The sequence below is a fragment of the Choloepus didactylus genome, chromosome 7, assembly GCF_015220235.1.
Source record: "Choloepus didactylus isolate mChoDid1 chromosome 7, mChoDid1.pri, whole genome shotgun sequence".
NCBI lineage: Eukaryota > Metazoa > Chordata > Mammalia > Pilosa > Megalonychidae > Choloepus > Choloepus didactylus.
This window is the reverse complement of record NC_051313.1, coordinates 60,010,840-60,299,197: the sequence shown is the minus strand read 5'-3', so window position 1 is coordinate 60,299,197 and position 288,358 is coordinate 60,010,840.

Genomic DNA, 288,358 nt, shown 5'->3' with positions numbered 1-288,358 from the left:
AAGGCTAGAAGTCTAAAATCCAGGCACCATCAAGGCCAAGCTTTCTGCCCAGAGCCTGTAGTTTTCTGGTGCTGGCTTGCTGCAATCATTGGGGTTCCTTGGCTTGCATCTCTGCCTCCCGACACATGGCAATCTCCCTCTCTTGGTGTCTGCTCTTTGATATTGCTGACTCCCAACCTCTGCTTCTTTGTATTGTTTCCAAATTTCCTCTCTTAATACAGCCTCCAGTCATACAAATTTAGGTTTGCCCTCATTCAGTTTGACTACACCTAAATAGGATCTGGAAGATCCTATTCACAAATGAGTTCACACTTTAAATGATAATACATCTTCAAAGCGTTCTATTTACAAATGACCTCACATCCACAGGAATGTGGATTAAGATTAAAGGCATGTCTTTGTTGGGGTGTATGATTCAAACTACCACACAATGCAATGATATTTTATACACATTTCAATAAAAATAATATAAAAGCTTAACAATATGAAGCCTTGCAGAGATGTGGATCCATGAGCAATCTTTCACAGCGGTATAAATTGTAACAAATCTGATGAAAACCAATTGACATCTTATGAAGTTCATATAGCCTGTTATTCAGCAATTCTAATCAAAGGAATATAACAGAGAGAAAGTCTTGCACATGAACAATAGAAACTATGTAAAAATATTCAGAGTAGCAAATACCCAGGAAAACTCAAATGTCCATGAATGATGTATGAAGGGACTCTGATATGACCTCACAATGAAACATTATACAGCAACCAAAATGTAACTACAGCAACAGATAAATATGGATACATTTTAGCAATATACCACCTGAAGCAAGTAAGTACAAGATTATGTAGAGCTTGATGCTGTTTATAATGTTAAAAAACTGAAATTATATATACACACGTACAAGTGTGTGTGTGTGTGTTTGTGTGGTGTGTGTTTGCCACAGGTGAGCAAAGTATGACCTATTTTTGTATGGAACTTGAACTAAACATGTTTTTTACACTCTTAAATGGTTTAAATATAAATTTCAGTGTTCATAGATATAGATTTATTGGAACACAGTTGAGCATATTAGTTTACATATTGTTTATGGTTGTTTCCAAGCTATGACAGCAGAGTTGAGTACTTGGGAAAGAAACCATACACTTAACAAAACTGTATCAGGCTTTTACAGAAAATGTTTGCCCACCTCTGATATACATGCAGACTACACATGCACAGACATACAGACATACATTTAAGCAAATATAATTTAAAATAACTAAACATACATTTGTGTATACTTTTACATGCACACACTTACATAATAAATGTATGCTTTTATAAACATATAGACATACAGTTTTATACATCTATAGATGTACATATATTTGTCATACCTGTAGATAAGGTAAAAATACATAGGCAGGAAAGCATGGAAAGTATAAACATAGGAATCAAGGAAGTAATGGTTTCAGATGAGGGGAGATGGATTGGGGAAGGACCAGATAGTTAGATGTAAAATGTTGTTAGTCTTCATTTTTCTGTTGGAGTGTGCTTATTAAATCTGGATAGATAGGTAGGTAGATATATACATATAGATTAATAGATAAATGAGATAAATAAAGAGGTTTGTGCATGGACAAAGATGAGAGTGTTTCCTGAAGGAAGGATTGTGATTAATCTAATTATACAATTAGACTCTCAATATCTTTCCCCACCTTATACAGTCAGAAAGGAAAAAGACCAAAGATTTTTCTCTTTGGAGAAATGGGATAAGAAGCAGTACCAGGAGTGGCTAACAGTAGGAGGGAGGAAACAAAATAAAGGAAATAGTCTGTTTTCTCCCCTCATGTAACAAACTTATGGCTCTCCAAACATTGAATAATTAATTCCTCTCTGGTAAAATTGACTATTGTTCCCACCATCACTACCACCACCACCACCAAAACCTGTGGATACTGGCACCCGGTTGGAAGGTGGTACATTAATTTTTATATCCTTGCATACCACATTATCACCAACTTAGTGGTTTAAAACAACACACATTTATTATCTCACAGTTTTGGTGGGTCATGAGTATGGCATGTTTTAGATGGATCCTCTGCTCAGGATCTCATAAGGCTGAAATCACGGTATCAACTGTGTCTTTCTCTGGAGGCCCAACCAAGGAAAGATCTGCTTCCAAGCTCCCTCAGGTTGTTGGCAGAATTCACTTTCTTGCAGCTGTAGAACTGAGGTTCATATTCTCTTGCTGGCATTTAGCTAGGGACTGCCCTCAGCTCCTAGAGGCTGCTCTCACATCCTTTCCATATGGACCCCTCCATTTCTGCAATGGATAATTTCCTTTGGGTCAAAACCCTCCCATGCTTCAAATCTTTCTGACTCCTTCTTCTGCTACTCGCTGGAGAAAACCCTAACTTTAAAAGGATCATGTGATTAAGTTATGTCCACCTAGATAAACTCCCTATATTAAGGTCTACCATATACTAACCTTAATTACAACCAAAAATTCTCTTTAGATGAGTAATGTAATATAATCACAGGAGTAATATCAGGAAATAGAGATCCTGGGGACTGTTTTCTAATCCTACCTACCACAGGAGGCATCCCACAACAAGGAGCAAGCTCTTTCTCTCCCTTATTGCTCCACTGAAATTGATTAGTGGACAAACCATCCCACTTACACAGCACTCCCAATGGGATTTTTAGTTCCTTAAGCAGTTAAGAATCACTGGAGATGTGAGGAAAGATTAAGATAATAATCAAAAAAAAAAAAAAAAAACATGAGTAAAACAACATATTTAGAATGTAGATTCAGCAAACTAAGAGTTGCTAAACAAGACAACAATAAATCTCATAAAAAGTAACAGATGATTAAACTATTTAAAGCAGGGAATACTACTGTCACACAGGGAAAGCTAAAGCTTCAAATAGAAAGTTAGGTTAACTTTAATTTAAACAAATGAAAACAAAAAAAATCTCTAAGAAAAATAACATACGCTTATTAAATATAACTTTATTTAGTAGGGAAATTTAATTTATTTAATCAAAATTTTCAGTAAGATACATAGAATAATATTTATTGACCTCTCCGAGCAGTCACAATCTTTACTTTGTGAATTCTAAAACTTTAAAAAATATTTTTATAATAATAGTTATTTTAGCTTTTATAAAATATTACACATGCATACATACAGACACAAATATCCACCTGCACACCCCCTTAACCACACATGTCTATTGAAACTCTAGGACAAAGAGCTGGCACTTGAAAAACTTAGGTTGAATGTCCAGTTGACAATCTGGAAATCTCATCAGATAATCTCGAAGAATGCTCTCCAAATAGTCAGATCTGCTTTCCTCTCTTGCCAAATTTTCTGGCACTTCTCATCTAACTCCAATAAAACTAAATCCTTTTTCCATTCATCTGGCTCAGTATTACCTCAAAACATTTTCTGTCCAGCTGCAAGAAACGTTGCCTTCTTTCTACTGCCAATTATTTCTTCAACCAATACATTTTCCTCCTTAGCCTCTTTACAATACTTTGCACGTATGCAATGCTTTCTTAAGTAGCCTATTAAAAGTTCTTCCAAATATACTACAGTATTAGTCTTCTTGATAATTCTATAATGATTACAGGTATAAACAGTCCCAAATTTGCCAATGTATAGATTCTCAAAAATTATTTTGATGTTTGATGTTAGTTGTTTGGAACCCAGTGGCAATATGTGGAGTTTGGACCACAGAGCAGTCTGAATATGCTGCTTTCATATAGTACTTAAGTATAGTTCTATATTAATGGCATTACAAGTGACATCCAGTATGTATCATGAGGTTTTTATTTCAGCAGGATGATGTATCAGAAAATCCATTTGGGGATTCTGAAAAAACTTTCCTGTCTACTGACTTCCTGGCAACAGAATTTAAGGATTCAGTATTTAATACTACCCAGATCTCCTTCTTAACCCCTGTAATGACTAAGAATCTGTGGAAGGACTGATCCAGCCATAATCTACAAGAGGTAGCTCCATTTGAGAAGGTACTGGCAGATAAGGGGAGTAGATGTGGAAGCCAAAGTGTAGCAGATTGAAGAAGCTATTGGACTGGGTTCCTACCATAAAATAGCAGTTCACCTCTATACTCTGGTTTCCCAGGGTTTGGCCTATATGAACCATTTTCATCACCAACTTGAAACTTTCCATCAAGGTTTTTTATTTCTTAGTATTTTTTGAACTGAAAAATAGTTTTGCAGTTTCTATCTTCCTGTTCCTTCCTGACAAAAGCACTGTGGAGGTAATCTAAGATCTTCTGATAAATATTTAATACTTTCAGAGGACAAAAACAAATTTCATGAAGGGAAATTTAATTGGTGATGATGGTGACTATGACATACACAAAAGAATAGAATAATAATAATCTGTATTTCAGAGAAATAAATCATCTAGTCTCTTTCGCACCTCACCACAGCAGAAGCACAGATTCTGAAAGTGGAGGAAAGCAGGAAATTAATATTTGTGTAATGAGGAAAAGATGGAGTCACTCATTAAAGGATGTAAGTTAAGATGACTTGGAAATAGCTAATGACTATACCTAAGGGGGTTGTGAAGAAAGAGGTTGAGAGAGAGATAAAGAGAAAGAGAAGAAAGGAAGAGATATTTTGTTCATGCAAATATAAAGTAAATGTGTTTGGAGAAAGTCTCAAGGAGGAAAGAAGGGATTGAGGGTGGATATTTAGGGGCATGAAAAATATTTAGTGAAGCACACAGTATATGAAAAAGGGGTAGCTGTCAAAGATGAAGCTCACAATTTCCTTGTTGATAATTTTCTGGGTTTTTTTTTTTTTCCCATTGTAACAGAAAATAGAATTTATGTTCTGCACATGGATTCCTCAGTAGATACAAATGAGGCATAATCAGCACATCTGGAAGGTTCTGGAGATATAATACATTGATTGATAAATAATGGATCACATTTTGGCTATTTGGATTACTTTGCAAGAGAAGTCAGTGTAAATAAATGATAAGAAAATTCTGCAATATTAAAGTATTAGATGAATAGAAGTTTCAATAATTGTTTTGACAGTGAAACTTGAGACTTTGCAATACTCAGGAAAACTGTGATTCTTGCAATGACTGATATGGATGTTCTGATGAATTAATTCAGCTGTGGGTATACAGCTAAATTCATATCAGGGGAAGAACAATGTAAACTCAAAATAAAAATGTTAACATATCTGTATTTTGTCAAGAACATGTTCATTTTGCAATATAGCTTAAACCTTTGTAAGTTTAATAACAGTACTGAAGTTAAACAATATGAAGCCGTTGTCTCCTATAAGGAATTTTAAAGCTTTTCAAGTGAGAAATCTTTGCATATGAACTTTTATAAATTGAAAATAATCACTAAATTAATATAAAAAGTAAACTATAAATAGATGCCACCATTCACTCTCCTTTTCTTAAAAATAATTCACTTAAAAAGGAGTAACGTGTCCATGTCTTGTTCAGTGTTTTGGAAAGTCATTTAGATAGCATTTCAATCTATGCATATAATATATACTATAAACTGATGATATGTTTCCTGTCACAGAATTGCCATGTGTTTGGTTTTATTGTGACGCAGGTCACTATCTGTATTTGAGCATTGAATTTCAATGCACATCTGCTACTCCATTTCAGTATCTTTAGATCATAGTGCTAAAGTGCTGGGAGCATAGAACATCTAAACATTATAAAAACAGAGAAGCAAAAGATGTGCGTGATGCTTCACACAATCCATTTACCTGCCAGTTCAATACTATATCTCACTATTTGTTTTTAATTAAAAATATGTAATATTTTGAGTTTTCAGTAGGGTAATGTTTTAGTTTGCTAATGCTGCTAGAATGCAAAACACCAGAAATGGTTTGGCTTTTATATAAGGGGGTTTAATTGGTTACAAGTTTGCAGTCTTAAGGCCATAAAGCTTCCATCAACAAAGGGTACCTTCACTGGAGAAAGGCCACTGGCATCTGGAAAACCTCTGTTAGCTGGGAAGGCCTGTAGCTGACATCTGCTTGCTCCTAGGTTGCATTTCCAAATGGCGTTCTCCAAAATGTCTGCATCAGCTTCCAACGGCCATCTTCAAAATGTCTGTCTCAGCTCCAGCTAGCTATGAGCTCCTTCTGTCTGAGCTTATATAGTGCTCCAATAAGCTAAACAATGCCCACACTGAATGGGTGGAGCCATGCCTCCATGGAAATTATCCAATCAGAGTTATCACCTACAGGTGGGTGGGTCACATCTCTGTCGATACTGAACCAATAGGTTCCAATCCAATCCACACTAATATGTTTGCCCGCACAAGAGTAAATTAAAGAATATGGCTTTTTCTGGGGGACATAAATATACAAACTGGCACAGATAGGTACTATTTTTTTTTTTTCTTCTGTGTGGTATATTATTACTCTCAACAAATCATTAAATAGTCACTCCTGAGTTCACAATACCTACCTGGAAAGAGTGAGATATACTCAACATTCTTTATTGTCTAGTGATCTTCAACATGCCAGAGAGCTTGTTCTTTACCCTACTTAAATCCCTATTCTTTACTAGCATAACATACAACCCAATTGAGCTAGACCTATATTATTGCTTTTATGTGAATTAACAGTTTCCCTTCACAATAATCTTGTAAGTTAAGTAATATGAGTCCAACATGACAGATGCAGAAACTGCAGCTCAGAGAAGCTGCACAATCCTCTTCGAACCGTTGCATGAACTGAGATTATCTGACTCAAGATCTCATATGATTTTCAAAATGCCACAGAGATTAATATGCTATTTTGATTTGAACGTGAAGCTGTGTTATTAACTTTATTTTGAGTTATTTCCAGAGTGGTTCATTCTTTGTTATTTTTCTGCCAAGAAGGAGTGAAAAATTTAAATGCTTTGAAAGAAGGAACTATCAGGACAGACAGTCTGAGGTTGTACCAATATTCTTCTCATGCAAAATCAAAACAGAATAGAGAAAACATACCATTATTGCTATTTTCTATTGATGTTCATATGATGCACAGATTTTATAAAAGGATCCTTATCTCTGACTGTACCAGGATTATAAAGTGTATATTTTATATAATTTAAGTGTGCCTTAATTAAATTATAGGTTGAATTTTAAACTAACATAATACTATTGGATGCATTTAGTCTCCTGCAAGGAATACCAAATGTGATTTCTAAATGGAGAGGTTTTATTTGGAATTCTCTGCATCTTCTATTTTCCCAATGTTAAATGAATCATTACATTTTCAACATTAATTATCTTTTCACCTAAATTGTGTCTTATTTGACTTGATCATTTAAACTGTAATGTGACTTTTTTATATTCATCTTGTCTTTATATAAATGAACTGCTATTCTCTAACTTGACTTTTGCTTAACATATGAAATCTGAATTTTATAAAGTAAAAAGAGGAAACTTCTCTTTTTTCCCATTCATTTACAAATGAGAGCAGTTCTCAGTAACTTAGCTGCTAGACCTTGGCATATTCCTTGGACTAGGCATTGGGTCACTCCCATTTTTCATCACTTGTCACACAATTAACTAAATCATTAAAATGGAACCAGTCCATTGTGACAAACTGAAATGACTAAAAGCCTGCCTAAGGCACCACACTGCAATGGCTGTTTAAGGAAAATTCCATCTCTTCTAAGTTTGTGATGGATAATGTGACAAAAATATTCTGATTAAATTCTAACTTTGGAATACTTAATAAATTAGCAATAGCATTAGAAGTGCCACTTACATTCACCTGTCAAGGTAGAGGAGGGCTGCACTGCTGATCTTTTTGCCCTCTTTGTCTGCCTTTTTGAGAGCTGCTTGCTGCTAAGGGGGGGTGGGTCATATCTTAGGAGATATGAAATGACAGCAAGTTAAAAGACAAGGTTCGCTTGTAATGCCTCTGTACTTATTCATTTTTTTTTCCTTTCAAACTGAGCACTTGAAGAACACAATGCTTTCCTTTGACAGATTGAAGCCTTGCATCTCCCTTCTTCATCATAATTTTCTATTCATTTTTTTAAATGCTGTACACTGAAAAATTATTTTAGGGTATTTTTAGGACATTTCTCAGGAAGTTGTTTCTCTGATTAAAACAAATGTATAGTGTAAATCAATATTTAAGATGCAATCGAGTAAAATTACAATCTCTATAAAGTTCATTGAATGAAAGGTTTTTAGGTTTCGTGTATTTTTCCCACTAGGGTTTTATGGGATAATTAAATATCAAGCAATGCATTTATACACTTTTACACAGATTAATTAATTAAATTTTTAAATCACAGTTACAATTAATTTTTAATGCAAGGTTATTCACATATTGCTGTTGATGTTGTGTTTGTGTTTATTGTAGTATATTGGAAAAACACACCAGGCTGGAAGATATCAAGGGTTTAATCCTGGATTTAACACTGAGTAGATGTGTGAACTTCCCAATGTTGCTTAACCTCTCTTGGTCTAAATTGTATCATCAATAAAATGCGGGAATGTTACGAAATGATCTTTATGATCCCTTCCAGCTTAACTGCTGTCAAAATATTGGCTAATCAAAATATTTGGGTTACTAGCATTAAGGACAATATTTAAATACATAATATATCTTTTTTTGTTATATGTTTACAATTTTGAAATTCGTATTATTTGCAAGCTTCTTAATGAAGTAACATGACTAGAAAAGTTTTCTGAATTGATATTAGGACAAGATTGTCAGGACCCTCAATGAGGGGGCAAATGGTTTGTTCATAATGGTGAAACTTTGTTTTAAAGTTAGGGGACATTTCACTGAAGCACTTCCTCTCTATTTGATGTAATGTTGTTCTATTATCATGAACCTTTGTCCTGAATAGGTGATTTCCCTACCCCTCTCAAAACTGATCTCAGATATTTTAATCTTGCCTAGACAATCTGTATTTATTCTTCAGCATGTCTAATATTGTCTTAGTAGCTAGACCCTTTTAGATTAGTTCCTGTTTTACCGCTTTAGTTTGCATTCTGGATTTCATCTTTTCCCTACCCCAGTACATCTTCCATATTTCTGACCATAATGATAACATGGCAAAGAATTACCTGATTTCAATGAATTCCTGTATGGTGGTTTGGCAGAAAGGAACTAAATTCTTACCTTGGATAATTTTACCTCTGGATACTACTACTACTATTAATAATAATAATAAAGATTATAGTAATGATAATAATAATAGCATTGGTCACAGGAAAAGTTCACAACAGGCTAAATGTAGCACATATTTTTTGATCCCACCAAACTACTTACTGTAACCAGGTGAGGACCTTTCCTTCAACCATCAGCAGGTAATGTGAGTGAGGCAAGCTTCTAAGAACACTATGTACCTACACTAAGTGATTAGGTTGCTAATAGGAGGCTCAGTTATGAAAAGGAGAGTATTGTGATATTACCCATTAATAACTACACAAATCATCAGAAGAAGGATGTTCTTATACTATGAAGTGTTTCCAGATCCTCTCCTTCTGGGGAATTTATGACTCCTATTGCATTGTCCATTCTATCACAGCACAGTTAACATCTTAGTTCCCTTATAATTTTTGTGCTTATGATTTTCTCTCTACAACAATATAAATATAAATTGGATTGTGTTCATCTTTGAATTTTAGTCCTAACACAGGGCTGGTCACACAATTACTACTATTAAGGTTGTTGAATGGATGGATTTATAATGTCATTGGACAGACAGTCAAAACACAATCGATGGGCAGATCCATGGACCCCCTAAAACCCATGCAGTATGTGTATCCACACTCATCTTATCCTACAGTCAGTTCAACCAGAGCTCTAAAAAACAGCCTCAAGCAATTGCATAAAATTATGTCAGGGAATTGATATAATTTATGTTGAGACATCAATCCACTAGCACAGTGCAACCTACAAAGTAGGGTACGTATTCAATAAATGTCAGTTGGGTTATATGTGTTAATGAGTGAATTTATAAACCATGCACACATGCAAAAAAACATACTAAGATAATTCCTTCCAACTGAAAGTTTTAAAAAAAAGATAAACAAATATAAAAAGAAGCAAAGGAAGAAAGAGGAGGGATAGAGTAAGGACAACAGAGAAAGAGACCATGGATGTTTAGTGTAGGCTTGGCAGTGTGCATTGAAACTATTGAAATAGAATTGTCTTAACTATTAGTTATATATATCCAAAACAGAATGCCAAATCATCAATAGCTTTTGAAATAAAAGATGTATATGGCAATAATACCTTATAGTAATAAAAAAAAGAAGGTGGATATCAGAGGATTCCTTGATTTCTGGCTTGATAAACTATATGGAAGGTGGCACGATTCATGTAAGTAGGGGCATGTGGATAAGGTCAGATTATGTGGAAAGATCATGAGATTGATTTTAGAAGTCTGAGGAGCCTTTGAGAAAAGTAAGTGGAAGGGTTAAATAGCCAATGGAGAGGTAGAGATCAGAGAATGTAGATTTGAGAATCTTTAGCAATTAGATGGCAACTAAAGTCATGTTAAAAAGGCTTTGATCTATTCATTTCACCGAATACACTTTTATTCTTATACAAGATAGTAAATTAATAAATATGACAGTTAAAAATTGTGAATAATTGAAATTTTATGGCTCTCCTTTTCCCTATACTTTCTACTTCCCATCATTTAAAGTGGTTACTTGATATTGTGTAAATAACTTCACCCCTTCATACACCCCCTGAAGAAAAATAGTTTCATTTTGTTTTTAAATGTTGAAATTCATTTCTTCTGTACTCATGAAATTGGTTTCTTATATAAATCTATGTTTTATGCACTTAGCGCAATCTATTGAGAGTAATTATGGCATCACAACCAAACTTTTCTTAAAAATGCCACATTTTAGTGATATTAATATTCTTTGCTCCTATACTGGTAATTCTATATGTAATAAAAAACTAAATTGGAGAAACAATTAGGTATCTGGAAAAATATTGTTTAACATATCAAAATAACATTCTTTTCAAATACCAAATTTCATGTTCAAAAATTGGATGGGAAAATAATACCTTTAAGTTTACCCTGAGCCTGGGCTTGTTCACTATGTTATACTCAGAGCTAGCCTTTCCACATGTGCTATATTTTGTCCTTATATTTACTCTCTGTTAAAGAGTCCCCTTGGAAAGATAATTCTTTTGATACAGAAAAACAACAAAAAGGATCAAAACGTTTTGGAAATAATTTCAAGAGTTTCTATTGTCTACCACCATCACTGAAAATAAACAATGTGATATTTCCTTCTCTGAGAAGATTACTTTCTGAAACTTCCCTTTTCAGACTTTCAGATTTGAAAAGTTTCTCAGACAAGTTGTTATGCATGAGAGCAAGACTAGCCACACTTCTCTTCAGAGAAACAATGAGTGGAGAAATATCTAGAAAATGTACTGAATTGTGCCAATATTTCACAATTTTCATGGCAAATTATCAGGGTGAGGTTTTTCTTCAATTCTCAAATCTCTCATGCTGTAACAGAATATAAGCTTATTTTCTTACAGAAGAAACCTTGTGAATTGTATCTCTTATGCACAATTCACTAAAGGTAGTCAAAATCAGTGAACAAAATTAGCTATTCCTATTTACTTTCAGTTTCTTTTTTTACTATATTTTTAGATGTCCGATGACTACATTTCTTTTCATTTTATCCAGCATTTAATTTTAATGATTTTTTTTTTATTTTTTGGTTCTCCTCCACAGGAGGTTGCTCTGAATTCTTTAGTCTTCCAATCTTGGAAATAGAAGTTTATAGTCTCTTTTTGGTCCTTGACATTCCTGGATATCCCTGCTTCAATGGATACTGTGGATTTGCTTCTGAAAACCATCTATTCATTTAGCTTCCATGGCAATATTCCCTCCAGGTTTTCTATATATGTCTATAATATTTTCCTCTTCTCTCTCTCTCTCCTCCCATTGGGAATATTAATACTCTCCCATCCACTTGCCCCTTAAAAGTTATTACTTTGGGTTCTTTCTTTGGCTTTCACCTTTGTTTCTATGTATTCCCTTTGGATGATCTCATCCACCGTAACAGTTTTAATAATCAACTGTGTAGCTGATTTTAAATATATCTTGAGCTTTGATCTTTCTGAACTTTAGATCACATGAGATATAGGATATCTCACATGCACCTTCACTACAACATGTATAAATCTGCTCTTCTGCCTGCATTCCTCTCTACCACCCACCTAGTACAAAGACAGAAATTTGGGGGTCATTCCATAGCCCTTCATCTCATACCCACAGCCAGCCATATAGCATGTTCTATCAACTTTACCATAAATGATTATAGCAGCCAAACTCCAATTAAATTTTTCCTTCCATAGTTTAAGACTTGGTCATTTCCACCCTCCTTAATTATTCCAGCAGTCTCTCATGGGCATCCTTGATGAAAGCAACCAGTTTCAATATCACAATATTCTATGAGGTACCATTTGCATCTATCAACCATGATAATTGTATCTCATCATTTAAATAATGATGAGGTAACAAAATAGTTTCTTTAATAAATCATTGCAAATAATTCAGACATTGTTTCCTTGGGTTATTGTATTTGAGAATGAGCATATTTTGTTTAAGAATCATGCTTAGTGTGTTGTTAAATGATTAAAGTTATAAAAGCTGGGAGGCTTCATTCTAGTGTAGAAAACACTATTTTTCTGGGTTCAAAATACTTCAGGTGTATTTTGTGTGACAGTTTGGCAAATAATAGAAAATCATCCCTTTCAGGAAACTTGCTTTGAAGTTTCAGTTTGGCTAAATATGCCTCCTCTATGTTGTCCACATACCATACTCTATCTCTATTTTAATGCTTAACATATAATCTAGAAATTTTCCATATTTTTATATATATTCCTTCCAATTATACTGTAAGAAATCTTTCCCATCTCCTTTTCCTCTCTAGTATATTGCCTTGTATTTATTAATCACTTAATAAATATTTTTGTGACTGACAAATTGGAATTAAATGTTTATTAATTAGAGTAACAAAAATATTTGTTAAAATTTCATTGGCTTAGTCTGTATGAATAGCTGCCATTATATGATGTGATGTGTGTGTGCCATGTGTGTGTTTGTGTGTGTGTGATGTACAGAACCACTATATTACATTTTTCTTACCAAAAAGGGAAAATACCATCATGTTAAGCCATGTTAGACCAAGGCTTAAGGCAAGAATTCTATTCTGTGTCTGGCACATATTTGTTTATATCACATAAGGGCATAGCACTAATATGTTTTGAGGTGATTATTGCTGTAGTAAAATATTAAAAAATATAATACAATGTGACATGAGAGAGTGAAAATCTAAATGAAAGCAGAGCACGCATATTGTTTTTACATTGTAACTGCCAGTCAAGCTAAAATTTTATGAAGAGCTGAGAAGCAATTTTCACTCATGTACATTATATCATGTAGGTCACATTCTTTTATGTAAATCTCTTTCACTTGGGTGTTTAAATTTCAATATAAACGTAGTTCTAAAAAGTATGGTTTTATTCCCTTCTCTTTTTAATTCACTCTGAGTTTTGGAGAACAAACATTTTATTGAGCATGATAGCTATAAGGGGCATTTCTTTGAATAACGTGTTAACATCTGTTTTGCATAAAGGTGGTATGGCAGGATCACTCTCCTTCCCCCACTGTACACACAGCCCCACAAGCAGGGAAGAGGGATCTGTGGGCTCAGAAGATGTGTGTTAATTCACAGATGAAATTTTAAAAGGAAGGTAAATGTTGTGGTTTCTCCCTTGGGAGAGCATAGACATCCATTAGATTTAAGAAGATTTTGTTTCTCATTTCCTAATTTACAAGTTCCAAATTTTCGCCTCCATTTTCCTGAAATATCTTCCAAGGCTCTAGGATATGACAATTTCTCTTTGTTAGTGAATTATAACTTTGGACATAGCCTTGTGTACAGCAGCATTTCTTCTCTTTATAGGAATGTGATCAATATCATTCCTAGACTCTGCTGGACACACCATTATCCACATCTCACCTGGGAAAGAAAATCAAAAAATCCCAATTACTACATATGGTTTGTCCATAATTGTTTCTAAAGTAGTAGATCATTATTACTTATTAATTAAACACCTGAAATTTCTGGTTATCTGTGAAAAGTTTTCTCATTTACTATGAGTGAGATTATATGAACTATTCCTTCAGCATATATCATTTCATTATTTAGAATTTAGTTAAGAGAAAAATGAATATAACATACTGCTAATTAAAATCTAGTTAATTAGTTTTGTAGTTCTGAAAATCCTTTTATCCCAAAATGTGCATTTTTAAAGATTCTGGCATTAAGGACTCAAGCAAGTGAAAAGAGTTTGTATTAATTGAATAAATGCACATTTAATAATTATATCAGTCATAGTCCTAGAAAGAAACAGAAATCTTAAAACAAGGTAATTGAAGAAAGTTTAATGAAGGGAACTATTTAGAAAGGTGAGGGCAGTGTAAAGGTATATCAGCAAAGGCTGCTGAAGCTTCCCAGTTCTAGCAACCTCATTTTACATTAAATCTTAACACTTAAAATCTTATCAAACATACGATTATAATTAAACTCCTAATATTCCCATTCCAAATTTGTTTCACTTTAGCTTTCTTCATCACAGATGAAGGCAATTTCTTACTTCAAGCTCCTTAAGCCAAAACTCACTGAATCATATTTGATTCCTTTCTTTTTGCCAAATTCTATATCTAATCAATCAAGAAATTTTATTGACTCTGCCCTCAAAAATATTTCTAGACTGAAAAAATTTTACCATTTCTACTGTTGCAACACTGGGGACCTGGCTGGAATTACTATAACGGCATCTTGGCTGGTCTCCCTAGTTCTTCCCTTACTCCCTAACAAATTATCTTCAACCATCACTGTAATCTGTGTGATCATGTCATTTCTCTATTCAAAATACTACAAGGGCTCACACTTCACTAAACGTGAGGCCGAAGTCCCCACAAGGCCCACATAAGCTTGCCCCATTCCTTCTTTGACCACATCTGCTTCTTCTCTCCCCTTTGTTCTTTTTCTTTTCTAGCTACATCTACCTCCTTGCTTTTTCTTGAGTAAACAAGACGTTGCCTTGTTTTAGGGATTTTAAACTACCATTGTCTTAGCCCAGAATATTCTCCCCTCTGAAATCTGCATGGCTAATCTGTTTTAAATCTTAGCTGAAATGGCATTTGAAGATGTCATTCTATTGTCTCTGACTTTTATTGGTTTGCTAAGAAATTTGGTAACCATCTGGTTGCTTTATTTTATAGGTAATCTATCTTTTCTTTGCCATTGCATTTACAATAGTCTCTTTGTTTTTAATGTTCTCCATTGTCATTACAGTATGTCTATGTATATTTAACCTGATTGGGACACAGTCATTCTGATTTTGAAGATTTATGCCCTTCATCAATTCTGGAACATAATTCTGTGAGAATTACTTCTTCCCTATTTTCCACTTGCTTCTTCTGGAGTCCAGATTAGAATTTTATTGGCACTTGTTATTCTATCCAGTATGTTTTGTATTCTGTCCATCATATATTCTTTTCTTTGATTTCCCTATGTTGCATTCTGGATAAGTTCTTTAAAGTGTGCTAAGTCTTTCTTCAGCTGTGTCTAATCTGCTATTTTATTTAGCCATTGAGTATTTAACTTCAAAGACTACATTTTAAAATATTAATAGATTCATTGCATTTGTTTGCTTGTTTGCTTGTTTGTTTTCAGAGCAGACTGTTAGTTCATCCTGTCTTGTTTTATACTTTCTTCTTCAAATCTCTATTAATCTGAAGTTCTATTATATTTCAATTATTGTTTTTACTGACTTGCTCAAGGTAAATTGTTTGCTCAAATATTTTCTAATTTTATAAACACAAACTTGAAAAAATATGCAAAAATAGCAATCCAAAGCTTATAAATAAATGCATTTGGTCACCAGACAAAAAAAATGTGGACCTTTTCCAAAGGGAAATCACAAAATTGCTATGTTTTACCAATAAAATCCTGAATGAGGCAGGTCTTTAGTTAGGAGTTCATCCTTGAACCAGCCCAAGAGAGATAAATTCCTTCTGCTGTGTGTGGGTTATTTATTTATTTTTTTTTTCCTACTCTAACATTTTCTAAAGGAGTAACCCTTAATTACTTTTAGCTTACCTGTGGAATTTACATCTAATTTACTCTTCCTGCCCCAATGCCTTAACTCTTTTGTCTGCCTGTGTGATAACAACTGCAGCCCCAGCTTACTGGCACCAATAATCCTTTCACTAATTCCTCCAGAGTTCTTTGTTTCTGGTCCCTGCGGATTTACTGAACATACTGGCAAGCTCAAATATACATTTTAAAAATATTTGTTCTATGTTCCAGCATTTCTAGGATATATGGTCTTCTGTATTAAAGTATTATAATGTGTTAGACACTCTATATTTCATGTTCTCTGAATACAAACATGAATGATAATTCATAGTTCAGTTTTCCTTCAAATATTTTATATGTTCTGTGCATTAGGGTTATTAGCTTTGCTCTATTATATTTAAATGGTATTTATTCAATGAAACTTGGTTTAAATATAGCAGACCACCTTATTTTCCTGTCCTTTATTGCTATGATAGTTGAGTTCAAATATATCTATCTCTGTTTCTTCTTCAATAAAATAGGTACAGATCTAGACTCTAATTTTATAGTTTGTTCTGTTTATATAAATGAATGTGTTTTAAAATATTATTTCAAAATATGGTATGTAAATGTACTATGTAAACAATTAAAACTTCTCATTGACTTTCTCATGTAAAAGTAGTTTTTCTATTTGCCTCCATGTCTGCAAGCAACATTGGTGCAAATTACAATTACTTCAAACTACACATAAAGAGATCCATGGTTTCTGCCCTGCATGTGATAGTATATTATGCCACAATGTCACTATTACATTTTTTAATACAATTATTTTATTAGAGGAGTTGTAGATTTATAGAATAACATCAAGTTTTAAACCAAACTGAAGGTTTACAAAAAGTGTTAGTAGCAAACTTTTATTCTTTGTGGCTCTGAGAAAGAGATCTATAGTAACACTTATGTAAGGCTTCTTGGCCTCCTGTAGAGTGCCACTTAAGGATATCACCTTTTGACCTTATCTGCAAATACTGGATCCCAACTAAGTATGGGACCAGATCTGATTGCGTTCTTGCTACAGAGTTTCTCAATGCCCTCTATATGGGAAGAAAATGTCTTACCATAGACTATCCAATACCTGTTCAAATTCTAGGCTTAGATAGGCTACTTCCAAATGTTATCAGCAAAAACAAACTACTAAACAACTTGACTGGTGTAAAAACAATATTGCCTTCCCACAGGACAATGTCCTTTAAATGACCCTCTTGTTACAGCATGTTCTTTGAATGGTTTTCCAGAGGATGTATCAGTACAACTGCAGACACTCGTCCCTAAGGGGCAGGAGTAAGAAGGGCAACCTCAGGCCCTGTGGGAAGTGGTTTCCTGAACAAAGCCAAAAGCCTGATTAAACACCCACCTGTGTCTTTAGATTATTGAGCATTTTGATCTAACCCTCTAAACGGACACTGTAACAGAGCCTTAGGTAATGCTATATAGCTGAGCATTGCCAAGGATTGTTGCAAGTGTGTTTATAAAAGGTGGCCACCAGCAGGTAAAATGTGGGCTGAATCAGGTAGCAGACAAGGCAAAGCTGAGCCAGAAACACAACCAATATTCATTCACAAACCAAGGCTATTCTTCTGTATAGGCATTGTGGACAAGACTCCTGTTTTCATGCTGATTTTCTCTGTTATCCCTTTCCATTCTAATGACAACAGTGTCAGCAGAAGCACCTTCCAACATAGGCACTTCTGTGTATCTTCCCTTTGCCTTGTTTTTGTAATCCTAAAAAGCTAACTGCTTCCCATTTCCTTCTCTCATTCCTTTCTCCTAAACACATACATACAAGGAGAAATGACTGGGTTTTAAAAAGGCTAATATTCCATAATAGAGTGTCAGTATTTTCTATAAAGCCTTTGCTCCCTTACTGGTTTATTCTTTATTTTTGTTCCATCTTGGTTTTGGTTTTCAGTTTTTTAGCATTTTATTTGGCATTTATGATAAGGATCCAAATGATCGGTAAAGTATTTCATATTTACAATGGACTAAAAGTCTCACCCATACATTTCAGCACATTAATATATTTGTGTATTGCTCTTATTGGTTCTTGTTGTATGATGAAATGAGCCACTACAGAATAGGAAAACAGTCCAGCTAAATCCAGAAAAGAGAGGAAATGATAACACATGCCTTAGTTCTGCCTTCCAAAAAAGATTATAAACTATGTCAGGGCAGAGATCATAATTCTTCTATATCTGCTCTACATACCAGCAGTAGTTATTTGTGCTGGTTATCTCTGCCTGCACACTCTCTGCCACCACACCACCCACTCCTCCTGCACTCCACTGAAAATTTATCTTTCACAAACACCACTTTTATCATTCACTTATCTGCTTTAAAACTTCCCATAGATCCTCTAAACCTACAGGATATAGCATAAACCTCAAAATCCAATTCACCATTTCAACCTGCTCCTACCTAAGCACCAACAGAATTGTGTGTGCATTTGGTGGTCTCTCAGATTGGAAGTGGGTGGAAGAGAGCAGGAGTTAGGGGTAGGATCAGTAAAGGGGCACTTGACTCAAAACTGCAGGGCAGCAGCTGTCTATCTTAGCCTGGCACGGTGTAGGAGTGGTGGCTGGGGTAGTAGCTGTGGCTGGTGTTTGTGCTTGTAGTAGAGGACAGTTCTGAGGCTGTGAATACTCTGAAGGTAGTTAGATTCAGTGCCCCAGAGACTGAAGTGGAATGTCATCTTAGTTTGTCTGAGCTGCTTTCATGACTACCACAAATCAGTTTGGCTGTAAACAACAGGAATTTATTGGTTCACAGTGTTGAGGCTAGAAGAAGTCCAAAATCATGGTATCAGTGAGGTGATGCTTTCTCTCCAGTCTGTAGTGTTCTGGTGCTGGCTGCTGGCAGTCCTTTGGGTATCTTGGTTTCTCTCTGCCTCCCTCTCTTTTCTGGCTTCTTTGTCATCTAGGTCCTCTTTATAAGGCCCAGGAATCCAGATTAAGAGCCAATCTCGGCCCGGCTTTGAGCGTTGCCGCAGAGTGGCAGGCTCAGGTCTGAGCCCGGAGGCAGTGGAGTCTCCAGCCTCTATCAGTCAGCAACTGGCAGGGCGCCCCCTGTGGCGACCCGTGGCTCCAGGCGCTGGACAGGCCGTGACACCGAGTCCATGATCACCACCGCGGCTTCGTCTGCCTTGGCCGTCAGGGCCTCCGGCCTGACCGCGGCCTCTGGGTTGTAGGAAGTCTTCTGCAAGGGACTGTCCCGTAGCCTGCTTGCCTTCTTCGTCTTCGACTTCTTCAGCTGTGCATGACCTTCCCATATTTGTGCATCGCGAGCTCCGTGATCCTCAACATCCGTTTGCAGGTACACTTTCAGAGCTCTGATTAAATTGCCGACAGGACGCAGGACCTACACGTAACCCGACAGCTAACTAGAGCCGCCAATGGAGGCCACGCAGTCTGGCGAGATTCCCCGGCGGCTGTGCTCTCCCAAATGTCTCAGATTGCTTGCAGAGACAAGAAAGGGGAGTTACTCAATTCGCGATTCGGGAAGCAGAGAATCTAAATTAAGACCCATGTAAATATTTAAGAAGACATTCAGCCATAAAATAGAAACAGGAGAAACTTAAGGATGTGACAAAGGGCATGGTGCATTCTTTAAAAAAAAGGGAGGCTGATAAACTTTTTAGAAAAAAAAAATTTATGTGTACAAGAAACTCATGGCCCAAACCACGAGGAAACCAGTACCCTTCAGGAATTTTGGATTGTTTTGTAAGCAATATAATGAATGAGGAAGAAAATGGAGAGATTAAAGATATGATGTGGTAGCATATATTTCTTCATCCCACAAGAATAAACATCAACAATCAAACTTCAGGTGAAAAAACAATTAAAACTGTATAGGAAAGGCATTCCACAAATACCAATCAAGGTAAAATACGGGATTTCTAACAATGGTGGGACTGTAAGAAAGTGTACTCTATTTCGTTGTCCCTATGAACAATGTTTCAAAGACAAGGACAGGACCTTGGAACCAGAGTGAGGGAGTGCAGGCAGAGCACAAAGCTTGGCTGTTCAATGAATCACATTTAAATAATCATAATAATGTAAATACTGTTTATGTTTTTCATCTTATAAGGAAATACTTAATTATGATTACAAAGTAGAATGCAAATATTACCAGCTTTGATAATGTAAATAATTAGAGTTGACAAGTGGAGATATTGAAGAGGATGGAGGAAAAGTAAATGGAATGATGATGGTGTCCTTATAAAGTGGGAAGTTAAGGGGTAGTGTGTGTTGTTGAAGGAAAAAATGACATGTTTTATTACTTAAAAGGTAACCACAAAGTCTAAGGTAGTATGTAACTATATTAAAGATGGGGGACAGTAGGGGAAAATAGCATGAAGTCAACAGGAAAATGCCTAAAGATGGAGAGTTCAGGTGGGATGTCTCAAAAAGAAAAATTGTGATGAGTACTTCATGCATTTGAATGTACAAATTAGAGTTTTTAGTTTTTCAAAGAGTTTGGAGGTGAATTAATTACGTGTAGATTTAAAACATGAAGAAAACAAAACTGTGGCAATTGTGAACAGTTTTAAATTTAAAAGTTGTTAATGAACTACATGCAGACCTCAACTGTGAAAAATACAAGTCATATGAAGTCGGTCATTATTTTGTAAACAATGAATACCGATTTAACAGGAAATGATATTATAACATTGGGGGAATAGGAGAGGGTGAGGTGTATATGTAATTGGGGAGAGTCAATCAAAATCTAATATAAAAAACTGCCCCAAAAAAGGAGTATAGACATGGTATTTAGAAAACTGGAGGTAACTGCAATAAGAAATAGCTTAGATAAACATGATTGTCTTTGGAGAAAGGAAATCAGAGGTAGGTAGAGAAAAAGCAGAGGAATGCTGTATATCACTACCAGTCTAATGGTATTATTTTATTTTTTTAAAATATTAATATGTATTTCTTTGAGTAAAGTTAATTTAAATAGATTTCTTTTTTTAAAATTCCCCAGATAATTAAAAGTATACACGACTGGTTAAGGTCCACCAGAGTAGAATGGGTTTGAATTTTTAAATCAGGAAGTCCTTTGTTAAAATACTAACTAGTTTTGTGGCCTTAGGCGAGTGTATTTAGCCACCTAAACTTTGGTTTCTTATACCGCTAAATGAGGGTAAAAATACCCATCTTGAAAGATCAGTCTGAGATTTATAAATGTCTTCCTTAGTGCTGGATATATACACAAAAAGAATTATATGTTGTAACAGAATATCACATTAAGATGTGAATAAAATTTAAACACACACACACACAAGATCCAACCTTGATCAGCTGGGCTACACCTTAACTAAAAGTAACATCTTCAAAAGGATCTAATTACTATGGGTTTACATACTCAAGAAGGAAGATGAAAATTAAGAACATGTTTTTTTTCCGGGCTTCATAGCTCAAATTACTGCAAATGCCAAAACAAGGAAGAAACAAAACAAAAAACAGTATTTGGACAAATCTATATCCTATTTTTAAAATTCAATATAGTCCTAATTATTGATTACTCTGTATTTATGAAATCCTACTGTATACCTTAAGTAAACATTTTTGCACCTGTGTTTCTCTGAACAATAACAGCAAAATAAGTGACTAAACAAATAAATAGTCTAGGAGCTTGGATGTTAGAGTTGAGTTACCCATTTTTTCGCTCAATTTTAAAATATGACTTGGATTTGAAAAAAAATAAACAAAATGATACCTTATAAAGAGCTGGATATTTAAAACCCCCCAAACAAAGGAATTACAGAAGTTATTTTATTTTAGTAGCTTAACTAAATGTATATGATTCCTTGAATTTTGAAACAATAGAACCAATATACAATAAATTAACCCAATGAATTTTAAATAAAATAAACATGAATTAAGTTGATAGTGGAAAGATACTAAATTATAAGGCAAGATACACAAATAACCTTTAAAGGCTAACTTAAAAAAAAAATATCTGGATAGAATCTAAAATTAAATGCCACATGTGGCTGTTAAAAAGAAACAGGCTTATTCTGATACAATTTGTTAACAAATGCACAAATCATATGCACCATTTGTATTATTGTGATTCCTAGTTTCAACTCTTTGGATTTTTTTGAATGTATTGTACTGGCATGCCTTTCATTCAGTTAATTGGGTCTCATCAACCCTGTCTCTGTTCTTTAATTGCCTATGCCTCCATGATTAGTTCTTCCTCTCTATTAGACTGTCATTCGAGAACCTAAGATCTGTGTATCATGAAGTGATGATAATAAAAAGACAGTTTCAAAATACAGTGGGATTCTACAGAAATTAAAATACTAAATTTAAGTCGCAATTTCTTCATTATCATGAGGAAGAATACTTTACAATAAATATTTTTGTATTTGGTGGTTTGTTCAATACGCACAAAAACAGACTACGTAAGGTATCTCCTCCTGAGTGTGTGATTAATGAATTATCCCCTTAACCCTTAATTGCCATATCAGGAATGGAAGTTGCTTGTGGAAGGTTAATAAAGGATCCTTGAATAACAGTTAGTATTGCTTTCCTAATATTTCGTGTGAGTAGGTTTTCAAACATGCATTTACTAGCCATGGAACACTGCAACATAGAACTAAGGAAAGAAGATATACACAGGAGGCACTTTTCTTATGTGGAATGCAATTGATTGTTTTTGTGTAGAACAACTTGATAATGTTTGAAGGTGTTTTTTTTTTTTTTTTTGTCCAACTAAGGAATCAGAACACTATTATGCAAAGGAATATATAATAAGCAAACAAGCAGGTTAATAATTATCTTCTCCATGTCTTCTCCATGTCTAGAAAAACCACAGTTCCCAATGACAAGAAGAGAAAATAATGAAAGATTGGACCAGGAGTACGAATACATAGGTTTCTGACCTTATTATCCATTAAGAACATCAAGCCTAGAATTTTCAATCCTGGAGTATCACTTAGAAGTCATGTGGTACAACTCTCATGCAGTATAGGAATTCTGTAAATTATCTCTGAAAGCGACCCTTTAGCTTGGCTCACATTTTGGAAACTTCCCACTTCACAAGGCAGCTAATTTTGCTTAGAAAGGTAAACTCTATTTTTTTTAACTTTCATTCATGGCACTTGCTTCAACTCCCTTTTTTGCATTTGATGACCTTTCTAATATTTACAATAGGTATCACACAGTAACTGATTTTCTTTTAAATGCTAAACACCAGTAATTTGGGGATCCATAGGTGGACTTTCTTATGGCTATTATTTTCTTCTTTTAATACTATATTTTAATTACTTTATAACTCACTAATTATAATTTCATTACTGTCTCAGTTGGCAGAACTTTTTAACATGAATTTCATTGAATCTAGATCTGCTATATTATTGTTCAAAAGGTCTACCAAGATTAAAATATTTGCTAAACAATGGCTACCCAAAATGTGTTAGCTCAGAGAGTGTGGCACTTAGAATGATACTACAATCCAAAATCTTTGATTTTCAAATTTGCACATCCAGAAACACAGTATTTTCAGCACCACAGAGTTGATTGGGTTCATATTATCAGCCACCAAAGATTGCTGTAACAGATAAATAAGAGCACCATCTCCCCCAGATTCAAACTTTCTCTTCTCTCAAAGTAGTGGATAAACACTATCAAGTTTTGTCTCTCTGAACAATATTAAAGATATGATTGCTATTTCTATACCTCATCTTTTATTTTACTTTAAATAAGTTATTTAAAGTAATGACTTATTTAAACATTTAAATAACTTATTTGGGAACATTTAAATTTTCATCATAATTTTGATTTTTGCTAGTCATATTCAGAGTTCTTGGAGTGATATATTCTTCCTTCTACTCTTTTCTCATATCTGTGCTAGTTATTTGTTTTAATTAAAAATCAGTATGTATTGATATTAATTTCCATCTTATTTCATCCCTGACTTCCTTATTGAGGCTTTTATCATCTATTATAACAGTTACTAGATTAGTATAATATTCAGAATTCACAAGTATATCCTCTAAATTCTAGGTCAGTGTGATACATGAATGACACTAGTTATGCTCCTTTTTTTTCCCACTATTTTATATTGTGTTCATTGGCCAACCACTTAATTTCTGAGGGCCTCAATTTTGAAATCTGTAAAACAGAGGTTTCTATTCAGGGAATATACTAATTTGAATGACTTTTAATAAGTTCCTACATGTTTCTTGGTTGAAAGATGGATTCTTAAGATCAGATATAATCTGTAAGGTTTAAAGAGGGGAGCAGACACCAGTGAAGGTGGCACTGCTGAAGTCAATCACTCATTGTACTACACTTTTCAATTTCCAAACTTAGATTGGCTCTATACGGGTGGAGGACATGTTATTGGTTACTCAGACACAGCAAAGAGTGTACGATGGAGGATAACTGGAACCATAATGTTATAGGTCCAGTTTTATCTACAGTTGAGAAAAGGTGAGGTCATCTGCTCTCCACTATGCATGGATGATTGATATGAACATGGAGTAGAACCAGAAAATGTTTCCTATTTGGATTCCCTCACCTTGAATGTTGGTCACCACATTCCATGGGCTGTCTCTTGGCAATCTATAGTGACTTAAAGCTTTTTCTGGGCAGATCGTACTCTCTATCTGCTGAGTATCATTTTGGGATTGAAGAAGCAGTGGTAGAAACCATAGCTGCAATGAAAGTGAAAAAATTGGTAAGTTATGAATTCTTCTTGGGGATGAGGTAGACTAGTTTTGTTAGTGGATATTGATATCACATAGAGACATTTTCAAATAGCAGGTTAATGTGTTCCGTGATTTCCCATCCATCTGTGGGTGAAGTTTATAACAAAGCATGGGAAAACTGGCAGAGATGTGCAAAAACACCAACCTATTCTACGAAACAAAAAGGAAACTGTGATGGAATATCAGATCATTTGAGAACTTGAGGTGGTAGAAGCGTTCAGTAACAAGGGTGGTTGTGTTGACAGAATGAACAGGGATTGGTAAGAGAGTTGGTACCAGTTTACTGTCCATGGCCATGTGAAGGAAATAGGTTGGAGATATAAATCTAAGTGATAAAATCTAGTACCTACAGATTTTGAGGAATGCAACATTCCTCAGACTACTGAAGTCATACTATGTTCAGGAAACCAAATTATGTCTTACTAAATGGTATCATATTTAATGCTGTATCAGCAAAGACCTCACCTATCTGTTCTATATTTTGAATAGGTGGCAGTAGCATCTAGGGCAATCTGTTGCATGGACAAAAGGCTGGTTGTAGAGCTTCTGATTTCAATAGTGGAATATTAATGAATTCTATGCCTATTAAGGGCTTCCCCTTTCAGAGATGGCCCTGTCCAATACTCATGCTAGATCATTTACCTCAGTTTTAGTGGTGGCTTGGATTGGAAAATTTCCTAAAGCTAAGCCATTCAGGTGGATGATTATATTACCAAGGATGATGTTAGTTGGGTGAAGGTAAATACTGCTATCTGGGTGCTAATATCATTAGTGATGAGCGAGAGATCTGGATGTTGGTAGATCACCACCATTCACAGAGAAAATAGGAAATAGTAATTGCATATGAAGAGGGAAAAGAGGTTAGATTATTATTTTTGATACTGTGGAAGAAAATTACTTTTGAAATATCTGATTTTCTCCTTTATGTTATTTTCCCTTTCCCCAATTCTAGCAGAGAGTCAATTCTGTATTCGTTTATCCATGGAAGAATGTGAAGGAAAAGAGAAGGATGTTTAGATGTTTGTCTGGCTTTGGTTTTCCACTTGTAATTGGGGGAGAAAAGTAATTGAAAGGGGGGAGTGTGTTTTAAGATTTGCTAGGGATGGAGGTAGAGATAAGAGGGACATCTAGGAGACATTGTGGTCAGTGGCCGTTATTTCAGTTGTCTCAAGCAATGTGGAAGTTGAAACATTATTTGCTGCTGCTCACTCTGTGCCCAGACCTGTATTGGCTACCCTTCCCATTGGTGTCTGATGAAATCTTCCCTTGTTCATGAGCCAGTAGGCCAATACACCCAACCAGCAGAAGTGAAGCTCATCTTTGTCTCTTCATTAAATTAAGGGGTTTCTTGCCCCAGTATAATTTATCCCTTATGAAATTTTTTCCACAATCTTACCATTATCCATAAGCCTCAAGAGGGGGGCTGTATCTCTAGTCACCTGGCAGGATTGTTTGGTGTAGAAGGTGGCAGAAACCAGCCTGTACTTGGACAATAGTTAAATACCACTCTACATTCTCTGTAGTTTGAATGAGCATACATGGCAATGCCATTTGTTGAAAAAGGAAGAAGAATAGATTGAGCAAATGATATTATTTATTTTGAGCACTGCATTTGATAGGTATTGAAACTGCCCAGTGGAGATGTTTAATAAGCATTGAATAAATGGACTGCAAACTTTGCAGTCTATGGTTTGGAGATATCTTTTGGGGGCCTAACAATCTCCAAGTTCTTTCTGGAGAAGTGCTTTGAGTATAATTACCCACCCAGAATATATACTGACTATAAAAAAGAGTCAAAGCTTTGGGACCACAGACATTAAAAATTAAGTAAAATTTCATAAGAAACACAAAAATGAGCCATTTAAAGAGGTATAAGGAAATAGTAATGTCATACAAAAGTGAAATGAGTCATAGTATCAAATACTAAGACAGTGGGAAGAAAGAAAGACCACTAAGTCAACCTTAAAACTTAGCATTAGTGACCTTAGTGAAAGTAGTTTCTCTGGAGCAATGTGGTATGGAAGTTTTGCTCTAAGCTGAGCAGTATGTAAGGGAGTGCAGATCATCATGTGTTAGGAAAAAAAAAAAAAGGAGAGACAGTTTTATAGTTAGTAAAGAGAGGTAGAAAGTCAAGGGATGGTTGTATTTTTATAATTACATTTCCAAGATGAGCTAGTCTTGGATGTGTTCATGTTGAGATCGAAGAGCCAGTAAGTGGGAGAGTTTAATAATACAGGTAAGAAAGGGCATGATTAATGATATGGACCATATTGCCTAAGCCAGGTCACCTTGCAAGATAAATTTAAGTGTGTAATCTGTGGACTTGAACTGAGCTTCTTTTTGTCTGCAAAGAAAAAGGGAGTGTACAGGGATGAATCTGTGGCTTCAGCATCTCTGGCAGGTGAACTAATCGACCGAGTGGCTTGTGCTTTTGAAGGTGTATTAACTCTTGAGACCACTAGAGTGTCACTGGTCCTACAGTGGACTATGTGGAACTATAGTCATTCCTAAATTGTTTATGTGCATCCTCAAATGCCAAGCCTCAGGAGAATCTTATTTACCTGTCAAGTTATGGACCATTATTCAATGATCCTTGAAAACAGAGCTGCAAATATCTCTGAAAATAGGCTTTGCAGTAATACTCCATTTTTAAATCATGCCCCCCAAAGACCTGAAGTGCAGGAATAGATGTGTGTTACCACAGATATCCTAAACTATTTTCTTCTTTATTGTGTCAGTTTATGGTTTCCCAAAATGTTATATTTTAAGTAAAAATATGATGCCCTATTTTCTTTGCTGCCAAGTCTGGACTACAATTTAGCCTGACAAATGGGCAAAGGTTTCCAAGCACCACATGGCTGGTATCTGTATATTGGAATATGATGAACCCATATTGTTTTTAAATCCATGGAGCTGTTAGTCAAAGGTGTCTCTGCGAATTTTGCAGTGAAAGCCTGGGAGTCGTAGGCAGTAATACTCAGATCATTTATGAACAAATGTGGGATAGCAGACTGCAAATTCTAGAGAAGGTATTAATGAATCATCCCCAGATGATCTACTGACGACCCATAGGACTGCAAAATGAATCATATGACCTATTTTTTTAATTAAAAAATGCATTTTAAATGAATTATTTATGAGCAAGTACAGCTGCAACCTTGATAATATTAAACTGTTCTGGGATGTTGAAAGGTATCTCATAGCAGTGACTATTCATAGTCAAACATGCAGAATGTATTAATGTAGTCAGTGAAAAATATGAAGTGGTCTCTGAAGAGTGGAGATAAATGAGCTCATCAATTCATATTGCCTTCTTGCCATAGCCAGACATCAAAGATTTGTGAAGAAATATTTTATTTTGGGGTTATTTTAGTCTTCAAATATCTATGATTCTGTCCTTCAAGTTTTATAATGTGACTATTTAACATGCTGCAGGTAATAAATGAGAGGAATACTGACTATGCATCATATTTTCCTTAGGTTTGGAATTAATGTACATGGGGCATTTTTAAAGATCATTTTGTCTGTCTCTCACATCAGATAAATTGAAAGTTGCTCGGATATTGGGAAAACAGAGAGGGTATTTTTCAAGTGCTGGCTAAAGAAACTACATGATTTTACAGACTTACATATTCATAATAAAGAACGATGTTTCAGTCAGGGACTCAGGCTACTTGATCTTTTGGGCAACTTTTCCATAGTTTACCAAAAAAATATTTTATTTTTAAAGGTAAAAGGTGAAGGTATTATGAAAACTTTGTCTAATTTCAAAAATATTTTGATCTAGGAGGATGTTATGTGTGTAGGAAAGTGATAAAGAAGATTTTAGAGTAGAGAAATAGAGAAAAGAAAAATGGAAGGAGTAGAGATAATTAGATAAATTAAAATCGGTGGAGCCCAAATTACATTTCTCATTTTCTCTTTCCTGTAAGAATTTAGAAATCTTGGGAACTAAATAAGAGCTAAACTAAAGCACAGTGTAGAATGCAGTGAGGAACACTTGATTAGAATCTGACTTCTAATATTAAAAAGTTGCAAGAATAATAGAAACTATTATACACTAATTGAATTAATTGAGTATATACTGTAAGCCAACACAGGGCAAGGTGCTTTGAATATAAGTTACCTCCATCATTCCTTATAATAAACATGCAGGGTAGGATGAGTATTCCATTTTATACATGAGTAAGTTGGTCTCTGAGAAGTTATGTAACAAAAACAAGGGTCTCCACTAGTGTTAAGAAACAGCTGAGCTGAGATGAAAAATAAGGTTTGTCTGTGTGATCCTGGACTCATCCCACTGCAATGCAATGCTTCTCTGTGATTTTGAAGAAAATATGTTATAAGGAAGAATTTGTATCCATGCTAGAGAACATATTTACACTAGAACAAATCCATCTTTTATCAAAATGGCATTTGTGTAAATGTTGTTGGAGGATGACAAGCATATATAGACATGATTCTCTGATGTTAAACTTATGGCCTAAAAATATAGTTTCCTACAGCTTTTTTTTCAATTTTTAATTTTCAAGTAATATCTAACACCTTTTCTAAAATCTTAATTTGAATAGGATGTGATCACATATGTTTGGTATGATAAAGATTTAAGAACATTTTTCTTTTAGGATCACCAATCATACAGTAAGATTTTTTAGATAATATATTTAGATTTGTGAAGCCTTTAAAATATATTATCTTTTAAAATTATACACATTAACTGGACCTTATTATTTTTAATTTGGGCTAAATTTTAATAGCTAGTGATTTTAGTTTGAAGTATATATTAATGCAATTTTTAATATAGAGAATTATTGAATTATCAGCAATTTATTACAGTTCAGCCATGTAATATTTCACATACTTTTTAGGTGTTTATAGGTAAACTCTATATTAATTATGAAAATAATGATGATAATTTTTAATTATAATAATTTGTTCAACAATTGACACCAAAATGCCACATATATGGAAACATTCAGATTTGACAAGATTGAGTGACAATTACTGGGTACCTTACATCATATAGCTCTAGTTACTTTAGTAAAACAATTAAAAAATTTGCATGCTTGAGGTTTTTGAAGTAGGAGTAGATAGTTGAAATAGCTGAATTATCTTGCCTATTTCTCTGTTTCTTCTTCCTTACTAGAAAAGACCAAGATTTAAAGAACTCTTCCAAAAGAAAATGAAAGTAACAAGACAATTCCCTCAGAAAAGTCTCTATTTATGATATGGTCAGGTATACTGATCTTTCAGTAAGATGAGCTGATTTTAATTTAACCTTTGGCAATAATTACATCTATGGAGAGAGGGGAAAAGAATGGATTTATGGCTAATGAACTATATGAATGTCACGGTAATTACTCTGGACACTCTTATCGGTTAATTACAATTGTTTTTCTTACCACGTTTTAAAATACTGTGTATATATAGGCTAATATACAATTGACATAGATTATTTTATTGTTTTTCATGTGTAAAACCCCATTCAAAATACAGGCATCTCTTAAAGGCTATGAAAAGTTAATAAATAACTATCATATGGTGCATTATGTCTGATTAAATGGAAGTGTGATATTAATGAAAGTCTCCCCAGGTTTTCTGTGATGCTGAACCCCCTTTAAACCTCTTACTCTATTCCACTCTGTTCCTTGAGTTCCTTTTGGGGGGGTCAAATAATTTATATTTTTATCTGTAATGGTAGATTAAAAAATGATCCAAATTTCTTTCTCTTTCTGTACACCTTGAAACTGGGTTGGCCATGTGATTTGATGTGGCCAATGGAACTTTAACAAATTGACCAGGGGTTCTCAGCTTCAACACTGTTGGCATTTTTGACCGGATAATTCTTTGTTAAAATGGGCTGTCCTATTCATTATGGGATACTTAACATCTTTGCCCTCTCTACCCACTAGATGCCAGTAGCAATCCTCTGATTGTGAGAATACAAAATGTCTCTCTAGACATTGCCAAAAATCCCCTGGAGGTAAAAATTTCCATTGGCTGGTAAAGTATTGACTTAGACTCATGAAAAGAGCTCACACATTGGGACTTGACTTCTCATGCTGTGCTGGAGTTCTGAGACTGCCATGCGAGTAAACCTGAACCCTTTGGATGATGAAAGACCACGTGGAGGAGAATCAAATACACTGGTAAAGAGCCCAAAAGCTTCCAGATGGGTGAGTGAGGCCATCCTATATTACCCAGCTGCCAGCAACCTGAGTATGTCCCAAAGAGATTAGTTAAACCAATCCAGACCACAATAATCACTCAGCTGATTATTCAAGAACCAAATAAAGTTGTTGTTTTAAGCCTCTGTCTTAGTTTCCTAGGATTGCTGTAACAAAGTACCATAAACTAGTTGTCCTAAGACACCAGAAATTTACCACTGTTCTGGAGAATAGACGTCTGAAATCCACGTGTCAGCAAGGCCATGCTCCCCAGATATCTGTAGGGGAGAATTTGTTCTTGCCACTTCCAACTTCTGTTGTTTGTTAGTAACATTTGGAATTCCTCTTCATGTAGCTGCAGCACTTCAATCTTTGACTCTATCTTCACATGGTTTTTTCACCTGCGGTCTGTCTCTTCTTTTCTTTTTATAAAGACACCAGTCATATTGGATTAGGGCCCACCTTAATTCAGTGTGAGTTCACCTTAACTTCAATACATCTGCAAAGACCCCACTTACAAATAAGGTCATATTCATAGCCTCTAAGTTTGGTGATGTTTTGTTATGCAGCAAAGCTAACTGATGATACTTCAGTAGTTATTATTATTTAGCCTTAAATGGTAACTAGTTTTCTTCTAATGGACACTACTTAATCATTCATTAGCATATAGTGATAGCCAGAATAGCATAGTGCTTAAGAATATGACAGCAAGAGCCAGACTTCCTGAGTTCAAATCCTGATTATAACACTTCTTATTTCTATAACCTGAAATATGTTACTTAAGTTCTCTGTATCTCAGTTTCCACATCTATAAAGTGATTCTAATATAAGTGTCTGGAATGTAATGTGTTTTGCTAAATTATTTTTGTCTACATTTTTTATGTTGGGAATTGCAACACTTTTTTACTTCTACCACTGATATATTAAGTTTAGAAGCTCAGATATAAGTTTATCTTCTTCTCTATGTACCACTGCTTTACAATGTCTTATTTTGAGAATTTATGTGGCTTTTTTACTTCGAACAGCATGTATTATTACAGTGCATATTTCTTTCATGAATGCAGGAATATTTATAAAGACCAAACTGTTAATAAGTAGAGTGTCTAGTTTAAATTTAATGAGAAAACTAGATGGGAGTGTGGTTTGGATCCTTATCTCTTCTCCATTCTAAACATCACTCCCATGGTGATATTATTTAATCCAGATGTCATTCTTTGTAGATTCTACCATCCTTGGACACTGAAGCTAATGTGATTCCTAAGGTGGGGAAATACAAAGATGCCTGTATGTAGATGCTAGGGGCTTGAGATCAGCTGAACCTTCCTGCTGGTTTTCATGTTCTCTCTTACCCTCATGATACTTGAGTCTGTCTTGGCATCTCCATTGGCCAATGCTAGGTACCTTTTATTTTTTATTTTTTGCTGTATGAAACATCTCATCTCGATTATTAACTTGTCTGGATCATTTCTTAGAACCTCCTAATAGACCTGTTTCCTAGACCTGTTTCCTACAAAGATATCCACTTGATGCCAAGCTCCTGATTTTCTTATCCCCACCACACCCCTCACTCCCCATTTCTTAAACTATCAATATCTCCTGATGCTCTGTTTACCTCCTAGAAGTTACCTCTGGGTCTCTGTCAGTCCTCTGGAACATTTTTCTGAAATTTCTCTTTTTACTGCTGCCAGAACTTTTCATCTCAGTCACATTCAGTTCTGTTCATTTCCACAAACACTGAAGCAATGTTATATTATTTCTAATGTCCACAGAAACCCTCTGTGCCAGTTTGGATGTATTGTGTCCCCCAAACGCCATTATCTTTGATGTAGTCTTGTGGGGCAGACATTTTGGTGCTGATGAGATTTGCTTGGAATGTGCCCCACCCAGCTGTGGGTGATGACTCTGATGAGATATTCCCATGGAGGCATGGCCCCACCCATTCAGGATGGGACTTGATCAGTGGAGCCATATAAATGAGCTGACTCAAAGAGAAGGAACTCAGTGCAGGTGTGAGTGACGTTTTGAAGAGGAGCAAGCTTGCTAGAGAGGAACATCCTGGGAGAAAGCCATTTTGAAACCAGAGCTTTGGAGCAGAAGCCAGCCACATGCCTTCCCAGCTAACAGAGGTTTTCCGGACGCCATTGGCCATCCTCCAGTGAAGGTACCCGATTACTGATGTGTTACTTGGACACTTTATGGCCTTAAGACTGTAACTGTGTAGCCAAATAAACCCCCTTTTTATAAAAGCCAATCCATCCCATATTAAAAAAAAAAAAATGGGTTGATAACAAAACCTCGAGGGCAATATACTGAGTGAAATAAGCCAGACACATAAGGACAGTTATTGCAGGGTCTCACTGATAGGAACTAATTATAATATGTAAACTCAGAGACATGAAATATAAGGTACCAAGATATAGGACGAGGCTTAAGAATGGGGAGCGTTTGCTTAGTATGAGCAGAATGTTCAACTAGGATGAACTTAAATGTTTGGAAATGAACAGGGGTGTTGGTAGCAAGAAGTGAGAATAACTAACAGTGCTGAATGGTGTGTGAATGAGGTGGAAAGGGGAAGCACAGAGTCATATATGTCACCAGAAGGAAAGTTGGAGGTCAAAAGATGGGAATGTATAGAACTGAATCCTATGGTGGGCAATGTCCATGATCAACTGTACAAATACTAGAAATCACTTCCATGAACCAGAACAAATGTATGACAATGCAATTAGAAGTTAATAATAGAGGGGAATATAGGGAAGAAATTTATACCTATTGCAAACTATATACTACAGTTAGTAGTATTTTAACATTTTTTCATAAACAGTAACAAATGTACTATACCAATACTACGAGTCAACAATTGAGGGGGGTTGGTTAGGGATAGGGGAGGATTAGACTTTCCTTTTCTTTTTTTTCTTTTTTCATCTTTCACTTTATTTCTTGTCTGGAGTAATGAAAAGTTTCTAAAAATTGAACAAAAATTAAGTGTGGTGATGGATGCACAGCTGTATGAGGGTACCCAGGGGCAAGTGATTGTACACTTTGGATCTTTGGATAATTGTATGGTATCTGAACAATCTCAATAAAAATGAAAAAAATAAAATAAAAGGCAATCCTTCTCTGGTGTTTTGCATTCTGCAGCATTAGCAAACTAGGACACCCTCCTTGGTAACTTTTCGAAATAAAAACAAATATCTGAGTGATTAGTTGTGGAAACTGAGGCAGTAAAATGTTAGGTAACTTCAAAAGTTATACAAATGTTACTATTGAACTAAGATTTAAATCCAGAAGGTGCTAGGGAATCTAAATCAACACTTCACTTACTCTGTTTCTCTTCAATCTTACTCACTATTATTCCGGTTTATCTGTCAACACAGCACTCATAATGACAGTTTGATCCAAGCTGAATAATCAGAATTTATTTTGTAATTATGTATATTATTTTGGTAGACAATGGCTTGCCACTAAAGGTTTTGGAGCAGAGAAATAATAGGATTATTTGTATTTAATATAAATAAAATATTATATTACAGGAAGATCAATTCAGTGTAGATTGAAGGCAGTGGGGGAGGCAGAAGGTAGCAGAATATTGTAATAATCCAGATCAGAGGTAAAAGGTTTGGACACATAGCAGTAAATTATTAGGGACTCAAAAGGAATGGAACAATTGAACTCTGATGTCCTTTGGCATGAGCGAGAAGATAATACATGATAAGGAATGCCAACAGTAATTACAGGTTTTCTCCAAATGCTTCCCCCCAAATTATTATTTTGTTGAAACCTATTACAATATTCTAAGTTCATTTTTTTTTAATATATAATATATGGACACATCCTTTCAAATTATTTTAGATCCTGGGAGCAAATCTTTGGTAAATGCATTAGGAGTTAAGAGAATTACTGAATAATTAAAGAATCCAGGTAAGCATTCATCTAGTTTTCTTGTGGCCTTGCAGAATACATGATCTGGTTATCTGATTAGTTGAGTACAAGACCCTGAGGTCACTGAATTATCACCCTGTATTATATATTCACTCTTCACATCTTTGCACAAGTGGTTCTTGCAATATGGAATGTCCTTGATCTCCTTTTATGATGGCAGACTTACTTATCCACAAGATCCAGCTCAAATGCCAGTTCATCTATGAAATCCTTTCTGACAGCCTGAACACAGGAAGTCCTTCCTAGATGGCTTCGTAGGATATACAACATTTGTTTATATTTCCATTATGGATTTGCTTGGTTATATTTTATTTGCTTATATGTTTTCCCATGAGATTCTGTAATCTTTGAGGACACAGAGAACATTTTAACCATCTTTATTTTTCTCTGTTATTGCTCATAAGCTTGGAGTCCCCAGATTCCATATTAGAGTAGGATGGAGAAGGAAAATGGAAGGGAGCATTAACATATTTGGACCTCCTGCATACTAGTTATTGTTATAGGTAAAAAACAGAAAATTTGTGGTCATGTGGGCTTTACTAATATTTTGTGTGGCAAAGACACATTTTGTATTTGAATATCTTTGTGTGCTACAGTTTCCATAAAGGCCCCTGTTTAGATTTACTAAGTTATGTGACCAACCTGGTTATGGTGGGCATCTGATTTAGTGAACTTTGCTTTACATTTATACAACTATGACAGTCCTGAGAAACTGATTTTTTTTTTTTACTTTTTTTTTTTATTGAGATGGTTCACATACCATACAATTATCCAAAGATCCAAAGTGTACAATCAGTTGCCCCCGGTACCATCACACAGCTGTGCATCCATCAGCACAATTAAATTTTTTTTCAATTTTTAGAACATTTTCATTACTCCAGAAAAGAAATAAAGACAAGAAAAGTAAACTCAAATCCTCCCATACCCCTAACTATCCCCCCTCCATTACTGACTCATAGTATTGCTGTAGTACATTTGTTATTGTTGATGAAAGAACGTTAAAATACTACTAACTGTAGTTTATAGGTTGCAGTAGGTATATTTTTTTCCCTATATGCCACTCTATTATTAACTTCTACTTGTAGTGTCATACATTTGTTCTGGTTCATGAAATAGATTTCTAATATTTGCACAGTTAATCATGGACATTGCCCACCACAAGGTTCACTGTTTTATACATTCCCATCTTTTAACCTCCAACTTTCCTTCTGGTGACATATGACTCTGAGCTTCCCCTTTCTACCACATTCACACACCATTCAGCACTGTTAGTTTTTCTCACAATGTGCTACCATCATATCTGTCCATTTCTAAGTATTTAAGTTCAACCTAGTTAAGCATTCTACTCATAGTAAGCAACCGCTCCCCATTCTTCAGCCTCGTTCTATATCCTGGTATATTGTGTGTCTATGAGTTCACATATTATAATTAGATCATACCAGTGAGACCATACAATATTTGTCCTTATGTGTCTGACTTATTTCACTCAATATAGTGCCCTCAAGATTTCTTCATCAACCCAATTTTTAAAACAGTTTTGTTCATACACCATACATTCCTTCCTAAGTAAACAATTGACAGTTCCCTGTATAGTCACGTATTTATGTATTCACCACCATCACCACTATCTATATAAGGACATCCATTTCTCCACAAAGCAGGAGGAAGAGTCAAAGAAGATAGAGAGATAAAAGAAAAAGAAAAAAGAAAGAGGAAAAAAAACCATAACAGCTGGGAAGCAATAAAAGGAAAGATAGCATTAAACTAAAGTAGAATAAAGAGTCAGACAACATTACCAATGCCAAGAGTCCCATATCCCTCCCTTATGTCTCCCTCTTATATGCACTTAGCTTTGGTATATTGCCTTTGTTACATTAAAGGAAGCATAACACAATGTTTCTGCTACTTATAGTCTCTAGTTTGCACTGATTGTATTTTTCTTCCAATACCTCCCTATTTTAAACACCTTGCAAGGTTGACATTCATTTGCTCTCCCTCATGAAAAAAACATATTTGTACATTTTATCACAATGGTTGAGCACACTAGGTTTCACTGAGTTATACAGTCCCAGTCGTTATCTTTCCTCTTTCCTTCTGGTGTCCCACATGCTCCTAACCTTCTTCTTTCAACCATACTCACAGTCATCTTTGTTCAGTGTACTTACATTGCAGTGCTGCCATCAACAAAGATTGTGTTCCTAACCTCTCACTCTGTCTTTTCCTGTCTGTAGTGCTCCCTTTAGAATTTCCTGTAGAGCAGGTATTTGGTTCACAAACTCTGTCATTGTTTGTCAGAGAATATTTTAAACTCTCCTTCATATTTGAGGGACAGTTTTGCTAGATATAGGATTCTTGGTTGGTGGTTTTTCTCTTTCAGTATCTGAAATATATCATACCACTTCCTTCTTGCTTCCATGGTTTCTGCTGAAAAATGTGCACACAGTCTTATCAAGCTTCCTTTGTATGTGATGGATGGCTTTTCTCTTGCTGCTTTCAGGATTCTCTCTTTGTCTTTGATGTTTGATAATCTGATTATTAAGTGTCTTGGCATAGGCCTATTCAGATCTATTTTGTTTGGAGTATGCTGCACTTCTTGGATGTGTAATTTTATTTCTTTCATAAGAGATCAGAAATTGTCATTGATTATTTCCTCTATTATTGCTTCTGCCCCTTTTTCCTTCTCCTTCTGGGGCACCCATGACACGTACATTCAAGCATTTCATGTTGTCATTCAATTCCTGGAGATGTTGTTCATATTTTTCCATTCTTTTCCCTAAACTTTTTGAATTGATCTAGCATTAGTTGTTTTAATTCCTGTATCTCAGTTGAAGTATAAGTTTATTCCTTTGACTGGGCCATACCTTCACTTTTCTTAGTGTAGGTTGTAGTTTTCTGTTGTCTATGCATCTGGTTTCCTTGGTTACCCTTTTTAGGTTTTCCCAGACCAGAACTGGCTCAGTTCCCAGAAGGAGAAAATATTCAGCACCAGATTTCCCTGAGGATGTGTCTTAGAAGATTGACACACCCTGTGAGGCCTGAATCCACTGTGCTTTTCCTAACCTACTCAGCAGGTGGTGCCTGTCAATCTGTCATTCACAACTGGTATAAGGAACTGTGGCCCCTTTAATTCTCAGGTTAAGTTGTTTCTGGTTTGATTATTTTCCCCCAGGCCCTGGGGTCTGGTTCTGAATGGAAGGCTGGTAGTAGAGCTGGGCATCAACTCTTTCCTCTTAAGGAAGATATACCCCCCAGGTTGTTTTCGGTTGCAGTTAAATAGGTTCTTTGTCTCTCTGACTCTGCTATCTCCACCCTTGTCTGGGTCTGAGCACTGCAAACTAACAATGTCTGAGGCTTTCTCCACTGCAGAACACTGCGAACTGAAAATAACTGAGGCTTTTTCCACTGAGCTGCTCAGGTTGAGAGAGAGAAAAAGGGACAGAAAGCTCCCTTTTAGGGTCACTCCAGAAACCCCAGTTTCACCCATTGGCTAGAGATAGCACCTGGTCCTCTGGGCCCCCCCTCTTGGCAAAGAGAAATCCCCTGGCTCTTCAAAATCAGTCATCACTAAAAGCCTCTGTCTGCTTGTTGAGGATTTGTAGCTTGCATTGAGCAGTCCACATTTCAAGTAAAACCCAAGTTGGAGCTGGACTGAGTATATTCACTTGTTCAGAGAGTGCTGCTCTCTAGCACATGGAGGCTTTGCAGTTCGGGCTGCCATGGGGGAGGGGGCGCATGGCTCAAGTTTGCAGTTTCTACTGTACACAGATTCCACACTGCAATCTCAGGCATTCCTCCCAATCCAGGTTGGTGCATGATATGTGGACAGTCATGGTTGTCCCCCAGCAATTATTCCAGATCATTTACTAGTTGTTCCTGGTTGTTTATTAATTGCTTCAGGGGGACTAACGAACTTCCCCTCCTCCCTATGCTGCCATCTTCTTCCGTCTCCTGCTACCTTTGAGAAATTGATTTTTGTTTCAGTTTTATAGACGAAGAAAACGAGGCTGCATCAATTTACTGACAGAGTCCTTTCTGAATAACCCAGAATTGGTTGTTTCTTATTAATGAGCATAAACTTACTACAAAAGCAAAATGCATTTAACACTGTTTGATACTTTTTGTATACTTATGGTAAGCGTCATTTGTCTGTTTACAATATTTGTGGATTTCAATTTTTAAAAAGTAAAAATCATTGATTTCAGGAAGTTTTAACTATATGTTTAAGATTAGCTGGAGAAATGAAAGCTTTTTACCACAAGAAATTTTATTCCAGCTGGTTAACACAAATCTATACTTAATAACTGGCTAGAATGGAACTCTGACCAGTATCAAGTTATGGAGATAGGGTTTACTTTCATATATTCAATCTTTATGGAGAAAATGAGCAAGAGGGGTTGCCTAAAGATAGTCTATTTTTCACAGGTGTTTCGATCAGTAGTCACTGTTTCATAACACGCTATGTGAGATGTGAAGTGTGTCAGCTGTGGTAGAAACAGTCAGATGTTTGTGGAAAACACAAGGTATTCTTGAAAACAGCAGCATAATTAAAACACGGGGAGGTGTGGAAGGGTATCATTTAAAGACAGGTCATCTATACTGATTGTCTTCATCCCAAAAAGTCAGCTCTGCTTTCAGAATCTGCAGCTTTTCCCACAGCATTTATCTGAGGTTAAAAACAATTGACAGGGACCAAGTCATCCCAAGGGTCAGAGTCAAGTTTTGCTGTACTCCCAGGGAGGATATTGATACTGATGCTGGTGGTTGAACTGTCACTACAATCAAGGGCACTATCAGTGGTGATGCTGGAAATGAAGACTGTTGCTGTCCTTCAGGCTGAAAGTCAAAGGAAAGATAAAAGAAAGAGAGATACAAACTACTACTTTTTAATATAGATCTAACTTCTATTATATTTAACCTAAATATGAAGCCTGTGAAAGGAAAACAAATCTATAACCAGGTTGATGTTGGTATTCAGAGTCTGTAATCATATGCCGTGAAGTGGGGTAATAAAAATCTCTTCATAGTTACTTTTTTCCCTTTGTAAGGATGAAAGTGTCCTTTTTTAGGGAAACAAGCCATTGTTTGTTAATGATAATGATGATAATAAGACATTTGGGATGGGGGTTGACATTCTGAAGAAGTGGTTAATATACTTCTCTGTATTAAAAAAATGTAATTTGGAGACAGGGCAGAACCATGGTAAAAATGAGAAGGGTGAGGGAGTTGATTTCAAAGATGCATAGCACTACATATATAAATCTTTTAATCATGGTGCCCAGTATTTGGTATTTTTAGCATATCTGTGTTGTAAATCTTCCCAACTCACCAAACTCTTCAGCAAATACAGCTTCTTCACACAAACATCTTATATGAGGGAACTATTTGTGGACAAGGCCTGAATTCTACATTTCTATTGATACCTTAAGATTGGAAACATCATGCATTGGACAGCAACAATATTCATAAACTAAAATAAGTAAGCAGTATCATCAGATAAAAGACAAGAGAGAGGACCATAAAATACAACTTCCTTGCTGTATACAACTCTTGCAGAAGTTTTCAGGAGGTCATATAATGTGGAATAGCCCTTTAGTTAGTATTATCTAGAACTTTGGTGGCAGCGAGATCAATAGTGAATCTGGGTATTAAAAAAAAAATGTGACCCCTTTAAATACATTTTGACAAATATTAGAGGAGAGTCTATCCTTGGAGGAGGAAAAAGATCCAGTTTTATTTACTTACTTAGTTACTTAGGAAAGAATGTCAAACTAGATTAATTTATGTCAGGAAACTTTCTGACATTTTTCATTTGGAATTCCTAATTAAATTGGAGTTCAAAATAAATGATGATGATCAGTCCAATTGAAATAAAACAAAGTCTATTTCAAATTGGAAAGCATTGACTGCAATAAGTTAGATATATCAGTAAACTAATTGTTATTCTAATCAGGAATGAATCAGTACTTTGAAATGAGGGCAGAGGGCAAAATATAGTTGAACAGACTAAAACGCTGACCTCCAAATACATCAATCGATAAAAATAGAAAGTGTTTTATCTCCTCTGCTTCTTTTAATAACAAGGATCAGATCAAGCAAAAACCTTCCTTTGCTCTCCGGTTCCTTAAATCAGGGACTTCAAAGAATTAAGTCTCTGCTCACATCATTAAGTGAATACAGGAGAAATCTAAGTGGGCTTCAGCTTCAGAAGCCTTCTGTCCCTTCGTCCTTGATCAGCTGGTAAGCCCTGATACTATTTGTCTCTGTCAAGCCCATGCATCTCAGCACCTGCACTCCGGAGGACCTGCTTGGTCCGTGTTTCTGGGCTGAAGGGATGCTCTTCAGAGTATTGACTACTGTGAGCTTGACAAGTTTGCCCTTTTGACAAGGTGAAAGAGGTCATTATATCCACTGGTAGAATCCACAAAGAAATTCTGAAGGTGGTTTGAGCCTATATTTTTACAGTTGCACATCAGGGAAACGGTGGAAACAAAGAAATCCTGTAAACATTGTGGACTTTTAAAAAAATTGTTGGTTTCAAAATATAGCCATCAACACTGTTTGTCTTTTTAACTGCCCACAGCACTATGTCAGCAACACTAAGTATGTATTTTACTGGTCTATGTGAAAATTACAAAAATAATCACTGTGTCATAAGCGCAATTCTCAAGAGATACTCAGTTGAAAAATAGTATGCATTAACAAAATGACTATTCACTGTCTAAGTAACTCCTAAAACAATTAAGAAATGCAAGCACAGCAAGGTAGGAATTTTTTTTTTTTTCAGAGCCACTCTCAGAATAAAATTAATTTCTCTCAATGATTATTGGAATATGTTTAATCTTTGCTATAAAGAATTGAATCACTGGCATTGCCTTGACCCTGACTAAAAGATTCATAATGTAATGAGAGAGAGAGAGAGAGAGCAAAGGAGATAGAGCAAAATTAAAATAATTTCATAACTCATTTTTAAATCAGTAAAGTTATTTTGTTCATTCTGTTGTCCCAGTAGTCAATAAGATGCATTTCTTATCCTTTGTGAGAAACAAGGAAGTGTGTCATTAAAATGAATTTACCAGTTTGGTTTACTAAGAGGTTTTGGCATAATTCTAAGTGACTTGCATTAATGAAAATGTTTTTTGAATATACACGTTTTAATTATAAGCAAACAGAAAGATTTTCTATTAAACCACTGGAATCTTTACAAATTCCAGTGTTTCTTTAAGTTGTTTTATCATATTGCTGCATGGGGACTTTACATTTATCAAAGCACAGCTGTATTTCCATTAGTGTTCCACAAAACTTGTGTAAAGTGACCACAGCACCCTTACTGTTTCTTCCACATTAGGTCTGTAATCTCTAGGGCACTTGAATTGACCATGAAATATTGTAACAAGGAGGACTCCTGAAGTAATAGAATTGGATATCCAAGAGAAATGTTCCTTCCTGCAGAATTGTGAGAAGACCTGGAGGATTGTAATTTACTGACTTATTTATTTGCAGGGAAAAGGCAGCATTTTCAATATGATTGGTAATAATATCTTCAATAGTGGAAAAGCCTTCAGGAAAACTTTCAGATGAATAAGTATTATAACCCTTTCTGAAAGTATTCTGAAGAAAACTAGATTACTTCTTCTCTTCTCCTCTGTCTCTTTCTCCTTTGTCCTAGTATTCCCCTTCTGATCCTACTCCTCTTCCTTTTTTTATCTTCCTCTTCCTGCCCCTTCAATGCACTTCACCTTTCAAGCTATCAGTGTATTGACTGTAAGCCTCATATGTTCACATGGAAATTAAAATTTGTCCCAGATTCTAAAAGATATAATTAACCTATATCATAAAAAAAAATACAAATTCAAATGCATGACTTCCTACCTTCTGCAATTGTCATACCTGAGGCCTCTTCAACAACATTGATGTGGAAAGAGAACATTTTTTTACCAAAAAGAATGTGTAATTCTGAAGTAAATATTTCTTTAAAAAAATGCTTCTTTTTCTTATAAAACTGTTAAGATCTTACAAGGCAAAGAAAGACAGAGAAACTATTCCAGAATAAAGGTGACTAAAGTGACACAAAATGCAATGCATAACTCTAGATGGATCCTGGACTAGAAAAGTCTTTAAAACTCCATTTTTCTAGGATTTAGAGGAGTAAAATGTCAAACAATTTTAAGGCTCCTTTTATATACCATCATAGTGCTTCACAAGAATGTTGCTTAGCAAGAATTATTTCAAAAGCTGCCAGACCCATAAAACAAAGGAATACACATTTTGAACCTAATGAAGCAAAGGTTTTACTTCATTTTTCTATAACTGAAATCAGTGGAATTCACAAATCCCCTTTTATGTAATAGAAAAAAATAACCAGACAAATTCAAGGTAATTCATTCATTTCTTTTTTAGCACTAAATTCTCTTTTGATAAATATTGTCTTAAACTCAGAATTTCCTCCTTAAGCCTCCTGCTTCTCTTCTTCCTTGGAGATGTTTCAACTCCTGGGAGATATACAAATCTCCCCGACATGAGCAGATGGGTGTTTAGACCAAGAGCTGTAGTTCGGTTATCACTGGTCTCTGCTGAGGTGTACATTGTCTTGTGTTGGTACGTGCTGCTGCTGTCTTGTATTCTCTATGCTCCAGTCCCAAGTTAAATGAATCTGGGCCCCCTGTATCTCCACTCTCCACATCCCCACCCCACCCAGGCTCTTAAGTCCTAGTCTCTCTCTGAACACTGATTTTAAACCACTCCCTTACTCTGGTGGTTTAGGAATTCCTTGAACCCCATTCAGAGAAGTAGGCCTCTCTGGACTGCCTTTAGTCTCCTTGATGGGCTCTTTACCCCTCATGAAATGACTGTCAGCCATTCAGGGTGCAAGTGTACTCTTAGAGACTTGGAGCCCCTTGCAGGCCACCCTCTGAATAACAATGTAGAAGGCAGAACTGTTCTCAAAAATCATGGAGTTTTGCCAGGAAACCTTTTATACTACCTGAGTTTTGCCAGGAAACCTTTTATACTGCCTGTATCACCCTATGAGGACAAAATCCATGAGGATGGGGCATGAGACCTTAATCCAGGAGCTCAGAAAGTATTTAAAACCTGGTCACAGCACCTCAAAGCCTCTTCCTTCCTCCCACCATCTGGCTGAACATTTATCACATTTCCCAGTGAAGGGAAAACTGTTCTTAGGTCTTATCCTGCATTCTTCTGCTGCTTTACGGTTGACTTTATATCCTATATGTTCTGTTCCTAATGGCTTTGGCTCATGGCATGTTATCCCAAAAAGTGTCTTTAAAGAGAAAAACAAACCATTACAAAACAAAAGCCTTTCTTTAAGACCATTGTTGGGGGAGATTTGGTATTAAGTGATCTACTAAACCCATTCTGGCCTATTTTAATGCAAAATGAACAATAACAACAGGAACAACAATAATGATAATGATAATTCAGTAAACAAAGAGAAATCCAGAACAAATGTTAACATGTCTTAATCAGAACTGTTAGAGACATTCTTTGCTGTATGGCCCCTCCATGTCAAAGAAGTAAGTTTGCGGCAAGAGACCATTACATTTAAGAAACTCCTATGCTTATCTATTAAAAACGTTTAAAACCAATGTCTTCTCTTTTTTTCCTGTTTAGTAGGTTGTTTTTTAATAGGTCTGAGCAGAACTGACTTTGCTTCACATTCATACAAGATGAAATTATGGAACTCTCTTATAATGAATTGACAGGTTTTTGAATAAAGTTCTAATTTTTTTTGTGGCTTTGAAGCTTTATTTGTTAATGCGATGATTCTTCTGTGACATTGTATTATGTGAGTTTTTGTTTTGGTGAAGGGGAAATCAGGAAAGGCATAAGTTACTATAGAATGAACATACAATCAAAATTGCTAATAATAAAACATTTAATATTAAATGAAAAAAAGAATTTTGCAAAAAGGAAAGTAGATATGATCTTGTTTTTGTTTAAAATATGTCTATTAGTATAGCCAAAACTCAGTCATAACTAGTCACTTCACTTCAGTCTCTAAATAAAGGTGATATATACAGAGTATTTCAGAGGGATAATGTATTAGTTGGAGAATATTGTATGCTATTTTCTTCCTTATGCTTTTTTTGTTTTAGCAATTAAAAGGAAAAAGTGATGAGATAATTTATAAAATTGAGTGCATCTGAAGATCACAAACAAGAATATGTTTCATTTTTCATTTTTATTTGGCATATACTCTCAAAAAATAATGTAGATGTGAGTTACTTTAGAAACAACTGAAAATGACAGAAAACAAATATAAGGTAAAAGCATCATCCCTAAGCAGCTTGACTTCTAAATGAGGAGATAGAAAATACATTTATAGATGTGAAAACACAACACATAAATGGAGTACATTTACAGAGCAAAGTATTAAACATAGATAAATACCGATTGAGGATGCCAAGTAGAAAAGAGCACAAGTTGTTAAACATAAAAGACTTCCTTGATAAATTGAAATTTATTTCAATTTGAATAATGTGCTTCTTAAATTAGGAGCATATTCATGAACTTTTTTGTGTCAGTTTTTATGGTAGCTCGTGATGTCCTTACTAAGTCTTTGGGTGTCAGAATGAAGTGAATATTGATGGTCCCGACTCCTGACATTCAGCAGCACTAATACAGGAGGCAGATTCTCATCCAGATGACTGACAGCAAATGGGCCACGGGCCATGGCTCATACTTATTTAGCTAACACTAGTTGACAGCTACATTTTGGAGAGAAGCCAAAGAAATTAAAAGAAAGGGCCATTACATGGACTTTCTTATCCCTAAATAATCAACTAGAAGAAAGACATTGAGGATAGACTGCTTTTACAATTTCTAGTTGAGAGCCTCTCACATCAAGTGGAGAGTGTTTCTGGGATTTCAAAGGGATGATGGAAAAAGAAGAGCTTTTTATTGTAACAGAAGATGCAGTCATTTATAGGGACTGGTTGACTAACCATCTTATAATGAAGTGTCCTAGACTAGGTTTTGTAGTCTCTCCTAGGATTTTAAAGGCTGTGAGCTGGGCATGAGACTAAAGTAAAACAAGCATTACATAAAAATAACACGCTCTGTTTGTTTTAAATATCCACATTATTCATCCCATGGGGTTAGGGTAGAATATGCAACATGTCATCTTTAAGAAATATTGCATGCTAACAGCTTTCACAGCAGGAATTTGTGGTGAGAGATCTTCAAAAGATTTAAGGCTTACTATATATTGAGAATCTCTTTTAAAAAGCCGAGAATGTATATTGCAAAGCATAATGAAAGGGATTATTTCTGATGGCAGTTAATCAGGAATAAATATCTTTCCTTATCACCTGATGTCTTTGTAATTATGAACACATTGGCCACAATGCCGAGCCAGTGCCTCATTTTCCAGATTTCCTCCCAGTGACTTTAATCCAGTCATTATCCCCTCCTGTTACCCCTTCTTTTCCCTTCTATTCTGTGACATAGTATATACCTCTTCCAAAAACAAAAAATATTTTTCTAACTCTTTGATTTGAATCTGACCAAGAACCTAATCAATGCCATCTGTATACCTTGAACTTATTCTGATGCCATTTGGTAAATTTCTCCTAACACATTCATTCTTTCATTCATTCCACAAATATTTGTTGAGCCCAACTCTGTGCCAGGCACTCCGCTCTATACAAAAGACCACTGTGTGTCTGCCTTATTCTTAAGGAGCTTGTAGGTTGGGAGCAGAACCATGAACACATGATTCCTACACCAATTCCTGAGTGCTAAGAGAGGGAGAGCCTCTGAGCAAATCTGCCCAGCATTTCTCCTAGTTATGTAGGGCACAGTCAGAAAAGCCTTCAGGGAGGAAGGGAGGAAGCAACAAAATGACTGAGCTGAGCTTTGGGTTCAGAAAAGTTCAACCCTTGAAGGAAGTTATGTAAAGGACAGAACTTGCTTGATAAAACAGCAGCCTATTCCTCTTTCTCGAAGGAGCTCTGCTGAGGGATCATGAGGTATTTGTGGAACTACAGTCGTTCTGGGTGACTGGGCAGTTGTAAGTGTTTTAATGAGTGGCAGAAGAAAACTTCACTTAGGTAACTTATATTCTAATTTCTGACTCTATGAATTTGCTTATTCCAATTATTCCATATCAGTGGGGATAGGGTATAGGGAGTTAATCCTTAAATTGTACAGAGTTTCTATTTGGGGTGATAGAAAAGTTTTCGTAATGGATGGTGGTGATGGAAGCATAACACTGTGAATGTAATTAGCAGCACTGAATTATGTATTTGAATATGGTTAAAAGGGGAAATTTTAGGTTGCATATATGTTACTAGAATAAGTGTTTAAAAAAAAAACAGCATAGGAGTGTACAACATAATCAGGGAATTCTACTGTAAACCAGAGACTATAATTATAGTGCCATTATAATAATATTATTTTGTCAATTGTAACAAAGTTACCAAACTAATGCAAGGTGTTAATAATGGGGGTGGGGGGGCTGTTGGTGAGTATATGGCAGCTCTGTATTTTCTGCAAGGTCTTTCAGTAAACCCCCAACTTCTCTAATTAAAATCAAAAACAAAAACAAAACACTACTCCACTTAGGAAAGTAGATCATTTAAAAAACAGAAACAAACAAACAAAAAAAACCTTGAATTCCAAGGGGTAGGAAATCACTCTAAAGGGTAAAGCAAACCATTTAATTTAACACAGAATATGATTATTTCAAATTTGTATTTAAGAAAGATTCTTATGGCTACAAGGTAAAGAATAGATTGAAGAGAGAAGGCTGGCAGTAGGAGGAACTAAGTTCTGCAAGCCAAAAACATGGAGCTTGAACTAAAGCTAAGAAGGGAAGGAGGCAGAAATACATGGATTGTCGAGTTATTAAGGGTGTAGAATAGATGGTATATGTTTGTTGATTTAGATGTGGATTCTGAAGGAGACATTCAAGGATGATTCTTGATCAAGAAGTTTGATCAGCAGGGTTGATAGCCAGGTGTTCGTTGAGATTAAGTTTTCAAAAAAGAAGCAATATTGACGCTGCAGGAAGGTAGGGAGAGAAAACAGTGATTTCTCATTTAAACCTATTGAACTGGGATTGTCTGCAGAATGCTAAAGCGTAAATAATCAGTAGTCATTGAATATGACGTCTGTGGAGGTGAAAAGACTAATCCAGGATTGAGAAAGCTATTTTGGAGAATTCAGAATATAAAAAGTAGTTAACATATTGGCAGTAGATAATGTCATTTACAGAGAGAGCGAGTTTGTAGAAATACAAGAATAGGTTCAAGGATAGAACCTTGGCTTTTCAAGGACAAACAGAAAAGAAGAGTCTATGAAAGGGGCTAAGATGCAAAAGACAAACATGCTGTAGAATAAACAGGAGAGTAAGTTCTTTGGGAAGAAGTAAAGAAGGTTCAGAAAGTAAATGATCAAAATAGTCAACTGTCACTGAAAATACAAGAAATATTACAAAAGCATTCAACTGCTTAAGAATCAACAAGGTTCACTTTGACAACAGAAATTTTAGTGAAGATTTGGGAATGGAAAGGAGGCTTTGTGTTTAACCATGAATGAAAAAAATGGGAGTAAAGAAATTACATGTAGGCGACTCGGGTAAGACACTTGTATAGAATGAAAAGAGTGTAAGAGAAAAAAAAATCACAGCACATTTCTCTCAGTCTTGGGTATCCTGCTTTTCTGTGGGGTTGGGTAGGTGGGAGTGGAAGAGGGTAGCTGTGACCTGTGTGGATTCACAGTCTACTTGTCTCCGACCCAAAAGTTAGGAAAACCACAGTTATTCGCCAAACCTTGGTTGATAGTACTATCTACCTCCAAGAATAACTGTGGCAAGTAAAATAATACACATGAGCCCTAAATGTGCATTTTAACCTTATTATAGTTATTGTTATTTAATGCTCATAAAACTGTAATTATTATAGAGATATTAGGTACAAAGTTGATTGACTTCATTCTTGCCCCCTTAAAAGAATTTAAGAGAATTTATTAGTTCATTCAATAAATGTTTATGTAACTTCTCCCATGTGCCAATGCTAGTACTAGGGGATTTTTACACCATGTTATTGCTGAAGGTCAGAAAGCTTATTTCTTGTCCAAAATCACACAGATAATAGATGACAGATTGAGGAATTAAGCATGGGTTCTTTCTAACAGCAAAGCTCATGGGGCTCACACTCATGTCACTTCCGCAAGAAGAAGCTGCTATTGCTCTAGTCCCAATGTTATATGAATAATTCAGTTTTTAATATGATGGAACATTATTAATATGCTATATTGGTTTAGCATTGGATCGAGCATCCGGCAAGCCTGCATAATTTTGAATTTAAACAGCCTTTGACATTGGTTTTCACATAATTAAAAGGGAGATAATAACAGTAATGATCAGATGTGTTTGGTATAAAGATTTAAAGAGCTAATCTATATAATATGCTTCACAAGTCCAGTCACATGGTAAAAACTCTATATAAATGTTAGTTAATGGTTCCAGTAGTAATAGTAGCAACAGCAGTAGAAGTAGTTGTAGTAAGAATAATAATATTAACATTACCAATAATATTAATAATATCTTGTGACAGTCTTAATTTTACCCAAGCCATGATTATTAACACATGAAAAATATACTTTTTTGCCAAATTTGGGTAACGAAATCAGTCCACCAGTAAACCAAGCTACAGATAGAATTTCACATGTAAATTTTCCAGTTAATTAAGAAAGTTGAAATAATTTTTTGTAGCTATTTAGAACACATTCATCTAAAACACTTTGTTTCCTTTATCTGCATCGTTTTTCCCTGAAATCACATTTTAAACTTGTTTGTATCTGAAGGCATATTTGCAAAGAATGTTTGAAATACCACTTTATTCTTGACAGTTTTATTGTATTGATTCTTTGTATTCTTTGTGCTTTCCATTGGCAAAGCTATTTAATTTGTCGTAAGTGTTTAATATTCATTTCATTTCTCATGTGTTTAATCTTCTTCAGTCAGTTCTATTAAAAAGGGATTAAACTTTACTAAACACAACAACAAATATTTTAAAAATTCTTTTTATGTTCATTAAAAAGTGTAGCTGCTTTGGAATAACTTAGAGTTTAAGAAATGAAAATGTAAAGAAGAGGGGCAAATTTCTAAATTGTGACATTGAAATCATATTTATGGTGATTGTTAATCATAGTCACATATACAAATGACATAGGGAGAAAAGAACACTCAATGGTTTATTAAAGGCAGGAAATGGAATAGATATTTAAACATTTTCCATATAACTGCTTAGCCAGGGTTATTTTTCAATATTTGCCGCAAGGTGAAGAGGTGAGACTATACAACAAAAGAAATGAACACATTATCACTTCCTCAATTGGGGGGCTAACCTAGCTGTAGTGCCAATATTTCTTATTTTTTTACTAAGCAAACCAAAATCATTGGCTATGTGAATGAGACTTTTTTATTTAACTTCTCTGGGTTTGTTTTTTCATATTTAAAATTGGTATTCTGTCTATCTCAAGTAGCTGTGTTGATTAAATACCTTAAGGTATTTGCAAAGCCTGGGACAGTGCCTGTCAATAAAATGAGGCCTTCCATCCCTCCCATTTAATATTCTGAATTTTTTGTCTAAAAGGAAATTATAATGATTTTGAATCCGTTGTGTGTTAAAAGGATCTTTGTATGGATAGCCAGGTGTGGCAAAAGGACAAGTGGCACCAGAGATGTATGAAAGAAAATGTTCGGTGTACATAGGTTCAAGAACAGAAAGGAGCAGCACACATCACAGGGCCATGAGGAGAAACACGTAAGAGTGTATAGGCTCGACCAAGCAGGTGGGGAGTAGCAGGTTGCAGTGGACCTGGGCACTCTGGCTATACAATGTTACATGTTGGGTGGAGTTGTGGTGGTTGTTCAAGCAAGAGTGGGGATGGGGGTTTGTATTTAACTTTTGCAGGGGACATGAAACTGGGTAGGATGTGGGGAGAAGAGAGAGAAGCTGTTTATCTTATATAAGCCAGTGTCGGAGATGGTCACTGAGGGACCTAACAATAGTCTAAGGTGCTGAGGCATGACAGCAGTATGAAAAGCCCCTATTTTATTTTAATTCACTACACTGAAATTTGATGTCTCTATGAAGATATTATTAGTCACCCCTGGGATCTTTAAATACAACCAGGTAAACCTGAGCCGGAAGCAAAGTGACCAGTTATGACTGAGGTTTGGATCTAGACCTCTTGAGGTGATGCTTGATGCAAGAATCACTCCTGACACCTCTTCTCATTTGATCTCAAGTTCCACATTGAAAGATTGCAAATACATATTAAATTTGCCACAAGCTAAAACTCTGTCACTGCCCATTTCTAAAGATGGTCATGCTCCCCAGCCATTCAGATTGAGGCCACTAGTGGGATTTTCTACAAACTAGAAAGTTTCAGATGATCACGTGGAGAACAAAAATCCCATTCAACTTGCTTGATTTCTAAGAAATTGGAAGGGCCAAAACATTTTCAGTTTTACATTTCTATTGATCAGAGGTACTTCAAACTGAAAGAAAATGAAAAATAAATTGGTCCCTTCCCTGGTGAATCGACATGCCAGCTATTCCCTGGCTTGGCCATCAGTCCTCAGAGCCTATTACCTTTCCTGGATCTAATTCCACAGCTTTATAGATTCTATGATGTTTCACAGAAAATCCCCCTGATGCTTCTTTCGAAGGCAGACTAAAATGGAAATGTTTCAATGTGTTTTATTTTTTTTTCCTCTCCAATACTCTTTTATTTTCATTGGATATTATGCTTGTTTATTTAGAAAATAATATGTCCTAAATGTATTTACTGCTGACTAAAAAGACACTTTCATGCATTGCTAATACAAACACTCTGCAATTGGGTAATTACAGAGTAACACCTGGAGGTCCTGCTGCTTCTAATTGTCACTGTCTCACGGTAGCATATCTGATAGTCATATAGAAAAATAGAAAGCAGCCATCACTTCTGATGAGACTAACCACAGAGTCCTAAAGTAAAGGCATTCATTAGCCATCTGTCCAAGGTGATTCCTTTGTGGTGTGAATAAAGCTCATATTCAGGCCTTCATTTATTATTTTTCAAAATTCCCTGTTACAATAGAGATGGAACTATGAAATGGATGGATTTTGTTCCAGAAATGTCTAATTTTAAAAAGTAACAAATCATTTTTATCAATTTGAAAATCCAAGAGAAATGAAAATTTACATAGAGAAAGAAATAAAGTAAAATTTTTACATATGATTATTTATTTTTCTATTTTTTTTTCAGTGAAAAGAAGGCTGTGACATTGAAGACTTAATAATGTATCCATTAAAAACTAAATTAGAAAACAAAATTGATGGTCAAATATATTGATTAAGAAATTTCAAACTAATGGTAAAGTATAAACTAGCCACCACAAGAGAAAGCAGCAGATTAACCCAGTAATAGGTCTCTGTGCTATAAAGTGATTTGACTTTAAACTTCCACAGCAAATAGCCAGTCATTTAAAGTATAGTCTTGTTGTAGGACCTTCAGAGTCAGAAGAAATCTCCAATCTGTTGTATATTTAGCATGTTCTGTATGAAATATTTATTAAATTACCTAAATTACTTTTTCTGAGTAGGGAATTATTTTATAAAATGTCATAAAAATAAAAATCATAACTTTTAAACTGTAATCCATGAACATGATGTTTATTATGGAAGTGATGGATTGAAAAAATTACCTTAGTTTAAGTCCAAGTAATATTTTATGTTTTAGAGGTAAATTCTAAGAAAGCAAATATCCTCAAACTATTAAATGTTAGGAGTTAACATTCATTCTATATAAATTAGAAATTAGCACATTTCATTTACTCTGATACTATTAAAGGTAAGACATTTTATTATTTTTTCTACCTCTAAGAAAGAAAAACTATGCTACCAATTAAATGTTACACAATGTTTTCATACCATTTAAAATATTTATTTTATATTTATTAAAAGATATTTATAGAATTATTAGATATTCTAAATCATATCTCATTCTTATAAATATATAAAAAGGAATAAAAAAGCTAAATATATTATGTGAGATGTTCTTAGCACTCACAATGAATAAGTGCTATACAAATGGAAACTACTTTTCCTTATTAGAATCCTGATTTTACCTTAAAACTTTTCTACTCATGCATTAAAAACATCTTTTAAAGGAAATTAGTTAAGAATGGTTGTGTGAGTACTTATTAGTCAGCAGCATATCTCTATGCATCTGAATAGAAATTATTTAATAGAATAGTCACAATCTACAAAAGAAAGCTAAAAAGGTATAAGTAGTTTGGAAGGCTTGAGGTCCCCATGAAAACTCTCTTACCCTCTGTGTTAATTTGCTTCTCTTTAGTCAATATTTTTTTGTCTTCTATCTTTCAAGGCTGCGAAATAAATATATATACGAAGGAAAACTGGCCAGTTAGGTTGCTTGGCAACAGACAGCATGCTTTAGGGTGGACTTCAGGCTTTTGCTTCTCCAAACTGTTAAAATTAAATGCTTCTTGTGAGTAAGGTGCTATGTTTGTTCTCTTTTTCTATTTTAGCTTAAGTAGTCGCATGAAACAACCCCCTCCTTAGTTCCAAGTTTTAGTTCTATAAAATTTAAAAAGTTATCATCATGCACATGCTTGGGGTTAAAAGCTAATGTCTAACATTTGAGCCTCTGCAAAAGCTTCACATATACACCCACATAAATTACAGCACATAAGCATGAGAGACAGGGATCATGGGTAAGAATATGGGTAGCACAGAAGCAGATGTATTGGTTTAAAAACACTTTGAAATTGCCAAAATTTTATCATCAAGAGGAAGTCGCAGAGCAGAGGGACAAAATGGTATGTCTGTGATTGGAAACGTCTCAGTAAAGATGTGAGAGAAGGTGAGAAAACAGGCTTATGAAATAAAGACCTTAATGGAAAAGAGAAACTAGGAGACATAATGGACTAAAATGAAAACATTGAGCAGGATAAGGCCTTTTAAAAAAAGATCAGAGAAGGAGAAAAAATACATAAACATGATCTGGAAAACCCTGAAAGGAAACAGGCAGTACAAGAAAATGAGATATTTTGTTGTTTCTACCCCTCCCCTCAACCCCTTTCATGTGCAGAGTGACAGTTAATGTTATTTCTCAAGGACAGTGATAAAAAAAAAGAAATTGCAGACAGGAGCTGCATTCTGCAGAGACCAGAAGAGTTTTACTAACAGCTTTCTGTGTGTAAGCACAATATAAACAGGAAAAAATAGTATTACCAGTCCTCATGGCTTTAGACAAAGTGCAAAACTTGAAGACCACATACAGAAAAGAGTGAAAGTATGCAAAAGACAAACACATTGCTTAGAACCAGAAAGGCAGCTAGAAAAATTAACCTTGTTTCGTTATGGAGATATGTATGAGAAGACATATTTAGCAGTGCTATCTGTGAGGTAGATCTTTGCCAGTGCTCATAAAAATGATAAGTAGACATTGGTAGCCATGTGCTCAGCTTAAAGGAACCCTGGCGCATCCTTGTATAGGTGGGATTCTCACATCTACCCATTTCTAGAGGAAGCACTTAGTTCTAATTCTGAGCTTTACAGAAAATGGTATTGTAGAGTATTGATTTAAGTTGACTTATGGAAACATAGGTCAGCTTCAGAAGTAGCCCTGCCTCTGGAGACAGAACTAAAAGGTAGAGACATGCAAGAGTGACAACTGTGATGAATGGATATTTGATGGCATCATGAGGTCTACTTTGCTATTACAGAAATATAAAAACGCTGTAATGGAATTGTTTCTCATTTTTTTTTCATACTTTGTCTTTTCCTTTTCTCTTTTTGGTTTCTTTTTTTTCCCCTTCTCACACACGCTTTGTCTCTCCTCAACATCTTAGCTCCCCAGAAGCTGATCATTTATATAGAATTTCTTTCTAATTCTTAATGCCTTTTAGAGTGTTCTTTTTCTTAAAGTGAATTTCAAAACTGGAACTCTACTGTTGAGACCTTTAGTCACTTCAGGGATTTCTAGGTCTCTAGTAAATCTCTTTATAGAGGTAAATTGCATCCATAAAATAAAGAGATATAATCTCTTTATAAAATACAAATCTTAAAAAAGAAACATTTTGGCAATGTTGTTACTTGCAAAGATTTTAAAGTAGAAATCAAAGAATTTCCATGATAAATGATTGGATTCTTTGTATGGACAACAGATAAATTCCATATTAACAACACCGTGTTGAAGGCATTATAGTGGTTGGATATTTGAACCTGTAAATCATGATCATAATTCACATTTCTAAATCCAATATACCTGAAACACAAAAGATTTTGTTGATACAGATGATGGTAAGATCATGAACACTTTTATGTGAGTCTGTCAGTTTGGGTGTTGCATTCCTGGAAAACCCTATATGAGTATAGATTTTTCAGGAACAGGCTTAGCAAGACATAACAAATATTTGTTACTACTATTGTCAAATCATTTGTTAGCCTTTACTTGTCTCTTGAAGAAGCTTCACAGTATTAGGTCACAGGCTGTTGATTGAATAAATGCTTCAGGCAGGAAGCCGGAAAAAAGAAGATTACTTATTCCAAACCAAAACTTAGGTGTGAAGTCTTAATTCAGCAATTTCTTTTTATATCTAAAAAGCTTTAACCCATTCCTCAACAGTTGACTGAAATTGGGGGTATTTTGGGGGTGCCATAGAAGGCAGAGACCCTAAAGAAAGCACAAATCATGGGATCAATGATCTGTTCAAGGTCTCCTAAAATACATATATGACATCTTCATATAGAAGGTAGCCCATCCAGTTAAGATTCACCACATTTTTTGCAGCACTGTGAAAACCACAATTAGTGTTCACTGGGAAAGGAGAAGTACAGTATTGCACACAAAATCACACCACACATACATATATACATGAGCATACCCAAACTCACTTATGTTCCTTTACTGATTTAATAGCATTTTATTATCCCTGCTAATTAAAATGAATACACAAGAACGGGATGTGAAACAAACAAGGCTGTAAGAAAAGTACAAAAGTAAATATTGCAATTCAAAATATTTCATTTTCTTGGATGTATCATTTTTATAAATTTTAGAAAGCTTAGAAAAACTGAGTGAAAATTTCAGGTGACAAATTTAGAGATAATTTCGGTTGTAGGTTAATAGAGATTTTCTAAAGATCTCATTTCCCTAGAACCAACCAAAGAAAAGTCAACATAATTATTTCAATTTACATCTTCAGACACTGGGTTGAAACTGTCAAAATACTTCACTTTTTCTTTACTTAGTCCAGATATTGCTTTTCTGTGCTATCCAAGAAATTAATATGGGCTGTCAATATAGTTGCAGCAGAACAGTAAAGGGATGTCAAAAAACTAACCTGTCATCAAATTTGTTAGGAAACTCTGGGGTACGGGGTGCAAAAAGACAAGCATTTAATTTATTGACTTTTTGAAAAGTTACTTTCAGTACTTTTGTGGGGAATGACAGTCTCAGGGCAGAGATTGTGTTTCTCCACGGGAATGATAGTCTTACCCATTTAGTTAATTCTCCAATGCATGTACAATGCATGTACTGTGATAAGAAGGAAGTGCCTGCTATGTTTACTTGTATTCTTACTTGGCTTTCACCTGGTACTTTTATCTGTATGTAACTTGTGTGCTCTTCACATATATCTGCATTCAAGAATACTGTTGTTTTCCTTTGAACTAGCACAAACATAAAAACTTAGAGTAAAGCATTAAGCATTTGAATCTCACTCTTCTTTCAGAGCACTTTATTTCTCTGAGATCACTTTACATCTGCTCGTATCAAATACAAATCACTACAGTACCTGATATGATTTTTATTAATGTAATGGGAACTCAATGAAAGATTGACTTTGTTGTTTAGCTCTTATGATAGCACTCTCAATACACAAGAGCTCAATGGAGGAAAGAGGAAAGATGGGAGGTAGATATTACTGTAATGTAGAGAGTGTTTTCACTGATAGATTTTGGTTTAGTATCTTGCAAAGATCAGAGTCCACAAAGCGTGGCAGAACCAAGATTGAAGCCCATGTCTCCAAGTTCAGTGTTCTTTTTTTAAATCATGCTATTCAATTTAATAATTAGATTCCAAAGACTAAAACCTATAATCGGTTAGCTAAATATTAATTTTTAGGTTTGTGGCACTGAGCAAATATGTATGAAAGACAGTATAAAATTAATGGCCCACAGAAGCATTTGTATGTATTGTGGCAAAGAAATTGCCTTATGATAAGTTTGGTTGCAGTATTTCTGGCATCCACTGGACTGAATTCTTTATAGCCTATGAACAAATGATCCAAGACATGTAGGTAATGGAATTTCTGGAAGAACTTTTTAAATAGAATATCATTACTCACAGGCACACAGGCATAGTTTTTTCTTAGGTTTTCTGCTAATATATGCCCATGATATTAATGTCAGCATCACATTTCAAAATTTGCAGGGAGACAAAGTAAAATACTCATTTGCTATTCTATCAAGGAACACATTTTATTTATCCTCTCTTGCATTCCTATTTAGGACAAAGAATCCTGTCTGATTCCAGTCATTTTTTGGTGGTTTCTCCTCTAAACTTGAAAGCAGTTATGTACATACTTGGATATGTGGAAATATAATCAGCAATGTGCTACCTATATGGTACATAGCTTATACATTTCTACCTGCCATCAAAAATTTACCAGTAAAATATTTGTCTGTTGTCAAAGGAAGCAATTGTACCCACATGCTTTTCCATTTTCATACAATAAGATCCCATTTATTCAGTTAAAAAAAAGAGGGAGTTTACTCTGAGAATGGCACATTCACATATTGGCATAAGAACATACAAATTCTGATGTAGCTATTCAAAATTAATTAAAAGGATACATCAATTAATCAAACAGGTATTTATTAAAATTTACTATGTGCCAGGCAGTACTCTTTTTGATGGTTTTGATAGTTTTGATAGCTTTTGATAGATCAATGAATAAAAAGACACATTCTCACCCTCAGAAACTTACAGTCTAGTGAAAGTTTATTTTATTTAAATATAATATATACATGCATTTATATTAATAAATATAAATTTACATTAAATTATATTTATATATTTCATTAGAGAAAAGATTGATTTAAAGTAAAGGAAATATTTTATATTAATAATATGCAAAATCATAAGGAACCTTCAGAAATTTGGATCAGGAAATTCCTTCCAGTATTTGAAAGTTCTGAGTATAACTGGTATATTTTTGTGAAATATTAATGTTTTATAAATATATTTAATAAGTATTATATCAGCCAATTAAAATTACTCCTATCAACCCAATAATTTGTATTTGTTTGTGGCCTATTCCAACATGTCTGTATATCTATATATTTTTTCATGGTTGTCTATAAAATGTGGTTTCTCATAATTTCATTTTGGTTATTTCATAAATCATTGCCTCAGCTTTTCCATGGTCTCAGTACTTATATCAATGGTAGCTTATTCTATCATACAACTGTTATGCTATTGTCTAATTTTTAAAAAAACATTTAAGGACTAAAAAAAAACTTTTCTGCTATTTTAAAGAATGGTGTTAAAACAAACTTTATACTGAATTTATTTTATTTCCTCCTTTTGAATTCTTTCCTTAGGCCAAGATGAATGATTTCCTGGAATAAAGGTTGGAATAATTTGTTTCTTAAAATATATTGATAAATTTCCATTCAAAAAAATTACTTCATAATTTCCAACATTATGATTTGCATCAATCACAGCACCTGCCAGTCAGTCATCACTCATTTCTATCCAATGACCACTTCCTTCACTGGATGAACTGCTGGTTTAATATTGTAGATGGTAAACTGAGCCTAGCCAGATGATCGCTGAGGTTTGTGTTTTCTCTCATTACTCATGGTGCACAGTTTTATCCTTCAAAAATCTTTATTATCATAATAATGTCTAAGAGTGAAAAGCATTTTCTGATTGAAAATAATTTTTTCATAGGTATTCAAACATTAAACCATGGTATTGCCCATTTCTATTGTGGCAAATGCAAACAGATGTCAAAACAGTTGAATGGACAGGACTATGATATGGCTATAATGGGCACATTTAATTTCTATAATTACCTGGAGAATGATATTGCATTTTCCTGTTTCTTCCCATTTCTTTCCCAGTTTTATGTTAATATTGCCTAGATTCTTTTATTCACCAGTCATCAAGGGTAACCCCTTGGGGTAGATTGAATTGTGTACCTCAATGTGGACATGTACTTGGTCTTGGTCTGCGTTCTAGTGGATGGACAATGTAAGTATGATCTCTTCAAGATGTTACTTCAATTAAGGTGTGGCCTATCTGAACCAGGACAGGCTTTAATCCCCATTTCTGGAGTCCTTAATAAACAGTGACAGTGAGACAAAAAATGTAGATGGAGGTTAGGTGGGGTGGGGTAGTGTGGAGAAGGGTAACCAGGAGACAGAAGTCAACAGAACCCAGAGGAGAAAAGAGAAGACCTGGCCATGTGCACTGCCATGTAACAGAAAAGCCAAGTAACTACAAAGATTGTCAGCCAGTCAGAAGACACGGACCCCTGGAGGAAGCAGCCTTCTAGCATCTGAAACTGAGCCTATCAATTCCTGTTGCTAAGCCAACATGTTGTTTGGTATTTGTTGGAGCAACTAGGAAATCAAAACACCCCTACATGTGTAATGTCAAGGGAAACAGAGGGTTGGAAGGAGAGACAGAAAAGAAGACTTAAATCCATCACTGAATGAAAATGTAAAGTATGTTTCATAAAATCATAAATAGCAATGCCTTTTGCAAGACAAAACTGTCATATATAGGCAATATATTTTAGTGTTTTATAAGTATAAATGAAGAATTAATGAGAGTGTAAAAGAACTTGCTTTAAAAAATACATTGATAAAAAGAGAAGATTAAATAAAGCAAATGAAATCTAGAATTCTATCCAGTTAGAAAGTGTAAAATTTTTATATGGAAGGAGCAATGTAGTTGATTCACATTCTAAGTAAAAATTGTGTCTTCTGCTTTTGCAGGTAGAAGACACATAAAAACAATTTGAATTTCTTCCTTTACTTTTAAACAAAGAATTTCTAATAAAATGCAAAACATTTTATGGGTAGGTTCTGCTAAATGCAGACATGAGATAATTAGAGTCATTTTCCTGACCCATATAATACCTAGGAATACTAAAAGATAGATGTTTTGTGAAGGCAAAACATTTCTTCCCTTTAAAATCATTATTTTTTGCTGCTTTTCTTCCCCTTCATCAATGCTATTATTTACAATGGCAAAACCTTGGGGTCTCTGAATTTTTATTTTTCTTCCCATGCCAATGATTTGTGGTATTAGTGCAGATCATTGATTCTGTCCTGCTGAGCAATCCAGTTTACGGCAGGCAAGGGGGCCGGGTGTGTGTCCTTAAAGTGCCCTTTACTTTCAAAATTCACATTGTAGAAGTGGCACTTCTCATTTTATAACTGTGCAGCCTGTACTATATTGCATAAAATGTTCTCCCAAGTGGACGAGGTCACTTGCTTTTGAGACTAATTCTCATTCTCTGTGTTCAAGTTGGGTTGAAAATATTATTGAGTATCTTTGCAGTTTGGGTTTTGCAAATATATTAATAAATGTTTTATATTTTTAAGAGAACTGATCTTACATATTTTCTGAGGCATTTAGCAGTGGATGTTTCATCCTTTAAGGATTCTGATACTAAGGATGTTAAAATCAGAAGTAACTACACTTTTGTTACAAAATAATTAATGTCAAAAGGATTATTGCTGCTGTGTAACCTACGACATTTTCAAGAAGCAGTCATGCAATTATAAACTCTACAGACTCAATCTCTGTATCTGGAAGAAGTAATGAGTGAAAGATAAAATGAGAAATCTATTAATTCAGTCAATAGAGGGGTCATTAGTTATATGTGCACAACTGACAAAGGTAACCCTATATTATTAAATCTAGATTATTTCTGGAATCATTGGATTTTGCAAATGCATTTTTTCTACTTGAAAGATACTTTCCCTTACTCCCTCTCCCAACTTTCCAGGTCTCCTTTTTTATCTTTTCCTATTTTTTCTTTTTTATTATGTTCCTACCCTTGCTGTGAGTCCTCACATCATGCAACACATCTTCATCACAGTTACTTGTTAAATATAACTCCTTCCCCATTTAGTGCTGCCTGGGGAGGGTACAGCCAGTCCTGCTCATCGTGTTATGTTCAGCACCCGGCAGTGTGGTTTGAATTGGTTATGAACACATGCTCTGGAGTTAGATTGCCAAGGTTCAAATCCTGGCTCAGCCAGTTAGCAATTGTGTGACTTTGTTTAGCCTAGTTGCCTAGATAGTCTGTGCTTCAATTTCCTCATCTTTTCATTGGGTTTAAAAATAGTACTTACCTCATAGGATGGTTGTGACGATTAAATGAGGATTAAATGATTTAATACATTCACAGTGCTTAGAGTAAAACTTGTGTGGTACATTATAAAACTACAGTAAATGGTAGCTATTGCTATTACTATTATTATTATTCTAAAATATTCATTTTCTGAATGTTGAATTCATTTATATGCAAATGTATTTTATATGCAGATGAAATGGGTTATTGATATAAACAAACATTATTTTAATAAACACCTAGACAAAACCAGAATCATCCTTTTGATAAATGATTTACAGCTGAAATTATTCAACAAGTTAACTCATTAATTAAGGTGATGGTTTGAAAACTGCATTATATTCAAGGCTTCACCAGTAAATTGTAGCTTTTAAAGTTTGAGGTGGGCATTAAGATTTTATTATGGTTATAGGGCTACTTTGCAATGCTCATTTAAATTTTTTCCAAACTAAAATACTCTGATCAAGCTCAGTGGTGCAGAATTATTCATTTCTCTCCATGTTGGAGAAAACCCTACATTTCTGGAGGGAAATATTTACTATGCCCATGGATGTTCTTTTTATATACTTCTTTACACAGAGTTCTGGCATCCAGGTTAGTATTCTCAATGAAAATAATGTAGCTTTGCAACTAATTCCCACTCAGTTGATTTCAAAATCATTTGGAATTCTCCTGAGATTTGTCAGTGAATATAATCTCAAACTCTAATGTTTAATAATTCTCAAAAGTTCAAATGTAAGAACTAATAATCATGGAATATTCTAGAAGGATGAACAGAACTTCAATTTTTGTCGATAATCTTATTTTATTATTGTATTAAACTAAGTCATTTGAGATTTCCATACCTTGTTTCTCTTTCTACCTGTACTTATAGCATTATATTATTAGTATACTTTGAAAAATGCTGAAACAGTCTTATGAAACACATTACTGAGTCTATTATAGAAATGTTTTTCAGCAGACACTGTATCATATCACACAGAGTTACCAGAATTTAGGGAAAAATATGTCTCTCATCTCATTATCAAGATTACCAATGATCCTCTTGAATAACTGATTTTTGCCTTATGGACACTATGAATCATGTAAATAATTCACATGTCCCTTTTGGGTTGGCTGCTATGAAGCAGAAAAGCAAATTCATGGCCCACATGGTCTATTTTCATGAGATGTCATGGCATGCATTTCTGCACATGTTCCTTACCCTGATTTCATCATAATTTTTCTACTCCTTTTGTCCCTTTCCCAGAAGCTCTCACTTTCCAATTTTAAGTACTTTTAATTTGCATTAATTGTTTCCATCACTGCAAATAAATCTGGGATAAAGTGAGGTAGAAACAAATGAAATTTGAGGTTGTGTTTAAAAATGGTCAAAGATGAATTTGAATCAATCCAGAGGATAGTGGATATTGGACTAAATCAAACTTCTGGTTCAGTTTTGGGAGGTTATTTGTTAAACACCTTAAATATGATCAAAAAGTTATATAGTTATCAACATACACTGAGTTTTGTTCTGGGAAGTATTTGCTGATAAAACACAAATTCATTCACCTGATATACAATCTCTATATTCTAATTAAACTGCATTTTATGCTCAGTTTATGTTACTGCATTTCATTAAATCATGAAGAAATTGACATGTATTCGACTTCTGCTCTCTAGGACACAGGTCAATAATTCTCCTTGTTGTAGACCCATTGATTTAACAAAAAGTACTAATCACTTCCATTAAGGGCTTTTTTACCTGTTCCAATTCATAAAAATAACCTGAGGTGTAACTTGCTGAGCCTGTGTCTTAATTTAAATGATGTTAAACTCTTGATATTTTAATTCCATTTTTGAAATGGTATTTCATGAATGTATATAGCATAGCACACACAAAAAATTAAACACTATCACTGTTTTTACCAAAGGCAATGAGCAGACTAAAGGATACAAAATCTTTCTGCTACCTTCTACAAAATCTCCCTTGCCCTACCTAGCTGAAAGCCATTTTTTGCTTTTGAAATTTCCCTGTCATTTTGTTTATAGTATCTTCAGTTATCTGCTAAGTTTGTGAGCATGATAAGCACAATGGTTGTATTTCATTTCATCTTTTATTTTCCATGTATTCTTGCACAAATAATGAATGAATGTATAAATTAATGAATTGACGGTGTATCTTCCTTTTTAAAATCTGTACTGATTGGTGACAATAGCTCTTGCTTAAAAATCTCTTCCAAATTGAAGTTGGCTATAATTCCATAGATACACATTTTAAATCACTTGGAACCTTAAAAACCATATTTTCTGCTTCTAGTCACAGAAGATGAAATTTCCTGGGTAATTTATTTTGCTACTTTGCCTCTTATTTCAAGTTTTCTTTCTTGTAAGTTTTAACCTGTAGTCATAATAACAAAATAAAAATAAAGAGGTGTGAGGTGATGTTCAATTTTATAATGATATTTATCATAACTTTCTATATTATCACCTGCATGTACAACTGTAAGGTATAATGTTCATTCAGTCAAAAATATTGGAGCAATGATTATGTTTCATGCAGTGGAGGTTCAAAAGTAAATATAATGTTTTTTGCCTTTTTAGAGTCCATAATCTACTAGGGAAAACAGTAGAATTGTTGTAAACAAGTAATCATAACATTACAAGAAAGAAAATTTTTGTACAATTATTATGTAAACATTAATGAATTAGAGATAAATTATTCTTGTCTTCTTCCAGGAAAGATGAAACATAATGTGTGGAGACTCAGAAGCCTTTTTTACCTGTATTAGAGACAGATACATCTCAAGCATAAATAAATTATGTTTAAATTCACTATTAAGATTGGCCTAGATTATTTTACCAAAAAAAAAGGTTTATTGTTACTTGTTTAAACAGAGCTTAATATGTCCAGAAAACTTCTCAGCAGTTGCAGATAACTGAAAGAGAAGACAATAATCTCAAAACCCATTACCCAATAATCATTAAGATGAACACGTCGGCAGTTAGTAATTTTCAGACCAGTTCTCCCTTCTAACCTTTAGAATTGAGTATAGCAAAACAATAGTAATAACATTTCTTTCCTTATGTTTATGGACAAAACACCTTTTACCGTATAATTTAGGCAAATATCTTTAATCCAACATGTCTTCAGTGCAGCATCATTCTTGAATGCTTGAAAATGAATATGATACTACCAGTCAGCACTAATGTGCACTATCATTTAATTCACTTCCTAAATCTCCACCATGGAGCCACTGAGATTGTAATTTAATTATCTATTGAAAGTCATAGCAAAATTCCATCTGTCAAACTGATCTGCCTGTGTTTAGCTCCTTGCAATTTCTGAGGTCAAACTTCCAAATGGGTAAATGGTTTGAATTAAGTGGGGATATTATACCAGAACAAATGAATCTTCATTTTCTGCCATCATAGGGAGTTATATATTGAATGAGTTTAATCTTCAAACTGTGTGGATATCATACATTTTGAAGACTCCTCAGCTATAGAACCAACAAGGAGCTGAAGGTTTATATGAACTTGCACTCAGCTTTCAGCCAGACTTGATTCTCAACTATGGAATATCAGATGAAGACACTGAGTATTTGTTGGAAAAAATCTATTTTAGAATTGAGTGCCATATGGGAAGAAGGAGAAGGGAAAATTCTTAGAGGGGTGATGTAGCATTCTGTGGCATGACTTGCAATGGTGTGAAAGAAGTGCCATATGCCACATGCCAACTGTTAACCATTTCATTAATTAATCTGTAACAAGAAAGGAAAAGCCACTCTGTCACCTAGTAAGATGGTATAGAATTTGGGCAGTGCTCTATTTGCTAAATGATCAATTAATTCCAATTCATAAAAGAAAAGTAGGGTTGATTGTTACATTAAACCTAAATTGTTAAACTTTCATAGTCGTCATGATATATCTGACTTTTCAGACTTACATTAAAAAGTAAAAATCAGAAAGCTTAAGTTTTCACCAAAATTTCTTCTCTGAATCAAATGAACCCATAGCTAAAGCATAATACTTTCTTATTTTCTTAGTTGAACTTTCTCAGGGATATGGGTGTGTGTGTATTATTCCCCCTAATGAGCTGACTTTGGATGTAATGTCTTGCTATAAACTTTCTGAAATTCTCATCGACTGGGCCATCAGCTCCTGCAGGTACCATACATGTTTGTATATGATAGACCTCGTTGAGTATGATCTGTTTCTATTTCCATGTATCATATATGCACGCAATTGTATACTTTTAGTTGTTTTCCCTGTGGGTGTCACTGTAAAATGCCATAGGAAGCACAGTACACAAAATGTAAAAATATAATTAAATTTATCATACTTCTTTGGAATCTAGCTAATAGATAGTGTTAACCTCTTTTCTTTAGTTTTAAATTCAGGTTTGCTTTAGTTTCTTTAAAAATGTATATAATTTTATCAAACTTTCAGGTAAAACTAAGACATGAAAAATGTCTGCTCCAATCTTAACAGGGTAGATTTGGCCCATTCACATTATTCCATTTGTATAGTACATTTTAGGGTTCCAAATTTTGTTAAAACTGAGAATCATGATAGACACTCATTCTGTTTTCCAGAAAAGTAGTTTTTTTTGGCATGCAGAAGAATTTTAGACCAAGAGAATATTTTCTGTATTCTTTAAAGGAAAGACTTGAACTCATGCTGGTTAATCACTCTTATTTTATCTGCAGTTGTCCTTAGCAGAGATGACCTTAAATCTTTGGTTTAGACCTCTTTGACGTTGTTTATGTGGCCTCCTATCTAAATTTTCTCTTTCTGTTTACAATGTTTGGATGTTACTTTTTTTTCTGCAGAAGTTAAAAATATGGTTTTATTGACTCTGCATTGAGGAAGTTTGTATTTTCCTCTTTTATTCTGAAGACAACAATTGATCAGAGAAGCTGATCTTTTTGTCCTGATTGTTCAAATGGGCAATTTCTGTAATCTTGAACTTTTGGTTCTCTGTGCTATTGATTGTTTCAAAATGACTGTTAGAGAGGAGTTGCCACATAGGTCAATGCAGAACTGTTTCTTAACCTGAATTTAGCAATGTTGTCTTGAGTTTAGCAGTGGAATGGAGAGACATCCTTGGCTTTTCTGAGAAAGTATGGCTTACAAATAGTTCTTTCTGTCAAAGGGAGAGGATTTTCTTTAGAGACTTGTAATATAGCAAAATTAAGTGTTGAATTGAAAATGATTCTAGCATTGCTACACTGTATAATGTTGAGCTGTATTACTGTAAAGAAGCCAGCAGACCAAATTGCTTATCATTTTTTATATTTATAAAGTCTTTTGTGCAACTGATTTACAGTGGCTTTTGCTATTTATGCTCATTAAATTTCTGAGTGTCTGGAACTTCGAATGGGGTTGATGAGTCACATTAAGCATTCTCATACTCTGGGATGGCATAGGTGTAACAGCACACTTAATTGCATTCATTTAACCATTAAGCCTCAGTTTCCAAGGGCTCTGCCAGTTGTCAGGTGCGCTATATTATAGTCCCGCATGACATGTGACATCTTTGCTACTTCCTGCATCTGGTTAGAGCCCTCTAGTAAATGCTAGTATTTAAGCTCATGAAAGACTCCAGGTGTAGGACAGTGATGCTCAAGTTAATGATGGTGAAGCATTAGAAAAATAGCCCTAGAGAATATTTCACATCTGATGAGACAGGGCAAAACTTTTTCATATTCAAATGAACAGTTATATCCCATGGATGCATTAATTGATTTATTTTCAGAAATGTGAATATTGTTCAGTTTTCAAAGTATTTTTTAAAGTAATTACAAAACACACAGGATTCTATTGATTTAACAAATTTTCAAGATAAATATTTCTGGTCAGGGCTTGGGAAGAGCTGGTTTAACAAATTAGTGGACTTCAATTATTGGCATTTTATTAAAACATAGAGATTCTTCAATTCATTCTTCTGCCTTCCTCTCATCAATAGGAAGATGCTTAAATTTGTGCAGTGCCCTGTTTGCTAAATGATCATATATGTGTAATATAAATGTGTAAACTTATGCATACAAAAATATGTATGTGATAAAAATACATATAATATAGACTATGCATAAATATACATAAATGATGTATAAAACCTCATGGGGTTGCTTTTCACTTTTTCTCTAATTATAACTATAGCTATAGTTTTTTTAAAAAATAAACATAATAGAAATTAGAAGATGTTTATTTGTTTATTCTCTGCCTACATTATTTTATCCAGTGCCATACACATACACTCTAAATCATTAAAGTACTTAGTGAAAAGAAATGTATGTGTGGTAAAATGACTAAAAGGCTGCACAATTTCAAGTCTACTTTTTCTACTAGACCTTCAGGTGATTTGGGAAACCAATTAGATCAGGTGGAGAATGGAGGAAAATGAGCTTTGCATTGTTTTGATGAAAGCAAACAAGGGAAATACAGAGTTGTTGGTAGCCAGCTGTTTACCATCTTCATCAAGGCAAGAACAAGAAGAATTGGCTTAAGTTTCAATGGGAGGAATTAAAAGCTAAATATACCACCACCGCAAAAGACGTAAAATGCAAGCACCAGTGAGTGGAAAAAATCTTGAAATTTTAGATTTTCCTCGAAAAACCTATTTTTCTCTCTATCTTATTTCCTTTATTAAATATTAATAGAATCTGTCAGACACAAAGCAGATTAATGTAAGATTTCTTTTAACCAACAATATTATGAGGACTGGACAATTTATTAGCGAAGGAAGGAAAGATACACAACCCTTTAGAGACACTACTCTTGTTTGACATGCCACCTTCTACCAGTTCAAGTTTTAGTAAAAACTGTGTTCAATTATCTGTTAAAGGGCAGTGGTATTTCCAGGAGGCTGTAGAATCTGAACAAAGATACCTTGTCCATACATAATTATTATTGAAATCTATATTTAAAGTTAATCTATCTTAAAAGCATTAACGTTTTGTAAAAGCTAAATGCCCTAGTAATTTAAATAAGCCTTGTACTAGCATTCTCAAAATTATAGGAAGGTCTGGTTTCAAGGGTATGTTGTAGAGATCTGTGCTTCGCTACATGGAGTGGGGTTTCTCACAAATACTTCACTATAATTCATTCAAATGGTCTTATATTTTTTAATATTATAAAATTCTTAGGTTGAATTTAGTTAAGCCATAACGTAATCCATAACTACAACATATAACTATGTTTGTTCTCTCTCTTTGATCTATTTTTTCTCACTTTCCTTCTTTCCAATCCCTCCCTTCCTTCCTTCTTTAAAATTCAACATGTTAACATATTTAGTCTGGTTTATTCACTATGTGAAGTATTCAGAATATGGGGAGGATAAAAGCCAGTTCTAACCTCAAAAATTTCATAGGCTTGTCAAGGAAAGAGGAAATAACAAATAATAATAATAATAATAATAATAATAATAATAATAATAATAGAATGTAGTAAGATACTTGCTATGACATTCAAAAATCCAGGTTCCTAGATTACGTAGGATTTATAGAATGTAGTAAGATACTTGCTATGACATTCAAAAGTCCAGGTTCCTAGATTATGTAGGATAAGTAAGCAATACAGACTAGAAAGGTTTGTGAAATTTGTAGATAACTGTTCTAGTTTGCTAATGCTGCCAGAATGCAAAACACCAGAGATGGATTGGCTTTTATAAAAGGGGGTTTATTTGGCCACACAGTTACAGTCTTGAGGCCATAAAGTGTCCAACGTAACACATTCAGCAATCGGATACCTTCACTGGAGGATGGCCAATGGTGTCCAGAAAACCTCTGTTAGCTGGGAAGTCAGGTGGCTGGCGTCTGCTCCAAAGTTCTGGTTTCAAAATGTCTTTCTCCCAGGACGTTCCTCTCTAGGCTGCGGTTCCTCAAAAATGTCACTCTTAGTTGCACTTGGGATATTTGTCCTCTCTCAGCTTCTCTGGAGCAAGAGTCTGCTTTCAACAGCCGTTTTCAAACTGTCTCTTACCTGCAGCTCCTGTGTTTTCGTCAAAATGTCCTTCTTGGCTGTAGCTCCTCTTCAAAAGGTCACTCTCAGCTGCACGGAGTTCCTTCTGTTTGTCAGCCCATTTATATGGCTCCACTGATCAAGGTCCACCCTGAATGGGTGGGGCCATGCCTCCATGGAAATATCTAATTAGATTCATCACCCACAGTCGGGTGGGTCACATCTCCATGGAAACACTCAAAGAATTACAATCTAATTAACACTGATAGGTCTGCCCACGCAAGATTACATCAAAGGTAATGGTGTTTGGGGGGACATAATACATTCAAACTGGCATGATAACTTCATTCTCTGACTTGAGATTCCAATTAAAAACTATATTGCAAGTATGGATTTGAAAGGCCAGAGAACATCCCTCTTTGTAGCTAAGTTAGAAGCTGCCCTACTGGTCTCGCGACCTCCCTGTTCTTGAAGAGGGGCGGGAAACCCAGTAAAATAGGGGATAGAAAGGCTTTAGAAGTGAGATTTTTAGGCCTTTTAGGGAAAATAGGCATGGGAACTCCCACTACTTGCTGGATAAACCTGCAGTAGCATTAATTTTTCTTGTGGCATAAGAACTGAAAGATTTTGTATTCAATGTCCCTTTTTTGTTATATAGGAAATGTGTATTCATTGTAAAGAGAACATTTTAGCAATTAGATAAGCCGAAAGGAAAAACAAATCCAATTTCCACCACCCTGTAACACATCTTAATTTAAATACAAGTGACCATCCCATTTTTGTCTTGCTGAATCCTCACGGATTTGTCTGGATGGTTTTGACCAGAATTTTGCTTGTCCTTGAGCCACTGGTAGGCAGAAAGTTGTTCCTTTGCCTCTCTACCCTCTTGTACCTGAGGAGAGCACACAACCCTCCTGAGGCTTTCTAATGGATTTTGCTACTAGCAACAATGGGCAACAGAAACATTAAATGCAGAGGGAAAGTTTAAAATTGTCAAGAAATCTAACTCAAAAAGTGGACTCTGCTACTCTAACTTTCTGTACGATTTTAAGCATAGTCTTCATTTAATCAAGTTCTTTTTAGAAAAAGGGTTTGACCAGATAATATTAAAGATCATTTCCAAGCCCATAACTTTGTTGATTGGAATGTGAATGAATTAAGCACCAAATTTTATTTAGAAAACATATATTGCGACCTTCATCTACCCCCTCTGAGAAGTTTTTATTTTCAGAATGTAGTGCTCTGTTTTCTTCTCCTGGACATGAGGAAACTTTTTCATAATTATCACTTCACTTGTTAATGAGTTAATATGGTTCCTCTAGGTGGCAGGATCAATACTGGTCTTGTCTTTTTGTATGTTCAGACTGTAGATTTATTCTAGTTTAAGGAAAATGTTCTTTGCAGAAAGAGGAAATGGTTTTTCTGGTTCATCATATATGAACACCTTTACTCCCAAATCAAAAATAAAGTAGCTCTTCCCACATCCATTTAGTAGAAAAAGAAAACAAAACAAGATAAATGTGTGCAAAAGTGTTAATGATATGTGCTTAAACATGAAAAGGACAAAAATCAGTGAAAGAAAATGGAAGGAAAGGGATGTACAACTTTTAGCAGTAGAGAAAATGAGGGGAGTTTTTATAGTCATGGTAAATCATGTATAAATAAAGCATGTGAGAGATAAGAACTTTTGTAATTTGTAACTTTATGCTGAATAGAAATCTCTTCAAGAATTTACAATTGAAAACAATAGCCATAGTGAATGAGTAGCATTTCATTGGTTTCTTGAATTTTTGCTTCACTTTGAAGTCATAGAAGGATAAAATTTAATTTACAGATAAAGAAACTGAGACTTACTCTCAGAGACCTTCTCTCCCAGTTGGGGAATGTGCCAGTCTCACAATTACTTGAAATAAATCTGCTGTCTTACAGTTGCCAGATGCTTTTATTCTATTAGCAGGATTAATGATTTCCATGAATAGAGCTCACCAAATGATTTTTTGCCTAAAATATTCTTGCAAAAAGCTTGTCTGAAATATCAGCCAAATACACTATTTTGTCATAATTATTTTCTTATAAATAGAAGGGCAACATGATTTATTAAGATGATCAGAAACTCAAATCCAGGTTCTACCTTTTACTCTCCAGGAGATTATAGAAAAGTTACTCTCTGTCTTAGCTTCAGTTTCTCCACTGTAAAATAAAGATAAAATGTGTCTCTCTTTAAAAGATTATTTTGAGAATTACATTTCATTTATAAAAAAATTTTATCAAAATATCTGGTATATGTCAATAGATATTGTATAGAATTATTTATCTGTTTTCCAGTGTATTGCATTGTTATTTTGAGTCCCCATGTTAAAATGCAAAAATTGCCTGTTCTCTATTTTTTAAATAATATCATTCATCTACTTCTTATTATGAATTTGTCTTTGAAATTGCTTAACTAAAGGTTCTTATCTGCCCTAATGTCATGAACTAATAGGATACACACATTTTAACCTTTGTTGTAGAGAAGGATGATGTAAATATTGAGGGGAAGCATCTGCTATGAGATTCAGATCTGATAACATTCACAAGTGGAGAAATACTGAAGGGCTGATTCAAGGATGCTGAGCTTAGAAGGAATGAGATATTGGAAATGGGACAGAATAGAGGCCAAGATTTTCCTGTATTTTATTTGACTTAGCTCCCACCATGCAATGAAATATGAAGAGTTTCTTTAATGATTACTACAGGGCTGTGAAAACACCCTTTATGGTAATAAAAGGTCATGTAACAATGCTCCCATCTCTGTAAAAGAGAAACAAAGCACTGCACAACTGATGAAAGAACAAATATTGACGGGGACTAGACTGAAAAATGCCATAATCATGCCACTGGTTTTGAAGTGAAAATTCAATAAAATGAATCATCTTGTATATTGAAGTTACATCATGAGTTTTTTACTGATTCAGCTTTGCCATTTTGCCAAATTTGATTTTTTGTGCATGTACATTTGCACAAAGGCACATTTATCTTTTCTTCCATTCTTAAAATATTTTAATTAAATCCACAAACAAGAATTGCTTAACATTGTATCAAGATTTATTTCATTCAGCTTCTCTATATAGGCACTAAAATGAATATTATAGATAGATAGATAGATAGATAGATAGATACAGGAATAGAGATAGATAGAGATAAATCTGCATCTCATATAAATATATATTCTCCACTAACTGCAAAGGAAAATGTACTTGGTTTAGTTATTAGGAAAGTATTCTGAAGTCACATTGGATATTGGTCCACAAAACTTGGATGTTGAGTGTCAGACACTAGGAGTTGATCATCAAAGAGCTACTAAGCTCCTTTTGATGGAAAAAGGCAGATTTAGCATTGGTAAGATAGGAATATATTTAAGACAAAATTTTAAACTCTAGAGGAGATAAGACATTGCTCACAAAATGAAAATATTATATATATAAAATCTTCACAATGTGTTTGTTGGATTTTGTTTGTTTCCTTTTTTTTTTTCTTTTACTACAATTATCCCAGCTATTAAGAGTTAGCTATGAGAACTTTTGTGTAAAGACAGAGAAAGGAACACACCATCTACCAAAGAGATGCCCATACACAGAAAACAAAAATGATATAAATATAATGTCAGAGTGGGGATATTTTCAGAATGACAAGGAGAGTAAAAACACTTCTGGTGTGAGAAAAAAGAGCTTGATGAAAGGAATTTCATTTCCACACTGATCTTGGAGATAACCCTGGGAATGAAGAACAAAGGGTAATAGAAATGGGTAGCTTTGATTGAACCCTAGCACAGGGGGTGTTTCTTTCCTCCTTGATCTTCTGGAAATGGCCTGGGAAAACTAAAAGTTTCTTGAAGGCATCTTAATGGCATGTTGGATCCAGGGCAACATGGTACCATATATTGAGCAGATGAGTAGTGGCTGAGGTAGAAGTCTCAGTAGAAAGGCCTAAGATAGTATCCATGGTTCTTTAGAATGCAGAAGTTTTCATATCCCTGGTGGAGGGTGCAAAAGGAATAAGAGAAGTCATGGAAATGAATATTTCTGGGTCTGAGGAGAATAAGTATCAGTGTTGGGACTTTGCGATCAGGGACTATGACAACCCAGATGAGAGTTGTGTGTGCAAAATGAGCCATTTAACATATTGGGATCAGTTACACTTCAGTAGAGGCCAAATGAAGGCAAGACTATATTAGCCACTACTCAGAAATTTTCAGGGTGGAGCACCCAACGATGAAATGAGTTCAGTCAAGAAATGTGTAGAAATGCCAATGCCTAACAAAGAACACATGAATTAGATATAATTCTATCCTAGTGCCATAAAGATTAGTGACTTTCCTCCTTCATCCTGGAACTATCTTGGATGTCAAAGAGAGGGGAAGACCATTTGATAGGGAAAAATAGCACTCTCTTACGGAATTTGAATTTGTAATAGACTAAATATTTATCTAGAAGAGACAACTCTTCTTCCTGCATTTGGAATAAGGACTTTAAAGTATGTTAGATAAGTTAACAAAAATATGTTCACTCTATTTTTGTGCAACTAATCTATGTATATAAATAACTATCCTAATTTGGATTCCTCTGAAGGCAGAGTCTGACACAAGGACTTGGAAGATGTGCTTGGGAGACAAGGATTGTGACAAATATTTGGTAGCTGATCTCAAGAAGCAGGAGTGAGGGAGTGGGAAATGCAATGCAAGAAAAGCCAATGGTGAGGGTGCAGCAAGATGCTCCCTTTGGCAACAGGCTTCTTTCTACCAAGTTGTCTAAGAACACTCCAAAATATGTTCAGTATTTTCTCTCTGAAAGAAGAGCAGTTGGAATGTTTATCTACTCTCATCCACCCCATTGTTTGAAGGATCAACCCATCTAAGTTAACTCAGGAATACACTTGTGTGCTGGCCAAGAAAGTTACTTCCAAGTAGAGAAGAACTTGGCATAGAATGAGGGAAGACACATAACAAAAGCTTGAGATGGGACACAAACAGCCATCACACGGTGAGCTAGAATGACTACTTCTGCAGGTGAAATCAGAGATGTGCCAAGGATATTTGACACAAGCACCAGAGGAATCTGTGTAATGTTAATTTGAACACAAATAAGTAAAAAAAAAAAAAAAAAATGGTTTGCAATGAACTCCATTTCATTTCCATTTAACTGGTACAGATGATACACCATGTTACCATTCAAAATAGGGTAACTGGTTTCCAGGTGACTTCAACAGTAGTATAGGAAAAGCAGAATGGGCATGGGTTTCAGTTACCTATTATTGAATGGTGTGTTAAAACAACTTTTTATTTTCTCTCATGATTCCATGATATTAGCCTCAACTGTATGGTTGTCCTCCTTGCCTGATGTTGGCTAGGGCTCCCATCATCTTATCAGAAGGCTGCAAGATGGTCCACGATGACTCCCTCGTATTGGCTGGCAGTTGATGTTGGCTGGCATCTGGGAGCTTATTTGGAGCAGTTGACTTGAACACATACATATAACACCTGTCTGTGGTTTGGCTTCTCATTGAAAGCAGTCTCTGGATTTGAAGAAGCATCCTAAAAAGAAAGAAAAAAAATCTGCCAGACTTTCATACTGCTTAGGTTCAGAAGTCTTTGAATGTTATTTCCTTTGCATTGCACTGTTCAAAACTGTAACAGGACCAGTCTGAATTCAAGGAGAAGGACACAAACTCTACCTCTTGTTGGGAGGAGCAGCAGGCATGCATAAGGAGGGGCATAATTATTTGGAACTATCCTTGGACCTATCTAACATACAGGGATTGTGGATATTTCATGAGAATTATGAAAATTTCACAGGTTGTGAAACTTCTAACTCCCCCAAGGCAGTGACTTTCCAACCAAATCTCAGGAAACACAAACAACTTTAGTATTACAAGTTATGGCATCCAGATTCTTCTCTTAACATGAGTACTGGTTATGAAATGAACCAAGTTCCAATCCTTGTTATTGCAAGCTCCAGTCTAAGCTTTTGAATTTTACCATACTAAAGAGTGGGCTCTTGAAGGTAAAGGGGAGTAGTCACAAGGTTTTAACAAGGAAGTATCATAATCAAATATATGATTTAAAAGGTTATCCTGATTACTTCATAGGCAATAGATTAGAAACAAAGAGACCTGGTAAGAGAGGGCAGCAGTAAAGAAAGTGAGAACTTATATCTGCTGAAATTAAAGTAACGACCCCTGGGGATAAAGGTTATTAAGCCATTAGGGTTTTTTACATGGGAATGGATCACCTTCCTTGTAGAATGATTTGCACTACCACTACAAGAGCATCCATTAAGTCAAGAAACACTGGTGAATATACATGATGCCAAGGGCATCCACAATCCATTAAAAAACGTATTATCTGTGTTGCCAGATTTTATGGAAAACTGTAGAAATAAATATGCAGGCATCAGATACTTTTCTTTAAGAATACTTGCCTGTTATTCTTTCCATTGCATTTCTAAATGAATATTAGTTACCAATGTTCTAGGAAGGATACAAAGTCCATCTTTTCAGCTGATTTTATGGATGAGTAAAACCACACCCCATGTGTTTCACTTTGTTTTTCCTATTCTCTTTATGGAACTTTATGAGGTATAACCATAAAGTAATGGTTTTCTTCTGTGGCTCATAAACTAACTCCAAAGGCAATTCCAAAAGAGATTCAAACACAATTTTGAACTATGGCAGCACTGTTAAAACATACTAGAGACTCCTCAGGTGATTACTTTGAAGAGGCAACATTCATTCAAATGTATTTCTCTGGTATCTTGGCAGAAAAACATCCATTTCCTCATTTTGCCCCTCATATACCCATTGATTTTGTAGACAATCAATGAGAATTTCTTAACTAATTTATAGAGGTTCTTTATTTTAAAAGAAAAGTTAGAGTTTTGCTGAGAAACCAGTTTCTTTCCTTTCAGGCAAAAGTCAAATAGGTCTCTGTCCTGAGGGCATTTGACCACCCCTGTGTCCCTGATGGACACATAGCCAGCCTGTGGCTCATTTGCACACCCAGGAGAAAAGAGTGCAGAGGAAGCAACCACACTGGATCCAGAAGTGCTAAGGGCCAAAAGCAAGATCCAAGCAAATCTTGAAGTAGGTTCAGAAACACGAAATACATACTGACACCAATGTTTATTTCTATCTTTTAAAAATGAAGCGGTCCTTATCTCTTGAAGAAGAAAGTTGAGGAAGTCAGATGAATTTTATTGAACTGTGGAGGAGCTAGTCACAAAGGTAGTATATCTATGTGAAGCTCTAAGCCCTTCCTTCCCCTTCCCACATTACGCAAAACACTAAGCCCTTGTTTCTCCTTTCCACACAGAGAAATAACAATGGAAAAGCCCCTGTTCACTCTCTAAATCTATATTCTCCCACAAACCCAAGATAGTGTGCCAGTGCCAGCCTTACCAACATCATATCCTGTCTCCTTTCAAATGTCATTGGGTTCAGCTTTCTTCAAGAAAGTCCTAACTCCCAGAAAAGGCAGTGCATCCCCAACAAACTACAAGAATGCAAAAGCAACTCTTGTAGTACACACATGACATCCAGATTCGTCTCTCAACAGGAATACTGGCTACAAAAGCAATCAAATTCCAGCTCTTGTTATTGCGAGCTCCAATCGAGTCTTCTGAATTTTGCCAGGCGATTCTGGTCTGAAAGTATTCCCTGCTTCACAGGAGCACAATGTCTGTGCATTCTAATGGTATTCTGTTTCTTCTGGAGGCTGTAGGTACCCATTGATTAAATGTATACACCCTCTTACGACAGTTTTATGTTCCTAAAAGCATGCAGCCAGCCACACTCCTTTTCTATGCTCCCGGGAGAATAGAACTTGGCACTAGAAAGTTATCGATAGTAATTATAATGAATTATGTATAAACTGAAATGAGTGCTGTCAAGAATCAGAATTTTTTAAAGTGTAAGCTGGTATACTTCAATGCATATGCATTGGGTAGGGATATAAAAACCACAGAGGTACAAATTAGTGATCAATGGTTTAGGACTTGCTAGTAAATGAAACTTTTGTTTAAAGCACTCCTTTACTTTTCAACTTATGTGGTAAAATGAGATGGCTTTTGTGGAGGAGATACCAGGAAGTGGACGTAAGCAACACTGATGGTCTGTTTGAAATGTGGTTATTTAAATACTACACTTCTTCAAAATGTATTCTAACTATTTGTTTGTATTTATTTCTCAACATAAAAGCTACTTTTTCTTATCTATTTTATATGTTCAAGGTGAGATGTGCAAAGAGCTTAAAATATAAACTTAATACAGACGTGTGCCTATATATACTTCCTATTACTGTCATCTTCCTGATAGCAAATCTAGGGCAGAGTAATAACAATGGGTTCTTTGAAATGTAAGGACCACATAAGTGCAAGGCAGACTCCCCCACCCCCCCCCACCCCCCATCAAGAGCTGGTAGAAGTCACATTCATAATCAGGAAGCTTGTAAAATAAGCAAGGGAGACAGTTCCAAGGCATATTTTTGGGACAAAGAACACAAATTTGGATGTTTTCAAAATGGTAATGCCATTGTGAAAGAAATGTGTTTTAACAACTTACTATGTGATAAAAAACTTCATTTCTATAGAAGTCAGCATAGGAATATGCTTCATAATTGGATTTCTCCTTCCCCACCAAATATTGGGGGAATATGCTGAAGCTACTCAAAGGGTCTCATTCCCTAAAATGTTGTTCTCCCAGCCATAGATTTTTAGGAGACCTTAGAGAAGCTGTATGGCTAGTATTTAAGATCTTGGACAGTGACATCAGATAGCTTGGGTTTGAAATTGACTCTGGCACTTACTAGGTATAGGAAAAACGAAAGTTACTTAACTTTTCAGTGCCTCCGTTTCCTCAACTGGGGCTAATAATGGAATGTACCTTGCAAGGTAGTTGTAAGGAATAAATGATTTAACATATATTAAGCACTTGAAATGATGGTCAACACTCAGGAAAATATCTGTATACATATACAGACATACATACACAGATGAACACATATGTAGATACAAAATACAGAAACACACATGAATGTATGTACGAGAGCTGGTGTGGTACTACTGTTGGAGAGGCTTTCTGTACCTCTAGAAGGCATTTTATGAATCATAAGTTGAAAAAGTGACCTAACAAGAGAATATGTGTTCTTGAAAATATCCAGAAAATAAAGAATACATCTATATACCATTTCTTCTTCTGTTTTCTCTTGGTCACTACTGCCCCTGTCCAGTGCTACAGAGAGCCAAAGTTTATCATTCTGCCAGCATGAATGTGTTCAAAACAGCTTTGTTCACTAGGATTTTCTAGCCCAAGAATCACTTTATCTAAATCATTGATAAAGTGTAGGCTACATTTCAAATGATGAGTGGAATTTTGCCTTCTTATATGTCACTTTCAGAATCCCTAAGAAACTTAGAGACAGAGACCATATTTTATGAGACAAATATTGCACATTTTCTTTTATTTACAGATTCTTGTGGGAACCAATCTCACTACTTACTAAGGATGCCTTTTTACAAATGTTCAACAAATATTTATTGAGCATCAGTTAAGGTCCAATCACTCTGCTAGGTCCTGAAAATAAGCAGATTGAAATCCTGGTCTCTTACTCTCTATGAAATGTAAATATAATAATAACATAATGCAGTGATTCCTGAAGTGTGCTACTGTGTTCCTTAGAATACTAATCCCATGATACCTGGAAAATAAAGTCCCATCTCCAGATCAGTTAACATATTAGAATTTATCCAAATGAAATTTTGAGCCACTCTACATTTTTTAAACTAGGACGATTCTTAATAATTGGCTTAATAGAATATATGACACAAATCAAAGAACCAATGGTAAAATAAGTTGTCAAAATTCTGTTGAATACTTTCTATTATTTATTCATAGGAGTTAACAATTATTGGTTTATATTTTCATTATTCTAATATTTGCTTTCATATAATTAATAGCAACTGATCTTTTATGTTTAGGGTTTTGTTTTTCAAAAGACCTTGATTATAAATGTATCTTCACTCCCTTGACTTCCATAGTTCCAGATAGGAGGAAAATACTTGGTCCCAAGATATTTCTGATTTATCTTAGCTTATAGATTATTCAATATACTAATTTATATTTTTAAAATATTAGTTTCCTTTAAACAATTTTATTTACTTTTTTAAAGCTACTACCTGCAGTTTGTGCAATATTGAAAGTATACAAATATGTAAATAGTAAGTTTCTTTATCTTCCCTGTCCCACTTTGCAGTGACTATGAAAAAGAATAACTGTTTTGTGTTCCTTGTTCATTCTTTAGAAATAAATCTGTGAATTTAAACACAGACAATGTTTAAACAGCTATAGTCATTGTACGCATGGTTCTGCACCTTGCTTTTTCACTGAATATGATTTAGGATAAGTTAGAAGTGACTCATTCTTTTCAGTTTGCACAGTATGGAGGGCACACCATTGAGCGATCCCCAATGAGTCATGCACTTGTGTAATCCACTACATGTAGTGTAGGAAGAGTCTGTGACTTGCTTCTACTCAATATAATATAGCAAAAGTGATAGCATGTAACTCCCTTGATTAAGTTACATGATATGGCAAAGGATGTGACTCTCATGATTGCATTTCCTTATATAAGACTTTGCCATGGCAGATAGGAGAAAGGGACTCCCCTTCCTGACTTTAAAGAACTAAGTTGTGTTGTGAGATGCCCAATTGGAGGCCATGTGGCAAGGAGCTTAGGGGAAACTTAGGAGCTGACAATGGTCCTCAGCTGACAGATGGTAAGAAAACAAGTGCCTCCGTCATGAAGAAACAAGGACATTAATTATGGCACCAATCCAAATGAGTTTGGCAGTAGATCATTTTCCAATCAAGAGCTTAGATGAGAGCGCAGCCCAGCCGACACCTTGATTGCAGACTTGTGATACCTTGGACAAAGAATCCAGCCAGGCTATACCTGGACTCCTGGCCCAAAGAAACTATGAGATGACAAATATGAATTGCTTTAAGCCACTAACTTAAATTAAATTTCTTATGCTGCAACAGAAAACTATTATACTTTGTATACCATTGCATGTATATGCTATTATTGATTTGTTTATTTACAATTTTTTTGAATGTCAAGGACAGGGTTAAATTAATAAACTCCCTATTTCATAGTATCCTATGATAATCAGTTTAAAGTACTTCTCCTTTTATATTTATTTAATTACTGTCTTTAACCTTATACCTTTCTCCCTTCCCTCCACCCAATAGGAAACCATTTAAAGGTGTTTGATATCTATTAATTTAAGTAATATTTCTGCTAATTACATACCTTCATTTATAATTTACCTAGCTGTTATTGAGGTAGTTCTAATTTTTCCTTATTGAGCATTATATTTTGATGATTAATTCATGTTTATGTGTTAATATCTACTTAGTTGTTTCTAATATCTGATAGTACTTCATGGTAATCTTTACACCATGTTTTTCCTTTTTATTTTCCTAGTAATATAACCTAGATTGTTTCCTGCTCTCACTACTACAAAGCTTATAGATGAAAGTTTTCGTATCTGTGAAAGAATCTCTCCCAGATATAAACCCAGGAGTAGAACTGCAAGGCCTTTGAGTATTTAGATGCTTGATTTATCTAAATTTTATAGATTAATCTTCAGAATGAGAATAGCTGTATCAGTCTATACTACTACTAGCAATGCTAGGGGATTTCTGCTTTCCCAAAGCCTTGTCATAATCTAACTTACAAATTTTTACCAATCCAGTGGGGGGAAAAAAAGGAGTATCTCATTATTTTAATTACCATTTCCTTGATTTCTAATGAGTTAAGGCAACTCCACAGTCTTCTTACCATTTGCCTTTGTCTGTTTTTGTAGTGCCTATCCCTATCATTTGTCCGATTTCTGTTGCTTCCTCTTAATGTGTAGATATATTCTTAACATTGGTGAAGGAGGATTGTGGTGAGTTTCCTAACTTATTCTAGGCCAGACAGAAAACTTCATTAGGAAGAATTGTTGCACAGTTATGAGACTGTTCCACTGGTTTCTTTGTCTATCCATGAGCCAATTCCTAATTTGATGGCTTTAAAATGAGGGCTCATATTTTTATTTTTCTTCCTTAAGTTTTTCTTAGCTACTGACAGTTTCAACTGGTGGTTTGGAAAATTCTGAGTGAGTGAGTCCTCAGGAAACAGAGCCCCATGTGAAGATTTACCTGAACAGGGAATCCAGTCAGACATTTCAGTGTGAGTCAGGATTGGAAACACAGTTTTCCAGAAAGGATTTGTGGAAAGTCCTATTGGCTGATGGTTGGGATTCCTGTGTGCTGTGTGCAAAACTGACAAGTTTGTTGCGAGATCTGTATAGGCAGAACCACTGCCAGTCTGGACTAAAAAGGACAGGATAGGGGCAGACTGAAGGTAAAAATGACTTCAAAGGCAGAATCAGGGAAACTGGGGTCTGAAACAAAGACACCTCTGGCGAAGAGAGCAAGAGAGCAAACCCACCCATGCACATGGAAAGGGTGAGTTTGCCCTGGAGCTGGCAGAGGATGAGCCTTCCAGCCCATTGTTCAGGAAGAGTGCTACCACTCCAGGACTCTCAGATGCCTGGGGGATTGAGGAGAGCTTGGCTACCCCATTCAGGAAGGGTATGGCCACCCAGGCTACAGAGAGGGTGGAGGATAGTTCCCGGGAATTGGGGAGAGTCTGGCCACCACCCCACTGTCCTTAGGGGGTTGAGCTTGTGCCTCAGAGATGGCAAATTGTCCAGCCACCACCCCGATGCTTGAAGAGGGTAAGACCTAGTGCTTGGAGAGAGCAGGGCCACTGCATAAGCCCTTGGAAAGGGTCGGACTTCTGCTCTATCCAACCCCAAGGTTTGATAAGTCATGATTCTATAGATGACTTTCAGACCAGGAAATCTAATGAAGAATGCCCTGCATGTTTTCGGAACTGTTTGGGTGCAGTGAACCCTGTTTTCCTTCCAATTTCTCCCTATGGGAATGGGAACACTCACTCTATGTCTGTCTCGCCTTTGTATATTGGAAGCAGATAACTTGTTCTAAGTTTCACAGGTCCACACATCCTGAGGGAAATTTTGCCCAAGGACAGACCACATCTGTAACTGATCTTTTACTGTAATTTTATTGCATTATATTCACATACCATGCAGTCATCTGAAGTGTACAATAAAGTATCATCATATAGTTGTGCATTCCTCCCCACAATAAATTTTTGAACATTTTCATTTACCCCCAAAAATAAAAATAAAATTAAAAAAGAACACCCAAAAACATCTCATACCCTCCTCCCCAACATTAATCATTTACTTTTTGTCTACATTTTTTTACTCATCTTTCCATACACTGGATAAAGTAAGTGTGAGCCACAAGGTTTTCACAACCACATGGTCACACCGTGTAAACTATATAGTTATATGATTGTCTTCAAGAATCAAGGTTACTGGGTTGCAGTTCAACACTGTTGGGTATTTCCTTCTAGCTATTCTAATAAACTAAAAACTAAAAAGGGATATGTATATAGCACATAAGAATAACCTGCAGAATGACCTCTTGACTCCATTTGAAATCTTTCCGCCACTGAAACTTTATTTTGTTCATTTCTCTTCCCCCTTTTGGTCAAGAAAACTTTTTCCATTCTACAATTCCAGGTACAGGTTCATCACCAGAAGTCATATCCCATGTTGTCAGGGAGATGTATAACCCTGGGAGTCATGTCCCACGTAGTGGGGATGGCAGTGATTTTACATGCAGTATTGGCTTAAAGAAAGAGGCCACATTTGAACAACAAAAGACATTCTCTGGGATTGACTCATTGTCATAATTATAAATAGGATTAGCCTCTCCTTTGTAGTAACAAGCTTCATAAGGGCAAGCTCTAAGATCAAGGGCTCAGCCTACTTAACTGGTAGTCCCCAATGCTTGCAATAATACCAGGAATTCCACAGGTGGGGAAGTTTAATATTTCCACATTTTTCCCAAGTCCCTCAAGGGGGGTTTGCAAATTTTTTTATTCTCTGCCAAATTACTCTGGTATTTAATGGGGCTTCATGCTAACCTGTACGAACCAACCAGATCTCACCCCTTATTCAAGGTTCCATGTAATTATGGTGTTTGAATAAACTGTCCAGACAAGTTAAATTGTATAGTTATAATTATAAGTATAATATAATTATATTGCACAGCTACAGAAAATACAGATTTTGCACCAAATAAACATCTCTTCCTATGGGCTCACATAGAAATGAAAGTTCTAAAACACAGTCAAAATCATCTTTTACCCTTTAGTCTGATTTATCTTTGTCCCAACCAAGTCCATTTTGTTCATATCTCTAACTGAAGTGTGATCTCTTTTTCAGCTTTTTTAATAGTTGCTGTATGGGGTAATGCTGACATTCATAGCTGCTGAACTTTGGCTCTGAGTCTCAATTTTCACACAGATACCTGAAATTACATGGATGACTAGGTTATACACAAACAGCTCAGCATCTCAGAATTTCAAATAATTGTTATAACTCATGAATGGATGTGACTGCTGTAAGAGCTTACAATCTAGGGACCTTTACAATAAGCCTTTCCCTGATAACCTATGCTCTCAGATTCAATCATCAGAGTTTGCACATTAATGTTAGTCTATATTAGTGAGGCATTATAATGTTTGTCTTTCTGATTCTGGCTTATTTCACTCAACATAGTGTCCTCAAGGTCCATTCACATAGTTGCATACCTCACAACATCATTCCTTCTTGCAGCTGCTCAATATTCCATTGTACATATACACCACAGTTCATCATTCTGTTTGTCAGTCGATGTACCCTTAGGCCACCTCCATCCATTGAAAATTGTGAATACTGCTTCCATAAAACCAGTGTGCAAATGTCCATTCGTGTCCCTGCTCTCAATTCTTCCAAGTATATACCCAATAACAGGGTTGCAGGACCATATTGCAACCCTGTTCTTAGCTTCCTGTGGAACACCACACTGCCTTCCAGATGAGCTGCACCATTATACTTCCTCACCAACAGGGAATAGGTACATACCTCTCTCTACATTTTCTCCAGCACTTGTATCCCTCTATTTATTTTTAAAACAGTTTTATTCATACACCATACAATCCATCCTAAGTAAACAATCAATGATTCCTAGTATAATCACATAGATATGTATTCACCACCACAATCTATATGAGGATATTTCCGCTTTCTCCACAAAGAAAGAGGAAGAGGAGAAAAAAAGAGAAGAAAATAAAAGAAGAAAAATAAAATAAAATAAAATACAATGAAAAGGTCAGACAATAACAACACCAAGAATCCCATACCACTCCCTTATATCCCCCTCTGACAGACATTTTGCTTTGGTATATTGCCTTTATTACAATTAATGGAAGCATATTACAATGTTACGGTTAACTATAGATTATTTTGCATTGATTGTACTTTTTCCCCTAAACCATTCAATTTTCAACACCTTGCAATGTTGACATTCATTTTTTCTCCCTCATGTAAAAAATATTCTTATATTTGTATGTTTAATCACTATCATTGACCACTCTAAGTTTCACTAAGTTATACAATCCCAGTCTTTATCTTCTATCTTTCCTTCTGGTTTCATTCATGCTCCTAGCCTTCCTCTTTCAACCATACTCCCACGTTTTGTTCAGAGCACTTACAATGTTGTGCTACCATCATACAGTATTGTGTTATAAATTTATGGATCTCTACAATCAATCCTGTTTGAGCCTTCTGTACTCCTTCAGCATCAAATGTCCAATCTCTAACCTCTTTCTTTCTCCTGATAACCTGTGTTCTCAACTTAAATTCTCAAGATACAGTATCCATCCTTTTTTTTCTCGCTAATTTCACTCAACATAATGTCTACTTTCTACCATTTTGTCTTTTGGATTTTATATGTCATTTTTTTCTCTCTCTCTTTTTACCCTTACTGATAGTCTTCAATTCTACACTCCTCTCCAAACCTCTCATTCCTTGTTTTTCCTATTTGCCTGTAATGCTCCCTTTAGCATTTCTTGTAGAACAGATCTTTATTCACAAATTCTCTCAGTGTCTGTTTGTCTGAAAATATTTTAAACTCTCCCTCATTTTTAAAGGACAGTGTTGATGTTGCTGGATATAGAATTATTGGTAGTTTTTCACTTTCAGTATCTTAAGTGTATTATACCACTGCCTTCTCACTTCAATGGTTTCTACTGAGAAATCTACATACAGTTTTATTGAGCTTCTCCTGTATGTAATGGATCACTTTTCTGTTGCTGCTTTCAGAATTCTCTCTTAGTCTTTGACATTTGATAATCTATTTATTAAATGTCTTGGAGTAGTCTATTTGGATCTGTTCTGTTTGGGGTATGCTGTGCTTCTTGGATCTGTAATTTTATGTCTTTCATAAGAGATAGGAAATTTTCAGTGATTATTTCCTCCATTATTCTTTCTGTCTCCTTTCTCTTTTCTCCTTCTGGGACACTGATGACATGTATATTCATGCACTTCATGTTGTCCTTCAATTCCCTGCAACCCTGCTCATGTGTGTCCATTCTTTTCCCTATCTCTTCCTTTGTGTGTAGGATTTCAGATGGGCTGTCCTCTAGTTCATGAATCCTTTCTTCTGCCTCTTCAAATCTGCTGTTGTATGTCTCTGTTGTGTTTTTCATCTCTTCTATTGTGCCTTTCATTCTTATAAGTTCTGCCATTCATTTTTTCAATCTTTTGAGTTCTTCCTTATGTTTGCTCAATGTGTTCTTTATACTCTCCATCTCTTTTGCCATATCTTCCCTCAACTCATTGGTTTGATTTTTAAATTGATGTAGCATATTCGTTTGAACATCTTTAATTAGTTGATTGAACTCCTGTATCTCACTTGAAGTGTAAGTTTGCTCCTTTGACTGGGCCAAATCTTTGTTTTTCCTAGTATGACTCATAATTTTTTGTTGTCTAGGCATCTGGTTTCCTTGATTACCCCAATCAAATTTTCCCAGACAAGACAGGCCTAGGTCTCAGGAGAAGGGTGTAATCAGTGTTAACTTTCCCTAAGGATGAGACCCAGAAGATGGTCAGACATTCCTGTGAGGTCTCTAGACTCTGTGATTATTCGATCCTGCCCAGTAGGTGGCTCTTGTCAGCCTGCAGCTCCCCACTGGCATAAAGAAATGTGTTGCCTTTAATTCTCAGCACACCCTGTCCCTGCTAGGTGCCAAGGGTGAGTTAGAAGCCAAGCTTAAGCTGTTCCCCAGGCTCTGGGGACTGAATTCTCTGAGGGAGAGCAGCCACTTGTTCTTGGCCCCATCCCCCCTTTTCTTAGGGAAGATAAAGGGAAGATAAACACTTCAGGGAATTATCTCTTTCACTTGACTTCTTCCTTTGTTGCTTGAAATATCTTAACTCCACTCTTGCTTGGGTCAGGGCTGACGATTGAAAATGCCTGGTGCTTTCTCTAATGATCTGCTTAGAATGAGAGGAAAACAAAAAGAAAAAAAGAAAGAAATCCCCTTTTCAGAGCCAGTCCCCAGCCCCCCAATTTCACCTGTCAGCCAGACTTGGTGCCAGATTCTATATACCTCTTTTCTTGGGACAGCCCTTTTCCAGTGATCTGAGCTCAGAAAACTCCAAAAGCCTCTGTTTTTATTTATTATTATTTTTTTCCATCAGCCCCACATCCTCTCTGACAGGAGAGATCTCAGGGTTCCTTTCCTGACTGCTCAGGGTTTATCTGTGCTTGTAAATTGTATTCAGTAGTCCAAATTCTTTAATTAAAACCAAATTTGGGATGAATTGTCAGCAGAGGGGCAAGATGGCAGCATAGAGAGGTGTGAAATTTAGTTAGTCCCCTGGTGCAACTAATAACCAGAAACAACTAGTAAATAATTTGGAACAACTGCTGGGGAACAATCATGACTGGACACACATCATACACCAACCTAGATTGGGTGGAATGGTTGAGATGGCAGCATAAAAAATGTAAATAAAAACTGCAGAACCATGCCAGAGGACCTCCCCTCTGAACAGGATGAGCTGCCAGACTTCACTGTGGGAGAAAGAAGCATTCCCAGAGAAAGCAAATATAGCTCAGCCTAGCTTCAACTAGAGTTTTAAGTGACAAATGTAGACTGCTGAATACAAGCTACAAACATAGACAAACCTCTAACAAGCAGCAAAGTACCCTGAGGTCACTCCCAGTGGAGAGGATGTGGGGCTGACAGAAAAAAAAAGTAAGTTATAAAAATATAGAGGCTTTTAGAGACAGCTGACCTTAGAGAGCTGGAAAACTACTGTGTCCCAGGAAAGAGAGCCCAGAAGACCATATGCTATCTCTGGCTGATGGGTGAAACTTGGAGGCCATGAACTGCCTCTGAAGATGGGCTTTCTTTCCCTTTTTCTCTCTCTCAACCTGAGTGGCTCATTGGAGAAAGCCTTAGCCATGTTCAGTTTGCAGCACTCTGACCCAGACAGGGGTGGAGTTAATAGACTCAGAGAGACAAAGGAGTAATTCAAATACAGAAGACAATTCTCTAGGGGGTGTATCTTCCCTAAGAGGAAGGAGGTGGGACCCAACTATAGTGCTAGCCCTCCCTTCAGAACTCAGACTGCAGGGCCTGGGGGAAAACAGTCAAAACAGAAATAACCTAAGCTGAGAACTAAAGGAATCACACCTCTTCACAACAGTCAGAAGTGACAGGCTGACAGGCACCACCTGCTGGGCAGGTTAGGAAAAGCACAATGGTTAGAGGCCTCACAAGAAAGTTTGTCAATTTTCTAAGGCACATGCTCAGGAAAACCTGACACTGAATATTGCCCATTCTGAGACCTGAACCCATTCTGGTCTGGGAAAATCTGAGTGGGTAATCAAGGAAACCAGATGCCTAGACAACAGAAAACTATAAATTATATTAGGAAAAATGAAGATATGGCCCAGTCAAGAGAACAAACTTACACCTCAACTGAGATATAGCTGAGCTATTGTTTCACTTTAATGAAAAAATCAATTAAAGATTTCCAAATAAATATGATAAAACAATTCAAAAACTAACTCAACAAGCTCAGGGAAGATATGGCAAGAGAGATGAAGGATAAAAAGGAAACACTGGGTGAACATAAGGTAGAAATCAAAAGTTTGAAAAAACTATTGGTAGAATCTTTGGAAATGAAAGACACAACACAAGACATGAAAAACACAATGGATATGTACACAACAGATTTCAAGAGGCAGAAGAAAACACTCAGGAACTGGAGAGCAAGATATGAAATCCTACACCCAAAAGAACAGATAGATGAAAGAATGGAAAAATATGAGCAATGTCTTAGGGAATTGAATGACAATATGAAGCACATGAATGTACATGCCATGGAGTCCCAAAAGGAGAAGAGAAGGGAAAAGGGGCAGATACAATAATAGAAGAAATAATCAATGAAATTTCCCACCTCTTATGAAAGATGTAAAATTACAGATACAAGAAGTGCAGCATACCCCAAACAGAATAGATCTGAATAGAGCTGTACCAATACACTTAATAATCAAATGTCAAAGAGAAAGAAAATCCTGAAAGCAGCAAGAGAAAAGTGATCCATCACATACAAAGGAAGCTTGATAAGACTATGTGTGAATTTCTCAGTAGAAACCATGGAGGCAAAAAGGAAGTGGTATGATATATTTAAAATACTGAAAGAGAAAAATTGTCAATCAAGAAACCTATGTCCTTCAAAACTGTCTTTCAAATATAAAGGAGAGTTTAAAATATTCTCTGACAAACAGACAATGAGGGAGTTTGTGAACAAGATGCCTGCTCTACAGGAAATACTAAAGGGAGAACTACTGGCAGATAGGAAAAGACAGGAGTGAGAGGTTTGAATCACAATTTTGGGTGATGGTAGCACAACAATAAAAGTATACTGAACAAAGATAACTGAGTATGGTTGAAAGAGGAAGCTTAGGAGCATGTGGGACACAGGAAGGAAAGACAAAAGATAAAGAGCAGGACTGTATAACTCAGTGAAACCTAGAGTGCTCAACAATTGTGATAAAATGTATAAATATGTTTTCACATGAGGGAGAATAAATAAATGCCAACATTGCAAGGTGTTAAAAATGGGGTGGTATTGGGGAAAAAATGCAATCAATGCAAACTAGAGACTATAATTAACAGAAACATTGTATTATGCTTCCTTTAATGTAACAAAGGCAGTATACCAAAGCTAAATGCATATAAGATTGTGATATAAGGGAGAGGTATGGAACTCTTGGCATTGGTGATGTTGTCTGACTCTTATTGTACTTTAGTTTAATTCTGTCTTTCCTTTTGCTGCTTTTTAGCTGTCATCTTTTTTTCTCTTTCTTTTTCCTTTTTATTTTTCTCTCCACCTTCTTTGAATCTTCCTCCTTCTTTGTGGAAAAAATGGAGATGCACTTAGAGAGATAGTGGTGATGGTGGTGAATGCATAAATATGTGATTATACAGGGAACCATGAATTGTTTATTTAGGATGGAATATATTGTGTGTGAACAAAACTGTCTTAAAGAAATGGGTTGATGAAGAAACATTGAGGGCACTTAATTGAGTGTAATAAGTCAGACACAGAAGGACAAATATTTTATGGTCTCACTGATATGAACTAATTATAATATGTAAACTCTTAGACATGAAATATAGGATACCAGGATATAGAATGAGGCTAAAGAGTGGGGAGTGGTTGCTTATTATGAACAGAACTTTTAACTAGGTTGAACTTGTGTTTGGAATTAGACAGAGGTGATGGTAGCACATTATTGTGAGAATAACTAACAGTGCTGAGTTGTGTATGAATGTGGTGAAAAGGGGAAGCTTAGAGTCATGTAGATAACCAGAAGGAAAGTTGAAGGTTAAAAGATGAGAATGTATAAAACAGTGAATCTTGTGGTGGACAATGTCTGTGACTAACTGTACAAATATTATAAATCTCCTTCATGAACTAGAAGAAATGTATGACTATAACTAGAAATTAATAATAGAGGGGTATATAGGGAAAGTATACCTATTGCAAACTATGTACTACAGTTAGTAGCATTTTAACATTCTTTCATCACAATAACTAATGTACTATACTAATACCATGTGTCAATAATGGAGGGGGGTGTTAGGGGTATGGGAGGATTTGAGATTTATTTTTTGTCTTTGTTTCTTTTTTGGAGTAATGAAAATGTTCTAAAAATTGAAAAAATAATTGTGGTGATGGATGCACAGCTGTGTGATGATACCATGGACAACTGATTCTGCACTTTGGATGATTGTATGGTATGTGAATACCATACCATTAAAATTAAATTTACAAAAAAAAAAAAAACACATTTGGAGCTTGGTTAAGCTACCTTCCCTTGCTCCCATCAGAGATCACTCCTTTTTCTCACAGGGGAGTTTTCCAACTCAGCCTGTCATGCCAATGGGGAAAGGGTACCAGTTCCTCAGTTTGGGGAGCTTCATTTACAGTTCCACCCATATCCACATTGGTGTATAATGTGTGTCCAGTAATGGATTTTCCCAAAACAGTTATTCCAGACTATTTACTAATTGTTCCTTGCTATTTTCTAGTTGCTCTAGGACACTAACTAAATTGCATAACTCCTTACACTGCCATCTTGCCCCACCTATGTAAATGATTTTGATGAAATTTTGTATTTAATACTGTGACTGAAATGATTTAACCTTTTGTGATATTGTGATGGAATAAATGTACTTTGCTCATGAAAGAACATGTCTTTTTGGGATCCAGAGGGTGGAGTGTGGTAAAAAGGCCATTTTCTTTTACTCATTTCCTGTCAGTGCAGACATATTGTGGGTGGGACATTTTGATTAGGTTATTTCAGTTGAGGAATGCCCCAGGGTGTGTCTTAATCCACTTACTGGAGCCCTCTATAAGAGAGGTGAAATTAAGAGAAGCTCACAAAGAAAAGCCCTGGAGAAGCTGAGAGGATCCATAGAAGCTCAGAGAGGAAGTCATTGGAGTACAAAGCTGAAAGCAATGAAACCCAGAGCAAAGGACCAGCAAACACTGGCCATGTGACTTCCTATATGATAGAGGGGTCCCAGATGCCAGCAGCCTGTCTTCAGAATCCAGATTTTGTCTTGCTGATGCCTTGGTTTAGACATTTTCATGGCCTAAGAACTGTAAATTGTAAGTCAATAAATCCCCATTGTAAAAGGCTACCTATTTCTGGTATATTGCATATCAGCTGCTTTAGCAAATGAAAACAATGTTCTTCATCAAGTTGAGGAATTCCCCCATTCCAGTTTGCCAAGCTGCCAAAATGCAATATAATAGAAATGGACTGGCTTTTATAAAGGGGATTTGTTAGTTCACAAATTTAAAGCTCTAAGGCCATGAAAATGTCCCAATTAAGACATCAAGAGGTAGATACTTTCTCTGAGGAAAAGACCAATGGCATCCAGAACACCTCTGTCAGCTTTGAAGGCACATGACCAGTGTCTGCTTGTCCTTTGTTCCTGGGTTGCATTGTTTTCAGCTTCTGATTCCAGTGGCTTTCCCCTTGAGCATCTATTGGTTCTCATTAACTTCTCCAGGACAAACTGTGGGGTTCATCTCTTAGCTTAGCATGTCTAAATGTCTGTGTCTGTGTCAGCTCTGAGTCCATTCTCTCTCAGCTTCTTAAGGACTCCAATAAACTAATCAAGACCCACCTTGAATGGGTGAGGTCACTTCTCCATGGAAACAAACTAATCAAAAGATCCGACCCACAATAAGTCTGCATCCACAAGATTGAATTAAAGGACCATGGCTTCTGTTGGGGTACATAAGAGATCCAAACCAGCACACCCTCCATTCCTAGTTTGCTGGATGTTTTTATCACTAATGGGTGTGTATTTTGTCAATGCTTTTGCTGCATCTGTTATTATGATCATATGATTTTTCTCCTTAGCCTGTCGATATGAATGATTATATTAATTGATTTTTATGTTGAACCAACCTTGCATATCTAGGATAAATCCCATTAGGTCATGGTTTATAATTTTGATTGAGATTATATTGAATTTGTAGATCAATCTGGGGAAATTGGAATTTTCTAAATACATTAAAAAGGTGTGTGTGTGTGTGTGTGTTGTGTGTGTGTGTTGTATAATTTATTTGGAAACATTTTATTTTTTATCAGCAATGTTTTGTAGTTTTAATGAAAAAGTCTTATACATATTCTTAGATGTATTACTAGGTATTTAATGTTATTTGATGGTAGATCAAATCATTATACTTCTTAAGTTTATTGTTTTTAATTCAGTTTTATTGAGATATATTCACATACCATAAAATCATGCATGGTGTACAATCAACTGTTCACAGTATCTTCATATAGTTCTATATTCATCACCCTGATCTATTTTTGAATATTTTCCTTATACCAGAAAGAATAAGAATAAAAAATAAAAGTAAAAAAGAACTCTGAAACCATTCTCCCATCGCACCCTATTTTTCATTTAGTTTTTGTTCCCATTATTCTACCCATTCATGCATATACTGGATAAAGGGAATGGGATCCACAAGGTTTTCACAATCACACTGTCACCCCATGTAAGCTACATTGTTATACAATCATCTTCAAGAGTCAAGGCTACTGGGCTGGAGTTTAATAGTTTCAGGTATTTACTTCTAGCTATTCCAATGCATTAAAACCTAAAAAGGGTTCTCTATATAGTATGTAAGAATGTCCACCAGAGTGACCTCTCAATTCCATTTGAAATCTCCCAGCCAGTGAAGCTTTATTTCATTTCATTTCACATCCCCCTTTTGGTCAAGAAGATATTCTCAATCCCAGGTGTGCTGGTTTAAATGTATTATGTCCCCCCAAATGCCATTATCTTTGATGCAGTCTTATGTGGACAGGAAACATATTGGTGTTGATTGGGTTGGAGAGTTTTGATTGTATGTTTCCTTGGAGATGCAAACATTCAGCTGTGGCCAAGATCTTTCATTGGATGATTTCCATGGAGGTGTGGCCCTGCCCATTCAGCATGGGCCTTGATTACTTTACTGAAGCACTAATCAAGTGCTGAAGACAGAAGAAGCAAGCTTGCTACAGCCAAGAGGGACACTTTGAGGGATGCCCAGGAGCTGAGAGAGAAGGTGCAGATGAGAGACAGTTTGAAGACGGCCATTGAAAGCAGACTTTAGTTCCAGAGAAGCTAAGAGAGGACAAACACTTCAAGAGCAGCTGAGAGTGCATTTTGGAGAGAAGCTGAAGCCTGGGGAGGAACATCCGTTGAGAAAGCCATATTGAAACCAGAACTCCAGAGCAGATACCAGCCACATGCTTTCCAGCTAGCAGAGCTTTTCCAGACACCATTGGCCATCCTCCAGTGAAAGTACCCAATTGTTGATGACTTAGGTTGTATAGTTTATGGCCTTAAGACTGTAACTTTGTAACCAAATAAACCCCCTTTATAAAAGCTGATCTATTTCTGGTGTTTTGCATTCCAGCAGCATTAGCAAACTAGAACACCATGGTGCTGGGTCCGGATTTATCCCCAGGAGTCATACCCTGCATTGCCAGAGAGGTTCACACCCTGGGTTTCAGGTCCCACATATGGGGAAGGGCACTGAGTACACCTGCCAAGCTGGCCTAGTGAAAGAGAGGGCCACATCTGAGCAAAAAGAGGTACTCAGGGGGAGACACTTAGGCACAATTATAAGCAGGTTTAGCCCCTCCTTTGCAGTAATGAGCTTCACAAGGGCAAGCCCCAAGATAGAGGGCTTGGCATACCAAACCATTAGTCCTCAATGTCTGTGAGAACATCAGCAACAATCCAGGTGAGGAAGTCCAACACTTCTGCATTTTCCCTCAGCTCCCCAGGGAAGCCCTGCATATATATTTTTATTCTCTGCCCAAGTTACTTTGGTATGTGTTGCTATTTCACACTGACCTATAAAATCCTGCACCAAATAAACATCTCTTCCCTTGGTCTCACATGGAGGTTGAAGTTTTAAAACACAGTCAGTATCTACCTTTACCCATTGGCCCAGTTTGCCCTAGTCCTAACCAGATCTGCTTCATTCATGTCTGTAATTGAAGTCTGGGCTCTTTTTCAGCTTTTTTAACAGCTGCTATATGTGCTAATACTAGCATTCATATCTGCTGAGCTCCAGTTCTGAGTTTCAAGTATCACACAGACACCCAAAGTCCCAGAGAATGATCAGGTTATACACAAAGAAATCAGCATCTCAGAGTTTGGAGACAGCCATTACAATTCAGGAATAGATGTGACTGCTGTAAGAGCTTACAATCTAGAGACCATTACAGTAATCATTCCCCCGATAAGCTGTGTTCTAAGATTCATTTCTGAGTTTACAAATTGTAGTTAGTCCATATTGGTAAGGCATTGTAGTGTTTGCCTTTGTTTGCATGCATTCACCACAATTCACCATTCTGTTCCTCAGTCGAGGTACCCTTAGGCCACATCCACCCATTGCAAATCATGAATACTAGTGCCACAGATACCAGTGTGCAAATGTCCATTCATGTCTCTACTCTCAGATCTTCCAACTATATACCCCATAATGGGACTGCAGGACCTTATGGCACCCACATACTTAGCTTCTTATGGAAACACCACATTGTATTCCAGGAAGGAATTCCATTCTGCTGCCTCACCAACAGTGAAAAGGTATATCCCTCTCTCCATGTTTTCTCCAGCACTTTTACCCCTATTTATATTTTTTCCTACAATTTTATAGAGATATATTCACATATCATACAATTATTCGCAGTGTACAATCAATTTTCATGGTATCATCATAGAGTTGTGCATTTATCACCACAGTCAGCACTTAAACATATTGATTACTATGACAAGAAAGCTTTTTTATTTAAATGAATAATAAACAAGAAAGCAAAAAGAAAAATAAAATATCATACAATACAATATAATAGTAAGGTCAGACAACACCACTGCCAAAAATCCCATATCCCTCCCTTATATCCCCCTCTTAAACACATTTAGCTTTTATATATTGCCTTTATTACATTTATTGGAAGCACATTACAATGTTACTATTGGACATAGACTCCAATTTGCTTTGATTATATTTTTTCCCCAATATCATCCCTTTTTCAACACTCTGCATGGTTGATTTTCATTTGTTCTCCCACATGTAAAAGCATTTTTATATTTGTACAGTTATAGATTTTATATTTGTACATTTATATTTGTAAGTACACAATCATTGACCATTCCAGTTTTTGCTATGTTACACAGTCTCTGTCTTTATTGGCTATCTTTACCTCTGGTGTCATACATGCCCCTCTTCCACCTTTTTCAGCTTTACTCACAGATATCTTTGTTCAGTGTATTTACAATATTGTGCTACCTTACAAAGTATTATGTTATCTATTTCAGAATCTATACAATCAATCCTGCTGAACACTCTGTAGTCCTTCAGCATCAAATGCCTGATCTATACCCTCTTTCTATCTCCTGATAGCCTGTGTTGTCAGCTTTTAAGTCTCAGAGTTTGCTCATTAATTTTAGTCCATATTAGTGAGACCATACAGTATTTGTCCTGTTGTTTCTGGCTAACTTCACTAAACATAATGTCCTCAAGTTTCATCCATGTTATTATATGTTTCGTGTCTTTATTCCCTCCACTTCATTCCTCTTTCTCAAGATATTTTTGGCTATTCAGGGCACCTTTGCCCTTCCAAATAAATTTGGTTATTGGTTTTTCTCTTTCTGCAAAGTACGTCGTTGGGATTTTAATTGGTGTTGCATTGAATCAATAGATCAGTTTAGGTAGAATTGCCTTCTTATCTATATTTAGTCTTCCAATCCATAAACATGGTATGTTCTTCAAACTTTTTAGGTCCTGTTCAATTTCTTTTAGCAGTTTCTTATAGTTTTCTCTGTATAGATCTTTTTTGGCCATGGTGAAGTTTATCCTAAATAGCTGATTCTTTTATTTGCTATTGTAAATGGAATTTTTTTCTTGATTTTCTCCTCTTGTTGCACATTACTTGCATATAGGAACACTACAGATTTTTGTATGTTGATCTTGCAGCCTGCCACTTTGCTGTATTCATTGACTAGTTCTAGTTTTGCTATAGATTTTTCTGGATTTTCTACATATAGAATCATGTCATCTGCGAAGAGTGAAAGTTTTACTTCTTCCTCTCCAATTTGGATTCATTTGATTTTTTTCTCTCTGAATTGTTCTAGCTAGAACTTCCAGCATGATGTTGAATTACAGTGGTGACAGTGGTTATCCCTGTCTTGTTTCTGATCTTAGGGGAAAAGCTTTCAGTCTTTTCGCATTGAGTATGATATTGGCTGTTGGTTTTTCATGTATTGCCCTTATCATATTGAGAGAGTTCCCTTCTGTTCCTATTCTTTGTAGTGTTTTCATCAAGAAAGGATGTTGAATTTTGTCAAATGCCTCTTCTGAATTGACTGAGATGGTCATGTGGTTCTTCTGCTTTGATTTATTGATGTGGTGTATTACACTGATTGATTTTCTTTTATTGAACTGCCTTGCATACCTGGAATAATCCCCACTTGGTCATGGTGTCTAATTCTTTTAATGTGCTGCTGGATTTGATTTCCAAGTATTTTGTTGAGGATTTTTGCATCTATAGTCAGTAAAGAGATTGGTCTATAATTTTCTTTTTTTTGTCGTATCTTTGTATTAGGGTGATGTTGGCTTCCTAGAATGAGTTAGGTAGCATTCCCTCCTCTTCAATATTTTGGAAGTGTTTGAGCAGGATTGGTACTAATTCTTTCTTGAATGCTTGGTAGAATTAACATGTGAAGCCATCTGGTCCTGGATTTTCTTTTTTTGGGATCTTTTTGATGATTGACTCAATCTCTTTACTTGTGATTGGTTTGTGGAGGTCATCTACTTCTTCTTGAGTCAATATTGGTTGTTTATGTTTTTTTAGGAAGTTGTCCATTTGGTCTACATTGTCCAGTTTATTTGCATATACTTGCTCATAGTATCTTCTCATTATCTTCTTTATTTCTTCAGGGTTGGTAGTTACATCTCCTTTCCCATTTCTGATTGTATTTATTTGCATCTGCTCTTTTATATATTTATTTATTTATTTATTTATTTATTTATTTATTTATTAGCCTGGCTAGGGGTCCATCAATCAATTTTATTGATTTTCTCAAAGAACCAACTTCTGGTTTTTTGTTTTGTTTGTTTTGTTTTTGTTTTTGTTTTTTATTCTCTCTATTGTTTTCCTATTCTCAGTTTCATTTATTTCTCCTTGAATTTTTGCTATTTCTTTCCTTCTGTTTGCTTTGGGGTTAGTTTGCTATTCTTTCTCTAGTTCCTCCAGGTGAACAGTTAATTCCTCAATTTTTGCTCTTTCTTCTCTTTTAATATAGGTGTAGGGCACTAAATTTCTCTCTCAACACCACCTTTGCTGCATCCCATAAGTTTTGATATGTTGTGTTTTCATTGTCATTTGCCTCCAGGTACAACAAAACAAAACAACAACAAAAACATCCCTTTTTAAGGAAGGCTTTTCCCGAGACTGGAAGTTTTGTCATTGTTTCAGTATAGTGTTTAAGATGCACTTTAGGCTATTATCTGGATAATTACTCTCCATAAGCCTTAATTCTGCCCTTGCCAGGGGGCTATTAAGGTGTAAACAGATAAGGAGTCAAAGAAAATAGAAGGGACAAAATGTCAGGGAAAAAAAAAAAAAGCCAAGCCTTTTTGGATCCCAGGAATGGGTGCCAGCTTCTATGTGCTCTCCCTTCCCAGAGCCCAGCCTTTCTCTATCTAGAACCCTCAATTCCAAAAGTTAATTAATTAGTTTGTTAAGTAGTTATGCAGTTGAGGCTGAGTTGAGCCTCCCTTCTTGCTCCAGATTGTTTTTTCTTTTTTTTTCCCTTCCAGGGAGCCTGCTGTAAAACAGTCCACAGGGTCTGGGAGGGGAGGGGAGCCAGACCCCTGTCCAGGGTAACTTACAAAGTTGGCTGCAATCTCAGCTTTTCCACCTGATCCAGACTTGTGTACGATGTGTAACTTGTCACTAGAGACCCCGAGAATGCTGTTTTATACAGTTTCTGGCTAATTACCAGCTGCCCTAGAGGAGATACTAAATTCCACACCTCACCACTCCCACTTAAGTTTATTTTTAATTGTTCAATGCTAGTATATAGAAGTGCAATAATTATTTCTACATTGATATAGTACTCACTAACCTCAATAAATTCACTTATTATTTTTAATGATTTGCAGTTATTTTGGATTTTCTAAATACATAATCATAATATCTGCAAAAAAAGAGAATTTTACTTCTTTTTTGCTTTTATAAACTTTATTCTTTTTCTTGCTTTATTTCACACCCTACAATCTTCAGTACAATGTTGATTTAAAAACTTATTGGGAAAAAAGTGACTGTGGAAATGTATGCTTATTCCTGACTTTGGAGGGGCTTCACCAATAAAAATGATGGCAGCTTTAGGGTTTTGGTAGATATCCTTTAACAAAATAAGAAAGGAAATTTGCCATCTACTCCCAGTTTTCTGAATTTTTAAAATCATAAAGTGGTGTTAAATTTTATTAAGTGTATTTTTATTTCATTTCCATTTTTATTTTTTAGTTGATTTCCTTACACTCCCCAGTTAGCAGTCAAGCTATTCTTAAAGTATTATATAGTACTTCTTCCTTTTCAATTGTTATATTCTAATTCCATTAGCTAGTACTTGGTGGTAAAGCCCTCTTGATTTGTTTCTAATTTTAGTGCAGATGCTATTGCAGTTTTCTATCAAGTGTGATACTCTATTATATCAGATAGTAATAATAATGATTCTTTCAGTTGTCACCTGGCTTTTTGAATTTGTGTAAAGTATGCATTTTAGGCAATCACAGAGACTTGCACTACTTGGTACCTCATATACAATTAAAAACAACACACTGAACTAATTAAAAACTTCTAATTTTTTTCTCTTTTTAATTCTGGACACAAATCTTGGTACACAAGACTCTGAATTCTAATTGGATAGAAATATTATGAAGTTGAGAACATTAAAATGAATCAAGAAGTTTTCATAATCTATCATGAGTTTCCACCCAAAGATAGCCAGTGAAAAAAAAGCTTTAATATAAGATTCCCTCTTACCTCTCATCAATAGATCATGGTAATTCAAATATCCTTATTTCAGGTTTAATTCCCGGGAAGCAGACTATAAGATGGAGTTTAACATGCAGGAAGTTTACCAGGGGATACTCTTGGATTCAGCAACTGTGGAAGGCAAGGGAGGGAAGAAGAATTGAGTGGAAGTTGGGCTGTGATGGAGACTCAGAAAAGACCTCAGCCAATTCTACAAAGAGCTCTGATGTTAAGAGTGGCCCTTCAGAGTTACTCAAGTTCTGTTAGGGTGCCTGACCTTCATATCCCTGCATTGACAAGTTATTGTTTGTGGCCAGCCCCAGGAAGAGGATATTTTCTTGGATGTGGTGACCCTCTTCTCTTAAGTCAATTCATAAAGACAGGTGATTGCTGATAGCTGGAAGCTCTCTACTGGTAGCACTCCCAGAAGCTGGGGTAATAAAAATCTGTCATTATTGAAGGGGAGCCAGAGCTGTTTTATATAAATTGGCCAAAGATGGATTCTATGTATTGGCCCCTACGTTGTTTATTCCTATAAAGCACATTAGGACCATTAGTCCAAAGCCCACCAGACCAACTCAAATTTCTACACATCCAATAGCTTTAAATATAACCCCAAATAAGCATAGTCTTAGTTATTTAGAACCTGCTCATTTTGCATATTCCCTGAAATTTCACCCAACATTTACTAACCATAGATAAATCAAACCCTATAGCTATAAAATATCCCAAACTGCTGTTGTCCTTTAGAGCTCTCTTACCCAGAGAATCCACACCTTGCTGTTGAGTAACATCATCTAAACAAGTAAGATTTTTCTCTGATTCCTCCCTCCCCTGGCAGTTCTCTTGCCCTGTTCTCCTTCTGGATTGTGGTCATATGCTGCTGTATCTGAAAGATTTCCTGCTTGGCAGGACTTCCCCTCTCATGCAGCCTTGCCCAAGCACCACCCAAATAAGGCTTGCTAATGGCTACCTCTATCTCATAGTCCTGTGTTTCCTAGGTCAACCCCCAAATCCTTGAACCCACCACAGTTTGCTTCATAGTATCCACTACACTCCTATTTGCTTCAATGTGAACCCTCTTGAGACTGCAGGGCAGGAATTGGTGAGGGTTGCAAAACTGGTTTTCATCCAACTCTTTTGACAATCCTTCATTGATGGTCTAATATCTCATTTTTTACTGTAAAAGTAGATGCATGTATATTCCTGGGGCCTGAGCTGAAACTGAAATATGTAGTTCCATTTAACATATTGTTATACCAAATTATATAATATAAAAATTGCTAATGTTTACTGCTTGACATATTTCCAAATGTTTTACATGTATTAATTTGATTAATCTTCACAAAAAAGAAGGTAATGATCACTATTTCCATTTCATTAATTGGAAAATTAAGGCCCAATTTATTCCACTAGAAGGTTTGAACTTGGATGGTATAAGTCCAGATCTAATGTTCTTAACCACTATGTGTGAATTTTATTTCAAAAATTCTTTAAATAGTGAAAGTGGAGTCACATTAATTGTTAAATCTAGACTACTTAAAACAATCATTGGAATTATAATCAGTAACAAGCAATGTTAAAATCCAATAATCCATTCAATAAATGTTTATTGAGCACTTAATATGGACCCAGAACTATTCTAGACAGTGACAAAACAGCAGGCACAAACCAGTTACAAATTCCTACTCACATGGCATTTACATTCTAATGGAGCGTCTGTTAAAATTCAAATTTGATTTATTTATATAAGTCCTTTTCTTGTCATTTGAAAATTTCTTTTTCCTACTCTAATGTGAAAAAGTAAAACAAATCTAATCAATTCAGATTAGAGTCATTTCAGTTTTTTGTTTTATTTTGTTTTGCTTTATTTTTATCTCCCCATCATTTCTAGTTTAAAACTTGGTCCCCAGTAAGTACTCAAATTCAAGATGTATTTGTTATGGTCAGTGACTGTGCAGCTAAAATACTCCTGTCAGCTTTCAGGCAGAGCTCACTCATAGACAGTAGATAACGAGAGTCATTTAGAGTGGAGAAAGTAATTGGTCTTCCTTCTCCCTGAAGCTGTTTACCTGGGCCAGCTTAAAGTGATGGAAGGCTGTGTGGTATGGTCAGCTGACACAGTTGCCTAAACAATAATAAATGCTGTGAAAACATGAATAACAGCTGTCCTTTAGTCACCAGAATATGCTGCCTGCCTGACCTTGGCAGTATCTTAAGTTTTCATGGTCTGTACACTCATGGGTGATGTCAAATATGGCCTTCTGCTGCCACGGTGTTCTTGGCCTAGTGATTCACTCTCTAGGTTTTCTTCCACCTGCTTCAGTTCCAAGCAAGCTGCTGTATATATACCACATGCATTCCTACCAACAGTTTCCTCTGCCTTGTCTTCTGGTGTCCTTTAATTTGATAAACATCCTATGTTGTTGTTTTGCCAACACCTTTCTCTCTAATAAACTCTATATACTCTAAATTGAATAAAGTAAAGTTCCCAGAACTTGTGGTTGCTTGCTGTAAGCCCCAGGATATGGGGTGGGGACACTGGGGACCCTACCTCACCTTTCCCCATACTTAAGCATAGTACAACACAATGCGAGACACATCTTTGTACTCCAGCCATTTGGGAATTCCAAGAAAATATTACCAGGCCCTAGAAAAACTCCCAAATGTCAAGAAATATTCTTTAGAGCCCTCAGCTTTATTGGGTGAAATATCCATCAACCCCCTTCTCCATGAGTAGGTTAAGGGGAGAGAGGGAAATGTTCCTACATTTAATCTTCAAAAATTCTTCTCTTTCAGAAGGCTTCTGTTTTTCAAACATTCATGTTTGCACTTGTGCTACAAGAGAGGTAAAAAATGAACAAAATCATCTGGTTCACTCAAGTGATTGTTTTCTGCACCAAATCATAGCTTAATAGAACTTATTTTAGTGGGATTTGGTGTCTCCCCACTTATGAGACATTGTAGGGGAAGGACCACAAGGGAAAAAAGAAAAATCAAAGAGAACTCTTAATTAAAGTAAGGTCTCAAGTGATTGCTACAAGTAAATACTTTATATACAATTTCACATCAAAGAGTTAAGAGTTAATATGAGCAGATCGTGTTCAAACAATAAATCAAAAACAGGGTCAGGGTTCGGGTTAGGAGGCAAAAAGCAGTAAGAGAGTGAGGTTTGTGAGCCAGGGAGTTCCACAAGAGTCAAACACCTGCTGTTCAGTCTTCAGTTCTGGGCTGGAGTACAGGTCAACCTGCCTTGGCGTGGGAAGTGATCCTTTTAAAACATGAAAGCTACTATTTCCTCAGTGGCTGAGGAAGTTCAGGAAATGTCAGCTTGGACCAAAGGTGGAAGTTGGTAAAATGAGAACTAGAATACAAATATTGCACATAAAGAGGGGAGAAAAGTCAGGGCCAGAAATTATTGTGAATTAGGTGGCTGAAGGGAAATATCCCACACATAGAGCTTTCCTCTTTGTTCCTAGCGAGTGCATAATGTGGACAAGGGAGAGTATGAGTTTTGAAATATAAGACATGAGATCAACTCCCAGCTCCCTGTCAAAGAGGCCAAAATGTTTTGGGGCACCTAATTTAATCTCACAAAGCCTCACTTTTCTCAGAAGTAAAAGCAGGATAACACAAACACCTATTTCAACAAGTGCTTGTAAGAAATATGATGTAATCACTTAATATAATTATTAATTTTTATTGTTTTGTTCTTTATTTGTTCTGACATTTGTTTATTTTATACCTTAAACTAAAGATAACTGATCTATTCCTGTAGGGGAACAAAATGTTGATAAAATGGTTAGCATTATTCCTAAGGCTGCAGCCACTGAAAGACTGACAAGGTCACGGATGGACAGTGGCCGAGTCAACTGGATTCATCAACCTTCTGACATGGCTGTCTTTAAGCTTCTATTCCAAAGACTTCTTGATACCATTTCATCCATTCAATTATTCATTCAATTGTGAGCTCATGTTTTGCTGAGAGCTCACACATGCTGAACTCTTTCTCAAAATAACTAGCCTTTAGCTACTACAATGACTACACAAAATATATCCCCTGAAAAATAACAAGTGATTGCTGATTACTTGTTTTTTCTAAGTACCTATATGAGAACAGGGTGAAATATCACCAGGGACTTTCTATGAATATCTGCTGTAGAAGATAATTTTGACACATGCCACATTTTGGGAAGCATTAATCTTTTCTTTCATATCCCAGAGGAAAAAAAATTAACGAAAATATTGTGACTAACTTCAACCGAAATGTTCTAGTTTGATTTTCATGCACCCAGATCTAAACTATAGAGAGTGAAGCACAAAATACAGGATTAATTAATTCAAATTCAACAAATATTTGTTGAACAACCTATTTGTGCATGGTATTATTCTAGGGTCCCAGCATAGGCAGAACAGTAAGGTGAAGCCTGGCTACCTGAGGCTTACATTCTAGAATTTTGCCTTTCTTAGTACCTTGTACTTTTGGATAATATTCTAGAATTCTGCCTTATGACACACCATATAATTCAGAGAACATATTTCTTAATATACTCTATGACATATATGAAATTTTTTTCAGAAATGGCTTTACAAAACTCTTCTTACATTGTATTGAAAGTATAGTAATGGTAGATAAAAAGGAAAATGGTGATAACATCTAAAATAGTAGCTGACCCAGAAGCCATTAAATAACTAACAAATTTGACTACACAAAGCTGTTAAAATTTCAAACTATATACAAGATAGACGTTAGAGAGAAAATAGGTGCCACAGAATTGTGAGATTTTCAGTCTCTGGTACTGGTGGAATAAGTTATTAAGACCAGACTGTCTCATGAAAACAATTAAAAGAGTTGGGAAAAGTCATAAGCAACATATTCTTACAAGCAATTGAGAGATGACAATTTAATAAAGAATTAATATCATTCCTAGGTATTGTACCATGTGAAAGGAAAGCATAGGCCCAAGCAAAGACTTGTGTAACAATGTTCATAGAAGTTTTCTTTTTAATAGCCCCAAACTGGAAGTAACCTAGATTTTCAACAGGTGAATGGGTAAATAAATTATGGTACATACATATAATGGAATTCTACTCCACAAGAAAAGAATGAATTTTTGATATACACAGCAACATGAATGATTCAGAAAATAATTATGTTGAATGAAAGAAGCCAGACAAAGCTAGAATACATACAAAATGCTTTTATTTACATAAAATCCTAGAAAATACAAACTAGTCAACAGTAACTGAAAGGAGATAAGTGGTTTCTTGGAAAGGGGGAATTCAGTGATTTACAAGCGATAGAGATTATGATGAATTTATGGATATGTTTATCATCTTGTTTGTGCTGATGGATTTACAGGTGAATACATATGTCAAAGCATATCAAATTTTATTATATGTTAATTGTACTACAAGGAACTTGCTAAAATAAACAGGTACTGTTTTGGTTTCCTAGGCTGCTCCTGCAAATACCATGAAATGGGTCAGGTTAAACAATGGGAATTTGTTTGCACACGGTTTTGAGGATAAGAGAAAGTCCAAATCAAGGCTTCATCAGGACATTGCTTTCTCCCTGAAGACTGTGGCATTCTGAGGCTGGCCGCTGGCAATCCTTGGACCTTAGTTTGTCTCATGGCAAGGCAAATGGCATCTCCATCTCTCCCCTTGTTTTTCTGGGTTCTGTTGATGTTCAGCTTCTGGCTGCTCCCTCTGCCTTTCTCTCTTGTCTGTCAGTCTGCATTTTATTCTATTTATTACAAGCAGTTATAGGATTAAGACCCTTCCTGATTGAGGTAGGCCCCAACTGAATATCCTGATTAATAGGTGCTATTTACCATGGGTTCACACCCAAAGGAATGGATTAAAATTAAAAACATGTCTTTCCAGTGTACAAACAGCTTCAAATCACCACACTTCAAACAGGTACATGGCTAGATATATAGAAAATATCTTTAAAAAGGAAAGCTTGGTAAATTTGGCTACATTAAAATTAACAATTATTTATTTATTTATTTGTCTATTTATTTATTTATTATTTAGATACAGCAAGGATAAAAGCTTAGCTACTGCAGAATTAGGTAATTGTATCACAATGCACAAGGTTTTTCACTGAAGAGTTCTTTTAGTAGCAAAACAGAAAACCAAAAAAAAAAAAGGGAAACAACCTAAACATCCAAAATTAGGGGACTATTTAAATATATTTTATGTTGTATTCATGTGGAAACTATCAGAAACAATGTGCTATGCCTTAGGAAAAATGTTCATGGAATGTTAAATGGAAAGCTCTCATAAAGCATAAACCCATTTTAGTTAAATGAAATTTGTGCATCTGTGTATGCATGCACATGTGCATTTGGTATGTTATATACACAGGAAAAAATCTATTCTGGAGATATGGCAGACTACTAATTGTTACTTCTGAAAGATAACATTATATGGGAGGATTGCTCTCAAATTCAAATTCATGTATCCATATCTATATCTATATATCCATATCTATATCTATATATCTATATCTATATATCTATATCTATATATCTATATCTATATCTTCATCTATACCCATATCTAATCCATATTTTTCTATCCATCTCTATATCTATCTATATCTATCTAATTATCTATCTATCTATCTCTCTGTCTATAGGTATATATCAATTGGAGTGCTTATCATGAATTGGATTTTTCCCATATTACAGCTTATTTTTAACACATTGTAAAAGTGACACACAATTTTTGTAGTTCATGTAGGAAATTTCTTATATTTGTACAATTAACCACAGTCGTTGTCCACAATAGGTTTTGCTCTGTTATACAATACCTTGTTTTATCCTCTAGCTTTCCTTCTAGTGACATCCAGGACCTTAGATTTTCCCTTTCAACCATACTCACATTCAGCGTTGTTAATTACACTTGCAGTATTGTGCTACCATCACCTCTATCCATTTCTGAACCTTTACAATCAACCTTATTATAAATTTTGTACACCTTAAGCATCATCTGCTTATCTCTACCCTCTTTCTATCTCCTGGTAACCTATACTCCAGATTTTAATTCCCAGAGTTTGCTCACTATAATTAGCTCATATTAATGAGAACAGACAATGTTTGTCCTTTTATGTCTGGCATAATTTGCTCAACACAATATCCTCAAGGTTCATTCATGTCGTTCCATGCATTAGGACTTCATTCCTTCTTACAACTGCAAAATATTCCATCATATGTATATACACAGTTTGTTTGTCCACTCATCAGTTGATGGACACTTGGGCTATTTCCATCTATCTGGAATCATGAATACTGCCACTATAAACATCGGTGTGCAAATGTCTATTTGCTTCCTTGTTTTCAGATCTGAGTAACAGGATTGCCAGGTCATATGGAAGTTGTATACTTAGCTTCCTGAGGAACTACCAAACTACCTTCCAGAGCCAGCTGCACCATCCTTTGAGAGATTTAAAGGACAAAAGGGAAGTAGCAGCCGTTTTGTAACTCACATGCCTTATTGCCTATCTGCTGGTTCACTCCTTTGGCAGCAGTGGGGCCTGAAACCTCCACCTTCGCCTTCAACAGCTCTGACACCTGGGTCAGGTGTATGTGCTTAACGACCTGATGAAGGTCCTCAGTTTCTGCAGGACACACATACCATCAAGGTCAGAGGCAACAAGAACTCCCAGAGTTTCAGACTGTCCTGCTGGGCCTCAGAGCACGCTTGTGGACTCCACCTTTTCTTGTTCTTGCCCACTTTACATTCATCTTCCCTCTCTTGCTGTCCTGTGGACTCCAAGCTCCACCCTCAGACGTGAAGATACCAGCAGCTTTTTCTTAAGCCACTCCCACAATTTCATGAAGCCAAATTCCTCTAATAAATCCCTTCACATATATATATCCTAGTGATTCTGTTATCTTTGAATGAATGCTGATTGATTCACTATGCTAGAAACTTAAATATTTTAACTTTCATTTTAATTCCTCATGAGGAAAAATGTTTTTTAAAACATATAACAAATTATTATGAAAAGTAATTTTAAAGGAGGTAAAAGTAATTAATACCTATATTTATGAAGTATTAAATGAGTGCTGAGTAACACTGAAAGTATAGTGATATAAGAAAAGAGCTATTCAAGAACAATAATGGAATGATATAATACTGTATCATTTTGTTCTGCTCTCAAAATATCTGTTATGTTGACTGGGAAGAATGGCATGATTCAATTTTTTGTATGAAATTCCCACTCTTAGTCTCACTTTATAAAGTGCAACTTTGTCTGGAATCTCAATGTTAAGATTATGCAATGGTTGCTCCTGCAACCCTGTCCTACCAGTACAGATTAGCTTATCACATTAGATAGCTAATAATTTGCAAGATCAAAATGCTGACACTAGAGTTTAGAGGAGATGGTATACATTTCAGTCGGCCAGGAACATGCATGCAACAGACCCCAGATGGCAGAGGTCAGTGTGAGGGCTCTGGGCCAGGAGGGCAGGGCTCTGGTGATGGCGCCATTAGAGGGTTACACAGGAACAGAGATCCTTCAGGGGGTGCCTTGAATAGGGAAAATTTCTCAGAATATCCAAAGGTAGTTTGGAAGTACCTGGTTAGCCAGAAGATTAAAATCCAAGAACCCAGTACATGAAGAAAAATGTTAAAGGTTTAAGAGCAAATTTTATGCCTTTAATAACTTGAAAAATATTTTATTCATTAGACATTTATTATACTTATAAAATTTACATGTTGCATTATTTTATTAAGCATATAATAGTGTGATAAAGCTACAAATATTTGTTATGATATATTTATAAATCAATATGAACATAACTAGGAATATGTTCCTTTTTTATTTTTTTACTATGGGTGTAAGATATGCTGGTTTTGAGAGGCTAAGGGGGTCTCTTACTTTTCATTGATAATCCCTTAGTCTTCCCAAAACATTGCCCAGTGCATTATGTAGAGTGATGCGATAAATATTGTTAATCAATAAATATATAGAAATGAATAATTTTTATGCTAGAGTTATTGAAAACCTAATAATGTTATTAAAATAGTTTACTATCATAAGGACTGTGCTAGTCAGATACTAGAAAACACCCTAGTAGAGGGTAAGATGTTTTTGTTTGTTTGTTTTTGTCTTTTGTTCACTTGATGTACCCTAAATGCCTAGAACAGTGCATAGTAGGTGATAGTCATTTGTTGAATGTTGCTGCATCAGTCACTTTCTTCTGTTTTCTTTCACTCCTTTATTCAACTCTAGTTACATCTTCATAAGCAAAAACTAGAAAAAAAAAAAGAAACAAATACATTGGATTCAACATAACAGATTTGACACATGGAGCAGTTTCTCCCCACAACAAAATGTTAGGAATGATAGAAAACATATTTACAAAGTCAATGTACAGTCAGATTCAAAGCTAAAGAGAAGTCTTGGTAGAGCAGAAACTATACATTGCAATATTAGGCTAGAGAAAATGTCCCAAAAAACTGAGCACAAAGGCTAAGAGATGAGGAGCATGATAGAAAAATGGACATATGGAAGACAGAAGTCAAAGCACCTTCATTTTTTTATTAGAAATGGGTGGGAGGGGGGACTAGAAAAAATATAGGCAAGGCAATATTTGAAAAAACAATAGCCAAAGCATTCATACTATTGAGTAGGTAGATATATAATGAAATTCCAAAACATAAATATCAAGAGAAAATTCAGAAACTACTATTGTCAAAGAAAAAGAAAAATAATCGGGTCACCTCCAAAGGAAAAATGATTCACGGACCACAGGCTTAACAGCAATGCTGGATGCAGGAAGACAAAGGAGCAACATGTTAAAGTGTTGAACCAAAAAATCACCTCAGAATGAGCTTCTCTCAAAGAACTGGTAAGGCCAAGAAGTTGATAATACATTTTTGTCAAATAAGTATTGACTGGAAAAAATCGTATTTTAAAATGAGAATATTTAACTTAATTCCAGATGATATGAAAATGACAGAAGATAAGAAAACTATAAAGATAAATAAAATCTAAATAAAATGCACTACAGTTATTAGAAAATTGTAAATTTAAGATGTTAGTTAGCACTTTATGAGTAGTCAGTAGAATAGAAATAGAATGCATAACTTTCAAAGTGGTTGAACTGGTTAAAGATAAAAAAGACGTAAGAAAACTTAAGCTTATATAATTTTAAATCTTATAGAAAAAAATTCTCCTGTTTAATTATTTGACCAATATTGCATCATTGGTGTCTGAAGCTTCCTTCCTGTGACCAGAAGAATTGCAGAACAGTCTGCCCCAGAGAGAGTAGTATAAGCATGTGCACATGATTGACTCGAGAGCAGCAGCTAATCCTTTCCTGGCCTGTTCCCATGAGGAGGGAGACCAAGGCTGATATCCTTTGATATCATAGAGACATGGTCATAAACTGAGAATGTACAACGGAAGATCAATTAAGTAGGCAGTCAAGGTTTAATAGGAAAGAATGCTAGTAATTTTTAAATGCATTAATATAGTGTTAATAGGGATATTTTAATTTAAAAGTTATTGCTCCCTCAAACCCACTCAAACACAACATGAAGTTCTCACACTCCAATAAGAATCTCCATTGAGTCCAGTCCTTACAAGATCAATAGAACCTTGGCTTTGCCATCCTACTGCTCAATTCATAATCCTCAGATCACTAGATTCATTAACAGCATTGGATATTGCTGAAACTCATGTTTTCAAATCTTCAAAATTTTCTTAAAAGTTTTATAAACTATTTATGGATGTCTATTTTCATTTTATTTTGCCCATTTTGGAAATGTAAATAAATGGAATCATAAAATTTCATTCATTTTCATGGCTGTAATAATAACATTCCATTTTGAAAATATGTTACATGCATTTATGTATTTGACTTTTACTGACGTCTAGTTTTCCATTTTAGCACCGTTATCAATAAGGCTGCTATGAAAATTCTTGTACAATAACCCCTTTCCATATAAGCATACATGTCCATAGGGCATCTATCTAAAAGTGAAATTGCTGTGTAGAGTATACATTTATTGAAATACATGAGATACTGTGAATATTTTTCCCAAGGTGATTTTATCAATTTTCACTTTCATCAGCAACTTACAAGAAAGTTTTTTCTTTGCTCCACATCCTCACCCATCCTTAGTAGTGTCATAAGTATTATATGTTAGCCTGTTTGCTGATTGTGAAGTAATATTAAATTATGCTTTTCATCTACTACATTTCCTAACTAGTAATAGAGTTGAGGACTTTCCATAAGTTTCATGTCCATTTAGATTCTCTTTTTTGAATTGCCTAGTTTTTTTTGTTTGTTTTTTTTTCAGTCAGGTTGTCTTTTCTCATCTATTTTTAGTAGTTCTCAATATATTCAGAATATGTCTTTCTCATTTTTTGTGTGTGTTGTCGAGGTGATTTCCCATTCTGTGATTTGCCTTTTGACTCTTTATCAAAAGAGACATAGTTTGTGCCTTTTGTTAAGCACAAGTTCTTATTTTCTTCTTACATTTATTAACATTTTCCTTGATGTTTACCGTTTTCTGTATCTTGTTTAAGAAGTTTTTCACTTCACCAAGGCTATTCAAATACTCTCCTACATTATTTTCTAAGCATCTTATGTTTTATATTTTACATTAAGTTCTGTGATCTAACTGGAATAATTTTTTAAATTATTTTTATTTTATTTTTTTATGTGTGGTCAGAGATAGGGGACAACTTGCATTTTATTTCATACAAATAACTAATAGTAACAATACAATTATTTAAATTGCCATTTTCCCACAGACTGCAGCACCACATTTGTCATTACTTAAGCACTCATGTATTTAGGAATCTGTTTCTAGGACCTCTAGCCTATTATATTGGCCTATTTGTATATCTGTAGCAATAGCACATTCTTAGTTATTTTAGTTTTTAATTAATGTCTTAATCCCTTTTGAGCAAATCCTGCACCTTGTTCTTCTCAAAGGAGTATCCTGATTATTCTTGCCCTTTACAATTCCATATCAAATTTAGAATCAATTAATCTTACAAGAGAAAAAAAAAAGAAAAAGAGAAAAAACTATAAGGACATTCTATCAATTTGAGGGAAAATTGATAAATACATTATTCATTTTTATGATCCTTAAGCATATGCCTCCATCTTCTAATTGTCAATTGTAAAAATATTATTTTATTGGTGGAAAAGTCTTATATATCTTTTATTTGATTTATTTCTGTATGTTTTTTCCTTAACCAACTATTATTGTTTAGGTATGTAATTCACTTTTTTCTGTTGGTGTACAATCATGCAAATCTGTTAAATTCTTATAATTATTCCAGTCACTGATTATTTCAATTCTAATTTTGCTTCCTGGAATTGGGCAATAATCACGAAGTGGATTCAGGGACACACTGGGCCTACCAAGAATAGACCAGAGCCAAAACTCCATTTATCACTCAACCTCCAAAAGCCCTTGTTCTGAATGGTGGACCACAAAGGGCTGCGTCCCCAGGCCCACAAAGCCAAGAAATTAAAAACATACATGAGCTGCAACACAAGCCATCAGAGAATAAAGGCTGCTGTTTCACCTCCACTCTCCAAGTTGCATAAAAATTTCTCTTGTGGTTGAGTCTAACTTGAAACTATACACAGAAATATAGTTCCACTTAGTGAAATGGCATAGGAAAAAACACCACAGTATCTTAGTTTCCTTCCAGGAAAAATGTTGATTATTCTAAATGCCACGTGAGTCTATTTTCTTTTTATGAACTTTGGAAACATATTTTACTAGCATGTAAATCATCTGCAAAATCATGGGTGTTTTCACTAAATATTCCTACATCTCTTCCTTTTAGGCAGACGTTGAAGTTAAGTAGGGCCATATGGCTTGCTGGGACCAATGTGACTTAAGTGGAAATTGCACATACAATTTCTGTGTGGAAACTACAAAAGCCATCCATGATCTACCACATACACTTTGTCCTATCTTAGCAATCCTGGAAGTCCATATGATTGTGGAACCTGCATCAGCCTAGCTTACTGACCCATGGCCTTGAACAGACCGCTGATGTGGACCCACTTTAGACATGTAGTGAGAGTTAGAAATAAACTTTTATTTTGTTAAACCACTAACTTGACCTGGGCTATCTCCATGGATACAGTACCTTTTACTGATGTTTAACCTGGCTTTAATATTTTATATTATGAAAATAAATATATATATATATGCATCCATATACAACAAATGTCATAAAATCTAAAAATTTGAGATGTACAAAAATGGGAAAAGAATGTAGAACACAAATTTTTTTTTTAATGGGATAAACATATTAACATTTTCCCAACATTTCTCATATATTAAGCTTAAATATCTGTTACATCAATCTGACTAATTATATTACTTTTAACATTAATTTAAATGTTTATGGAAAATGTTGCCAGGTTTTAGAAAAGGTAATATAAGAGCTACCATTTCAAAAGCCACAGGGAAAGATGACTTCAGGCATTTTAAGTATTGTGTTAGAACCATTTTTATATTTCTAAATCTGTTTCTAGTTGGGCATTTTTCCAAATATACTAATTTGGCCTTTCTCAATGCCAAGAAATGAAGGGAAGATTTGTCTAAAAGACTGTGGCATTAGACTCTGTGTTTCAAATGCAGCTTATTTGAGTCTAGTGATAATGTCAGAAAAGACCTTAATGTACCATTTAAAGTGGGATGTGGAAAACTTGATCAAAAGGAATGCTGATATAAGCAAAATCATTTAGAATAAGAGGGGGAGGGGCCAGGCTTTATTTATTCATTTTCCCAGTGCCAGTAAGTTTTCTCATTTGTATTCTAACTGTTTGTAGCAATGAGGGTCACAATATTAGTAATAATAGTTAATTTTTTGAGCACTTCCTATGGGTCAGCCACTTCTCTAAGTATTTTCTCTTTATGGACTCATCTAGACTTCTAATATTGTCCTGGTTTGTCATAAGAGGAACCGTTACACTCTATTGCCTCTTTACATCCATGAGAATGGGAGAAATTACATTGACAGGGATGTACAGAAATGGGAGTGATCAAGTACCACCAGTGGGGATGAGGAGGCTGCATCCTCCCCAGCTGAGGAGTCATCTAATCTGTTCCTGGGCACATGTCTCAGAAGAATTCTCACTGTGCTTCATAACAGGGCCTGGATGAGGATGCTTATGGCAGCATTATTTAAAGTGATTTTACCTGTGTAGGTAAAATGTGGAATTTCACTATGAAGTACAGCAATTAAAAGAATGGATGACATAAACAGAAGAAATATTAATATGTCTTAAAAACGTGATGCTAAGTGGAGAAGTAAGAAAGAAAATGTAGATAGAAAGAACATGCACAAGGAAATAGTAATACGCATTTTATAAGAATACATAAAAAGGAATATGAAATAATCACATTAAAACAGTTGTGTAATTCTGATTAGAAAGGTAATATGTGGAAGTGAAGAATGGGAAAAGTTAAGATAAACTATTTAATTTAAAATTTAATAAAATGAAAGGAAGGAGTTTGTATGGACCAGGGATGGTAGCGTGTCATATAATGAGAATTAAGTTTAAGTCAGTATTTTGTATTTGAGTTCTAACTTGAAAATATGTGTTTAATTACAAATTTTAAAAATTACTTCAAAGTTATAAAAGAATGTTGCCTTTCAGGTCACACAAAAAAGGATAATACCCAGTATTGGCTAAAGATTGAGTTTATAGGAACTAATGTTCATTGTCCAGGTAAGTGTAAATATGTGCAATGAGTTTTGGAGATTTTTTTAGACACACATTCGCTTTGGTTTGGCAATTTATCTTAAAGGAGTTTGTAGCAATAAAATGTTGGACAAGTCACCAAAATTATATGTGTAATACTGTTCATTTAAGTATTTATAGATAGGCCATCAACTGCTCTCATAAGGGCACCTAATTTTGTACAAAAATCAGATATGTAAAAGTCGAACTATCAATTTACACATTATATGATGGGATTATATTCCCAGCTAGTTAAACGTGTTGTACAAATTGATAATTACATCTCAAATTTTAGATAAGCATTTCTTATTGTTCTTGGGTGTAGACCAGCATTACTGAAATTATTATGTAATTGAGGTTAAACAGATTCTCTTTGCAGCATGTGCAATTTGCAACCCCACCTCAATTTCATTTTCGCATCTTCTTTGTTGTTATTAAATTAGAAAGGGCAAAATATAATAAATTAATAAACAGTGATTTATAATATATACATTATAATAGAGCATAGACATTTTGATTGTTACTGAAGAAGTAAGATAGCTTTTTTTGCAGATAAGAGGTAGGCATAATAGAGGGCAGAAAAGGAGTAGCATGAGGAGACGATAAAAAAGCACAGTTGACTAAGTGCATGATTTTGCCTCTGAATTACCCTGCAGAATTTCTAAGTTAGTACCTTATATTTCTGCCATTCTGTAGGCATCACTATCTGCAAAACACATTCTTTCCAACAGTGATCAAATCTCAAACTTTATTCCTGAGGGTGGAGACAAGTGGACAGCTTCACTTTCTTCCAAATAACAGACAAGTCAAATCAAATTGACCACATGTGACTATCAGTCAATCCATCAATGTATAATACTTTATTGATTGAGAAAATCCAAAGCCTCTCTTCTTCTTTATATGTACTGCTTTTTTCTAGGTTTTGGAAGAAATGGATTTGGAAATTCATTTTATTTATCAAGTTATAGAGATGACATTAAATCAGTGAGCCACTGGAGCATGGATAAGAAGTACATATCAGGGCTTAAGAAAGCCAGTGTATCTCATTTATCATTAATATTTGTCTTTTCCTAAGTAAAACCCATGGATCATTTTAGCATACATATTTGCTTTAGTTTTCCAACATTTTACTATGAAATATGGCAAACACACCAAAATGCTGAAATAACTTCATAGTAAACTCTCATATACTGCAACCTAGATTCTATAACTAACATTACCGTATATTCACTTTATTGCATGTCTGTCTACTGAACATTCTATTATCCATCAATCCATCTAAATTATTGATATATTTCAAAGTTGCTGACATCAGTACCTTTCTACCTAAATACATTCATATATATATATATAATTAAGTAAAATTCAATATTTATTTACAGTGCTTCTAGTTTTTTTCACTGAGGTTAAAATCCTTGATTTAATTGTGATTTTGGAGATGAAGTCATCAACATGGCAATGTAAATGGCTACTGAAAACCTTTCCCTAGCGATTCAGTGAATAAAAGGACAATTCTCACTTGTTCAGTGCTCTGGAGGAAGGTAAAGACTGGAGAAAGATCGCACAAATGCTGATTGAAGAAAGAGAAAGGTATCAGGTAGGAAACTTCCATCCCAGACTGGCCAGTCCTCTTCCCTCTCTCTCACTTGGTCCCTTGCAGCTCAGGAAATGCCCAATGACAACAGCTGGGATCCCTCCCACCTCCCACCAGGGACATATACTATAAAATCTCTCATATCAGTGAGACAGAGCCCCACATTTATCCAGACACAAAGACCTAAGCCTACAGGGAACCATGGCCAGACTTAAGACACTGGGGAGGGCAGAATATTAAAAGGGCAGCAAGAAAGACTTTAGAAAATGGAGGATGAGGGAGGGAAAGGCAGAATCTTTCCCCAAAGCAGAAAGTAGACAGGCAGACACTGCTCAAATCAACTGTTTGGAGACATAGGAAACAGGAGAGGACATTTCAAAGCCTAGGTTAGTGAGGGATGAATGTCTGAGAAAATGTGTACAGGGACTGTAATACCTGGTGCCCATCCCCAATTGTGAGGGAAACAGCAGTGAACAGCCAAATCCTTGCCTGATAAATGGTTGCAGACTGTAGTGGCCAGGGGAGTCCTCCATCACAAGCACAGTAGGGGAAAGAGACCCACACTAAGCCAGATTTTGGCCAGTGGAGTGAGAGCACAGGAACACTGCAGTTTCAGCCTCACTGTAGGGTTCCAGGAGGTAAACAGCTTCTGAGGACTATTAAATCACCAAAGAGTGCCATCTATTAGGCAGGCCAGAGAGCGCAAGGGAAAATTACAGTGCTTTTCTGAGCCTCTCCAGACCCTATCACAGGCCCATTGGAGATGGTCTACAGCCCCTGCACGAGTACCTGACCATATTTTGGTGGATAAATATGGATGATGCAACTGTCAAAGCAGTGTCCCAATATAAACCCAGGCAACAAATACATGAATATATGGAGGTTAAACAACACTCTCTTAAACAATCAATGTGTCAAAGAAGAAATTGCAAGAGAAATCAGTAATCATCTTGAAATGAATGAAAATGAGAAAACAGTATATCAAAACTTATGGGATGCAGCAAAGGCAGTGCTGCAAGGGAAATTTATAGCCCTAAACACCTACATTAGAAGGGAAGAGTGAGCTAAAACCAACAACCTAACTGAATGAAGAGAGAAACTGGAGAAAGAACAGCAAATTAAACCCAAAGCAAGCAGGAGGAAAGAAATAACAAAGATTAGAAAAGAAATTAATGAAATAGAGAATTAAAAAAAATATAGAAAATCAATAAAACTAAAAGTTAGTTCTTTGAGAATATCAATAAAATTGACAAAATCTTATCTAGACTGACAAAGACAAAAAGAATCTGCAAACAAATAAATCAGAAATGAGAAGGGGGGCATTACCACAGACCCCAAAGAAATACAAAAGATCATAAAAGGTTATTATGAACAACTGTATGCCAACAAACTGTACAACTTAGATAAAATGGACAGCTTCCTAGAAAAGCACAAATAACCTACACTGACTCAAGAAGAAATAGAAGACCTCAACAAAACAATCACAAGTAAAGAGATCAAATCAGTCATCAAAAACCTACCAACAAAGAAAAACCCAGAACCAGATGGCTTCACAGGTAAATTGTACCAGGCATTCCAAGAAGAATTAGTTTCCTTCCTGGTCAAACACTTCCAAAAATTTGAAGAAGAGGGAACACTACCTAACCCATTCTATGGAGCCAACATTACCTTAATCACAAAGCTAGATAAAGATACTGCAAGAAAAGAAAACTCCAGACCAATCTCTCTAATGAATATAGATGCAAAAATCCTCAACAAAATTCTTGTAAATCACATCTAACAGCATATTAAAAAGTTACACTATGACCAAGTGGGTTTTATCCCAGGTATGCAAAGATGTTTCAGCACAAGAAAATCAATTAATGTAATATACTATATTAACAAATAAAAAGAGAAAAACTACAAGATCATCTCAACTGTTGATGCAGAAAAGGCATTTGACAAAATTCAGCATCCTTTCATGATAAAAATACTTCAAAAGTAGGCATTGAAGGAAATTTCCTCAACATGAAAAAGGGCATATATGAAAAACCCACAGCCATTTTCCCTCTAAGATCAGGAAGAAGGCAAGGATGCCCACTGTCACCACTGCTATTCAACATTGTGCTAGAAGTTCTAGCTAGAGCAATTAGCTGAGAAAAAGAAATAAAAGCATACAGACAGGAAAGGAAGGAGTAAAACTCTTACTATTTGCAGATGACATCATCCTATATTTAGAAAATCTTGAAAAAATGACAACAAAGTTACTTGAGCTAATAAATGAGTTCAGCAAACTGACAGAATAGAAGATCAAAACACGAAAATCAATGGTGATTCTATATACTAGTAATGAGCTGAGGAGGTAATCAAGAAAAAAATTCCATTTACAATAGCAACTAAAATAATCAAACATCTAAGAAGCTTGACCAAGGATGTAAAGGACTTCTACACAGAAAACTATTGGTAAAACAAATCAAAGAAGACCTGAATAAATGGCAATACATTCAATGTTCATGTATTAGAAGGCTAAATATTGTTAAGATGTCAGTTTTACCCAGGTTGATCTACAGATTCAATGCAATACCAATAAAAATTCCAACAGACTATTTTTCAGAATTGGAAAAGCTAACTATCAATTTTATTTGGAATGGTAAGGGGCCTCAAATAGCTAAAAACATTTTGAAAAAGAATGAAGTGGAAGGTATCACATTTCCTGACTTTAAAGCTTATTATAAAGCCACAGTAGTAAAAACAGCATGGTATTGTCTTAAAGATAGATATATCTATCAATGGAATAAAATCAAGAGTTCAGAAATAGACCCTCAGATCTATGCTCAATTAATTTTCGACAAGGTTTCAAAGCCCACTCAACTGGACAGAATAGTCTCTTCAATAAATGGTGTGGAAGAACTGGATATCCATAACTAAAAGAATGAAAAAGGACCCCCTCTTTCATACCCTATAAAAAATTAACTCAAAATGCATCAAAGCCCTACATATAAGAACCAGTACCATAACATTCCTACAAGAAAATGTGGGAAACAGCTCCAAGATCTAGTGATAGGTGGTAGTTTCTTAGACATTACACCTGAAGCACAAACAACAAAAGAAAAAAAATAGATAAATGGAACTACTCGAGATTGAATACTTAAGTGTTTCAAAGGACTTTGTTAAAAAGGTGAAAAGGCAACTGACTCAATGGGAGAAAATATTTGGAAACCACATATCTGATAAGGGTTTGATACCCAGATTATATAAAGAAATCCTACAAGTAAACAATAAAAAGACAAACAACCCAATTAAAAAATGGCCCGAAGACATGAATAGACATTTTTTAAAGGGGAAATACAGATGGCTAAAAAGTACCTGAAAAGGTGCTCAGCTTCACTAGCTATTAGGGAAATGCAAATCAAAACCACAATGAGATATCATTTCACACCTACTAGAATGGCCGTTATTAAACAAACAGGAAACTACAAGTGTTAGAGAGGATGTGGAAAAATCAGAACACTTATTCACTGCTGTGGGCATGTAAAATATTATAGCCATAGTGGAAGATTCTTTGACAGTTCCTAGGAAGCTGAATATAGAGTTGCCTTATGACCCAGCAATTCTGCTACTCATGATATACCCAAAAGATCTGAAAGCAGGGACACAAACAGACATTTGTACACCAATGTCCATAGCAGCATTATGCACAATTTCCAAAAGATGGAAAGAGCCCAAGTGTCTTTCAACAGATGAATGGATAAACAAAATATGATATATACATACAATGGAATATAATTCTGCTTTAAAAAGGAACAAAGTCCTGAAGCACACAACAACATGAATGAACATGAAGGACATTATGTTAAGTGAAATAAGTTAGATACAAAAGGAAAATTTTGAAATGATCTCACTGATATGAACTAATTATAATAATAATATCTAAACTCATAAACATAAAGTTAGAATACAGGTTACCCATATATAGAATGAGGCTGAAGAATGGGGAGCTGTTGCGTAATATGTGCAGAATATTTAACTAGGTTGAACTTAAACATTTAGAAATGGACAGAGGTAAGCGTAGCACATTATTGTGAGAATATTTAACAGTGCTGAATGGCATCTGAATGTGGTGGAAAGGGGAAGTTTAGAGTCATGTAGGTCACCAGAAGGAAAGTTGTAGGTTAAAACATGGGAGTGTTTAAAACATTGAATCTTGTGGTACACAATGTCAATGATTGACTGTACAAATTATGACACTATTACAAGGAGTTAATAATAGAAGAGCATATGGGAAAAAAATGTATCTACTATAAACTATGGATTATGGTTAACAATATTCTAATACTCTTTCATCAACAGTAACAAATGTACTATACCAATACTATGGGTCAATAATAGGGGGTGGGGGATAAGGGGTATGGGAGGATTTGGGTTTTCTTTTTTCTTTATATTTATTTTCTATAGTAATGAAAATGTTCTCAATTTGATTGTAGGGGTGTGTGTACAACTATGTGATGATATTGTGAGCCAGTGATTTCATACTTTGGATGGTTTGTAAGGTGTGTGAATATATCTCAATAAAACTCCATTAAAAAAGTTGATTTCCTACAAATACACTCTTTTTTCTTTAAAATCTTGGAATTAAACATAGTTAAATTCTCACCATAAATTTCTAAGACAATGCTAATGGAAGACTATTTAAGGTCATTCTCAATGGAAGATCCATCTTTGTGTACTAATCTAAGAAGCACAATTTAGAAAAGAAATCATCACCACCACCATTTTCCCATTATAATATCTCTAATCCTAACCATACTTGTACCTGTCTTCTCCATTTCTTGTGTTATAACACGTTTCACTAGGGTTGTGTTGAGCCAGATGTAGTCTCTGTGTGTTGGAATGTGGTTTATTAAAGTTGTCAAGAATAGGACTATTTCAAGGGTGCCAAACAAATTGGGAGAAGAAGAGAGGGTAATGCTGATTTTATGCTTATACCCTTATTAATTAAGATAAAATATATGAAACCCACCCAAATATAAGAAGAAAATTTGTTTAACCAAAGGAGTTAATGTTAGTTGGATTGTATTTGCCTGTACAGCAGGGTATATGATAGGGATAGTCTATGCTTATGAACTACCAAAAACAGGGTTAAGATCGCCTAACAAATTACAGAGTAGAATATTTTACTGGCCTGTTTCTGTCCCATATGCTGTCAAACAGACTGTATAGACAAAAATCAGTGAAGGCCAAGTGGATATAACCAGAGATGCTTAGACTGTGAAAGCTCTGACTGGCAATCAGGTGTCTTCACATGCTATTTATATGCAAGCCTTGTCACAACTACCACCAGAAGTAAAGTGTTTTCTCTCAGATGGTGTCTTGTTCCTCCCTCACAGTATCAAATGATTCCTTGGCTTTGATTCTCAAAGTGAACAATTCAATGTAGAAGTGTATTTTAAGCACATCATGGGTTAGAAGGTCACACATTAATTGTTATAGGTAATTCAAAACATGGGCTGCCTTACAAGAACTAATTCTCTCCATAATACAGAACTATATAACTGGAAATAACATGATTGATGAATGAGAAAGCTCATATTTCTATTCACAGATTCATGTTCCCATCTGTAACGAGAAACCTAAGAAAAAGCTTAAACGATGAGGTAGGTCAGGGCAGACCACTACAGGTACATCTAGCAAAGACTCAGCAGAATCCAGGGTTCCAATGTCTCCACTGCCATTATCATCAACCTAGATGCCCCCATCCCGTTTCTGGATCCCATTCTTTTCCAATCAATGCCCTTATTTTAACAGTAGACACTCTGCAAAGTTGAGATTTTAGTTTACATTTTAAATCTGCTACTCACACAATGAGACTCTGGGTCTGGTTTTCAGAGATCTCAAGTCTGTGGCCACAGGAAATAAGATTTTCTTTCAGGACACACATAGAAACCTTTACATCTGCCATTTGACATTTAAGTTTCAAATCTGAAGCCTTTAGCTTGTCTCTTTCTCTTATAACTTTATCCAAGTGTATCTAAGAACAACCAGCCAATATAATTGTACCTCTTAATTCCACAAAACTCTGTTAAGATGTCAAAAACACTGTCACCCAGAGCCTTGCCTTGTACAAGGGTATGATTAGGAAAATCCATTGCCAGACTCATTCCATGGACTGTCAGTATCATCTTGATTATTGGAAATGGAGTCGTTAGTGCCTTTCAATCTAATTAGAGTAGAAAACCAATTGTAATAACCCATTTTAAGATTCTGTTTCTCAAGAACCACTCCCAGTACAAAGCTGTATTAGTTAGGGTTCTCTAGGGAAACAGAACCAACAAGAGATATCTGTAAATATAAGATTTTATATAAGTGTCTCACACAACTGTGGGGATGCACGAGTCCAAATTCCGTAGGGCAGGCAGCAAACTGGCAACTCCAATGAAGGTATTTGATGAACTCTTCAGGAGACGCTGGCTAGCCAAAGAAGTAAAGGTTCTCTCTTTTCTCCCTTAAAAATCTTCAACTGGTTGAATTAAATCCAGCTGATTGAATTCTCTCATTGCAGAAGACATGCCCTTCATTGATGTAATCAGCCACTGATGCAGTCAACTGACTGATTATTTAATAAACCAGTCTTCTGGTTTATTAACCAGCCACAAATGTCCTTGCAGTAGCAATTAGACCAGTGCTTGCTTGACCAGACTCCTCGGCACCATCACCTGGCCAAGCTGACACATAAACATAACCATCACAGATAGATAGATAGATAGATAGATAGATAGATAGATAGATAGATAGACAGACAGATAGATAGATAGATAGATAGATAGATAGATAGATAGATATGATGATACAGCAAAGGTGGCACAATGTTAAAATTGGTGGATCTGGGTGTCTGATGGGTGGGTTATGTTGAAGTTATCTGGATGGGATTTGTATTATTTTTGCAACTTTCCTGTGTAAGTTTGAAATTACTTCAGAACAAAAAGTTAAAAAAAGAAAGAAAAGAAAAAGATGAGGTAGAATCATCATGAAATATCTTCTATGCGGAAGGAAGATCAGGTTGCTCAGTAGGAGACAAAGTCCCTCTGAGTCTTGGAGCCACAACTATAGTTAAATCAAGCCATCATGGTTTTCTATAAAGATTTTTCAGGTTAAAAAATAAAATTATTGACCAATAAAAAAATTATTTCTTCATTTCAGGAGCCATGTCTTCCAAATGGTCTAGGACTTTTTTCCCTTATGATCCTCTCAAGATATGAAATCACCCATGTGTTCCTTACATTTTCTATATCATCCATCTTTTCTACAATACTGGAGTTTTCTTAACATTTAATCAATGTGTCTACTATCTCCCATCCTAACTCCCACCACCCTTAAGTTGCACTCTTATTTTTCCATTTTCTTTAAATACAAATTTTCATAACATATTATATGCACTTTTTTCCTCTGCTTATTCACCTTGCATTCACTTTCAAAGCAAATTTTTTCTTGTACATTCCAAGAAAACTGCACTGTGTGTTATTAAATTAGCCAATAACTTCTTCCTTGTTCTCAACTCTACTAATCTTGACTTGTGCAACATCACATCTTTCTCATTTTCCTTTTTCTTCCCTTTGTTTTGCTTTTCTTCTTTTTCATAAGCTCCCTCTCCTTCACTGTGTTAATGTTGATTCCCTGATGTTTAGGGTGTATACCCTCTTCTTTCCTGTCTATTGTCTCTCCTTAGATGATCTCAGCTAGTCCTGTGGTTTTAAATACCATCTGTAATACCTGCCTACTGAGTATTTCCATTTAGATGCATCACCACCATCTCAAAATATATTGTTTTTAAATGTCTACTTCAGGCAGTTCTTTTCTTTCTTTCCCCCATTTCAGTAAATCATATTGTCATCCAACAGGTTTGGAGTCATCCTTAATTGTCGAATCTCTCTTTCATCACCTTTATATTCAATCTATCAGCAAATTTTATCATTCTGCTTATTTTTATTAAATCTACTTTTTTTCTATCTACTTACATCCCCAACCAATTCACCACCATTGATCACCTAGAATATTAAACTAATGTTCATACTGATCTCCTTCTGCCCAATAATTTTTTCTCTTAGCAGCAGAGCAGATTTTAAAACCTTAAATCTGGCCATATCATTTACTTGACTAAATCTTCCAATGCTTTCAGTTCATACTCAAATAAGATTGTAAATTCTTGGATGAGTGGTCCATCTCTTGCCTTCTAACTTTACTGTGTTTCATTTTTTTCCTCTTTCATCACTATTCAAACTCTATTCCTTTCTATTCCTCCAAAGTATAGGCCAAATTCTTTCTTACCTCAGGGCACTTGCATATTCAATTCTTTTATCTGAAACCATCTTTCCCCCAACCCCTTTTTCATAGCTGTTCTTTAGACATCAGGCCCCAGTTTAAATGTGGTAATTATCAACACTTCCCTGAATTTCAGTCAAATAGGTGTATTTTCTTCTCTATTGCTGCACTTCTTTTCTTTACAGCACTTTTCTCTTGGGTTCATCATATGTTTGTTTCCTTATTGTCACTAAATTTTAAGCCCTTTGAGTGCATCAGCTTCTTTCATCTCTCCCTAACATATAATAGAGACTACAAATTTGTTGAACCAATGAATGAACATAATTTTTTTTTGCCAAAAAAAGTATTTAAATATCCCTCTCATAATCAAAACCAGCCAGGTATAACACTGAGGCTAGAGAAAGGATACAGAGCTCAAGGTGTCCATACATATAGAGGTAATGAGCACACAGGTAAGGATGCAGGGCTCAGAAGCATCACCCAGCCATAGCCCATCCTGTACAGAGCATACTTAGAGAAGATATGCCATCCGTTCATTTAATAAAGACTCAGTGCTTGAGATGACCCTAAATACCAACACCAAGAATAAAGTCTAACAATAAGGACCCTGCAGCAAGAGGCAGATAATCTTAGAAGACAGAATTGGACAAAGAACAGAAGGCACACACAGGGGAGGTTATAGACTGGGCAGTAATTAGTTCCTGGTCTTAGTAGTAGATGTGATAGGGAGCTTGAAATTGATTTAGAATTTTTTGATTCTCTCTTATAGCTTGTATATAACCATGCATAGAAAAATGGAAATCTTTCATTAGCCTTTAAATTGTGTTTCACATTTAACTCTCTTCAGTTAATTTATTCATTCATTGAATAAAATTTATTTGCAAGAAACTGTCCTATTGCACTTACTGGATGAACTTAAAGTTGAAATAAATACTTTATGTATCTAGCTATACATCAGAACTACAACAAAATGGCAGATGTTTTTCTTCTCCTTAACATTTTAAGGTGATAAAATATCACTTCAGTATTTTAATCCTGAAGTTCAAAAAAGTATATATTTTTATCACAATAACAGTTTCTAATCCATATATAGTAAATTCTAGTTGTATTAACAGCTTGTGGTACAATAAGAAATTGTTATAGCAACACCTCTTAATCTGGTAAGAATCACTTTTGCAATTCACTGCGGGTTTTCAACACAGAGATAACACAAATGAATATCATTGATCCCTATTATTACAGAAATTAATGGTGCATCAATCCAGAATCCAAAGTTATTTCCAGAGGTATAAAAATGGAATCAGCAATATTTAGCTTCATACATCATAAGTATTATTCCTTATTGCTTCTATTTAAATGAGGTTTTCACATGTATTCTGTATCTTCATGATCAGTTCTCTATCACTTTGTGTTCCACGCTTTCATTGAACATACTGAGAGCTTTATTTTATTCAGCTATAATGTCTCTTGCCTATAATTTGTTAATCCATGGTCAAATTCATTGAAAAGGAAATGACTATGGACAAATAGCATTGCATTACTTTTTCTTAAGTCTTTTTGCAAAAATTGGAGGAAGTGAGCTGTTTTTATTGAAAAGTTCTAATTAATGTATTATTCTGATACAAAAGGAATAACTGACTATTTTGATAATTTCAAATATATTGCAACACAGGAGGAAAGGAGAAAAAAGGATTTCACTTGAAATCCTGACTTCACAATATTATCACAGTAAACATTTGTTTTTAGACACATAAAATTAGGTATAAACAGTGTGCATACTGTGTGGCAGCCTGCTATTTTCTCTTAATAGTGTATCATGAACATGTATCTATTTCCTTAACTATTATACTATGGAATGGCTTTTAATATATCCATAACATTTGATTTAAGAAATATGCAGTCATTTTTTAACTATCTTTTATTTCCAATAACTTGCTATTTTAAATGATACTACAATGACCATATTTATATTTTAGTCATTATCCATTTCTCTATTTCCTTAAGAGATTGCTAGATCAAACAACAAGCACATTTTATACTTTTGTTATTTATATATGATGAGAAAGACCTCTTAGGATAAAATTGAACTTGCCATTTAACAGCTCAATAACCTAAGCAAGTTACTTAACCATTCAATGCTAATTCCTCCACTTTCTCTCCTATAAGATGGAAATAATTATATTACCTTTTTGGTAGGCTTGATATTGTTATTTGCCAAATGAACTGCCAGAATGTGTATGCTATTTACACTACAAAATAGTGCATACATATTCCTCTGTCCTTACAACAAAATCAACACCCATATTACTTTTATACACTTCAGATTTAGTAATCAAGTATTATTAACTTGTTGAGAATCTGCAAGTTGATATTTGTAATTTTGAAAGCTTTAAAAAATATTTTACATTTATTTTTAGATTAGATGTTGAATAATTTTTATCCTCACCCTGACCTCATAGTAAATTACAATAAAAATTAAGCCTCAATATAAAGACATTTTTCAGAGTAGACGATTTGTAATCACTCTTCAATTTTATCCAAATTACAGTATTGAAAACTTTCAGCAGTGAAAGGCATATCGATTTAATTTAGTATACTTTTCTGATGTGCTAAAGGTCAAAGAGTTTAAAAGACTTATCTAAGTAGACCTGGGTGAATAAAGTAGGAATAAGAAGGATAGAGCCAATATCTATAAACTTCCAGTACACTCCATAGACTAAACCATAATAATCACACTGGATAAAACAGTAAATATGTTCATCCTTGTAAAAAAACAAGATTCCACTATATTTGAAATGTTCTGTGCAAGCCAGGTGTCTGTAACTTAAGAAAGATATGTCAACATAAAGCTAGAAAAGTTCTAGAAATGAATATTAGCATGGTCAAGGGGACATGCTTTATATGAAAAATTTAAATAATAAGGGCTCTGGTCATAAGGTGAAAGTAAAGAGGAATATGATCAGTGTTTTCCAATTCTTGGAAGACACATATTTATGATGAAAATAAACTCATTCAGCAAATATTGAAATCATATAAATACTAGGGTCTTCCCTTAAGGGGAATAAATACAAAGAAATACCACATGACACAGAAACTAATAAGTCCATGAAATTAATAATATCAAAGTTCATAGACAGACTGAACATATAAATGGATTTAAGAATATATTAAATACACAAACTCATAATAGATGAGGATAGATAAAAGATGTTATGGAAGTATTCCTAAACGTTGATGTTTTCTGGAGGGCAAACAAATCTCCTAAAAAGACACAGCTAGTTGCCATAGTGAAAGTCACATGATGAGCTGGAGCCATCACTGGGCCATTCTACCATGGCATTCCTAGCATTCCTACGCTTCCTAGAGATACAGATTAAAGCTAAAATTTGTAAATTTGAACTCTAACAATAATGTCTGAAGTGTAGAAACCCTGCAATGATATTGGAAGGATGGCAATAAGGGACTTTCTGGTCCATTGCACTAATTACATTGTTGGCTTTCTGTAAATTATCTGGATAGTTGTAGCCTGTTTGTCAGCCTTAACTGCAAATGGAATCGAAAAGAGCAATCTTTGTAAGAGAAGTTGGATACAAGGATTAAAATACTAAGAAAATATGAGGAATTTCACCCCCCCAAAGAAAAACAATACATATGATGAAGTTTGCAAGCATGAGCTATAAATTTAGGACTAGGAAGATACATACAAACTCTCCTGTCTCTAATATTTGGTAAGTCTATGAACTTTCATAGATTGTTTTCCAAAAGGAGGTGATTTGTTTTCTTATCCTATCTCTATTAGGACTATGAAGGTAAAGATATATGAATTCACTCAATAAAAATAAATCAGGTGAAAATTCACTAATGAATCTTAGAAAATGATTATTTAAGGTGTCCAGCTATCAAACCAGATTTATAATTCAGGCCATCTGTATTTTTCAAATACTAATTTAATGCAATTATTTAACAATTTGAGGTAGGTGTATAAAGGATAAAATGACTATTTTAAAAAATCTTTTAAGTACATGTTGGGTATTATGGTAGTTAATGTTAAATTACAGTAAGGAAATCGGAAGAGTTCTCTGTCAGTGTGCCTTCAGGGAGCAGAGAATTTTATGACTTGGTTTTTAATGACCCTCATGATTCCTGAGGGGAGTCGTAATTTTTTAATCAGGCCCAGCTGCCATTTAATAAAAGCCAACTTTGCTAGGCTAGGTCAGTGACAGTATGTTTAACAGCTTCCTTCATAGTTTTATGCATTTTTTCTCCTGTTTATCCACATTTCTGGCCATTTTATAAATTTTCCTTAAAACTAACCTAATGGCACAAGGAAATAGGATCCACAGGTTATAACAGACACTTGGTAATTAATATATGCTTTTAGACTTTTAGTCCCAAAGTTGAGTATGTAATGGTCATATTAACTTTGTTATTGTACTTTTGAATTTTTATATTAAAGACTGAGAAAAAAAAATAATATGTGCCAATGCATTCAATATGAAGAATTTGAAATTATCATGTAAAATTTAGGAAAGTTCATTCAACAACAATTTTGTCAAGCTGTCTGGTTTTGGCAATGACACTTTCTGCCCCTTTCCTTTTACTTTCAACAATGGTTTTATATCATAGTTTTCTAAATTTATCTCCAATCTCAATGGCCCCAATTTTCCTCTGAAATTATATCATGCCTCTCTCCCTCCTTTAACTATTCCTTCAAATTTGTCCTGCATGCCTTAGCAAGGTGTTGACTTTAGAAAAGCATTTGTAAAGATCTTTAAGAAAAGATGATGAAAAAGCAGATATATTATTATCATACAAGATTGCTCTCTTGCTCTGTGCTGAAATTTCCCTCCATGGTAACCCTACTACTAATCACTAATGTTTCTGGGCTCTGCCCTCTTCCAGGCATGTGGAAGAATTGCACTTATCCATCCTATGCTGTTAGGCATCGACATTTTACCTGCTTTGGTATTAAAATAAGATCAGAAGTGGAATGTGTCATTCCTGGGCTGATGTGTTTCTTTGCTGGTGCAGACCTCTAAAACTCCCTCTTCCTCTGGGTTGGCAATCATGGAGGTATAGATCAATAATGCAACATTTTAAGATGATGAATCCTTTCTCTCTGCCAAAAAGTTGGGTGACTTTGACAAGAACAATGTCTTCTGAGATCCTGCATTGTACACAGAGTAATTGAGCAATAAACTTTTGTTTTTGTAAACCACTGAGATTTGAGGCTGTTTGTTCTCTGGTCTATCTTGATTCATCCACACTCTAATTTTAATTCATTCTTAATCATCAACCTAATTAAATGAGTTACTCTTCTTTTAAAATGAATGTCTAGAGATTGTCGTTCATAAAATTTGCATAAGCACATTAAATTGCATAGTTTAGTCTTACCCACTATTCTCAACTGTGTTTCTGTTTTAACTTTGAATAATGCAGTTATTTTCTTTGGACTTCTATGCTAAATTAAGAAAAACTGATATTATGCAGTAGGATTAATAATCATCAAAATGATACTTTCCATGCCACCCTAGATGACATTACTGATAAGGAATGAAGGCTAGGAATTTAATCTAATTTCAAAGAACTTACTGTTGAGAGAATTAAATAGCTGTACCCTTTCTGCCCCTGTTCCTATGTCCTATTTTACCACCTGCAGCACTATAAACAGAAGAGTTTTGCCGGATGGGAACCATCTGCAGCATAACTCATCTCTTCAAAGGGCAGCTAGTTTTAAGTGCTATCGTGTCTTCCAAAGAGCAGTATATTTTAGTTATTGCTTTTAAATAATTCCCAGTTTTCCTTTTTACATATTGGTGAAGATTTTAAATAGCATATATCAAAATTATATGGATCTTTTGCTTATTGAATCTCCAGAAGTGTTAAGTATGAAGATTGGCTTCTATAGTGTGGTTTTAGTTTGAAAAAAAAATTAATTCAATCATACATCTTCCACTGACAGTGATGGTCCACGTATGAGGACAAATTTGAATGCATTATCCAAATATTAGTTTCAATATTTTTGTTATTACTCTTACCTCCTCCAGGATAAACAAAAATTCACACCACTGACACTGGTGCACTAATTCTTACTTTACCTGCTGTGCATGGAAAATATATAGTAGTAGGGGAGCACAAAAAGTGGCAATGGTACAAAGTTTTCTTATTTCAGTATTTATCCTTGTGGGCAGATTTGGGTATTTTCTTTTTCCTTTAATGAGAACTGAATTTAAGCCAGCTTCACTATGGTAATACAAATGTTAAAATTATCATGAATACTGTGGCATATGACACTTAGATAATGCTAGAAATAGGTTGCTGATCAGCAGATACATTCTCATTAGAACCTCACCATTTTTAACATAGAACAGACAAATTTTCTTTGGAGCAGCTTCCTCTAAGGATGGTTTTCTTGGCGGTGGTAGGAGGTTTTAGTTTCAAGAATTGTTGCTATAGCATTAGGAATTGAATAAAATGTCTATTGTATTTTCCAAGGTACATGCTTCCTAATCTTTAAAAGACATCTCAGTATTGATTTACTCTGTATCACAAATTAAAGCTAAAAATCAACAATATGGTAGGCTTTTATAAGACTGTTTATCCGCATCTTCACATTACTCCCTTGTATGAAGAAAGTAACCAGAAATGCACAGATTGTTAATGACTCCTGTAACTGGAGGCTAAGATTATAGCTAGTAGGTGCCTCATCTGAGAGAGAAGAGTACAATGAGTTACAGTTGGATGTTAACTATCAGACCTTAGAAGTAAGACTGATATGAGGAAGATAAACCTAAGGCAAACAGAAATAGCTTAAATATGTAACTGACTAGAGTCCCATGTAAAATTGCAAATATAATATAGAACTCTATTGTTTGTTTCTATTACTTAACATGTTACTGCAATATCATTTTAAATCTTTGTCCTATGATTAGATTAAATCTTTGTGTTGCTTTATATTTTTTCTAATGTAAGTGAAAGACTTTTTTCCTAAATTAAACAAACAGAACCAATTAAACAATAGCTTTGACTGAGCTGAACAAGTATTAACATGAATAGAACTGAAAAAAAAAAAAATTAAGATGACTATGCCAAGAGAATAGACAGCCTTTATTGTTGAAAGTTTGATGCTAATTAAAAGACCCAGAATCCTTAGGTTTGAATCTTGTGTGTTCTACTCAGTGTTTCCCAATTTAAGATAACCATGTTGAACACTATGTTAGGTGTATTGGAATGTAAATTTGTCATTTTATTCCATTAGATACAAGCTCAATGTAGAAAAAAAGAAAAAAAAAAGGAAACAGGCTTTGAACCTACTATATCCAAGCCAAATCCTCTTTCTGTTATTGACAAGTTAAGTAACTTTCTAGTGACTCAGTTTCTTCAATTGTTAAATGGTGATTGTAACGGTATCCATTTTATGAGGTTTTCTTGAGGATTAGGTAGAACACTTGTAACAGGCCTGACATATAATTAGAAATCAACTTTTGCTAGCTGTTTTTATTTTATTATTATTACTACATTATATCATAGGGCAGTATTGGATTATGACAGTTACCGTATTTACTCCAAATGCTAGTTTTACTATTGATGGAATTATGAATACGTCATACTCCTGCATTTCCCTAGTCCATTCACTCTTCCATTTTCTTGAATAACATTCTGAGATAATTATCCTTCGGTTTCTCCTTTCTTCCTAAATTTCCAAACCCTTCTTGTCTTTACTCTTACCTGATGACCTGGTTTCCTATTTCACTGAGAAAACCGAGAGGATCAGAAGATGGCTTCCTCATGCTCTCAACACATCTAAGAATGTGTTTTCATTCTCCTACCTAGGCCACTTTCTCTACCTGTGCAACATATCCCTTCCCCTTTCATCTGCCTCAGGCCAGCAAATGTCCCTTTCCCTTCTGCATTATCAAATCTTCCTTCTCCATAGAAATATTTTCATTAGCACATACATATACTATAACATTATAGTAAGGAAAAAAAGTCTTCTGTTTGCCCTGCATTTTCATCCAGCAATATCCCATCTCTCTCTCCTATTTACAAAAAAAAAAGAGTTATCTTATAATCACTGATTCTCTCGAATCAATCTACTCCTTCTTTCTTGGACCCCTGTTTTGCCTCTACCATACAACTAAGCAACCATTGTCATTGTCATGATGACATCAATGGTGCAAAATTCAGTGTTCATTTCTGGGTTTTTATTTGAAATTTCCAGTAGTATTGGAAGTACTCTTCCCTTGAAACACTTTCTGGTTCTCCCTTGTACTTACTGCTTGTTCCTTTTAAGTCTCCCTTGTTCTATTTCCTAAATGCTAAAGTGTTTTAAAGTTTCGGTCTTTCTTTTCTGTTCTTATATATACATAGCCACTGGATTATCTTCCCTGTTCCCTTGGCTTAAAGTTCTAATATGTGGATGATTTAAATATATACCTCTAATCCTGTCCTATAACTGCCCATTAAACAGCATTATTTGGGTGACTAGAGGAAATCTCATCCTCTACCACTCTTCTGGCTGGAAAGTTTTCTAGTCTCATTTCAGTTTATATGCCTACCGTAAAGCAGCTTGCTCAGAACTGAACATTTTGCTATGAGAATATATGTTAATTAACTTTGGCATCTATGCAAAGCCCTTTGTCTTCTGTAGGGAAGCCATGGAGTAGGTGTGTATATAAACTCAGGTAATTTGAAAATATTCAAGGGTTATGATTTTAGCCATTTTTGTATCGCAGAGAATAAAACAGATTTGGTTTATTTAACTTTAGCAATAGTACTTCTCACCCTTTCTCAGAAACATGCAGTTGATTTACAAAATCAAATTACTTAATTCTATGTATCATAACTGTCTATCCTTTGGGTCCCCTTACTAATCTGATAATCCAACCTCAGACCTTCATCTAACCAAGCAAAACAAAGTGAAACAAAGCAACACCAACCAACAAACTGACCAACCAACCAACCAAACATAATCCCTTTAATACAATCAAAATCCCTTTACAACTAATTCTGAATTTCTATTCACAATTTTTTCACCTAGAAGGCTTTCTTTAACTCCTCTCTTTTAAATAGGGTGATCATGTAAATTATGCCCAAACTGAGTATGATATCCATGTTCCAAAGTTGAACCCCCAATGAACAAATCATTCATAGTTTGCATGCCCTTTTATAGTTCTTCCATCTTGAACCCGGGCTATCTCTATGACTTGGTGTTGACCAGTAATATATAGTAGAAATGGCATTTTCTCATAAGAACCCTTACAGCCTCCACCTGAATGAATTTAATCTGTTTTTAACTGCATCTGTCTCTAATATTGTGTGTTACTACTATTTTTCTTAAGAAACATTGTTTGCAATATTGTAATGTTATTTTACTTTCATAACATTTCCTGGTATCTTCTTAAAGTTGCACTCTACATAAACATTTGAAATTTTTGACCCCTTCAATCGACTCATCAGTGAATAAATTATACTAAATGAAGGCTATCCTAAATTTGACATTTTGATGGATGTACAAATATCAGCCCAATTATTTTAAAGAAACATTCTTATTACCACCTTGCAGACCCATTATTCAACAATTAATTTTATAAGATAAAATTTGTTTAAAAAGTTGTACCTATTTATGTTTCTTTTAGTTATTTCACCAAGCTTACATGATGCAAACCGTAGGCCTTTCAATTTTATTCATGTCCAAAGAGAAAATAAATTGATTCAATGTAAACAGAAGCCCTATCAAAATATCTTCTCACAAATATAAATATTTCAAAGTACAAGCTTACACTTCCAAAATAAACTTTGACTACTTTCTCATATGTCTTCAATTTTTCCCATGCTTTATCAGAATAAAACTCAATGTCTTCCTGTTTTTGCATGGTATTTTTTCAATAACTGTGATTTTCTAAAAGCTTCAAAAGCTGAAGTTGTAGGGTATTCCATTCATTGAATACTTTGAAGATTTCCAGATGATCTTAAATAAAACATAACCGAAATATAACAACATATTAACAGCAATTTAGAAAACTTTGTTGATTTATGAAATAGTTCTTCCAAGGTTCAAATATATCTAAAATAAGATAAGTTTTGTACAATATAGAGAGCAGTCCATACTACCATAGTAATTGGATGAATTATGTACCCCAAAGAAAGACATGCTCTTAATCTTAATGAGTATCCCTGCGGGTGTGAACTCATGTGTAAATAGGACCTTTTGAAGAAGGTATTTTTAGTTAAATTATGGCCAAGTAAATCATGATGGACCTTAATCCATATTACTGCAGGCCAAAAAGAAAAAAACAAAACAAAACAAAACAAACAAAAAAGTAGAGACTGGAAGCCAATGTTAGAGAAAGCCAGAAAGGACAGAGATCTTGCCATGTGACAGGAATTAGAGATGCAAGCACCAGAATGATACAGACTCTAGGAAAAGCTAATCCTTGTTGATGCTTGATTTGGGACTTCTGGTCTCTGAAACTATGACACAATAAATTCTTATTGTTTAAGCCAACCCACTGTGAGGTATTTGTCATAGCAGCTAGGGAAACTAAGAATCATGATGAGGACATCACTGTCATCAGAAAACTTTGGTTAGTTCATCTGGATGTATGTATAAATAATTTTTGACAACTATGTTTTCTGCTTCAGTTGCTAGAATAATGCAGCCTGTATGAACACACATGTGAATTATGTGCACACAACCAATTACAAGAATATTTCTGCATCATAGGTTTCTTAATGTAAAGCTTTGTATTTTCACCACACAAAAAATAATTTTATTCTAAATGTTGAGCTTTTTTATCTAAATTTATACATTCACAACAGTATCAGATGTTTCAAAAAAAAAAGCCCCCAAACTCTACTTTGATTTCTAACATTGTATGAAAAAATCAAACAATTATATAATTAACTGAATTTCTATTTGAAATATCTCGACACTGATATAGAACTTAACATCATTTAATAATGTACAATTAGGCAACTGAAGCCAATACAGCTTTTTGCTTCACTTTTCAAATGCACATGAAAACTTAAAATAATATCAGAAATTAATTGTAAATAATAGTTGTTCATTCTAAACAAAAGTTGTTATTCAAAGTGACATGCAAGTACAACTTCCTCCGGCTGCTGTGGTCAGTCATTTTTAAGCACAGTCTCTTGAAAATAGAAGTTTGAAGATGAAGCTGGTGATTCTTCATCAGATTGGGTCTTCTGATTTTCATGTGGTTACTGATAACATTATGGTCCCCATGGTGGGTAGTACATGTCAGCAGCATTTTGTGAAAGTTATACAAACATGAAAATTTCTTGGGACACAGAAATGCAGAGTATAATTTTCAGGCAGTTCAATCATTCACAGAGCTAGAATGACTTAGAAGATAGGACATTTTCAATGCATTGTAAAAACCTTTCTTGGTCCAAGAAAATGTCTACAGGCATTAGTGACAAATCCTTGGGGACCAGTCAGACCTGCCAACCTGGACTAACTCAAGTCTGAATCTGTGCTCTACCCAACCACTCAGCTCTGACAAGAATGGATTTGTGGATCTACCCGAATAGAACTTATTTAAAAATGAAAGAATTAAAGTCAAAAAATACTTTAAAGGAAGGAAAATAAAGAGAAAAATAAGTTCCTGAGAGAAAATAAATGCATATGAAATATTAAAAATTGGAAAGACTTTTAAACAGAAATTAGAAGTAAAAACAGTAGAAAAATATGAAAAAAGTAAATTTCCCATTAAACATAAACTAGTTCATTGCTGCTAAATGATTTTGTTGAAAAATAAAAATGACTCACCAAATATAAAATAATTGAGTAGCTCTAATTTTACACTAACAGTAAAACCACTCTATCAAGAGCAAGAGTGTTTGGTCCACCATATGGGTCACATGGTCTCTAATTACTGTACACAATTTGACATACATCTAAAATATAGTTGCCCATGTCCCCCATAGAACACACAGGCTGGCACTCTGGTGACTTCATGTGTCTCTCAAGCAGTGAATACAAGATCAGGTGGCATGCCCAGTGGCCAGCAAGGTTACTGCAATACCACTTTTACCTATGTGTAACCTTGCACCTTGCATCAAACATTTTATCTGCACTCATTGGTTTTATCAACAAACACCTTGAATTTTGCTGTCTTGAAAGAGAGAAAATAGGTACCCTGTACCTGGAAACCTTGGAAGAAAAGAGGCAGGTTATCACAGGTTGCCTTTCGTATTTACCTACAATTAAAATGAAAAATAAGTTCATTGATTATGTCTCACACATTACTGAAGTAGACTATGTCAGAATCTGTGAAATACAAACTGAAGGTCTAGCAAACCCATCTCATCTTTTTAAGAGCAATATTTAGTAAAAATAGTCAGTGTTTTAGTTTGCTTAAGTTGTTGAAATGTAATATACCAGAAATGGGTTGGTTTTACAATGGGGATGTATTAACTTACAAGCTTACAGTTCTGAGGCCATGGGAATGTTCAAATCAAGGCATCAGCAGGCAATTTTTTCTCCCTGGAAGACCAGCTACCAGTGATCTGAGACTCCTCTGTCACATGGCAAAGCATATGGTGGATCTGCTGGTTTCTCCCTTCTCTCCCAGGTTTCGTTGCTTTCAGCTTCTGGCTTCTCCGTCTGTGGCTTTCTTTCTCAGTTGCTGTGTCTTTATCGCTGTCTTCCATCTCTCTTAGCTTCTGGCTGCTTCTCTCTCAGCTTCTCTGTGAGCTTCCCTGTATTTTGTCTCTTATATAGGACTCCAGGAAGAGGATTAAGACCCATCTGGGACACACATTAAGGGAAATAACCTAATCAAAAGGTCCCACCCACAATAGGTCTATACCCACAGGAATGGGTTAGCTTTAAGAACATGATCTTTTCTGGGGAATATAACAGCTTCAAATCATCACTCTCAATAACAAAAAGGATGAAGAATCCAAGACACATGCTACATGAGGATGCCAAGATAACCAGCATAAATTGGGAATTTTACAGAAAAACTGGGATGGGTATGAACATTCTGTTTCTCAGCCACAGGACAGCTTCCTTCTTTAATAAATGGGTGAAATATCGACATCAATTAAAAATCTCTTTCTGATGACTCCATCCAGCTTCAATTATTCCATTTTTGTCAACTTTCTTTAAATATTAATGCACTCAGTTCTTTATAGATACATAATTCGGCAGTAACTTTGTATGTTTTCCCTTCATATATTTGGTTAAATCTTTTCCATTCATAGTTGTCCTATTACCCTAAGGTCTGGTGATACCAGCATTCAGAACGGCTATAGCCATCTTTTGTAAAGCTCTGCACATAAATATCATTGACTTACTAACTCCATCGCTCTATTTCAAAGTCTACATCAAATTAATTTCCAATTAAAAAATACTAACTGATGAACAATTTTGGAAAGATCTTATCTCAGGGTTGGCGGTAAGGAGAAATCCAATATTTTTCCGGACAATTATAGTCTAATAATCTTATATCTTTCGTAGGCCAAGTTGCTATTTAAGATGTCTTGATTTATTCACCCAAAGTGACTCTACCATAGATATTTTCCTCAAGCTGTTTGAAAGTTTTATGTCTAATCGTTCTAAGCTCTTTAGAATTCTCAGTAATTTCCCTAAAAACACAAATGCCACTTTAAAATGGCAAAGACTGAAATACTCAAGCAAGACCCTAGTTTTAATTCCGAGAGAATTTTCATTCACCTACTGGTGATTCATTTATAATTCACTTTGGAAAATGATTAATTAGAAACTTTAAAATTTTATCATACTCTTACAAGCATCGCTATGAGTAAGGTATGCTCAGTATTACAAAATTTTCTTAATAATACACAACAACACATACTACCAATATAGGCATGTTTATTTGTAAATCATTTCCTGCAGAAATCACTGAGCTGCTGAACCAACTCTGGAAATGCCTATCTCCAAACTTCTTGTAAAATAAATGAATAATTTATTTTTTAATCCATTAAGTTGATTTCTTTCAGGCAGTGGAATCCTAACTAATATAAATATGTGCATTATAAAAGATAAGAAAAATGATAATTTTTTTAAAAGATGAGATAATTACAACTAATAAGACTAGTTGTAATAAGACTTTAAATAATTATTTTACTTATATTTATTTATGAATGAACAAAAACTATTTTTATTCTCCATAAAATATAATATTTAGAGAGAAAAATTTGAACATGCTTTATTTCTTTTAATTCTTGGCATAAAGTTTCATGAAATAGCTACATGATGATCTTGTTCGAAGTACCATTTATTTTAATACTTTTTTTTAATAGCTGTCATAGGAAAAACTATTTCTTACTTTAATATATGGATCTAAATTATAGTAATACATTGTTGGCCATGTATTGGCTAAATCTATTAATATTTAGTTTCAGCTACCTATTACACAAAGGCTTTTAGTTTTTAATTTGGTTAGGAAATGTTCATGTAATTGGTCTTGGAAGTTATTTACTATACATATTTTTAACAAATGGACTCAAACCCTACAACAGTTCTTCATTTGTAACATTTTAAAATAGAGTACAAATTCTGTCTTTAATTTTAAATATATGTCTAAGAGTGTTTTTATAGGTGGCATGCTTATTTTTTGGCAACAAAATGACTTAATGATGGAAACATTTCCAAACATCCATTTTATAAATGCTTTCTCTACCGCTTGATTCTTTTCCTTCATATTTTCAAACATACCCTGTGTTATGAATTGAATTATGTCCCCCCCCAAAATATGTTCATGTCCTAATTCATGATCCCATAAATGAGATCCTATTTGTAAATAGGATATTTAAATAGATCTTAAATTTAAGATGAGGACAAATTAGTGTGGGGTTAAACCAATAGGACTTGTAGGAGACAGACAGACAGAGAGTAACAGCCATATGCTGGAAGCAGAGATTGAGTTATGCCATGGATTGCTGGCAAGCCAACTCCAGAACCCTGTAGACTTCAGGGGAAGCATGGCCCTGCAGACACTTTGATTTCGGACTTCTACCCTCCAAAACTTGTATCCTCCAAAATTGTTTTCTTAAAGCCATCCAGTTTGAGGCACTTTGTTACTCAGCCACAGCAAAATAAAACACATAGCTGAGTGATCAACTGTAAAATATTCACTCACTTCTTTTTTGAGGGGGTTATGTTGTATTATCTGCTAGATAGTATGTTTTTAAGTCACTTATCTGTCTCTCCCTCACACACACACACACACACAGAGACACAGTGTGAAATGTTAAATGATTTTATTTTTAATAAAAGAACAATATTTAAGTTTAAAGCTTTTTTTAGGTACTTTTCCAAATGTAACCCAAGAAGTTTTATGTTACACAAAACTTTTTTTTCCACTTTGGATATTACTACAAAACTTTGTGAAGAAATGACAATATTTTAAATGCTTTTTTATTTTAATAAAAAAAAAACCACGTATAATTCTTTGAACATTTCTGGCTTTACCTTCCCTACTGAAATAGCTTGCCTACGAATGATTCAGTAAATAAATTTCATGTAGTGGTACTTCTGTGACCTTATGAGGACTTATTTTTAAGTAAAAGAAGTCACTCTATCAGTAGTAAAACAAAATTCTCCAAAAAACATTGTTTTAATTAAAGAAGTAATTTCTTTTGTTAGGACTTTATTTTGTCCCAGACTGAGTCTCTCAACACTGAAATCAGAGAAGTACTCATGAAAAGCTACTTGTTCATTTCAATCTAACAAATTCCATAAATTGAATCATGCTAGAAACATCTGCACTTTCAACAGACCATCCACAAGATAACCATCAAAAGCAGTGGGTGTAAATCCAATTTCAGAGTCTTCTCGATGGTTTCAAAAAAATTTTGGTCAGGTTTTTGCCAAGTTTTACCTGATTGTTTTTCCTTAAAACCTGGTTAACAAAAGCTTGTATCAAGTATAGAAGTGTCAGCTCTGCTGTTATTTTGTTGCTTGCCTATTCATGCATTATTAATATTGCATTCAATTTCTGGTTTCTTTTCAAGGAAATTTTTAAGGCACTTGTCTATTTTATGAAAATTAAAATAAATTAAAGTAGATTTTAGAGGTCCTAAGTCCCAAATCAGGGCATCAGCAGGACCACGCTTTCTCACTAAATCGGTAACAGTTTGGTGAAAGCAGTCTTTAATCTTTAGGGTTCCTTGACTTGTATCTCTGCCTCCATTGTGTGATCTCCTTCTGTGGCTTTTTTCTGTTCTGGCTTCTCCATCTTCTGCCTTTTCTTTAAAAAGCCTCCAGAAATAAAGATTAAGGTCCAACCTAATTCATTTTGGTCACAAATAGGATATTAGAAGATGCTATTTACAAATGAGTCCACACCTTAACTGATAATATATATTCAGAGGACCGTCTTTAAAATGGGTTCCCTTCCACAGTTCCACAAGAATATGGATTAAGATTAAGAACATGTCTTTGTTTTGTGTATGTGATTCAATCTCTAATACGCCTGTACCATACAGACTGAAGGTCTCCTGGCCCATTGACCTGGTGAAGACATCAGTGTCAATGCATGGAAACATAGTTAAAAATATGAATATAAGGTAAAATAAATTTTATTCCAACACCCAAAGGTATCATCTCGATCATCCTCTGCATGCATACGCTCCCACACACAAACTGTTCTCAGAAGTTGCATAACCACTGTATACATAAATTTAATGTAATCTAGTATGGCAAGTTATCAGAGGCTGAATTCAGGCATGAAAAATACATTTAAATGAGACCATGGATGTTATATATAGATATTTGTGAAGAAAGACCAATCTCTTTCACTCAAGCAAAGACATGGTATTTTATGACGGCTCTGGACCCCTTGTTTATCTGGGTCACAGCCTAAGACATAAATTTAGGATAGTATAAAGATAGTTATGTGATTAACTGTCACATTTCCTGGAATCTCCATATATATTTCTTGCTTATTTTTAGCAGCTTTATTGACATATAATTCACATACCAGGTATTTCACCTTGTGCCGGATTGGATATATTATGCCCCACCCCTCAAAGCCATATTCTTTAATGCAATCTTCTGGGGGCAGACTAATAAATCTTTTTGACTAGCATGTGACCTCTTGATTGAATGTTTCCATGGAGATTTGACCCCACCCATTCAGGGTAGGTCTTGATTGGCTTACTGGAGTCCTTTAAATGGAGCCCACATAGAGAGCAGAAAGGTAAAAATGCCTTTGGGTATGCTAAGCCAGGAGACCCAGATGCTTGCTGATGCTTTGAAATGCTAGCACACATTTTGCTCCTGAGAAGCTAAGAGAGGACAAAATGCTGCAATAGCAGCTGAGAGAGACATTTTGGAGAAAGCCATTTTGAAACACAACCTGGGACCAGCAGATGCCAGCCACATGTCTTCCTAGCTGACAGAGGTGTTCCTGAGGCCATCAGCCATTGTTCAGTGGAGGTATCCTCTTGTTGAACTGTAAATTTGTAACTAAATAAACCCCCTTTATAAAAGCCAATCTATTTCTGGTATTTTGCATAACTGCAGCATTAGCAAACTGGAAACACCTATTTAAAGTATAAAATTCAATGTTCTTTTTTTAGTAAATTCACAAGATTGTTTAACCATCACCACAATCTAATTTTAGAACATTTTCATCCCCTCAAAAAGAAACCCCATGACCATTAGCCATCACTTCCTTTCCCCTGCCACACCTGTCCCCAGGTAACCAGTAATCACTTTTCTGTTTCTATACATTTGCCTATTCCAGACATTTCATATATGCTAAATCATAAAAATATGTGTATGTGGTTTTTTGTGACTGGCTTCTTTCTCTTAGAATGATGTTTTCAAGGTTCATCCACATTGTAGCAAGCACCATTATTCCATGCCTTTTATTGTCAAATAATATTCCATCATATGGATATCCACATTTTATTTATCCATTCATCAGCTGATGGAAATTTGAGTTGTCCTATATATACTTTTATTGTGTGACTTGTATTTTTACATGATCCTTTCTCATTGTCCATAATTGACTGAACTGAAATGAGCTTCATGTAAAATCTAGAAAAATGACTCCTCCTTATGATTTTTGAGCACTTTAATATGTTAACAAAAAACTTAGTGGTCACATTTCCCAACATGTGAAGAAGGCTGCTCTGCGGTGGGGGAGAATTAGATCAACATACAATGCTTTTCTTGTCAAGCCAAGGAGCACTACCAGCAGTGAATCACTTTTCTCTTTCCTACTCCCCAGTCCTCACCACCAGCAACAGGAGGGAGAAAAGATAGGGTGGAGAGGAGAAGTGAAAGAGCAAATACAAATCCCTCTGGCCAAACCCAGCACATACTGAAGGAAGGAGAGGAGTTGAGAAACATAATTAGACATGAAAATGAATTTATAATTTATAGGCTGAATTGTTTTGCTTAGAAGTGATCAGAGAATTTAAAAAAAAAAAGATTTCAAGTTTAGACTGTTCAGTAGGCTGGTTACATATGCAGCATTTCCCCCAACAATCTCAGTCATTGCAGATGAAAGTGTGATGATGGTGATGTGTATGTGTAGATTTGTGGAGAGAAATGGGCAGCTTTTACAAAAGTGTGGAAGATCATAGACTATGAGAGCTAAAATTGTTCAGAGGCAATCTGTTCCAAATACTCACTCCTGCCAGGTGATGAGAAAACAAACCCAGGTAACGTGCCTTACCAAGTGCGCATGTCTTAAAAGTCATGGATGGCCTTTCCCCTGAAGGATCAGTACTCTTATGCTGTTTCAAGACTTTCTGGCATTTTCCCATTGTTATTTCTTTTTACTCTTGAGCACTGACAATTACTTCAGTAACCCCTCACAAAACAATGAAATAAAAACTTGGCAGAATGGTGTAGCCTTTCTGGTCACTGTGGTGGCTCCACAAGAAGCTAAGTATGTGGGGCCGTAAGGTCCTACAACCTCGTTATGGGGTATGTGTTTGGAAGACCTGAGAGCAGAGAAATGAGTGGACACTTGCACACTGGTGTTTATGGAGGCAGTATTCATGATTTGCAATGGGTGGAGATGGCCTAAGGGTACATCGACTGAGAAACAGAATGGTGAACTGTGGTGTATGCATACAATGGAGTACTGAGCAACTACAGAAGAAGTGAAGCTGTGAGACATGCAATGAGGTGAATGGATCCTGTAGACAGCATCTTGAGTGAAGTACACCAGAAACCAAGGCAAACACTCTAATGCCTTACCAATATGGACTAATTACAATGTGTAAACTCAGAATTAAATCTTAGAGCACAGCCTAACAGGGAAATGATTATTTTAGTGGTTCCTAGATTGTAAGCTCTTACAGCAGTCAAGTCTATTCCTGAATTGTAATGGCTATCTCCAAACTCTGAGATGTTGTTCCCTTAATGTATAACCTGATTGGTCTCAGAACAGTGAGTATCTGTGTTACACCTGAAACTCAGAGCTAGAGCTCAGCAGATATGAATATCAGTATTAATGCATACAGCAACTGTTAAAAAAAAAAAAAAAGAAAGAAAAAAAAAGCTGAAATAGAACCCAGACTTCAATTAGAGATATGAATAAAGTAGATCTAGTTAAGACTAGAGCAAATCAGGCCAAAGGGTAAAGGTTGAAACTGACTGCGTTCAAACTTCAACTTCCATGTGAGACCAAGTGAAGAGATATTTATTTGGTGTAGGATCTATATTTTGTAAACAATGTAACTTCTACAGTCAGTTTGTTCAAACACTACAATTACATGGAAATTTGAATAGGAAGTCAGCTATGGTAGGTCTGTATAGATTAGAATAAAATAGCAACACATCCTAAAGTAACTTGGGTGGAGAATAAAAATATATATTCGAGGCCCCCCTGAAGAGCTGCAGGAGAATGCAGAGGTGTTGGACTTCCTCATCAGGATTGTTGCTTATAGTCTCACAAACATTGGGGACTGACAGCTTCATGTGCTGAGTCCTCTGTCTTGGGGCTTGCCCCTATGAAGCTGGTCTGCAAGGAGAGGCTAAACCTGCTTATAATTGTGCCTAAGAGTCTCCCCCTGAGCGCCTCTTTGTTGCTCAGATGTGACCGTCTCTCTCTAACTAAGCCACATTGGTGGGTGATCTCGTTGCCCTCCCCCCTACATGGGACCTGACTCCCAGGGTGTAAATCTCCCAGGAAACGCAGGATATGACTCCCGGGGATGAATCTGGACCTGGCATCATGGAATTGAGAACATATTCTTGGCCAAAAGGGGAATGTGAAATGAAACGAAATAAAGTTTCAGTGGCTGAGAAATATAAATGGAGTCGAGAGGTCACTCTGGTGGACATTCCTATGCACTACATAGATAACACTTTTTTTAGGTATTAATATATTGGAATAGCTAGAAGTAAATACCTGAATCTACTAAACTATAACCCAGAAGCCTTGACTCTTGAAGACAATTGTATAACAATGTAGCTTACAAGGGGTGACAGTGTGATTGTGAAAACTCTGTGGATTGCACTCCCTTTACCCATTGTATGGATGGATGAACAGAAAAATGGGGACAAAACCCAAATGAAAAATAGGGTGGGATGGGGGGGTGATTTGGGTGTTCTTTTTTTATTTTTATTTTTTATTCTGATTCTGATTCTTTCTGGTGTATGGAAAATGTTCAGAAATAGATTGGGGTGATGAATGCACAACTAAAAGATGGTACTATGAACAGTTGATTGCACACCATGGATGATTGTATGTTATGTCAATATCTCTCAATAAAACTGAATTAAAAAAAAAAAAAAAACTTGCCTCTGTCAGGATGAATCATGATTGGTCTCTTTTCCCATGCCTTGCTAAGAAAATGGCTAGGTAATAGGTAATAGCTCTGAGCTATCTTTACCATTAGTAAACATTTACATATGGGCAGTGATCAAGGCTTTGAATGTCACAATTTCCATGCAAATAGGGAGTACCAGTCTGCAATGCCTTATTTGAATAACTTACTGCCAGGTCTTTGGATGATATGTCTTTCACCAAGCAAGATTTTCAATTGTTCTTTAGTCATCTATTCAGGGCTAGCCCTGTGATGACTTTATGTCTGCCTGCTGGCATCCAAGCAAGCTCTTGAATGCAGTCCTGAGGAGGCCACAACAGATTTTTATTAAGACTTTCAAGTGAAAAGAGTTGCTAAATAAAGTACTTGTGATGTTGAAAGCAAACTTCTAATTTTTCAAGTAGCTTTGAGATTTTGTTCAGTTGTATGAAGGATGCATTTATCATTTAAAATATTACCTTTAACCTGCATTTTCTTATAAAAGGCCACATTTTAAAATATGAAGGCAGCATCTCTATTACTATACTATGCAATATATAATTAATTCATAAATGATTCAGCTTAGGTGGCACAAAAAATAATTATAACACAAGTCTTTTTAAGTATGATTATGGTCATTACTACTGCAGTCTCCATGATATCATTAGGAGCCTTCTTATTTCAGCTCTAAGATGTTATCTAATTAATTCTATTTCAGAGGGTATTTTATATGTAAAATCCCATTACAATTATTATTAGAAAGTAAACAGTAAAATAAAGTATATGCTTCAGATAAAACATACCTATATTTAATACTCTTGGAATGTCCAGGTATGAGCTGCATTACTTGGGCTTGTTATTTAGGCTCAGTATGATCATCTATAAATGGGGGGGAAATATCTACCTCACTGAGTTGTTAAAATGATTACATAAATCAATACATGTAAAGTGCTTAGTAGAGTGTTTGACACATACTTAATGGACAACAAAAGTAGTTAGTATTGCTTACTAGAAACCAAAGTTCTCATCTTCCAAAAACAAATTTAATCCCAACCTAGGGGACCTAAGAATTTATTTTGTTTGTGTGTACCTTACTTCTATTTTTCTAAGGTATGGAAATGATAGTACTTGAGTCCCAAACAGGTAATATTAGCTAATAATAATTTAAAAATAAAATATATTGAATGAATCTGACATTTTCCTAAGCCTAGCCACTGCTATTTGTCATTTTGTTTTTTCTTACTGTGCAAAGCAATGTAAATATCAGCTTGAATCTTTTTCTGAATTGAGGAAAGAAATTTGGGGGAGAAAGTGGGGTAAAATTCATGCATCTGCTCTTTTCTTCTATCTCAATACTTTTTCCTCAGTGTTTGTTTATTACCAACCCCCCAAAAAACAAAACAAAACAAAAAACAAAACAAAACAAACAAACAAAAAAACAAAAACTGTCATCACAGAGGAGAATCATTCACTGTAGTCAATTTTCATAGCTGGACCAAGGAGGCACTCAGCTGCCAGCCATGAACAAGACGGTCCTTCCCCTCATGGAAATCATAGATCAGGGGAAATCCAAATACAGGTCAGTGCAAGGAGTGTGAAAGCACTTGCTAGGGTTAAGCCCAAGTTGTGCGGAACCTACTGATGAAATCAATAATAACAACAACAACGATAAAGAAGGAAGAGAATAAAAATGGTAAAAAGAGGATGAGAAAAAGGGTAAAGTGTGCTATAAGAGGAAGTTAGCTGAAGAAAGTGGAGGCAAAGAGGAGGAAAAAGAGAAAATAGAATGAGTACAGAAGGTAGGAGGAGAAGTAGAAGGGAAAATTGGAGAAGAAAGGGTGGGATGAAGGGAGGAGTAGAAGAGAGGAGGGAGAGAAATAGAATGGTGCATTCATGTCAATAGTTTCCTGAAAATATCTGAGGTCCGTGGGAAACAACTATTGGCTAGTTGTTTCCAAAGCTCAGTGTTCCCAAGGGATTCAAGATTTTAAGTGAGATAGTAAAGGTGGAGTTTTTTGAAAGGTTTAATATAAATATTCTTTGGATTGGAAAAATGAACACTTTATATTGTTTATTATTTTAAAATTTCAAAATGGCAAAAAGATTGAAACTTTTTTTGCATTTTAAAATTTTGTAATGTGCATTTTAAGATTTTATTCCCTCTAAAAATACATGGAATATACTGTTCAAACAAATGAGATCAAACCAACTATCTTCCCAGTCAAAAGTATTTTATTTACTCCTCCATTTCATTAGATATTTCTATAGCATCATTTTAATTGATGCAAATTATTCCAGTATGCTGGAATTTGGTGCACCATTATTTATTAATTCCATTCCCATTTAGGTGGTTTTAGGTGGAGTACTTTTAGTGTTTCCAATATGCTTCCTGTGTTGTTAACTGAAGAGTAATGAAAAACCTTTATACATGTACCTATATGCAATAGTATGTATTATTTCCTTAGCAACAATTGCTTCAAGTGATAATCCCAAGTCAATCAGTCTGTGAATTTTAAGTGTTTTGTTACTCATTACCAAACTGTTTCTCAGAAAGTTAATGATTTACAATCCTACTGGCAGTATATGGAAATTCCTGCAGGTAGATGATTCTACAGTTCGCTGTAATTAGGGAAAATGCTGAACTATTTTACTTACTGGAATAATATGCAACTCAAAAAAAAATGTGTTGAACATTAAAGAAGGATATAATAACCTTATCAAGATCAAAGCATAAAAATTCTCTCTCTGGGTGATTTTCTTTAAATTCCTTGAATAATGTTCTAAAAGCACAGTAATTGTTAGGATAGAAAGTACTGATTAATGGTACCAAAGTGAAGCCCATACACTTAAAAATCAGCTGCAGTTTGATTAAAGGCCTTACTTTTTTGCACATTATAAACAAATTACTTGTGTAGTTATAAGGATGATAATCTTCCATCTCAATTATCCAAATAAAGTCTTTGATATACTTTGCAGTATGTTTTGTGTTCAGCTTATATAAGGTATATTTTAATATCTTTCTAGTGTAGAAGTTTGGCTAGTAGCATGTCATAGTCAACTCCTAAATTATTCTGAAATACTATCAATAAATACTGAAAATAAGTATAAAATTAAGCTCTTAATTATTAGAACAATCAAAACACAGTCATTCAAATTGTATCTTTTAATTCAATTTTGTTGAGATATAGTCACAAATCATACAATCATCAACAGTGTAGAATCAATTGTTCACAGTACCCTTATATAGATGTGCATTCATTAACACAATCAATTTTTGAACATTTTAATTACCACAAAAAAATGAATATGAATAAAAATTAAAGTTGAAAAGAACACCCAAAACATCCCATACCCCTCATCCCTCCCTTTTATACATTTACTTTTTGTCCTCATTTTTCTACTCACCTTTCCATACACTGGTTAAAGGGAGTGGGAGCCACAAGGTTTTCACAATCACATGGTCACACAGTGTAAGCTATATAGTTATACAATCATCTTCAAGAATCAAGGCTTCTAGGTTGCAGTTCAACAGTTTTAGGTATTTCCTTCTAGCTATTCCAATACACTAAAATTAAAAAGGGATAACAATATAATGCATAAGAATAACTTCCAGAATGACTTCTTGACTCTATTTGAAATCTCTCAGCCACTGAAACTTTATTTTGTTTCATTTCATGTCCCCCTTTTGGTCAGGAAGGCTTTCTCAATCCCACAATGCCAGGAACAAGCTCATCCCAGCAAGTCACGTCCCACATTGCCAGGGAGATTTACACCACTGGGAGTCATATCCCACATAGAGGGGAGGGCAATGAGTTTACCTGCTGAGTTGGCTTTGAGAGAGAGGTCACATCTGAGCAACAAAAAAAGGTTCTCTGGGGGTGACTCTTAAGCACAAATTTAAGTAGGCTTAGACTCTCCTTTGCAGTAACAAACTTAAAAAGGGCAAGCCACAAGATTGAGGGCTCAGCCTCCTAAATTGGTAGCCGCCAATACTGCTGAGAATATCATTAATTCCCCAGGTGAGGAAGTTTAATATTTCCACATTTTCCCCCAGTCCCTCAAGGGGGCTTTGCAGATACATTTTTATTCTCTGCCCAAATTCCTCTGGGATGTATTGCAGCTTCACACTAAACTGTACAAACCAATCAGATTTCACTCCCTATTACAGTTCAAAAGTAATTACGGTGCTTGAATAAACTAACCATACAAGTTAAATTATATAGTGTATTACAAAAATATATGGATTTTGCACCTAATAAACATCTCTTTCTTTGGTCTCACACAGAAGTTGAAGTTTTAAAACACCGTCCTTTACCCTTTAGTCTGATTTACCTTAGTCCTAACCAAGTCCATTTCATTCATTTCTCTAATTGAAGTCTGATCTATTTTTCAGACTCTTTAACCTTTGCTGTATGGAATAATGCTGACATTCATAGCTGCCAGACTTTGGCTCTGAGTCTCAGGTGTCACACAGATACCCAAAGTTCCAGGGACTGACAGGGTTATACACAAAGAGCTCAGCATCTCAGAATTTAGAAATAGCCATTACAACTCAGGAATATATGCAATTGCTGTAAGAGTTTACAATCTAGGAACCTTTATGATAAGTCTTCCCCTGATAATCCATGCTCTCAGATTCAATCAGAGTTTGCACATAATAGTTAGTCTATATCAGTGAGGCATTATGTTTGTTTTTTCTTTTCTGGTTTATTTCACTCAACATACTGTCCTCAATGTCCATTCACCTATTTGCATACCTCACTTCATTCCTCCTTGTAACAGCTCAGTATTCCATTGTATGTATACACCACAGTCTGCCGCTCTGTTCATCAGTCAATGTGAATCGTGAATACTGCCACCATAAACCCCACTGTGCAAATATCCATTCATGTCCATCTTTTCAGTTCTTCTAAGTATATACCCAGGAACAGGGTGGCAGGACCATATGGCAACCCCATGCTTAGCTTCCTGTGGAACTACCACACTGCCCTCCAGATGGGCTGCACCATTCTACTTCCCACCAATGGTGATTAGGCACATCACTTTCTCCACATTTTCTCCAGCATTTGTATTCTTCTGTTTATTTTTAGATGGTTTTATTCACACAACATACATTTCCTCCTAAGTAAATAATCAGTTGTTCCCTGTGTAATCATATGCATTCACTGTCACAATATGAGGACATTTCCATTTCTTCCACAAAGAAAGAGGAAGAGATGAAGAAGGAAAAAAGAAGAAAAAAAAAGAAAGAAAAAAATGGCAACTAAAAAGCAACAAAAGAAAAAATGAAATTAAAATACAATACAATTAAAAAAACTAAAGGATGAATGGGGGGACAATTTGGGTGTTCTGTTTTTACTATTGTATTTTTTATTCTTGCTTTCACTCTTTCTGGTACAAGGAAAATGTTAAAAAAATGGTTCAGGGTGATGAATGAGCAACTATATGATGATAATGTGATCAATGGATTATATACTTTGGATGAGTGTATGGTATGTGTATAAATCTTAAAAAACTAATAAAATAAAATACAATACAATTAAAATGTCAAACAACAACACTAACGCCAAGAATCCCATACCCCTCCCTTATGTCCCTCTCTTAATAGACCATTTAGCTTTGGTATATTGCCTTTGTTACAATTAATGGAAGCATATTATAAAGTTATTGTTAACTATAGATTACAGTTTGCAGTGATTTTTCCCCAATACCATCCCATTTCCAACACCTTACAAAGTTGACAATCATTTGTTCTCCCTCATAAAATCATTCCTGTATTTGTACGTTTCATCACAGTCATTGACCACTCTAGATTTCACTAGTTATACCATACCCGTCTTTATTTTCTATCTTTCCTTTTGGTGTTTTACATGCCCCTAGCCTTTCTCTTTCAACTGTACTCACCAGTCATCTTTATTCCATGTACTTAACCATATTTTGCTACCATCACACAGTATTGTGCTATCCATTTCTGGATCTGTACAAACAATCTGTTGAACATTCTGTACTCCTTCAGCATCAAATGCCCAATCTCTACCCTCTTTCCATCTCCTTGTATCTTCACTTGTACACTCTTCTCTAAACCTCTCTCTCCTGTCTTTTCCTATCTGTGTAGTACTTCCTTTAGTATTTCTTATAGAGGAGGTCTCCTGTTCATAAATTCTCTCAGTGTCTGTTTTTCTGTAAATATTTTAAACTCTCCCTCATTTTTGAAGGACAGTTTTGCTGGATATAGGTTCTTGGTTGGCAGTTTTTATCTTTCGGTATCTTGAATATATCATACCACTGCCTTCAAGCCTCCATGGTTTCTACAGAGAAATCCACACTTAGTCTTATTGAGCTTCCCTTATATGTGATGGATTGCTTTTCTGTTGCTGCTTTCAGAATTCTCTCTTTGTCTTTGATATTTGGCAATCTAATTAGTAAGTGTCTTGGAATTGGTCTATTTGGATCAATTGTTTGGGGTATGCAGCACTTCCTGGACCTGTAATTTTATGTCTTTCATAAGAAATGGGACATTTTCAATAATTATTTCCTCTGCTATTCTTTCTGCCCCTTTTCCCTTCTCTTCTCCTTCTGGGACACCTATAAAATGTATATTCAGGTGCTTCTTGTTGTCATTAGTTCCCTGAGTTCCTGCTCATATTTTTCCATTCTTTTCCCTATTTGTTTTTTTGTGTGTAGGATTTCAGATGTCCTATCCTCTTGTTCAGTAATCTGTTGTATATCTCCATCATATTTCTCATCTCTTCTATTGTGCCTTTTATTCTCATAAGTTCTGCCATTTGTTTTTTCAAGATTACAAATTCTTCCTTATGGTCACCCAATGTCTTTATATCCTTCACCTCTTTTGTCACATTTTCTTTCAACTCATTGATTTCATTTATAAGATTTGTTTGAATATCTTTAATTAGTTGTTTCAACCTTGAATCTCAGTTGACATGTTAGTTTGTTCCTTTGACGGGGGCATATCTTCGTTTCCTGTTGTGGCTCATGATTTTTTGCTGTCTAGTCATCTGATTTTCTTGATTAGTTTATTCTGGAGGGTTTTTCTCTCTTTTACCTTGGGTTTTCTTATTGGTTTTCTTTGATCTCTATATTTCTTTGTTTCTCTGTTGGCCAGTTGTCAGATTGACTCTGCCCCCCAGTATTCCCCCCAAGTAAGGTACCCACTGTGGCCTGCCACAGGCATCAGTGGTAGGCACTGGGCACCCCAGCAAGTTCACTGTGTGTGGTAATATATATCTGGTGGCTTACAGTGGTGCTCCGTTTTCCATTGGTCAGCAAGACCTGGGGTTGTTTTAGTCCCCTGCCTTGACAGTTGTGTTGTCCATATTTCTCAGCCAAAACCGGATGAGTTTCTGTGCAGGGTGTGTAGACCAGCTCCTGTGGTCCTAATAAAGGGTCTGGAGCATCTTTTTAATAGTTTCTATTCTCTTGCACTTTCTAGACTGACCAGCAGATGGTGCTGTTAGGTAAATTAATTGTCCTCAGAGGCTGCTTTGCCTTCGAACAAAGGCTGCATCTACCCAGGTGAGCTGAAACTGCAGGATTCCTATGCCCTCACTTTGCCAGCCCAAATCTGACTTCATGTAGGGTTTCACCTGTGGCAGAGTACTCGTATAGCTGACCCAGTACTCCAGCTGACCCAGTTCTCCAACTGTCCCCAATGCAAGGAAACAGCCACCGATAGCTTCTTCCCTTAAGGATGGGAGAAGTGTTTTCAGATGCTTCTGGGCTAGAAATATAGTCACTATCCACATTTTCTCAGTCTCTTTGTGCCTCACTGACCTGGGCCTTAAAATGTCCTCCCATCCCCCCAGGTCTTTAAACAGTGTGGGTATATCTCACTGCTGTGAGATAGTTTAAAATCTGTGTCCCTGGTGGGAGGGTCCCCATCTGCTGATTCTGTGATGTCCCTCACTGAGCCCAAGTGAGAGGGAGGGGAGAGGACTGGCTGGTCTGTGATGGAAGATTCCTACCCGATATTTCTTCTATTTCTTCAATTTGGCAACTGCAGGGTCCTTCTCTACTGTATATCCTCCTCCAGAGTTTCAAACGATTCAGAATTATCCTTTTTTGTCATTGAATCTCTGGAGAGGAGTTTTCAGTAGCTGTTTACATCGCCATGTTGATGATGTCCCTCCCCCCCCAATTGTATTTTGAGATTCTAAAATGGTAGCTCCTTGATTATAATCATTCCAATTGATTTCTAGGTGTGTTCTTTGCCTACAAAAGACACAGAAAGGAGAATCTGGTCTTAGAATATATAATTGATGAAATAACATTTATTACTTACAAAGGAATATCTTAATTGTTATTGATTCTTCAAGACCAATCTTAAAAACAGGGTGGGAGCTATAAATAAATGTTTTGTTTTCTAAATAGTTTTAATATTTGGTCAACACTAAAGACTTCATAAAATAATTTTGATAGGAATTCAATTTTAAGAATTACCCAGATTTCCTCTGTTCTTTCACACTTGTTCTAGTCTTTCCCTGTTATCTATTTCTCAACATTTTTTAGCTGTTAAGTGTGGAGAGCCGCTTCCCGGGTTGGGGCCTAGTGAACGAGCCGCGACCTGCTCTAGAGTTAGGGCCTGTTGGACACGCCGAGACCTGCTCTCGAGTTGCCCCCGCCCATCGAGTGAGCCGGGATGGCGCCTGCATCCCGTTTCCGCATATGACGCTTAGGGCGGCGGCTGCCTGCTAGCCTATTGTACACGCTTACGTAGTGCCTGCACATTGGTTGTAACTATCGTATATAAGAAAGTGCCCGCGCTAGCCTCGGGGAGACAGCCCACAGGGAGCCGTGCCTGACGGCCGCATAGAGGTTGTTCTCCCACGGGGTGTAAAGCCTCGTGTGGAATATGTAACAGAGAAAGTTTTCTTCATGGCTCCAGTAAAAGGCTTGCATTCACTGCCGCTGTGTGCCTCAAGTGTCAGTTTGTCTGTGTCTCTCCCTCTTTCCCTCTGTTCTCCTTGCCGGCCGAGGACAGGACGCGTGGGACCGAGCGGGAGGGCGCCGGACAAGTGGTGGCCCGTACGGGGAATCGAATACTCGACCAAGCTCTGACCAGCTGAGCTGGTGGTGGACAGCGGACTTCCTGCGCCCGGCCAGCGCGAGAAGGTGAGTGCTCCTTTTACGTGAGAGTCAGGGCCCGTGGATTCTCAGGCGGTCCCGGGGACTCGGAAGAGCTCTCCGAGTGGTTGAAAGTACAGTGCTGACTGCAAGCATGGGGCAGTCTGAAAGTTTACCCTTGTTAGCTCCTTTAAAAGCCCTCCTGAAGCAGAGGGGTATTTCAGTTAGGAAAAGCTCCCTACAGAAGTTTCTTAATGATGTTGAAATTTTTGCCCCCTGGTTTCCCTCCTCCGGCAGCCTCGGTCTGCCTTCTTGGCTGAAGTTTGGTCACGATATAGATTGGGCGCGTCGGACTAACGTTTGTCTGAATCCACCTTTAGTCCCTATATGGGAGACCGTTCGCGCGATCCTTGAACTGGGGGTTGGCCGCGAGCCACCCGGGAGGCGAGAGTGTGTGCAGCGGTCCAGGCACTTAGAGGAAGAGAGAGCCGGCGAGAAAGGGTGGACTGGATGCAGATGGGAGCTCCCACCTGGGCAATGTTTCCTTGACATTGAGAGCACACTGCTGGGGGCAGCCACGTTCTTGGAGTTGTGTTCCGTGTGCTGCTTGGGAAACTCTCCTTTCTTACGGTGGGCATTTCGATGCTGTTGACTGGAATGGATGCATTCATGTTGTGGTGCTGCTTTGAGGAAAGACTACATAATTTTATTCTCAGGGAAACATAGTTCATGATGACAACCATATAGAAGAGGTGCTGAGTATATAAATTATATAAACAAAAATTTGATCTGGACAAAGGAGCCACGTCTTTCAGTTTGCTGTTGAATTGTACTATTAAGAAAATTTCCTATACTAGTAAATAAAACAGTATTTGTCTGCTCATACTTTTGACTCCATGTAAGACTGGTCGGGTGCGGTAGTGAGAAGGGGGGAGGGAGTGGAGCAGGGAGATCGGTCTGTGGCTGACTGTGAACAATCGATTGAGATGACTCACTGCCTTCGGACTGTCTATTTGCATAAGAGAAGGAAATGTCCTGATAAAGAGTTTGAGGTCTTGCTTTCCAGAGAGATGATTTAGAATTGTCTTTAAAACATAACATAAAACAAAACAAAAACCTCATTTTACTATCACAGTGCAAATCATTTCCATAACATGCACTGGAAAGTTTTTCCCTGATGGATTGTCTTTAGAGTTTAAAGGAATCTTATCATATAGCTGCATGCACTCTGTACTAAAATGGTGAACTCTTTTAATTTACAGATCTTTGTTTGCTGATAATTTTATTTTGCAGCGGCATAAAAATTTAAGATTGTGGATTAAAAGAAACTCTATAAGGTGGAAAAGGAAAAATTTGCTCTGAATTAATATTAACTTGATTTAGCAGCATTTAAAATCTTTAGGAGACATAACAATTCGAATCAGGGCTCTGGTTCAAATATGATTTTGATATAAAGCACATGGTGAGCTTTCTGTTAGAAAGCAACCCTGTGTTGCTCCACCATTACTTAGGTTTTAAAGCTATAATTAAAGGCCTTAGCCATGCCCCAGATTTTACGCTAGCCATCTTGTAATTTCACAAGTATCCAAAATTAAGCTCCCCTTAATAATAACCTTTCCAGGGTAGAAGTCTCTCCCTGAGAAAAATGTTTTTCTTTTCTCTTCCAGCGCATCAATAACTCGTGCTATAACCCATCCGGAGACATCCAGTCCGCACACAACCGGAAGTGGAAAGCAGTCCTGCTTACAGGTTTATTCTATCACTAATCGTATGGAGTACCACTTAAATTACTTTTGGCTTTTCTTGATTGGTCTTCTGGCTTCGCTGTTTGCAGCCGGATTAGCAACAGTTGCCCCAAAAGATTGGAATCTGTTAGAAAGATCCCTGCTTGCTATAACATATTTGAGCATTGTAGGGCTTTTCACTTGGCTAGCTTGTCTCCCTTAACAGGGAAGAACCTATAGCCTCTAGTATGGCCTTGTTGTACCTACTGCCATTTAAAGTTGCCACCTTACATTTTCTCCTGCAAAGTATGCTTAGTGAGCCAAGTATCGCTATCTTTGATCCTAATCCCCACCAACCTTGGAAATGGACCTTGGCGCGGTGGGAGGATTCCACAGTTGTACAAACCCAAGTTACGGCAGGACGACCCTCCTTTCTTGTCAACGCAACTGATCTGTTTCCCACTCCTTCCGTACGCCCCACTGGTTGGAATCAAGCCCAATATTACATGTGCCCATCCTCACACTCTGGAAGATCTTACTGTAATTCTCCCAACCAATATTACTGTGCATACTGGGGATGTGAAACATTATCCACTCATTGGAAGCCTTCCGTCACTGATCATTACCTAACTCTAAAATGGGCCCCCTTGAACTGCAAACCACCTGAAGAACCCATTACCTGGGGTATCTATGGAGGCCATCACCACATTGCACCTACAGGTACCTGCTCACATTTAAATCTCAGTGTGCAACTTCCTAATGATCCCTCCTGGTTACTCGGTCGAACCTGGGGCTTTAGGATTTATTGGAAAGGAGTCGACCCAGGTTCCCTTATTCTTGTAAAAAAGGAGGCTGTACTAAAGAACCCCTCTGCCATTGGTCCCAATAAGGTCATTAACCAAAATTCACAGCCAACCACCCGCACCTCAGCTCCAACCACCCGTACCTCAGCTCGAGCCAGCCACGCCTCAGCCGCAAGCAACGCGACGCCAAAACCACCACCCAAACCTTCTCTGCCCCCCTCTCATTATTCCTCTCCCCTTCTCAGCCTTATCCAGGCAGCCTTCACCTCGACTTCCTCCTGTTGGCTCTGCCTCTCCACCACTTCCTCACTGTATGAGCCCATCGCCTCCAACTTCTCCTTTTCAGAAAGTGCAGAAGACAAACCCTCGGAATGCAATTGGAATACCTCAGTTATCCCCCTAACCTTTCATTCAGTCTCCTTTACAGGAAAGTGCATCCGCCCTCGTTCAAGTAACTCTCCCAATCTCACAGCCTGTGCCAGCTATTCGTCTCCCAGTAGCTCTGCCAAGTTTCTCATTCCCCACAACTCCTCCCAATGGCTCTGCTCCTCTACAGGACTTACCCCCTGTCTCAGCACGAATGTCATCAATGAATATAATGAAACTTGCCTCCTGATTGTCCTTATCCCTAGGGTCCTATACCACAGTGAGGAAGACTTCTTCCTCCGCCTGGAAACAACTGCAGTTCCTGCCAAGCTGCAAAAGCGAGAACCCATCACCGCCCTCACGGTTGCCACCCTCCTAGGTCTTGCAGGCGCTGGTACCGGGATTGCTGCATTAGCCAGTCACAGTCTCGCCCTAACTCATCTCCGGGCTGCTGTCGACGAAGACATCCGTCACCTACAAGACGCTATTTCCCATCTTAAAAATTCTATTAATTCCCTCTCTGAGGTGGTGCTCCAAAACCGCCGAGGCCTCGATCTTCTGCTCCTCAAAGAGGGAGGCCTCTGTGCCGCCCTAGGGGAAGAGTGTTGTGTGTATGCCAATACCACAGGTCTTGCAGAGAACAGTCTAAAGAAGGTCCGGGAAGGACTGGAAAAACGTAAAAGAGATCGTGAGGCTGCCAGTTATTGGTCCAGTTTCTTCGCTCCCGTCCTCCCATATATCCTTCCCTTTCTTGGCCCCCTAATAATAATTATTCTAGCTCTTGCTTTAGGACCATACATCATTCGCAGAATCGTCCAACTTGTGAGGAAGCAGACCGGTGCTATCTTTTACCAGCAACTCGCCACCTCTGATGACCACTGCTCCGGAGGACCAGCCAATCCTCCGCGACCCCGTCGCCATCGGTCGGCTCGACGGCCACGAGGCTTTTCTCGGTCGCAAAAGCATCGTACCGACGCCGCGCTCCGGCTTCTCTGAACTGTTGGACTTTGAACCTCCCTCCGCCTGTGACTCCTTCACCTAGCCCGCAGCAGCTAAGCCATCGACAATCGACAAGACGCTTTGTCACTGCTGAGCCCCCGACTCGCTGAACTATCGTTGATTCCCTTTACTCCTCCCTCATATTGAACAGCAGGCTCTCGACTGATCGATCCCCTTCGGGGTGGGGCACTCTGGGGCAGGGTTCGCGGCAGAGTCCATAGCCATATCCCGGATTTAGCTGATAGTTCCAGCAGTCTCAAATTTTGTCTCAGGCAAGTCTCGTAGGTGGGAGCCCGGTGACGGCCGCACGGGGCTCTGGCCATTGCACAGAGACGCCTAGTGACGCCTTTGACGCTGGATGCCACTCTCCTGTCCCAACTATCACTACCCAGTTACAAGGCAAAGTCCGGTAGGGAGAGTCACGTCGTTTCCAGCTCACGGGCTCTCCGGTCTCTATATGAGGTAAGCATTCTGGTCGGTGCCAGAGGTTCTGCCGTGAAATGGCAGGGGCCTAGTCCAGACTCCCCAAAGCACCAAAACATGTAGTGGGTCACTCGAGCCCACGGGAGTACACTCATCAATGGAGACACTGGGTGAAATATATAAAAAAGGGGGAGATGTGGAGAGCCGCTTCCCGGGTTGGGGCCTAGTGAACGAGCCGCGACCTGCTCTAGAGTTAGGGCCTGTTGGACACGCCGAGACCTGCTCTCGAGTTGCCCCCGCCCATCGAGTGAGCCGGGATGGCGCCTGCATCCCGTTTCCGCATATGACGCTTAGGGCGGCGGCTGCCTGCTAGCCTATTGTACACGCTTACGTAGTGCCTGCACATTGGTTGTAACTATCGTATATAAGAAAGTGCCCGCGCTAGCCTCGGGGAGACAGCCCACAGGGAGCCGTGCCTGACGGCCGCATAGAGGTTGTTCTCCCACGGGGTGTAAAGCCTCGTGTGGAATATGTAACAGAGAAAGTTTTCTTCATGGCTCCAGTAAAAGGCTTGCATTCACTGCCGCTGTGTGCCTCAAGTGTCAGTTTGTCTGTGTCTCTCCCTCTTTCCCTCTGTTCTCCTTGCCGGCCGAGGACAGGACGCGTGGGACCGAGCGGGAGGGCGCCGGACAGTTAAGTTCATATTGCAAGCCAAAATTGCAAGCTGGCATTTATTAAATGATGTCTCAAAATGGAATTTACCTCAAAAAGTAAATCTGGATTTTGGGAAGTACCTGTTCTATGGAGAAGAAGAATGCAGACATCTAAATCAAAGATGAGGAAAGTGTTATAAGTGTTTAACAGAAGATAGAAAAATTATGCAAGTGAAAAATTATATGCTTTTCCTTGAGAGAATATTAGAACATTTCAGGACTGTTTATGATTAGAGAACAAGAATGGATCAGGGATTCACTGTGTGTTGAGTAGGATTCTTTTTTCTGTATCATTTAGGTATGCAAACCATTTCAATAGTATTTATCTCTCACTTAACTATAACCTATCATCACTAACTTGTAATCATGTGTTTTGATGACTGAGTGGACATTTTATTGCTGGTTTATGAGAACTAAATTTCAGTTATATCAGAAAAGAATACATCTTCATTTGTAAGGCATTTCAAGAAGGAAGAGAAAATTAAGTTTTTCCCTGATCTATATTTAGGCATATTTTTTTCTCTTTGTACATAGATAAGATTCTCTGAGGCACTCATGAATATTTTGTTGGCTCCCATGGGGGTCTGACATTTCAATATTTCCTGCTATGCTTAAGAAGGAAGCATTTCAAAAAATTAAAGGTGCTGATAAGCAAACCCTTCATTAATAAAACGGACTATTAAGTTTGCAGCTCCTGTACTTAAAATTTCCCTATTTTATCTAAAATTAATTTGCAGGTACCGTGGACCTTTTTGAAGTCTGAAAAAAGAGAGATATGAAGTTAAGGGCAAGATTAAAAACACGGCTTCATCTACAGTACATCTCTGCTCCACAGATCATTTTCTCCTTTATTTAATAATTAATGCCAGCTACAGCAGCATGTTTAAATCCTCAACAGATAAGAAATAATTAAGTTAACACCGCTCAAAATGATATGTAACATCTCAATCAGTGAGAATTTTTAAGTGGTAACAAGGAGAAAGAAATTATTGGAAACTGCACTCTAGGATTTTTTTTTTTTTTTTTTTTTTTTTTTTAGTGCAAGTCAAAGGCACATTCATACAAATGCAAGAAACACCGCACTTTAGTGAAGTTGTATCATCTACTAAAATAAGTGATGCTGCTGCCAGCAATCTAATGAATACTCAGTGGCACTCAGACTCTACTCTTCTGGATTCTGCAGTTCTCAGCACACCTCAACAAAATATATTGCAAATTTGAAAATGATTAGATATATCCCTGGATGTTGAATCTCCCTTCTCTTTCTCCCCTTTCCTAATCCGACCAATGCTAAATCACTCGGATGAAATAAAGAACTTTAATAGCCCCAGCCCTCCTGTTCCTTCAAGCTCAAGGAGATATAATAGACTTAAACAGGAGAAATATCACATCCTCTCTCTCTCCCAAACTCCCCTCATAACCCTCCATCCTTACCTCCTTCCATCTTCTGCTCCCTTAATTTGTTCAAGCAGCTGTGTGCTATTCTATACTTCTGGAAAACTGGCTATGTGCCTTTACCCATGAATGGCTATATGCTATAAGAATCAGCTTAAACAAACCAAATGCCCCCAAAAGAGAGCCTCCTGCCAGACTCCTGCATTATTTTTTTACACCCACCTAACATTTAGTTGACACAGACAAGTTCCACAATTTAACTCAACTCCTCTTCATTTCATTTGCATTATCTGAGAAAGGGGATGGTGACATGAAATACAAAAGTCCACTAAAAGCAATAGCAGAGAGAAATAATTTCCCTTTTCAGCTACAGTTGTTTTTAATGTGTCACCATTAAGAACATTATCATGCTTACATTTTAGGAAGCCTTATCGTATACCAAGCAAATTGTTTAATCATTTCCAAGGAATTATGATTTTGGTTTTCCAAGAAAGAAAGCATGGAGATTCCACCTTGCCAGCCCAGGAGCTGAGTTTTTAAGATGAAATGGTTATTCCCTTTTCTCCCTAGAGAAAGACCTGAAAGCACACATTAACCCAAAGTCACATCGCTGCAGTATAATCATTGTCTGGAGCCACTCAACTATTCCCAAGGCACATTCCAGACTAAACTGAGTGAGCCAAGAAATACTTTGGGCTTTTTCAGAGACAAGGCTAATAGGTGAGTGGCAGCAAATTTCTACTGCCTTGGTTTCAGGGCACCAACAAGGTGAAAGGACTGAGGCTTTCTCTGGTTGCTAACAGCAGGGCTGCTTGCTGCGCTTATGCTGTGGAGCCACATACACCCGCTGAGGTCGGCCAGAGTGGCAGGGAGACTGGGTCACAGAAGATGTAGGAATAGCTCTGCTGCCTTCCCTCATGGCTCTTCTCAGGACTTCAACCCCAACTTGAGATTCTGCAAAGGTGATATGTTCTCCTTTGTTCAAGTTCTTTCCCTCCTCATGATCAAATCTTTAGGGACATTTAATTTAGGTACTTTTCCTTAGTGGTTCATGGCTTATTTTCTCAAAACAAAATTGCAGAGCATATATATTATTCCATAAAAAGCCTATGCTATACACCACATTGTTGTTATTTGTAGAGTAGTTTTTATTTATTCATTCCTACAGGAAACTAACCATGGCCCTCACAAGTATCCCAGACTACACATCTTTGCATGCACCACATAATATTGAGCAAATTCTCCCCTGTTAAGTCAAGATTCTGTCTCATTCATTGCCAAACTCCAAGTCCTAGTACAGAATGTAGCATAGAGCTGATGCTTACCAAGTAGTGCTCAAAAACTATCCTGAAATGTAATATTTTGAAACACCGACAGGCCTATGTATATAATAAGTGGTTAGTATTAGTGAAAACAAAATATTACAATAACGAGTTTTTCTGAAGGATTTTTTTTGTGGGGGGGGGAAGGAGTGATTCAAGTTTGATGAAGAAAAATCAAGGGAAAGAATTGGTTTAAAATATAGAACATAAAGGATTTATCTTACCAACTTGCACTAACTGAAAGTTTGCCAAACCTAACTTTTCTGCGTCAACTGGCCATGGAATTTAAATTTTTGAACATGGAAAAGAATTCAAAGATATTCTCTCCACTTTCCTACTTTCCATCTCTTCTTTATGTACACCCTGAGCTCCCCAGAACAATGATCCACAAGAATGTTATGTTCTGTAACTTTTAATTTGGCCCATCATTGAAATTCCAGTCAAACGACATGAGTCTGTTCAAATGCCATCTTGAAAAGTTTTCCCTAACCCTGCATACAAAGTAAGTAGTTTCCTGCCTTTGTTTATGATTTCATATTATTTATCACACATCTTTATTAAAGCAGCCTCATTTTTTCAAAATGTTTTAATGTTTGCCTTCAGTAATAGACTATGAGCTCTCTTATTTGACTAATAAAAGTGCTAGTTCCTTGATAGTCAAAATGTGTTCCCCATATCAGCAGCATTACCTGGAAACTTGTCAGGAATGCAAAATCTCAGGCCCATCTCCAAACTTCTGAAAAACTATCTGCATTTTAACAAGATCCACAGGTAATTGGTATGAACATTAAAATTTGATACTCACTGTTCTTGGTGTTGGTATTTAAAAAAAAAAAGATTAAGGCAAGATTTCTGCACTAAAGGAATGTATGTTCTAGTAAAGTGACCATTATTGATCTCTAGAACCAGAATATTCTCTCTCAGATTGAAAATTTGTGAGATCTGTTCCATATGATAGGTATATTCTAAACCCCTGGTTTAGTATTCTGGCTGCTAAATCAAATACCAAACAATGGTTTGGTTTAAAAAACAAGAATTTATTGGCTCCTGGTTTTGAGGCAAGAAGAATTCCAAAATTGAGTCATCAGCAAGGCAACGTTTTTCCCCAAAGATGGTGGCATTCTGCTGCTGGCTGACTGTGAACCTTAGTCCTTGGCTTTTCTGTTACTTGGCATGCACGTGGCAGCTTCTTCTCCTTTCTCTTCTGGATTCTGTTGACTTCCATCTTCTGGTCCTCCTGTGGCTTTTTTCTGTGGCTTTCTGTTTAAGGACTCCATTAATGGGATTAAGACCCACTCTAATTCAGTTGGCCACACCTTAACTAAAAAAATAACTCATCAAAAGGGTACTATTTACAATGGGTTCACACCCACAGGAATGGATTAAAATTAAGAACGTGTTTTTCTGGGGTACACAATTCAATCTGCCACACACCCCCCTTTGTCTTCCCATCTCTTTCTGCTCCTGAATTCCTTGCATTTTCCAGGTCAAAGCTTAGATGTTATAGAATTCAAAGTAAAATGTATACTAAAGTGCAAGAAAATCCAATCAATTCCTTACTACCTGCCCCACCTTCACCAAACTAGTTATCATCAATTTCAGTAAATTTTTTGGTTTTGTTGGTTTGTTGGTTTTTGTTTTTCACTGTTTGTAGCTGGTGCCTAATCACAGGGTAGGTTTGTCTATTGCCAAAACTATCAGTTCCCAAAACTCCAGATTGGTTGGGGTGTAATCTTTTAGTACTGCCATGAAACTCAAATGATGTAATATTGCACTGTCCTTTCACATTTGCTTCTCTAGCTTCCCTGTTGTCAACATAAAGGTAGGAATTACATTCTGGTCTATGAAGTCATCTTCAGAGACTGGTGGATCCTCAAAAAATATTTGAATAAATGTTTCTTGATTTTTTGAAAGAGTGATGATGTAATTAGGTAAATAACAGTCATACATATTCCTTGTATGACTAGAAAGGAAAGGGCAGATTCAAAAGACAGATATTAATCCATCAATTTTTATGAAATTTAATTATGTAAATGGGAGTTCTTCTTTAAGGAAAATCAGTTTTCTCTCAATTATAACAAGCATAATGGGGTGTTTGTGTAATATTTTTGGTTGGGAGAACCACAAATTGAAACTTGATCCTTTGAAATTAATTTCACCACTCTTCACCACCTGCCTCAGATTACAATTATCAGAAAGTGGACAGAACTGAAAGTGTTTAGGGTAATGATTTGTTGCTAATGAAATTAATAAAATACCACCTTGACATTATTCCATTCTTTTGGGTACTCAAGAGCGAAGTAGTACCAAGAATTTAAATCCTCAATCTCATGACTAAATCCCCTTCCCCATCCCTATTAAGGAAATTCTTGGCCAAGTTGAGAGAAACACCACCGTAAGTTGATCAAGAATTTCCATTTAACTTAAGGAAAAAAAAATTGCAGAGTTTAATGCCTCTTTCAGGTGCTTGCAGAGGGCTTAACTTTAATATCATTACTCCTAATGTGTTAGCTGTTATTTTTTTAAAAAGTAGTTGAGCAGCAGGACATATATTTAATCCAGAAGTACATTGTATTCTTGGTATTTCTGAAAATAAATAAGAGCACATAGAAGAAATGTTTATGAAAAATGACACACTTTCCCCTATGTTCAGCTGAATAAACAGAGGTTTATTAAAGAAAACAAGAGATGCTTTCTTGTGGTAGGAGATAATGTCTAAAATAAAGGTAAACATGATCAGCTCATTGACAAACCTCTGGTGCTTGTTATGGTCAGCTTTAGAGGTTATGGTGACAACTTCAGTGATGGATTTATTATGGCTCAGGCTGAATTTGTGCAATACATTTAAAAAGTAAGCAACTGGGCACAGAGCTTTGCTGAGAGGGCATTTGTATGACAACTGGCATTGCAGACTGAATGAGGAATGGCTACAAATCTGCAGGCTTGTAGGGCATGACTAATTTCATTAAACCATTTGAGTCAGCTCTGTTCATTCTCTTTCTCTAGACACTACTGAGATGCCCATCACCACTACTCCTTTAGTGCTCAAAGAAAGATATTAGAAATACTGCCAAATTATCTTGACCTAATTAACTGGCATTTAACTGGGGCAGTATTTTATGTAGTCTAAATTACTGTGCACTTGGGTCTGGCTATTTTCAGCACACAGTGATGACTTTTATCATTTAGCACACAACATGGCACTTTTCCATTTGCACATTATTTGAATTAACCTTTCCTACTGTAGTTTTATAATTTAAAACATACCAACATTAAAGATGAAGAAACTGAGGTATGCATAAATTAAACTCTATAGGCCTTGTTGTACTCAATCATGAGAAAAACATATATAGTAGCATCTATTATGATAGCAAGAGAGGATCAGGAACTTTCTGAAGGCCAGCCCTACTTGACATATTTTCCAATTTGTGGCAGTGACTCACCTGTTAATAATTTTTTCAGGGATGAAAGTATCACTCTCTACAGAAGAAAATCCAAATTTGCATGTGTTTGCCTATGATGAATGGGTTTAATCTGGAAAAGTATCACACAGGTGAGTCTGATACCCTCACTTCTCATTCCCAGAGAGAATCACTGACCTGAAAGAATGACATTTATAAGTTCCAGGAAGACCTGAAATTATATTTGCTAAATATTCAGTCTACCGAAATTTATTATACATTGTTTCATGTGTATAAAATAGCATTTTTCATAATTAAATATCATTGATTTGTGATTGCAGTGGAATAAAGCAACACCCAATCTTTTCTTAGCAGAAAGCTGAGACCCAGAGATAATAAGTAGTTTGCACAATCTAGTGAGAGGTGGAGTCAGGATTCCAACCCAGGCCTTTTTAGGAAGACAATGACTTGTGATTCATTTTTAGTATCTGTTCACTGGGATTGAGATATCCTTTCCTAGTAAAATTTATTAATCTATATGTTCAGATCTGCCAGTCAGGTATTTTAGGGCTGCAAAACTGTATTAATATGTATTTTCTGTAAGATTTTATAATTTGATTCTGATATCTTCTGAAACTTGTTAATTCTCAAGGTCATGCTACATTTTAATTCTGTCCTTCAAGGTGCTACATAACCCTTCCCAGTCTGATGTTATTAACTAAGTAAATGAGCATGTTTTCAGATGATTGATGGAATTATTAAATAGCACTCATCCCAGGAATAACCCCATTAGTCATGTTTTCCAACCTTAATATTGAACTATTTGGACTACAACTGTGAAACAAATTCTATACCTGTTTAGTAGTAATATGATAAGTATCTTTGGCTTCCTCAAAGCTTTTCTGGAAATAAGAAGGGTATTAAAAGTAACATTTCAAAATTCAAAAATATTCTCAATCTTTTTAATTTATTGATGAGACTGGGTGGTTAAGAGAAGACATTCCTACATTTCATATAATTGTTACTTATTTGCAGTAATGTTAATTAAGTATCCCAATTCTTCTTATTTTTTAACTTTAAATATAGGAAATAGATACATCTGATATCAACTGATTACTCATAAAATTGTTCTCATTTTTGTAGATTACCTAGTGGTTATAGAGCTTTATGTATGCAGAAACCAAACAAGACACGAGTTCTTGAAATATTCATTCTTTTATCTTTTTGTTTTAAATTAAAAAAAAAAAAAAACATAAATGCAATTAGGTATTTTTTTTCCTGAAACTTCTTTTGTCTGAGGTTCAGCATATAAAAGAAATGAATTTTAAGTTAGCAAAATATGAAAATATATTTTTGCAAACTCCATAAACATGTCTAGCTAAGGATATGGTATTATTTTTGTAAAATACTTCAGCTTTTTCAATAGTAATGTCAGATTTTTGTAGTAAAATGATTTCAGTATAGAATGACCTCTGCAGTGTAAAATGATAACCTCTGTATTTTTCTTACATGTGAAGATATACACAATCTTCAATTTTCTGGAGTAGCCTTAAACCCTCTTGAGTTTGTTGCTGTTGTTATATTGTTGTTTTATTCATTTATTTTTGTTTGGTTTGGATTTGCTGCTTCTTTTCCTTTTGTTTCATTAGGACTTATTGCCACATTCTTCTCCAAAATTAGTTGGATTCTATTGCATTTGACAATTGCACTGCCCAAGTAAATAAATAATAAAATGATTGTTTTAATCTATGTTTTCTTACAAGTTTGCACTGTGATACTATCATCAGTTTGTTTTACTTCCTGAAATTATGCCTTTCTAGATCAATGTGTAACAGTCCTTCCTCTCTAATAAATTGTTTCTGAATTTCATCTTGTTAACCATAACGGGCAATTAATTTAACCTTCAGTGCATTCCGGAGCTACAGCTTTTGTTTTTCGGATGGTGCAGCGCTAAGGTAGAACTAGGAGCTCTACACTACACCCAGTTTAGAATTTAATTAGCCACAAAAGTTAAAAGCCAGGGCAGTCCCCATAAGTCGTGGCTGCCGGAAACCTGATAAGAAAGAAACTGAGAGTTTTAAATTGAGATCACTACCAGCATAGCCGTGGTTTCGGCGGTGACAAACTGTAGTTACAGATTCCGACGGCCCCTGATGAAAAGCTGTTCTCATTCCCTAATGCTTTATGGGAGAGCTGCAGCTGCTTGGAATATTTTTCAAGCAGAAAGCCATCATCATGACAACACCAGAGTAAAAGAGGGTAAAAAAATTTCTTTCTGGTAGGGAAATAAAGACATCTTAAGCTTGACTTCAAAAGCACTCTACAGCAAACAGTAGCTGTGGAAATACCGTTTCATCTTTGCCTCTGGGATATTATTAAGCTTTTCTAGTAGCTCTAACTGCAAGAGAAGGGATTACAGAAGTTGCTGCTGTGTAGCTGCCTGCCATACAAATATCTGGAAAAGCCGGGATCATGGATTTGTATTCGGGCCAGTGATTAGTCAACCCCAAGAAACTGACCTGGTAATGAATACTGCCACACCTCTTTTCACACCGTACAAACAAAAACATGCAAGATACTTCCAATTCTTGCTGAAATGTCAGAAGCTTCTCTTCCGTCAAAGTTCGCAAAAACACAACCAGTGCCAGGTCTAGTTGCACCTACTAATGGTATGCATAGTCGTCCCCAATACCAGTTACAGTTATGGTTGTGTCAGCATTTCTATGATGAATCCCTACCTTCAAAGGTTGTAGCACAATTATTTAAAAATCCACTAGCAGCTGCAAATGACCTATGCAGTCCTGGTATACCATAATGTTTTAGCACAGAGGGCAAGAACTCAATAGAAATTAGTAATCAAAGGTGCTTTATTACTACTGTTTATTTGGTTCAGCTGTTCAACATGTTTTTGTTTTTTTTTTAATAAATCAATTTTCAGCTGAATGTAACTAATGTCCATTTGGTGTGGATGAAATGCTTCTTATTTTAAAAAAGGAAATTAAACAATCGTTCTTTTTTTCTTTGGATGGATATATGTAGAACGCAGTCAAACATGTCATCAGGGATTTACAAATCCTGGGATTTACTGGTATTTAGTAAAATTCCGCTTCTCTGAGTGAACGATAGTCACAGTGTAGACTAAAAAATGAACTATCTCCTAACAATAAATCTAATGATGTTGATTAAATAATTCCTAGATGTTTTTTCAGTTGGAATTTTGTTCTTATACATTAGAATGTGAAAATGAATCTAAAGTATAAGGTGTATATGTGTAAATTCATTGTGAAAAAGGGAATATGCCTGGCATTTGAAATGTATGTTCTCAGGCCAAAGACATGCCAGAGCATGATGCTGAACCTAAAACACACAATGAAGACTGGGCCATGAGGTATTTTTAAACACAGAATGAAATTTATTTTTAACCAACATTAACATAACACATAATCAACTACTTTGGAAACATCTGCTTAATAATGGCTGTTTAAAGTACTATTTAAGTGAATAAAATGCTACTGCCAATTTTACCGATGGATATTATCTTACATATGAATGATATAATCAAATTATCATTTAGTTTTGGTGAGGCTAAAATTGTATTAGTATTTTTAAAATAGCTGAAAGTTCTGAGATTCCTTTTTGAGAAGTAACTATTTGCATTCCCTATCTTGACATGAAGTTTTAAATATCCAAATGCTTTGATGAATAATAAATACAAATATAAATGAATAAACAATGTGATGCCAGGAAAGAGGCAGATAAATATTCAAAGGCGGTGACTCCGTGTTTTGTTTCTTTATTTTGTGATGTATTTTGCATTTGGCCTAGTCAACAAATAGATGGAAACAGAAAAATAAAATAAAATATTTACTGATAAGCCACTCTTGCTGTTCCTATATTTCCTGACGACCCTAAGGAACATAAATCAAATTTTCTATTAAGCAGGATAACTCTGCTTTGTCATTTTATTCCCCATAAGATAGTGGGGGTGACCTACGAATTGTGAAGTTTTGCAGAGTGATTTTAAAACTCAGTTCTTATGGCAAAAGAGAAACAGTATTTGATTCCCTTTGGGTTGTTGCTACTCAATCAAATTTACCTTCAGCTTTAGGATCAGAAGGGAGACGTACTCAGCATTGCTCTGGCTTCACTGCTTCAGAAGCATGGGACATAGGCAGTCTGATTCGAGGGATTTTATATCTGGGATTATGGCCTGGCAGCAAGTATGCTATGACTCGAACTAGAAAACTTCAGAGAAAGGTGCTTATTTTGTATGATATGATAGGAAAGTCAGGTTATATAATTAGAGGTTCAGACTCCCACACTGGTTCCCTGGTTAGCTGAGGAGGTCATGAATCAGGTTGATGAAATGTAAAAGTCAGAGTTAAAGTTTTCCCCTGCTGTGATCAGATCTTCTTAGGACTCCAGTGGAGGTAATCTTTAAAGGAAACATGGCAGAGCTTTGGAAGGCTTTGTGATCATGACTTACCAGTAGCAAATAGGCTCATTGGATGGGCCAGTTCAGTCAAGCCTGTGGTCAATTTTTATCTCTCTATTCTTAGATAATCTAAAATTACAGCCATTCATCTCTGAGGTAGGACTTTAACTCCTACCCATGCAGAGGTGCCAAAAATAAGACACAATGATTTCTTCTCACAGTAAGGCAGAAAGAGCCTATGTCTTCTATATTCAAACTCAATAATAACTTATATTTTTAAATTATTTATAATTTGCACAAGACTTACAAACATTATATCATTCAATCTTCAGAACAACCTATGGAGTTGACAAAGACACATTATAAGTCCTCCATCCCCCTACTTTTAATTTTTTTTAACTGATAAGAGTTTGAAAGGAAGACGTGATTTCCTCTGACATATAAAGAAGAAATAAACACAAACTGCCAAGCCCTACTCTCATATCTATGGCAGACATCAGTATTTATGGTTTAGTAGAATCTCTGCTAAATTCAGACTTTGTTCACACAGGCTTTTTTAACCCAGTATTCACAGGTATACACCAACAGACTAGTTCACATGAGAGAGAAAATCAATTTACAATCCTACTATCAGTGGCAAGTGAAAGGCAAAACCAATACACAGAATATCTGACTCTAGCTGCATTTATTTCAGGTAATCAAATTGAAGTAGAAGCATATGCTAACTATAAACAAATTTAATTTCAAATAAGTTTTGTTTTGATGCACAGTATTCCTATGCATGTTACTATTCTACGTATTCAAGAAATAAAAGTAAATAAAACCCTGAGAATAAACAAAAACAATTGGATTTCACATGAATAATATAACCACACTGAAGAGGGGAAGAGTAAAACCAAACCAACAAATAAACAAATAAGCCAAATTAATGCAAGTAACTTTTGAATGCAGTATTCTGACTATATACTCAGTTAAAGAGGTAAAAAGAAGTGCAGAAAAATTTTGAGTACTTTTCAGTAGGTCCTAGTGGCCTGAGAACAGCAATTTTGAAGCTGCTTTATGGGTAGTGTTGGATTGAGCAAATGAGCAAATACGTTAATTTTTAAGCTAGTATTTTCATTAGGGAAGAGGCAGCATAAAAACATGAACTGGTAAGAACCCTGTGGTGATGGACTAAAGAAGAAGGTGTCAGTATTAAGTTGGTATGTATACATACACACACATGAACAAACACACACACATACACATATATATTATTTCTGCAAACTGACAGAGTCTAGAAGCAATGATGCTCCAGTAATGCTATGCATGCTTCAGTCTTGATTTGTAAATATGATTCTCCACTAAAGGAATCAAAACTTCATGGAAAATTGGCTGATTTCATTTCAGGGTTGAAAGATGAGTCTGGAACACCTTGCAGAATGTAATAAAGTGTATAAAATGTAATAAAAATGAGGGCACAGCAAAAGTATAAAAGAGCAAGCTGGAAAAAGCCCCTGCTGGGAAAATCTGGGGCAATTTGAGCATAAAAATAAATAAGGAGACAAATGGAATGTAATTCATTGAATAAGACTGGAATTTATAAGTCTAAAATACATCGATGATAGAGACAGACAGATACATAAGTAAATGTGTACATACATACATAGGTAAGTAGGTGAGAAGAGATGAATTTTCATTCCAGTAGCAAGTTAACTGATAAATGTGGAGGAAATAGTGAAAATAGAAAAATCACTATTTTCCACCATCATGGTAAAAATTGGTTCTTGCAAGATCATCAATGGATACTAAATCTAGCCATAAAAGCCCCACATATTGGTCACTAATTTTAAGGGAACAATGACTATAACGTGGAGAAACTGGATCATACTTGACTAGGTGATACAAATTAACATTACCTGAGAAGGACCAATGTCACTTTTGTTAAATGGCTCAAAATATAAGCGTTACATGAATTGATGGTTTCCCTGTAAGCACCAATAGGTTCTTCAGAAAATCCTGCTAGCACTTGTAGAAACCAATTCCCATTGATCTCTTATGGCTTCCCCATCTTAGCTGGTTTTTGATGACAGGATACTCTTCCAGCTAGTAGCCATCTCTGGATTTTATTCATAGAGAAAGTCTTTGTTCAAGAAAGCAGAGTTAATCTGTCTCCTAATTATGAAGAACACATTTCCAGAGTAGATTATAAACCCAGGATAATCAAGTGGTCCAAACACCTGCCCAGGTCAGGTGCAAAACATCTGTACTCAAAGGTTGTATAAGTATTATCATCATGGTCATCATTAAGACACTTTTGCAACCTCGCTGTATAATAAACACTTCATATGCATTTTAAAATTTAACATTAAATTTAAAAATTTGCTGTAACTTGAACATCCCATTTTAGAACATTTATAAATAAGTTTGCTCCCTGTGTTAGTTTCCTGAGTCTGCCATAGGAAATTACCACAAGCTTGGTGGTTTAAAGCAACAGAAATTTATTCTCACACAGTTACAGAGTCCAGAAATCTTAAAACACGGTGTCAGCAAGGTCATACTCACTCTGAAAGCTCATGAATCCCTCCTTGGTTATAGAGCCCACCCCAATCCACTGTGACATCATATTACTTGATGACATCTGTAAAGACCCTATTTCAACTAAGATCATGTTCACAGCTAAGTGCTAGGACTTCAACTCTTCTTTTGAGGGGACACAATCTATACATGGGGTTCCCCAACTTATCACCCCATGATACACTGTTTGCATGTCTTTAATTGTAAAAATATTTTTTGAAAAAGTTTTGTCTAAAGAAATAATGATGATATTTTGGCCTAAATAAATTGAAAACTTATGTGCAAGATGCTATATAAGTTTACTTCCAAACCCAGTTTATTATCTAATATGTAGACTGTGACTCACTTCATGATGATTAAAGTTCCTTTCAGATGTCTATTTGTTGACACCAGAATTTCAGTACTTGGGAGCTAAGAAGTCATTATAATAAAGAACGTGGGATATGTCCTGAGACGAATCATTTCAAATCCCAGTTTTGTCAACTTTAACTGTAGGATTTTAGGAAAGTTACTCAGCATCTGTGAGCTTTATTTTTTTCATCAGTAGGGAAAAAAAATGGAATAGTTATAAAATGTCAATTTCACAGGTCTGTTGTTGTAAGGATCAAATTAAAGAGGGAATGGATGTTCAAGTTCTTTATAAACTATAAAGTAACGGCCAATCATTAGTATCATTTGCATGATCATTTCAAGGATAATCACCCATATCATTCTAGAATCACTCTATTAAATTTCAGAAGAAAGTCATACAAATCCCAAAGAGATAAAATAACCTTACAAAAATATGTGATGAAAATCACAGCAGTGAAACAAATTTTTACGGCAATGAAAAATCACAGAGTAAAACAAAATCTTCATACGATGAATCTTTTCCACTTTTTTTTTTTAATATGAAAGGCTCTGATTCTGGGAATAGGGTATTGCTTTTCCTTTTAAAGTGTATCAATATTATTATAGCTTATCAAAACCTCTGACAGGTTAAAGGAATTCTGACAGATTTCAAACACTGAATTACAGTCAGTTTAAATTTCCCTAGAAATTTAAATGAACTGTTAGTCATACCGTAGAAAGTGCTACATGTTATATAATAAATAACTGAACATGACTATAAAGCACCTTAGTTTGGTGTTTTTTAATGTTGAATAATGATAATAATTTATATTAAATTTTATAATGATACCATATAAATCATATAAATATAAATCTCTTTAAATCTCTAAAAATTGAGGGTGAATATTTATCTGATTATCAACCCAGAAGATATTTTCTAATCATAAAAGTCATGTGGGGGATGGGGAGGAAAGTAAAATTCAGAAGATTGGTACATATGCTGAAATCCATGTAAAGGAAAATTAAAAGGCATAGAGATAAGGAATATCTCTCTCTTTATCTCTAAAATAAAAGATAACCTTAATTACCAACTTATAATTCAGGTTATAGTAAACCATTAGGCATTAATAGAGAAGCATTAAAATGACATGAACATATTCTAGAGAAAAACAATTAAAATAATATATCAACACTTAAAATTTGTCATTTTTCTATTTATCAGAACTTCTCAAATTAAAATAATCAACAGTTATTACTGCTTTTCACCAAATCAGGAAAGATTTCAAAAGTCATATTTAGTATGTGTGTGCATAAGTCTCACCTATGTATAGTGTACTGGTCAGAGTGTAAATTGGTACAACCTTTCTGGAAAGCAATTTGTCAATACATTATGAAGGTCTGTAAAAAGTTCATACCCTTTAGTACAGTAATTTCTCTTCTAGAGATGCACTCTAAGGAACTAATAAAAAACACAGACAACTGTTTTTTGTACAAATATGAAATCATGACATTCATGATACTAAAAACTTATAAACAACCTAAATGTCTAATGTTTGGATAATTATTCTATCTATTTTAGTACAATGGTAAGATAGAGCATGTTGTGTCATTAAATGTAGGTTCTTAATATTTAATGACATGGGATAATGCTTATGATATGTGGTTAAATAAGAAAAGAACTTAATTCTGTATCAAGTGTATTTATTCTTAATATAATGTGTACAAATTTTTAATTGATTTGGCATATGTAAATTTATTTTAAAAAGTGGTAGAAAATATATCAAAGTGATATAATTTTCTACATGAAGGTAATTTTTATTACATTTTTTTCTGTATATTCTAAATTCTTTACAATGAGCATGTAGTTTCTGAAAATAAAAAAGATATGATTAATTAGAAGTATATGAATTTCAATATATTTTGTCACATTTCAAAGTGATATTAAATTCATACATCTAAATATTGTAATTTATCAAGTAATCAAAAGCTTTATAAAAATAATACTTATGCAATTGAAATTATTTTGTACACAAGTACAAAAACATGCAGTATATATTTTCAATATTCATTGTAGCTACCAAGAAATGATATAGTTCTTCATAGCAAAATGAATGATTTTTTTCTTGTTGGTCTATTCTGTGAATATTGTTTGATGAATGTTTGACCATCTCACTTTTTTCCTCTCAAGTATTTCTTTCTGTAGAGATGGGAGTGGTAACTGGAAAAGACATCAATGTTAGACCTCCCTTCATCATTTTTCACTTTGCAGTTTCCAACTGCCCGATTTCCAAGCAACTTAGCAATTGCATTCTAATCAATACATTCCAATATAAACACATATCATGTAGAATACAGACTGCAAGGAATCTAATAAAAGAGCTTATCCAATATCTTCATTTTTGACTTGAGAAAGCAAGAATAAAGGGGATTTTCCTCACATACATTGGGGAGAACAGTTTCCAGCATCCCAATATAAGCACCCTTTCTGATTATTTTAGTTGAATTTTTAATCACGTATCAATCCACATCTGTATTTAATTTGTTATGCCTGTACTTGATATATCTTTAAAATAGTCCTGGTGGATAGTCTACCATATATGTGTGGTGGACCAGGAGGCAAGATTGGGGAACAAATGAACACTTCAATTGAGTCCGCACCTAAGAACTTAAGTGAGTCCACACTTAAGGGAGGATTTAATTGGAACTAAGGGTCCCTTAGAGATTTTACTTTGAAATGCAAATCTGAACTTTTGCTAATCTGGGTAGAGCAGAACTTCAACTTATTTACTTTCACCATTGGTTCTTTAAACAATTATGAGATGACAGTAGGAGAACAGGACGTGAGCTATAAATGAAACAACTGTTCATACATCGACTAAGCTATTTGTCCCCAAGATTTCCTTATCTTACTCTGATTAAATTCACCATACCCTGTAATGAAGTAGAATGGGAGGGTAAGTAAGAAGCTTTAACAATTCCCTCCTCTAATGCTTTCTTTTTTTTATGACAGCAATCCAATAAATAAAAAAATGGATCACTCTGTAATCTCACTGTAGGACAGAATAAAACACTTGATACTGAACTTTCTTAGATTTGTTTTTCCACATGAGGACTTTTGTCCAACCCCCTAGAATTCACATCCCATTGCCATATGGAATGGTAATAGCAAAAATAAAAAATTGCCGTCCAGAACAAATGAGACAGGAGTGGAAATATACAAGAGCTAAAAAGTAGTAAAAGACAGAACAAGTGTAAATAATTAATGCATTTATGAACTTAAGAGGAAAAGAAAGAATATCATTGCAACAAATAACCTATTATTGCAAATACCCTGCATACATTGGAAACCAACGTCCAGTTGAACTTAAATAACAGAAACAGGTAAATTGTAGTTTTAACATCAGATATAATTTGTAGAGTCAACAAAGATTACGACAATTTGTTTTAGTGATGAGATGATTGAACGATCTATATGATGATTTAGATAGCGTAACTGCAAAGATTTTTTTGCTTTTCTCCAAAAATATTTATTTTATTATTTTATTATCATTTCAAACATAGGTTTTTAGTAAATTATAATTTATGTAGCAGATATAATTTGTCAAGTCAATAAGGACTATAATGATTTTAGTGGTTAGATGATTAGGTGATCCACATGATGATTTAGATAGTGTAACTGTAAAGAAGGACTTCGAGTTTATCCAAAAATCTTTATTTTAGACATCATAATTATTTCAAACATAGATTTTACAAATAAATTAAAATATTTACAACCTAGAAATCTCCAAATTATATTTATGTACGCCAACAATTCAATATTTCCCATAGGATATGATATTCCCAGTCCTTGTCCTCATAGGAAAATGTGTATTGCATAATCATGAAGGAATATGATCAAGAGTGGTTTGTCTCACATAGATGGAAGCACACCTCTCCTCCACCCAAGGGCAGAGTGACTAGTAGTTGGACTCAGATGCTATGTTGCTCAGTGTCATCTGTTAATCAAAATATCTGACAGATTTTCCCAGAAGCATAATGTAATAACTGATGTAGTTAACCATTACTCTAGAAGGTTTAGCTTGGTGGCCTAAGATTGGGTTTCAAACTCTCTTCCTCTTGTCCCTGGTTGGCTCTGGCTCATTTTTCACCCCTCTCCAGTAGCTTAACAGAGAGCTGTCTTGTTATCTGAGTTAGCGCACTAGAAGGACAGGCTGATATCACAAGGACACTTCTTTGACCAGAGAATTTGCATTGCTATGAAGTTGCATTAGGCCTCCCCCCAACCACTACTCCCTTTCCTCCTCTACCCATAAAATTTAGAGCATTATGAGGTGGTGCTTTTTACAGGAAATTTAGCTATTGAACAAACAGAGCATCTATGTCTGATCTAAACTATAGGATAATGAAAGTTCAGGGTTATTATTAGAAAGATAATAATTCTTACCCTGTTAAGTTTCCCCCTAATAGACTCTAGTATACATCCACTGGATGTATCACCAGTAGTGACCCACTGAATGAGAACCTAAAAAACTGAAATAAGACTTAAAGCTGAAAACAAAGCATGACCAGTCCAACATCGACAGAAAACCCAGGGGCTTTGTACAATAGAGAAAAGACATTTTCTCCCTTTGTACTCAGTAAATAAAATCATTTTGATGGCAAAATAATCTGGAAATGCAATTTAATGCATAGAATTAAATGACCAATAAGTATGTGTTGAATTGATTTTATCATTTGTCTTTCCTCTTCTTTCTGATTTGCATTTTCTATCTCCTCCCTGGGTTTAGTGTTTTCAACTTTGTAGTGCTAAATGTCATAAATATGCAGTTTTCTGTAAAATTCTTTGATCTTTATGAAGAAAGATGCTTTTAAATTTTGATGAATAATTAATGAGAATGTGCCAGCAATCAGTCAATTAATCAGCAAGTATATTATAAGTGGATTATACTGTGCTAAGCATCAGGTAAAATAAAGAAAGAAGTATATGGTATGGTCTTACATCTTCAGGAGTTTGTAACCAATTGAGGAGATATCATATATATCTGAAATGAGAAACATGTTTGAATATTTACATATTCCATTGATAAAGCAAATAAGTATAAAACTGGGGTGTACACAATAGTATTAAATCGAGTATCATTTAAATGTTTTCATTGCAAATATTGAAACCCATACTTATATGAATAATCCACATTACTGATGGCAACTAGGAGTTCTGTGCTATAATCAAAAGGAAAATATTTCATTTAGCATATAAGATATTTATTCAAATCATTTATCATGTCTTGTGATGAAGTATGAGACGAGTTGATACTGGTTCCAAAATTACAGAGTATGTTGTGCGCATTCTAGTTTTAGCAATAGCATAATTTTTTTCAGTCACAAAGCTCAGTGAATTTTATTAAGTCTCAATGCCTCAAAGCAATTCTTCTTATTGTACAAAATTGCACTTATCATTCAATGGCAAAAAAATACATAAAATGCTACAGTCTTTCAAAATTAGAAATTTACATGAAGGCAGTAATAATGAGGTCCATAAGATGGCCCACAAATTCCAAAAGCTTCCTGTTGGATATTTTTAGGTCAGTTCAGATCAGTCTTTAGTGAATTATGTGGGCACCATAGAATGTCTTCGTTATTCAAGGGCCTGACTTGATAGAAGTCATCTCAAGTGTTTATAGTCTCAAGGCAAAATAGAAAGACAGGGAATGCCAAGTTGCAGGAAGATCTGTAAATACTGTTCAGATTATACTGACTCACATTTCACCTTCCTCCATATTTTTATCACTTTCTCGTTTCCCTACCCCAGTCTCAAAATCATTTAGTTGATGGCAGGTAATTATCTCATAAAAGCAATTGATCTGAAAGTATGAATGACTAATGCTTTTAAACATCTTGTGGATATCAGTATTTACATATAGATATATAAATATATGCATACACGCGCGCACACACACACTCAGAAATAATCTCCATTGGAATGCAGGAAGACAGGAGGCCTTCTAATAACTTAGTCTAAACTCAGGGTATTCTCCCCGCAATCCATTTTGTCCCACAGTAAGCATAACAGAATTATTTTAGCACTTTGTTTCACTTATTCATTCCTCTTAGTGATCATTGTAGGTTATAAAGTTTTTCTCTGGGAAAAATCAGCAGATTAACAAGAAACTATGCATGCCTTATACCTTCATATGGATGGAACTAAATGGCCATGTTATTCCCACACTGTAGTTTCTACTTAGAACATAGAAGCATAGATATAGTAAAATAGCAACTGTTCTGGTTGGCTAATGCTACCAGGATGCAAAATACCAGAAATGGATTCGCTTTTATAAAGGGGATTTATTTGGTTACAAAATTAGAGTCTTAAGGCCAAAAAGTGTCCAAGGTAACACATCAACAATTGGATACTTCATTGGAGGATGGCCAATGGCATCCAGAAAACCTCTGTTAGCTGGGAGGGCACGTGGCTGGCATCTGCTCCAAGTTCTGGTTTCAAAATGGCTTTCTCCCAGGACATTTCTCTCTAGGCCACAACTCCTCTTCAAAATGTCACTCTCAGTTGCTCTTGGGGTATTTGTACTCTCTTAGTTTCTGCTGAGCAAGAGTCTGCTTTCAATAGCGGTCTTCAACTGTCATCTGCAGCTCCTCTCTCAACTCATGTGCATTCTTCAAAGTGTCTCTCTTGGCTGTAGCAAGCTCACTCCTGTCTGAGCTTATATAGTGCTCCAGTAAACTAATCGAGGCCCATGCAGAATGGGCGGGGCCACACCTCCATGGAAATTATCCAATGAAAGATCTTGCCCACAGTTGAGTGATCACATCTCCACGGAAACATCCAATCAAAAGTCTCCAACCGAATCAATACCAATAAGTTTCCTGCCCACACAAGGCTGCATCAAAGATAATGGTGTTTTGGGGACATAATACATCCAGACCAGCACAGTAGCATATACCATATGTAGGCAAATTAACCTTATTAACACTGTATTTTTCTACTGGATGACACCTGGAATTTTACCCATTCTGAGTAACATAATCCAAGTTTTAAAATATAATGATATTTTATTTGGTATTATATAACACACACTTGTTGATTATGGAAAATTCAAAGTGATTTTTAAAAATAAAATTTCCCACTAGGCAGAAAAACTGTTTATATTGTGGTATAGTCCCTTACAAATGCATATGTGCATATATTTAAGCACATGCATACAAATTGAAACAGTAATGATTAATGATTTATATTCGGTTTACTGCATTTTACATATATTAATTTGCCCTGTTTTCCAAGGACATCAGTTTTTTTGTGAGACTTCCACAACCTGTTCTCCATTTACATCAATCATGCTCATTTTCATTGATCATCTCTTTTTTTTAATTTTCTTATACCTCATAGATTGTTTAAAAACGTTCCCTTCTAGATCATTAATTCAGTTTTTCTAAACTAAGAATGCTTTTCTTTTCTTAATCACCTCAATTATGGATTTTAATACTGCTTTTGCTATATTAGTTCCCTGGAAATAGTTTAATGTCTTACCCATGTCCCTTTTCAACTCTGTTTCTCTTTATATATTCATCTGTTTTCCTTTTTACATAAATTGCTCTCCCCATATGACTCATTTCCTAATTATCTGAGACTGTATGATCTTACATTATATTAACACATTTTCTATGATTGTACTCTTGTTTCTAGAGTAAATAATTTATGACAATGTCTTAGTTTGCTCATACAAAATTCTTAAAAATCTTGTTGGTTTTGCAGGCAGTTTAAAGATTTCCAAGTTATCAGACACAAGAATCTTCCACAAAACCTTCCTGGATAAATGCATTTCCAATCCCAACTTTGTCTGAGACGGCTGACTCAATCCATGAGTATATGCATAATTTCCCTAACACCCATGGCTCAGTTATACTCTCAAGTGGAACCCCTGTTTTCTGGGAACACACTTCCTAGAAGCTCAGGGAGTGTCCCAATACAACCACTTCTTGCCATTTTCTCAGAGCATACTATCTGGAGGGCTGAAGATTTTCAAAATCAGCAAGTGCTGGTTTCTTTGTGCTTAACAGTTCATTCCTCATTTTATCCCTTTCCTCTCTCCCTTTGCTAGTAGCAGTAGGAAGAAAGCAGACCATACCTTCCATACTAAGCTTGGAAATCTTCTCAGCTAAATATCCAAGTTCATTGCTCATAAAGTCTGTGTTCCATCTACCATCAGAACACAGTTCCACCAAGTTCTCTGCCACTTTACAGCAAGGCTTGATTGCTGTGCCAGTTTGGATGCATTATGTCCTCCAAAATGCCATGTTCTTTGATGCAATCTTGTGGGGACAGGCATATTGGTGATAATTAGATTGGAATCCTTTGAATGATTGTTTCCATGGAGATGTGACTCAATCAACTATAGGCAAGACCTTTGATTGAATCATTTCCATGGAGGTATTACCCCACCCATTCTGGGTGGGTCTTAATTTAATCACTGGAGTCCTATAAAAGACAGAAGGAGGTGCTGCAGCCAAGACAGACACTTTGGAGAATGCACAGGAGTTGAGAGTATAGCTGAAGCACAACCTGGGATCAGCAGACACCAGCCACATGCCTTGCCAGCTAACAGAGGATTTCCAGATGCCATTGGCCTTCCTTCAGTGAAGATATTCTTGTGTTGATATCTACATTTGGACATTCTCATGGCCTTCAGACTGTAACTTTGTAACCAAATAAACTCCCTTTATAAAAGCCAATCCATTTCTGATATTTTGCATAATGGTAGCATCAGCAAACTGGAACAATTGCCTCTCTCCAGTTTCCAATAATACATTCATTATTTTCTTCTAAATCCTCAGTGGAAACACCTTTAACATCCATATTTCTACCAACATTTTGTTCAAGGTGATATACATCTTCTTTAAGAGGACAGAAACTTGCTTTACAGCTCTCACTTTTTTCTGAACACTTACCTGAATCAACTTTAAAGTCCGTATCTCTACCAACAGTCTCTTTAAAGCAATCTAGGCTTTTAAGACTTTTTGTGTAAAGCACCACAAACTTCTTGCAACCTCTACCCATTCTAAAGCTACTTCCACATTTTTGGATGTTTGTAATATTGGCACCCCACTTTCCAGTAACAAAAACGGTCTTAGTTTGCCAGGTATGCTATGAAAAATACCCCATTGTGGGTGTGTGCCGGTTTGAATGTATTGTGTCCCCCAAATGCCATTGTCTTTGTAGTTTTGTGGGGCAGACGTTTTGGTGATGGTTGGATTTGCTTGGAATGTGCCCCACTCAGCTGTGGGTAATGATTCTGATGAGATGTTCCCATGGAGGCATGGCCCTGCCCATTCAGGGTGGGCCTTGATCCGGTGGAGCTATATAAATGAGCTGACTCAGGGGGAGGGAACTGAGTGCAGCTGGGAGTGATGTTTTGAAGAGGAGCAAGCTTGCTAGAGAGGAACGTCCTGGGAGAAAGCCATTTTGAGGCCGGAGCTTTGGAGCAGACGCCAGCTGCCTTCCCAGCTAGCAGAGGTTTTCCGGATGCCATTGGCTCTCCTCCAGTGAAGGTACCCGATTGCTGAGGTGTTACCTTGGATGCTTTGTGGCCTTAAGACTGTAACTGTGTAGTGAAATAAAAGCCTATCCATCTCTGGTGTTTTGCATTCTGCAGCATTAGCAAACTAAGACAGGGTGGCTTAAGCAACAATAATCCTGGCTCACAATTTAGAGGCTAAAAGTCCAAAATTAAGATGTCAGCAAGGCCATACTTTACCCAAAGCCAGTAGTATTCTGGTGATGACAGCCCTCCATCACATAGCAGTCTCTCTCCTCTATGGTTTCTTGTGACTTAGAATTACTATTGATTTTCCTGTGTGCAAATGTTCTCTCTTTATAAACCCCCAGCCATATGGATTAAGACTTGAACATGTCTTTGTGGGGGACATGATTCCATTCCCAAAAAGTAGTACTCTTTCTTTTGAAACATCAGAATAGTACTCCCTTTTCTCTGCATTCATGTGTGTCTGTGTGTGTGCATATGTTGACAAGTGATTGCTGTCATAGTTTACCTTTACTTATTACCAAAGGAGAATGTCACCATTAATAAGATGTTCCCTCTCTCTAAGACATTGTGGTCAAGTAAAACAAGAAAGAATCCAACCTTACTTGTAGTATATAATAAAATCTAACTGCTTTGATGGTTCTCCCATTGTAACACTTCACCATCCCCTGCTATCTCATTCTGTCTCCCATATCTATAATAAAGCATAGCCTGTAACCAATGGCAAGGCCATTATAAGAATGGAAGAGAAAATCAAGCCTAGGTCAATGTAACCTTTCTTTGTAAACTGAAGGAGATTATTTTTGAGAGTTTTACCAGTGAGCTTGAATTCTTAATGGCTTTTGGTGCACACAAACCATCACACGATCAACAATATCTTGGCACATAAGGAATCACTTGGACTCACCCCAAGTTTATTTTTTTTTCATAATTGATAATGTTTTGAGTTTCTTTATAAATAGCTATTTTAGTGTGAAGTTGAAACAGACTTTGCCAGAGGCTGCTAAACAAATGTTATCTTGACCTAGAAGTTCTTGTGCTCCCCAAAATAAATATGTTATTCGGGTAAGATTCACTCAGCTGAATACATATAATATCCATACCTTATGGAGCAAAAATAATCTTGAAAAAGTACTGAGTATATATTTTAGAAAAAAGAATCATAGATATTCACCAAGCACTATACATATATTCCATGCATAAATAAAATGTATATGTATATACATGTGCATATATTCAACAAGTATCATACTCTTACTTTAACTGCTTCAAAGGTTCACTGTCTCCTTTATATACTAAGTGTCTATTTTGTATGAATTATCTCTGTCTCAATTAGGAAAGGGGAAACAGGTTTTAAACTCTGTATGTATGTATGTGTATGTGTGCTTATGTGAAGCATAAGGTTGTGATCTGGGTATGAGTAAAAATGGGGAAGCATAGTGGAAAGAGCACAGACACTGGACCAATGAGACCTGGGTTGATATCTCAACATTTCCATGAATTAGCTGAGTGATCTCAATTTTCTAAGCTGCTTATCTATAAAAATATCACAAAACATTTTTTGCAATGATTAAACAAGAAGATGCACTTCATGTGCTCCCTTTAGATATAAATGTACATATAATGGTTTATATCAAAGCCAATTATCATCTCTGACTGGAATATCTCACAGAGTATTCCTGCTGAACTATCTGTGGCAACCTGTGGCCTGGGCAAAACAGGCCTGCAGATCTTTGGTGCACAGCAGTCTGCATGCTCTAGGCAGCTAAATGTTTAACCTATTGTCCTTCTAAGCCAGCAAAGAAAAAAAGGGTAAATTGACCTTAAAATGTAACTTTATGGGAAGCAGGCAGGAAATGAGAGGCTCTTAGTTTCACAAAAAGAGCAAAATGTAATTGTTCAAGTGTTATTCTAGTCCTTCATGCACCACCCCCCAGGTCAGAGTAACCTGTTCCTGCATCTATGGTCCCCCCTCCCATAGGAAGGTCTTTGTCTTAAACCCTTGTAAAAGGCTTTCTGCCCTTTCTGCATTGCTGGATCGTCTTCCCTGTGAACACGATGCCTGCCTGGCCTGAGAGAGCCGTCATGATCTCTCCATGACTTCTCACCCTGTAAGTAAAGACCTGAATAAAAGTTCATGTATCAGAAAATGCTCATTGTCTTCTTTGGCCTTTGGATTGGCATGGCCCTCTTGGGCTGCGACACTATGCCATGATAATTGTCACCGAGGGTTAACAAATAGACTATAAAACAATATTAAACCAAAGACATATATTCTGTAGATATACATTCAAACCTTTGGTAATACAGAATTAAACAATCATCATTATTCTTCTCCTGAACCAATTGTTATTGGCTATTGGCTATCTTTATTGTGTAAAACCTATGCTGAACCTTATAAAACTACATGTATGTGTACCTCAAAATTCTGACTTCATTAGTATACCCAATGGGGAAACATTGAGTTCCTGCAATATTCAAAAATTGTGTCAGGCTCTGGGCTCTGCCTTAGAAGAAAATAGACTTTACAGTTTAATCTTTGTTTAAAATGGATTAACAGTTAACATAAATTACTGTGAATGACAGAATGAAGCTTTATGTGGTAGTAGATAATTCAAAGTAGCTGAAGTCAAATTAAATTCCAACTTTACCATGATCTTACTGGAATGGAAGTCTGGGTAACTCAGCATTTGTGTAAATGAGGTATTAAAAAGGGGACCTGGGATTTGGGATCTAGAGAATGTGGCTACAAGAGCAAGAGGGGCCTTGGGAATCTGGAGGATGTTAACTTAAAGTGAAACGTTACACGGTTCTCTTGCAGTGTAATCTTGGGCAAGACAATTAAACCAACCCTCAAATTTCTAAGAGTTAGCCTGGTGATATTTAATTTTATTTTCACAAAATTAAATTAAATAATGCCTTCAAAAACATTTTCAACATGTAAAAATGCAGTGGAAATAATATTGTTATAAAAAGAAAACAACACATAAAAAATCTAAGAGCATAATGTTGTTTATTCTGCATTCTTTAAAAACATATTGCTTCTATTGTGAATACTCACATTTAATGTCCATACTTTTAAAAATATCTTTTGTAAAATATTTTAAAATATTTTACTGGTGATGTTCAGGATGAACTAAATCCCCAAATGAACATGTTGTCTTTCTACATTTTAATTAGTCTTTTTCTTTATTAGAAAGTACTGTTGCCAAGTTTAGATATAAAATTATTATTTAAAAAAAAAAGTATGCACTATTTCAGTAAATAGACCTGTTCAAATTCCAGACTGTGATTCCCAGAGAATGCAAAGAATTTTTACTCATCATACAACACTTTATCTTCATACTGTTTTTAAAATGAAGTTTCCAAAAAGAAGAAGAAAAGAAAAAAAATCTTAACTGACAGAATTTCAAAGACTTGGGCATATACACAAAAGTATATATTACCTTTCTCATAAACAAACAATACGAAACACAAACTTTTAATTTTTATTTACTACCTATTTTTGTAAGTTTACTTCCATCAGTTATAACCAAAGTCACTTGTGATTCATTCTGAGTTATTTCAGTCCCTCCCATTTCCTTTATAATTGAGGTGCATACTACTTTTCAACTTCAGCAAAGTCCTTTTTTAATAGGAAATACTGTTACATGCAATACCTTCCTTGATCATAACAATTTGATATGGACTTATTCTCTGTGCAGATCTAAAGAGGAAAGTAAATTGGAATTTTTCAATTGGTGATACAGAAACATAGCTGCTACTCTGGAGACCTGTTTTTAAAGACAGCCAAGAGATTTAGGTATCCTATACCAATTCGATTTAGGGGGTCCATTTTAGGAAACTTGTTCACTCGCAAAAGGGAATTGGCTACCAAAGGAAATGGGTCTGCCTGTGAAATAGTCAATACTTCCTGAGGTTTAAGTTTGACAGAAACAACATGACATGTGAATGTGAATGCTTTATATTGCTTTTTGGGTGTTTATTTTTTTTTTCCAGTCATCTCAAATATAATTTAACTCTTTGGACAAACATAGCATACCCTGCTATTTATATAGAAATACAGATAGAGAAGAACATAAATAAAAATCTCTGAAATTTGAGGGATTATATTGTGGAATTTAGAATATGTTTATATACTGAAAAAGCAAAATATACCAAGATCAATGATTATTTTAGATGAGACAAATACATTTTTAAAAACTATTTCACATGCAATCTGAACAATTTGTGACTTTCCTGTCATTCTTCTGAAGGGGAAACTTAGAGAATGAAATATATAGTTAAGTTCCTTTTTTTAGGAAGGAATATTGTGATTCTTCCCAAAAGAACACGAAAACATAGCATCAGAGTGGAAAATGATATAACAAAATATGTATTTTTCTTCCTTGATGTGGAGTCTCCCCTTCTATTTCTTAGTTAATAAATAAATTCCTCGGAGAAATCAAGAGAAAAAACTGGCCCCAGCCCTCTCCTTAATTCTATCCTTGAAGCAGGTTAGGGTAATTGGTACAATTTAGAACAGTGCTGCTACCTTTATTGTATGCAAAGTTTTCAGGAAATTTTGCACTTAACTTGATTGGAGATTTCTAGTAAGTTGTCTACCATACTACAAAAACCACCAGAATTTATCACCAAAGTTCAATTGTTTGTAAATTGCAACAACCATATTGGTGTATCAAGAATTTAAGTAGAATCCAAAAGACAGTTTCATTAACATATTCATTCTACCTAACTGACATGTGATATAACCTACAAAACTGATTTGCTTGCGTTACATAAGATGAATTGACATGAGTTACAGTTTAAGGAAATAGCTGTCAAATCACTTGTCCCCCATCTTTGTGTGACCATTATTCGAAATAATCAGATTAATACAACCCAACTAATACAGAATAATTTTGTAAATACAGATATTTGAATGAGGCAATGGGTAATAGCCATAGTGAACTCAAGTCTAAAACACTGTGTGCACACAGATCCTAGGGCTAAGAAGAGTAGGATTCTATTAGAATTAAAATCATGATTACCAATTCACCACATCACTTGCTCAATTATTTGGTTTCTTGAAGAGGCACTAAAGCTCCAGAATTTATAATAGTTTTTAATATTAGATAGATAGATAGACAGACAGATGGATAGACAATATATTATCAAAATACCTTGAAATCACCGCGTAAACTCAAAACTAGAATATTAGCTATCATTGTTGTTGAAACCACTTGTGTTTCACCCCTATCCCATTCATTTCTCTACTTTCCAAAAGTAACCTATCTCCTGAATTTTGTGATTATAAGTGTTTGCTAATTTTAATGGTTTAAAATTTGTATAATATTTTACTTGCTTGCTTATGACCTTTATAAAAATGGTGTCATTCACTTTAGACTTTTCAGACTTGCTTCAATCACAGACGGCAGGTTTCTAGGTTTTATCCATTTCGTTTAATGCATTAATCATTTTTCCATTCTCATTGCTGCTTGAGATTCCATCATGTGACTACTGTAGAATTTATACATTCATTCACCTCTCAATACAGGGCTACTGCAATGTGGTATTACTGTGTGAATGGACTTTTGATTGTTTTATCTTTTTTTGTTCTAACAGGTATGGTAACTATAAGCATGCTTGTACATATTCCCCTGTGAAATTGTTCAGAGAAAAAAACATGCTTAAAATTATACAATAATGTCCAGTATTTACAAAAGTAGTTAAACTTATTTCCACTCCTACTCCTGGATATAAGAGCTTCTACTGAACTTTCCTTTTCAGAAATACAACAAGCTAGGCTATTCAAAGCATTGTTCTGAGAAAAACCAACTCAAAGTACTGGACAATAAATATATTTTTAATAATTCTCAAGAGTATTAAAGAGCTGACAAGATAGTCAGAAATTACTGACTAAAATTTGGAGAAAGCTGAATCAAAGAGGAAGGTAATCACTGAAAGCTTTTATACATAGCACAGTTGTTAATCCAAAAGAAATCTTAAATTACAGCCGTTATTTAAAGTTCTGTAGCAAGAGTGACAGAAATTAAAACCAAGTGACTTCCCAAGGAGAAGATAATTATATTAGAGACTTCTCAAATTAAGTTTAGTCCCTGTAGAATTCCACCATGATCTTGAGGGTGAAAGAGAAGAAAATCTTCTTCCCCCAACAGTGCCCCACAAGAAGCTGGAAAAAAAAAAAAAAGATAAAAGAAAGTTTGCTTGGTACCAAGCAGAGCAACAAGTAAAAAGGAAAGTTTTCTTGACAAGTAATAATCATAAGATGGCTGTTTTAATTCCCTGGCTGCTAAAACAAATACTATACAACTGGTTGGCTTGAATAATGAATATTTATTGTCTCATGGTTTTGAGACTAGAAGTCCAAACTGAGGCTTCAGCAAGGTGATGCTTTCTCACCAAAAACTGTGGCATTCTGGGGCTGGCTGCAATCCCTAAAGTTCCCCGGCTCTTCCATTACATGGTAATACACAGGGCAGCATCTTCTCCTTATTCGTCAGGTTCCGTTAACTTGCAGCTTCTGGATGCTCCCAGTGTCTTCCTCCTAACCTTGTCCAATTTCTTTTGATTTTAAAGACATCAGCCATATTGGATTAAGGCCCACCCTAATTCAGTTTGTTCACACCTTAACTAATAAATCTTCAAAGGCCCTATCTAAAAGAGGTTCACAAATACAGGGCCAGGGGTTGGGACCTAAACATACCTTTTTTGGATGACATGATTCAATCTCCAACTATTGCTACAGTATGGATTTTCAACCCAAATCTCAGATATTGAAGTAAAATGGTCCTAGACAGGTGGTGGTACCTCACACATAGAAGAAGTAATCATGTCATCTTCTTGACAGTCTCAGGTAACTTGTTAGGTGCTGTGCCAGTTTGGATGTATTATGTCCCCCAAAATGCCATGTTCTTTGATGCAGTCTTCTGGGGGCAGACATATTAGTGTTGATTAGGTTGGAATCCTTTGATTGAGTGTTTCCATGGAGATGTGACTCAATCAACTGTGAGTGAAATGTCTGATTGGATCATTTCCATGGAAGTGTGGACCCTGCCCATTCAGGGTGGATCTTGATTTAATTACTGGAGTCCTGTAAAATAGCTCACAAACAGAAGGACCTCAGAACAGCTGCAGCTGAGAGACATATTTTGAAGACAGCCGTTGATAGCTGACACTGACATTTTAGTGGATGCCATTTTGAAATGCAACCTGGGAGCAAGCAGATGCCAGCTAACAAAGGTTTTCTGGTTGCACTGGCCATCCTTCAGTGAAGGTATCACGTGTTGATGCGTTAATTTGGACATATTCATAGTCTTCAGACTGTAACTTTGTAACTAAATAAGCCCCCTTTATAAAAGCCAATCCATTTCTGGTATTTTGCATAATGGCAGCATTAGCAAACTGGAACAAGTGCATTGAGCAAGCAATTAAAGACAGCCAAACACCAAAGGTGTTTTATTTACCTTGGCTGTTAAAGCAAATACCATGCAATCTGTTGGCTTAAATAATGGGAATTTATTAGTTCATGGTTTTGAGCACTGGGGTGGCAGAACTCTACTGGGTTTGAGGCTAGGAAAAAGTCCAAATCACAATTTCATCAAGGCAATGCTTTTCTTTCTGAAGAGTGGTGTTTTGGGGCTGGCCATCGGCAATCCTTGATCCTGGGCCTTCTGTCACATGGCAATGCACATGGTACCCTCTCTTAGTCTCTCTCTTCTCTTCTGGGCTCTGTTGGCCATCAGTTCTTGCATCCTGTCACTTTTTTTTTTGTCTGAATTTCATTCCACTTTTAAAAAGGACTCTAGTAATAGGATTTTGACTCATCCTGACTGGGTTGGAGCACATCTTAACTGAAGTAACCTCATCAAAATGTCCTATATTCAATAGGTTCACACCCACAGGAATGGATTAAGTTTAAGAATATGTTTTTTCTGGGGTGAATACAGATCCAAACCACCACAACTGTAAAGCAAGGTAGCAGGAGCAAGAAAAAGCAAAATATATGACAGCAGAAACATATGCACAAAGAATTCAGGCAGAAATTATAAGACATAGACACACACACACACACACACACACACACACACACATACATACATACATACATACAATATTTGCAATGTAAAAAAAAAAAAAAGACTGGTTTGAAAATACCATAAAGAATATGGAAAAAAAGAGATTTGAAAATGAATCAAAAGAATTTCTGAGAATAAAAGTTTAATAAAAACTGCATCAAAATAGAAATTTAGAGGATGGATGAGTAAAATATGTGATAAGTAATAGACTCAGCTAAAGGAAGAATCAAAAAACCAAAGGATTGGTCAGAAAAAAAATATTCGGGTTACAGAACAGAAAGACAAAATGATAAAAAATCATGGACATGCGTAAAAGAAATTTAAAGGATATAACAAAGTCTTAACCTAAGTTGAAATGGAAATATTTTGGATATATTGGATTGTATAAAATACATTAATCTATTTTTTTTACTTTTTTTCTATAAAGTCTATGCTATACCATAGACTATTACAGTATATATACTATACATAACAAAACATATAGTGTTACAGACAAGGCTTCCCTTATCTGTCTATTGGAGAGTTTTTCCTTTGAGAACTTACTTTAATGGTGCAATTTCAACTTCAGCTACTCCAGTTTTCATTATTCAGCTCACTGTGTTCAACACTTTCTCCTACTTTCTTGTGAGCCAGCAATATATTCAAATATGTCTTAGTTGTGCTAAGGTAGAAAATAGGAGGGATACCTAAGGGTATTTAATCCCAAATACTGCTGAATATGGATTTTCACAATGTAAATTTTTTTTTTGTTTTTTTTTTTGAATAAAAGAAAGAAATTAACTGAAAGCATTTGGGAGAACTGTGTTTACTAAATGTATAAGGGGAGAACCATTAATTTTCCTATAATCATGGACAAATCACACATTTTCAGTACCTTAATTTTGTGATTTGTAAGGAAATGGTTTGGGTCTTAAGTATAGCTTCTGAATCTAATACTTTATCACAGGTTTAAAATGAGTTTCAGAATGAGAAGAATCTTAGCTAACAAATCTCTAAAAACTTTTACTAAAATACCTAGTTCAGTCTACTAGAAAGCTAAGGGAGATGTGAAACAACTGTTGACCAAAGAAAGAAAATTAAGAAGAAAAGTGAGAAAAACGTTTATGAAGGAGAAATATATTACATACTTTTAAGGGGGATAAAATGACTTAATTTTGGCATGAAGAAAATACTGTGGCATAAGAGTAAATATAGAAATGTTTTCAAAAGTTTGTCATCATAACAGAAAAGCAGAAAGAGTGTGGTATAATACTTCCATCAAAATATTTTAAGATGACTACTACAGTGCAGTTCCAAAAATTAGGAGTGAACGCTCACAAATTTAGAGAAATATAACCTGCAAATTGAACATTAAAAGACAGATAATATAACAATATAGTTAGAATTCTTAGAATATATTATTTCTGTTCTCACCACTATTTATAGTATTTTACCATTGTTCATCATCCATAATTTTTTTATGTCAGGGAAGTAGGAGGAGAGCTGTCACCATATTTTTTTTCTGGAAAAAGATGAATTTTCTGATGAGACATTCTTTATGATATCCTATCCTTCTGTGTCTCTTACATTTGCATAGAACTGTATATACATCTAGGTAATGGACAAATATATTTACAATAATTTAACTACTCACGTATTTAAGAATGATTTTAACTTCATTTAAATTTATTTTTCTTATTCTTAAAATAATTATGTTTTCTATTATTCAACTGAGATGCTTTTCCAAGCTACCTCTTCAGCTTTTTATCAAACATCCAACTGTTCTATCCCCAAATAGAAAATGAATACATGTAAGTGAAGGAAACTTTTGATTATCTAAAGCACTGCAAAATATCTTACTTAAGTAATTTGTACCATACCATAACATTAAGAAAAAAAGAAAACTTTTCTATATTTTATTATATGTATTTTTTCATATTTCCTTTTAGAAGAGATCTTAAATTTCTCATAATATGCAATAAAAGGAGATAAAAGTAAATAGTCAAGATGGTTGTTAACTAATTTTAAGTAAAAATAAACCATTATCTCAATTATCAAGATTTCTATACACACACTCAGATTTAAAAGAATAATAATTTTACAGGATTATGTTTGGACCACATTTGTCAAAGCACACTAACTTCCATTCTGTGAAGAATTTTGAAATAATTGAGAGGATTCAGGCCCATAGAAATTCAATCTCATAAAAACAATACAAGAGTCCATTCTAGTAATCAGTTTTTCATACTGAGTTATTTCTTAGAATGTTGATATTATGTTATGATCTTTACTTGTCCACATTTATGGATAAGGGATATCTAAAAGAAAAAAAATTAAACAGTGAAAGTATATCACTCCCTTTCCTTCCTTTTTTTTTAAATTAACAGTCATTGCCTTCAATGATTTAAGTTTTAAAATAATTATGCCATTGTGGATATGATAGTGCAATGAGTGTGACTGATAATTTTTGGCTAGCAAAATAATAAAACTTGCTTATCTATGGTAACAGACAAATTCCTTCAATTAAGGTCTGGAGGTTCACTTAGATAACAGAATTTACTATAATTGTGTATTCATGAAGACCTTAGTTTTTTCCTTTTTTCTATCTTCTTTTTGTCATGGAATACTGTGAATTTCAACTGTCAATTTTGATGACCAAACATACTAAAATATTACCTGAAAAGCTTTAGGAAAGAACCTGGCATAGTAACTTGAGAAGGAAAGTTTGGTGGGATGGGATCATTTTCACTTTCTCTTTTCTCTTTCAACCAGGTTGAAAGGCAAGGCCTCAGTGGGACTAGCACCAAGGTTTGAATTCAGTCCTTAAAATAGTGTAAATGTTTCAGAATTATTGGTTCTCCTTATTCTGTGATGCTTCCTGGGGATGTCTAGATGAGTGAAGCATTATATAAGAAAAAATAGAAGATTTATGGAGGAGTTGGGACTTTTGTAGGATACAGCAAAAAAAAAAAAAAAAAAAAAAGATTTTTGTGATAGAAAAGTAAGTAGGAAATAAATGGACACAAAAGAGAGATCAGAGTATAAATTTGGATTTGAAATTAAAGCTTCAGTTATGCAATGCCTGCCTGGCAGTTCTCAGTAACACTTGACTCCTGGAACAAGCAAAGGTCCTAAAATTAAATTCCCACATGGTTCTATCTCTCACATGGAATAAAGTACAATTAAGTGAGCCCGTCTGGACCACTGTGCTTGAACAGTTTGAATGGTATTGATATTCTCAGATGACGTCTTTGATTCTGGCTGAATAACTTGTAATATTTTTATCGCTAAAATAGTTACTGTATGAAATTGAAACTGTTTCTTTGGATGTCACTGAAATATATTTTAAGGGTAGAAGCAGATATTTCCTGTTGTCCTTAAAGATGCTTTAAAGATTTCTAAAGTTTTAGTGGAAACCAAAAATTATGTTTACCTTCTTTGGATTTCTGCCAAACAGGATAATAGAATTGACTCAGTTGATGGTACTATGACTCATAATTTATTGTGAAACAAATATTATGTGACATTGATAGAACAGAAAAATGGGCAACTCTCAAAAAGATTTTGGGTAACAAAACGAGTTCTGCCTTTCTATAAGCTTTTCCCCAGGGTCTTTCTCTCATTTCCACTCAGATAATCCTTCTTGATCCAAACCAGGAAAAAAGCAACTTGAATTCAGAGAAGTTTAAGGGATTTAAAAAATCTTCTTTGCATCTTTTTGTTTATAAAAAAGCAAACTGAGTGATGTGAATTTCTACTATAAATCATGAAATCCCAGCCAACACTTCCATTATGGATTAGCCATCTTTGTTACTTTACAAATGAAGAAGGATCTTCATTATATTATTTTGTTCAGATTGATTTTTTAAAACCATAACAATATTAAAGGAAATAACACTGAGGTATTTGTTTCTTCCATTAAATATTAATGCATTGCACTGACAATAGCAATATTTTTAATAAATATCTGTCTAGACTTAAGACCTTCTTACATGTGTACAGTGTATGATTTAAGATTTAATTTGGGCAAATAAGGTATTTGGCCCTAAATGGATCCAGATTTCTTTTCAGATTTTTGTGTCTATTATATCAATAATGCAATAGCTGTTATAGCAGTGCCAGAAGCTACATATATATCTCTGTATTTGTGCATAATGCTTTTGAATTGTTAAATGAATTAGATAATGAATAATGCTATTGCAGTGGTCCTTTAATATTGCGAGCAAAAGATAATTTTGAATATAACTTTTTTTGACTACCTTTTAAAATAAGAATGATTGCATTGATACTTTACACCCATGCACTCACACAGATAGAACATTCCAACCCTCTTCTAATAATCAAATACTCCATATTGTATAGTAGTGATTATGCTCATTCTCCATTAGAGTTAACTGTGCTACTGTTTTTTCTGAGAGCATTATTTTCGAAGACAATAAAACAATTGATGACAAAGTTAAAAATAAACTTATTTTTATTCCATTGATTGAATTATTTATTGCACTATTCTCCTTATTAATTCTTTGATTGTTAATGAACGTGAATATACTTTGAAAGCAAAAACAGAGGGAGCTCTTCCATTACGTCCAATAATTTCAAAATTAAAATACCTCTAATGTTTTCTCTTTAGGGATTAATTTATTTCCTTCTCATTCTTAGAATTCAAATCAATTACTGGCATATGTGTACTGTGTATAATACATCCATAAGAAAAATCAAGCTCATAAGCATTGTCCATTCTATGGAATTAACAAGAGTAAGATGAAAAAATGAAACTTGCTGTTCTGTAATGCAAAATGACATTCAGAAATTATGGTTTAAGATTTTTTAAAATACTGTTTTCTAAATGTATGAAGCAAGAAAAATATTTTTGGTAAGTTTATATAATATTTTAAAAATATCTACCAAGAACCTAAAGTGCTGACAAAACAGCTGTCCTCATCTTCATCCTCTACGCTACCAACTTCAGAGATGATGAAGGCCAGTAATAGGTTTCTGTGGAAAGTTCTTAGCAACTTAATGGACCCCTTCCTTCAGAATAAAACACAATAAACCTTAAGGGTTTAGAAAACCAGTTCAGGGGAACTAAATGCGAAAAGCATTTTAATTGTGGAAAGAGATACTTTTTTTTTTTAGTTTATCCTGAATTAACAGCAACCAGGATTACACAATCATAAAGCAAATGGTGATTTTCTCAACTCAAGGCTGCCCTAAAGCAAATGTTTGTGTTGCTCATAACTTTGTCCTTAAATTCAAAAGCAGAAACAAAAGGAACAAGACATAAATTCAGACCTAAACTTAAAGTATAAATAGAGTACCTTTAAAAAAACTAACGGTTTGTTTCTGAGCAGTTAACAAATCCAACCATATTTCTTCAGTGCAATGTTTCATTTTCCACAGACTTCAAAAATTGTCTTTCTGTCCTTTTCAAGTGCTATCATCCCTGTGTTGGTCATGATCTCTTTGCCACTGTATGCTCTTCGTAAGAACCTCCTTCTGACCCCATCTTGTACCATGTTAAAGAATAACAGATGAAAGTCATTCTTTCACATAGAGAGCCAGTCATCAATATAAAATAAAGTAATCATCATTTTATAGTACTTTTAAACACAATGTATGTATGCTAGGAATCAGGCTGAACAGACTGTGTATTTTGAAGTACTAAATATAAGAATCATCTAGCTTTTATTAAGAATCAAAAAAAAAAAGTGCTGTGTGTTCTACAGTATATCTGAAAGAGGTACATTTCTCCCTTCAAAAAAGACTTTTGAAATTATGCAAGGTTTTCAAACAAATAAGGAAGGCAGAAGGACAAATTAAAGACCCATAATTGTGAAACTCAGGAATATTAGCAATATTGTTAAATCCTTAGGAACATCTGGTGTCATTCAAAATCACCTAATCTATTCTTTCTAGGATGTAGTTTATAACAGCTTTTTTTTCTATTAATTGATTAAGAGCTGTATATGCAAAAGAATGAGATGTAAAAAAAAAGACTTTATATTATCAGAAAAAATTAATGAACATAGTTCAAGCTGAGGGTAAACCACCTCACTGAAGTCAATGGAAAGTTTGTCTCCATACATTGCTTATATTCAGTTTCTGTTTAATTCTGTCTGAATCTGATTGTATTACAGGGTACTGAACAATAACATCATACTGATGTGCCATGCATTTAATAAGAGTATAAATGGTGTTCCTTATAAATACTAAGAAGTGGAAAAATCTTCATTCTATTTGGGGAAAAGTTAAACCATAGTGGGTCAGCTGGGTATCTATTTTATTCACACAGTCATAGATTCATTACTTGCCAGCTTGATATTTCACACATTTAAGTATTTTTGAAAAATGAGGTTAATGTTTTTGGTGCTTGAACATTTTGTCACGTGTAAAATCTAAGATGGTCTAAACTCGATAAGGGAGTCTTGCAAGCTCTGAAATACTAAACTTAGATAATGCAAGTTGCTATTTGTAATATATTTCTTTCTTTAACCATAGAATTTCTTTGGCAAATCAGATATACTTTAGCTAATGTTAAGGGTTTGGTTTGTTTGTTTGTTTTGTTTTGTTTTGCAAAAGTGCTTCTTATTACTTTTGAGAGTTAATGGAAGCCTGTGTATTTTTCTTAAGAGAGTCTCATGTTATCTATATACCTTTAAATGTTAGAAGACATATACTTATATTCTGATAGAAATGCTTATTAGATAATATTATTTACAATTTTTATGATTACATACCTTCTGAGTTGATATAAAAGTATTTTATCTCCATAATTAAGTATGTAATTCTGTAGATTATTTCTAGAGTCATTATTTGGGGCAAAAGTCCCATCAGAGCTTGAGTTCTGAATACTGATAAAAACACACACATAGATTGCTAGTTATTTTAGGATTATTTTTGACAAGGAAAGCCAAAGAAAAACAACAAGCAAACAAACATAATTTGAGTGGTTTAAACAAAATAGGAGTTTATTTCTCACATAAATTTCTAGGTAGGCAATCTAGAGCTGGAATTACAGCTCTGACAATATCAATGACACAGGCTCCTTCTTTCTTATTACTCTTTTATCTTCAAAGGCAGTTTTCACCTCATAGTCCAAGGTAATGGCTTCAGTTCCAACCATCATATCTGCATTCTAACCAACAAAAAAGAAAAATGTCCTAGATTTAAAGCTGCTTACCAGAATCCATACACATATATTCTATGCTCAGAACCTAGTCATATGACTTTGCATAGCTATGAAGGAGACTTAGAATGTAGTCTACATTCTACCACTTAAAAACCAGATAGTGTCTATTACTTTGGAAGAAGAGAAGTATGGATTTGGGGAAGCAACTAGAAGTTTCTGTCTCAATCACTGTATTCCTGCTAAGGGAAAGAGATCAATTTGCATTACCAGAATCCCCCCAACCATTATAACTGCATGTTGTAGGGAATTTTTAGTTATTATTATAACAGAATTATTATTGAACACAATGCAGTTTTCACAAATAGTTATCAGCAGCCTTGTGCTAATCATGAGGATGTGCTGTGTGAAAAAATTTCTGATACATCCTTCTGTTGTTAATAGCCATACTGAAGATAAGATGATGAAGATACTTCTGCCTTGTCCATGTGAGAATTTCAAAGTAGAAAGTAAAATGGAGGATGAGCTAAGGGTGAAACCATTCCATTCTTGCTGGAGCCTTTCTAGAGAGTGTAGTGAGGAAGATTCACCAGCCAAGGAAAAGCACATTCGTGATCTTCTTAATTGCATTGTCCTAACATCATGCAAGCTATCTTTGTTGTGAAACCTATTTTTCAATTATCTTTATCAGCCAGTTAGTACAAACTCTTGAAATTTCCATTTAAGAAACTAATTCCTAGTGCTTTTCTAAGCCCCTTGCTCCAGAATCCCAGTTCATTGATGTTTTCCACCTAAAAATGGGTAGATGTCATTGTAGGTTTTTTAATATGAAGAAAGATAATATCTTGAAATATTCATCTCTTTCATAATCCTTGTATCTTTCCCCTTCCCTCTATTTGAGCAAGTGGTCAACTTGTATTTATTACTTCAGGAAATGGATGTAGCAGGGCAGATACCTGAAACACCTGCAAGACTGCCTTGCTTTATTTTCAAAAAAGCTTAAATCCCAGGAAAAGGAAAGGATTTGCTGGTATAGACAAATTATCTTATCCAAAACCAGGATTTCAGAATAAAGGAAAAATGTCTTAATCAAAAGCAGAAGGGAGAGAAGGGTTTCTCTCTCCCAACAGGACAGAAATTCCCCTGGGGTAGCACCAGGGTTGCAAGTGTGTTCTGTTCCCTGATTGCTGCCATGGGCATAAAAAGACTCCAGGGATGTCTGAGCATCCCAGGAGCAGTGGGAATGAAGCCCAGCCTCCTTAGCATTCCATAAAGCTGAGCAGAACTCGGTGGGACATGGGATATGCAGGTGGGACCCATGAGAAGTGTTCCATGCTCTGAGCACAGCCCAGAAATGGAAGAGTTCTTGGAACTTACTGAACCAAGCTGCCTCAGATGGGAAACATATTCAGATTAATGTTTGTGGGCAGATGCCAGAAAGACATTCCTGAATGCCTTGGCATGCAATAGATCCAGAATCTTAACTGGAACTGGTTGAGGAGACGGTGAAAGAATTGAATAAGAAACAGGGTATGAAGGTTCTAAATGGACTTTCTTTATATATAAAGAAATTTACATATTTTTCACACCTCTGTTAATGGAGCATGATGCTTTCCATTTATCCTTTTAACATTTGAAGTACTCTGGGATTTATATATTGATATAGTTTGTGATATAACTTTCTGAATTTTTTTAATTCTGCTGTCACCTTGTCTACTACCTGCAAAACTTCCTACATATGCACAGAAACATATATTTCCAAGAAAATACCTGTGCTTACGAATAGACCAATGCTTTAATTTCATTTGCTGTCTTACCTTGTAATTATCACATTTTATAATTAACAGAATTTAGAGTCCATCCCATCTACTCTTCTCAACTCATAAATATTTCAAAAATATTTCTGGTAATTCATAATCCAAGACAAGCATAGGAATTCTCCAAGTATAGTTATTATACTATCCCTAGTGGTCATCTGGTTAATTTTCAGATATTCCAATTATTTTCTAAGTTCTTCCTTAGTTTTAATCTATCATCAATAACTTTTTCCCATTTTGCAATTTCAGACAATATACAATGAGTCTTTCTCCTGACATTTTTTCTAGCATCTCAGGATAGCTACCATTTCTCTTTCAAGTTTATTCTTCTCCTTGCTAGAGATCACACTTTACTCCTACTCTGCCTCACATGTTAGATTTGAAAATGCACTTATCATTGCAATCATCTCTCTGAAGATCTCCCATTTTTCCATGTCAGTTTTAAAGCATTGATGCAGAAGTTGGTGCAAAACACTATTTTTCCTTATCTTAAACTGCTTAAATTTGTCAATGTAACTAAAGATCACATTATTCTTGCAGCTGCTAACCACTAAGAGAGACAAGCCCAAAGACATTTTGGAGAAAGCCATTTTGAAACACAATTCAGGAGCAAAGGACCAGCAGATGCCAGCCATGTGCCTTCCCAGCTGACAAAGGTGTTCCAGATGCCATTGGCCTTCCTTCAGTGAAAATATCCTTTTGTTGATGCCTTTGTTTAGACACTTTTATGGCTTTAGGACTGTAAATTTGTAACCCAATAAACCCCCTTTATAAAAGCTAATCCATTTCTGATATTTTGTATAATGGTAGCATTAGCAAACTGGAACAGTGCGGGTGACTGAGCTTGTACCTCGGCTTGCCAGGCCTGGGCCAGGGGACCTGATCACCCCCTGGGGAGGGTAGTAGGTACGGGCGTTAGTGCCCTCTGCAGCCCCCCCGAGCCTGGGGAGCGAGGTCAAGGCAGCTCCCTTTTCCTCACCCAAAATGCCACTGGCAGGGGAGGCTTGCCGGAGGAAACCGCCTTTCTCCCAACTGCCCTTTCCCCACTTCCTTATCTTACCCACTCACTCCCTGGTGCCAAGGCCACTCCTGCCACCGCCAGCGCGCATGCACCGTGGCCAGAACAACCCCCGCCCCGCTGCAACGGCTCCTGCGTTCTCTCAGAACCAATCCTAGCCCCTCTCCCTTCAGTATTGCCATTTAAGGCTGCTTCACCTCCTTTCCAGCCCTGCCCTTTTTACCAGCCTATATAACCTGTAATCACCCCTGAATAAATCTCTTTGGCGCATACTCCTACTGGATGAAGAGTGTCTTGTCCTTATCGCCGCCCTCCACACCTTGCACGCCTCCCGCCGAGGACCCGGCCAAGTCCTCCGCCTCGCCCTCGCCTCCGGGAAAGAGCCCCCGCCGCCGGTACCCTTTAAGCAGCCCCGAGAGCTGAGGGCTCCGCTACCAGCCGCCACTCCCCCCAGAAGCAGTAACCGCGACCGCAACTGGTGCCCCGTGTGAGGAAGCGTCTCCACACAACAGTTCGGCAGGTCGCCCGCTCGCCCGGACGCCTCTCCAGCTTCCCGTTTCCTCGCCTGCAAGGTAAGGGCCGCCTCTCCTTCGCCGCTTCCGGAGCCGTGGGAGGTTCACTGCTCCGAAGCCGCTCCTCCCTTCCCCCACGCTCTCTTCGTCCGGTGGGAGTGTGCGCCAAGGAGAGCTCTCTTCGTCCTCTTGTATGCGCACTTCTATGACCCCCGTTCCTCCTAACGCTCTCCCTCTTCCCCTCCATTACTTTGCTGTGGTTCTTTGTATCTTTGTTTCTTCATTTGGCGCCGTGTGCCTCTTTGCAACCGCCCCCCCCCCCCGACTACTCCCGTTGCCAAAGGGCACTGCTTTCCGCTCTCGCCGTCTCCTTCGGCCTTGCGGCCACAGTTTATCTCATTCTCTCTGCTCGGTAAACAACCCCCCCTCCTCCCCCCTCAGCTATGGGTAATCGTCTGTCTACGTGCCAGGCACCTCAAGTTCGTGCTCTAGCGGGTCTCCTAGACACTCATCGCTACAAAGTGTCTGTTCGGCAGCTGCAAGTATACTGGGACCTCCTGCTGCCCTTTAACCCATAACTCACCACTTACCATCTTTGGGACCCTGTTACTTATGATCGTCTTATTGATCGAGTCACTAATGCCATGGAACATGAGAGCAAGCGCTTCCCTCCCGGCTTGCTCCCCACCTTGATAACCATCCGCTCCTGCCTTCAGGGCTCCCTCCCCCCTGATCGAGGCCCCGTTAAATCCAAGGAGGCCCTATCAACCCAGCCAACAGATTCAGATAGCGATACTAATTCAAATCATGACTCGGACACGGAGTCCTTAGTCGAGCAGATTAACAACGCGCTCGAGGTGACTCCCAAAAAGCAAAATAACACTGAGCCACGCCAAGATGGCGAACTTCCTCCTTCTTCTTCCATCGAGGGGAGGAAATGCTCCGGCGATGACATCAGCCCTAAGCTGGGCCGGAAACCGCGTACGCTTTACCCCGCCCTTTCACAGGGCGGAGCTAGTCCGTCATCTTGTGCCTTGAACCCCGCCCTTTCACAGGGCGGGGCTGATCCACCATCTTGTGTCTTAGCCACGCCCACCGCGCCGCCATCTTGCGACGCTTGGGGCCTCCCACTCCCGCCTCCCCCTTCGGCGGGCTCCCCCTCGGAGCCGCTACCGGCAGCTGCCGCCGCTCCTTCCACCCTGCCGACTAACAACCCCTGGCTGCCTTCTACACCTCAAGGCAACCCTTGGGGCAACGCTCCCCCTACCCCCACTCCCGCGCCAAGCCCTCTGCAGGCGCGTCCTCCTTTCTCTCGTGCTTTTCGCTGCTTTCCTCTTAACCTTGCCCCCACCCCACAGAAACCGTATGACTGGTATCCCATTGACTCAGATACTATCAAGCAGCTTCGCAGGGCCGTCAGGGAGGACGGGTTAGGTAGCCCATACGCTTCCCAAATACTGCAGGATCTCGGCATGGACTATTGCATCCCCCAAGACTGGGCCTCGCTTGCCCGTTCCATTCTTAACCCTAGTCAGTTTGTTGACTGGCGTGCTCACTTCCAGGCAGAAGCAGCTCAGCAAAGTGAGCAAGACGCAGCCCTTGGAGTCTATCATCCCCCTGAAGCCTATTTGGGCACTGGAGCATTTCTAAATGCGTCTGCTTATATTAATGTCCCTGCTACCTTCTGGACTGTCCTCAGAGGCATCGCCTTACGCGCGTTTGCCAATTGCTCTGCCCGTCGACCTGACAAATTTACCAAGCTCCTCCAGGAGCCAAACGAACCTTTTGCCACCTTCGTTTCCAGGGTTGAAGAGGCCTGTGCTAGAAAAGTTACCGACCCCCAAGCCCAGTTAGCGCTCACCCGCGAACTCATTCTAGAAGGAGCTGACCCCCCCTGTAAGCAAGCCATTCTTCCCTTGCGGGAAAAAAGGATAGATGACTGGGTTCTCGCCTGCAGCACCTTTGATCCAGCTGCCACGTCCCTAGCCCAGGCTGTCTCTGGCGCCGTCACTGCCGCCTTAGCCGCCACCACCGGCTGCTTTAAATGCGGGCAAAGCGGTCATTTTGCCAGGGAATGCCCCAATACGGAGGTCAAACGCCCGCCTCCCATGCAACGCAATGGGCGCCCCCCTCCCACTCCATGCCCGCGCTGCCAACGTGGTTATCACTGGGCGCGCGATTGCAAAAGCAGCCACAGAGACCTTAACGAAAAAGATTTAAAAAAATTCTGCTATCCCTGGTGCCCTGGCGGTAGTCAACACCAAAGCACTGAGCAGGCTTTAAACTCCAAGCGGGGCAAGCCTCAGCCCCGCCCCTAAGAGGCAGCGTGCCGGCCGGTTCCAATAAAACTAATCAATGCTCCAACAATAAAACGCTTCTCTGGACAGTCCCCCTCACTCCAGAAAAACCTACTCGTAAGTTAAAAATAGAGGGGCAATGGTACACAGGCACGCTCGATTCAGGGGCAGAAATCTCTTGCATGCCTGCTCAATATGCCACCATGTGCATGGTTCTTGATGGTCCCTCGGTAGTGGGAGCCACTGGTACCTCTACTTCTCTTCAGGCCATAAGACCCATTAAGTGGGAGGATGGAGAAGGCCACTCAGGTACCTTCCGCCCGTTATTTCTACACACCATAGACCAAATTTTATGGGGCCGTGACATCCTCGCCGCCTCTGGGGCAGTGCTTACCACGCAGCCCCCCCAATAATGTGCGCCACTGCTCGTTTAACACCTCCAGCGCCCGTTCCTCTGCAGTGGGATACTGAGGAACCTATATGGGTGGAGCAGTGGCCCCTTCCCACGCATAAATTGGTAGTACTCCAAGCCCTCGTACAAGAACAATTGAATGCTGGCCACATAGAACCTTCTACTAGTCCCAATAATTCGCCAGTATTTGTTATTCATAAAAAAACCACAGGGAAATTTAGGCTCCTCAATGATCTGCGGGAAATCAATAAGCATATTCTTCCCATGGGTTCCCCGCAGCCTGGCCTTCCCCATCCGGTAGCCATCCCGGCTCACTATCACGTAGCCACCATTGACATCAAAGACTGTTTCTTTTCCATCCCGCTACATGAGCGAGACCGCCCGCGCTTTGCCTTTACAGTCCCCGTCCCCAATCACGTGGGCGCGGCTAATAAGTACCAATGGAAAGTCCTCCCTCAAGGGATGCGTAACAGTCCGGCCATCTGCCAGATGTATGTTAATCACGCAGTGGCCCCCCTGCGAAAGCGGGCCATGCTCATCCATTACATGGATGACATCTTAGTGGCCTCTGAAGACGCCGAGACGCTTCCTCTAATCTTCAAAGACCTCACCACTAATTTAGCTGACCTCGGCCTAACGATTCAACTCGATAAAGTTCAAATTGTGCCACCATTAGCCTTCTTAGGGTTTAGTATTGATAAAACCATTGCTCCGTCCGCTCCCCAGCTGGACATACCGGACCGGGTCACTATCACTGAGCTTCAACAGCTCTGCGGTCAAATCAATTGGCTCCGCTCTGCGTTGCCGATCACCACAGCGCAGCTACAACCACTCTTTATGCTGCTGAGTGTCCCTGAAGCCCCGCCGCTAGCAATCTCCCGGCGCATTAAGCTCACCCAGGAGGCAAAAGAAGCCATTACCGCAATTAACAAGGCACTTGCTGCCTGCTGTCTCAACAGATTCAGCACTAAGGAGGGCAATCTTATAGCACTCATCCTCCCTACGCCCGGCACACCCATGGGCTGCCTGTGGCAGGAAGGCCCTCTACTTTGGGCGCATCCCGCTAAAAGTCGACTTAGGAAGATTTGCCCCGCAGTGCGGCTCTGGATCAGCCTAGCTTCAGATCTAGTTACCTTGGCTGTTCATGTATTCGGAGAGCCGCCAGAAAAAATTGTTTGACCCCTAGACACAGGCCAAACCCGCCTGCTTATACGTGACAACCCGGACATGCAAATCCTTTTAGAAGGATTTCAGGGGGAATTCAGCTGCCACTATCCTAGCCATCGGCTGTTACAGGGACTCGCCAAGCTTCCCTTCCGCAGTCCCTTCCATCCTTTCCCCTCCTCTGCACCCATCCCGGGTGCCAATACCGTCTTTACTGACGCCTCCAAAACCCGTTTCGCCTTCCTCTCTTATTCGCAGGACCATCCGGAACCCCGCCTATTCAGTTATGTCAACCTTCATTCGGTCCAAGTGGGGGAAATTCTGGCAGTGTCATACGCACTAAACGCCCACTGCAGCCACCCAGTAAACATTTTCACTGACAGCCTCTACACGTATCAGGTCTGCCGAGTCCTTGCATTTTCCACCTTTTTCCCTGGGAACTCGGCCATCGATAAAGCACTTTCTAACCTCAGAAGCATCTTAGAGCATAGACAAGATCCTTGGTTCGTTAGCCACATTCGTAGTCACTCAGGCCTTCCGGGGCCCTTGGCTAATGGCAACAGTATAGTAGACCAAGCGGTCTCAGCTCAGACTACCCAAACTATGCTAACTCACACAGCGGCCCCTCCGGGGGACGCTGTTAACCAGGCCAAGTTATTGCATTCCAGGTTTCACTTTTCGGCTACGTCGTTACATCATCTATGTAACCTTCCCTTAAATACCTGTAAACATCTTGTCCGCAATTGTGCAACTTGTGCACCCTTTGCGCCACTTGGCCCCTTACAACCTCAAGGAGTCAACCCACGAGGCTTAAAACCAAATTCTAGATGGCAAATGGATGTAACTCATGTTCCGTCCTTTGGGCGCCTCAAATATGTGCATGTAATAATTGACACCTTCTCGGCCATGTGTTATGCAGTCCCCCTTGCCGGGGAAACGGCCAAATATTGTATCAAAGCCCTGAGACAAGGAATTCTCTTCATGGGAGTCCCCTGGGACCTAAAAACGGACAATGGGCCTGCCTATCGCAGTGCCTCTTTTGCGGCTTTTCTTCAATTATATAACATCACCCATCATTTCGGCATCCCCTATAATCCACAGGGGCAAGCCATTGTAGAAGCAATCCATCGCCGCTTAAAAATACAAATTGAGAAAGAAAGGGCAATGCTCCCCCAGGCAACTCCAGGGGACCTTGTTATAGCAGCCCTTATTCACCTTAATCTACTCACATTCAATAAGGAAGGGCTTTCGCCCCTACATAAACATTGGGGGCCCTCGTATAGGCCCACCCAGGCCCCGATGGTTTACTGGAAGGACCCGGAGAATAATACCTGGAAAGGTCCCTCCTCACTTCTCGCCCAGGGGCGCGGGTTTGCTTGTGTTTTCCCAGATGATGCAGCACAACCAATATGGATCCCAGGAAGGGCAATCCGGCCCGCCACCAGCAACCACGTGCTCAACGAGACGGGAACGCCGTCGTCTCCGCAGCCTGGTGCACCAGATGACTACAGTACACCTGGGCCTAGACCCCAGTCCGAGCAGAGCGCAGCAGCGGCGAGAAATTAGAGAAATTATACGCCTCTATAAACAGGCAAAACACCATGTCATACACCCTCTCAACCCTCACCCAAGCATAACCTCCCTTCTAATGGTCATGTTAGTTCTTGCCTCTTCTACCCAGGGCGATCCCCACCAGCCTTGGAAGTGGACCCTTGCGCGTTGGAAAGACTCCACAATAATTTTTTCCAACACCACAGCGGGATCTCCCTCCTTCGTCTTTTATGCCATTGATCTGTTTGTCCCTCCTAATCCAAAACCTCCTGGTTATCCAGGCAGCCTAAATATTCAGGATTATTATATGTGTCCAGCTTCAAATCCTGGAAAATCATACTGCAAATCCCCAACAAACTATTACTGCCCGTACTGGGGGTGTGAAACATTAGCCACTGGCTGGAAACCTTCTGTCCCTGACAAATTTCTAAACCTCGCAGTAATCCCGTATTCTTGCCAAAATTCAGGCTATCGCTATTTCAACAGGTACCTTTGTCCTAAAAGACTAATGCTCACCATACAAAACCCTGCCGATACGTCTTGGCTCTTGGGTAAAACTTGGGGCTTCCGAATTTGGCTATCGGGGTTCGATCGGGGAACCCTTATATTCATAAAAAAGGAGGCTTTAAACCAACCAAAGAAAAATACTATTATAAAAAGGCCCTTTAACATTGGTCCCAACAAAGTCACTAACCCTCTTTTTCCACAGCCCTCCAGCCGCACCTTAGCTCCGACTAAACGCACTTCAACTACATCTCAAACCCCACCACCCCAGCTTCCTCTGCCCCCTTCTCGTTATTCCTCTCCCCTCCTCAGCCTCATCCAAGCCGCCTTTACCTCAGTAAACTCCTCCAACCCCAATTTTACCTCATCCTGCTGGCTCTGCCTCTCCACCTCTTCCTCACTATACGAGCCCGTTGCCTCCAACCTCTCCTTTTCAGAAAGCACAGAAAACAGCCCCTTGGAATGCATTTGGAATACCTCTGCCGTCCCCCTAACCTTTCATTCAGTCTCCTATACGGGAAAGTGCGTCCGCCCTCGCTCCAGTAACTCTCCCGACCTCACTGCCTGTGCCAGCTACTCATCTCCCAGCAGCTCAGCAAAATTTCTCATTCCTCATAACTCCTCCCAATGGCTCTGTTCCTCTACAGGACTTACCCCCTGTCTCAGCACGAATGTCATCAATGAATATAAAGAAACTTGCCTCCTAATTGTCCTTATCCCTAGGGTCTTATACCACAGCGAAGAAGACTTCTTCCTCCGTCTGGAAAAAACTGCAGCTCCTGCCCTTCTGCAAAAGCGAGAGCCCATCACCGTCCTCACAATTGCCTCCCTCCTAGGTCTTGCCGGCACTGGCACCGGAATCGCTGCACTAGCCAGTCAAGACTCCGCCCTAACTCACCTCAGGGCGGCTGTTGACGAAGACATTCATCACTTACAAAACGCTATTTACCATCTAAAAAATTCTGTCAATTCCCTCTCTGAGGTAGTGCTCCAAAACCGCCGAGGTCTTGACCTTCTCCTCCTCAAAGAAGGAGGCCTCTGCGCCGCCCTAGGAGAAGAGTGCTGTGTTTATGCCAATTCCACAGGTCTCGTCGAGGACAGCCTGAAAAGGGTCCGAGAAGGACTGGAAAAGCGTAAAAGAGATCATGAAGCCACCAGTTATTGGTCCAGTTTTTTCACTCCCATCCTCCCATACATCCTTCCCTTTCTTGGCCCCTTAATAATTATTCTAGCTCTCATCTTAGGACCCTGCCTCATCCGCAAAATTGTCCAGCTTGTAAGAAAACAAACGGATGCCATTTTTTCCTCGTTCGTGCAAATCCAGTATCAGCGACTCGCCACCTCTGACGCCCCCCACTCCAAGATGACAGCCAACCCTCCGCGACCTCAACGCCACCGGTCGACTCGCCAACCGCGAGGCCCTTCTCAATCACCTGAACATCGCTCTCGCCTCGAGTTCCAGCTTCTCTAAACCCCTGAACTTTAAACCCCTCACCTTCGCCCAGCCCGCTGCAGCGAAGCCATTGTCAAGCCCCCGGGCACCACACCAACACTGAGCTCCAGCCTCGCTGAGCCACCGTCAACCCCTTTTTTCCCTTCCCTGACCTCCCCCTTCCCTCACCCTTAGTGGGCCTCTCCGGTAAAGCCTCTTCCTCTAATTAGAAAAGAAAGGGGAATTGCGGGTGACTGAGCTTGTACCTCGGCTTGCCAGGCCTGGGCCAGGGGACCTGATCACCCCCTGGGGAGGGTAGTAGGTACGGGCGTTAGTGCCCTCTGCAGCCCCCCCGAGCCTGGGGAGCGAGGTCAAGGCAGCTCCCTTTTCCTCACCCAAAATGCCACTGGCAGGGGAGGCTTGCCGGAGGAAACCGCCTTTCTCCCAACTGCCCTTTCCCCACTTCCTTATCTTACCCACTCACTCCCTGGTGCCAAGGCCACTCCTGCCACCGCCAGCGCGCATGCACCGTGGCCAGAACAACCCCCGCCCCGCTGCAACGGCTCCTGCGTTCTCTCAGAACCAATCCTAGCCCCTCTCCCTTCAGTATTGCCATTTAAGGCTGCTTCACCTCCTTTCCAGCCCTGCCCTTTTTACCAGCCTATATAACCTGTAATCACCCCTGAATAAATCTCTTTGGCGCATACTCCTACTGGATGAAGAGTGTCTTGTCCTTATCGCCGCCCTCCACACCTTGCACGCCTCCCGCCGAGGACCCGGCCAAGTCCTCCGCCTCGCCCTCGCCTCCGGGAAAGAGCCCCCGCCGCCGGTACCCTTTAAGCAGCCCCGAGAGCTGAGGGCTCCGCTACCGGCCGCCACTCCCCCCAGAAGCAGTAACCGCGACCGCAGAACAGCATCTATATTCACTGTTTTAAAAAAGAACACATTTTAACCAAATGTTTTGCATTTCCTTTTAAAATTGCCCTTATGATATTCAATTATATGGAAATGCAGTGATTTGTTTAACCAGCTCCCAAATGTGGGACATTTATATTGGTTTTGCACTTTAAAAAAAATTTCATTCAGAAGGAAAGTGGTTAATGTTTGCGTAAATCTTTAGAAAAAAACAGAATTTCTGTCAATATATTGTTTAACTTGGAATGAAGTAAACGAGACAAAGGGAAGTCAGTTTGTAAATTGGTTATAAGTAGCTATATTTAGAGTTACTTGAAATATCTTAGATGATTTTGTATTGTTCTGTTTAACCTGATTCTTTTATAATTAAAAAAAATCAACTTGATTTTTAGTAAACTGAAAATGGTTGATTTATCTAGATGGTATCTAGTAGAAGCCAATCTCATGAAAAATTGTATGTATCTGCACACACACACACACACATGCACACACATTAAACACATATATTTATGTATTTTTACCTTGCATGAGCTCCAAATGCACACACTTGAGAATTCATATTACCCACTAAGTGTCTTCCTTTCTGTGGTACTTTAAAGACATTCAATGAGGGGGATCGCTAATAAAACATACCTTAATTCAAAGGTCTCCAAAAATTTTTAAAATTAGATTGCTCCTCAGTCCTGTGGGGAGATGTTTGGAAGTAGGTCATTTATTTCTTATACATATGGAGCCAATACTTTATTTTCTAAATCCTTGTAAGATTTTATCAGATGTAAACAGCAAAAACAAAATTTTTACCAGGTACACAGAAGAGGGTGAATTTGCAAACCGGAAAACAAATGAGAAGAATTTAAGTTAGCCCTTTGTTTTTCATAAATGCCTATTTGCATTTTTGGCAAGCAACGATAGAAAAGAAAATAATTCATACTTAGACACGGAACTTGGTTTGCTTGTCTAGATTTCTAACAACCAAAAAAATACAACTGCTGCTTCTATATCTCAGAAAAATAATACCAATTCTTTATTGAAGACAGAACTACTGCTCCCAAAATATTGTATTTTACAGTTCCAGGACCTTTCAGTGGTTGCAAATATTTTTATATATTTTAACTCATTTCATCATCATGAGAATGTATAACAGTATAGTATTTAGTAATGACACAGGCTAAAAGTCAATGGAGGAAAATTACAAATAGAGACATTAACGTTAATTTTTATCTCATACTTAATTCTATGCCAAGCAACTAAATATAGTTTCCATTAATGTGGAAACAAGTTAAAGGACTATGAGATTGTATTTCTGGGTAGAACAAGCCCAATCTGCTAGAAAATGTGATTTCCCATCTGACACATAGTCTATGTATTTTAAAGTTTTAGATGAAAAGCTAGTCTTGTGATTATTTCTAGGGGATAAGCAAATATTTATTGAGAAGAAATTGTTTGATGTCCAGCATAAGTAAACTGTAGCTATTAAAAAATCCTCATACATATAAACAAGCTTAGAACATCCAAGTCTTCATAGTTTCCTGGGCATGTACATCCAATTGGGGAACATTTTATCATTTCAAAAAGGCTCAAATCATCTGCTACTACTGGGAAACTGATGTACCCACACATTTCTACTGAGGATGCTCCAAATAGCTTAATTGAAGAGGATGAGGGGAGAGGTTTCCAGCTACAGACAGCAGTATATGCAAAGGCCCTGAGGTGAGAGAGTATATAAACCAGAGAGAGACTTTCAGGTGTTGACAAGGATTTAGCATCAAAGGGCTTTAGGTTGGAAGAGTTGGGGTTCAGGAACATGACCTCGCATGTGAATTTTAAGTAGATTTCTCTGGCTGCAGTGTGGAGGAGACGTTGGAGAGGAAGCAGAGTGGGTGAAGCTGCCCATGCTCATTTCACACATCCAATCTCATGTCAAGTGTCTCTTCTTCAGGAAAACATCATATTTTTTTGTTTGATGCAGTCTTAAACCTATCTTTTGTTTCTCCAGAATATTTTAAATATTACATTGGCTAATGTACTTCTCTTATTAATGTTGTCTTCCCTTTGAACTTTTAAGTTCCATCAGTGAATGACCATTGCATACCTGAAAGCTAGCATTATTGCTGTTTTTTCCGTCTGTTGAATGAACATTGAAGATTCAATCTATTTGCTCAATATCACAGTTGAAGAAACAGAGGTGAAGCTCATGTCTTGAGTGTGTAAGTCTCTACTTCTTTTGTATGACTGGTACTGTGAGATTTTTTTTTAAAAAGTTAACCTTTTTTTAAAAAAAGTTAATTCATTTGGAAAGACAATAACTACTTAAAAAATTGTGCTCTTAGCTGCTAAAATTGATGATAAAGTGCAGTCTATATATTAGAAGTGATTTTCTTTCTTCCTCTGAAGTTCAAGAGACAAATCATTTAGGATGAATTGAAGGCTTGAGTTAAAAAAGGAAGCCTATAAAAGACTTTAATTCATCATTTTTCTATATACTATTAAAAATATAATCATAAAATCCAAAAAAAAAAACCCAAGAAAATAGAAAGGAAATTTTTACAAGGCTTGAGGAAGACACGGAGAAGCCGGCACAGGCAACCTAGAGAGAATCAGACATAAATAGATATGACCATGTGAGCAACTGATAGAGGTAGAGAGAGGAGCAGGTAGCAGAGGAGACATTCTTAACAAGTAGCCTAGATGTTTGTTCTGCCCAGGTACACAGCCCTCTATGATTGCTGTCTGCATTACAGATTGTCATCTCTTCTCATGATAGCCATGTGGCATCCCAAAATAGCTAAAACCACTAATTACAGCTTTTAAATGCCCTTTAAATTAAATCTCCAGATTTTTTTTTTTTTCCTTAGAGGAATAGCCACATTCAAGGGCTGATTAGATTGCTGTTGTTTCTTAATTTTGACTTTCTTCCAGCAAATACTACCTGTTAACATGTTCAAAGTATCTAATGATACTCAACATTCTTTTTTGCATCTCTCTGTTAGAGGACTAGCAAAGGATCAGGAGATTATCCAAAATAAGAAGCAAGAAAATCAATTCTAATGACAATGAAAATTGAATAATTTGTCTTTGGAAGACATTTTGAGACTCAGATGAATACAGAGACCAAACTGTCAATTGCTTTATATATAACAAGCATGGGGATACATTTTAGACTCAAGAATCTTCATTAATATAAATTGGTATATTAGATTTTTAAATTGGGATACAAGATATAGGATTTGACTCTGCAAATCACAATGTTCTTTGAATTAATTAAAATGTTATATTTGCTGATAGATGGATTTCAAAAATTTTTATTAAAAACAAAAAAGTCTCAGACTTTCCTATAATTGATCTATCCATTAAAAGTCTTTTGAAATTTAATTCCTGTAATGAGAATAGATGAAAATGTTGATGCTTATTTTCCTAGTCTTAGTTATTTATGGAATATGTCCTTAAATTTGCTTTATAAATATACCAATATAAAGTGAAATTCAATAAGGAAAAAACAGCTGAAATTTATTTTTACATAATTAAAATATTAAGATGAAAGAAACAAGTATATTATCCAGTGATCACTTTTACCTGATGATGAGAAACTGTACTTGAGGAAGGAATAAAAAATGCGAATAATGCCTTAATAATCATACTATATATTGTTGCTATTGTTATAATCAGTTGTATGGATAAGATGTTTTGTAACGAAGTAGATCTTGCAAGTTTATTGAGAGTCCAAATTTCTTTGCACATATATCTTTTGCATTACCATCTTTGCTTTTTAATCAGTTTTAAATTTCTATCTGTGTATTTGTTTGTTTTAGTCTTAGCTGAGTTATGCTTTCTTTTTAGTTCAAAGTCCCTTTGTTTAACAAGGCCTCTCCTGTTTTATTAATTTATCCTATTCCCCATTCCACCCTCCCTTCCACACCTGCCTCATCCCCAGGTCATTGCTAATCTCCAAACTGCCACTATTCTAATGGGTTTGAAGGGTAAGCATTCTTGAAAATTTTATATTGGCATTTTCCTATATGCATTTTTAATTTATATAAATGGTATGGTACTGTACATCTCTTACTGATTCTTACATTATTCTCCTCGGCACTGTGTCTGTGAGACCTCTTCATATTGCCATATATACATCCAAACAGCTAGTGAAAAACACCTATGTTGTCCCAACTCCATCCATCACAACAAAATCATTGTGATGAAATCCTTGAACATGATCTTTTATACAATTGTGTGACAGTTTCTCTAGGACTTATCCCCAGGAGTGAAATTCCTGAGTCACAGAGTATGCATATACTATATGATTAATATTGGCCAGGCTACTTTCCAAAATGTCATCACTAGTTTACAAACCCTCTTGCAATGCCCAAGAGCTCCTATATATATCTCCATTTTTTAGCAACATGAGACATTATCTAATGTTCTAATTTTTTTTTTTCATTTAGATTGAATTTAAGGTGATATCTAATTTATTTGCATTTTTATAAACATTAATGAGTTTATATCTTCATGTGTTTATTAAATGTTTAAGTTTTGTTTTCACTTTTTTTGTTTATCTCTTGTTATTTTTGTTAGGTTCCTGTTTTCTTGTTGTTACTTTGATGGTATGTGCATATGGTAGATGTTAAACTTTTATCAATTTTGGACATTGCAAAGTTTTTTGTTTTTTTTTTTCTTCTATTGGATGTTGTTATCTGACCATTAACTTTGACCATGATGTAATTCATTGACCCATAATCCTTACTTTTATCATACTCAAATATATAAATTTAATGCCTTTTAATTTATGTTTTGGGTGTTTGTTTGAAAAGAATGCCCTCATTCTCTATTAACTTTATAGTTTTATCTTTCTCATTTAGATCTTTAATCCTACTGGTGTTCAAATCATTCATAGTGTTTTAAGAACAATTCCACTCTTACATCTTTATATATTGAGTCAATCTATAACTGTGTCATTAATTTACACATTTAAAGTCTAAAGTGCTTAATATATTGGTTTTGTGATCATTATATCTACTTATATAATCTTACTGATATGTAATACCCATCTTTGTCTCATATACTCTTTTCTTGAATTCTATTTTTCAGATATTAGATTTATATCCCAGCTTTCTTTTCTCTGGTATATTTTTCAATCCATTAATTTTTCAAACTTTGTCTTTTTGTTTAATTGTGTCTCCTATAGCCCCATATTATTGGATCTTAGTGTTGTTTTCCTGTTGTTGAATCCAACAGAAGTCTTTTTTTTTTTGTCTTTCATATATGCTATTCTATTTGATTTTCTTTTATAGCAAATGTGTAAATCAGGTAATCAATTACCCTGTGTTTTTGTTTTACATGCATTCCAGTTATTTTGTCTGGCGATGGGTACTAGACACTGGTAAAAAACAGACCTTTGTCTCTGTCCCTTTTGGGGAGTTTAAGAGGAGGAGAGGAATTAGCCCCAGAGCAGAGAACACAGGTACTAAAATTTTAGACAAGCCCCATTTGCTGGCATCCCACCAAACAACTATCATGGTAAGGGATTTACCTATAATATTTTTAGAAAGAAGCCCTAAGGCAAGAAGCAATCCACTAGCCCTGCTCATTTGGATAAGGAGAAATGGATAAATTGCACCTCTTGTCACTGGTTTCTCAACCCAGCAGGACCTTTGTGCTGCCTGAAATTATTACTACCACCTTCCACTAACTAGCAGTCTGGACTATTGCTATAGATTTATATGGAGAAGGAGGAGGCAACAATTTTGCCACTGTGGGGAGTGGGAAGTAGAATTTATAACCCCTCTTCAATCTGTTCTGCCACTGCTCTCTGGTCACTCCTGCCCCATACAGCAACCAGTCACCCCAATTTAAGAGAGCTATTGATCTCTTCAGAGATTTCTCAAAGGTTTATATGATTTATCTCAGCAGATTATCTCCTCTTTTGTAGTTTAAACAGCAGTCCATGCAACTTTGCCCTCCTGATTGATGGGCATGAGAATCTTATTTGAAGTATGCAAGTGTATTTATTGCCTCCTTTCCTAATTGTACAATCATTTTTTTTCCCTTTCTACCCACCACCACCTCCCCCAAAAAGTGTTCTCTGGATAGTTATAGATACACCTGTCAGGCTGACATCCCCAACTTGGATCCATCCTCTACAATTTAGCATCATCTCTACATGTTTGTTCCTCTCCACATGACCAGCTGCCTCCACCCATTGGACTATTGATCACATAATGGAATTGTCCAACCAAAACCACCTACAAAGGCTGCTCAAAAGAGGATGGGATCAGGAATAAATACACAGAAAATGTCTCTTTCATTTCAGCAGAGATTCTACTTTCATCATCCGTATGAAGCTATCTAATTTTTTCATGTTGTTTCTAAAGACTCTCTTACCTATTGGCCTGCATGAATATTAGAGAGGGCATAATTTAGAACATAGTAATCTCAAGTCTTTCATTTAAAAAATAGCTAATTATGAAAGACATAATTAAAAAGATAATTAATCCAATTTGCACCATCAGCTTCACTTGCCTTTCTATGAGTAAAGTATAAATTTACATGGTGAGGAATTATTGAAATATTAAGAAAATCAAAATATTAGACTATATAAAATAAAGATTCTTAGTACTTTAATTATTTTCTCCTTTCTTTTTTTTATTCAATTCTATTGAGATATATTCACATACCATATGATCATCCAAAGTGTAAAAAAAAATTCTTAGTACTTTACTTTCCCTTTTCTTTTTTTAAATTCAATTTTATTGAGATATATTCACATACCATATAATCATCCAAAGTGTACAATCAGTTGTTCACAGTACCATCATATATTTGTACATTCATCACCCCAATCTATTTTTTGGCAGTTTCCTTGTACTCAAAAAAGTGAAAATAAGAATAAAAAATAAAAGTAAACAAGAACACCCAAAACACACCCCCTTCCACCCTAATTTTCATTTAGTTTTTTGTCCCCATTTTTCTACTCATCCATCCATACATTGGATAAAGGGAGTGTGATCCACAAGGTTTTCACAATCACACTGTCACCTCTTGTAAGCTACATTGCTATACAATTGTCTTCAAGAGTCAAGACTGCTGTGTTGCAGTTTGATAATTTCAGGTATTTACTTCTAGCTATTCCAATGCATTAAAACTTAAAAAGGGTTATCAATATAGTGCATAAGAATGCCCACCAGAGTGTCCTCTTGGCTCCATGTGGAATCTCTCAGCCACTGAAACGTTATTTCATTTCTTTTCACATCCCTCTTTTGGTCAAGAAAATGTTCTTAATCTCACGATGTCAGTTCCATATTCATCTCTGGGAGTCATATCCCGCATTGCCAGGGATATTTACACCCCTGGGAATCTGATCCCACATAGCAGGGAGGGCAGTGAGTTCACCTGCTGAGTTGGCTTAGCTAGAGACAGAGGGCCACATCTGAGCAACAAAGAGGTACTAAGGGGGAGATTCTTAGGCACAAGTATAATCAGGTTTAGCCTCTCCTTTGCAGTGACGAGCTTCATAAGGGCAAGTCCCATGATAGCGGGCTCGGCACATCAAACTGTCAGTCCTCAATGTTTGTGAGAACATCAGCAACAATCCAGGTGAGTAAGCCCAACACCTCTGCAATTTCCCACAGCTCCTTAGGGAGGTCCTGCATATATATTTTTATTCTCTGTCCAAATTACTTTGGGGTGTGTCACTATTTCACACTAACCTATGCAAACATAACAGGTCTTACTTCCTATAAAAAGTTTCATGTAATTATGGTATTTGAATGTACTGTGCGAGTTAAATTGTTTAGGAAATATAGATCTTGCACAAAGTAAACATCTCTTCCCTTGGTCTCACATGGAATTTGAAGATTTAAAACACAGTCAGTATTGTCCTTTACCCTTTGACCCCATTTGCCCTAGTCCTAACCATATCTGCTTCATTCATATCTCTAGTTGAAGTCTGGATTCTTTTTCAGCTTTTGTAAACAGTTGTTATATGTGCTAATGCTGACATTCATATCTGCCAAGTTCTAGCTCTGAGTTTCAGGTGTCACACAGATACCCAAAGTTCCAGGGATCCATCAGGTTATATACAAAGGGATCAGCATCTCAGAATCTGGAGATAACCATTACAATTCAGGAATAGACGTGACTGCTGTAAGAGCTGCAAATCTAGGGACCGTCACAATAAGTGTCCCCCTGATAAGCTGTGCTCTGAAGTTCAATTCTGAGTTTACACATTGTAGTTAGTCCATATTGGTGAGACATTATAGTGTTTGTCATTGTTTCTGGCATAGTTCACTCAAAATACTGTCTACAGGTTCCATTCACCTCGTTGCATACCTCACAGCTTCACTCCTTCTAGTAGCTCAATGTTTACTTGTATGCACACACAACAGTTCACCATTCTGTTCCTCAGTTGATGTACCCTTAGACCACCTCCACCCATTGCAAATTATGTATACTCACTCGCTAAACACCAGTGTGCAAATGTTCATTCATGTCCCTGCTCTCAGATCCTCTAAGTAAATGCTCCCTAATGAGTTTGTAGGACTTTATGGCAGCCACATACTTAGCTTTGTGTGGAACCACCCCACTGTCCTCCAAAAAGCTTACACCATTCTGCCTCCTAACCAATAACAAATGCGTATATCCCTCTCTCCATCTTTTCTCCAGCACTTTTATCCCTGTTTATATGTTTCCATACAGTTTTATAGAGCTATATGCACATACCATATAATTATCCACAGTATACAATCAGTTGTTCATGGTATCATCATACAGTTGTTCATATATCACCACAATCAGTACTTGAACATATTGATTACTATGGAAAAAAAAAAAAGGTGTTTTTTTGGTTTCTTTTTTTAATGAATAATAAAAAAGATAATAAAAAGAAAAGTATCATACAATACAATAGTAGGGTCAGAAGACAATACCACTACCGAGAATCCCCTGTCCCTCCCTTATATCCCCCTCTCATACTCATTTAGCTTTGGTGTATGGCCTTTGTTACATTTAATGGAAGCATATTATAATGTTACTGTTGACCATAGACTCCAGTTTGCTTTGATTATATTTTTTCCCCACTACCACCCCCTTTCCAACACTCTACATGGTTGACATTCATTTGTTCTGCCACATGCAAGAACAGTTTTATATTTGTACCTTTAGTCACAATCATTTACCACTCCAGTTTTTGCTAAGTTAAACAGTCCCAGTCTTTATCTTCTATCTTTACCTCATATGTCATATATGCTTCTAGCCCACCTCTTTCAGCTTTACTCATGGACATATTTGTTCAGTGTAGTTACGCTATTGTGCTACAATCACACAGTATTATGCTATCAATTTGTGGGTCTATACAATCAAGCCTGCTGAACATTCTGTAGTCCTTCAGCATCAAATGCCTGATCTCTACCCTCTTTCTATCTCCTGATAGCCTGTGTTGTCAGCTTTTAACTCTCAAAGTTTGCTCATCAATGTTAGTTCGTATTAGTAAGACCATACAGTATTTGCCCTTTTGTTTCTGGCTAACTTTGCTCAACACAATGTCCTCAAGATTCATCCACGTTATATGTTCCATATCTTTGTTTGGTCTTACAGCTGCATAATATTTCATCATGTATATGTACCACAGTTTGTTTATCCACTCATCCATTGATGGACATTTGGGCTGCTTCCATCTCTTGGCTATTGTGAATAATGCCTCAATAAACATAGGTTTACAAATGTCTGTTTGCATCTTAACTTTCAGTTCCTCTGAGTATATACCTAGTAATGGATTAGTGGGGTCATATGGCAAATCTATACTTAGCTTTCTGAGGAACTGCCACACTGTCTTCCAGAGTGGTTGCACCATTCTACATTCCCACCAACAGTGAATAAGTTTGCATCTTTCTCCAGTACTTGTAATTTTCTGTTTTTTGATAATGGCCTTTCTGGTAGTTGTGAGAAGATATCTCATTGTAGTTTTGATTTGCATTTCTCTAATAGACAGTGAAGTTGAACATTTTTTCATATGTTTTTGAGCCATTTGTATTTCCTCTTCAGAAAAGTGTCTGTCCACTCTTTTGCCCATTTTTTAATTGGGTTGTTTGTCTTTCTGTTGTTGAGTTGTAGGATCTCTTCATATATTCGGGTTATTAAACCCTTATCTGATATGTGCTTTCCAAATATCATCTCCCATTGTGTAGGCTGCCTTTTTACTTTTCTGACAAAGTCCTTTGATGTACAAAAGTGTTTGATTTTGAAGAGATCCCATTTGTCTATTTGTTCTTGGATTGCTCACGCCTTGTGTGTAAGGTATGGGAAACCACCTCCTATCATAGGATCTTTAAGAAATTGCCCTACATTTTCTTCTAAGAGTCTTATGGTCTTACCACTAATGTTTAGGTCTTTGATCTGTTTTGAGTTAATTTTTGTATAAGGTGTGAGATAGGGGTCCTCTTTCATTCTTTTGAAAATGGATATCCAGTTCTCCAAACACCATTTATTGAAGAAGCTGTCTGTCCCAATTGCTTTGGCTTGACTGCCTTATCAAAGGTCAGTTAATCTTGTTGCACTCCACTTTAGCAAGTTTCCTGGTTTGAATGAATAACTGAAACCATCCCACAGCAACTGAGTGAGGACTTGGCATCTTAATCAATACACATAAATTATAGAGTCACAACTACAAGTGTATATTGGAAATAAGTATTTCCAAAAGATGATGTTCTAAAAAATGCAAAGTTATATTTTCCTCTATCAATAATTCAGAATAAAATACATAGTACATGTTTGTGGGAGATAAATGCATTATTTACCATAGCAAATATTGAGTAATATTTGAAAGTATGTATCATGCTATTTATATATGAACACTGTTCACTTGTGCTTTTCCTTTTTCCTTCGTTCTTCCATAATTTATCTAAATTTATAATGTAGTTTAGGAAAAAGTTTCAAAGGAAAGAATTGCACTTGGTTCAATATAAAATCATTTATCATTTCAGGTACTTAAGACAAGTGAAATTTCCTAGCTTTAGTGTTAGAGGGAAGATGTAATCCTAGTGTAATTACATTGTCAGGTATCATATTACTGTCAGGAGAGTAAATGATAAATGTCAGTAGGCCTAGAAATACACAAAGTGTACCAGATTCAGAAGTCTGAGCACTAATGGAGAGAATAAAACTTTTAACAGGAACTTCAAAGGCAAAGCTCCTTACTCATTTATCTACTTTACTCCAATGTTAAGAAATGCCTGATTACTTAGTATCCTTTTTAGAGTAAGCTGAATGCCTCTCTTGAGGGGAATGCAAGGTTTTCATTCAAATAGCTAGATGCTAAGTAGGAAGGAGGCTTCCAGTTAATACACTTTTACATGTGCTTATAAAAGGCACTTCTGTCAAGCCATATAGACAACCCTGCCTTCAGTAACCTAGGAGGTTCTTTTCAGAGGAATTAGAAGGCTAATTATTATTCTCCAAAGTGTCCATCTTTAGCTATTTCAGCCACTAGGGTGAAGAATTAGATCACAGTGAAGCATATTTGGTCTTTACTACTATCTTAACCTAAGATTAATAGTATCCTGGAGTTTGATACAGTCATTTTCATGGAAATGCATTGTCTGCATAACTGGGAAAGACCATGAAGACTGTCTCCTGATGAATTTGTTTATGACAGGGAGGCAAACATGTTAGAAACCCAGGTGCAGTATTTTTTTGGATAAAAAATGTCTTCCAAATAAATTGTGATAATCCTCCATATTCTATGAAGGTTACAGTCATATTGCTTTTTAGCATAATTAATATACTAATAAAGATAGACTAATTGTTTTTCTTCCTTTTTTATGAAGTCATTGAAGCGCAAGAACTAAAATTTTCTTCTGTTCTGGTGAACAGAAATATCAGATTAAGATTGCAATGGTGTTAATAAATTTTGTGTAAATAATTTTTATTCCTCTTGCATGTTTTCCCCTACAAAATTGGGTGGTGTAATTTAGACCTTGACATAAATATATTACAGAATATTATCCCAGCCCACATTTTTATTGTGCCCTCCACATTCGAATTTGGTGAGATTATAAATAAATATGGTAAGGATGATAAAGAATGCATATTAGTGTAGAGTACAACAGTATGTGCAATCGCTTTTGCTTTTTTACTGGCTCTACAATTCATCTCATTAGAGCCTCCTAGTAATTTTTCTTGAATACATTTAGAAACATTTTTATAAACAACAATAGGAAAGTACTGCAAATAGTTCAACTACTTGCTTTTTTTATTTAAAAATATGCCTTGAAAGCTTCACTGTTATCCTTTATTTTTTCTTTTCTCTTCACACTTAGATAATCATTCTCTGACAAGGTAGTTGATTTTTTAAAATATATATTTAAATAATTTATTTTTAATATTTAACTATTTACCCATCTGGAATTTATTTTGTTATTTACATGGAATGATTTCCATTGATTTTGGTCCATCTGATAGTTAATCCCTTTTGCACTAATATTATTAAAATGATAAACTAAAATTCTCCTGCAGTATGTATCAAATTCACCATTAAATATGACGGTGATGTGATGCATACATTATTTTTTGTTAAAGAAAGATCCTAGCTTTTAGCATCTTTATTTAAATTTTTAATTTGAATTAATTTTAGAGTTATGTAATGGTTAACAAAATTATTACAGTAAGTATCTCTATAATGTCAGACAATTTTGTCAGATGTTAACATCTTACATAACTGTAATACAATCAGGAAAACCAAGCATTGAACATTTGTTCAATTCTATTAACTAAATACTTAATTCAAAATTCCCAGTTTTCCACTAATGTCCTTTTTCTGTTCCAGAATCTTATCCAGGATCCCACAAAGCATTTTGTTCTTATTTCTACTTAGCCTCCTGCAATCTGTCTTGGTTCCTTAGTCTGTCTCTGTTTCTCTTGACTCTGACATTTTTTGAAGAATATTCATCAGTTAGTTATTTTGATGAATATCCCTCAAATTGGTTTTGTTTAATATTTTTTCACAATTTGTTTGAGGTCATGCATTTTTGGCGAGATAATCACAGAAACGATGCTCTTTTTAAGTCCATCATTTGATGGAACTTTTGTAGCACTAGGTCTTATTACCAATGATGTTGACCTTGATACCTTGGCTAAGATGGAATCTGCTGGGTTTCTCTAATGTAAAGTTATATTTCTTTTAATAATTAATAAACATATTGAGAGAGATACTTTGATATTGTGGACATCCTTTATCTACTCATTTTTTTTCCCTCTAATTTTAATCCTCAGTTCAATTTGTTGGTAACAACTATTACTGTGACATTTGTGTAATGATGATTTTCTGTTTCCCTCTCTTATTCTATCTTTACTCACTTAAATTCCACTGTAATGAACATCTGTCCTGTCTTCTTCATTTATTTATTTAATAGATAATTTTATATCATTATGGACTTATGGATATTTATTCTGTTCTTTGGGTTATAATCTGATTTTATTGTTATTTATTTTCTGTTTCAGCTTTGACCATTAGGAGTTCCTTTGTGTTGTGTTACATCTTCTTTCAATAAGCCCCCATCTTTTCTTGACCACTTCCTTAATTTCTGCTACTGCAAGATGTTCCAGGATAATATTATATATATTTCCTCTGTCCCAGCCTTGGAATCAACCATTTCTCCAAGAAGCTATAGTTTCTTTTATTAGAGAATGGTATTTAGAAAACAAGATTTGGGCTCTTGGTGTGCCCATGGCCATTGGGGTATCATTGGGGTATATATATATACACATATATAAAGCCTAAGCATATACATACACACACATCTGTAATCTGCATGTCTGTATCTGTCTACTGGAATATACATAAACTTGTATATAAATGTAGATATTCATGAGTCTATGTTGAATACAATACCACAGGTATAGTTTAGCCTTTCACTTTAATTTTCTTATTTCTCTAACTGTGGGAAACTTGGCTCTTGTTATCCTAGATATATTTATTTGTTTATTTGTTTCACTATACACAAGAAAAGTAGTTTCAGAATTTCTAGTCCATACCCCTGTGATACAGATTCACCAACTCTATAATAGCATATAAATACTGTTCCTTCTGTCTTTAGCCATAGAGTATCCAGTCAAGATATTGTTTTCCAAAGTTACTTAGGTTCTAGCATTCTTCTACACCTTTCAGTGCAGCTTTGACATTCATCTGTAATTCAGATAGACCCATTTGTTATTGTTTTTATTTCATTTTGAGTTCCCTTATATCATGGTTGTTTTCAATTATTTGTTTATTTGGGGATATGCAAAATCATAATTATGGTTCTAAAAGTCTATTTCATACTTCTAAAAATAATTTTATTTTAGAGTTAGAATGGAATTTTAGCCATATTCAAAAAGTGCTGAAAAATGTTCCAGAATTGTGTAATTGTACATTAGTATGTATGTTTGCAGATGAAATAAAATAAAATAATGAAAACACTGGTAACATTAAGATTATATCTTCATTATTCAAAGCTTTACTCTTGATTTATTTATTTATTTACTTACTTACTTACTTACTTATTTAAACCATGGGAAGTTATTGGTTCCAGTTATTCTGGGGCTGGATGCCAGTGATCCTTGGTCCTTTGTTTTTCTGTCACATGGAAATGCACTTTGCGGCCACTGCTGGGTTCTATTACAGCTTCTTCCTGTGGCTGTTTTTCTGTTTTGTTTTTACTCTACTTACAAAGGACTCAAATCATCAGATTAAGGCCCAACCTGATTCATTTGGGCCACACTGTAACTAAAGTAGCACTTGAAGCAACATCTTGCAGAGATCTTATTTACAATGTGTCCATACTCATTATATCTTCATTATACAAAGCATTCTTTTTTTTAAAATTCAGTTTTATTGAGATATATTCAAATATCATAAAATCATCCATGGTGTACAATCAACTGATCACAGTAGTATAATATAGTTGTGCCTTCATCACCCCAATCCATTTTTGAACATTTTGTTTACACCATGAAGAATAAAAAGAAAAAGAAAAAGAAAAGTAAAAAAGAATACCCAAATCATCACCCTCATTCCACCCCAATCTTCAGTTAGTCCCTTTCCCATTTTTCTACTCATCCATCCATACACTGGGTAAAGAGAGTGTGCTCAACAAGGTTTTGACCATTACACTGTCACCCCTTATAAGCTATATAGTTATACGATCATCTTCAAGAGTCAAGGCCACTGGATTGGAGTTTGATAGTTTCAGGTATTTACTTTTAGCTATTCCAGTTCACTAAAACCTAGAAAGGGATATTATATAGTGCATAAGAATGCCCACCAGAGTGACTTCTTGATTCCATTTAAAATCTCTCAGCAATTGAAACTTTATTTTATTTTATTCTGCTTCCCCCTTTTGGTCAAAATGTTCTCAATTCCATGATGCTGGGTCCAGGTTCATCCCCAGAAGTCATATCCTGCATTGCCAGGGAGATTTACACCCCTGGGAATAAGTCCCACATAGCAGGGAGGGCAGTGAGTTCACCTGCAGGTTGGCATAGCTAGAGAGAGCAGGCCACATCTAAGCAACAATGAGCCACTCAGGGGGAGACCCTTAGGCACAGTTATAAGCAAGTTTAGCTTCTCTTTGCAGCAATGAGCCTCATAGGGCAAGCCCCAAGATAGAGGGCTCAGCATACCAAACTGTCAGTGCTCAATGTTTATGAGAACATCAGCAACAATCCAGGTAAGGAAGTCCAACACTTCTGCATTTTCCCCCAGCTCCTCAGGGGGACCTTGCATATATATTTTTATTCTCGGCCTGAATTATTCTGGGATGTGTCACTATTTCACACTAACCTTGCAAACCTACCACATCTCACTTCCTATTCAAATTTCCATATAAGCATGGTGTTTGACAAGCTGACTGTGCAAGTTAAATCTGTTTCGTGAACTACAGAAAATATAGATCCTGCTCCAAATAACCATCACTTCCCTTGGTCTCACATGGAAGCTGAAGTTTTAAAACACAGTCAGTATCATCCTTTACCCTTTGGCCCAATTTGCCCTAGTCCTAATCATATATGCTTCTTTCATATTTCTAATTGAAGTCTAGACTCTTTTTCAGCTTTTTAAATATTTGCTGGATGTGCTGATACTGATATTCATTTCTGTTGAGCTCTAGCTCTGAGCCTCAGGTGTCATACAGATACCCGAAGTTCCAGAGACCAATCAGGTCATACACAAAGGGATCAGCATCTCAGATGTTACTGCTGTAAGAGTTTACAGTCTAGGGACCATTACAATGAGCATTCCCCTGATAAACTGTGCTCTAAGATTCAATTCTGAGTTTACACATTGTAGTTAGTCCATATTCGTGAGGCATTATAGTGCTTGCCTTTGTTTCTGGCATACGTCACTCAAAGTGCTGTCTACAGGATCCATTCACCTTGCTGCATGTCTCAACGGCTTCACTCCTGTTCACAGTTGCTCAATATTCCATTGTGTGCGTACTCCACAGTTCACCATTCTGTTCCTCAGTCAGTGCACACTTAGGCCACCTCCATCCATTGAAAATCATGAATACCGCCTCCATAAACACCAGTGTGCAAATGTCCACTCATGTCCCTGCTCTCAGATCTTCCAAACATATACCCTCTAATAAGGTTGCAGGACCTTGTGACACCCACATATTTAGCTTCTTGTGGAAGCATCATACTGTCCTCCAGAAAGGCTTCAACAGTAAATAGGCACATTGCTCCCTCCATGTTTTCTCAAGCACTTTTATCCCTGTTTGTATTTTTCCTTCAATTTTATACAGATATATTCACATATCGTACAATTATCCATGGTGTACAATCAGTTGTTCATGGTATCATCATACAATTGTGCATTTATCACCACAGTCAGCACTTGAGCATATTGATACTACAAAATAAGTATTTTTTAAATGAACAATTAAAAAGATAATAAAAAGAAAAATAAAATCTCATAAGATACAATGTAATAGTAAGATCAGACACCACCACCACTACCAAGAATCCCATATCCCCTCCCCCCCATAGCCCCCTTTCATACACATTTAGCTTTGGTATATTGCTTTTGTTACATTTAATGCAGCATATTACAATGTTGCTGTTGACCACAGACTCCAGTTTGCTTTGATTATATTTTTTCTCTCATAACATCCCTTTTTCAACACTTTGAATGGTTGACCTTCATTTGTTCTCTCACATGTAAAAACATTCCCACATTCGTACATTTAATCACAATCATTGACCACTCCAGCCTTTGCCAAGTTACAAAGTATCAGTCCCTATCATCTATCTTTACCTCCAGTGTCATACATGCCCCTAGCCCACTCCTCTAAGCTTCACTCACAAACATTTTTGTTCAGTGTACTTACAATATTGTGCTACCATCATCCTGATCTTGTGGGGTGTAGTGTTCTGTAAATATTTGTCAAGTCTAGTTCATTTATTGTACAATTCAACATCTCCATTTCCTTATTGATCCTCTGCCTAGGTGTTCTATCCATTGATGACAGTGGTGTATTGAAGTCTCCAACTATTATTGTAGAGGTATCTATTTCTCCTTTCAGTGCTCTCAGTGTTTGCCTCATGAATTTTGGGGCACTCTGGCTTGGTGCATGTGCTGATTTGAATGTATTATGTCCCCCAGAAAAAGCCATATTCTTTGATGCAATCTTGTGGGGCAGACATATTAGTGGGGATTAAGTTGGAACGTTTGTATTAGGTTGTTTGCATGGAAATGCACCCCACCTAACTGTAGGAGATAACTCTGAGGAGATATTTCCATGGAGGCATGGCCCCACCCACTCAGGGTGGGCCTTGATCAGTGGAGCCATATAAATGAGCTGACGGGCAGAGGGAACTCAGTGCAGCTCTGAGTAATGTTTTGAAGAGGAGCTACAGCCAAGAGGGACACTTAGAAGAAAGCACAGGAGCTGCAGATAAGAGACAGTTTGAAGACAGCTGTTGAAAGCAGACTCTTGCTCTGGAGAAGCTAAGAGAGGACAAACACCCCAAGAGCAACTGAGAATGACATTTTTGAGGAACTGCAGCCTAGAGAGGAATGTCCTGAGAGAAAGCCATTTTGGAACCAGAACTCCGGAGGAGACACCAGCCACATGCTTTCTCAGCTAATGAGGCTTTCCAGACACCATTGGCCATCCTCCAGTGAAGGTACCCAGTTGGTGATGTGTTACCTTGGACACTTTATGGCCTTAAGACTGTAACTTTGTAACCAAATAAACTCCCTTTATAAAAGCCAAGCCATTTCTGGTGTTTTGCATTCCAGCAGCAACAGCAAACTAAAACAGTGCATAAATATTTATGATATGTTATCCTGATAAATTGACCCTTTTATTAATATATAGTGTCTTTCTTTGTCTCTTTCAATTGTTTTACTTTTGAAGTCTAATTTGTCTGATATTAATAGAGCTGCTCCCTCTTTTTTCTTGTTGTTTGCATGAAATAACTTTTTCCAACCTTTCACTTTCAGTCTAATTTTGTCGTTGTGTCTAAAGTGAGTTTCTTGTAGACAGCATATAGATGGATCCTGTTTTTTAATCCATTCCGCCAGTCTATGTCTTTTTATTGGGGAGTTAAATCCATTAACATTTAGAGTTATTACTGTAAGGGCAGTACTTTCTTCTACCGTTTTGTCTTTTGGGCTTTATATATCATATCTTATTTTTTCTCTCTCTCTCCCTTTTACCCTTCCTGATAATCTTCATTTCTACACTCTTTTCCAAATCTCTCTATCCTGTCTTTTCTTATCAGCCTGTAGCACTCCCTTTAGTATTTCTTGTAGCACTGGTCTCTTATTCACAAACTCTCCCAGTGTCTGTCTGAAAATATTTTAATCTCTCCCTCATTTTTTAAGGACAGTTTTGCCTTAAAAATTCTTGGTTGACAGTTTTTCTCTTTCAGTAACTTAAATGTACCATACCACTGTATTCTTGCCTCCATGGTTTCTGTGGAGAAATCTGTACATAGTCTTATTGAACTTCCCTTGTGTGTGATGGATTGCTTTTCTCTTGCTGCTTTCACAATTCTCTCTTTGTCTTTGATATTGGACAATCTGATCAGTACATGTCTTGGAGTAGGTCTATTGAGATTTATTCTGCTTGGGGTATGTTGTACTTCTTGAATCTGTAATTTTCTGTCTTTCATAAGAGTTGGGAAATTTTCAGTGAATATTTCTTCCAGTATTCTTTCTTTTCCTTTTCCACTCTCTTCTCCTTCTGGGACACCCATAACACACATATTTGTGAACTTCATGTTGTCCTTCAGCTCCCTAAGACCCTGCTTGTATTTTTCCATTCTTTTTACTATCTGTTCTTCTGTGTTTATAAACTCAAATGTCTTGTCTTCCAGGTCACTGTTCCTTTCTTCTGTTTGCTCAAATCTGTTGTGTCCCTCCATTTTGTTTTTCATGTCTTCTATTGTGCTTTTCATTCCCATAAGTTCTGCTGTTTGTTTTTTCAAGCTTATGAATTCTTCTTTATCATCATCCAGTGTCTTATTTTATATTTCATCTCTTTTGACATTTCTTCCCTAACTTCATGGAATTCAATTTTGAATTGATTTAGGTGATTTGTTTGATCATCTTTAATTAGTTCTGCCTTCAGTTCATTGAATTGACAGGATTAGTTGTCTCAACTCCTGTATCTGAGTTGAACTATTAGTTTGTTTCTTTGGCTGGTCCATATTTTCATGTTTCCTAGTATGGCTCATTGTCTTAAGCTGTCTAGGCATCTGATTTTCTTGATTAGTTTATTCCGGAGCTCATTTTCACTCTTTTACCTAGGGTTTTCTTGTTGGCTCTCTTTCTTCTCTAACCTTGGCATTCAGTTCAACTTATTTTAAACCTTTAGCTTAGGTTCTATTTAGTTGATCAGTTTTTCATCTCTTGTTTTTCTGTTTCTTGCCCCGCCTCTATGTAGCCTTTTTGTGAGACAGTCTCCTCCAATGTGGTGAATGCCACTCAGGTTTTCCCAGTCCAAAGAGACCCAGGTCTCAGGATGAAGATATGGAGTTTCCCTGAAAATGAGACCCTCCTGCAAAGCCCTTAGACTCTCTGATTTTCCTATCCTGTCCAGCAGGTGGTGCTTGCCAGCCCACAGCCCCCCCACCTGTGTAAGGAGGCTTGGAGCCTTTAATTCTCCTGGTGACTCTGACCCTGTTGGCATGGCCAACTGAAGTTGGTTTCTGAATTCCAGCCCCTGGGGTCTGAGTTCCCTGAAGGAGTGCTGCCAAGTGAGCTGGACCACGCCCCTTTTTCTTGGTGGAGTTATGCCTTTTAGGGAATTGTCTCCCCCACTAAACTCATTGCTTTGTCTCTCAGAGCTATCTTAGCTCTGGTCTTGCCTGTGTCCAGCGGCCTACTGCAAGTGTTTGAGACTTTCTCTAATGGGCTACTTAGAACAGTTATTAAAAAAAAAAAGAAAAAGATAAAGAAAGAAAAGAAAAAAACTGAAAACCCAGCATAGACTATCTAAAGAAAAGCCATTTTGTCTTATTATCTCTTCTTACTGGATAGTTACTCTGAGACAACTTTAATTTCACCCTTGCAGGGAGGCCTGGTTGACACAGGAGTTCTGATGGGCTGTTGAAATGCAAAAAGATAAGGGGTTGGAGTGCAATTAAACAGGAAACAAGAAATCAGAAAAAAACAGCTTTTCAGAGAAGGACCCTGGCTTCCCTGGTTTGCATATATGCCTGATTCTGTTGGAGCCCATCCCTTCTCCATATTATGTTTACCCCAACTCCAAAAGTCTGTTTCCGATTTTCATTTTTTTGCTATTTTTGTAGCCCTGTCTCCTCTCTGCCAGGCTGACTGCTTACAGATTCTCTGGTGTCTGGTCTCAGTTTATCTATGGTTGGAGTTTTTGTTCAGCAGTCTAAGTTTATTAATCAGAGTTCTGTAACTGGGGCCAGGTTGAGGCTTCCTTCTGGTTCCCAGCACTGCTGGCCTACTCCTCTCTCAGGAAACCAGACACAAAACAGTCCACCATTCCTAGCAGAGAGGGGCACAGGACCCCTGGCTGTGGGAACTAAAAAGTTTCACTGATCTCAGCTGCTCCACATGTTCCAGACTGTTGCATGATGCATGACTGATCACAGATTCCCTGAGGTGTCTGTTTCACACAGTTCCTCGCTATCTACCAGCTACCCCAGAGGAATAATTAAAACCCACACCTCACCACTCTGCCATCTTGCCCCGCCTCCCTCCATTTACCTTTTATCCCCATTTTTCTACTCATCTGTCCATACACTGGGTAAAGGGAGTGTAAGCCACAAGATTTTCACAATTACACATACTGCTTTCGCAGACTTCCACGTGACTGCTTTCAAAAAAGTTGTTTTTCAGCCCAGGGAAGACACATAGAAGTCAATGAAAGCTGTATTGAACTTAGTTTTCAGAACTGTGTAACATACTGCTTTCGCAGACTTCCCACGTGACTGCTTTCAAAAAAGTTGTTTTTCAGCCCAGGGAAGACACATAGAAGTCAATGAAAGCTGTATTGAACTTAGTTTTCAGAACTGTGTAACATACTGCTTTCGCAGACTTCCACGTGACTGCTTTCAAAAAAGTTGTTTTTCAGCCCAGGGAAGACACATAGAAGTCAATGAAAGCTGTATTGAACTTAGTTTTCAGAACTGTGTAACATACTGCTTTCGCAGACTTCCACGTGACTGCTTTCAAAAAAGTTGTTTTTCAGCCCAGGGAAGACACATAGAAGTCAATGAAAGCTGTATTGAACTTAGTTTTCAGAACTGTGTAACATACTGCTTTCGCAGACTTCCACGTGACTGCTTTCAAAAAAGTTGTTTTTCAGCCCAGGGAAGACACATAGAAGTCAATGAAAGCTGTATTGAACTTAGTTTTCAGAACTGTGTAACATACTGCTTTCGCAGACTTCCACGTGACTGCTTTCAAAAAGTTGTTTTTCAGCCCAGGGAAGACACATAGAAGTCAATGAAAGCTGTATTGAACTTAGTTTTCAGAACTGTGTAACATACTGCTTTCGCAGACTTCCACGTGACTGCTTTCAAAAAAGTTGTTTTTCAGCCCAGGGAAGACACATAGAAGTCAATGAAAGCTGTATTGAACTTAGTTTTCAGAACTGTGTAACATACTGCTTTCGCAGACTTCCACGTGACTGCTTTCAAAAAAGTTGTTTTTCAGCCCAGGGAAGACACATAGAAGTCAATGAAAGCTGTATTCAACTTAACAGTCACACCATGTAAGCTACATAGTTACACAATCATCTTCAAGAAACAAGGCTGCTAGTTTGCAGTTCAACAGTTTCATGTATTTCCTTCTAGCTATTCCAATACACTAAAAGCTAAAACTGGATATCTAGATAGCACATAAAAATGCCCTCCATATTGACCTCTTGACTCCATTTGAAATTTCTCAGCCACTGAGACTTTATTTTGTTCCAATTCACATTTTGTTTCATTTCACTTAACTCTTTTTCTCAAGAAGATTTTCTCAATCCCATGATGCCAGGTCCAGGCTCATCCATCCCTAGGAGTCTTGTCCCACATTGCCAGGGAGATTTACACCTCTGGAAGCCACATCCCATGTAGCAGGGAGGGCAGTGAATTCATCTACTGAGTGGGCTTAAAGAGACAGAGAGGCCACATCTGAGCAACAAAGATATTCTCTGGGGGAGATTCTTGGGCAAAATTATAAATAGGCTTAGCCTCTCTTTTGTTGCAACAAGCCTCATAAGGGCAAGCCCCAAAATCAAGGTCTCATCCCACCAAATTGTTTGTCCTCAATGTTTGTGAGAATATTAGTTATAACCCAGTTGGGGAAATCCAACATTTCTGAATTTACCCCCAGTTCCTCAGGGTTGGCCCTGTAAATATATTTTTATTCTCTGTCCAAATTACTTTGGAATGTATAGGGCTTTCACACAAACTTGTACAAACCTACCAGATCTCACTTACTATTCAAAGTTCCATGTAATTATGATGTTTGAATAAACTGACAGTAAAAGTTAAATTATTCAGTGTACTGCAGAAAATATAGATCCTGCACCAAAAAAAACATCTTCCCTTGGTCTCATTCAGAAGTTGAAGTTTTAAAACACAGTCAATATCATCCTTTACCCTTTGACCTGATTTGAATTAGTTGGCTTTGTTTTCTATCCTTTGGTGTTCAGTTCAACTTATTGTAGACCTTTAACTTAGGTTCTATTTAGTTGATCAGAATTTTTCACATCTTGTTTTTTGTTTCTTGCCCTGCCTCTATGTAGCCTTTCTGTGAGAAGGTCTCCTATGATATTGTCAACCCCAGTCCAGAGAGGACCAGGTCTCAGGAGGAGGATATGGAGTTTCCCTGAGAATGAGACCCTCCCATGAGGCCTTTAGACTCTGTGCTTTTCCTATCCTGTCCAGCATGTGGCACTTGCCAGCCTGCAGCTCCTCTACCAGTGTAAAGAGGTGCAGTACCTTTAGTTTTCTGACTGACTCTGTCCCTGCTGGGGACATGGCTGACTGAAGCTGGTTTCTGATTTACAGCCCCTAGGATCTGAGTTCTTTGAAGGAGGGCTGCCAATTGATGTGGACCATGTTTTCTGTAAAGAGCTACTTAGAGTAGTTACAAAAAAAAAATAAAATAAAATAAAAGAGAGAGAGAGAGAAAGAGAAAGAGAAAGAAAAGAAAAAGAAAAAGAAAAAAAGAAATCCCTTTTTAAGGCCCTTCCCCAGCCCTCAAGCTTTTCCTAGTGCTTTAAGCTATTGTCTGGATAGTTACTCTCCCACAGCTTTAATTCTGCCCTTGCCATGGGGACAAAATGTAGGGAAAAAAAAGGCTTTTTGGAGCCAAGGAATGGGTGCCTGCTTCTATGTGCCCCTTCTTCCCAGAACCCAGCTTTCTGTAAAGAGCTACTTGGAATATTTTTTAAAAAAAAGAAAAAAAAGGAAGAAAAAGGAAAAGAAAAAAAGGAATCTTTTTTTAAGGCCCTTCTCCAGCCCCCAAGCCTTGCCTAGTGCTTTATGCTCTTGTCTGGATAGTTACTCTCCAACAGTTTTAATTCTGCCCTTGCCAAAGGGCTACTGAAGTGTAAAAAGATAAGGAGTCAGGAAAAAAAAAAAAGAAAAAAGCCTTTTCCCTCCACTTAGGGAAGATACATCCCCTAGGGAGTTATCTTCTGAACTTGAATTATTCTTTTGTCTCTCTGACTCTGTCAACTCCACCCCTGCCTGGGTCACAGTGTTGAGAGCTGAAAGTGCCTGAGGCTTTCCCCACTGAGCCATACAGATTGAGAGGGAAAAAAAGGGGAAAGAAAGCCCCTTTTCAGAGCCAGTCTCCAGTCCCTCAGTTTTGCCTGTTAGCTAGATAGTGCCCGGTCTTCTGTGCTCCTTTTCTTGGGACATAGGCCTTTTTGAGTATTCTAAACACAGATGTCTCCAAAAGCCTCTGTATTTTTTTCCCTTGTTAGCCTCACCTTCTGTCCGCTGGAAGTGACCTCAGGGTACTTTGCTGCTTGTTAGAGGTTTGTCTTTGTTTGTAGCTTGTATTCAGCAGTCCACATTTGTTAATTAAAACCCCAGTTGAAGCTAGGTTGAGCTATATTCACCTCCTCCTGACAGGAACTGCTGCTTTCTTCCACAGCGAAGTTTTGCAGTTCAGCCTGCTGTGGGCTGGGGGCTCCTGGTATGGTTCTTCAGCTTTTACTTACAGCTTTTAACCTGCAATCTCAGCCATTCCACCCACTCCAGGCTGGTGTTCAATGCATGGACAGTCATGGTTGTTCCCCCAGCAGTTGTTCCAGACTATTTACTAGTTGTTCCTGGCTATTTACTAGTTGCTCTAGAGGACTAACTAAATTCCACTCCTCTCTATGCTGCCATCTTGCCCTGCCTCCCAGCTTTACTTTTTAAAAGCACCTTTATTTCTGCTATTTTATAGCTAATCTAAGCAGTAAAAGAAGTCAATAAGAGAACATAATACTTGCCACTATCATTCAGAGCATATCTGGACTACTTCATCTCTTTCTCATAATATTAAGAGTGAAGAAGAAAACAAATATTAAAAGTAGTTCAGAACCATGATGGAATTAAAAGTAAAACTTAAAGAAATCCTCTTCTGTTAATATTTCTACTATTCAGCAATCACTATTGGTACATTTTGTGTAATAAATATAAATATAAATATAAATAAATATAATATTTTCTTCAATGTTGATGTGCCACTAATATTTTTCCTTTAAGTAAGCTGAAAATCTGACTAGTTTATGCAAGTGGTAGCATTCTTTCTTTAGGAAATAAGAAATGAGTTGAAAAAAACATTAATAAAACTTTTTAAAGTTAAAAAAAATTTAACACTTTAAAAATCCATTTATGATGTCAACACACAACTCTAGTTCTAAGGTCTACATTTATTGAAAAAATAAATATGCACTAAAGTCACATCCCTGTCATTAATGTTGAGCACACAAAGACTGGTTACACATTCTAATTTTAATTAAAATACAAAAGTATGTCTTCAATCTGCACATAGCAGGATGAATGAATTTAAGTGCATAAAAACTTACATCTGTTATTTAAATATTAGCAGGAGGAATTTTTTTAACCATACCAAGTAGCATGCAATTCCTAATGTAAACTCTATATCATAGTGCATTTATTAATGTTTAAAGGAATTTTTAATGTTTTCGGTTTCTCAGGCGTAAGTTCTGAATCATAAGACTTCTTTCTGTGTCATGCATGCTTTTTCCTTGTTTTGAAATTGCACTCTTGAATTTTGGTAGTGGAAAATATGCCTCACATGGTTTTATATGTTTGTTCAAGGACCCTTTAGCAATTCTAAAAAGTGTTTCCAAATCTTTTCAACCACCATATTACTTCTGAAAAAGTTGCAAAGGGCCTGCCAAAATAGTTAAAGACAATATCTCTTGGTTCTCCCTTTTGGCCTTTACTTATTTCATGTAATTATATAATGTTCACGTTTGGCTGAAAACACATTGTTTAAATCCTTTTAGTTTGGAAAGATTTTATGCAAACTCAAATTATCTCATACACCAAAGGATTGTTATAAGGATATCTGACCAATGGAGGAAGCAAAGAAAACTAACACAGGAGTTGCATTTTCAGGCTTCACAGAGAATACAATTATAGTTCAGCTGTATCCAAAATATAATAGCTCTTTCAGTGATCCAGCAGTGGTTATGGTACTCTGGCCACTTTCTTATCCCCTCTGTAATATTCATTCATTGCTCCACCATATGATTTTCAGTTTTGGCTGCACACTGGAACCAACTGAGCTGCTGCTTTAAAAAATACTAATGCCTGCATCCATCCCAGACATTCTGATTTAATTGGTCTGGGGTGCATCACAGGCACTGAAACTTTTAAAACTCCCTTAGGTGATTCTAAGGAGTCAAGATTTATGACCACTGTCCTAGTGACCTTACCATGCTTTTCAGTCTGATTTCCTCCTCATTGCATCCAATTATCTCTGAATTCATCCGCTTCCATTTCTCTGCTACACCTTCATCACTCTACCTTTTTTTATTTTTTGGGGGGGCATGTGTTTCACAATCAAAACTCTTAGTGAGAAAACATCTGATCTAATCCAATCAGAGGGAGCCAAGGTTTCAGTGCACAGAATGAAAACATGACAATTATGTTCAAGAAATAGCTTGTGGCTTGTGGTGTTTTTGCTCAGAAGATAGCTGTGGCTAGGATTGACACTCTAAACCAATATGCTCTTCCATATGGACAATATATACTTAGTTCATTATGTAAAGAGATCTCTCTAATGATAATGACAGAGTAATTTGTGGATGCTTCATCTGGATTAAGGCATATTTTTTTCATAAAGGAGAGTAACAGTTAAGTTTTGAGACCATTATCTTATTTCATTCCATTTTCAGAATAAAATAAGATTTTTTTCATTTATGTTAGCATATAAGAAAGAAAATATTGCTATTTATATAAAGCTGGCTTATTACTAATATCAACATAGTAACAATTCAGAGTTTGTTTGTTTTTAATAGGATCACCAGCAAATCCTCAGTGGGAACTGCTGTGATTATCATGGGATTCACAGGGGTCCTTTATTTATTTATTCCCAAACTTTTACTTTGAAAGCCCACTTAATACAAAATATACTGCATTGTAGATGGGTCCAGAAAAAAAATCTATTTAATGCCAATTCTGCAATTCTACCATGATTCGGCCAACTGAGAAATGAATCAAAGAAATCTCCTGAAACCTATCATTTTTCAGGTAAAGTGGATGAACTTGGGTTCCATGTTAGAAAACTTTGTGCCACTCTTCCTTGGTCTAGTCCATTAGTTCTGAGAAGGCCTAAGAACGGTTTACATATATGTATTTATATGTATGTGTATTTGTTATGTAAATGGTGATTGTTCTTTTCCTCAGCGTGAAGGCTTACAAAGAATTTAGAACAATGGTTTGATTTTTTTTTTTAACTTTTTATTTTGAAACTATTTCAAATTACTTACAGGACAGTTGCAAAAATAATACAAACCCCATGCAAAGGACTCCAACTTTTTAACATTTTTAACATTTTGCCACCTTTGCTGTATGATTCTATCTACCTATTATCTACCCATAATCTATTGAGCAATTTATAGCAAGTTGCACACATCATAATCCTGGAACACATAATACTTCAATATATATTTCCTACGAATAAGGATGTTCACTATGTAATCACCTTAAGTGCAGTTACCAAGTTCAAGAAATTTAACATTGATAAAAATCTTACACTCTATATTCCGATTTTTTCTTATGTCCCAGTAATGTCCCTTTGAGTCTTTTCTCGTCCATTCTTAGATCCCACCCAGTGTCATGTATTGCATTAATCACATTATCTCTTTAGTTATCTTTTCTTTAATTGTAGAAACATGTATACAACATAAATCTTCCCATCCCAACCCCTCTCAAGCATACCATTCAGTAAGATTAATCACATTCACAATATTGCAATACCCTCATCCACTACTAGAACTTTCCCTTCACCCCAAACAAAATTCCTACACTCATTTTGCATTAATTCCCCATTGCCCCTGCCCCCACTCCTTGTAATCTGTACTCTCTTTCTGTCTCTATACCCCTCCATTCCCCTGCCTTTACTTAGTTCTGTCACAAATTACATATTTAAACATTATGAGTTCAAAACCTTTGATTTATCATTATATTTTATGCATTTGCCTTTAGATCCTGTAGAAAGTAAAAAGTGGACTTACAAATCAAAAATACAATAGTACTGGTATTTATATTTACCCATGCCATTATCATTACCTGAAATCTTTATTTCTTCATGTGGCTTTACTAAATTGTCTAGAGTCCCTTCCTTTCAACCTGTAAAACTCCCTTTATCATTGTCTCATGATGACAAAGTCCCTCAGCTTTTGTTTACCTAGGAATATCTTAATCTCTCTCTCATTTTTAAAAGACAGTTTTGCCTAACACAGAATTCTTGGTTGGCAAGCTTTTTTTCCAGCACTTTAAATGTCTTCCCACTGCCTTCTTGTCTCCATGGTTTCCAAAGAGAAATCAGTGTTTTATGTTATTAAGTCTCCCTTATTTGTGACATGTTGCTTCTCTTTTGAAGCTCTCAGAATTCTCTACCTTTGGCATTAGACAGTTTGGTTGTAACAAGGCATAGTTTGGGTCATGTGGCTTTATCCTTTTTGGAGTGTTGAGCACCTTAGATGTGTGTATTTGTTAAATTTGTGATGTTTTCAGCTATTGTTTCTTTGAATATTCTCTGCCCCTTTCTCTCTTTCTTCTCCTCCTGGTACTCCCACAAAGCATATATTGGTATGCTTGATGGTGTCCCCCAGGTTCCTCAGGTTCTTTTCATTTTTCTCATTCTTTTCTCTGGATGATTTCCATTGTCTTATCTTACAGTTCACTGATTCTTTCTTCTGCCAGCTCCAAGATGCTGTTGAATCCCTCTAGGGAATTTTTAATTTCTAGAACTGCAGTCTTCAGCTCTGTTGGGTTTCTTCTCATGATTTCCATCTCTCTATTGATATTTTCTTTGTGTTCATCTATTGTTCTCCTGATTTCCTTTATTTCTTTGTCCTTGTTTCCCTTTAGTGCTTTGAGCATATTTAGCATTTTTTAAAAGTCTTTGTGTCAAATGTCCTGGGTCTGAGCCTCCTCATGGTGATTTCTAAAGCTTTAATCATCCTCTTCGTCTGGGCTTTCACTTCCTGTTTCATTGTATGCTTTGTAATATTTTGTTAAAACCTGGACATTTTGATATTTTAGTATGTAATAACTGGAATTTAGACTCTGAGTCATCTGTTCCTTAAGCTTGTATCCAACTAGTGTTATGATACAGCTTTCCTTGAATGACAGGAGCTAATAAAAAAAAAAAAAGTTAAAAAAAAAAACCAACACACCTCTCCCTGTCTTTTCAGATTGATCTGTTCCAATGGTTTGATTTTAACAGAGAAACAGCAGAGGCAATAAATGTTCAGTTTTTGCTATACTGAATCATTTGCAAATGGATGTTTAGAAAATGAACGGCAAAATATAATGTAGCCCTCTTTAAAAGTGCCTAAACTATAACTATGTGTGCACATATATATTAAAATTAATATGCTATATTCTTGTACTTCTAAGATTTTGTAACCACATTCATTATATTTGTCCTAAAAATGGTTTATTGCTTTGGTGGTTGGAAGACCATTTGGTAGGAATCTGGAGTAGCTATTTCTGATCAACATTACAGATTGTTTGTTCTATTCTATTTCAGAATATTTTATCAGGATTCAGTAAATAGAATTCTATGGCTTTGACATAAAGCAGATGAGAATACATTGGTAACAATATAAGCGGAAAATACAAGGCCATGCTGTACCTAAGCATATTATTACATAGGACCAGGTTATTTAAACCCAACTGGGATCAGGAGAAAGCCTACATCTCCTGAGATGAGTTAAGGGATGAATTCTGCCTCCATCCTTTATATTACCTTCTTTACTTCTTAATAATTTTAAGAAAACAGCAGACTTTAATTTGAGAACACAAATTTCCAAAAAGATAATTTAAGCATTATGTATATACATACACTCACACACACACATACACACATGCACACACATTGTATGTTTATAATTATATATTCATTTACTCTTTCCAAAAATATTTTTTGAGCACCTAATATGTTCCAGTAACTATTCTTGGAGTTGGGTTTACATCAGAAAAAAAAATGAGCATTTTTTTCCCCTCACAGAGCTAGTCTACAGGGGAAATCAGAAAACAAAAAGTAAATAAACAGGACAATAATTGATATCACAAGTTCTCTGAAGTAAATTTAAAAATGGTGAAATGGTTTGGAGAAACCTGGTAGGGTAGTGAAAGGGTCTCTGAAAAAGTGGTATTTGAGGTGCACTCTGAAGATGAGGAGAAAATTACCCATACAATTGTGGAAAGAACATTTATGAAAGTGGGGATAACAACAGCAAAGTAACAGATGTGGGAAAGAACTGGGATGTCTGTTAGCAGAAAAAGTAGGTCAATGTGGTTGAAACACAGTAAGCTAGGAAGAGAACTTATAGCATGATGTTGGAGTGGTAGACAAGAACCAGAGCCTGCAGAGCTTTGTACGTGATATTAGGAGTTTGTAGGTGCATGGCATAATGTACCATTGAATGTTTTTAAGAAAAGGATAGCCTGGTATGATTTATGTTTAAAAAAGTCATGTTTAACAAGCAGATAATTAGTATTAATAATACTGTTAGTAATACTAATTAGTATTAGCATGGTGAGACTGTACCCATATCCATTCTCCCTTCTTCCTTTGAATATTAGGTGGCTTAAATTTAGCTGAACAAATAACTATCCATCTAGAGGTTATATTTCTAGACCTCTCTTGCAGGTAAGTGGAGCAAATATTTTGAAAAGGAAAGTGCTTCATTTCCTCTCTTAAAGGTAGAAATACAGGGTTTTGGTAACGATGACCAGTTTCAACCATGCAGACAAGGAAAACCTCCTCTGGAATGCTGGAGAGAAAATACAGAATGAATCTGATCCCAGGATAACTTCATGAATCAGAACTGCCTACTTATCCTGGACCACTTGTCTACCTCTGGATTGTCACAGGCAAGAGATATAAAATTAATAGATTTTTTTTTAACCACTGCTGTTTTGAGTCTCTTTGTGACAACTTATATACTTACTTTCAAAATAACTGTCCTAAAAAATTAAAATAGAAATAATTACTAATAGGGGACTCTGCTTAACTTTCACTTTAGTCCTACCATGATAGAAATAAAGCTTATGATTTCAGTTCTCATTTTAGTAAGTTGTTAGATAATTATTTAATAGCATTACACCTTTAATTTAACTATGTCTAGACCATAACAACAACTGAACATTCAGGTAGGAAAGAGGGTAAATATATTGTAGATGGCAGCATTGCTCCAGGAATACCTATTTTGGGGGCACATTACAGTGTCTTAATATGTAAACCTGAGTTTCCCCAAATTCTGTTCACCAACCAATGATTTCACAAAGTTTTGCTTGAACTGTCATTCTCCAGTGGCTTCTCCTGAATGCAAAATAGCTGATCTGCCTCAGGCTTCCTAGAAAACATATCATTTGGCATCAAAATTCCAATTGGGTTTTATTTTTGCTACACAGAATAGTGCCACAAGGAATAACAAAATGTTTGGGGTCATATGCAATACACTTGTAAAAACTGGAAAACCTCTGGAACAAACAGAGGGATCAGTGAGCACAATGGGACCATGGATAGCCACATCTATTTAAGCAATGCTTGGAAAAATTGTCTTATATTTGAATTTCAGTAAGAAATGGGATAGAGAAAGATGACATTATTACTAAAAATGAGTCCATTATTGTATAACTCATCTATTTTAAGCCAAATGATATTTTTAAGCCAAATGATAATTTGAAATATCATTTCAAATTCAGATAACCTCTTAAGAATAAAAATGTAAAGCATATGTAGAAAACCCCAAGTTCACATATTGATATTTACTCTTTCTATTCCTTTATTAGTGTATGCTTAAATCAGGTTTCAGCAAAACTGCAGAAGGCTCGAATCTTCACACCTATCACAGGCTCTCCAACCCTCATATAAAATGCATATGGGGGACTAATTGGTGGGAAGAGAGCCAGGAGTTTGGGGGGGCATTGTCTTCCATGAAAAGCAGATGTGCAACTCGCCTGGAGAGTTGTAATATGCACTTAATTGGAATGAAGTCAGAGTCACCCAGCAGAGACCACATTTGGAGTAAGCCGCATTCATAATTTTATAGACTCTATCATTTTGCTTCTGATTTTCATGTTCTTCATTACCATTAACTGTATAAATCTTGCATAAGGATGGATTTTCCATATTTTCATCTCTAGAAAATTATTTAATAATTATAGATATTCTGATTTTAAAAAATCAAAATAGCAAAGTGAATGAAGACATTAAACTATCTACAGCAGCCTCTTAAATAGAAAACTTATGAGGAAATGGAATGTTCTGATTAATTGGCTTTCTGGAGAACTAAATGATTATTAATTATATCCTGATGGTTATGCATTATTAAGCAACAAACAGGAGCTCAAAGAGCATAAGATTTAGTTAGGATAAATGAAAAGTCATTTTTGTTTCAATTCTCATTGTCAAACATTTTTCTAAAATGTGTAGGAATATTTCCTTGCCTAAGTGGAGGAGCTGATCATGTGTGTCATTATTAAGACTATGACTGTAACTCTAGATTGCCATTTTAAAGACAAATCCTCACTGGTGCCATTGGAATTCAGTTCGGTAAGCACATTGAGCCATTGCTGGTGAGGAGACTGCCTGGCATCGGGGTTTCAGAAATGATACGGCATTCTGTGTCCTCCTGGAGTTTACAGCCTGTTGAGTCACAGTTAGAATCTCCTGGTACTTTCCACTCAAAACCCTCACCTGCATGGGCTTGGTTCTGGCATCATCTCTGCCTTTCTCCAGCTTAAAATTCTTCAACAATGCCTTTTGCCTTCTCAATAAATCCAGACCCTTTAGACTAATGTTCAAGGCACTTCATATCTGTTCCCAAGTTTGAAAAAGAAAAGTGGTCTTTGTGTTGGAACTGGCAGTTGACATGAGCAGAGTCTGGTGTGAGAGAGAAATAAAATATGAGATAGAAGTGAACTTGAGTTAAATTAAAATCTACCCTTGAAAGTTCTCAAAATATAGCCAAAGAAGGCATTGTTAGATGACCTCCCAGAGAAAGGGAAGCTACTCTTGGGAGTGGAGGACATTTGGAAAAATCACTTTGGCTATAATCCTGCCCATGGGCTGGTAGAAATCATTGAGCAGTGCAAAATCACACAACAAAAGCACAAAGAAATGAGACTCAAAAACTTCACCAGTGACATATTAAAGAAAAAAAAGTAAGCACATAATAAAAATGTCAGCACAGTTTTACAATATTAAATGGTTAAGAAATATATAAAGATTACAATAAATATGACACCTTGCATTGTACAAGTCCTGAAGTTTGCTGTGGAAGTAAGCAACTGAATTGGAGCAGCTTGTATGTTATTGTGAGGTGGTGGAAGAAGGGATCTGTGAAATCAGATGAAACAGATAACACGAGATGTGGATGGGGGTGGCTCGTAACACATGGTAACCTGTGGTAGCTGATGGATGTGTGAGGTGTGTGTGTGTCTGAGTTTTGTTTAGTTTTATATGGCTCAGTTCCACTGGGTGCAGTTTTCTGAGTTCACCTAGTGTTTCTGGCAGAGGAATTCACACATAAGCAAATGTGAAATTTATCCTGTGCTTAAATTCTTCTCCACTATACCTATCATTTTGGAACAATTTGTTGAGACAAAATCACATTTGCAAAAAATTTCAAAGAATTAGAACTGACTGTATTTATGATTTCAGGTATTTTATCAATTCTGTGAGCCACTTGCTCATGGTGTGACTCAATAAACAGTCTGTGAACTCCTAGAGGATAGAGATTGACATATCATTTCTGAAGCCCCAATGTTGCCTGACTTTAAATGGCTCAATGTGCTTATAGAACTGAATTCCAATAGCACCAATGAGGATTCGTCTTTAAAATGGTAATCATGAGATACTGAAATAGTCTTAATAATGAGTCAGGCATTCTGAAGATTGTAAGGCTGGTTTTGGAGAATACTTGAATACTTTCCACATAATGGGCAATAAGTCAACTGAAGTTTCCTTATGGGCGTTAGAGCCTGGTGAAACAGGAATAGGAAATAGGGAGCATGGCATAATTGAAGCAGGAGATGGCAGAGTGGGTTTCTAAGCAGAAGAGGAATTGGAGATGAAAAACATAAAATGTCCCATCATCTTAATTGTACTTAGACTTGCTTCTGCTTATTTTCACCTGAACAGAATTAGAAAGAAGCTGTTCTCAGAGATATTTTTGTCCTCCAGCTGTACGTGAAGGCAGCTCTGCTTCACATGTTTTATAGAAATTTCATTTGTGTGTTTTAACATAAACCTCATTACAAAGGTGATTCGCCTCCTCCAGAGAATACATTGAGGTGTAAGAGACTGGGTCTGTAACTCTGCTTGAAAACAATCCCTTCAGTTGCAGTCAGGAAAACGTGACCTTGGCCACCAAGAGAGGAGAATGTAGTATCTGTGGAAATATATTTTAAGATACATAATCCCCTCACATGTAGCAACACTACCTGGCTCAATGAGATGATACACTTCCTTTAAATAATCATCAGAATCCCATTTTTTAAAAAAACTTAGAATATGTTTAAACCATGAATAGAAAAGAAGTTTAATACCATCAGGGATGGGACTGAGTTATACAAACTTTAAAAAAATAAAAATAAAACAAATGTTCCTGTAAACTAGGAGCAATGATATTTTTGGATTTGTGAAGGTGAATATAATATGGATGGAAATATAGTCAAAAGATTCTATTCAGGGTTCAATATCTTAGTATATGAAGATCCTTCTTTTAACTCATTATGACTTTAATAATTATACCAGATTTTAGAAATAATCCTTTTTTTAAAATCTTGACTTATTAAAACCTTTGTTAATTTAAAGAAATTAATTCCAGTATCCTAAAATACAAATTGCATGTCATATCGATATCCATTGTGATGGAAGGTGATACCAAAAAAAAAAATTAGTAAAAAATAAAGTGTATTTTCTTTAAAAAAATGTACACACACGCACTATATCCCTGACATTATTTTTAATGTCACAGTTATCATTTTTTTCAAACATATTATTTTACCTCAAAGTTTTTTGTTGAGTTGTTTAATATCCCTCTCTTAAAATGAATTTTTATTTTACAAGACAGAAATATCATGTATAATTCCCACAGAAATCTTTTCCAAGTTATTTCAAGCCTTGACTGTAGCTAAACACACCACTGGGAAATGGGTAAACAGGGGAAGGGGGAAGTGATATGAGGGAACTATTTGGCTCTCTTGTGGCATGAATCATTTAGGCTTCATGGGAACAAAATAGAAAACAGAGGCACAAGAGTCCATCAAAGATATAAAAGTGAGAGTTTTTATTCAGCCTTATGCATCATTTCAGACACAGAAAAAATTATATGTGATCCACAGAAAAATTTTTTAATCCTTTATAAAATCTATGAAGGCAACTGTTTTAGTTTCCTTGACTGTGTCAGCAAATAACCGTGCAATAGGATGGCTCAAACAATGGGGACTTATTAGCTCAGGGTTTTGAAGATAAGGGAAAATTGTCCATGTCAAGGCGTCATCAGTATTCCTGAAGACTGGTGTTCTGGGGCTCTCTGCCAATGGTCCTTGGTCCTTGGCTCTTCTGTCATATGGCAATGCGCATGGCGGTCTCTCCAGGACTCTGTTCTCTTCTAGGTTCTGTTGAATTTCAGTGTCTTGCTTCTTGTGACTTTTTCTCTCCTCTTTGTCTGAATTTCACTGTTGCTTATAAAGGACTCCAGTAATAGGATTTAGACCCATGTTGATTGTGGTGGGCCACACCTTAACTGACATAACTTCATTAAAAGGTCCTGTTTAAAATGGGTTCACACCCATAGGAATGATTTAAGTTTAAGAACATGCTTTTCTGGGGTGCATATAGCTCCAAGCCACCACAGCAACTAAGTGCAGCAATGAAGTGAAATAACTACCATCAACCCATTTAAATCATGCTATTACCACATAGTAGTCACAATGAGAAAGCAAAGTCTGCTCTGACTTATTGTAATGACATCCCTAATTGGTTTAAATAATTCCTGCCTGAGAAGTTTAGAGAATGAATATAACATGCATGCACACACGCACACATACACCCAGATGCTGTTAGCTCTACATAGACAATAATAAATTCTGCATTCTAACCATTACTGGATGGTTGCTGAGTTACAGACACATGGATCAGGAAAGCAAGAGAAGGATGCACACATCTAAAAAAGCAATATTTAAGATAAACAAACCAAACATTATGCTAAGTGAAAGAAACCAGACACAAAGTACTACATATGGTATGATTCCATTTGTATAAAATGTAAATATAAATAAATCTAGAGAGACAGAATTAGATTAGTGGTTATATAGGGCTGGGAAGGATAGCGGGATTAAGAAGTGACTGCTGAGGGGTATGGGGATTTTCTTTTTGGAGTAATAAAAATATTCTAAAGTTGAGTGTGGTGATGAATGCACAACTCTGTGAATATACTTAAAGGCATAGAATGTCCACTTTGGATAGATCATATGCTATATGAATACATGTGAAAACTGCTTAAAAAATAACGAGGTAACCTCAGTGCCTTTTGATTAACTATTGATGGTGATTGTAAACTATTTCCAATCTCATTTGCCTCCTGTTTTTTTGTTTTGTTTTTTACTTCCTAGAATCAGAGAATTCTGAGTCTCAGAAACCAAGGGGAAATGCCTTGTTTTATGATAAACAATGATTAATTGTAGAGCTGGGATTAGAACCTAGACAAAATATAATTCCCTGATTTCTTAAATATATTAAACTCAACTTTACTGGGCTAGTCAGAGCAATTGTGACAGTTAATATTACATTAAATACCAATAACAAGTTGATGTTTAAAACTGTTTTAACCTTTCAGTGGGAGGTGATCAGCCTCTCAAAACACACTAGATCTCTTTGCATTTCTGCTTTGTGTTCTTGCAACACAGGAAGAGGGGCAATAAAATATTAATGAGAAATATGTGGGATAATAAAAATAAGAAGCAGCAATGAAATATGACTGTGTCAGATCTTTCTTGTTGAGGCCAGACTCTGTTACAGGCAGTCTCTTAGCTAGGATTCATCTAGCAGTAGGATCCAACTGGATATATAACTCTGCTGCTAAATTGAAGACCGAGTTGGAGTCCGGTTCCTACTTTGTTGGCCTCCTGTCTTACTGGCCTGTGAAACATTCAAATAAAGGGAGCCTGGGATTTTCTCAAAGGTAGAAGTTTCTGCAATTTGTTTCTTTGATTTAAGAGATTCCAGTGTTTCTGTAGCATTCTGCAGCTGGTTGACTGCTGAACCAAATGAAGTTGCAAGCCATGGATACTATCATAGAGTCTGGGAAATCTCTTGACAAATGACACCTTTCTAGATGCATGATTCTACCCCCATGTATTTGTACATGTATAAGTCTGCAGCTTGAAATATTCACCACCCTGTGTGTCACCACTACCCAAACACTAACCTGCCCAAACCACTTGGCTTAATTGTCTCCTTTTTCATGGCAGCCTCCCTCAATTGTTTTGAGCAGAAGTAATTACTCTTTCATTTATGATTTGATAGAACTTTATTCTCCCCTGTACTCCAGAACTTATCTTCAGGCATTGTAGTTGGGCCCTTCATTTCCTCTGCTAGATATATAAGGGCTCTGTGCTCTGCTTATTTGTAACTCAAGTGCCTAGCACGGGGCTTGGCTCACAATAGGTACTAATATAGGTGTGTTAATTGAATGAATGAAATCTTGCAAGATCATTTCAGCTTATATCTAATTGGCCCTTATATACTCGGTCTTATTCCCTCCAACTTTAATCCTTAAAAAGTTTTCAAAAATAATTTTTGCTGATTAAAAAGTGAATTATTCTGTCAACCTACAAATATTAAATAGGCAATATTACATGGCTGGAATCTTTCTAGGTACTGGGGATATCAGCAATTTAAAGGGAAAAAATTAGCATGCTCTCACGAAACTCATGAACAATATACAAATAAATATATACTATATCAGATGGTGAAAGATGCTATAAAGAACAATAGAGTGGCTTAAGGGGATATAAGAATTTTATATGAAAGTCAGAGAAGACATCATTGCAAGGGTTACATTTGAGCAGAACCTGAAAGACAATGAGAGTGCTATCTATGTGGATACACTGAGAAAGAACATGCCTGAGACTGGAAACGAGTGTAAATGCCCTGAAATCAGAAGTGCTTGATGTGTTGGAAGGAAAACAAGGAGGCCAGTCTGGATGGAGCACACTGGTTTTGTAGGACAGAGAGGGCAAATGAGGTCAGAGAAGTAATGGAGGAGAGAGAGAATACGATTATAGCTCAGTATTGTTTAGGAAACTAGTGGAGAGTTTTTAATAAAGGGTTGATATTATTTTGTTTATATTTTGGGAAAAACATTTCTAGTTCCTGTGTGAGGAATAGAGCTTATTGGTAGAGGGGGAAGCATGAAGATTACATAGAACACTATGGAAATAGTCCAGGTAAGGGGTGAAAGTGATGTGGACCACAGCATATCCCCTGGGAGTGTGAGAGAAGTAGTCCGTGTATATTTTGAAGGTGGAGCCAACAGTATTTGCTGATTAATTATATGTGGGGCAAAATGAATAGAGTAGAAAGGAAGACTTTAAGATTTTTCACTTGAAGAGCTGCTATGTTCTGAGATTGTGAGGAGCAGATGTGAGGAGTGAAATCAGTCAAGGTTTGTTTTTGTTGCTGCTGTTGTTTGTTTTTGTTTTTGTTTTTTTTAACATGTTAACATGTTAATGTTGAGATCCTATTAGATTTTCAAGCAGAGATGTTGATGAAGCATTTGGATATACAAGTCCGATTTAGGAAAATGGATAGTTGCAAGAAACTTCATTATCTTAACCCAACCAATACTTATTACAGATGAGGCAATCAGTATTTTTAAAAAGGTTTATTTAAAAAAAATAAAATAAAATATGCCTTGCTCCAAGACCACAGAAACATACAGTGGCAGAGCTGGGGAAAAAAATATTGTTCTCTCAATTCTCAGTCCAACATTCCTTCTGTTATGTTGCCAGGCTTTGGTCAGCATATTTTAGCTTCACATGCAATTAGTAAGCAATGGCTGGTAATCTAATGCTGCAAAAATGTAAGGAATTACAATACAGGGCCCAACAATCAAGTTACAAAGATTCCTGCTTGAGATCCTTGTTCTCTCATACATTACCAAAAAATCTGTAAATATAACAGGTGCTTGAAAATGTTGCAAGCTGGAATAATTTGGGAAGTTTAATAGGTTCTCTATTCCCTTTAGATATTTTCAGAGTTCTAATGCAGAATCTGATGTTGAGACTGTGCTGCCTTGAAGTAGGCTACAGAATCATGTACTCAACTCCCTGCTCACATAACGCTGGCAGCCTACTCAGTCCCTGCTGAGTCCAAGAGAGTATTTTGTCCATTTGAAGATTTGGTTGAAATCAACTTTCTATATTTGGTACTCTGACTAAATTTAAACATCAAGAGGTTCTAAAAGATAGGATCAGTGTGTTGGTCTTCATTTAGCTTTGAACAAAGTTTGATTTATTTACTTTTTTAGTTCAAATACAAGTCCCTGTACTTTTCCGCTGAATTGTTTTTGTACTGCAATAGCATATTTGTCAAAAATTGTCTACAAAGAATGATGTAAAGCAATATTGTTTATAATATGCATATATTCTACATATGTGTAACACACATCTGACTATGGAAATATGAAATGATCCCTGTTAGCCTTTTTAAAACCATTTTTAACTATCGTGGATTGCTTTTATCATGACTGCGGTGACACTTTTTTTTTCATCATTGCAGCAGCTAATGGCAACTGTAAAAAATAATAGAGTGAATTCAGAAAACAGTTAACTGTGCAAATGTTCTGTCCATCAGGAGGTTTATGCTATTAGGGTATTGCAGTTATTAACTCACTGGCGGGGTGCTAGGGGGAGTAGTGGTAGAATTCTTTGACCATATTGAAGAGACCACTGAGCAGCCATGGCAGATTTCAGAAACAGGGAGACACAACAGGTTTGCCAGGCACTGATATATTATAAATATTCATAAGCACTCAATGTTCAGGGACTCGAAACACAATCAAAAACAGCTCTTAAATATACTAAATCCCATCGTCTCTGATACTTTTAATTAATAAATCCTACCACTAGCCAAAGGAGAGGAAGACAAAGAGCAGGAGGTGTCCACTGAAACCCTTTGGCCAGAGTAATTGAATCACTTTGTTTTAAATCCTGTTAATAATATTCTGGAGATCAATTGCACAAACCCAAATATAATAAATTCTAGGTTATGGACATACACTAAATATTGATGGATATGTCATAGTACATTTCAGCCTACTAATAAAAACAATTTTGACCCTCACATTAAAAGACATCCCAATGAATTTCATTAGAAGGCAATATGTAATTTCATTAGATGCCTCCTTGTGAAGGTATTCTCTTCTAGATATTTACCATGAAAAAAACACATTTATAAAAACAGAAATAAGATGTCATCTCCAATGGGCATATTCTACCCATTACCATGGCTAGAAAATAAAAGATGTTGATAAATTTGGTTGCGATTTTCATATTGCACTGATAAATTCTATCAGCCTTGAATGAAAGCCATGTCTTGTGTGTTTAAGGGATAAAAGGTAGTGTTATGTTATCGATTACAGCAGCCTCAAGGCACTTGTAGCAGGTGCAGTAATTTAAGTAATCCTAAACACTCACTAAGGCAGCCAAGATACCAGGCAAGGTGGGTAAAAATACCACGCAAAACAGTTTTTAATCGCTTTACTTTTCTAAGAGTCTTGAAAAACAGAAATGATTTCCATCTCTTTTATGTGGCTTGGCTATGACCCCATTGGAAGACAGAGATGGAGTTCTCAAATGCCTTTCAGCCTTGCCTCTTGGTTCTATGGCTTAGAAATAAAATCAAGGCTAATAATGTGTAGGAGTAGGAATGTGAATAGTAATCAGCATTAGTGTCCAGTAGAGGGCACTAGAAAGGCAGGACAACTACGTTGGATCAGACTCCTATCCTCAAATGGTGACAGGTAGATCTTTTAGAAGAGGAAATAATGGAAACTTTTTTTTTTCTAAGCACAAGTTATTCTACGATGTTTGACATTTATTCCTCAAATTCAATGTTAAATTGGCATTACTGCTGGTTTCAAATTTTAACTTTTTAAATTAAGATTCCTTGTCATATGTGTTCCCTCCATAGTCAGTAAAGGGAACCAAGTTCCCATAACTTAATTACAATAGCCAGTTTACACTGGATCTTACTGATAAGGGGACAGGATATGAAATGATTTCTGATCTTTAATATTTTCTTCTAATTTTAAGCACCAAAAATGTGAATCCAAATTCTGGCTGGTCTATTTTCTGAGAATGATATTTATTGAATATCAACTTCAGAGCATTATTCAAACACCTATGCCATGATACATGCCCTAAATATTTATATTTCAAGATAACATTTCTGTGTAATAAATGAATAGAACCCCAAACAAATATTGACCAATGACAACCTTTTTTTTTTTCTGTCCTTTGAATTAATAAGTTTTTTGAAGACATGAAAAAAAAAAAAACGGTAGAAAAGTTAACTTCCTGAGCCTACTGAATTTCTAAACATCACAAAAGAAATAAAAAAAAGTAGCCATATAAGTGGAAGGGTATTTTAGATAAATTATAAATATAGATAATAGGAAAAAGGCACATTATATATTATTTTATGCTGCCCTAAATCTTCCCTGAGAAAAGGCTTGCATGCTAATAACAATTAACATTTACCTGGTGCTCTGCCTGCCTTTCAGTGAATGAGTATCACACATATTGCTCCACACTATCTGTATAGAGAGCCACTCTGAATTGCATCAAAGAAAGCCCTAAGTGTCCCCCTCCCCTGACCACCACCAAAAAAAGCATATATATATTATACTAATAAATATAACTTACTGGAAATTCCAAATTTCAACATTCCTGCAGTTTTGTATTAAAGATACTCAGGTTTAGTAGACATTTGCATTTTTTTTTTTTTCTGGAATTCACAACATCTGCTACTCTTTGAAAAGGTAGAAAACAAAGAGCAGGTGGGCGTTTGGCTTCTATTTACCTCGCCCTTGTAAAAGGGCTCAATCTATTTTCATTTTAATTTTATCCAATCCCATAATCTTGGGGAATGAACATACTAATATGGGTGCATCTGTTGACCAGTTACAGCTGTGTCCATGAGGGTGCTTGCTAGGAATCCATGCTCTGTGTGTGATGGAGTTGTCTTTCAGAACGAAAACGGAGAGCCTGTACCTTTCTTTCCCCCTCACTGTTCTGCAAAATGATAGGTCATCATCCCAGTGGGGCTTCGTTGCTCTAAATCTCATTCGGAAGCTGCCAAGACGTAGTCAGATGCAAACACCATGATAGGAAGCATTTAAACAAGGAGACAGGCAGCATAGCAGCAGCCATGGAGCAGTTTTATCTACAGCCCTAGACAGCAAGGCAGCAGAACAGAGCAGTTTAACTCAGGGGGACAGCAATAAAAAGTGTGGCAGCCCATAAGAGCACATGTTCTAACAGGCTGACAGACAACATTTGGCTTGTATCATGACACGAACTCAAAGGCAATGGAGAGACAGAAAATAAGCTTCTAATTTCCTTCCTAGAAATTAGGTCCAGCTTGTGACTACTGTTCTGTGTTGGCTGATGTTTTGAATTCATAAAAGAAGAGAGGCTCTAATTCATGTTTCGTAATGGGTTTTCGTTTTTTTCTTTCTTCCTTTCTTTTTGTCTTAACTTCATCAGTGTGTCTCTTTCATTCTGGCTGGAAAAAATAGTTCCTACTTTCAAATAACCCGTTTGATTACTCACATTCATTCATCCATGCACTTATTCATTCATTCATGCATTCATTCATTCAACAGTACCTACTGTGGACCATCAGGGACTGGGGATATGTCAGTGAGCAAAAGTTTCTGCCATCCTGGAGCTTACCTACCAAAACATGGCATCAGAAAATGAATAACTGTGCATACCATGTAGAAAAATAAAGCAGAAAATAGGGTTGGGAGGGCCAACTGGGGTTTAGGGGAGAGGAGCTCTTTTAAGGAGGGTGAAAAAGGAAGATAAACCGACTTTTGCAGAGCGACTAGCAGCCAGTAGTGGAGCAGGCCATACAGACTTTTTCTTTTGTTCTTGCTTCTAGCTCCAGTTTCTTCTGAGTTTGCTGAGCCAAGGGTCATCCTTCTTCCCCCAAACTCCTGCCTCAATTCTGCATCTCCTCCACCAAGCTCTGGCATCTTGTAGGCAATTCTGTCATTCTCTCTCCTCTTCTCCCCTCACCCTTGTGTTGCCTCTAGAAACTCAAATTCTCCTCACTCTACTAAGCAGAGTGTTCAACTCCTTCTAATTGCAATTCCCAAACTCAGCTCCAAGGCTTTATTTTGCATATCCAAGACCCATAAAAGTTCTCAGCTAAAATTAAAGGGCCTTCTACTATTTTAGCAGCATAGTGAGTTCCTAAGTCAGGCTCCCCTGAAAGGAAATTGTAATTTCAAATAAAATATTTTTCTTTATAATATAAAATAACATTAATTCAGAGGTTGATATACATGATCAGCAAACTCTCTTTCTCCCATGTATTTGCATTTCTGATCTTTCTATAAGCATGTTCACAGCTGTTGACAATGTGAGCAAGACTTTCCAATCAGCCTTCCTTAGAGCCTTTGGCACACCTTCCCGTTCCCTTTGCTACAGTCTCCTGGATGGTTATATTTCTCACTCTGCTCAGATCATCACTGCTTTACTAGAAAATGATGACTGCCTCAGCTGTGACCCACTTTGTTTACTTTGAAATGAGCAGCTTTACCTCTGGCTAAGCTTCACAGATCTCTGATGAGGGTAGGACATTCAGATCTGGTTTCTTTACCACAGGCTTCACTTTCTTTTGCTCAATGGCCTTTATAGTCAGCCAGAGTGTCACCTCTATCTTTTTCCAAGTATTTCCTCCACCTCAAGCCAGATTTCTCCCCTGTGCTGTGTCCTACAACACATAGCTTTTTGGTGTCTGTTTACTCTTGATGGAATTGCTCTGTCATTTCACTAAGTGGCCTCAAGTTAGAAACCAGCTCTAGTGAAAAGAGCAAGAACTCGGGTATCTTCACTAGGTCTTAGTACTTAACTGAGATCAAAGTACAATCAAATTGAAGCTTGTCTAAACTATCTCTACCTTGACCCCTCATCACCACCATCATTGCTGCCACCACCACTCAACTCCCTTCTAGGTTGCTGACACAGGATCACAGATAGTCCTGGAAGACAGGACAGGAAAGGGGTGTCACATTTGAGGTCTGGTCAATGTCCCAAGATCTGATCCTTGCTTTCCTTTCCCTTGAGCATATGTCCCATGGGGAGATAGCAAAGAGGAAGGAAGACTTGTCTGAGAGAAAATGTGAGGGAAAAAGGAAGTATTCAAGTTCACCTCTTTGTCTCCAATCTGTCCTCATCACCAAATGTTGACCGATACCTACGGAAATCCAGAGGTGGTGATCAACCTAGATTGGACCATCTGAGGGGTGGGTCAGTTGTGTTCCTTATCAGCCCACCAAATGCAATTCTCTTCTCTTCTGGGCATCTGAACCCCATGTTCTCCTGCTTAACCTCAGGGCAGCTGGCTGACTCTATTCCTGTGTTCTGTCCTGGGAGTCAGAGGAGTTTTTGTTTTTGTTTTTTTTTTTTTGCTTTTCTTTCTTGCAATCCAATAACTATTTATATATAAAAGAAGCTTTTATTCTCTTCCTACCTTGGTGTGCCATCCATGTTTACTTCACATCATGCTGCCATACTGCCAAAAGGGTGCTTCAGTGAGCTCTCAGTTCTCAGATTACTTTCAGGATCTCCATCAAACCTCACAGTCTGTTCTCTTTGTGACCTTCCCAACTTCATATACATGTCCAATATTGAGCATGACTTTTCTGGGTATTCAGAATGGAGAACTAGGACCCAAAACTTAGGTTATCAAAAAAGAAAAAAGAAAAAAGGCATCAAGTAGGGGATACTAATAATAGCAAAAAAAAAGTAGCCAGACAACTCCCTTTAGGGTCCATTAAGAAGTGAAAAAAACAAAAACAAAAACAAAACACACACACACACACACACACACACAAAACAAAACAAAACAGACTTGCTCCTATAACCATCACTCAAATTGTTTATGCCCATACCTGACTATTTATTCTATAAGCACACAATTGGAATGGTCAGGGGAGGAAGGAATCTACCGAGTCTGAAATTATTAGTCTGGTGAGAATTCTGAGGCTCCCCGTTTGTTTCCTGAGAAAGGAAGGACAGAGGTATGCTTCTCTGATTGAGTGATTGAGAAGTCCTTCAAGAGTATCACTTATACAGATGGAGTGGGTTGGGGAAAGGGAAACTGACTTTTTGCTCTCTGGTTTAATGGCTACTTAAGAGACAGAAAAATTAAGCTGCCCCATGTATTTTTGCTTCCTGGCTCCTAAAACAAATACAGTGCAGAGGGTTGTCTTAAACAATGGTTATTTGTTGACTAACAGTTTTGAGGCTAGGAAAAGACTGAAACTGAGGAATCTGCAAGGTGATACTTTCTCACAGAAGACTATAGTGTTCTGGGGCTGGCTGATTGCGATCCTGGATCCTTAGCTTTTCTGTCACAGGGCAATGCACAAGGCGGCCTCTCCTTTCTCTTCCAGGTTCCCTTGACTTCCATCTTCTAGCTGCACCCTGTGGCTTCTCTCTCTGTTTTTCACTATGCTCATAAAGGACTCCAGTAATCTGGATTAAAGCCAACCTGATTCAGTTGGGCCACACCTTAACTGAAGGAACGTTAAACAAGGAGATCCAACAGCAAGGAGCTCTGAGGTTTGTCACTGAATTCGGAACTGAATAGCAACTCAGAGTGGATCTCTTGAATCACACTCCTGATAGCCAGAAGGGCCCTAGCAGCATCTTATAGCATGGAGGATCAACAGTAGGAAAGCAGTGGAAGAGAATAGATGCCATATTTTCTTTTACTTGGCTGTGGACATCAGCTAGAACTCTTTTGCTAAAATTTATTCTTTTTTTAATTCCTTTCTTTATTGTAGAATATGATATATATACATAGAAATGGTAACTTTTCCAAGTGCAATTTGACAAGGAGTTAGAGAGCAAATTTCAAAGAATGTTGTGGGCTACAGTTCCACAGTTTCAGTTATTTCCTTATTGAGAAATATAACATATATGTAAAAAAGTAATATCTTTCAAAGTAAGATTTAACAAGTAGTCATATAGGCAACTTCCAAAAACATTATGAATTACAGTACCATAGTTTCAGTTATTTCCTTATTGTGAAATACAACATACAAAAAGGTGATAATTTTCAAATTACAATTTAACAAGTAGCTATACAACAAACTTCAAAGGATACTTTGGGTTACAGTGCCACCATTTTAATTCTTTCCATCTAGCTATTCTAATACCCTAGCAACTAAGAAGAAGAAAAATATATAGAGGTTCAGTATTCATAATCCTTTGTTAAATTCCATCATGTCTGTTGCTACCCCTTCCTCTAGTTTAATTACTTTCCCAGTTGTTCAGGGATGTCTAGGCAGTGACCACCCTAACTTGTGCATGTTGAAAAGGGGCGTCAACTTTATGAGAAAAGGGGAAACATCTGGTTGATGTTCTTGAAGAGGCTATTGCCTCTGGGTTTGGGACTTAGCTGGTAAAGAGTTCTCTGGATGATTTAAGTTGCTGAAGAATAAATTCAGATGAATGAGTATCCCTGGTGACGTGGGACATGGATTCCAGGAATGAGCCTGACCCTGGCATCAAGGGGTTGAGAATGCCTTTTTGACCAAAAGGGATAAAAGAAAGGCAACAAAATAAGGTTTTAGTGACTAAGAGAATTCAAATAGTGTCAAGAGGCTGTTATGGAGGTTACTTATATCTAGACTTAGCTAGATGTGCCAAATGACCACAGTATGATAAGCCCAAGTTAACAGTAGTCCCGAAAACACTGAATAACCAGATCTCTATCTGAGATGCTATAAAAGTTTCACTCACTAAATTTATTCTTAATTCCCCAGATTTCTTGATTAATTTTCAGAAGATGGAAGGACTATATGAGTGTGAGGATGGATTCCCCAACACTTGGACTAGTGTAATGAAATTTAGACAAATGAAGGAAATTGATGGCAATGACACCCCATATGTTTGAAGCTGTCTATTCCTAACTCTGGGTATATCTTCCAAAATAGATGATTCTGGTTTCAATTATGTAATACTCAAAGACCAGCCAGTATCATCTTTGTATGTTTTTAGCCTTCCCTCTAGCAGGGGACATAAGCTGGTAGACCTGTGGGTGGCATTTAGTATATGGATGTTTGGTTAGGTTTGATTTGGCTTGGTTTTGGTGTGGGAAGCTGTGATGGTTAGGTTCATATGTCAACTTGGCCAGGTGATGGTACCCAGCTCTCAGTTCAAGCAAGCACTGGCCTAACCATTGCTGCGAGGATGTTTGTAGCTGGTTAATAAACCAACAGGCTGATTTATTAAACCATCAGTCAATTGGCTGCAACTGTGACTGATGACATCAGTGATGGGCACGTCTTCCACAATGAGAGAATGCAGTTGGCTGGATTTAATCCAATCAATCAGTTGAAGACTTTTAAGTGAGACAGATAGAGGACCTTCACTTTTTCTTTGGCTGCCCAGCAAAGCGTTTCCTGAGGAGTTCGTAAAAGTTGCCAGTTTGTTTCCTGAGGAGTTTATCGAACATCTTTATTGGAGTTGCTAGTTTGCTGCCTGCCTTACGGAATTTGGACTCGTGCATACCCACAAGCGTGAGACACTTACAAATCTTATATTCATAGATATCTCTCATTGATTCTGTTTCCCTAGAGAACCCTAACTAATACAGAAGCCAATAGAAAGGTTTTATAAGATTGATTTTCAATACTTAAAAATATTGATATTGTACATTGAATGAATATTCTTTTTTTTTTTTTTAAAAAAAAAAAAGAGTTGCTTGTCATCTTGAACCTGTACCCGAACATGGTAGCCATCGGCAGGTTATTTACCATCATGTCTGGGTTGATTCACTAATTATCTGGCTGAGCACTGTAGGTAGTTGAGTTTGCAAAGCACACCTTACAGGATCAAGCGAGGTTTAGGGAGGAACAGAATTTTCAGAAGAGAGTCTTTACAGCACACATCCTCCCAGGTGTTGCCAGCATTATCAAGGGAGGGTTACTGGACAGAATGTGTGCAAATGAATAAAGGAAAACCTCAGAAGTACTGTATGCTTCATAAAAGATAAAGAGGATAGGGAAAAAATACTGAGAATCAGTTCTATTCTGCAGCAAATCAAGGGGGTTGGGATGGGGATGGGGCTTATGACAATTAATAGGTCCAGAGGAAAATGAAGCATAAAGATCAACTTCAAGTGTCCTAATGAGGAAACTTTAAAAGAATGCCATGGATTCAGCCAGGCAGAAACATATGCTAAGGGCTGTAAAGTCACAATTTTCAGACCACTCACTTTCACATGATGGCTGTCACGCCAAGGCTACTTCCTGGGCCACTTCCCACTGTCTTGCACTGAGATGAAAAAAAACTGACAGTCCCACTAATGAGGAAAGTTGTGTCTTGACTTTCTAGAATGGAGGAGCTAGGGGAGGGAATTTGGATTAATTTTTTCACAGACACATTAATACAAACAGTGTACCAATAAAATATTATACTTGAGAAAAATTTGGCTTCAACAGTTTTTTGAGACCAAAACGTTGACCTAACACTTCTTTACAGAATGCTTCTATGGAAAAATATGCTTGGATTTTAGAAAAAAATTTGACCAATGTAGGGGTGTGTAGAGAAAAGCAAAATTTCCCCTATATTACATTAGGCAATCCTGGTGGCTTATAGGTAATTGAATATATCACTAATGCTTATTATTGAAGGTAGGCTGACTTTTTCTAGACATTTTAAGTGCATATATAGGTAATAGAATTATGACAAATGAAACTACAAATGACTTTCAGTTTACTGTCTCATTACTTGTTATAAATCATTCAAGTAGTCCCAGAGTCAGTGAATGGTAGAAAAGACACAATGACATTCTTTATCTTTGTGTTCCAGTCCAGATATTATCACTTAGAATTTAAGATGATTCGAAATTATTTTGCCTTTCTGAAAAGAATGAGACTCCATAGTTTTGTTCTTGCATAGATTGTGCTCACACTTCACTCTTTTACAAAAGATTACAGTTCTCTAGGAAACGTGATAATCCCAGATATGTAGAAAAATGATGTTAAGAAAAGAGAGATGGAAAAATCCCTTCTGTAAAAAAAAAAATCTTTTTGTTTCATAAATGCCCTCAAAAATACATAATAGATCTGAAACTTTATTTTTTTCAAGTTCTCCACTAGCAAAACAAACAGTTTGAAAATTAGCATGAGGTCATTGATCAAAATCTAAGTGAAAGTCCTATATATTGCTTGCATGCATTTAAGACACTAAATGAAATAGCCCAATAGTTTGTAGCAGAGACACTATCAGATTCTGCCTCTCTATATGTCATTAAAACAATTATCTCACTAGAGTGGTAAATTACACAAATGAAGTAACTGCTTAAACAGTGAGTTGATTTTCACCCCCATGACTACCATTCAATTGCTAATAATATAAGCACAAAACTTATATTATTGCCAGGCTTAAAGTCAAATTTAGCTACATGTCTAGAAATACTGACATTCAAAGAATTTTCCAAGTGCCACTTTATGTTCTATCTACTCCCTGAACCCACAGAGGAGTTTTTGCTGTAGGCATGTTCATGAAACTACCATGTTTTCCTTAGCCCATGGAATTCTAGACTATAGGAGTTGAGTTTTATAGATTGACAATATGGTACCATGTACTGGAATTATGCACTTTGCTGATGAGAGTGAGACTGAAGGTCTATTTTAATGCCTTTGGAGTAGGACCAGAGGGGCAGTACATCTAAGCAGAGAAACTCTGCTCAGAAGAGGGCTGGGCCTCGAAGTCAGGAGGGTTGGGCAAGAACAAGGGATCTGTGAAGACAGATCTCACTATCTTGGGAAGATGTAGTATCAATTGCTATAAATAGTATCTATCTAAAAACATCAAGGCATAGCAGGCTTCAGATTTTCTGATGTTCTCACAAATTCCTATAAGGAGATGCTAATATTGTTTTGCTCTACTCTAAGGATGATAGCAGAGGTATCTCTGAATACAAGCTCATCATCAAACTGCCTGCATATCCTACTTTCAGAAACAGTAAGAACTGAAACCATTAGAAGCACTGAGAATATGCATATGTTTGAAATAAAAGGAAGGTTTTGAGACTAGAATATAAATCAGCTTCCTCAATTTAAGTGCAAAGTCAAATGCAATTTTTTTTTCCTGTGAGAAAAAATCAGAAATTGCTTACTACCCTTACCCTGATTTTTGAGAGCAAAGTCACTATGACAATTGATGACAACTAGAACGTAACACGGGTTACTAACAGGTTTATTTGCACTTTGGGGACATTTTAAGACTGTTGCAGAGTTGCATATTTCTCCCCAAAAGGCAGGTAGCTCTAAATTTGCATAGATCCCTTATGTACTGGCTAGAAATGTCCCTCAAATTTTCTGGACTCTGTGGGTCCTCTGGCTTCAGAGCTGAAGTCTTGATCCAGGGATCTGATATATATCGTGAGAAAACATAACATGATTAATGTAGGTTCACTATGTGAGTTCTGAAACTGTAAAGGATCTGTGACTACCCAACTTGCAAGTTGTTACGGTTAAGTTCATGTGTCAATTTGATTAGGCTATGGTGTCCAGTTGTTTGGTCAAGCAGGCACTGGCTTGATTGTTACTATGAGGATATCTCGTGGATTTAAATCATCAGTTAATTGATTGCATCTATGGCTGATTATATCTATAATCCACTAAGGAGCTTTCCTTCTATGAGAGAAGTCTCAGCCAATGAGTTGTAGGCGTCAAGAGGAAAACTGATGATTTCAGCAGTCTGAAGGAAGAATTTCCTTGTCTACTTCAGTCAGCCAGCTTCTACTGGGTAACTCATCAAAAACCTTCACCAGAGTTCCCAACTTGTGGCCTGCCCTACAGAATTCAGATATGTCCATCCCCATAGTTGCAAGATCCAATTCCTATACTAAATCTCGTAATATTTACATTATATATATACACATGGCAATATATACATATTTACATTATATATATATGCACATTATATTAATATATAGCACCTTTCCCTGCAAATACAATCTGTACTTGAGATCAGGTATGTCAGCCTGGCAGGTTAAATCACAATCCCTAAATAAGGAAACTGCTAGCACATTCCTTCTCCTATAGTCCTAAGCATATATAAATATTCAGTGAATTCAGTCTGACTCGGGTGTGCACATTTTACTACATCCAGCTTACACTCTGGTGGCATATCTGTCCTTGGGGGGGAGTGGGATTCTTCCACTAAGGCAGCACACAAACATAAGGGGGTGGGTGCTGTATGTATGTAGAACACCTCCCTGTGCTGGCCACTGATTGACACCCTCTGGCTATGGAGAACCAACACACACTAGTGAAGCTGACCTTGCTCCATCTCTACTCTGTGTGAATAGAACATCTTTCCATCAGAGACTGCATGGGATGTGCACTTGCTGGGGAACCAACACCTTACTGGAATAGGTTGAAATCTCTGTTTCTCCTTTGACTGACAAGAGGAACACTGAATTAGGAGACTCTAAGCAAGGGGCTGTTGGTACACCTGCTTATCTTCCTCTCCAGAGAGAGAGGAATTACTCGTTCCCCTGGAGGGTAGGCAAAAGTGTCCAGGGAGGGGAAAGAGACTTCGCTATCTTGAAATGTCTCTGGAACTCTATACTTTTAGAGAGACACTATCTATAGTTCCCAAGACATGTTTGCTATTCAATCAGGTGCATTTTTCAGAAGGGCCAATCTATGCAGGAACATGAGAAATCCATGAACAATTGTTTCCCAAAACTCCATGGAGAAAATTTTAAACTTGGGTGGCGACACAAGCCTTCCTATATCTGACCATATGAGGAAAGTTAACTGACAAAATATCATTATCACAGAGCTGTGATTTATAACCTCCCTCTTCAAGCAATTGTGATGGATCCTTTACAGCCAAGGTTCTCAAACTTCTGTGTGCAGAATGATAAGGACAGTTTACTCAGAAACTTGTTTTCTTTGCACACTTACCTCAGTGGACAGCTGCCTTAGTTGAATTGCTTTTTGTTCTCACTGTCCTTCTCTATATGCAAGCAACATTGCTTTTGTTTTTTGAACTTATAAATGTCTATTTCTGAGGTATAATTTATATACTGTGAAGTGCGCAGATCTTAAGTGTTATAGTTTGATGAATTTTGACAAATGCATGCAGTTGTATGCACAAAGTTATAGAACTCTTCTGTCACCACAGAAAGTTACCACATGCCCTTCTCGAGTCAAACCCTGCCTCCATCTGAGGCAATGTTTTTTCACTATAGATTAATTTTGTTGATTTTTAAACTTCATGTAAATGGAATTACACAGCATGTGCTCTTTTGCATGTGGCATTTTTCTTTAATGTGTTCTTGAGATTCATTTATATTGTTAAGTGTACCAGTAGTTTGCATCTCTTTATTGTTGAGTACTATTCCTTTGTACCATTGTAACCTAAATTTTTAATCTATTCTCATGTTATTGGACATTTGGACTATTTCCAGTTTGGGGGATTTAAAAAGAAAATAGTGAAAATAGATTTATGAAATCTCTGTTCAAATCTTTTTACCCATTTTAAAACTGGGTACTTTGTCATGTTGGTATTGCTTTGTGTGATTTATTCATATATTGTGGATACAATCCTTTGTCAGATGTATATTATGAATATTTTCCCTCTGTGACTTGCCTTTTTACTTTTCTTAGTCCTAAGCATCATCTCATTTCTCATTAATATTCTCAGAGGTCTCCCTACCTCCTCCCATTCTCTGCAGCAGTGTAGATCAGATTAAGCTCTTGAACAACATAACATGCTTCCATTGTTTACCATAACAATCAGAATGAAATCCAAACTCCTTAATATGGGCTCTAAGACCATACACATTCTAGCCCCGTACACTATTCTGATCCCATTGCCTTCACTCTTCCACTTGTGTACTCCTTGCCATCCATAGTAACCTTTTTGTCCCATTGTCACAGCTTTCTCCTTTAAGTTTAAAGAAGCGCCACTTTCTGACGCTAGTTTAAAACATTTGAAAATTGGTTTGAGTAGACAGCTCAGTGATTTGAAATCAAATCTGATCTGCCTAACCAGCACCTTACTAACCCCTACCACTTTAGAAAAGCCCCTAGAGCTTGAATGAAAGAGACAGAATAGGGGGAAGAAGGAGTGTGGAGTGCTGAGGAATTTTGGTTTCATCAGAATAATCTGAGTGGGGAGGACTGGCAGGAACTAAATTTTGTCTCCTTTGAAATGAGAGAGCACATGGGGGTGCAACTTGCCTTTGCAGTCTAGATTTCCAAAAGTTGGCAGCCTGGTCAAAATGGCAGCAGGGCACTTCTAAACTTGCAGGGGAGCAGTATGGCCAGGCCACCCTCTCTGGAGGATCATCAATGCCAGAAGACTAAACAGAAAAACCAAAGTGCATCTGCTAGAGCTGTAAATGACATTTTCTGTGCCAAGAAAATAGATAACGAGGTCACCAGTAACTGATAGCAATGACAGCATAGGATCTAGACACAGACACATCCAACAAGGTAGATATGTTCTCTCCCCTGTCAATGTTCAGCTCTGTTAGGTAAGTTCTCCAAGACATGACAGCCGACCAAAGGAGAAGACAGGACAAAAGCTTGGAGACAGAACTTTGAAATGGCATAGGGCTGAGCTATATGCCTTTAATTTAATTGACTAACTGCTGATCTGGGTTTTATTCACTTGAAAATGTCCATGTTAATTTGCCAGCTGCTTGGCAGTCTGAGTGCTAAAAGCTAAAAGTAAAGCAATTCAAAAAATAAAGCTATATATGAAGAACATGTAAGTCAGTGACTGGTAAAATATTAAGCCTATAAAACATTACTGCTACCACTATCACTAATGCACACTTTTATTAAACACAAAACGTGTGCCAAGAATTGTGAAGTTCTTTCTGTACATTGTGTAATTCAATCTTGAGAACAATGTGATGATGTAAATCCAATTCTAATATCTTTCATTTTAGAGATGATATAAATGAAGCATCGATAAATTTCCCAGGTTCACACAGCTATCAAGTGCTAGACACAAGATTAAAACTTTTTGCTGTCTTCTTAACCATTACATAATATTCCTCCAGTACAAATCAACCTTTGGATTTATTTGTATAGAGTTTTACAAAAGAGACTTGCAAAATAATTTACTTTATTACTGAACTTATACCGCCTTTCTAATTCATAATTTGGATTTTTTAGTTCTTCTTGATTAGATTATCTATGTGTTTATTTTATTGTGTTTTCAAACAACCAATTTTGGGGTACTTTAATCACTTTTACAGTTTCTCTGTTTCTCAATTATTATTGTTTGCTTTTACCTTCATTAATAAATTCCTTGTTTGTTTTTATTTTTTTTAAATGAATTAATGTTTTATGTTTCATGATTAAAAATATTTTCCCTATGTATAGCTTTAAAGCATTGCATAAGTTTTGATACATTGGATACTTATTTTCTAAATAGTTCATAAATATAATTTTGATTTCCTTTTTAGCCCCAGAATTTCTGGTGTTTGTTTTAAAATTTCCTGTTTGTTTCTGTTTTATGATAGATGTCTACAAAAAACCAGTCTCATTAAGTATATTATTCAGAGTCTATATATCCTATTATTTGGAGCCATATAATCTTTCAGTCCATGTTTTCTGATTGATAGATGGTCCAGCCACTTACCATTATTGGCATTTTATTTTCTGATGGCATTTCTTGCCATATAGACCATTGATTCAATGATTTTTCAGATATCCATCAAATTTGAATAGTGATGTCACTACTTTCTGGGAAGGTATAGGAAGAATGGGTCTTCCCAGATTCGATAGTGAGAGTATAATGAGTGGTCAAGATTATCTACATGGATTTTCTAATGAACGAGTCACCTCTTCTGCATGGCATTGCATTTCTCAAGGCCACTAGTCTGGGGCTGGTGGGGAGGGATAGGAAAACCAACTTTGTGCCCATTGGCTTCAGTAAGTAGCCACAGTGCAGAGCCCTGGGCACAAATTCAGTAAAGTGTGTCACTGAAGATGCCCATTCTAACTCCTTGTTGAGCAATTCATCTTCAGCATCAAGGCTGGCACTTAGTGAACTATGTAACAGACACTGTTGTACTTTCTACTTACTTTCTATACTTAATCCTTCAATTACCTGATTTGGTAGTTTACTATCATTATGTCCATTTTTTAGGTAAGAAATTTGAGGCCAAAAAGTTAAATACAGTTAACAAGTGGCATAGCTAGACTTAAATCTAGACAGTCTGCTTCTGGATTCCATATGGCAGAGGTAGATTTAACCCCCAAACTGATAAGACATGAAGGATCTATATCAGGTTAACTGCACCTACGGTTTCAATTTTCATATTGTAAAGAAAGCTGTCCTGAGCAGAGAGGCCCCCTCGGCTCGGTTAATCAACTCCTTTAGGCTTGAAGGAAGTCAGAAGGGTCACCTCAGGCACAGAGCCAATCCTTCCTAGGGATTGCACTGACATGCCTCACCTGCCCAAATTATTGCTTATTCTGATTTCTAAAAATCCTTTTGACTGACTCCTTTACCCAAGCACTAATTTAGTTCACCTTAAGATTGCAAAAGTATAAACAACTGAAAGATATGGTGAACGATATTTTAGCTGAAGGATAAGAATTTCATACCTATTAGTTTTAATATGTAACAATGACAAATTTCATGTATTTTTATTTGTATTCTTGACACACTTTCACATCTATTATCTCACCTTATTCTCATCACCACCCTGAGATGAGGCAGGCCAAGGATAGTTAATCTTATTTTACTGATGGGTAAATAGCCTGGAAAAGAAAATATTAGGGAGACATGATAGCTGTTTTCAGCTATGTCAAGGGTTGTCATAGAGAAGAAGGATTAGATAATTTTATACAGATCCAGAGGGCAGACCTGGGACTAGTAGGAGGAACTCGTAAAGAAGAAAGTGTAGTTCGATAGACAGAATAGCTGGAGCAATTTCAAAAATAAAACAGGCTGCCTTGGTATATAGTGTGCTTATGGTAGCTAGTCACTTCCCAACAGCAGAATGTATGTCTCTGTGGATGGTAAAGTCAGGTGGGAAGACATATCTGAGGAACTCCCAAACTTACGTGTATGTAGGAATTGGAAACATACATAAATTTAGTCAAATGTTTCTAGTAGTCATATACAGAGGCTAGATATTCACCTATATTCTCTGCCTCAGCCAAGTGCTAATTCCATTGGCAATCCTTAACTTTTTAGATCTATAGATCCCTTTTCTAATAAAGAAAATTTAGGCGCTAAATTAGTCCAGACGCTAATGTATTCCTTTCACTGAGAACTAATAAATTAGAGAATATAGACTTTTCCTTCATTTTTACCCCTACCAGGCAGAAGAAAGTTGAAGTTTAGACTCTGTAATTTATATTATGAATGAAGACTTTTTTTTCTGTTAATGTACATACTATATTACAACATGAATGTGCATTTTCAAAGTACACAGACTGCTTCAGCTCCTGCCCTCCAAACCCATCTCCTCTCCTTCTTTCACTTGTCCCTCTCTCTGAGGCTGAAAATTCACAAGCATAGAATGCACTGCTTCCCAAAATATACCACCAGAAGGTGTGCTCAGAGTATAGATTTATTGTTGAAAATCTACACTCTCCAGATCAATGACAAAACTGGCTAGGTCTCATGGTGTCATAAAAGGAAGAAGCTTTATGTAGCTGTCTTAAACCAGAATCTAAAACCTTATCATAATCAGGGTTTGAGATTTAATCAAAGTGATAATGCATGAGACCTCTTCTATGGTCTTAAAGATCCCTGGGATTTACTTCAGTTATTAAAGCAGAATAAATGTTAAAAAACCACAAAGGTTATGTGTACAGTAGGAATGTTAGGGAACACTATATACATATGCAGGACCAGTAACTCCTATGAGAGAATATAGAAAAAAAATGAAAAAATTGACCAGCAACGTTAGAATTTAGTATCATGATGTATAAATAAATTATCCCACGTAATAATAATCATTTTGAAAGTAGAGTTAGGAAAGAAATAAGTTGCTATTAATTGCACAGAAAAACAAAAGCTTCACAGAAAGCTAAATATATGTTCATATTAGGTTCATTCATGAATCTATAAAAGTCAAATGTTAGATAAATACAATGTGATTGTTAGCTCCAAAAACTGGGGTTCTCTTGAGCCTCTATTTCCTAATCTATGTAGGTATGACTATTACATTACAGTTTTTCTCCTACGACTAGAATGTGGGGCTGACCTGGTGCTACAAAGAAGAAATGTCTCTCAGTGTGAAGGTGAGTATTTGCAAGTATACAAGCAAGGATCTGGAGGAATCTTTTCCAAACCTGTTCAAAGTGGGGGTGTAAGTTAGGGTTTTTACAGGTAAAGGAAATGGGGTTGGGGTTAAAAACTAAGTAATGTCCACATAATTCATTCTTGTCTGGTTACTGATGATGTTGGATCTTTGTGAGGGGGGGCAGGAGCAATTTCTCAATTCTGTGTTGTCTCAAGCATGTCGTTTTAGCTTCAGTGATTAGCTTTAGATATTGATGTGCAAGCTCCTATGTGCAGGGTCTTCATGATTTTTCTCAAACTTTTGTCTTTTGAGGAGGACGTCACTGATTCATTGGGCCACAGGGTGTCCTTGATGCTCTTCTGTTATCCTTATTCCTGTAAGCAGAACTGAGAAGTTCTGGGTAACATCCTTCAAGAAAAAGCTCAGGTAGGGTAAGCATATTTTCCAGCTATTGGGGATGGTTTGTTAAAAAAAAAGTTCAAAATAAACAAAAGCAACTAGAGCATCAAACAGACATTCAGAGAAATACATACACATATACACACATTCACATGCATACAACCTCAAGCACACAAGTGCTCTAAATATCCATTACAGAGACCCCTAAAACTTTACATTTCTATTGAAAAGAGATCAAGATCATTTTTTCTAGACATTAACTTTGGAACTCAATGTTTTCATCTTCCTGTACTTTTTTTATGAACCATGGAAAATACTGAACACCACTAGATTATTATTTTAATTTGATCGTTGTTCAATCAAGTTAGGATTTCTTGTTAAATTTAGTGTTTTGTTTTACAGTATTAATGCCACAGGATCAGTTCAATTTTCCTCTGCAACATTTAGTATTATGTTAGTTTCTTTAGGAGATTTTATATATGACACCTGTTTACTAGGAATTTATAGTAACAAAAAGTTATAGCATCAAAAGAATGAGTTTTTACACTTTATAAGTTAAATACAATTGAATTTGTGAGTAAGAGAATCATTTTTAATTTAAAATGGCAAGTTACCCTTTCATTTCTAAAAGAAATTTTAAAATTCCCATTAGATAACCTTTGGATTTTCTGCATTCTAAACTGCTTACTCTTTTCCCACTCTATATTGAGCTTAAGCTGGATATGTGGATGCCTTGTGGGTAAAATGGTACATTTTAAGTAAGATGCAGATAAAGTTCAGTTCTGGAAGCAATGACCTTTCCTTGGACTCTAGGAGGCAAAGTTAGTTAATGTTTATATTTAATTTTAAATTCTTCTAGAAATGTATTCCGAAGAAGAAATTATGATTACTATTAGTTGCCCTTTGTTTGACATCTAGCTGAAGCAAGCTTCTATAAACTGCTTAGTTCATTTATCAATATCTGGCACATTGTCATATGAGAGACCTTGAAAAGGATGCTTTCTCACTGCAAAATTGGAATGTAAGTTGGCATATTACAGATGTAGTACAATTTTAAAGTAACAGTGAAAATAGTCTTTTATTCACTGTTAATGTCACACTAACACCCTTAGTATGGTCAACATCACCATCATCATTAAGAAGTACTTATTAAGTATCCATTTGCTCTTAATCCAATCTGCGATAATTGCTGGATCCCATGGATTCCATCTGATGTAATTGCTAGTGGACACCTTCCCAATTAGGTAGTACACACATTTCCTGGAAGGCAGCTGCAGGAAATAAACAAATGATATACAAGGCTGTAGTATATTGGTACCTTCTCTTCCATTACAGCTAAATATATTCCAGCTCTTTCTCTCCAGGATCAATAGGAAGACATGCGATCCTATTATTTCCTCAATGATCTCAACACTAAGCTGATGAAATCATGTTTTGGTTTCCCAGTTAAGATTTGGCTATTTAACTAGAATAGCTATGCGACAAATAACCTTATTGACAATAGCGAGTGCTCCCGATTTCTTCTCCCCAGTCATAAATTGGCAGAACATTAAAAGAATTTACGCATACAATGTGCTTAGCTCAGTGGCTGGCAGAGGTAAGCAGTACAAAAATGATAACTGTTATATCACATTTGATTTGAAATGAAATAACTTCTTTGCCTAAGGTACATCAACAGCTACCACACAGATCCCCATATTTTCCAATCTGGCTCTTCTTGGAATTCTCTTAACTTTATGTTTTCATTAGTGATGCTTTTAAAAAGATACCTCACATTTATCTTTGTAGGTCATCTCTTTTGGTAATAATCTCTGACAATTTATTTACCTTAAAGACTCAATATGAAAAACTAATGGTTTCTTAGTGTACTTTCTTATTCATTTGATTATATCAATGATTTTATAAGCTTTTGATATTTTGAGAGGTGCTTTAAAATTATTACTTCGCCATTAAATTATTTATTATAACTGCTATATGCTTTTATATGATCAAAAAGGCACACTCAGCATAATAATGCATACAACCACTTAGGGGATTAAAAGACACCATGATTATTTTCATTTTCCTTCTAACTGAATGTCGTAGTGTCATATATATAACAAATGCATTTTTGTTGATTGACATTAGAAATTTTAAACCCATATCCTATACATAATACTCTAATGAAGTTTGAAGGTTTATTAGAAAATACTCACATGGGACCCCAACACTGTCTCAAGAAAAAATTCATTTTCATCTGAACAATTTTATTCATATACCCTCTTATGCATCTACAGTTTATTCAACACACAGAAGCCAGAGTGATCCTTTTAAGACATAAATAAGAACATGTATTTTTATGTTCCAAACTTTCTGTTTTACTTTCCTAGCCTGCTCAAGCAAACACCATGTAATGGTTTAGGTCAAACAATAGGTGTTTATTAGCCTATGGTTTTCAGGCTAAAAGATAGTCCAAATCAAGGCAGTAAGGTGATGCTTTCTCCCCAAAGATTTGTGTTCTGGGGCTGCCTGCTACTGGTGATCTTTGGTCCTTAGGTTGTCACATGGCAAGGCACATGGCCACATCTCCTGAACTCTCCTTTTCCTACCAGGTTCAGCTTCTTGCCTTCTCTGGCTTTCTCTCTCTCTCAATCTCTCCTTTTTATTTTCATTTTTTAGATTGAGATATATTCACATATCATATAATCATCCGAAGTGTACAATCAGTTGTTCACAGTAACAACAAATAGTTGTGCATTCATCACCACAATGTTTGAATCTTTTCATTACTCAAAAGAAAGAATAAAAATGAAAGTAAAAAAAAAAAAACAACACCCAAACCATCCCATCTCCCACTATTCTTCATTTAATTTTTGTCCCCATTTTTCTACTCATCTGTCCATACACTGTATATAGAGAGTGTGAGCCACAAGTTTTTCACAATCACACAGTCACACCATGTAAGCTATAAGTTATAAAATCTTCTTCAAGGATCAAGGCTACTGGTTGCATTTCAACAGTTTTGGGTATTTCCTTCTAGCTAATCCAATACACTAAAAACTACCAAAGGATGTGTATATAATGCATAAGAATAACCTCCAGAATGACCTCTACTCCATTTGAAATCTCTCAGCCACTGAAATTTTATTATGTTTAATTTCTCTTCCCCCTTTTGGTCAAGAAGTCTTTCTCAATTCAATGATGCTGGGTCCAGGCTCATTCCCAGGAGTCATGTCGCACGTCGCCAGGGAGATTTACACCCCGGGGAGTCATGTCCCATGTAGGGGTGAAGACAGTGAGGTTACCTGCAGAGTTGGCTTGGAGAGAGAGGCCACATCTGATCAACAAAAGAGGTTCTCTGGGGGTGACTCTTAGGAACAATTATAAGTAGGTTTAGCCTCTTCCTTGCAGTAAAAGTCTTCATAAGGGCAAGCCACAAGATCAAGAGCTCAGTCTTCTAAATCGATAGTCCCCAGTGCTTGTGAGAATATCAGAAATTCCCCAGGTGGGAAAGCTTAGTATTTCCAATTTTTCCCCAGCCCCTTAAGGGGACTTTGCAAATACATTTTTATTCTTTGCCCAAATTACTCCAGGATATATTGGTTCTTCACACTAACCTGTAAAAACCAACAGATCTCACTCCCTATTCAAACTTCCTTGTAATTATGGTGTTTGAGCCAACTGATGATACAAGTTAAATTCTATAGTGTGCTACAGAAATATAGATTTTTGCACCAAATAAACATCTCTTCCTTTGGTTTCACACAGAAGTTGAATTTTTAAAACATCATCAATATCATCCTTTACCCTTTAGTCTGGTTTACCTTAGACCTAACCAGATCCGCTTCGTTCATTTCTCTAATTGAAGTCTGATCTCTTTTTCAGACTCTTTAACATTTGCTATATGGGGTAATATTGACATTCATAGCTGCTGAACTCTGGCTCTGAGTCTCAGGTGACACACAGATACCCAAAGTTCCAGGGACTGACCAAGTTATACACAAAGAGCTCAGCATTTCAGAATTTAGAAATAACCATTGCAATCCATGAATAGATGCAACTGCTGTAAGAACTTACAATCTAAGAAACTTTGCCATAAGGCTTGCCCTGATAACCTATGCTCTCAGGGTCAATTCTGTGTGCTACCATCACAATGTATTGTGCTATCCATTTCTGGATCTATACAAGCAGTCCTTTTAAACACTCTTTACTCCTTTAGCATTAAATGGCCAATTTCTACTCTCAACAAGTTCACTCAGTGTGGTAAAACAAATCTGCTGGCTTCCAGTGGTACTCTATTTTTCACCAGCCAGCAAGACCTGGGTTTGTTTTAGGTCCCTACTTTAACAGTTGGGTCATCTGCATTTCTTAGCCAAAATAGGACCTAGTTTCCATGCAAGGCATGTAGACCAGCTCCTGTGGTTCTAAGAAAGGGTCTGGAGCATCTTTTTAAAAGTGTTTTAATTCTCTTGCACCTTCTAGACTGTCCAACAAATGGTGCTGTTTGGTAACTTAACCTCAGAAACTGCTTTGCATCCAACCACAGGCTGCCTCTACACAGCTGAGCTGAAACTGCAGGATGCCTATGCCTTCACTTTGCCAACCAAAATCTGGCTTGATATGGGGCTGTACCTGTGGCAGAGGGCTCCCTCAGCTGACCCAGTACTCCAGCCATCCCCTAGACAAGGAAACAGCTACCCATTGCAGGCAAGGAAATAGCTACCCACTGTTGCTTCCCTCAAGGGTAGGGGAAGGGCTTTTGGACCCAGGGCTGGGAACACAGTCTCTGTCCAGATTTTTTCAGTCTCTTTGTCCCTCACTGACCTGGGACTTGAAATGACCTCCCCTGTCCCACAGGTCTTCAAACACTGGGGGTATATCTCACTGCTGTGAGAGATTTTCTAGTCTGTGTCCCTGGTAAGAGGGGTCCCATCTGCTGATTCTGTGCCTTTCCCACACTGAAACCAACTGAGAGGACCGGCTTATCTGGGATGGAAGATTTCTTCCTGATATTTCTTTTCTTTTTTCAATTTGGCACTTGCAGAGTCCTTCTCCAGTCTCTATCCTCTTCCAGAGTTTCAAACAATTCAGAGTTGTCCTTTATTTTCATTGACTCTCTGGAGAGAAATTTTCAGTCACCGTTTACATCTCCATGTTGATGACATCCTCTCAATCTCTTAATCTCTCTCTCTCTCTCTCTCTCTCTCTCTCTCTCTCTCTCTCTCTCTCTTTCTGAATTTCATTCCACTTATAAAGGACTCCAATAATAGGATTAAGACCCATCCTAATTGGGGTGGACCACACCTTCATCAAAAAGTCCTACTTACAATGGGCTCACACACATAGGAATAGGTTAAATTTAAGAACACGCTTTTTTTCTGGGCTATATACAGCTTAAAACCACCACACCCTCTAATAATTTATCTTCTTAGAATAACACCCAAAGACTTTTAATGGTCTGTGATGCTTTATATCATGTGGCTCCCAGTTGCCACTAAAAACTTGTCTCCCCTCATTCAGTCCCATCTTCATTCTGCTCCAGCTGTTGTGGCTTCCTTGCATGTAGGTGAACATGACAAGCATGGACTCATCTTGAAGCCTTAGGAACTGATGAATACTAATCTTCTCATTCCCATATCTGCATGACTCTATCACCACATTCAAGAATAAAGAGATAGCATTTGACCTGAAGACAGCCTAGCTAAAATAGCAACTACCATAACTTCCTACCATTTACTCTACATTGCACTTGTCACTGCCTAGGCATTTATGTGTGTATGTCTGTGCATGCATTTATTTGTTTATTGCTTGTCTTCCCCCATAAAATGAAAACTTTATGAAGGAATGAGATTTTTTTTCTTTCCTGTCCTGTAGCTTTGGTAAAGGGTGCCTAGCTCCACAATGTAGGAGGCACCTTATCCAATTTTGCGAAGAAAAAGAGAAAAGGGAGGAAGGATGGAAGGAAAGATCAATCAAAAGAAGGACGGTGGGAAAAAAGAAAATCTTGCTAATGGCAGTCCAGAAAGAAATTTCAAATGTTCTCTCTCTAATATTTGCCCTATATTTGCCTGATGAAACATATTGAACAATCAAGACTCACCACAAGATATGTTTCAATCATCAAGAATTTCATGAGCTCCCACTCTTTTACTCTATTATTATTTCTCATTCAATCTGTTATTCTATATTGAATTGATAGCCCTTTATCTCTAGTCTGTTCTCATACTCTACAGTAATATGCTATTAAAAAATCCCAATATCATTCTTAATTTGATTCAGCAGTTTTATTTTCTATTCATATTTTATACAATCTTTTATCTAGGAGTATTTGAATAGAATTTTAAATGACAATTTGTTTCATATACATTATTTCAGTTAAATTTCATAATAAGCATTGGACAAGGTGGCACCTTTATTTCACAAATAGCAGGTATAAAGTTTAATGCAATAACATTTATGTGGCAGGAAGAAGGCTTGAGGCTTGTATTATTTTAAAAATTTCATCCACCACATGTTATGCACCACATTTTATATTTCCCTTCATACTGCAAGTAATAGAATAAACCGGTCATATCCTTGATCTCAAAAGAGTTGTATCCCAATTGGGGAGAAAGATTATAAACAAACTAAAAACAACAAGAAAAACAACAACACCCAAAGATAAACATCCCAACCTCCATGTTGGTTCATCAGGACCCATCCTGCTGATCACACCTGGTTGAAATTGAAAGAAAACCTGACTTGAGCTGGCAGGCCAGATTCTCTCAATTAAGTATTCTCAAGTGGGAATCAGAGAGTCATTACAGATTACATAATGGTCTATGAGAAAAACTTAAGGAAACTTAAAGGAAAATTTTAGAACTATTAAGTGAATTTAGCAATAGAGAAATACATCAATTTTTAGAATTTCTATGTATTAGCAATAGAGTGTTTGAAATGAAATTTTATATAAAACATTTGAAATAGCATCCAAAAAACATGAAATATTTAGAAATAAATATAAAAATGTGCAAACACTCTAAAACTACTAGGGAAGTTTTTGAGGTAAATTAAAGAAGATTAAAATAAAAGGGGACATACACCATTTTTACCTTTTGAAGATTCAATATTATTATGGTGACAATTTTTTTTCTCAAAGTGATGTATAGATCCAATGTACTCCCCAAATAATTCCAGCATATTTTTTGTAGAAATTGACAAACATTTTCTAAATTTCACGAGGAAAAACAAAAGGCATGGAATAGCCTAAACAATCCTAAAAATAAAAAAATAAGTTGGAGGACTTACCAATATATGGTTTCAAAAGTTATTTAGCTACAGTATTAAAAGTAGAGTATTGTTGGCAAAAGTATAGACAAATATGTCTTTGGAACATGATAGAAATGCTAGAAATAGACCAACATATATTCAACTGAATAATTTTTGAGAAAGATGCTAAATTAATTCAATGGGGAAAGAAAAGAAAGTCTTTTCAACAAATTATACTGAAACCCCTAATAACTACATGAAAAAAAGTATCCTTACCTCACATCATACACAAGTATTAAGTTTATGTACATTATAAATCTAAACTTCAAAGCTAAAACTGTAATCAAAATAATACATAAAATAATATCTTCACAAAATTGGAGTATGCAAAGATATGTGAATACAGAAAGAACAAAAAATGATAAATAGTGATTCGGAATTCATCAAACTAAAAACTTCTGAGCATTAGAAGATTGTTAAGAAAATGAATAGATAAATATCAAATGGGAGAAAGTATTCACAACACCTATATGTGACTTAAACACATAATATATAAACAAATTCTCCCACTCAATAAATGCCAAATACCACTCCCCTCTCCAAAATAAAAAGATTGGAAAAAGACTTGAACAGACGTTCTACAACATATAAACAGCCAAAAAAGCACATGGAAAAAAGGTGTTCTGCATCATTAGCCATGAGAGAAATGCAAATTAAAACCACAATGAAATATCACTACAAACTTACTGAAACAGCTATTTTTTAAGAGAATGGAAACAACAAATGTTTTTGAAAAAATGGTACAACTAGAAAACTCTCATAAACACTTGATGGGAGTGGAAAATGGAACAACCCTACCCTATAACTCCAAAATTCTATTCATAAGGTATTAACCCAAGAGAAATGAAAACATGTCCACAATATGATTTGCAAAAGACTCCATAGTAGTTTTATTCATGACAGCCCCAAATGTCCATTAACATGAAAACAGACAAATTGTGGTTTACTAATGCAAAAGAATACTACAAACTACTGATACACCAACATGAATTAACCCGAAAAACATTATTTTGAGTGAAAGCAGACAGAGGCAAAACTCACCTATATTGATCAAAATCAAAACGGTGATTCCCTGGATGTTGGAGTAGGGCTGGGATTGACAAGAGACAAAATGCATGGATTTTGTGGTTGCACGCATTTATCAAAATTTATTAAACTTTGTCTCTTAGATTGAGCTGTACTCAAATTATGCCTGTACTTAAAATGTATTATATACATGCAGAAATATATGTGTGTGTATATATATGTATATGTGTGTGTGTGTGTGTGTGTGTGTGTGTGTGTGTAACGACTGAACATATATTTCACAAAGGAAAACATAGCCAATAAGAACATGAAAAAAAGTGCTCAGCCTCATTGGCCATCAGGAAAATGTGAATTTACACCACAATGAGATACTGCTACCCACCTACTAAAACAGCTAAGTATACTTAGGTGTGTATGCACACACAAATGTTTGCTAACTGGGTATAGATATCCTTAATTATATCCTTAGGATAAATGCGTGTATAAATTGCTGGATCAAAGGTACACTTTCAGAATTTTACTTGAGTGGCCAAATTGTTTTCCTGAAGATTGGTGTGAATATATACATTCCCACAAGATGTAAATAAGAAATCTCTTTTTTCCTTATCTTGCTAATATTTTGGCTTACTCTGGTTTGTGTGATTAAAAAAAAAAAAAAAAACTTCATCTATTTGATATTTGCCAGGCCAAAGGTGTATCTTGCTTGTTTTTAAACTAAAACAATTCAATAAATCTTTTATGTCTGTGATCATTTTTCTCTAAGAGTGTTCATCTTTTGTTGTTATTGTTTCATTCCAGTGGTAATGTTATAGTAATGTTGTAATAATATTCATCTCTGATCTGCCATAAATTCTGCACATATTTTCCCCCATTTCTGAGTTTCACATTTGTATGTTTTTAGTGTCAATTCAAATTTATAATTATTTCCTTTAATGGTTTCACCTTCGGTGGTAAATGTACCATGGCCTTCCCCATTTCAAGTATGCATAAATATTATTCAGGTATTCTAGATCATTGTTTAAATTTTTGTTTTGATACACATTTTTAATAAAACCAACAAATTTTGACATACCAATCTCATAATGTAGCTATCTAATCTTTCCCTTTTCTGCCAAAACTGGCCATGTTCTCATCTGTACTTTCCCCACTGATTTGAAATACTGTCTTCTTCAATATTAATTTCTTTAACAGAATTGATTCTGTTCCATCTGGAATAAAGTGTTATATTTATTATAGCTTTGTAATATTCATTTTCAAATATTTTTTGCTATCCTCACACATTGCTTCCATGAGATGAATTTTAGAATCATTTTGTTAATTCTCCTTAGAATATCTGTTTGGATTTTGATTGAAATTTTGATAAGAATAAGTATATATTCTTGCTGATTCTTTTTTTTTTTAATTTTTATTGAGATTTTTCACATAGCATACAATTATCCAAAGATTCAAAGTGTACAATCAGTTGCCCCTGGTACCCTCATACAGCTGTGCATCCATCGCCACACTTAATTTTTGTTTATTTTTTAGAAACTTTTCATTACTCCAGACAAGAAATAAAGTGAAAGCTGAAAAAAGGAAAAAAAAAAAAAAAAAAGGAAAGGAAACTCAAAGCCTCCTATATCCCTAACCAACTCCTCTCAATTGTTGACTCATAGTATAGGTATAGTATATTTGTTACTATTTATGAAAGAATGTTGAAATACTACTAATGGTAGTATATAGTTTGCAATAGGTATATATATTTTCCCTATATGCCCCTCTATTATTAACTTCTAATTGTATTGTCATACATTTGTTCTGGTTCATGGAAGAGATTTCTAATATTTGTACAGTTAATCGTGATGTTGCCCACCATAGGATTCAGTTTTATACATTCCCATCTTTTGACCTCCAACTTTCCTTCTGGTGACATATATGACTCTGAGTTTCCCCTTTCCACCTCAGTCATGCACCATTTGGCACTGTTAGTTATTCTCACATCTTGCTATTGACACCTCTGTTCATCTCGAAACATTTAAGTTCATCCTAGTTGAACATTCTGCTCATACTAAGCAACCACTCCCCATTCTTTAGCCTTACTCTATATCTTGGTACCTTATATTTCATGTCTATGAGTTTACATATTATAATTAGTTCCTATCAGTAAGACCCTGCAATATTTGTCCTTATGTGTCTGGCTTATTTCACTCAGTATATTGCTCTCAAAGTTTCTTCATCAACCCCTTTTTTTTTTCTTCAGATGGTTTTGTTCATGTCATACATTCCATCCTAAGTAAACAATCAATGGTTCTCTGTATGGTCACATATTTATGTGTTTACCACCTTCACCACTATTTATATGAGGGCATCTACATTTCTTCCACAAGGCAGGAGGGAGAGTCAAAGAAGTTAGAAAGGCAAAAGGAAAAAAAAAAAAAATGAGGAAAAAAAATGACAGCTAGGAAGCAGCAAAAGGAAAGATAACCTTAAATCAAAGTAGAGTAAAGAGTCAGACAACACCACCAATGTCAAGTGTCTAACACGCATCCCCTATCCCCCGCTCTTATCTGCATTTACCTTGGTATATTTCCTTTGTTACATTAAAGGAAGCATAATACAATGATTCTGTTAGCTACAGACTCTAGTTTACATTGATTTCATCCCTCTCCCAATGCCTCCTCATTTTTAATACCTTGCAAGATTGACATTTGCTTGTTCTCCCTTGTAAAAGAACATATTTGTACATTTTATCACAATTGTTGAACACTCTAGATTTCACCAAGTTACACAGTCCCAGTCGTTATCTTTCCTTCTTTCTTCTGGTGTCTCACATGCTCCCAACCTTCCTCTCTCAACCGTATTCACAGTTATCTTTGTTCAGTGTACTTACATTGCTGTGCTACCATCTCCCAAAATTATGTTCCAAACCACACACTCCTGTCTTGTCCTATCACTCTGTAGTGCTCCCTTTAGTATTTCCTGTAGGGTGAGTGTCTTGTTCACAAAGTCTCTCATTGCCTGTTTGTTGGAAAATATTTTGAGCTTTCCCTCATATTTGAAGGACAGCTTTGCTGGATATAGGATTCTTGGTTGGTGGTTTTTCTCTTTCAGTATCTTCAATGTATCACACCACTTCCTTCTTGCCTCCATGGTTTCTGCTGAGAGATCTGCACATAGTGTTATTAAGCTTCCTTTGTATGTGATGGATTGCTTTTCTCTTGTTGCTTTCAGAATTCTCTCTTTGTCTTTGATGTTAGATAATCTGATTATTAAGTGTCTTGGCGTAGGCCTATTCAGATCTATTCTGTTTGGAGTATGTTGCGCTTCTTGGATCGGTAATTTTATGTCTTTCATAGGAGATGGGAAATTTTCATTGATTATTTCCTCTATTAGTGCTTCTTCCCCTTTTCCCTTCTCTTCTCCTTCTGGGACACCAATGATACGTACATTATTGTACTTTGTTTCATCCTTGAGTTCCCAGAGACGTTGCTCATATTTTTTCATTCTTTTCTCCATCTGCTCCTTTGTGTGTAGGCTTTCGGGTGTTTTGTTTTCCAGTTCCTGAGTGTTTTCTTCTGCCTCTTGAGATCTGCTGTTATGTTTCCATTGTGTCTTTCATCTCTTGTGTTGTGCCTTTCATTTCCATAGATTCTGCTAGTTGTTTTTTTGAACTGTCGATTTCTGCCTTATGGATGCCCGGTTTTTTCTTTATAGCCTTTATCTCTTTTGCCAAATCTTCTCTAAACTTTTTGAATTGATTTAGCATTAATTGTTTAAATTCCTGTATCTCAGTTGAAGTGTATATTTGTTTCTTTGACTGGGCCATAACTTCATTTTTCTTATTGTAGGTTGTAGTTTTCTGTTGTCTAGGCATCAGATCTCCTAGGCCACCCCAGTCAGGTTTTCCCAGTTGAGAACAAGCTCAGGTCACAGAAGGAGGGAATATTCAGTATCCAGTTTCCCTGATGGTTTTTCTTAGAGGATTGAGACACCCTGTACTTTTCTGCCTGGCAGGTGCACCTGTCAGCCTGTCACCGGCTGGTGTAAAGGAGTGTGGCCCGTGGCTCTCCTCCCCCAGGCTTTGGGGTCTAGTTCTGGTAAGGCAGACAGTAGAGCTGGGCCCCTCCCTTTCCTCTTGGGAAGCTATGCCCCCTCCAAAGAGGTCATCTTCATATCAATAAGAAGTTCTTTGCTTCTCTGACTCTGCTGGTCAAAGTGCTGAGATTTTAAAATGGCTGAGGCTTTCTTTACTGCAAAACACTGAGGGCTGAAAATGGCTGAAGCTTTCTCCACAGAGAGAGAAAGGGACAAAAAGCTCCCAGATTCACCTGTCAGCCAGAGATAGCACCCGATCCTCTGGGCTCTCCGTCCTGAAACAGATATGTCCCCTGACTCTCCCAAGGTCAGTTGTCACCAAAAGCCTCTGTCTACTTGATGGGGATTCGCTGTCTGTATTGAGCAGTTAACATTAAAACCCCAGTTGGAGCTGGACTGAGGTACACTAGCTTGTTTGGAGAGTTCTGCTCTCTAGCACCGCGAGGCTTCCGTGAGGGAGGGGCTCTCGGCTCACGGCTCTTGGCATGGGTCCTCAGATTTACTTACAGATTTTATGCTGTGATCTCAGGCATTCCTCCCAATTCAGGTTGGTGGATGATGAGTGGACGGTCATGTTTGTTTCCCTGCAATTATTCTAGGTTATTTACTAGTTTTTTGGTCATTTATGAACTGTTCCAGGGGAACTAACAGTCTTCCACTCCTTTCTATGCCACCATCTTAGCTCCTCCCCTTCTCTCACTGATTCTTTCCAATTTTCTAACAGTGTTTTACTGATTGTATATCTATATATATGTGTATATATATGTATTTACATAGCTATATATATGTTTGCATATATATATGAAAAGACAAACCAATATTGAAAATAGTAAATATTTTCTCAGCAGAATTTTGCCACATTATATGATACCTTGGAACACTTACAAAGCTAGCAGTAAGACCTATATATGGTCTTTGCAGTAGTATGAGAAAAGGTATAAGAATTTTATTCAACAAGACTATTTCTTATACAATAATGATGGCCCAAATGTTTGTACTTCAGTATTTACTGAATTTTAAAAATGTCTTTAGTTGATATTCTCAAAATTTTTAACTTTAATTTAATCTTTATTTCATTTATTTTTATATATTCCAACAATATTCTTGCTCAGATCATCTCAACATCTCATTCTATCTCAGCAAAAGGACATATGGTAATTTATTGAATTATATCCATCATTGCAACTCTTTGCTTCAGTCAATCCATTTTTCCATCCTTCTCGTCTATGTGGGCTGGGACCCCAGCATAACCCAACATAACCTTTTGTAAATGATAGAGATTTAGAGAGAGATAATTGATAGATAGAGATCCAGAGAGATAAATAATTCATGTATTACTTCTCAATGTGAACAAAGAATGTTTTCTGCTGCCCCACCCAAAAGTCAAACCTGCCTGAACTTTATAAGGCAAAGTCTAACCACTTTATTAAGTTCAAATATTTCAACAAGTAAAATACCTATTTTTTTCCATTATTGTGATCTAAATTGAAACAATGGCTATTAGCAAGAAGGATTTTTGCTTTCTGTTCTTCTAATCAGACTTCCTAACAATATAATTATTTCCTTCAGTATTATTTTTTGCCTCATGGGATTAAATGAATTAGTACATTTTCAACACTCATTACCTTAATTGTGCAAAAATATTGTGCAGTTAATGAAAACATTGAACTAGTTGTGTTACATAATCAAATCATCATGTTCTGCATTACATTTTTCAGTGAGTTTTGCATAATGGAGTTAGAAGCAACAAGGGAGCACACACTATAATGTCATTTTAGAAAATGTTTGATTATGTGTTGTGCTAAAGTATTTTCCAGATTCATTTAACCTTAGCAACTACAACGGGGCTTCCAGCAGACATACCATTGAATATCAAAAGCAGGGTAATTCTTGCCTTATGCATATGAATGCTTCTTGACCAGAAAATAAAAGAGGTTGAGACAGAGCTCCATACCATAATTTCCACTGGAGTGCTTTCAGATGTTAACAATTACGTCTCTACAACTTCGATTTGAACTAGTGACCTTGGTGTTGCTGTTTCTATAACCCTATTAATTACTAATTACTGATTCCTATAGTTTTAATCTTCCCTTTAAATATTCAGTATAACAGCTCCAGGTAGTAAAATTCAAAGTGTTTCTTACTGATTTCAGTGAGAATGCCTTACTTTGGAGATTGCTTCCTGTTGCAAGATTTGGAACCAAACAATTTAAAAGAAAAGCTTTCCATGGAGTTGATTAAAGAGTTTGAGTCATTTGTTGGGCTGAGCAACTTACAGGGGAATTAGCAGTTTTAATCATTAAATTGTTATACTATTAACCTCCCACTCAGAGTAAAAGCCAAAACTCTACAATGACTTTTCTTCTTACAGTGACCTTCGAGATCCTATGTGATTTTTAACCTTCACTTCTTCCAACTGGCCCAGTCACCACTGTCCCAGTCACACTGACCACCTTGCTGTTCTGGAAACAAAGGAAAACTTTTGCTACTCATAGCCCATGCTGTTTCCTCTCTCTGAAATGTTTTTCCCCCAGACATCCTCATACTCAGTCCCTCACTTTCCTCAGGTCTTTACTCAAAAGCCATCTAATATAAAATAGTATAATATAAAACAACATCAGTCCCCTATACATTTATTAATACTCACTATATCCCTTTTCTGCTACATTTTTCTTCATAGGAGTATTTACCATGTTTCATCACACTATATGTTAACTTATAAATGTTTTATTGCATTTTTCTCTCATATTAGAATGATGCTGCATGATGGCAGGGCATGAGGAAGGGAAGATGGTATTTTGTTCACTAATGTATTCACAGTACCTAAAATCATATTATTGCATATTGTAGGAATTAAATATGTGCCAAGTGAATTAATAAAATATTACTAAGTCAAAATCAAGATCCCAAAGATCTCGTGTTTTTTTCTCTCCTCATTCTGTCTCACTCTCACTCTCTTTATCTCAGTGTGGAAGACCAGATAAGTAATAGAAGTAGGAAAAAATCAGATAAATAAAATTCTACTTATAAATAATTCTGATGCTTTACTCTTTAAATTTTGATCTTAGGAAACAGAAGATAAATATCAGAAAGATCTTGATTATGTCACTTCTTTTCAGAAACTTTTCTCCCAGCTCTTCTAAAACACAACACCTAAAGTAAAATAAGTTCCTCCTTTTGTCTGTACTTTTTCAAACTTCTGTTCTACTACATAATAATGTTGTTCTATAATCATTTATTTCTTCAGTGATCTCCCTCACATTCATAAATTCTTTGAGGAAAGGATTCATGCTTTACCCTTCTCTATTTCTCTAGACACTAGCCCCTAAATACATGAAGTATGAACAAATGAATGTGCCCCACAATTCTTTTTGTTTTAGTAGCATATGCAAATGTCTAGGTATTCCATTAAATAGGATAACATAAAGTCTCAAATCAGAGTTAATTCCATATCCTAAAAAAAGGATCTGCTGAGTCTTCTAATTAGTTATTTCCCTTTGGTTATTCTCTATGCTTGGAATTCAACTAAGTTGAAAACACATGACTGCCCCAGTGCCTGAAAATGTCCCTATTCCCAAGATGTTTTTTTTAATCAAGTGTCTCCCAGGCACAAAGTTAGAGGGCAAAAAGAGAAAAGGAACTTCCAAGTATGATCTTCTGAATCTCCATTAAAATAAACGAATGCTTTCTTCCACCTCACTCTCCCAACTACAAGCAGGATCAGAACTAGACAAGAGTGCCAACAATGGAGTAGATCTCACAAGTGCATATGATCGCAAGCTGCTTTATAGATGTTGTTCTTCAGTGATACCACTGAGATCTTGTCTTCCATCAAAACCTGATTTTGCATTTACCATTTATGATGGTTTGAAGCTGTACGTACCCCAGAAAATCCTACTGTGGGTGGGACCTTTTGATTAGGTTATCAAAGTTGAGGCATGTCCCAGGTGGGTCTTATTCCTCTTACTAGAGTCCTTTATAAAATGATGAAAGACACAGAGAAAGACTCAGAATCTGAGAGAGAAGAACACACACAGAAGCTCAGAAAGAAAGTCATAGACAGAGCAGCCAGAAGCTGAAAGCAATAAAATCCAGTAGAGAAAGCCTAGCAGAAGTCACAATGTGCCTTGCTATGTGACAGAGGAGTCTCAATCACCAGCTGTCTGTCTTCAGGAAGAATATATCATCTTGATGATGCCTAAGATTTGGACATTTTCATGGCCTCAGAACTGTAAGCCTGTAAGTTAATAAATCCCCATTGTAAAAGCCAGCCTTTTTCTGGTAGATTGCATTTGAACAGCTTTAAGGAACTAAAACACCACTTCATATTGATCAACCAAAATCTTCATTACTATCAAATAAAGAAAACATAGAGAAGCTTTCTCTCCCCCATCAAAGTCTGCCTGGCACCACATCATACCATTCTCTTCAGTCAGTATCACTACTCTCCCACCAAAACCTACCTCATAATGAGTTCATGGAGGGCAACTGGTGATTTCTTTTCTCTTCCTCTGCCAAGGAGAGAGGAAGAACAGCCCTTTACAATTTGTTTTCCCTATTGGGCCTACTGTTCAGGACTGTCCAACAACATAGCCTGTCTTCTGGTTGCCCATGTGGTACTTAAGAGTTGGCAACTTTCACCACCTTGGATTAGGAGACACCTGCCATGCCACCCATATTGCCAAACAGAAAAGAGTATCTCAGTCCTCTTCAGATTTGACCTTTTCGCTATTCTAGATCCCTTAAGTCCCTCAGTTTGGGGATTGGGAAACCCACAAACAAACCCAACTTAATCTCAGTTATTTTATCTTTTACTCTCTCCCCTTAGTTGCAAAGGGTGGCCACTCTAGCTTTTCAAAATCTTTTTTATCCCCTAATAATCTGTCTTGATGTTACAGTCTTCCAAAAAACCCTGACTTGAAACCATTCCCTTAAAGTCAAGTGGGAAGGCAGCAGAACAGTGCAACCTGTGGTGAGCCCAGGATCTAACCACTGTTCTGTTGCTCACAAACTGAGTAGTTATGGAGTTGTTATTTAATCTCTCCAAATCTTAGTTTTTCCTTTGTAAGCTGGGGAAAATAATAGTACCTATTTCACAAGTCTGCCTGCCACATAATGAGGTTGATAATTGTTTGTTACTGTTATTTACAATAATTCTATTATTATATTATAATATCAGAATTAATCAAGACTCTCTTCAGTCATGTATTTATTGGGATGGTGGTCGAGAAAAGGAAAAGCAATCAGATCTCAGGACAGCAATGTGTTTGGTTTTATTTGGAACATTTTGAGCTCCTGGACACTTTGATAATATGATGAGCTGCCATTGTTCCTCACATGCATAAACACCCACAAAATTAAATACAAATCAGGTGTGTTTTTGTATCTCCTGAATCTCATCCATTGGCGTTATTTACTCTAGATAAAATAGTTCCTATCTTATACCCAGAAGAAACCTGGATAACCAAACTAAGGCAATTTGTTAGATATTTGGCTTTAGAATATTTTCAATATCTTTTAAATTTCTCAAAAATCCTTAATACAGAATGAGATTAAACTCCAGGATTAAAGAAATAACCTGTATTATCTTTTGGTGAGTTTTACTGGATGCTCTAGTTAAAAATGGCTAGTTCAGAAACCTCCTCTGGAGTTGAAAGGACACTTCCTAAAAAGCAGGAAGGTGAATAGCAAATAAACTGATGAGATAGTTTCAGTTTTAGTTCCAGAGATTGTTCTGGAGTTTGAATAAAGTGTTCACTGCTCTATCTTCAGCAACAGGCACTTAGTATATTGCCCAAAATTATGTGCTGAATGAAACATAAATAAATAATTGAATGAAAAATAAAACAAAAGAATAAGTATTTAACACAAACTTTGCCGCTTATCATAATAAATACTGTTTAAGGTGGCAAATAGCAGAGTACGTGTCCCAAGAATTACTTCTATTCATGTGCATTTTACTCTCAGATTCGCGTCAGCCTCCTAACTCATATGTCATGTCAAAGGTCACAGTGCCAAGCGTGAGGGACACTTATAAAGCTGTAACTGAGTGAAAAAGTGGGATAATTCTGATTTAATTAAAAATTTACCAGTTTGCCTTCATTTGTTTCCAGAACTATCTGCATTAGCTAGTAATCAATATTCAGCTAGAATTCACAGTTCTAATATCCATGAAAAGAAAAATCCAAAGGTACCAGATTAGTTGGCTAATCTAGATTTACTTGTTGGAATTTGTTAAAAACTCTAGCCAGTGGGTACTGATCAGTTGTATATTGTACACAACAATAGGCCTGTAGAAGACCTATTGTGTCCACCCTATTCCAACCCCCCAAAATGAGGGCTATCTGAATAAGTATACTTAGCAATCTAACCTTCAATTGCTGCTGCATAATGGGGAACTAGAAGAAGGGTAAGCGTAAGGTTTTCATGTTCTCCATGCAAAGGTCATTAAGTTTCTATAAAATATGAAGTAGTTTACTTTGAACATTCCCATCTATATATTTAAAGGTGCTCTTAGAGATTTTAGAGTAGTTAAGATATTCCCTTCTGTAGGACTACATATATTTATATAAAATACACATATACCATAATCTATATATAAAATACATATACTCTGATCTAGAATATATAGTATATATATATATTTAAAAGGAATACAAAACTGTATGCATGTGTGTATGAAGCCCACAGATAATGGTTGTCTAAGACCAAAGGAATTCCAGGAAGCTAAATGGTATCTTTATCTATCTTTCTGCTGTATTTCTTTCTTAGCACTGGCCACAATATCTCCTACTATACATTGGATTTCTTTGAATGTTAGGGAAGGAGGGCCTGGATGCAAATATTTCCATCCTTATATCATCCTGAAGTTTAATGAACTTGTTTAAGAAAGGAAGAGTGTAGTGCTTGTCATGCCAACTGTTACACAGCATCGTTCGTACACCATACTTATTTCTGGGGATTTTCCCACATTACGAGTTGTACCTTTCTGAGCTAGAACCTAAAGACTCACTCTCCCAGCCTCTACTGAAGCTGGGTTGCACAAAACATGCATCCTCCTATGTTTAGTTTGCCAGAGCTGCCAATAACAAAATACCACATACTGGTTGATCTAAATTTTCTCACAGTTTTGGAAGCTAAATATCAAAAATAAAGGTACTGGCAGGCCATGCTTTCTCTGAAGTCTATAGCACTTGGTTAGTGGCTGGCTGGTAATCATTCTCTGCCTCTGATTCCTTCTGTTTAATACCATTTCTTCTACCACTCCTGCTTAGCTATTTGTGTCTTTGTCAAAATTTCCTCTGTTTATAAGGTCTTTGGTTGTATTGGATTAAGAACCACCCTGATTCACCGTGACCACATGCTAATATGATCTTCAAAGTTTCTATTTACAAATGAGTCCACACCCACAGGATGGGAAGTTAACACTTGAACATGGCTTTCTTGGGGCCATGATCAGTCTGCCACACCCTACAAATGGTACCTTAGAAGAGAGCAATGTGAAGAACCAGGGCCCAGGCAGAATCCTGTTTTGGTTACAGTGGAAGGTAAGAAGTCTGGTTTTCTGAGGACATGTAGCAAAGATTCTGGCATCTACTATATAGTTTCATGAGCACTGTGTGCTCATATACTGACTGCCAACTCTTTTCCAATCCTGTGCTAGGGAAACACAAAGGGGACTTCTGTACAGTCTCTGCTAGTCATTCTGTGGCATGGTTTATGTATTGCTCTTGGCTGTATAACCTCCATACCTGACTCTCTAGTTCTAACAGAGATACTTCAATAGATTTTCTCCAAAATGAAATTAAAGTGTCTCTGTGATTGGCTAGATTTTTATCACTCCTTTTTCCCTGTGGTCCGAAAGATCAAGTAGTATGATTGGCAGCTCCACAAAAATCCCATATAATAGGGGAGCGGCAAGTCTGCAAACGGGAGAGGAACGTTGCTTCCAGAAGGGAAGAAGGAACATTGAAGAACGACAAAGATTCACCGTAGTGCCTGGTGATCAAAGAGACCAATTCTCCATTTAAAATGTCCCTTACTTTAAAGAATCAGGTGGAAAAATCATGTGCAAAAACAAGGAGGCTAGGCTGACTTGACGTTTCACTCAGGTCTTAATCAGAACTTAAGTGTTGAATGTCCACTCTTCCAAGCACTGTGCTATGGCACACAATGGTGAACAATGTAATCATCATAACTCTTAGTACCTCATGCAAGGATACAAATAATTAATTAGGTAACTACTGTACAGAATAATAAGTGCTATAGTAATGAAAATATAGGCTGCTATGGGAAAATACAGACCAGGCACACAATACTGATTCTGAGGTCAGAAAAAGTTTATTAACGGTGACATTATTAAGGAATTGGAGACAGACAGGAACTGGATTCCTGCTCAAACACTGGCTACACTTAGCAGGCTTGCTTTGTAGTCTCTTTAAACCTTAGTTTCATTTTATGAAAAATGTAGTAATAATAAAGTCCCCCCTTCATAGTTGTCATATTTAAATGAGATGTAGAGTCCATAGCTTGATACATGGTAGGCATTCAATAAGTCTTTGCTTTTTTAAAAAAAATTAAGTTAAAAATTTTTCTGGATGAATATGTTAAAGTGAAAAGATATTGCAGGATGCACATGAACCCAAATATAACATATCATCTTCCGGAACTATTGAGTAAGAGAATTACAACAACTAAAAAAAATCTATAGATGTATGTAGACATGTTAAAAATCTGGATTTAGCATAAGAGCAATGAAAAACTAAGGTATATGGCATGGTCAGGTAGTGGTTAGATAGATCACTTTGGTACCATATGATCTCTAGAAGGGTATATAGTTATCATGTTGATGCACAAACCTGGATAAGAGAAGATTTGATGGTCAACTGAATTAAGTGACAGTATGGGACAAGAGGGCTGACAAATGTGAGAGAGATCCTGGAATTAAATTAGCAGGGTAAATGTATAAGATAT